Consider the following 288,358-nt stretch of genomic DNA (forward strand, 5'->3'; position numbering starts at 1 on the left):
GTGTTGTCATTGAAGTCTGCAATTGGCTTGTGAGACTAGCTAGAGTGTCTTCATATGTGTCACTCAGCACGGGTCATATGAATATATATATATATATATTTTTTTTACAAACAAAATTCCACTATGACATAGTGGGGTATTATGTGTTGATCAGTGAAACAAAACCGAAATGTAATCGATTTTAAATTCAGGCTGTAACATAACAAAATGTGTAAAAAGTAAAGGGGTGTGAATATTTTCTGAAGGCACCGTACATCAGCCAACATAGTCAAACTGCAGAGGTGCAGATGTGTATTTGATCTGTGCTAGCACCAGCAGCACAAGCCTCCTTCTATGCTTATGTACAAATTATGTGAGTTTGGAAAAGCTGACAGTATGCATCTTAGAAATAGTTTTCACGTACAATCTTTATATGTCTGAATTTAGAATCAAATAGGCTTCCCAAAAATTACATAATCGCTGTGGTGGAATGGTTATTTTGATTGGCGATTTTGTGCATTTATCAAATTCCCATTAGGTAACCTCATTTCAGATGTGTCATGTAAACAAGAGTATTAGGTAAATCGTTCTTCTTGCAAAGCATGAGCAGTGGTGTTGAACTCATTTTGCCCCGGCGGGTCCATTTGGTCTTCAACAAGGTTCATGGGGCCGCACTGAAAATTTGTTATACCTGTATTTCCTAAACTTCAATTTTTTTTTTTTTTTTACTCAAACCACCCGCAGGCCAGATTGGACCATATGTTTGACATGCCAACTATTATATTAATCTGACTATTCACAATTATCATATTGTTCCTATTGGTCAGTCAACCGGATCGGCTCATAACACCAGCCACGTTACACGATAAAGGCTCCAAATGTCTGACACTACCAGAACTTTATCAGAGCCTTTGTCAGAGCATACGACCGCATGTAGTGGTACTTTATCGGCAGTCCTCGACCCTGTCACACTGAATGAACCAAGACATCCGACAATCGTTTCCGACAATGTGGCCATTTTTCCTGAAACTGCAAAATCGTGGTATAAGGTGGCTAAAATCGTACAGTATGTCAAGGCCTTTAGTTGAATAACCAACAGTGTGCTATGTCATCATTCACCCTACTTTGTGGGTTTTCTAGTCCGTTTTGCTCAGAGAGCAGAGCACTGAGTGACACAGAGAGCAGAGCACTAGGTGGGTCATTTTGCACTGAATGACACAGAGAGCAGAGCACTAGGCGGGTCATTTTGCTCTGAGTGACACAGAGAGCAGAGTACTAGGCGGGCCGTTTTGCACTGAGTGACACAGAGAGCAGAGCACTAGGTGGGTCATTTTGCTCTGAGTGACAGAGGGCAGAGAACTAGGCAGGTTCTTTTGCACTGAGTGACACAGAGAGCAGAGCACTAGGCGGGTCATTTTGCTCTGAGTGACACAGAGAGCAGAGTACTAGGCGGGCCGTTTTGCACTGAGTGACACAGAGAGCAGAGCACTAGGTGGGTCATTTTGCTCTGAGTGACAGAGGGCAGAGCACTAGGCAGGTTCTTTTGCACTGAGTGACACAGAGAGCAGAGCACTAGGCGGGTCATTTTGCTCTGAGTGACACAGAGAGCAGAGTACTAGGCGGGCCGTTTTGCACTGAGTGACACAGAGAGCAGAGTACTAGGCGGGTCCTTTTGCACTGAGTGACACAGAGAGCAGAGAACTAGGCGGGTCATTTTGCATTCTGGATCAAAGGTAATCTCAGTAGATAATAAATCAGCCATTACGTTTCCTAGATAGGTAAAGCCCCAGCCTCACCTCTCCCATAGTCCAGAGACCAGGGATGGGCAACTTTGATAGGGGTGGGGGTGTAAAGGGAAATTTTAATTGTATGTGTCCACATAACTGAGTAAGTAAGTGACTAACCTTGTGAAACTGTCCTATTATAATCTCCTGTTCTTGGGAGTATCATCATGTGTTGCAAACCAGCTTGCTCCTGTGCCCTTTTATAGATAAAAGGAGAACTGAGAGTCCCGCCCAAGAAATACAACTCATCATGAGTGGCCGCAGTAGCTTGCAGGTCTGCGTACCCACATCCATACCTACACATGCAGTCAGAGCCAGCCCTAGCCTTTTGGTGGGGCCTTTTGGTGCCCCCCACCCCCACACACACACACATTTTAGCAGCACCATAAGTTTTATAGTTAATTTCCTGCAATTCTACACATTTTGCCATAGGGTGGAGAGAAATATTTGCAGTTTTTAATACGATATCTGAGTGAAGGTGACACATTTATTCCATTACAGACACTTTAATGCATACTTTTAAATTATATTATGTGAGCTAAACATTAAAATATATGAAATATTTATTTTTTATTACTAAAGTTACTGTCCCCACTACAACAACAAAAATAATGCAATACATGTACAGTCGTGGCCAAATGATTTGAGAATGACGCAAATATTAATTTACACAAAGTTTGCTGATTTGGTGTCTTGGCAGCAATATCCTTGACTGCAAAGCTCTTTTTGTGCAAAGCAATGATGACGGCACGTGTTTCCTTGCAGGTAACCATGTTTGACAGAGGAAGAACAATGATTCCAAGCACCACCCTTCTTTTGAAGCTTCCAGTCTGTTATTCAAACTCAATCAGCATGACAGAGTGATCTCCAGCCTTGTCCTCGTCAACACTCACACCTGTGTTAACGAGGGAATCACTGACATGATGTCAGCTGGTCCTTTTGTGGCAGGGCTGAAATGCAGTGGAAATGTTTTTGGGGGATTCAGTTCATTTGCATGGCAAGGAGGGACTTTGCAATTATTTGCAATTCATCTGATCACTCTTCATAACATTCTGGAGTATATGCAAATTGCCATCATATAAACTGAGGCAGTAGAGTTTGTGTAAATTAATATTTGTGTCATTCTCAAAACTTTTGGCCACGACTGTAATTTAAGCCTTGAAATATTTGATTGAAATACTGTAGAATTCTATTCATTCCTTTGGAGGTCTGCTGTGTGCCAATATGGCCGACCGGTGGCTTCAAAGCCTTTCATTGGCCAAAACATAGCATCAGCAATCCAGGCTTTATATACAACATTGGTCTAGACAGACAGACAGACTCAGAGATGAACCTAATGCTGAGAACCACAGTGATTTTCTCAGTGATGGGAACCAGATTCCCCTCGTGGGACTTATGGAGATCCACAGACGGTAAGAGAAACCTATTTTTTTTAAAGAGCACCAAGAGCATGATTTGATTTGACTTACTTTATTATTATAGTGTCTTGCATGTTTAGGATGCGCATGCTCACTGTGCATGGGAGAAAACTATTTGACAAAGGAGAAACTCCAGCATGAATACTTTGCACATCATTAATTATTAACTATTACTAGTTATAAACAGAGAAGGCCCTAGATAATGTCTCTGGATTCAACATATAAATCAACTTGATCATTGTTTTTTCCTTGTAAATTCAGTATGTTAACTATGTTTTTTGACAGTCACCCAGAGGCACAGAGTTAAACTGTGTGAAGGATACAATAGATATGGGATACAGACACTGATGAGGCTTTGATGTATTTCAACGAGCACAAAGTAGGTCAAGCCATGAGAGAAATTTGCAGATGGAACCATCAAAAGAGAAGACATGTTTGTCTATGTAAAGGTGACGTTCTTTTAACGCTTGTTGATTTAAACACTTCAATGTCACTTAAAATGTTCTATCGCAGAACAATAGTATACTTTAAGGATCAGTTTCCCTGGCACAGATACCTAGTCCTTGACTAAGAATTAGAAGCATGTTCAATGGCGATTCATAATTGAAAGTCCTTTTTAGTCCAGGAACAAGCGTAATCTTTGTCCGGTAAACTTGTCCTAAATGTATTTCAAATATATCAGATGATATTCCTTTGTATTTGTTTGTATTTTGGGGACCTTTCTATTGGTTCCATTGCAGCAGGTAAGCTCAATCAAGCACAGCTAAAGTATTTGAAATATTTAAAAATAGTATTTGAACCTAGGTCTGGTTGGTCATATTGAACTACTACCTACAGTGCATTCGGAAAGTTCTCAGACCCCTTCCCCTTTTTCCACATTGTGTTACGTTACAGCCTTATTCTAAAATACAATAAAATCCTCATCAATCTACAGACATTACCTCATAACAACAAAGTGAAAACAGGTTTTTAGAAATTGAAAAACTGAAATACCTTATTTACAAAACTATTCAGACCCTTTGCTATGAGACTCGAAATTGAGTTTCCATTGATCATCCTTGAGATGTTTCTACAACTTCTACATTCAACTGATTTGAAATTATTTGGAAAGGCACACACCTGTCTATATAAGGTCCCACAGTTGACAGTGCATGTCAGAGCAAAAACCAAGCTGAGGTCGAAGGAATTGTCCGTAGAGCTCAGAGACAGGATTGTGTCGAGGCACAGATCTGCGGATTTTTGCAGCATTGACGGTCCCCAAGAACACAGTGCCCGCCATCCTTCTTAAATGGAAGAAGTTTGGAACCACCACGACTCTTATTAGAGCTGGCCGTCATGCCAAACTGTGTCATGTCTAGAGGAATCCTGGCACCATCTCTACGGTGAAGCATGATGGTGGCAACGTCATGTTGTTGAGATGTTTTGCAGCGGCAGGAACTGCGAGACTAGTCAAGATCTAGGGAAAGATGAACGGCGCAAAATAAAGTGAAATCCTTGATGAAAACTGGGGCAAAGGATCACCTTCCAACAGGACCACAACCCTAAGCACACAGCCAAGACAACCCAGGAGTGGCTTCGGAACAAGACTCTGAATGTCCTTGAGTGGCCCAGCCAAAGCCCGTACTTGACCCTGTTCTAACATCTCTGGAGAGACCTGAAAATAGCCGTGCAGCGATGCTCCCCATCCAACCTGACAGAGCTTGAGAGGATCTGCAGAGAAGAATGTGAGAAACTCCCTAAATACAGGTGTGCAAAGCTTGTAGCATCATACCCAAACCTCGAGGCTGAATACCTATGCAAATGTAATATTTCATAATTTTTTTAAATATACATTTGCTAACATTTCTAAAAACCTGTTTTTGCTTTGTCATTATGGGTTATTGGGTGTAGATTGATGAGGGAAAACAGTAGGTGTGTTGTTGTTTTTTCCCACAGGTGGAGTGACCATCCTGAATACCCATTTCACAATGAATATTTAGCCTGCCAATAGAATTCCATGTATTCCTTTACCCCTATTATATTTTTCATATGATTTTGTATTTATTACATTTATTTGGCAGGGACAATGTACAACAAAACATACATTTCAGGGTCTGGGAAGTGATGCGTTGCACCAGATTTAGATGACAGCCAAGTTATATCTGCTGTCCCTGAACACTAAACATGTTTCATTGTTTTTGTGTAACCATACTTTAGTAGTCTATATTTCTTTGAGTTAAAGTGGCAATCTGTGCAAAAATAATTTATTATTTTTTATATATTTAAAAAAAACATTTGTTATTTACATATATTTTCTTATTTTTGTTCAAATTTCTATTTAATATTATCTATAATTGAAATTAGATTCTGATTCCATCTCTTTAGTTTGTGTTGGAAAGGGAAAACTTAACCATAGAAATAAGAATGAACGCTATCATAATGGGTGGACTGGCGGACATTGCGAGTGTACCCATAGGAGCAAAGCAGGAAGTAAAAGCAGGAATTAAAAGCAGGAAGTAAAAGCAGGAAGTAAAAGCAGGAAGTAAAAGCAGGAAGTAAAAGTAGGAAGTAAAAGTAGGCAGAGTACCCATCAATCTGTGCTGTGATTTGTTGAAACAACTCAAATAACATTGCAAAAAAATATATTCCATTGCATAAGCCACATCAGTTGGCATCATTTGAATGAACATTCTACATTACCATGGAAATTATGCATAACAATACTAGAAAGCCATTGTGAGTGTACCCATGAGTTTACCAGTCAAATTGCCAGGGTTAGAGGTTCCAAGCCTGTTTTATTCATTCTTATTTCTATGGGTTAACTCTGAATAGAAAAAAAAGATCCAATCAGGATTTGTCTTTGGTGGTCTATGGGGGAAAAATCTAGCTAGCTAAGTCAGTAATTGGCTAGGCCCTCATAATTTAGACAGAAGGCATCTGACATTCAACTGTATTAGTGCAGAATTTTGGAGTGACAGGGAAATCAACCAATCACATTTTGACTTGGGGTGATGTGTGAGACTGTTTTTAGAATATTTTTGCAGCTCTCTTGCTGTTAGCTATCTCTTTGAAGAAAATATTTGTGAAACATTGTTGCATTTAAACTTTAGATCACCAGTTCCTTTGTGTGCTGAAAGTGATAAAATATGTTTGCAATTGGAAGTAATAGTTGAAAGGACAGCGACTGTAATTGGCATATTGTTAAAAGCAACCCATTCATAAGCCAGTTGGCGCAAATCATTACAAAAACACAACCATTAAGCATTTCCAATTGGAATTAAGGTAGCAGGTTAGGAGACAGTTGGGAAAAGGGTTATGGTTAACGACAATGCTCTCCTAACCTGCTACAAAATTCACTTTGTATCGAAGTGGCATGAAAAGAGGGTGTCCCAGTTGTTTAGGCGGTTATTGTTGCTTGTTGCATTATTCCGTGACTGGTACGCGAGTGACAGACAGCCCGATGACTGCCTCAGGCATTCATTCTTATTTCTATGGGCGTTTGCCTAAGGCCTGTTTTGATTCATTCATGATGTCGTGAAAAAGCATTGCTACTTCTGCATTAGTGCTAGATATTATTTTGTGCGCATTAAGTGATGATGCTTCTGTTATTTTTCTTGATTTTAGATTTTGAAGTTTGACATTTTGTAAGATTTTTTCATCATCATGGATGGTCAGTTCTTGCAAATACATAGCACTGCATATGAATTTGAGAGGGGTTACATTTCTCTGGCCCCTTCCCTCAGCTGTTTACCAAAAACAGTGGAGGGGTGTCTGCTTTGTTATTGTCTGAACTGCATATATGGGCTTTAATACAGTCATTATGACAGTAACAAAAGGCCACCAGGGGGCTCTATTTGACAATGAATGAAAACCTATGACAAGAAATGCTGATTATCCCATCACTGTACTTTGCCACGAAAAACTGTGCCTTAGTTGTATTTAACACATTTAGCAAATAATTACAATAATCAGAGACTGCAGAAGTATCTCCAGTTTTAGTTATAATACTAGTCTTAGGTATAACACTAGTCTTAGGTATAACACTAGTCTTAGGTATAACACTAGTCTTAGTTATAATACTAGTCTTAGGTATAACACTAGTCTTAGGTATAACACTAGTCTTAGGTATAACACTAGTCTTAGGTATAACACTAGTCTTAGTTATAATACTAGTCTTCGGTATAACACTAGTCTTAGGTATAACACTAGTCTTAGGTATAACACTAGTCTTAGGTATAACACTAGTCTTAGGTATAACACTAGTCTTAGTTATACTACTAGTCTTAGGTATAACACTAGTCTTAGGTATAACACTAGTCTTAGGTATAACACTAGTCTTAGGTATAACACTAGTCTTAGTTATAATACTAGTCTTAGGTATAACACTAGTCTTAGGTATAACACTAGTCTTAGGTATAACACTAGTCTTAGGTATAACACTAGTCTTAGGTATAACACTAGTCTTAGTTATAATACTAGTCTTAGGTATAACACTAGTCTTAGGTATAACACTAGTCTTAGGTATAACACTAGTCTTAGGTATAACACTAGTCTTAGTTATAATACTAGTCTTAGGTATAACACTAGTCTTAGGTTTAACACTAGTCTTAGGTATAACACTAGTCTTAGGTATAACACTAGTCTTAGGTATAACACTAGTCTTAGGTATAACACTAGTCTTAGGTATAATACTAGTCTTAGGTATAACACTAGTCTTAGTTATAATTACTAGTCTTAGTTATAATACTAGTCTTAGGTATAATACTAGTCTTAGTTATAACACTAGTCTTAGTTATAACACTAGTCTTAGGTATAAAACTAGTCTTAGTTATAATACTAGTCTTAGTTATAACACTAGTCTTAGTTATAATTACTAGTCTTAGTTATAACACTAGTCTTAGGTATAACACTAGTCTTAGGTATAACACTAGTCTTAGGTATAACACTAGTCTTAGGTATAACACTAGTCTTAGGTATAACACTAGTCTTAGGCGGCAGGGTAGCCTAGTGGTTAAGAGCGTTGGACTAGTAACCGGAAGGTTGCAAGTTCAAACCCCCGAGCTGACAAGGTACAAATCTGTCGTTCTGCCCCTGAACAGGCAGTTAACCCACTGTTCCTCGGCCGTCATTGAAAATAAGAATTTGTTCTTAACTGACTTGCCTAGTAAAATACAGGTAAAAAAAAAATGTATTTTATTTTTTATAATACTAGTCTTAGGTATAACACTAGTCTTAGGTATAATACTAGTCTTAGTTATAACACTAGTCTTAGGTATAACACTAGTTTTAGGTATAACACTAGTCTTAGGTATAATACTAGTCTTAGTTATAATACTAGTCTTAGGTATAACACTAGTCTTAGGTATAACACTAGTCTTAGGTATAACACTAGTCTTAGGTATAACACTAGTCTTAGTTATAATACTAGTCTTCGGTATAACACTAGTCTTAGGTATAACACTAGTCTTAGGTATAACACTAGTCTTAGGTATAACACTAGTCTTAGTTATACTACTAGTCTTAGGTATAACACTAGTCTTAGGTATAACACTAGTCTTAGGTATAACACTAGTCTTAGTTATAATACTAGTCTTAGGTATAACACTAGTCTTAGGTATAACACTAGTCTTAGGTATAATACTAGTCTTAGGTATAACACTAGTCTTAGTTATAATTACTAGTCTTAGGTATAACACTAGTCTTAGGTATAACACTAGTCTTAGTTATAATACTAGTCTTAGGTATAACACTAGTCTTAGTTATAATTACTAGTCTTAGGTATAACACTAGTCTTAGGTATAACACTAGTCTTAGGTATAACACTAGTCTTAGTTATAATTACTAGTCTTAGGTATAACACTAGTCTTAGTTATAACACTAGTCTTAGGTATAACACTAGTCTTAGTTATAATTACTAGTCTTAGTTATAACACTAGTCTTAGGTATAACACTAGTCTTAGGTATAACACTAGTCTTAGGTATAACACTAGTCTTAGGCGGCAGGGTAGCCTAGTGGTTAAGAGCGTTGGACTAGTAACCGGAAGGTTGCAAGTTCAAACCCCCGAGCTGACAAGGTACAAATCTGTCATTCTGCCCCTGAACAGGCAGTTAACCCACTGTTCCTCGGCCGTCATTGAAAATAAGAATTTGTTCTTAACTGACTTGCCTAGTAAAATACAGGTAAAAAAAAAATGTATTTTATTTTTTATAATACTAGTCTTAGGTATAACACTAGTCTTAGGTATAATACTAGTCTTAGTTATAACACTAGTCTTAGGTATAACACTAGTTTTAGGTATAACACTAGTCTTAGGTATAATACTAGTCTTAGGTATAACACTAGTCTTAGGTATAACACTAGTCTTAGTTATAATACTAGTCTTAGTTATAATACTAGTCTTAGTTATAATACTAGTCTTAGGTATAACACTAGTCTTAGTTATAACACTAGTCTTAGTTATAACACTAGACTTAGTTATAATACTAGTCTTAGTTATAATTACTAGTCTTAGGTATAATACTAGTCTTAGGTATAATACTAGTCTTAGTTATAATTACTAGTCTTAGGTATAATACTAGTCTTAGGTATAATACTAGTCTTAGTTATAATACTAGTCTTAGGTATAACACTAGTCTTAGTTATAACACTAGTCTTAGGTATAATACTAGTCTTAGTTATAATACTAGTCTTAGGTATAACACTAGTCTTAGTTATAACACTAGTCTTAGGTATAATACTAGTCTTAGTTATAATACTAGTCTTAGTTATAATACTAGTCTTAGGTATAATACTAGTCTTAGTTATAACACTAGTCTTAGTTATAACACTAGTCTTAGGTATAAAACTAGTCTTAGTTATAATACTAGTCTTAGTTATAACACTAGTCTTAGGTATAATACTAGTCTTAGTTATAATACTAGTCTTAGTTATAATACTAGTCTTAGTTATAATACTAGTCTTAGGTATACTACTAGTCTTAGGTATAATATTAGTCTTAGTTATAATACTAGTCTTAGGTATAATACTAGTCTTAGGTATAACACTAGTCTTAGTTATAACACTAGTCTTAGGTATAATACTAGTCTTAGTTATAATACTAGTCTTAGGTATAATACTAGTCTTAGTTATAATACTAGTCTTAGTTATAATACTAGTCTTAGTTATAACACTATTCTTAAGTATAACACTAGTCTCATAACATTGTTATTCGGCCACATCGCAGCCCCAACCAATAAATGCACTTCAAGTTGACTTCTGAGTGAGAACTCTGGTGTAGTGTACAGATTCATGCAATTCTGTAAGAAGATGGGAGTGTATCAGCACGACCGGTTTAGTGTGAGAGAGTCGATTGTAAGCATAACATAACCTGACATAGATAGGTATGAATCTTATCTTCCACTTAAATCGTATTTCACTTAATCATTCACTGACGTCAATGGGAGTACAAATTCAGTTGACAATCTGGTTCGCCAAAGATCATAGGTGTTGAACTGTCCCTCAAAACAGTTTTGGAATCTTTACCCCATCCTGCCTTATCATGTTGGGTAAGTCAATGCAGGTGTTACGTCAATGCAAACATTTGACAGTCTCTGTACCTTAAATGCCCCTATATGACGTTGGTTGTTTGTTTTTCAAATTGACTCAGTTGATGCTGATGCTGAGCAGTGTCATGCTATCTGGATGTTTGTAACTGTTTGTTCTATTACACTACCGTTCAACAGTTTGGTGTCACTTAGAAATGTCCTTGTTTTTGAAAGAAAAGCACATTCTTTGTCCATTAAAAAAATATTGAATTGATCAGAAATTTTGTTTGCATTGTTAATGTTCGAAATGACTATTGTAGCTGGAAACGGCAGATTTTTAATGGAATATGTACATAGGCGTACAGAGGCCCATTATCAGCAACTATGTTCCAATGGCACGTTGTGTTAGCTAATCCAAGTTTATAATTTTATAAGGCTAATTGATCATTAGAAAACCATTTTGCGATTATGTTAGCACAGCTGAAAACTGTTGTTCTGATTAAAAAAGCAATAAAGATGGCCTTTAGACTAGTTGAGTATCTGGAACAACAGCATTGTGGGTTCGATTACATGCTCAAAATGGCCTGAAACGAAAAACTTTCATTCCGAAACTTGTCAGTCTATTCTTGTTGTGAGAAATGAAGGCTATTTCATGCGAGAAATTGCTAAGAAACTGAAGATCTCGTACAACTCTGTGTACTACTCCCTTCACAGAACAGCGCAAACTGGCTCTAACCAGAATAGAAAGAGGAGTGGGAGGCCCCAGTGTACAACTGAACAAGAGGACAAGTACATTAGAGTGTCTAGTTTGAGAAACAGATGACTCACAAGTCCTCAACTGGCAGCTTCATTAAATAGTACCTGCAAAACACCAGTCTCAACGTCAACAGTGAAGAGGTGACTCCGGGATGCTCTCCTTCTAGGCAGAGTTCATCTGTCCAGTGTCTGTGCTCTTTTACCCATCTTTATTTTTTATTTTCACTGGCCACTCTGAGATATAGCTTTTTCTTTGCAACTCTGCCTAGAAGGCCAGCATCCTGGCGTCGCCTCTTCACTGTTGACGTTGAGACTGGTGTTTTGCGGGTACTATTTCATGAACCTGCCAGTTGAGGACTTGAGAGGCATCTGTTACTCAAACTGGACACTCTAATGTACTTGTTCTCTTGCTCAGTTGTGCACCGGGGCCTCCCACTCCTATTCTGGTTAGAGCCAGTTTGCGTTGTACGAGATCCTCAGTTTCTTGGCAATTTCTCGCATGGAATAACATTAATTTCTCAGAACAAGAATAGACTGACGAGTTTCAGAAGAAAGGACTTTTGCTCACACAAATGCTGTTGCTCCAAATACTCAACTGGTCTAAAGAAGGCCAGTTTTATTGTTTCTTTAATCAGCACAACAGTTTTCAGCTGTGCTAACATAATTGCAAAAGGGTTTTCTAATGATCAATTAGCCTTTTAAAATGATAAACTTGGATTAGCTAACACAACGTGCCATTGGAACACAGGAGTGATGGTTGCTGATATTGGGCCTCTGTGTGCCTATGTACGCACATATTCCATTAAAAATCTGCTGTTTTTTAATGTTATTTTAATGGATAAAATTTTTGCTTTTCTTTCCTAAACAAGGACATTTCTAAGTGACTCCAAACTTTTGAACAGCAGTGTATGTCTGTATTGATAGTTCTTCTGTTATGTCTATTGTTATGATCGTCTGTTATGTCTGTTGTTATAATAGTCTGTTATGTCTATTGTTATGATAGTCTGTTATGTCTGTTGTTATGATAGTCTGTTATGTATATTGTTATAATAGTCTGTTATGTCTGTTGTTATGATAGTCTGTTATGTCTGTTGTTATAATAGTCTGTTATGTCTATTGTTATGATCGTCTGTTATGTCTGTTGTTATAATAGTCTGTTATGTCTATTGTTATGATAGTCTGCTATGTCTATTGTTATAATAGTCTGTTATGTCTATTGTTATAATAGTCTGTTATGTCTATTGTTATGATCGTCTGTTATGTCTGTTGTTATAATAGTCTGTTATGTCTGTTGTTATAATAGTCTGTTATGTCTATTGTTATGATCGTCTGTTATGTCTGTTGTTATAATAGTCTGTTATGTCTATTGTTATAATAGTCTGTTATGTCTATTGTTATAATAGTCTGTTATGTCTGTTGTTATAATAGTCTGTTATGTCTATTGTTATGATAGTCTGTTATGTCTATTGTTATAATAGTCTGTTATGTATATTGTTATGATAGTCTGCAATGTCTATTGTCATAATAGTCTGTTATGTCTATTGTTATAATAGTCTGTTATGTCTGTTGTTATAATAGTCTGTTATGTCTATTGTTATAATAGTCTGTTATGTCTATTGTTATAATAGTCTGTTATGTCTGTTGTTATGATAGTCTGTTATGTATATTGTTATAATAGTCTGTTATGTCTATTGTTATAATAGTATGTTATGTCTATTGTTATGATCGTCTGTTATGTCTGTTGTTATAATAGTCTGTTATGTCTATTGTTATAATAGTCTGTTATGTCTGTTGTTATAATAGTCTGTTATGTCTATTGTTATGATAGTCTGTTATGTCTGTTGTTATAATAGTCTGTTATGTCTGTTGTTATAATAGTCTGTTATATCTATTGTTATGATCGTCTGTTATGTCTGTTGTTATGATAGTCTGTTATGTCTGTTGTTATGATAGTCTGTTATGTCTGTTGTTATGATAGTCTGTTATGTCTGTTGTTATGATAGTCTGTTATGTCTGTTGTTATGATAGTCTGTTATGTCTATTGTTATAATAGTCTGTTATGTATATTGTCATAATAGTCTGTTATGTCTGTTGTTATAATAGTCTGTTATGTCTGTTGTTATGATAGTCTGTTATGTATATTGTTATAATAGTCTGTTATGTCTGTTGTTATAATAGTCTGTTATGTCTGTTGTTATAATAGTCTGTTATGTCTATTGTTATAATAGTCTGTTATGTCTGTTGTTATGATAGTCTGTTATGTCTGTTGTTATGATAGTCTGTTATGTCTGTTGTTATGATAGTCTGTTATGTCTGTTGTTATAATAGTCTGTTATATCTGTTGTTATGATCGTCTGTTATGTCTGTTGTTATGATCGTCTGTTATGTCTGTTGTTATGATAGTCTGTTATGTCTGTTGTTATGATAGTCTGTTATGTCTATTGTTATAATAGTCTGTTATGTCTATTGTTATGATCGTCTGTTATATCTATTGTTATGATCGTCTGTTATGTCTGTTGTTATAATAGTCTGTTATGTCTATTGTTATAATAGTCTGTTATGTCTGTTGTTATAATAGTCTGTTATGTCTATTGTTATGATAGTCTGTTATGTCTGTTGTTATAATAGTCTGTTATGTCTGTTGTTATAATAGTCTGTTATATCTATTGTTATGATCGTCTGTTATGTCTGTTGTTATGATAGTCTGTTATGTCTGTTGTTATGATAGTCTGTTATGTCTGTTGTTATGATAGTCTGTTATGTCTGTTGTTATGATAGTCTGTTATGTCTGTTGTTATGATAGTCTGTTATGTCTATTGTTATAATAGTCTGTTATGTATATTGTCATAATAGTCTGTTATGTCTGTTGTTATAATAGTCTGTTATGTCTGTTGTTATGATAGTCTGTTATGTATATTGTTATAATAGTCTGTTATGTCTGTTGTTATAATAGTCTGTTATGTCTGTTGTTATAATAGTCTGTTATGTCTATTGTTATAATAGTCTGTTATGTCTGTTGTTATGATAGTCTGTTATGTCTGTTGTTATGATAGTCTGTTATGTCTGTTGTTATGATAGTCTGTTATGTCTGTTGTTATAATAGTCTGTTATATCTATTGTTATGATCGTCTGTTATGTCTGTTGTTATGATCGTCTGTTATGTCTGTTGTTATGATAGTCTGTTATGTCTATTGTTATAATAGTCTGTTATGTCTATTGTTATAATAGTCTGTTATGTCTATTGTTATGATCGTCTGTTATATCTATTGTTATGATCGTCTGTTATATCTGTTGTTATGATAGTCTGTTATGTCTGTTGTTATAATAGTCTGTTATGTCTGTTGTTATGATAGTCTGTTATGTCTGTTGTTATAATAGTCTGTTATGTCTGTTGTTATGATAGTCTGTTATGTATATTGTTATAATAGTCTGTTATGTCTGTTGTTATAATAGTCTGTTATGTCTGTTGTTATAATAGTCTGTTATGTCTGTTGTTATAATAGTCTGTTATATCTGTTGTTATAATAGTCTGTTATGTCTATTGTTATGATAGTCTGTTATGTCTGTTGTTATAATAGTCTGTTATGTCTGTTGTTATAATAGTCTGTTATGTCTGTTGTTATAATAGTCTGTTATGTCTGTTGTTATAATAGTCTGTTATGTCTGTTGTTATAATAGTCTGTTATGTCTGTTGTTATAATAGTCTGTTATATCTGTTGTTATAATAGTCTGTTATGTCTGTTGTTATAATAGTCTGTTATGTCTGTTGTTATAATAGTCTGTTATGTCTGTTGTTATAATAGTCTGTTATGTCTGTTGTTATAATAGTCTGTTATGTCTATTGTTATAATAGTCTGTTATGTCTGTTGTTATGATAGTCTGTTATGTCTGTTGTTATGATAGTCTGTTATGTCTGTTGTTATGATAGTCTGTTATATCTTTTGTTATAATAGTCTGTTATGTCTGTTGTTATAATAGTCTGTTATGTCTGTTGTTATAATAGTCTGTTATGTCTATTGTTATAATAGTCTGTTATGTCTGTTGTTATGATAGTCTGTTATGTCTGTTGTTATAATAGTCTGTTATATCTATTGTTATGATCGTCTGTTATGTCTGTTGTTATGATCGTCTGTTATGTCTGTTGTTATGATAGTCTGTTATGTCTATTGTTATAATAGTCTGTTATGTCTATTGTTATAATAGTCTGTTATGTCTATTGTTATGATCGTCTGTTATATCTATTGTTATGATCGTCTGTTATATCTGTTGTTATGATAGTCTGTTATGTCTGTTGTTATAATAGTCTGTTATGTCTGTTGTTATGATAGTCTGTTATGTCTGTTGTTATAATAGTCTGTTATGTCTGTTGTTATGATAGTCTGTTATGTATATTGTTATAATAGTCTGTTATGTCTGTTGTTATAATAGTCTGTTATGTCTGTTGTTATAATAGTCTGTTATGTCTGTTGTTATAATAGTCTGTTATATCTGTTGTTATAATAGTCTGTTATGTCTATTGTTATGATAGTCTGTTATGTCTGTTGTTATAATAGTCTGTTATGTCTGTTGTTATAATAGTCTGTTATGTCTGTTGTTATAATAGTCTGTTATGTCTGTTGTTATAATAGTCTGTTATGTCTGTTGTTATAATAGTCTGTTATGTCTGTTGTTATAATAGTCTGTTATATCTGTTGTTATAATAGTCTGTTATGTCTGTTGTTATAATAGTCTGTTATGTCTGTTGTTATAATAGTCTGTTATGTCTGTTGTTATAATAGTCTGTTATGTCTGTTGTTATAATAGTCTGTTATGTCTGTTGTTATAATAGTCTGTTATATCTGTTGTTATAATAGTCTGTTATGTCTGTTGTTATGATAGTCTGTTATGTCTGTTGTTATGATAGTCTGTTATGTCTGTTGTTATGATAGTCTGTTATGTCTGTTGTTATGATAGTCTGTTAAGTCTGATATTTGTTGTAGGTGAGATGAGGTGAATGTCAGGTCTTTCTCACTTGATTGGTCAAAGGGATTTTGGCCGGATTCAATCAAATCTACCATAGCAATGTTTACGCAGTGTCTTTGTGTACAAAACAGCTGCCACCCACACCACGCACACTTTATTCTAAACACTGGAAGCACCTGTGAGAGGAATACTGCCTTGCCTCGCAAGCCGCCTGATCCCCCGAGCTTATACAACCCAAAACCACTTGGTTTCACAACAGAAAAATCTATGTTTAATGACCATAACCACTCGTCTGAGTGCTGGTCTGCTTCTGCTCTCTTGCCAACTTCTTATGGAATTGTCATGCTAAACATGTAACAATGAGTGACAAGGAGTTGGCAAGAAAGCAGAAAGAGACTGGCACTCAGGGCAGGCTACATAACCACTAGCTTAACCGTTACCAATCAATGTGTAACTGACACTCTGACTGAGCTATAGATCCCTCAAACTCAACTCTTGACCTCAAAGCCAGTTCCTCTGCATTCTTTCATTGTTCCCTTCTAATTAGGGACTGATTTAGACTGGGTGCAATTAACTATCACGTAGAACAGAGAACCAGCAGGCTGCAGACCTTGCCGGGCAGGGTTTCCCAAACTAGAGATGTGGGGTCGCCTGGTTTGAAAATGGGGTTGCGAGAGAAAATGTGCGCTTCGTTCATAGAACTGGGGTTAGATCAGTAACCTCCGGTAGCCGCTAGACATGGTTGTTATAAACAGAGTGCAGTTTCTGTTTTCTTCCTTCAAATGTGGATCTTTTCAATGGTTAAAGCTAAAAAATATTATGACCCCATCACTGAAAGATAAGACTCTCAGGAACACGTGTATATGTACTCTTTCCCTCTACTATGCCAACAAACCGTTGGAACCTATTGGGCAAGACCAGGCTCTAAATCAGACTGGGGGAAAGATTATCAAAGAATCACTATATATGGATAATCATGACCTCTTGGTGCAACAAACTAGTTAAATTAAGATAAAGCAGGGCTCTATGGGAATCTTTCTGAGCAAACCTTCCAACTGTGTCTCACAGTCAGACTACAGATCAGGCCTAAACTGCCTTCCTTCACGACAGGAGACCTGGAGCCGCATGCTTAAACCTCCTAATGAACAGCATGGTTGTTATGAACAGGACAGGCTGATTGTAACAAGGAAAGACAGGGCAGCGTCTTCAGCCTGGCGGACAGACACAGAGTCCCAAATAGCACCCTATTCCCTATATAGTGCCAAATAGCACCCTATTCCCTAGTACCAAATAGCACCCTATTCTCTATGTAGTGCACTACTTTTGACCGGAGCCCTGTGGGCCCTTGTCAAAAGTAGTGCACTGCATAGGGAATACGGTGTAATTTTGAGACTCCGATCAGCGACCTGTGGCAGTACAGTGAAGAACAGCAGGAAACTAACTAAAATGGGGGAGGATGAAGGGAAATACAATTCATTGTTGTTGGACCGTTTTTTACTCTTTATGTTGTTTTAGACCGGTGGAAATCATCAGGTCTTTGGCCATTTTTCAAAGAATGGAATGTGTGGGCAATTAATGAAGCTTTCCTCGTAAACAGGACTGAACTATGATGACCTGAAGCAGTTGTTTTTGCTTTGATTTTGCAAATCTAGGCCTGACACTGTCTTGACTCCCTTTATCATGTGTAAGTTGACCTTCAAAACATATCATACAACCTGATCATGTGCACTTGAGGAAGTGGATGGATTATGTTGATATCATGGTCATTCTATATTTGATAGATCTGGGCATACCTATGGTTTGAAGGCGGGGAAGCGTAGGACATGAAACCACCTTGTCCAACCGACAATATTCTCAATTGTACCTGTAGATGTATCCTGTTTAGATTATTAGGTCCTTGTATAGGGAGTCATGGTGACACAGCATACAGTTTAATGATAAGAGGAACGATCCAATGTCAAGCTACTACAAGGAGCATGCTTTAGGATAACTCTGCCAAAGGTTACAATTACTGATGAAACGTCATCCCATCCGTTTGGCAGAAAAATGTGGTGTTTGTGTAACACAATTTCATTGACAACAGTATTGGTTATGTTAGTTAAAGGTCAATGCTGTCTTCTGTAAAGCTCTATAGGGCTCTCTACTGGTAATTATCTTCCCTGAGGATCTGTTGCAAATCATATACAATGCACAGGACCTCTATGCCTACAGTATGAACTAGATGCAGTTTGGTGGTGGAAGGGTTGAGCTACCCCCCCCCCCATACAATGTAAGGCACTGGGAGTAATCGTTAGCATAATTAAAGATGTAGATTATAAATGTAGTCAAATCTACTATGCAGATAGGTCATTTGTTGATTTCACATGGGGTTAATTCCTGGAAAGCTAGATAGTTATCTGGCAAAGCCAAGCTGTATCTCTAATTTACGGTCGCTCCAAGACCCTGAATACAAGTACAACTAAGTCAAACAACTGCAGGTTGAGGGAAAGCAAACTTCTGTCCTTGACTAGAATACTAATGCAATTTGAAAAAGAAAATGGAGGGAGGGAGAAACAAAATGCCCTCACCCCAAAAGAACCTGCAAGGCAGAAAATGCCAGAACACGTCAACCCCAGAAAAGGCCTCTGGATTGTTAAGGTCCACAACCTTCAAACAAATGCCCTGAACTGGGCCACTCTAGCCCCATGTGGTGGGAAAATGTTGTGAATGGGGTGCTGGGCCTGTGAGGAAGGGATCCGGTCTATTTTCCGGGGGATGAATCGGGGATGTGTTTGGGAGCAGGGGCTTCACTAAGCAGGAGTGATGTTTTAATTACAATCAGTCAGTGCAGACAGCTTAGAAATCTCACTTGACTGGAGGAATATATGATGGGGTTGGATGGGGCTCTTTGGGGTGCGACGGTGTATGTGTGCGTGTGTGTGCCTGTATGCATGCCTGTGTGTGTCAGTCTGTAATGTATTTAGGGAGATCTATAAGGCTGAACACAATATTGAACCCAGTCCCACCTCCCCCTCCCACTATAGACCGAGAGAGAGACCCTGGGAGAATGTGTGTTTCCAAGGTTATGCAATCGACCCACCACACAGAGAAGGCACAGACCTCTAGTGTGCTGCATTGAGTGTGTGTGTGTGTGTGTGTGTGTGTGTGTGTGTGGGGTGGAAGAGGGGGGGATGTGTGTGGGGGTTTCTGAATGGAACTAGAGGAAGGGGGCTAGAAGAGGGTGCAGAGAAAAGTTGACGAGAAGCTCATTGAAGGCTGAACTAAAGTTCGGAGTTACAGAGATCCCCGCCCCTCCATGCACATTATATAGTGCAACCTGGACACCAACAGGCCAATAACTGGCTAACCATTCAAACCATAAGGCTGTCTTTACATCACTATGAAAGGTGAGTACGCACTGGGTGAAAAAAATATGCTTACTTTTCCATGCATCTGTACTGGTGAAATCATCATACACAATTACAGTGGCATATTGCCTGCTTCATTTTAGGTTGGCATGAGTTTGCACTCTTCTAAAAATAACTTTTTGTTGAATGGTTAAGTTTGATGAATATTCAGTGAGTATTGTTGAATCCTAGATGTTGGCTCTGCGCCATGCTTGGTTTGTCTTTATGAAGATATCCCATCTGGCCTGATGATGCTTCCTTATTGAGACATTTGGGGACCCATTATTTGGCACTTTTTTGATTGCGTAATAATGAAAACTGTCACTGAAGTTAGGAATAGTCTAGATGTTGATCTATTGAGAGGAGCGAATGTCCATGGATCTTATCCAGTCTTTATGACATGCAAGTCATGGATATACTTTAAGAAGGGAAGGTTGACAAGTCGTCTGTTGTTGACAACCTTTGGTGATGAGGTCCATAATCACTCTGTTGACAGGTTGCTTAACAAACGTGTGCAGATTCAGTTGGATCCATACAAATGCATTGAACATCTAAACCAATTGAAATGCAATGTGTTACTGTATCATTAGAAACAATACCAACTGCCCTGGTTAACCTTAGCTAATGAATAACATAAGAATCATGCATGACTTGCCTTGCCCTTTTGTCTTTAGAGTTAAATGTATAGTGGGTTGGGTTATGTTCCATTTGTTTATGCACCCTACATAAGGAGCTGTTATGTCACCCTACATAAGGAGCTGTTATGTCACCCTACATAAGGATCTGTTATGATACCCTCTATAAGGAGCTGTTATGTTACCCTACATAAGGAGCTGTTATGTCACCCTACATAAGGAGATGTTATGTCACCCTACATAAGGAGCTGTTATGTTACCCTACATAAGGAGCTGTTATGTCACCCTACATAAGGAGATGTTATGTCACCCTACATAAGGATCTGTTATGATACCCTCTATAAGGAGCTGTTATGTCACCGTACATAAGGAGCTGCTATAGCACCCTACATAAGGAGCTGTTATGTTACCCTTTATACACCCTTTATATAGTATGACACTAGCTTTTAGATGATTTGTTATGGATCCATGCCATGCTTGTGTAGGCGTTTGTGCTTAATAAAACATGTATAAGTTATAGTTAGTTTGAAGTGGGACCATCCCCTCAACTCCATTATGCAATTACAAAATAATTACTAAACTACTGTAGTATGTAAGTCCATGTTAATGCAATATTGTTGCTAGAGTTACTCAATCAATTCTAAACATGAATACAGTGAGATCATCCATATGTATTGTGTTACCATGATAGATGCAGCCAGAGCCACAGGAGAAGTCATCCCTACTTTCTGTTGGCTATACTTAGCTGATGCAGGTGTCTGGATAATGGGACCGGTCTAAAATATTATTGTTTTTTCTGTCAGACGGACAAAGTGAGGGGCATACAAATAGATTGAGTACAGTAATAGTTTTTAATATACATTTCTGGTTCTTAAAACATTCAGCTTTTTTTTGTTTTGTTAAACTTGGCCCTACAGTAGCAACCCAGCAGATCTGATCCTGTGGTGGAAATCAATGTCATTGTTTACATTTTCACTGGGGGTTTTCACTCAGTTGTGTCCTTAACTCAACCAGGACCTTGTGCCTTGTACATTCTGACCACAATCAGTATGATGGTTTTCACCCAGATCCAAGTGTTGACTTGACTTATCTCAGACAAACAAAGAGACTCAGATATTGGAGAATTTAAACATGTACGTACAGTATCACACTCAGTCTTAACGTAAACATCATTTCAGACAGAATAATTTGTGTGGAATAATTTGATCAGAGATGTTAATTTATCTAACATTTTTATAATTTCGTAACGTGTCTGGTAATGGGTTGCATAATTCAAATCCAATACACCTGTCAGGCAATCTGAAAGTGCTTCATTCTTCTAGTATGTTGGAATATGTCAGGTAACTGTGATCATGCTTTGCATTTTCCATTTTTCCATTTTGCATTAACCTGATGTTTGGAGACCTTAAGGTCTGTCATCTGTCAGCGTGTCTAGAACTGATTGACCACTTAAATCTTTTGTCTTTCCCATTCACCCTCTGAATGGTCCACATACACAATTCATGTCTCAATATTCTCAAGGCTTAAAAATCCTTCTTTAACCTGTCTCCTCCCCTTCATCTACACTGATTGTTCCCAATGTGTTGTACACACAGTGTTTTTAATGCAGTCATAGCATTGCCTCTGTGCATCTTCATTAAGAGATGTCCTAACATAATAATACTCAGTCAATCAGTTCTAGACACGCTGACAGATGACAGACTGTAAGGTCACCAAACATCAGGTTAATGCATACGTTAACTGTCAACGTCAGTACAGTGGAAAATGCAAAGCATGATCACAGTTACCTGACATATTCCAACATACTAGAAGAATGAAGCACTTTCAGATTGCTGAACGGGGTATGATTGTAGGTGCAAGGCGGACAGGTTTGAGTGTGCCAAGAACTGCAAAGCTGTTGGGTTTTTCACGCTCGACAGTTTCCCTTGTGTGTCAAGAATGGTCCACTACCCAAAGAACATCCAACTAACTTGATACAATTGTGGGAAGCATTGGAGTCAACATGGGCCAGCATCCTTGTGGAACGCTTTCGACACCTTGTGGAATTCATGCCCTGATTAATTGAGGGCAAAAGAGGGTGTAATTCAATATTAGGAATGTGTTCCTAATGTTTTGTACACCCAATGTATATCAGTTGGTGGTTCAAACCACCTAAAACCAATTTAGGGTTAAATGATGTTAATATGAGCTAGAGCAGGATCTCACCACTGGTGGGTGTGATGACATGCTGTAACATCCTCAGACAAGTTTATGAACATCTAGTTCCAAACTTCAAATACTTTTCTGTTTTGTGTGTCAACGGAGCGTATCGTACGAAGCTTTGTGGCATACCTATGCCCCCTAGGCAAAAACTGTGATGAAAATAGGTTTGTTATAAATAATCGTGATTCAGGTTGGAACTTGCAGTCTAAATCCTCTGACTATCTTTGTATGATGCCAATAATCATAATCACTTATATTCACAACAGCCATGATTATTTCACAATGTCATGAAGCAAATCTTATGGAGAACATTTCCCAAGATGGCAGCGTAGGTGAAAAAGATCTGAGGGCCACCATCAATCCACACCTGCAGTAGGAACAGCACGTGATTAAACAGACATGAACACACACGCATTCAAACCCACACATAGATTCTCACATAGGAACACAAACATATACGTGCACAGTCAAATAATAACCCCTGGGTTTTCTGGGACTATCCGTACATTTTTAAAACATGAAAATTCTGCCGTCTGGTTTGCTTAATATAAGGAATTTGAAAGTATTTATACTTTTACTTTTGATGCTTAAGTATACTTTATCAATTACATTTACTTTTGACACTGAAATTGGTTTAAAACCAAATACTTTGAAACTTTTGCTCAAGTAGTATTTTACTGGGGGCCATTCACTTTTACTTGAATCATTTTCTATTAAGGTATCTTTACTTTTACTCAAGTATGACAACTGGGTACTTTTTCCACCACTGGTAGTCAGAAATAGTGATATCCACTATTCAGACAGAAAGAGTGATATCCAGTAGTCAGACAGAAAGAGTGATATCCATTAGGCTGACAGAAAGAGTGATATCCATTAGGCTGACAGAAAGAGTGCTACCCAGAAGGCTGCCAGTAAGACTGATATCCAGTCGGCTGACAGAAAGAGTGCTACCCAGAAGGCTGCCAGTAAGACTGATATCCAGTCGGCTGACAGAAAGAGTGCTACCCAGAAGGCTGCCAGTAAGAGTGATATCCAGTCGGCTGACAGAAAGAGTGCTACCCAGAAGGCTGCCAGTAAGAGTGATATCCAGTCGGCTGACAGAAAGAGTGCTACCCAGAAGGCTGCCAGTAAGAGTGATATCCAGTCGGCTGACAGAAAGAGTGATATCCAGTAGGCTGACAGAAAGAGTGATATCCATTAGGCTGACAGAAAGAGTGATATCTAGTAGTTAGACAGAAAGAGTAGAAAGAGTGCTACCCAGAAGGCTGCCAGTAAGAGTGATATCCATTAGGCTGACAGAAAGAGTGATATCCAGTAGGCTGACAGAAAGAGTGATATCCATTAGGCTGACAGAAAGAGTGATATCTAGTAGTTAGACAGAAAGAGTAGAAAGAGTGCTACCCAGAAGGCTGCCAGTAAGAGTGATATCCAGTCGGCTGACAGAAAGAGTGATATCCAGTAGGCTGACAGAAAGAGTGATATCCATTAGGCTGACAGAAAGAGTGATATCTAGTAGTTAGACAGAAAGAGTAGAAAGAGTGCTACCCAGAAGGCTGCCAGTAAGAGTGATATCCAGTAGGCTGACAGAAAGAGTGCTACCCAGAAGGCTGACAGAAAGAGTGATATCCAGTAGGCTGACAGAAAGAGTGATATCCAGTAGGCTGACAGAAAGAGTGATACCCATTAGGCTGACAGAAAGAGTGGTATCCAGTATGCTGACAGAAAGAGTGATATCCAGTAGGCTGACAGAAAGAGTGATATCCAGTAGGTTGACAGAGAAAGTGATACCCAGCAGGCTGACAGAAAGAGTGGTATCCAGTATGCTGACAGAAAGAGTGATATCCAGTAGGCTGACAGAGTGATATCCAGTAGGCTGACAGAAAGAGTGATATCCAGTAGGCTGACATAGAGAGTGATATCCAGTAGGCTGACAGAGTGATATCCAGTAGGCTGACAGAAAGAGTGATATCCAGTAGGCTGACAGAAAGAGTGATACCCAGTATCAAATCAAATCATGTCAGATGTCAGAAGGTGAATTCACCAATTTGTAAGTCGCTCTGGATAAGAGCGTCTGCTAAATGACTTAAATGTAAATGTAAATCAAATTTTATTTGTCACATACACATGGTTAGCAGATGTTAATGCGAGTGTAGCGAAATGCTTGTGCTTCTAGTTCCGACAATGCAGTAATAACCAACAAGTAATCTAACTAACAATTCCTAAACTACTGTCTTACACAGTGTAAGGGGATAAAGAATATGTACATAAGGATATATGAATGAGTGATGGTACAGAGCAGCATAGGCAAGATACAGTAGATGGTATCGAGTACAGTATATACATGTGAGATGAGTATGTAAACAAAGTGGCATAGTTAAAGTGGCTAGTGATACATGTATTACATAAGGATGCAGTCGATGATATAGAGTACAGTATATACGTATGCATATGAGATGAATAATGTAGGGTAAGTAACATTATATAAGGTAGCATTGTTTAAAGTGGCTAGTGATATATTTACATCATTTCCCATCAATTCCCATTATTAAAGTGGCTGGAGTTGAGTCAGTGTCAGTGTGTTGGCAGCAGCCACTCAATGTTAGTGGTGGCTGTTTAACAGTCTGATGGCCTTGAGATAGAAGCTGTTTTTCAGTCTCTTGGTCCCAGCTTTGATGCACCTGTACTGACCTCGCCTTCTGGATGATAGCGGGGTGAACAGGCAGTGGCTCAGGTGGTTGATGTCCTTGATGATCTTTATGGTTTTCCTGTAACGTCAGGTGGTGTAGGTGTCCTGGAGGGCAGGTAGCTTGCCCCCGGTGATGCGTTGTGCAGACCTCACTACCCTCTGGAGAGCCTTACGGTTGAGGGCGGAGCAGTTGCCGTACCAGGCGGTGATACAGCCCGCCAGGATGCTCTCGATTGTGCATCTGTAGAAGTTTGTGAGTGCTTTTGGTGACAAGCCGAATTTCTTCAGCCTCCTGAGGTTGAAGAGGCGCTGCTGCGCCTTCTTCACGATGCTGTCTGTGTGAGTGGACCAATTCAGTTTGTCTGTGATGTGTATGCCGAGGAACTTAAAACTTGCTACTCTCTCCTCTACTGTTCCATCGATGTTGATAGGGGGGTGTTCCCTCTGCTGTTTCCTGAAGTCCACAATCATCTCCTTAGTTTTGTTGACGTTGAGTGTGAGGTTATTTTCCTGACACCACACTCCGAGGGCCCTCACCTCCTCCCTGTAGGCCGTCTCGTCGTTGTTGGTAATCAAGCCTACCACTGTTGTGTCGTCCGCAGACTTGATGATTGACTTGGAGGCGTGCGTGGCAACGCAGTCGTGGGTGAACAGGGAGTACAGGAGAGGGCTCAGAACGCACCCTTGTGGGGCCCCAGTGTTGAGGATCAGCGGGGAGGAGATGTTGTTACCTACCCTCACCACCTGGGGGCGGCCCGTCAGGAAGTCCAGTACCCAGTTGCACAGGGCGGGGTCGAGACCCAGGGTCTCGAGCTTGATGACGAGCTTGGAGGGTACTATGGTGTTGAATGCCGAGCTGTAGTCGATGAACAGCATTCTCACATAGGTATTCCTCTTGTCCAGATGGGCTAGGGCAGTGTGCAGTGTGGTTGAGATTGCATCGTCTGTGGACCTATTTGAGCGGTAAGCAAATTGGAGTGGGTCTAGGGTGTCAGGTAGGGTGGAGGTGATATGGTCCTTGACTAGTCTCTCAAAGCACTTCATGATGACGGAAGTGAGTGCTACGGGGCAGTAGTTGTTTAGCTCAGTTACCTTAGCTTTCTTGGGAACAGGAACAATGGTGGCCCTCTTGAAGCATGTGGGAACAGCAGACTGGTATAGGGATTGATTGAATATGTCCGTAAACACACCAGCCAGCTGGTCTGCGCATGCTCTGAGGGCGCGGCTGGGGATGCCGTCTGGGCCTGCAGCCTTGCGAGGGTTAGCACGTTTAAATGTTTTACTCACCTCGGCTGCAGTGAAGGAGAGACCGCATTTTTCCGTTGCAGGCAGTGGCAGTGGCACTGTATTGTCCTCAAAGCGGGCAAAAAAGTTATTTAGTCTGCCTGGGAGCAAGACATCCTGGTCCGTGACTGGGCTGGATTTCTTCCTGTAGTCCGTGATTGACTGTAGACCCTGCCACATGCCTCTTGTGTCTGAGCCGTTGAATTGGGATTCTACTTTGTCTCTGTACTGACGCTTAGCTTGTTTGATAGCCTTACGGAGGGAATAGCTGCATTGTTTGTATTCAGTCATGTTACCAGACACCTTGCCCTGATTGAAAGCAGTGGTTCGCGCTTTCAGTTTCACGCGAATGCTGCCATCAATCCAAGGTTTCTGGTTAGGGAATGTTTTAATCGTTGCTATGGGAACGACATCTTCAACGCACGTTCTAATGAACTCGCACACCGAATCAGCGTATTCGTCAATGTTGTTATTTGACGCAATACGAAACATGTCCCAGTCCACGTGATGGAAGCAGTCTTGGAGTGTGGAGTCAGCTTGGTCGGACCAGCGTTGGACAGACCTCAGCGTGGGAGCTTCTTTTTTAGCTTTTGTCTGTAGGCAGGTATCAGCAAAATGGAGTCGTGGTCAGCTTTTCCGAAAGGGGGGCGGGGCAGGGCCTTATATGCGTCGCGGAAGTTAGAGTAACAGTGATCCAAGGTTTTTCCGCCCCTGGTTGCGCAATCGATATGCTGATAAAATTTAGGGAGTCTTGTTTTCAGATTAGCCTTGTTAAAATCCCCAACAACAATGAGTGCAGCCTCCGGATAAATGGTTTCCAGTTTGCAAAGAGTTAAATAAAGTTCGTTCAGAGCCATCGATGTGTCTGCTTGGGGGGGGATATATACGGCTGTGATTATAATCGAAGAGAATTCTCTTGGTAGATAATGCGGTCTACATTTGATTGTGAGGAATTCTAAATCAGGTGAACAGAAGGATTTGAGTTCCTGTATGTTTCTTTCATCGCACCATGCCTCGTTAGTCATAAGGCATACATCCCCACCCCTCTTCTTACCAGAAAGGTGTTTGTTTCTGTCGGCGCGATGCGTGGAGAAACCCGTTGGCTGCACCGCTTCGGATAGCGTCTCTCCAGTGAGCCATGTTTCCGTGAAGCACAGAACGTTACAGTCTCTGATGTCCCTCTGGAATGCTACCCTTGCTCGGATTTCATCAACCTTGTTGTCAAGAGACTGGACATTGGCAAGAAGAATGCTAGGAAGTGGGGCACGATGTGCCCGTCTCCGTAGTCTGACCAGAAGACCGCCACGTTTCCCTCTTTTTCGGAGTCGTTTTTTTGGGTCGCTGCATGCGATCCATTCTGTTGTCCTGTTTGTAAGGCAGAACACCTGATCCGCATCGCGAAAAACATATTCTTGGTCGTACTGATGGTGAGTTGACGCTGATCTTATATACAGTAGGCTGACAGAAAGAGTGGTATCCAGTATGCTGACAGAAAGAGTGATATCCAGTAGGCTGACAGAAAGAGTGATATCCAGTAGGCTGACAGAGTGATATCCAGTAGGTTGACAGAGAAAGTGATATCCAGTAGGTTGGCAGAGAGAGTGATACCCAGTAGGCTGACAGAAAGGTGATATCCAGTAGGCTCACAGAACAAGTGATATCCAGTAGGCTGACAGAGAGAGTGATATCCAGAAGGCTGACAGAAAGAGTGATATCCAGTAGGCTGACAGAGAGAGTGATACCCAGTAGGCTGACAGAAAGAGTGATATCCAGTAGGCTGACAGAAAGAGTGATATCCAGTAGGCTGACAGAAAGAGTGATATCCAGTAGTCAGACAGAAAGAGTGATATCCAGGAGGCTGACATAGAGAGTGAAATCCAGTAGGCTGACAGAAAGAGTGATATCCAGTAGGCTGACAGAGAGAGTGATACCCAGTAGGCTGACAGAAAGAGTGATATCCAGTAGTCTGACAGAAAGAGTGATATCCAGTAGAATGACAGAAAGAGTGATATCCAGTAGGCTTACAGAAAGAGTGATATCCAGTGGGCTGACAGAGAGAGTGATATCCAGAAGGCTGACAGAAAGAGTGATACCCAGTAGGCTGACAGAAAGAGTGATATCCAGTAGTCTGACAGAAAGAGTGATATCCAGTAGAATGACAGAAAGAGTGATATCCAGTAGGCTTACAGAAAGAGTGATATCCAGTGGGCTGACAGAGAGATTGATATCCAGAAGGCTGACAGAAAGAGTGATATCCAGTAGTCAGACAGAAAGAGTGATATCCATTAGGCTGACAGAAAGAGTGATATCTAGCAGTTAGACAGAAAGAGTTCTACCCAGAAGGCTGCCAGTAAGAGTGATATCCAGTAGGCTGACTGAAAGAGTGATATCCAGTAGTCAGACAGAAAGAGTGATATCCATTAGGCTGACAGAAAGAGTGATATCTAGCAGTTAGACAGAAAGAGTAGAAAGAGTTCTACCCAGAAGGCTGCCAGTAAGAGTGATATCCAGTAGGCTGACTGAAAGAGTGATATCCAGTAGAATGACAGAGAGAGTGATATACAGTAGAATGACAGAGAGAGTGAAATCCAGTAGGCTGACAGAGAGAGTGATATCCAGTAGGCTGACAGAAAATGTGATATCCAGTATGCTGACAGAGAGAGTGATATACAGTAGGCTGACAGAAAGTGTGATATCCAGTAGGCTGACAGAAAGAGTGATATCCAGTAGGCTGACAGAAAGAGTGATATCCAGTAGGCTGACAGAGAAAGTGATATCCAGTAGGCTGACAGAAAGTGTGATATCCAGTAGGCTGACAGAAAGAGTTAATTCCAGTAGGCTGAAAGAGAGAGTGATATCCAGTAGGCTGACAGAGAGAGTGATATCCAGTAGGCTGACAGGAAGCGTGATATCCAGTAGGCTGACAGAGAGAGTGATATCCAGTAGGCTACCCACTGTAGTCAGTCAGTGAATCTGTTGAAGTGCAATCTTTTATGAGAGAGGTGAATGCTGGCCCAGTGGCTTGGCTTGAGACTTTATGAGAGAGGTGAATGCTGGCCCAGTGGCTTGGCTTGAGACTTTATGAGAGAGGTGAATGCTGGCCCAGTGGCTTTGCGTGAGGCTTTATGAGAGAGGGGAATGCTTGGCTTGAGGCTTGGCATGCTCAGTTCTCCTCAGTCTTGGCCTTCATTTCAGACAGCCCCCTAGCTTCTGTATAAACACCTATCTGCAAAGCAGCTGTCCTGTTACTAGAAATTAGGCAAATATTTATTCTCACCTAGTAAAAAAAAAAATTGGGGCCTGTGCCCCTGGACTGGAGTCTGGAGAGGTCTCAGTGTGAAGGAATTTGGCTTGTGGGTCACGCTGCTCCCGTGGCCCATACTGAGCCTGTGAAAAACCAAGGTAAAGTGTGATCAGGCTCCCTGGCAGCCTGGAGATCTCCTCTCTATGCCATCCCAGCAGCACAAAGAAGCCCCTTGCCAATAAGAGGCTCCAGTCCTTTATGATGCCAAGCCTTCTTTCCCACCAAATACCTTCTGAAAACAAGGGGCTCTATTTTTACCGCTGGCCACAATTTGGCCCAGGCTCAGAAGATGTTGGCTCATCTCTCCCCTCCATCCCATCCACCCGGCCCTGCTCTGCCAGTGATAGGCTGAGCTAAGAGCACATTCCCAAAGCTTATGGCACAGCGGAGTTGCCATCTCTCCTATTGTTGCAGACATAAATTCAACTCTCTCTGCCGAGAAAACAGCCATCTTATTAGACCCAGGAGAGCCAGGTCAGAATGGCCCTGGTGTTTTGGGTTAAGGGGGGGAGGACTCTTGGAACAGTCCTCTCCCGCAGGCCGAACATTAATTTGTTTTGTTTGATCTGTGACGGGAGGGGCTACTGGACTAACCAAGTTGAGAGAGGGAGACAGGGGGGTCAGAGAGAGATAGAGTGAGGGAGAGAGAGAGAGAGAGCGAGAGGGAAGAAGAGAGAAAGGGAGAGAGGGAGTGAAAGAGAAAGAAACAGAGAGGGAGGGGAGGGTGATGAGAGGCCTTGTTAATGAGATATGACAGCAGTGAGCACGGTCAGTGAGCTGTCTGTTTCCTCTTTCAGCATCGCTGGACCTAAACACCGTCCGGCCATGAGTTGTGAAGCTCAAAGAAGCCGTCACGTAAGACCCAATTTTCAGTGACTGGACCCATTCTAGACAGGGAGGGACAGAGTGTACAAAACATTAAGAACACCTTCCTAATATTGAGTTGCACAAGGATGCTGGCCATGTTGACTCCAATGCTTCCCACAGTTGTGTCAAGTTGGCTACATGTTCTTTGGATGTTGGACCATTCTTGATACACACAGGAAACTGTTGAGTGTGAAAAACCCGACAGCGTTGCAGTTCTTGACACACTCAAACCATTGCACCTTGCACCTACTTCCATATCCCGTTCATACACTTACATCTTTTGTCTTGCCCATTAACCCTCTGAATGGCACACATACACAATCCATGTCTCAATATTCTGTCTCAAGGCTTAAAAATTCTTCTTTAACCTGTTTCCTCCCCTTCATCTACACTGATTGAAGTGGATTTAACAAGTGACATCAATAAGGGATCATAGCTTTCACCTGGATTCACCTGGTCAGTCTGTCATGGAAAGAGCAGGTGTTATTAATGTTTTGTCAATGTTTGACTCTTTCTTGCTTGCGGTAAATTGTGTGTGAGAACTACAGAATGTCTTGAAATTCTTCCTTCTCTCACACCTCTTGCTGCTTGACCTTTGTTCCAAACACTCAAAGGGGATGTATGCACAACTGAAGGGCCCCTATAACCCCCATGTCCCTGAGGCTTGCACTCCTCCCATTGTTCATTTCCAGGAGATAGTCCCTAGGGAGACTTAAGGACTGTAAAGCTGTGTTTGCTTTAAGATGAGCCAGTTGATCTGGGAGTGGTGTGATAAAGGTATACAGATACTACAGGAGAAACCCCTTCCCTGCTCAATACCAATACACAGTAAATACAAGACTGTAGGCTGTGGGGTTAGCCTATATAATTATGTAAGGTAGTGTTACTCTCCCTCCTAGTGTCTCATCTCTCCTCCACTCACTCTAATGTGTTGCTTCTTCAGGCGACATGGAGAGCCTGCCCAAGATGGACCCCTCCAACGACCACAGTCGGCCCCTGGACATTGTGCCACAGAGCGATGAGAAGATGAAGGAGAGGGGTCAGTGGGGAAACAAGGTGGAGTTTGTCCTGTCTGTCGCCGGGGAGATCATAGGACTGGGAAATGTGTGGCGCTTCCCTTACCTGTGCTACAAGAACGGAGGCGGTAGGTGTTAACCTTTTACTGCATTGGGCTAAATCTAGGTCACTCAGAGTGTTTCTTGGTCGTCTTAAACACATATATTTTGAAACAAAAGTATACACCTCACACACATGGTTATGGGCTAAAAGAAAAGAAGACACATGTACCATGTCAGATATAGAGTTGAAATGTATTCGATGTTGAGTTTGCATCCCAATATTACACTTTATATACATCACTGAAGACTGAAATATAACAAAACCGTTTCACATAGTAAGACCAGATTTTTGGCCTTTTTTTTAATGTATATATTTTTTAATAATGTAATTATGAAAAATATTAATATCATTCCACCCATGAGGCCACTAGGTCATTTGAGTGCAGGGAAGGGATACCATCACAGTGCTCAATGACAACATGTCACATCCTTTTGTTCATATCGGTTCATAATTGTCCTTCAGTACTATTGATCAGAACAGCTGTGACTGATGTCATATCCATATCATTAAAGAAATGTCAGAGTACCTACTATATTACCTTTAACTGACCCAAAGCCTGTTGTTATGAACTTAAATTACACTAGAGCCTTTGAGTACATTGTGTTTTAATGCTAGAAACAGTTATGAAGGGCTTCTGTGCCGCCTGCTAAGCCCAGACACATAAAACATATCAATCATGCAGTACAACAGTAGCAAACAACACACTCCTGTTTGGAATGGATTGTATCCCACAATATTATGGAGGTACCAATTAAAACCAGCTTTTCAGAATGACAGGGCTGATGTCTTTTAAAGGTCGTTCTGGGTTTCTTAAACTTCATTGTTTTTATATCTGTAGAACTTTAGGGTGAAGATAATGTATCATTTTATCAGAAAACAATAATTGATGTATTATGTCTAACCCCCATTTCTCATATCTTGGTAAAATGTTATCGTAATAGCATTGTAACAGCAAGCTCGACATTGTCCAAATGATTTACATTATTATACAAATGACAGTAATTTGATCAACATTGTCAAATCATTTGGAAAATAAATAAACTTAATACAAACAGTTCACAAAGTTACTCCTCATTCTTCTGGAGAATGTTCTCCAAATGGGGGTCTTCCTTTCACCATTAATTGTAATGGAAGTTGTGCTGCAAGATCTGTGGATATCCTATCTGGCAAAGGAAACGTGGGATGCGGACTTTAAAACTGGCCAAATTAAGGCACAGCATTTTAGAGTACCTTTGGGACATCCAACCTTGAAATGTTGCCTCAAAAAGCATCATCCTTGTTGATTGCATATGTCATCTGACCTCATATCAAAATGGTGTTCTAGTGCTCGAGTCGACACCTTGATAACTTCTCTCCTCTCCCCTTCTCCTCCCAACAGGTGCCTTCTTCATCCCCTACCTGATCTTCCTCTTCACGTGTGGGATCCCAGTATTCTTCCTGGAGACAGCTCTAGGACAGTACACCAGCGAGGGAGGTGTCACCTGTTGGAGGAAGATCACTCCACTGTTTGAAGGTGATCCTCCAATAATGTCTACGGTCTATGAAGCAATGCCTTTCTTCACGGATTTGATCATTTGGATGTTCCTGTGAAACTGCTGGCTTTTTGGTTAAATTACAGTTACAAAACATTTTGTCAGAACTATATTTTTTTTACTGCACTGCATTTGAATGTGTTTCAAGGACAGGATTAAAGGGAAAAATCCGCTCAAAAACGATCACGTTGCTTCTTGAAAGGGCAAAAAATTTTGGGACTATATCAAATCAAATCAAATTTTATTTGTCACATACACATGGTTAGCAGATGTTAATGCAAGTGTAGCGAAATGCTTGTGCTTCTAGTTCCAACAATGCAGTAATAACCAACAAGTAATCTAACTAACAATTCCTAAACTACTGTCTTATACACAGTGTAAGGGGATAAAGAATATGTACATAAGGATATATGAATGAGTGATGGTACAGAGCAGCATAGGCAAGATACAGTAGATGGTATCGAGTACAGTATATACATGTGAGATGAGTATGTAAACAAAGTGGCATAGTTAAAGTGGCTAGTGATACATGTATTACATAAGGATGCAGTCGATGATATAGAGTACAGTATATACGTATGCATATGAGATGAATAATGTAGGGTAAGTAACATTATATAAGGTAGCATTGTTTAAAGTGGCTAGTGATATATTTACATCATTTCCCATCAATTCCCATTATTAAAGTGGCTGGAGTTGAGTCAGTGTCAGTGTGTTGGCAGCAGCCACTCAATGTTAGTGGTGGCTGTTTAACAGTCTGATGGCCTTGAGATAGAAGCTGTTTTTCAGTCTCTCGGTCCCAGCTTTGATGCACCTGTACTGACCTCGCCTTCTGGATGATAGCGGGGTGAACAGGCAGTGGCTCAGGTGGTTGATGTCCTTGATGATCTTTATGGCTTTCCTGTAACGTCAGGTGGTGTAGGTGTCCTGGAGGGCAGGTAGCTTGCCCCCGGTGATGCGTTGTGCAGACCTCACTACCCTCTGGAGAGCCTTATGGTTGAGGGCGGAGCAGTTGCCGTACCAGGCGGTGATACAGCCCGCCAGGATGCTCTCAATTGTGCATCTGTAGAAGTTTGTGAGTGCTTTTGGTGACAAGCCGAATTTCTTCAGCCTCCTGAGGTTGAAGAGGCGCTGCTGTGCCTTCTTCACGATGCTGTCTGTGTGAGTCGTGGGTGAACATGGAGTACAGGAGAGGGCTCAGAACGCACCCTTGTGGGGCCCCAGTGTTGAGGATCAGCGGGGAGGAGATGTTGTTACCTACCCTCACCACCTGGGGGCGGCCCGTCAGGAAGTCCAGTACCCAGTTGCACAGGGCGGGGTCGAGACCCAGGGTCTCGAGCTTGATGACGAGCTTGGAGGGTACTATGGTGTTGAATGCCGAGCTGTAGTCGATGAACAGCATTCTCACATAGGCATTCCTCTTGTCCAGATGGGTTAGGGCAGTGTGCAGTGTGGTTGAGATTGCATCGTCTGTGGACCTATTTGATCGGTAAGCAAATTGGAGTGGGTCTAGGGTGTCAGGTAGGGTGGAGGTGATATGGTCCTTGACTAGTCTCTCAAAGCACTTCATGATGACGGAAGTGAGTGCTACGGGGCGGTAGTTGTTTAGCTCAGTTACCTTAGCTTTCTTGGGAACAGGAACAATGGTGGCCCTCTTGAAGCATGTGGGAACAGCAGACTGGTATAGGGATTGATTGAATATGTCCGTAAACACACCAGCCAGCTGGTCTGCGCATGCTCTGAGGGCGCGGCTGGGGATGCCGTCTGGGCCTGCAGCCTTGCGAGGGTTAACACGTTTAAATGTTTTACTCACCTCGGCTGCAGTGAAGGAAAGACCGCATTTTTCCGTTGCAGGCAGTGTCAGTGGCACTGTATTGTCCTCAAAGCGGGCAAAAAAGTTATTTAGTCTGCCTGGGAGCAAGACATCCTGGTCCGTGACTGGGCTGGATTTCTTCCTGTAGTCCGTGATTGACTGTAGACCCTGCCACATGCCTCTTGTGTCTGAGCCGTTGAATTGGGATTCTACTTTGTCTCTGTACTGACGCTTAGCTTGTTTGATAGCCTTACGGAGGGAATAGCTGCATTGTTTGTATTCAGTCATGTTACCAGACACCTTGCCCTGATTGAAAGCAGTGGTTCGCGCTTTCAGTTTCACGTGAATGCTGCCATCAATCCAAGGTTTCTGGTTAGGGAATATTTTAATCGTTGCTATGGGAATGACATCTTCAACGCACGTTCTAATGAACTCGCACACCGAATCAGCGTATTCGTCAATGTTGTTATTTGACGCAATACGAAACATGTCCCAGTCCACGTGATGGAAGCAGTCTTGGAGTGTGGAGTCAGCTTGGTCGGACCAGCGTTGGACAGACCTCAGCGTGGGAGCTTCTTTTTTTAGCTTTTGTCTGTAGGCAGGTATCAGCAAAATGGAGTCGTGGTCAGCTTTTCCGAAAGGGGGGCGGGGCAGGGCCTTATATGCGTCGCGGAAGTTAGAGTAACAGTGATCCAAGGTTTTCCGCCCCTGGTTGCGCAATCGATATGCTGATAAAATTTAGGGAGTCTTGTTTTCAGATTAGCCTTGTTAAAATCCCCAACAACAATGAGTGCAGCCTCCGGATAAATGGTTTCCAGTTTGCAAAGAGTTAAATAAAGTTCGTTCAGAGCCATCGATGTGTCTGCTTGGAGGGGGGGGGATATATACGGCTGTGATTATAATCGAAGAGAATTCTCTTGGTAGATAATGCGGTCTACATTTGATTGTGAGGAATTCTAAATCAGGTGAACAGAAGGATTTGAGTTCCTGTATGTTTCTTTCATCGCACCATGCCTCGTTAGTCACAAGGCATACACCCCCACCCCTCTTCTTACCAGAAAGGTGTTTGTTTCTGTCGGCGCCATGCGTGGAGAAACCCGTTGGCTGCACCGCTTCGGATAGCGTCTCTCCAGTGAGCCATGTTTCCGTGAAGCACAGAACGTTACAGTCTCTGATGTCCCTCTGGAATGCTACCCTTGCTCGGATTTCATCAACCTTGTTGTCAAGAGACTGGACATTGGCAAGAAGAATGCTAGGAAGTGGGGCACGATGTGCCCGTCTCCGTAGTCTGACCAGAAGACCTCCACGTTTCCCTCTTTTTTGGAGTTGTTTTTTTGGGTCGCTGCATGCGATCCATTCCTTGTCCTGTTTGTAAGGCAGAACACAGGATCCTTGTCGCGAAAAACATATTCTTAGTCGTACTGATGGTGAGTTGACGCTGATCTTATATACAGTAGTTCTTCTCGGCTGTATGTAATGAAACCTAAGATGACCTGGGGTACTAATGTAAGAAATAACACGTAAAAAAAAGAAAAATGCATAGTTTCCTAGGAACGCGAAGCGAGGCGGCCATCTCTGTCGGCGTAAAAAGGAGGACTAATTATAAAAAAATACCAAAATATAATTTTTTTGTGGATTTTACCTCTATCTACAGCCATGTCTACTATTTGTCTGCATAACGGAATTGAATAAGACATTTTGAGAACGTTTTGCTTAGTGCGTGTGTGTTTGTGCATGCTTGTCTGCCAGTATGTAGTAGGAGGGGGTTGATGTAATGGTTGGCATGCCTGACACTGGCACACTTCCAATGCTTTCATCATTCAATTGGCCACTAATAAGGACTATATAACTGTAGACATTCACACAGGAGCCAGAGAGGCTACCGGATGGGAAATGGTGGAGTCGGCAAATGTGAATGAAGACATGGTTTTCATGCGTGTTGTTGTATTCAACATTGAAAGGCATTGTCATAGCCAACCACAATGCTCCACTTGTCCTTGGTCCCCGCTGCAGGAGTGGGCTATGCCACACAAGTCATCGTGGCTCTGTTGAACTTCTATTACATCATCGTCCTGGCCTGGGCCATCTTCTACCTGTCCTACTCCTTCACCTGGGACCTGCCCTGGGCCTCATGCAACAACACATGGAACACAGGTCAGAGATCCACCCTAGGCTCAGTGGACGTTTTCCTCATTCAATCTTGTCAAAGCTCTTCCTCAAGGGCAGAAGGAATATGATTGGTTGGAGGAAATGGCTCCATGGAAATGTTGCTGGTTCAAATGTTACCCAACCCCTAACCCTAACCAATTGAGATTACTTTAACTGAACCAATCGTATTTATTGCCTAAACATTCACATTGTTTCTGCCCTCGAGACACGATCGAATGGGGAAAACTCCAGTATGCCACTAAATACAGAGAGAGGTTGAGCAGAAACATACAGGACTACACTCAATTATTAATCAAATGTATTTATAAAAACCTTTTTACATCAGCAGTTGGTGGTGTCCTGTGTAAGTCTTACCTAACGTTAGAATATGGTTGGGTTCCCAAGAGAAACCATATAGCTGGTGTCCTCACTGAGCTTGTGCAAACTTGTTGTGTATTTCTGTTCTCAAGATTCTTGCATGGAGTTCCAGAGGAGGAATGACTCGTTCAATCAGCCACGTCTGAACGCCACGTCTCCTGTCATTGAGTTCTGGGAGTAAGTACTAAGAGTCTATTGTTTCTCCATCTCCTTAAGGAGCCTGGGTGGCCTACTGTTTATTCCTCAGCCAACTGGCCGTTGTCTTGCCAACTGGTGTTGCACTGCTGAATACAAAAACACGATGGCTTGAAGATAGTCTTCTTTATGGGTGATTTTAAGGGCTGTGGTGTCCTTACAGATACCTCCATAATGTACATGTTTGCTCTGTAATTTCAGAGCTTACTAATCATGTTTGGTTATCTGTAAATAGCAATCACACATGTATGCACTTATAGTTATCTCACGTTATCTGTTCCCTTGTGTGTTTGGGATCTTGTAGGCGGAGGGTTCTGCGTATCTCCTCTGGCATAGACAATATAGGATCTCTCAACTGGGACCTGGTTCTGTGTCTGGCCATAGCCTGGATACTGGTTTACTTCTGTATCTGGAAGGGAGTCAAGTCCACTGGCAAGGTACTCTACATTCTGTCTCTGTGAGCCTCCCTAATACAGTTCCTGACCAGGACGAACCTCTGAGCCCTATCCTGATTGATTGAGTGATTTTATTTGGCAGTTTAAGAAATACAATGATTTATTTCTATCGTGGTCCCTTAAAGTGCATGGTGCAATAAATTATATAGAAACAGACATGAAAATGGTTCTACCGTTCAGTCATCAGAAAGCTTTTGACATACGTTTAAAAATAGGTTTTGGTCGGTATAGCTTTAAGTTGTTGTGGTAGTTTATTCCACTTAACAGCACCGGTATATAGAAAGGTACCGGAAAGGCTCTTACATTTGAAAAAGTCAATACCATAGTCTCTGGCAATGAATAGGACCAAGAGTTGCTCCTGGTCTGATCACTTGTTCAGGACATATTCTAAGTATTTATACACATTTCTCAACGTTGCTTAACACCTTTGGACAGCCAAGTACTCTAGGTATGTGGTCCTGTTGAAGTCTGGCAGATAACATGATACAGTAGCTGAGATGACTACACTCTTAGAAAAAAGGGTTCCAAAATAGGTATTTGGCTGTCCCCATAGGAGAACCCTTTTTGGTTCCAGGTACAGTGCCTTGCAAAAGTATTCGGCCCCCTTGAACTTTGCGACCTTTTGCCACATTTCAGGCTTCAAACATAAAGATATAAAACTGTATTTTTTTGTGAAGAATCAACAACAAGTGGGACACAATCATGAAGTGGAACGACATTTGTTGGATATTTCAAACTTTTTTAACAAATCAAAAACTGAAAAATTGGGCGTGCAAAATTATTCGGCCCCTTTACTTTCAGTGCAGCAAACTCTCTCCAGAAGTTCAGTGAGGATCTCTGAATGATCCAATGTTGACCTAAATGACTACTGATGATAAATACAATCCACCTGTGTGTAATCAAGTCTCCGTATAAATGCACCTGCACTGTGATAGTCTCAGAGGTCCGTTAAAAGTGCAGAGAGCATCATGAAGAACAAGGAACACACCAGGCAGGTCCGAGATACTGTTGTGAAGAAGTTTAAAGCCGGATTTGGATACAAAAGATTTCCCAAGCTTTAAACATCCCAAGGAGCACTGTGCAAGCGATAATATTGAAATGGAAGGAGTATCAGACCACTGCAAATCTACCAAGACCTGGCCGTCCCTCTAAACTTTCAGCTCATACAAGGAGAAGACTGATCAGAGATGCAGCCAAGAGGCCCATGATCACTCTGGATGAACTGCAGAGATCTACAGCTGAGGTGGGAGACTCTGTCCATAGGACAACAATCAGTCGTATATTGCACAAATCTGGCCTTTATGGAAGAGTGGCAAGAAGAACGCCATTTCTTAAAGATATCCATAAAAAGTGTTGTTTAAAGTTTGCCACAAGCCACCTGGGAGACACACCAAACATGTGGAAGAAGGTGCTCTGGTCAGATGAAACCAAAATTGAACTTTTTGGCAACAATGCAAAATGTTATGTTTGCCGTAAAAGCAACACAGCTCATCATCCTGACCACACCATCCCCACTGTAAAACATGGTGGTGGCAGCATCATGGTTTGGGCCTGCTTTTCTTCAGCAGGGACAGGGAAGATGGTTAAAATTAATGGGAAGATGCATAGAGCCAAATACAGGACCATTCTGGAAGAAAACCTGATGGAGTCTGCAAAAGACCTGAGACTGGGACGGAGATTTGTCTTCCAACAAGACAATGATCCAAAACATAAAGCAAAATCTACAATGGAATGGTTCAAAAATAAACATATCCAGGTGTTAGAATGGCCAAGTCAAAGTCCAGACCTGAATCCAATCGAGAATCTGTGGAAAGAACTGAAAACTGCTGTTCACAAATGCTCTCCATCCAAACTCACTGAGCTCGAGCTGTTTTGCAAGGAGGAATGGGAAAAAATTTCAGCCTCTCGATGTGCAAAACTGATAGAGACATACCCCAAGCGACTTATAGCTGTAATTGCAGCAAAAGGTGGCTCTACAAAGTATTAACTTAAGAGGGCTGAATAATTTTGCACGCCCAATTTTTCAGTTTTTGATTTGTTAAAAAAGTTTGAAATATCCAATAAATGTCGTTCCACTTCATGATTGTGTCCCACTTATTGTTGATTCTTCACAAAAAAATACAGTTTTATATCTTTATGTCTGAAGCCTGAAATGTGGCAAAAGGTCGCAAAGTTCAAGGGGGCCGAATACTTTCGCAAGGCACTGTAGAACCCTTTCTACAGAGGGTTCTCCCTGGAACCAAAAAGGGTTCTCCCTATGTTAACAGCAGAAAAACCCTTTTACGTTCTAGATAGCTCTTCTATTTTTTAGAGTGTGTGGTAGAGACCATTCAATGACTTTTTTGCTTCTTATTATGAATAGACACCTGCTTAACCCACTGTGTTGTACATTGCTATCTGTGATTCTTGGTGCTGTACTGTTTTGCACTGTGCATACCGTAGCCGTGTGTATGTCCAGTACAACCCTAACCCTGTTCCCTCAGGTGGTGTATTTTACAGCTACCTTCCCCTACATCATGCTGTGTATCCTGCTCATCAGAGGGGTCACCCTACCGGGAGCCTTCATAGGAATCCAATTCTACCTCTACCCAGACCTGAGCCGCCTGTCCGACCCACAGGTACGCACACACAAACACACACGCACACATCCCGACCATCACATCTGTGGGAAGTGGAAAAGCCCCACAGTGTGTGTGGACAGTGGTTGACACGATGACCCTTTAGACTGACTGACCCAGCACTCCTCTGACCTCTGCCTGTCAGAAATAGAACACCTCACAGTCACACCTCTTGTGTATTCCCCAAGGTTACTATAGTTACTGTAGAACTGTGTTCCAGTACATATAACTTGGACGATAAATGATTCACTTCGTTAGTTGAGCGAGTAATACTAATATGAAAGTGATTATTATACTTTGATTAGGAGGAGTGGTGCTTTGGGAGTGATGTAGGATTGTCCTCCAACCCCTTGGGAGCTAGCGCAATATCACCAAGAATGTTATAGTGCTGGATCATTAACAAATAAAACCTTGTCTGGTAAAGAGAGCAGAACATGACATGGGAAAAACCAGGAGGATGTTGTCTTTCAAACTAATGCCGTGCCAGAGAATGACCGAATCTGTAAAGTTGCCAGTCCCTAGAATTATTTGACGAGTGAGAGGATCTGGAGAGAAGAATACAGGTGTGCCAAGCTTGTAGTGTCATACCCAAGGAGAATTGAGGCCATAATCGATACCAAAGGTGCTTCAACAAAGTACTGAGTAAAGAGTCTGAATACTTAAAAATAAATAAATAGGCAAACATTCTAAAAACCTGTTTTTGCCTTGTCATTATGGGGTATTGTGTGTACAATGATGAGGGGGGAAAACGATTTCATCCATTTTAGAATAAGGCTGTAACATAACAAAATGTGAAAAAAGTCAAGGGGTCTGAATACTTTACAAATGCACTGTATACACTACCGGTCAAATGTTTTAGAACACCTACTCATTCAAGGGTTTCTTTATTTTTGCTATTTTCTATATTGTTGAATAATAGTGAAGACATCAAAACTATGAAATAACACATATGGAATGATGTAGTAACCTATCAAGGCACAAGCCGAGAACCAGCTGCAAACACAGGAGGCAGATGGTTGGAGTCTTACACGGAACCCAAACCGGCTGCGCGCGTGGGCCATCGTGCATAAACTTATTTTGCCCCCGCACACCAAACGCGATCACGACATGCAGATCACGACACGCCAAGAGTGTGAAAAGCTGTCATCAAGGCAAAGGGTGGCTATTTGAAGAATCTCAAATATTAAATATATTTTGATTTGTTTAACACTTTTTTTGGTTTCTACATGATTCCATGAGTTATTTCATAGTTTTGATTTCTTCACTATTACTCTGCAATGTAAAATATTAAAATATTTAAAAAATGAAAATATCAAAACAAACTCTGAACCAATTACATTAATTTGGGGACAGGTTGAAAAGCATTAAACATGTATGGCAATTTAGCTAGTTAGCTTGCACTTAATAGCTTTCGTTAATTTGTCCTATTTAGCTAGCTTGCAGTTGCTAGCCTGGGATATAAATATTGAGTTTATAAATGGTCCTGGGATATAAACATTGAGTTGTTATTTTACCTGAAATGCACAAGGACCTCTACTCCGACAATTCATCCACACATAAAACGGCCAACCGAATGTCCAGAAACTGGCAAGGGTCAAAACCGGGAAGACTATCAAAAAGAGAATAGCAAAAGGAGAACAGGAAAAACACACTTGTTGACTTGACTAACATATAAGACGAACTGGCACAGAGAGAAATGGATAAATACAATGGGGGAAATAAGCAACACCTGGAGGGGGTGGAGACAATCACAGGAACAGGTGAAACAGATCAGGGCGTGACAGTAACCGAAAAAGAGTTAAACAAATCAAAATATATTTTATATTTGAGATTCTTCAAATAGCCACCCTTTGCCTTGATGACAGCTTTGAACACTCTTGGCATTCTCTCAACCAGGAATGCATTTCAATTAACGTGTGTGCCTTGTTAAAAATGAATTTGTGGAATTGATTTCCTTCTTAATGTGTTTGAACCTATCAGTTGTGTTGTGACAAGGAAGATACAGAAGATAGCCCTATTTGGTAAAAGACCAAGTCCATATTATGGCAAGAACAGCTCAAATAAGCAAAGAGAAACGACAGTCCATCACTACTTTAAGACATGGTCAGGAATATTTCAAGAACTTTGTAAGTTTCTTCAAGTGCAGTTGCAAAAACCATCAAGTGCTATGATGAAACTGGCTCTCATGAGGACTGCCATGGGAATCGAAGACCCAGAGTTACCTCTGCTGCAGAAGATAAGTTCATTCGAGTTACCAGCCTCAAAAATTGCAGCCCAAATAAATGCTTCAGAGTTCAACAGACACATCTCAACATCAACTGTTCAGATAAGACTGTGTGAATCAGGCCTTCATGGTTGAATTGCTGCAAAGAAACCACTACTAAAGGACACCAATAAGAAGAAGAGACTTGCTTGGGAAATGTGTCCTTTGGTGTGGAGTACAAACTGGAGATGTTTAGTTCCCACCGCCGTGTCTTTCTGAGACAAGGTGTGGAAGAGCGGATGATAACTGCATGTGTATTTCCAACCGTAAAGCATGGAGAAGATGGTATGGTGTGGGGGTGCTTTGCTGGTGACACTGTGTGATTTATTTAGAAATTAATGCACACTTAACCAGCATGGCTACCATAGCATTCTGCAGCGATACTCCATCCCATCTGGTTTGGGCTTAGTGGAACTATCATCTGTTTTTCAACAGGACGATGACCCAACACAACTCCAGGCTGTGTAAGGGCTATTTTACCAAGAATGAGAGTGATGGAGTGCTGCATCAGATGACCTGGCCTCCACAACCCCCCGACCTCAACCAAATTGAGATGGTTTGGGATGAGTCGGACCGCAGAGTGAAGAAAAAGTAGCCAACAAGTGCTCAGTATATGTGGGAATTCCGTCAAGACTGTTGGAAAAGCATTCCAGGTGAAACTGGTTGAGAGAATGCCAAGAGTATGCAAAGCTGTCATCAAGGCAAAGGGTGGCTATTTGAAGAAACTCATATAAAATCTATTTTGATTTGTTTAACACTTTTTTGGTTACTACATGATTCCATATGTGTTATTTCATAGTTTTGATGTCTTCACTATTACTCTGCAATGTAGAAAATAGTACAAATATACAAAAACTCTTGAATGAATAGGTGTTCTAAAACCTTTTACCGGTAGTACAGGTATATGTGTCTTTCAAATCTTTGAATGTTCTCAAACCATTACTGTCCATGATATTGGCAAGTTACGGATTCCAAATTTGGACCATTGTGGGGATGCAGAAGGCTGCCTTCCAGATTGCAAGGCATTATTGGGAAATATTGGCTAATGGGCATGCCAAGTTACATTGTTTAAACATTTTGCACCAAATATAAATTGTGTGAGCAATAACAGGACCAAAGCGTAGTTTACATTGTTTAATGGATACAGTCGTTCCTCAATTAAAAGTTTGAACCACCAGTGGGCATCTTTGAGCACATCTACTCCATTTATTAATCAGGGCATTAGAAGCCGAGTAAAGAACACCATGCCATGCAATTGTGAATACACTTCATGATTAAAATATTTCATTATAGGCCCATTGGAATAAAAAAAAACAAAGAAGATCAAGCAAACCAAGTCCCAATTTGTGCAGAATAGTGTATGAAATATTTGGATAGTTAGGATCGGACCCTTTTTATACATTTTTTCCTAAAATAACATACCCAAATCTAAATGCCTGTAGCTCAGGACCTGAAACAAGGATATGCATATTCTTGATACCATTTGAAAGGAAACACTAAGAAGTTTTTGGAAATGTGAAATTAATATAGAATAATATAAACACATTAGATATGGTAAAAGATAATACAAAGAAAAAACATTTAGTTTCCTATTTTCTATTTTATTTTACATCATCTTTGAAATGCAAGAGAAAGGCCTATTTAGATTTTGGCCACTAGACGGCAGCAATGTATGTGCAAAGTTTTAGACTGATACAATTAACCATTGCATTACTGTTCAAAATATTGTATCAAGTCTGCCCAAATGTGCCTAATTGGTTAATTGATACATTTTCAAGTACATAACTGTGCACTCTCCTCAAACAGTAGCATGGTATTTTTTCACTGTAATAGCTACTGTAAATTGAACAGCGCAATTTAAGCTTTCTGACCATGTAAGACATGTCTATGTCCTGGGAAATGTTCTTGTTGCTTACAACATCATGCTAATCACATTAGCTCAACCATTCTGCGCAGGACACCGCTCCCTAAGGCCGACATTTGTTTCTTTTCAGTTAAATCTGGTTGTTTCAATTCAAATGTAACTAGTTACATTCTCCATTCTCTTTTTTATATTATATCCTGGCGATTATTTTTGTTGTAGCCCGTTCTCCAGTTCACAGTGCTGTATGGGTTGTGACTGACAGCTGTTATAAACTTCAGCACATTGGCACAACAAGAAGATGCCCCCACCTCTTCCGCTAATTGGGGTACTTTTGCACATTTGTTGTTGTGAGTGAGGGAAATGCTGTATATCGAGATGTCACCAAATGCTTCTTTCTATTGTTGTTATCTATTCGGTAACATTCCATAATCATTCATTCAGAAGGTGCGCTCACTTATGTCCTCACTCAGATGACTGACCGGCAACATCTATCCGTAGCCTAAACTGAATTTTCACACCTAGCCAAGCTATTAGACGATCCTTTTGTAAGTTATTGGAGGTGTGAATGTTTCTGTCCAAGAGTCTCTCTTCTGTCCAAGAGCCTCTCTTCTCTCGCACTATAGAGTCCTGCATGGGCCAAAACAAAATCCCGGAGTTGAAAGAGAACTTGGGTATTGACGCAATTGCACTTGATGTGGCCCGACGATGTTCCCGAAACAGGATACTTGTGCCTTACAGCCCATTATATATACAAAGAGTGTTGTCTCGTGGAGTGGTGCTATTCAGCACAGAGTGGGACAGTTCCCAATTCAAAACCGCAGACAACAGAAGGCCAGCCGTTCTGAAAGAATAGCCATCCGCAGGCCATGGGCCATCCGCAGGCCATGGGCCATCCGCAGGCCATGGGCCATCCGCAGGCCATAGGCCTAAACTGGTGCGGCTGGTAGAAGTTTCAGTAGGCTTATACTCAATATGTAGGATTTTTGCAGCCTATATTCGATTCCAGGAATTGTTTTTTAAGTTACAATTAAATTACGGTGTTATCTAAACTATATTGAATGTAATATATTGTTTTGTTATGTCGGCTATAGGCTTTTTGTAGGTTAAGGCTCTTTCATAGTCATTTGAGTTGTCAATATGCCACATTGCATTGTGAAAATAAAAATAAATCATTCTTAATTCATGGCATGATTTCTTTTATCCAAATGTTGAATACAGTGCAGAAAAATTCAGTCATCCAGGAAATAGGAATAATAGTCTACTGTCTGTCTAAAAACAATTAATTATTTTGTTGGGTAATGGATCATCTCAGGGAATTCATAAGAAGCGTCTTCTCTGTTCAACATAATTATTCATTCAGAATGTTAAACCCATAGGCCCGCAGTAAATTAAATTAGATTACCAGGTTCATTTTTCATTCGATTTTACTACCTACAGTATATTCAGAAGAGAGGGGGTAGCCTATTATAGCCTTTAAATGCTTGTCATTGTTGAGGAAATACGAGTGCTGTAGACTAATATGTGTGTTGGAAAAATGACAAGCTTGCATCTGATTATTCATTTTGAATAGGATTTATTTGATTTCATTCGTTTACCTTCTTTATTGTAACCACGTCACAAGTAATTGAACACACACACACTCACTCACTCACAAACAACATGAGCAGATTAACTTGGTAAACAATGTGCTTTGTTAAAGACTAAAGAAAGAATGTGTCTGTAGTTATTTATTTTGAACCAAAGCCATGAATGAGTGAGGGCTCTATTAATTTTTGTATTTTTTATTTAAAAATAGCGCCGGAAGAAATGGCAGCAGTTTTACGGGCGCCCAACCAATTGTGTTATTATGTGTTTTTTTTCGCGTATTTGTAATTTATTTTGTACGTATTTTACGGCAGAAAAGAGCTTCTGGATATCAGGACAGCGATCACTCACCTCGGATTAGACAACGATTTTTTTCAACAACAAGCAAGACTCACATGATATTCTCCAAACACCTGGCAGGGCCGAAATCCCGTTTATTCGCAAGAGGAAGCGACGCAGTTACAGAGGACGAAGAGCCAACTGCCTTGTCAGGACCCGCAGAAGGCGAGTAGGAAAGTTGCAGTTACCGTCAATATTACTCGCCAACGTGCAATCATTGGGAAAAAAATAGACGAGGTGCAATCACGAATATCCTACCAATGGGACATCAAAACTGTAATGTCCTATGTTTCATGGAATCGTGGCTGAATGACGACATGGATATTCAGCTAGCGGGATATACTCTGCACCGGCAGGATAGAACAGCACACACCGTTAAAACGAGGGGGGGCGGAGAGAGTTCTTAGCTATACTTTTCGTGGCTATTTACCACCACAAACAGATGCTGGCACGAAGACCACACAATTTTATTTGTCACATGCGCCTAATACAACAGGTGTAGAATTTACAGTGAAATGCTTACTTACAGGCCCTTAACCAACAAAGCTTTAAGACGTTTTAAGAAAAATAAGTGTTTTAAGTAAAATATAGATAAGTAAAAAATAGAAAATAAAAGTAACAAATAAGTTAACAGCAGGAGTAAAATGGCAATAGTGAGGCTATATACAGGGGGTACCGGTACAGAGTCAATGTGCGGGGGCACTGGGTAGTTCAGGTAATTGAGGTAAAATGTACATGTAAGTAGAGTTAAAGTGACTATGCATAGATAATAAATAGAGAATAGTAGCAGCATACAAGAAGGATCTGGGGAGCCCTTTGATTAGCTGTTCAGGAGTCCTATGGCGTGGGGTGTTTAAAGCTGTTAGGAAGCCTTTTGGACCTAAACTTGGCACTCCAGTACCGCTTGCCGTGCGGTAGCAGAGAGATCCGTCTTTGACTAGGGTGTCTGGGCCTTCCCCTGACACCACCTGGTAAAGAGATCCAGGATGGCAGGAAGCTTGGCCCCAGTGATGTACTGGGCCGTACGCTCTACCCTCTGTAGTGCCTTGCGGTCGGAGGCCAAGCAGTTGCAATACCAGGCAGCTAATCTGAAAACAAGGCTCCCTAAACCTTATCAGCATATCGAATGTGCGACCCGGAATGGCAGCATTCTGGATCATTGCTACTCTATTCCCTCCGCAAGGCAATCAAACAAGCTAAGCATCAGTATAGAGACAAAGTAGAGTCGCAATTCTACGGCTTAGAGACGAGACATATGTGGCAGGGTCTACATCACGGATTACGTATTACAGAAAGAAAATCATCCCCGTCGCGGACACCGATGTCTTGTTCCCAGACAAACCAAACAACTTCTTTGCTCGCTTTGAGGACAATACAGTGCCACTGACATGGCCCGCTACCAAAACCTGCGGGCTCTCCTTCACCGCAGCCAATGTGAGTAAAACATTTAATCTGTTAACCCTCGCAAGGCTGCCGGCCCAGACGGCATCTCTAGCCGCGTCCTCAGAGCATGCGCAGACCAGCTGGCTGGTGTGTTTACGGATATATTCAATCAATCCCTAGCTTGGTCTGCTGTTCCCACATGCTTCAAGAGGGCCACCATTGTTCCTGTTCCCAAGAAAGCTAAGGTAACTGAGCTAAATGACTATCGCCCCGTAGCACTCACTTCCATCATCATGAAGTGCTTTGAGAGACTAGTCAAGGATCATATCACCACCACCCTACCTGACACCCTAGACCCTCTCCAATCTGCTTACTGCCCCAATAGGTCCACAGACGACGCAATCGTTATCACACTGTACACTGCCTTCACCCATCTGGACAAGAGGAATACCTATGTGAGAATGCTGTTCATCGACTACAGTTCAGCATTTAACACCATAATACCCTCCAAACTCTTCATCAAGCTCGAGACCCTGGGTCTCAACCCCGCCCTGTGCAACTGTGTCCTGGACTTTCTGATGGGCCACCCCAGGTGGTGAGGGTAGGTAACAACATCTCCACCCCACTGATCCTCAACACTGGGGCCCCACAAGGGTGCGTTCTGAGCCCTCTCCTGTACTCCCTGTTCACCCACGACTGCGTGGCCACGCACGCCTCCAACTCAATCATCAAGTTTGCAGACGACACTACAGTGGTAGGCTTGATTACCAACAACAACGAGATGGCCTACAGGGAGGAGGTGAGGGCCCTCGGAGTGTGGTGTCAGGAAAATAACCTCACACTCAACGTCACCAAAACAAAGGAGATGATCGTGGACTTCAGGAAAGAGCAGAGGGAGCACCCCCCCTATCCACATCGATGGGACAGTAGTGGAGAGAGTAGAAAGTTTTAAGTTATTTGGCTTACACATCACGGACAAACTGAAATGGTCCACCCACACAGACAGCATGGTGAAGAAGGCACAACAGCGTCTCTTCAACCTCAGGAGGCTGAAGAAATTTGTCTTATCACCAAAAACACTCACAAACTTTTACAGATGCACAATCAAGAGCATCCTGTCTGGTTGTATCACCGCCTGGTACAGCAACTGCTCCGCCCATAACCGTAAGGCTCTCCAGAGGGCAGTGAGGTCTGCACAACACATCACCGGGGGCAAATTACCTGCCCTCCAGGACACCTACACCACCTGATGTCACAGGAAGGCCAAAAAGATCATCAAGGACAACAACCACCCGAGCCACTGCCTGTTCACCCCGCTATCATCCAGAAGGCGAGGTCAGTACAGGTGCATAAAAGCAGGGACCGAGAGACTGAAAAACAGCTTCTATCACAAGGCCATCAGACTGTTAAACAGCCATCACTAACATTGAGTGGCTGCTGCCAACATACTGAGTCAAATCTCTAGCCACTTTAATAATTGAAAATTGGATGTAATAAATGTATTACTAGTCACTTTAAACAATGCCACTTTATATAGTGTGTACATAACCTACATTACTCATCTCATATGTATATACTGTACTCTATACCATCTACTGCATCTTGCCTATGCCCCATGGCCTTCGCTCATCCATATATTTACATGTACATATTCTTATTCATTCCTTTACACTTGTGTGTATAAGGTAGTTGTTGTGAAATTGTTAGATTACTTGTTAGATATTACTGCGTGGTCGAAACTCGAAGCACAAGCAGAACATCTGCTAACCATGTGTATGTGACAAATAAAATTTGGTTTGATTTGATGCACCCCTTCAGGTGTTGACCTTACCGTGAAATGCTTACCTACAAGCCCTTAACCACCAATGCAGTTTAAGAAAATATTTACAAAATAAAGTAAAAAATAATAATACATGTTTTTTGTCCTGCATTTGGAGTTCTTAAAATTAATTGAATGACATATACATTATATTGGAAAAGTAATGCATCTTTTCGAGTAGGCTATGTTTGCTTGGCTTCGGTGTGTGGCTGAGTGGAGACTCAGAACAGAAACAAATTAAATTGTGTAGTGTGCCACACCCTTCATTGGTGTGTGTGAACCCCCACCCACCCACACACCCAACTGCTTGTGCCTGTGTGTCTACAGGGAGCATTGGTTGTGTAGTGTCACACCCTCCATTGGTATGTGTGACCCCACCCCAATAATTGCTTGTGCCTGTGTGTCTACAGAGAACATTGGCTAAAGCCTATAGGTCTAAAAGTATATCCACAGTTGGGACATGTATACTTTTTAAAATTATTTGAGATGGAATTCACATTCAGCCAAGAGCCAATACATTTTATTTCTCTGTCCCCTCACTGCATTAAGAAGACATTGTCTGCTTCATATAAGGCTTTAGTTTAGGAAGGTCAAAAAAATATGATACTAAGAAAATGTATGGCAAAAGAACAGAACAGCATGTTTTGAGTTTTTATTTATCTGTGCTTAGTAGCCGAGGCTATATGTCTGCGCCATCAATGCGTTCATTTAGCGGACATCACTTGCGTATATTCAGTCAACACACATACAGTTGAAGTCGGAAGTTTACATACACTTTGGTTGGAGTCATTAAAACTTGTTTTTCAACCACTCCACGAATTTCTTGTTAACAAACAACAGTTTTGGCAAGTCGGTTAGGACATCTACCTTGTGCATTACACAATTAATTTAGCCAACAATTGTTAACATACAGATATTTCATTTATAACTCACTGTATCACAATTCCAGTGGGTCAGAAATTTACATACACTAAGTTGACTGTGCCTTTAAACAGCTTGGAAAATTCCAGAAAATGATGTCATGGCTTTAGAAGCTTCTGACAGGCTAATTGACATAATTTGAGTCAATTGGAGGTGTACCTGTGGATGTATTTCAAGGCCTACCTTCAATCTCACTGCCTCTTTGCTTGACATCATGGGAAAATCAAAAGAAATAAGCCAAGACCTCAGACAAAAATGGTAGACCTCCACAAGTCTGGATCATCCTTGGGAGCAATTTTTAAACGCTTGAAGGTACCATGTTCATCTGTAAAAATAATAGCACGCAAGTATAAACACCATGGGACCACACAGCCATCATACCGCTCAGGTACTTTGGTGCGAAAAGTTTAAATCAATCCCAGAACAACAGCAAAGGACCTTGTGAAGATGCTGGAGGAAACAGGTACAAAAGTATCTATATCCACAGTAAAATTAGTCCTATATCGACATAACCTGAAATGCCGCTCAGCAAGGAAGAAGCCACTGCTCCAAAACCACCATAAGAAAGCCAGACTAGGGTTTGCAGCTGCACATGGGGACAAAGATCGTATTGTAGAACTGTTTGGCCATAATGATCATCATTTTGTTTGGAGGAAAAAGGGGGAGGCTTGCAACTGAAGAACACCATCCCAACCGTGAAGCACAGGGGTGGCAGCATCATGTTGTGGGGATGCTGTGCTGCAGGAGGGACTGGTGCACTTCACAAAATAGATGGCATCATGATGCAGGAAAATTATGTGGATATATTGAAGCAACATCTCAAGTCATCAGTCAGGAAGTTAAAACTTGGTCGCAAATGGGTCTTCCAAATGGACAATGACCCCAAGCATACTACCAAAGTTGTGGCAAAATGGCTTAAGGACAACAAAGTTAAGGTATTAGAGTGGCCATCACAAAGCCCTGACCTCAGTCCTATAGAAAATTTGTGTGCAGAACTGAAAAAGCGTGTGTGAGCAAGGAAGCCTACAAACCATTGAGTACATTGCTAGATAAATTAAGTTATTGTTGGTGTATAATGAGTTGAGGTGATCTGTAGAATTGAGAGATATTGTTGTAATTTATTTGATTTTTGAATAGCCTGGGCCAGGGCCTCCAGGAACTTGTAAAATTTGCAGATGTGAGATGGGGTCACCGAGCCTGCTACTTGTACTTATTCCGAACGGAACTGAGCAGGTATTGCCTCAGTGTTGAGGATCAGCAGGGTGGAGATGTTGTTGCCTACCCTCACCACCTGGGGGCGGCCCGTGAGGAAGTCCAGGACCCAGTTGTATAGGGCGAGATCGAGACCCAGGGTCTCGAGCTTGATGACGAGTTTGGAGGGTACTATGGTGTTAAATGCTGAGCTGTAGTCGATGAACAGCATTCTCACATAGGTATTCCTCTTGTCCAGATGGATTAGGGCAGTGTGCAGTGTGATTGCGATTGCATTGTCTGTGGACCTATTGGGGCAGTAAGCAAATTGGAGTGGGTCTAGGTTGTCAGGTAGGGTGGAGGTGATATGGTCCTTGACTAGTCTCTCAAAGCACTTCATGATGACGGAAGTGAGTGCTAGTCATTTAGCTCAGTTACCTTAGCTTTCTTGGGAACAGCCCTCTTGAAGCATGTGGGGACATCAGACTGGGATAAGGATTGATTGAACATGTCCGTAAACACACCAGCCAGATGGTCTGCGCATGCTCTGAGGACGCGGCTGGGGATGCCGCCTGGGCCTGGAGCCTTGTGAGGGTTGACACGTTTAAATGTTTTGCTCACGTCGGCTGCAGTGAAGGAAAGCCCGCAGGTTTTGATAGTGGGCTGTGTCAATGGTACTGTATTGTCCTCAAAGCGAGCAAATAAGTTGTTTAGTCTGTCTGGGGGCAAGACATCCTGGTCCGCGATGGGGCTGGTTTTCCTTTTGTAGTCCGTGATTGACTGTAGACCCTGGTCATGTTTCTGGTCACCTTGCACTGATTAAAAGCAGTGGTTCACGCTTTCAGTTTTGCGCAAACGCTGCCATCAATCCACGGTTTCTGGTTTGGGAATGTTTTAATAGACGCTGTGGGGACGACATTACCGATGCACTTGCTAATAAACTCGCTCACCGACTCAGCGTATTCATCAATGTTGTTGTTTGCCGCAATGCGGAACATATCCCAGTCCGCGTGATCGAATCAATCTTGAAGAGTTGAATCTGATTGGTTGGGCCAGCATTGAACAGACCTGAGCGCAATCATCTTGGTAGCTCAACCATCTTCATGAGGTAGTCACCTGGAATGCATTTCATTTAACAGGAGTGCCTTGTTAAAAGTTAATTTGTAGAATTTCTTTCCTTCTTAATGCATTTGAGCGAATAAGTTGTGTTGTGACAAGGTATGGATGGTATACAGAAGATGGCCCTATTTGGTAAAAGACCAAGTTCATATTATGGTAAGAACAGCTCAAATAAGCAAAGAGAAATGACAGTCCATCATTACTTTAAGACATGAAGGTCAGTCAATGCGGAACATTTCAAGAACTTTGAAAGTTTCTTCAAGTGTAGTTGCAAAAACCATCAAAAACCTCTCTTGAGGCCCGCCACAGGAAAGGAAGACCCAGAGTTACCTCTGGTGCAGACGATAAGATTATTAGACCAACCAGACTCAGAAATTGCAGCCCTAATAAATTTAATCACAGAGTTCAAGTAACAGACACATCTCAACATCAACTGTTCAGAGGAGACGGTGTGAATCATGCATTCATGGTGGAATTGCTGCAAAGAAACCACTACTAAAGGAAACCAATAAGAAGAGACTTGCTTGGGCCAAAAAACAGGAGCAATGGACATGAGACTGGTGGAAATCTGTCCTTTGGTCTGATGAGTCCAAATTTAAGATTATTGGTTCCAACCGTCGTGTCTTTGTGAGACGCAGAGTAGATGAACGGATGATCTCCGCATGTGTGGTTCCCACCGTGAATTATGGAGGAGGAGGTGTGGTGGTGACATTATCTGTGATTTATTTAGAATTCAAAGCAAACTTAACCAGCATGGCTACCACAGCATTCTGCAGCGATACTCCATCCCATCTGGTTTGCACTTAGTGTGACTATAATTTGTTTTTCAACAGGACAATGACCCAACGCACATCCAGGCTGTGTAAGGGCTGTTTGACCTAGAAGGAGAATGATGGAGTGCTGTATCAGATGACCTGGCCTCCACAATCACCCGACCTCATCCCAATTGAGATGGTTAGGGATGAGTTGGACTGCAGAGTGAAGGAAAAGCAGCCAACAAGTGTTCAGCATATGTTGGAACTCCTTCAAGACCTTTGGAAAGGCATTCCAGGTGAAGCTGGTTGAGAGAACCTGAAGAGTGTGCAAAGCTGTCATCAAGGCAAAGGGTGGCTACTTTGAAGAATCTCAAATATGAAATATATTTTGATTTGTTAAACACTTTTTTGGTTATTACAGGATTACATATGATTTGTTATTTAATAGTTTTGATGTCTTCACTATTATTCTACAATGGTAGAAAATTGTAAAAATAAGAAAAACCCTTGAATGAGTTGGTGTGTCTAAACTTTTGACTGGTGCTGTAAGTATTCGGACGCTTTACGCAGTACTTTGTTGAAGCACCTTAGGCAGCGATTACAGCCTCGAGTCGTCTTGGTTATGACACTACAAGCTTGGCACACCTGTATTTGGCGGGTTTCTCCCATTCTTCTCTGCAGAGCCTCTCAAGCTCTATCAGGTTTGAATGGGAGCGTTGCTGCTCAGCTATTTTCAGGTCTTTCCAGTGATGTTAGACCTGGTTCAAGTCCGGGCTCTGGCTGGCCCACTTAAGGACATTCAGAGACTTGTCCCGAAGCCACTCCTACATAGAAACATCTCGAGAATGATCAATGGAAACAGGATGCACTTGAGCTCAAGTTCGACTCTCATGGCAAAGGGTCTGCATACTTATTTAAATGAGGTATTTTTGTTTTGGATTTTTAATACATTTGCAAAAACATTTTTTTTCGCTTTGTCATTATGGGGTATTGTGTGCAGATTGATGATGATTTTTAAAATATTTTTAATATATTTTAGAATACAGCTGTTATGTAACAAAATGCGGAACAAGTCAAGGGTTCTGAATATTTTCCGAAGGCACTGTGTAGTATTTTCATCATATTAATTAGTCCCTTTGAATGTTTTGGTACACCCACTGGAGAGCTCTTCTTTGTCTACACCCATTCAGCATCGTTCACACCCTCTTAAGCTATATCCCCGCCTGTCAACTCAGAGCGCTGTCAGATTGTCTGTTCATAAATTGAGAGTGTTTCACTCTTGGAGCGTTCAGAGCGCACACTGAATGCCCTGGCCAGGGAGTAGGGTTGTTCCGAGCGTTATGTCCTAACAACAGCAGTCAAGCATCCAAGCTAACTGGTTAACGTTAGCTAGCTTGTTAGCTACTTCCAGACACAAATGAGAGAACAGCTCACTCTGACCATTTTACTCACCCTAGCAGAGCTGGTTAGGCTGTTTTTATCTTATCCAGAGTGTTGGTGCCTGTAACTGTGCTGCTGGCAACAATTTAATTATGCTTTTTTGTCGCCTTTTACTGACACCAGCCATATTCAATGGGTGTTGAGTGTTCATAAATTAATGAGTTATTCTGCACTCTGGCACACTCATACCAGAGTGCTCTGAAATCGGAGTAGATAGCCAGAGCGAATTTAACAGCTACGTCTATCAACAGTTGTTGCATTGACATCATGAACATCCTTTTGAAATGGTTCCTTGCATAGTGGAGTCTTCTGTTAAAACATGTAGCTAGCTGGCTAAACAATAAACCATAACCCCAACTCACGACATTATTACCCTGCATGAATCTGCAGGTAGCTAACCAACCAGGTTCAATGTCAGCTAACTAACATTAAGCTATAACTAGCAATACAAATGGCTCTGAGATACGAATAATATTACTACACAGAGAATACAAGTAACGTTAGCCAGCGAGCCAGCTAGCCAACATTAGCTAGCTAGCTAACAGTACACTTGAAATGAAAACAACTTTCTGACAAAATTAGAAACATGTAATATCTGAAAATATAGCTATCTTAACTATATACATGGTTGGACGCTTCTCCCTTGGTTTAAATATGTAATCTGGAGACAGGTGTTTTTAGCTATCACACTCTAATTCCACTGATTTCAAAACTCGATCTCTCGGTAAGTCCAGCCCACTCATTATCTCAGCCAATCAAGGCTAGTGGGAAGGTTTTCTGTGGCTAAATGAACTAGGCACCTAATTTAACAATTTTATTCGTATTTACAGATGACATACAAGTTTTGTTATTAAGGCACATGAAGGTTCAAATGTTCAAGAAGGCATTTCTGCCAAAAAATGCATTTTGATTTTAAAAGAAAGTTTACCTTCAAATGAATCTCCTGTGAAGTAGTAACACGCGACATACGCCAAGTTTCCTGAAACGAGTCACATTTGAAATTGATTTCAAGAATCAAATCAAAGTATATTTTGTGTGACATGCACCGAATACAACAGGTCTCGACTCGAATGCAGTTTTAAGAAAAATAAGTGTTAAGAAAGCATTTACTAAAATAAACTGAACTAAGAAATAAAACAAAGAAAAAAGAGAAAGAAAAAATTAGAAAAATAAATGATTAAAGAGCAACAATAAAATAACAACAAATTAACACTACATACTGTCCCAACCAGGTAATTTGCCTGCTCATGTTATCCAATGCCCTCATGAGTTCATGGAGACAGGTATGGGCTCCCAGGAAGCCGGCTTCCACAGTTGAGAGAAGAGGAGTTCTTATTTCTTTTAAAAAAGGACTCGATCTGGCTTGGTGTGGATTTACAATCAGAAGTGTACAATTCTTTATAGAAACTGAAGAATCTTTGGTTGATTCATTTGGGTTCTGATAGTAATTCACCTGATTCAGATTCAATAGCTTGTTAGCCAGTAGATGACTGGGTCAATTACCATGGAAGTAATGGTTGAGTCTAACTCGATGGATTGCAAATGATGTTCTCTGTCTTATCAATAGATTTAGTTCTGTCTTGACTTTCAAGTGAGGAGTCACTACATGATCTCAAAAAAGTGTTTGTTGAGAACGTTCTAACGTTGTTAACAACTTTTCCTATTCTGATATCTTCTTTAATTGTGATTTGTTCAGCCCAGATGCAAATGCAGTTGCTTTGTTTTTAATAAAACCTTTAATGGCGTGCAATAAAATCTGAGGATCGTCGACTGAATTTTTGTTAATCATTATGAATTCATTCAATTCCGTTTCAAATTCTTCACAGAAAATATGATTTTGTAGTAAGTGACATTAAAGCACCATCTTGTGGCTCTTTTAGGATATTCTGATATATGTATCTGGCCGTAATAAGCATGATAATCAGACAGGCTCATATGATGAATTTCCATTTTCTTGATTAAATTAAATAGAGGAGTAGATAAGAGTACGAAATCGATTCTGGAGAATGTTTTGTGCCAGTTTGAATAGAAAGTGTACTCTTTTGCTCTAGGGCTATGAGCTCACCAAGCATCAATGAGGTTGTAATCAGAGAGTACATGTTGGAGAACCTTGGTTTCCTGTAGATTGTAGTTGGTCTTATTAGATTTGTCCCGCATGTCCAGAATGGCATTCATGTCTGTTCCAATAACCAGCTGGATTTCAGTTAATTCCAACAACATGCTGTTCAGAGAATCATACAACTTAGGATCATATGAATTTGGAGCATACACATTAATAAAGGTCATTTTCTTTCCATTATGGATACATTTAAAACCTCTTAGGGATCCCTTACGGCTAGAATCCCGTTACTGGGATTGATTTGACAACATCCGGTAAATTGCAAAACACTAGAGTCCACCTGAGTGACACTTTGAAAGAATATGAATACTTTTTCATTTTTCAAAAAACAAAACATCGAACAATTTCGAAAGACTGTTGACATCTAATGGAAGCCATAGGAACTGCAATATGGGTCCTAATAATGAGGCTTTCCCATAGAAAAGCATTGGAAAATCCAATGACCTCAACAACAACAAAAAATTCCTGGATGGATTGTCCTCTGGGTTTCGCCTGCCAAATCTGTTCTGTTATACTCACAGACATTATTTTAACAGTTTTAAAAACGTTAGTGTGTTTTCTATCCAATACTACCATGCATATGCATATCCTAGCTTCTGGGCCTGAGTAACAGGAAGTTTACTTTGGGCACCTCAGTCATCCAAACATGCCTTTACCAAGGACTGTCACACCATGACCATAGTTTGCTTTGTATGTTTCTATGTTTTGGTTGGTCAGGGTGTGAGCTGAGTGGGCATTCTATGTTACATGTCTAGTTTGTCTAGTTCTATGTTTGGCCTGACATGGTTCTCAATCAGAGGCAGGTGTTAGTCATTGTCTCTGATTGTGAACCATATTGAGGTAGCCTGTTTGGTGTTGGGTTTTGTGGGTGGTTGTTCCTGTTCCTGTCTTGTGTTAGTTTGCACCAGTTTAGGCTGTTTCGGTTTTCACGTTACGTTTATTGTTATTGTATTGATTCGTGTTTCCTTTGTTTCATTAAACATGAATCTCAATAGCCACGCCGCATTTTGGTCCGACTCTCCTTCGCATAAAGAAAACCGTTACAAGGACTGTGATTTTGAGTTTCTTATGTATCATTATAATTACACCCGTAGTTTTGTTTGGGGCTGATGAAAAAGCAGCTAGTTTGCAGAAATGGTTTTCTATTCCATGTGCGTCATTTTGTGTGTTTCTTGGAGCTATTCTATATGGTTTCTTGCTAGAATAGTATGACAGCTGGGACGTTTGACAGGAATATTTAGGCCTTTCAAATTTCACGAGAGAATAGTTAGTGTTGCCATTGTTTTTCTAAAATGTAATTGTTATCTTTAGTGTTGATAAGCCCATGGACGTAAAATAAAAAGCAGGACCCATAGGGAAATCTCCCCACCCAGAAGACGCTCTCTATAAACCATTCCCCTTCCCCCTACTCCCTAGCCTCCAGCCCTCCCTCCCCAGTTCCCCTCGCCCTGCACTATAATTACATGGTTGTAGTATAACAGCTAGTGGCAGCCTTACATATGAAATTCCTTAAGCAGCATATTTTTGGTATTAAGGTATACATAAAAATAATAATAATTAAACAAAATAAGTAACCAATTCAGACCTTTTACAATTAAGTTAGCAGACTTGAAGAGTAAGGGTGGGTAATGAAGAAAAAAATATGAAAATTATAACAAGAAGAAACTATGTGAGATATGCAATTCTAATGCCTAAACAGTCAAAAATAGGATAGCTGTAGGATCCATATGTTGTCCATTGTTCATTAATTTGCATGGTGTCATCACTGTGTAAATGTCCTGGACCATAGGCAATATAATGACAACAAGTTCAATGCTCAGCAATAATAGTATTATTGTTCCTTATACCCAAACATGAGAGGTCTCCTCATCATTGTCTTATGCTGAGGGCAGCATACAATTGTAACCATAGGTTAGGCAGCATGATTGTGCATGGATAGCATACCAGAGTAAAGAGCCAGTCATGGGGTTCCATCTGTTGGCTTGTCCCCTTGTGTGTTGGGTTTGATGTGCTTCTCCAAGAAGTCTTGAGCTTCCTTGGCAGTGGAAAACGTGTTGCTTGGTGGATGAAGCCGCATCTCAGGTTTAGCTGGCGTAGCTGGGATCTCACCTCGTTGTAGGTCTTCTGCTGTTTTAGCAGTTCAGCACTCAGGTCTGGGTAGATGCTGATCTTCTTCCTTCAATAAGTCAGATGCCCGGATTCCGCTGCAAGACGAACAATTCGCTGCTTGACTTCAAAGCTGTGGATCCAACAATCATACAACGTGGAGTTGACCCGTGCAATGTGCAATGTTAATCAGCAGCATGGGATCCAGCAGCTCCTGTCCGAACAGTTCATAGAAAATATTAATCATAAAGGAAGTTGGGTTGCCTGCTTCCATGCTAGTTTCAAGTCCTGTGATTTTCAAATGATTATGTTTCTCTTTTAGGATTTTGATTTTCCCTTTTAACTTACTGTTTCCAGGTCATGGATAAAGATGGTGCCGAAGAACACGGCTGATGTTTTACAGATTTTTTTTCTTGTTTTTTTCTTATTTTGTAACTTATTGTGTACACAATGTTGTTGCTACCGTATCTTATGACCGAAAATAACTTCTAGACTTCAGAAAAGCGATTACTCACCGCGGACTGGAAGAAACTTTTTCCTTTAACAAGTCTGACTAGAAGGATATCCTGCTTTCACTGGAACAGGCCTAGATCCACGCATTTTTCGTGAAGAAAAGACGCCGGAAAAGGAGACGCAGATCGGGGATCTCCTGAATGTGCAATCGTTAGAAAATAAAATTGATGACCTACTATTACGATTATCCTACCAACAGGACATTAAAAACTGTAACATCTTATGTTTGGCCGAGACGTGGCTGAACGAAGAAATGGACAATATAGAGCTGGCGGGATTTTCCATTCACCAGCAGAACAGAGACGCTACCTCTGGTAAGACGAGGGGTGGGGTTGTGTGTCTTTTTGTCAATAACAGCTGGTGCACGATGTCTAATAGAGGTATTGCTCACCTGAGGTAGCGTGCCTTATGATAAACTGTCGACCACACTATCTACCAAGAGAGTTCTCATCTGTATTATTCGTAGCCGTCTGTTTACCACCACAGAATGAAGCTGGCCCTAAGACCGCTCTCAACCAACTCTATAAGGCCATAAGCAAAGAAGAAAATGCTCACCCAGAAGCGGCGCTCCTAGTGTCCGGGGACTTTAATGCAGGCAAACTTAAATCAGTTTTACCACATTTTTACCAGCATGTCACATGTGCAACCAGGGGGAAAACAATCCTAGACCACCTTTACTCCACACACAGAGATAAATACAAAGCTCTCCCCGCTCTCCATTTGGCAAATCTGACAACAATTCTATCCTCCTGATTCCTGCCAAAAACTAAAGCAGGAAGTACCAGTGTCTCGCTCAATATGTAAGTGGTAAGATGGCGCGGATGCTAAACTAAAGCACTGTTTTGCTGGCACAGACTGGAATATGTTCCGGGATTCATCCAATGGCATTGAGAAATACATCACCTCAGTCATCGGCTTCATCAATAAGTGCATCGATGACGTCGTCCCCACAGTGACTGTACGTAGGTACATACTCCAACCAGAAGCCATGGATTACAGGCAACATCCCTATCGAGCTAAAGGCTAGAGTTGTCGCTTTCAAGGAGCGGGAGACTAATCCGGACGCTTATAAGAAATCCCACTATGCCCTCAGACAAACCATAAAACAAGCAAAGCGTCAATGAAGGATTACGATTGAATCCCACTACACCGGCTCTGATGCTCGTCGGATGTGGCAGGGCTTGAAACTATTACGGACTACAAAGGGAAACCTAGACGCGAACTGCCCAATGACGCAAGCCTACCAGACAAGCTAAATGCCTTTTATGCTCGTTTCGAGGCAAGCAACACTGAATTATGCATGAGAGCACCGATGTAGCCGATGTAAACAAAACCTTTAAACAGGTCAACATTCACAAAGCTGCTGTGCCAGACGGATTATCAGGACATGTATTCAAAGCATGCGCGGACCAACTATCAAGTCTCTTCACTGACATTTTCAACCTCTCCCTGACCGAGTCTGTAATACCTACATGTTTCAAGCAGACCACCATAGTCCCTGTGCCCAAGGAAGCGAAGGTAACCTGTCTAAATGATTAGCAACCCGTGGCACTCACGTCAGTGGCCATGAAGTGCTTTGAAAGGCTGGTCATGGCTCACAGCTTCCTCCCGGACACCCTAGATCCACTCCAATTCGCATACCGCCCCCAACAGATCCACAGATGATGCAATCTCAATCGCACTCCACACCGCCCTTTCTCACCTGGACAAAAGGAACACCTATGTGAGAATTCTGTTCATCAACTACAGATCAGCATTAAACACCATCGTGCCCATGAAGCTCATCACTAAGCTAAGGACTCTGGGACTAAAGACCTCCCTCTGCAACCGGATTCTGGACTTCCGGACTGGCCGCCCCCAGGTAGTAAGAGTAGGCAACAACACGTCTGCCCTGCTGATCCTTAACACTGGGGCCCCTCAGGGGTGTGTACTTAATCTCCGCCTGTATTGCCTGTTCACCCATGACTGTGTGGCCAAACATGACTCCAACACCATCACTAAGTTTGCTGACAACAGTGGTAGGCCTGATCACCGACAAAGATGAGACGACCTATAGGGAGGAGGTCAGAGAACTGGCAGTGTGGTGCCAGAACAACATCGTCTCTCTAAATGTGTGCAAGACAAAGGAGCTGATTGTGGACTACAGGAAAAGGCGTGCCGAACAGGCCCCCATTAACATCGACGGGGCTGTAGTGGAGCGGGTCGAGAGTTTGAAGTTCCTTGGTGTCCACATCACCAACAAACTATCATGGTCCAAACCTATCAAGACAGTCGTGAAGAGAGCACAACAAAACATTTTCCTCCTCAGGAGACTGAAAAGAATTGGCATGGCCCCCAGATCTTCAAAAGGTTCTACAGCTGGACCATCGAGAGCATCCTGACCGGTTGCATCACCACCTGGTATGGCAACAGCTAGGCATCTGACCATAAGGTACTACAGAGGGTAGTACAAATGGCTCAGTACATCACTGGGGCCAAGCTTCCTGCCATCCAGGACCTATATAATAGGTGGTGTCAGAGGAAGGCCCACAAAATTGTCAGACTCCAGTCACTGGAGTTATAGACTGTTTTCTCTGCTACCGCACGGCAAGCAGTACCAGAGTGCAAAGTCTAGGACCAAAAGGCTCCTCAACAGCTTTTACCCCCAAGCCATTAGACTGCTGAACAATTCATAAAAATCACCACTGGACAATTTACATCCCCCCCTTGTACACTGCTGCTACTTGCTGTTTGTTTGTTACCTATGCATTGTCACTTCGCCCACACCTACATGAACAGATTACCTAAACTAGCCTGTACCCCTGCACACTGACTCGGTACCATTGCCCCCTGTATATAGCCTTGTTATTGTTATTCTTATTGTGTTACTTTTTATTATTACTTTCTATTTTTGTCTACTTGGTAAATATTTTCCTCTTCTTGAACTGCACTGTTGGTTAACCTGTCTAGGACTGGAGAACCCCGTTCCGCTAGCAGAACCCCTCGCCAACAGCCAATGAAATTGCAGGGGGGTGCCAAATACAAATCAACAGAAATCTCATAAATCAAATTCCTCAAACATACAAGTATTAGGCACCATTTTAAAGATAGAATTCTCGTTAATCCAGCCATAGTGTCTAATTTCAAAAATGCTTTACAGCAAAAGCTCCACAAACGATTATGTTAGGTCACCACCAACTCGCAGAAAAACCCAGCCATTTTTCCAGCCAAAGAGAGGAGTCACAAAAAGCACAAATAGAGATAAAATTAATCACTAACCTTTGATGATCTTCATCAGATGACACTCATAGGACTTCATGTTACACAATACATGTATGTTTTGTTCGGTAAAGTTCATATTTATATCCAAAAATCTTATTTTCCATTGGCGTGTTGTGTTCAGTAGTTCCAAAACATGCAGTGATATTGCAGAGAGCCACATGAATTCACAGAAATATTCATTATAAATGTTGATGAAAATTCAAGTGTTATGCATGGGACTTTAGATACACTTCTCCTTAATGCAACCGCTGTGTCAGATTTTTAAAAAAACTGTACGGAAAAAGCATAATCTGAGAACGGTGCTCAGAGCCCAAACCAAGCGAAATAAATATCTGCCATGTTGCGCAGTCAACATTAGTCATAAATAGCATTAGAAATATTCACTTACCTTTGATGATCTTCATCAGAATGCACTCCCAGGAGTCGCTGTTCCACAATAAATGCTTGTTTTGTTCGATAATGTCCATAATTTATGTCCATTTATGTCCAAATAGCTTCTTTTGTTAGGGCGGTTTGGTAAACAAATCCAAAAGCGCGTTCAGATCCAGTCGGACGAAAAGTTCAAAAAGTTATATTACAGGTCGAAGAAACTTGTCAAACTAAGTATAGGGTCAATCTTTAGGATGTTTTTATCATAAAGGTTCAATAATGTTCCAACCGGAGAATTCCATTGTCTGTAGAAAAGCAATGGAACGAGAGATACCTCTCATTTGAAAATGCGCGTGACTGAGAACGAGGCTGCTGGCAGACCCCTTCGTCAAACAGCTCCCATCCGGCCCCCCTTCACATGAGAAGCCTGAAACAACGTTCTAACGACGGTTGACATCTAGTGGAAGCCTTCGGAAGTGCAACATAACCCATATCCCACTGTGAATTCGATAGTGGCTAAGTTCAAAAACTACAAACCTCAGATTTTCCAGTTCCTGTTTGGATTTTTTTCTCAGGTTTTTGCCTGCTTATGAGTTCCGTTCTACTCACAGACATTATTTAAACAGTTTTAGAAACTTTAGAGTGTTTTCTCTCCAAAGCTGTCAATTATATGCATATTCCAGCATCTTTTCCTGACAAAATATCCCATTTAAAACGGGAACGTTTTTTTTCCAAAAATGAAAATACTGCCCCCTAACACCAAGAGGATTTAAAGACCTAGTAATATTTTACATCAATAGCAGTCAATATATAATTGTCACCTTATTTCAGTCTCATCTGAAAGTTGTAAACTTTTGGTTATCTTCACGAACCCTGGCTAACAAGTTGAATCAGCAATACAAAATTGGATTTCATTATTTATTTACTAAATGCCTAACTAATCACACAGAATTACATATGCACAGAATGAATCATACCTTGATTACAAATTATATCATGAAGGAAAACGTCCCTAGCGGAGGGAACAGATATGACAGCTGGTTACACATAGAAAAGGGGCTGGGTTTGAGTGAAAGAGAGGGAAGACTGAGGAACAAAGGGAGAAGCGATGTCTCTATCGTAAATACAGTATCTTATGCATTCTAAATTACCGCCCATTTGGAAAAGGAAAATGCAATAAATATTTACTCTGAGCTGCGCTTCGGTAGGTTGGTGGTAGATGGAAGGCCGTGTTGCCCAACCGAGTCCTTTGAAGAATGTCTCTGGTGGTCAATTAAATACATTGTAGTAACGTCGTTGTGTGGTAGACGGGATACTCTGTCTGTCCTTTCCTAGCCCACGTTTGCAGCTGCGGTTGCTAACTCAACGGCTAGGAGGTATCACGTCTGTAGTGAATAAGAGTTCAAAGTTCATACCATTCGCAACCAAAACTTAGTTCAGTAGTTGACATGTTAGTCCTTTTAACGTACTGACCATCGTCCTCACATCCTCGGAACAGGAGGTTACATTTTTGTCAAGGCTTTATATAGTGGAGGGAGAAGGGTGTGTTTCATAACCCATGTCTCTTCACAGGGGCGGGCCACTGATTTGAGCAGAGCCCTAACCTTATGAAAACCCAAATCTCTCATTTGGAAGCTAAAATTACATTTAATCTCTTCACCAATAATTGAACAACAATTCCATGTGAATCCGATAACTACAATCTGCAGACTTTCCGCTGTAGAGTTTGTCATCCTATCATTGATGAGAATGTCTCAGATGACAATCGAACTGACATCATATTCATTAAGTACTATACTACCTCAGCTTAAACATCAGCACAACAGGTAACTTCCACAAAGCTGTGAACGATCTGAGAGACTAGACAAGAAGGGCCTTCTATGCCATCAAAATAAACATAAAATTTGACATTCCAATTAAGATCTGTCTAAAAATACTTGAAGCAGTTATAGATCTATTGCCCTTTATGGACAGTGAGGTCTGGGGTCCACTCACAAAGCAAGAATTCTGTATGCAAAAATGTCCTATGTGTACAATGTAAAAAAAAACAAATAATGCATGCAGAGCAGAATTAGGACGATACCCGCTAATGATCAAAATCCAGAAAAGACAACCACTTAAAAGGAAGTAATTCCCCAAACTTCCATAACAAAGCCATCACCTACAGAGTGATGAGCCTAGAGAAAAGGTTCCTAAGAAAGCTGGTCCTGGGGCTATGTTAGGAGAGGAGAGGAGAGGAGAGGAGAGGAGAGGAGAGGAGAGGAGAGGAGAGGAGAGGAGAGGAGAGGAGAGGAGAGGAGAGGAGAGGAGAGGAGAGAGAGAGAGAGAGAGAGAGAGAGAGAGAGAGAGAGAGAGAGTATGTATTAGAGTACACCAGAAAACAAAATGAGCGCCCTCTTCAATCCACTGACAAGCTACTCCAAGAAGCCTGTACCATGAGAACATCTGCCTTAGTGGCTATGGCCCATAGGCCCTGGTCAAAAGTAGTACACTACATAGGCAATAGGGTGCAACCAGAAGTCTTCCTGGCTGCCAGGCAGCCAACTGAAACGTGCCCCCATTGCTTCAGCACCACTTTGCCGAATGGAACAAAGAGCACCCTCATTTAAATTGGAACTGTGTTGTGCTGGTCGTTCAGAGTCTGTGATGGAAAATTACCACACTTGGCGTTGAGGAGCCATTGAGATGGAGAACCAGCGTGCCAGTGACATTGTCAGGGTGGAGAGGGTGGGCTTAGGACTGAAAAGGGTGTATGGGGTCTATAGACAGAGATTACTAGGGGTTGTATGGTGGGTGGTGATGACATAATAAGTGACGAGAAATGGGGTGACCGTGTTTACCACAGAGTGAGGAGCATGTAGGTAATTATTTGGTCATAAAATATCTCACCAGTATGGGTTTATAGCTGTTTTTCTATAATGTGTTTCATAGAAGTACATGTATCAGCCAGGAACAATGCCATGGTTTCTCCCAGCAAATGAAAAGGTTGGTTGGTTTGGTTTCTTCCTGTTCTTTCTAGGTATGGATGGATGCAGGGACTCAGATCTTCTTCTCGTATGCCATCTGTCTGGGGTGTCTGACTGCCCTGGGGAGCTACAACAAGTACAACAACAACTGCTACAGGTCAGGGCTTACCTCAGAACACACACGTACACCTCTACCTCCCAGTCTACTCTGCTCTACTGTACTCTGCTCTACTTTACTGTACTCTGCTCTACTCTTCTGCACTGTGCTATACTGTACTGTGCTCTGCTCTACTTTACTGTACTCTGCTCTACTCTTCTGTACTGTGCTATACTGTACTGTACTCTGCTCTACTTTACTGTACTCTGCTCTACTCTTCTGTACTGTGCTATACTGTACTCTGCTCTACTCTACTGTATTCTACACCCCACCTCCTACCTCACCTAATTAGATAAGACTGAGATTATTGAAACAATAAGCAGAAGTGTCTCTGATAAACAGAGAAGTGATATGTTCTGTTTTATACCCTAATGACCTAACCGTCAGTTCTGTATTACACCCTAATGACCTAACCGTCAGTTCTGTTTTACACCCTAATGACCTAACCGTCAGTTCTGTTTTACACCCTAATGACCTAACCGTCAGTTCTGTATTACACCCTAATGACCTAACCGTCAGTTCTGTTTTATACCCTATAATGACCTAACCGTCAGTTCTGTATTACACCCTAATGACCTAACCGTCAGTTCTGTTTTATACCCTATAATGACCTAACCGTCAGTTCTGTTTTACACCCTAATGACCTAACCGTCAGTTCTGTTTTACACCCTAATGACCTAACCGTCAGTTCTGTATTACACCCTAATGACCTAACAGTCAGTTCTGTTTTATACCCTATAATGACCTAACCGTCAGTTCTGTTTTACACCCTAATGACCTAACCGTCAGTTCTGTTTTACACCCTAGTGACCTAACCGTCAGTTCTGTATTACACCCTAATGACCTAACCGTCAGTTCTGTTTTATACCCTATAATGACCTAACCGTCAGTTCTGTATTACACCCTAATGACCTAACCGTCAGTTCTGTTTTATACCCTATAATGACCTAACCGTCAGTTCTGTATTACACCCTAATGACCTAACCGTCAGTTCTGTTTTATACCCTATAATGACCTAACCGTCAGTTCTGTTTTACACCCTAATGACCTAACCGTCAGTTCTGTATTACACCCTAATGACCTAACCGTCAGTTCTGTTTTATACCCTATAATGACCTAACCGTCAGTTCTGTATTACACCCTAATGACCTAACCGTCAGTTCTGTATTACACCCTAATGACCTAACCGTCAGTTCTGTTTTATACCCTAATGACCTAACCGTCAGTTCTGTATTACACCCTAATGACCTAACCGTCAGTTCTGTTTTATACCCTATAATGACCTAACCGTCAGTTCTGTATTACACCCTAATGACCTAACCGTCAGTTCTGTTTTATACCCTATAATGACCTAACCGTCAGTTCTGTTTTACACCCTAATGACCTAACCGTCAGTTCTGTTTTATACCCTATAATGACCTAACCGTCAGTTCTGTTTTACACCCTAATGACCTAACCGTCAGTTCTGTTTTACACCCTAATGACCTAACCGTCAGTTCTGTTTTACACCCTAATGACCTAACCGCCAGTTCTGTTTTATACCCTATAATGACCTAACCATCAGTTCTGTATATTTATCTCCATTCTGACAGTATCTGATTCTACTTTGAAGCTGTAAAGTTTTAGTGATTCTGCTTTGAAGTTTTCAAGGGGTTAGTGTGTGGTACAGTATCTGTTGTCATGGTCTACGTCTTCCTGACGACTGCCTCTCTGGGTTTACAGAGATTGCTTGTCGTTATGCTTCCTGAACAGTGGGACCAGTTTCGTGGCTGGCTTTGCCATCTTCTCCATCCTGGGCTTCATGTCTTATGAGCAAAATGTGCCCATCTCAGAGGTGGCAGAATCAGGTTAGTAGTCCTTGTAAAAGAGCGTTACACACAAACCATTCTAGACAGTCAATTTCTACATCATCGTTGGGAAAGAATGTATGGTTTTCCACAATTGAAAAAAGTGTACGTGCTTGTGCTGTCAGATGGAATCATCTGTTGAATTTCAACAATACAACTGAGTATGTCAAAGTAGAATTGCTACCCCAAGTAAGCGGCTATTGACTGTAAATTCCTAAAACTGTTCAAAAGAAAAACCCTTTACTGTGCTATATTGGTGCTTAATGGTGTTTAGGAGAAAAACCCTTTACTGTGCTATATTGGTGCTTAATGGTGTTTAAGAGAAAAACCCTTTACTGTGCTGCATTGGTGCTTAATGGTGCATATTGGTGCTTAATGGTGCTTAATGGTGTGAAATGGTGCTTAAAATGGTGCTTAATGGTGAGTAATGCTGCGTAATGGTGTTTAATGGTGCTTAATGGTGTTTAATGGTGCTTAATGGTGTTTAATGGTGCTTAATGGTGAGTAATGCTGCGTAATGGTGCTTAATGGTGTTTAATGGTGCTTAATGGTGTGAAATGGTGCTTAAAATGGTGCTTAATGGTGAGTAATGCTGCGTAATGGTGCTTAATGGTGTTTAATGGTGCTTAATGGTGTTTAATGGTGCATATTGGTGCTTAATGGTGCTTAATGGTGTGAAATGGTGCTTAAAATGGTGCTTAATGGTGAGTAATGCTGTGTAATGGTGCTTAATGGTGTTTAATGGTGCTTAAAACCTCTTCAGGATTGGACCTTTTTTTTTAACACAATAGATCTGGTAAAAGATAATACAAAGAAAAAAACAACCGTTCTTTTGTATTTTTTTATACCATCATCTTTGAAATGCAATCGAAAGGCCATCATGGATTTTTCCAGCCCAGCTGCAATTTAGATTTTGGCAACTAGATGGCAGCAGTGTATGTGCAACGTTTTAGAGTGATCAAATGAACCGTTGCATTTCTGTTGAAAATGTTGTATCAAGACTAACCAAATGTGCCTAATGTTCAAAACTGTGCACTCTCCTCAAACAATAGCATGGTATTCCTTCACTGTAATAGCTACTGTAAATTCGACAGTGCAGTTAGATTAACAAGAATTTAAGCTTTCTGTCAATATCAGATATGTCTATGTCCTGGGAGATTTTCTTGTTACTTACAACCTCATGCTAATCGCATTAGCCTACGTTAGCTCAACATCCCACAACCCTGGTGCCTAATTTTATTTTACTAGGCAAGTCAGATAAGAACAAATTATTATTTTCAACAGCAGCCTAGGAACAGTGGGTTAACTGCCTTGTTCAGGGGCAGAACAACAGATCTTTACCTTGTCAGCTCGGGGATTCGATCTTGCAACCTTCCGGTTGCTAGTCCAACACTCTAACCACTACGCTACCTGCCTCCCCTCTCTTGTTCTCTCTGTAATGGTGTGTAATGGTGCTTAGTGGTGAGTAATGGTGCTTAATGGTACTTAATGGTGTGTAATGGTGCTTAATGGTGAGTAATGGTGCCTAATGGTCCTTAAGATGGCGGCGCAGAGTAGGGCGCACGTCTAGCCAGTTCCTGCTCGCCTTGAACTTGATGATTAGACATGTTAATATTTAGAAGTCAACTTTCAAGGTTCAGAGATTACCTAATAGTTTAGAATACAGTCGGGTAGAGGTTGTTGTTGCAATATGGATCCAAAGTCCTGCTCGTGGAAAGACAAGTCTGTAATGACCTGTTAGGACTCCTCTATGACCTGTTATAACCCTCTGTGCCCCAGGTCCTGGTCTAGCCTTCATAGCGTACCCCCGTGCTGTGTCTATGATGCCCTTCTCTCCTCTCTGGGCCTGTTTCTTCTTCATCATGATCGTCTTTCTGGGGCTGGACAGCCAGGTGAGACTAGAACAGCTCTGTCTCCTCTCTGTCTGTCTCTCTGTCTGTCTCGCTCTCTCTCTCGTGCTCTGTCTGTCTGTCTTTCTCCTCTCTCACTGCCTGCCTGCCTGCCTGCCTGCCTGCCTGCCTGCCTGCCTGCCTGTCTGTCTGTCTGTCTGTCTGTCTGTCTGTCTGTCTGACTGACTCACTCACTCACTCACTCACTCACTCACTCACTCACTCACTCACTCACTCACTCACTCACTCACTCACTCACTCACTCACTCATCCCCTCTGTTCTCTCCCCTCCTGCAGTTTGTGTGTGTGGAGAGTCTGGTGACGGCCATGGTGGATATGTACCCTAAAACGTTCCGTCGTAAGAACCGCAGAGAGCTCTTCATTCTGGCGGTTGCCATCTTCTCCTTCCTCATGGGTCTCATCATGCTGACCGAGGTATGCCACTGTCCACAGCGCCCCCTAGCACCCCTATTGGTCAAGGGTAGCTGATAAAATGGCTGATCCTGGCTCTGACCCCAACTCTCCGCTCTGACCCCAATTACCTATGATCATGTCATAACTGCACAGTGGCAGGAACTTTCACCTGTCTTCATAAGCAAAAATGAAATCCCAAAGGCTTTCATTAAGGGCTTTGAGTGTCTGGTCACATGTATTGAAAGTTACTACACTTACTAAAAAAAGAGCCATTCGACCATAAGATACTGACATCAGGAATACAATTAGCTCCTTTTGGGGAACATTCAGTCTGTGTATGAAGTTTCGCCTCTCTAATGTATGCTCTATAACGTATATTGTTACATACATCGTAGACCATATACGGAGGCTAAACTTCATAATCAGAATGAATGTTCCCCAGAAAGAGCTTTATGTTTTCTTGCATCTGCATGTTGCTCTATGTGTGGCCTTGATAAAACAGAGAGAGAGAGAGTCCCTAGCTGCACTGCCGTAATGTAACACGTGTTTCTCTCCAGGGAGGCATGTACGTCTTCCAACTCTTTGACTACTATGCTGCCAGTGGGATGTGCCTGCTCTTTGTGGCTGTCTTTGAGACAGTTTGCATTGCTTGGATTTATGGTGAGTGTTTAGCCAAGTTACGTGGGTATGTGTTGAGTGGGGCATTAGCATGCCAAATGGGGTATTTTAATTGACAACATAAGCACTGTTCGTCCATCCTCTGGGCTCCAGCAGTAGTCTTCTCTCCGTAGAAGTGAAAGGGCATCTGGGAGTGGAACAACTAACTGTTCATCCATCCTCTGGGCTCCAGCAGTAGTCTTCTCTTCATTGAAGTGAAAGGGCATCTGGGAGTGGAACAACTAACTGTTCATCCATCCTCTGGGCTCCAGCAGTAGTCTTCTCTCCGTAGAAGTGAAAGGACATTTGGGAGTGGAACAACTAACTGAATGTGATATTATTGGACCATTTTGAACACTTTTTTGATGATAATTAGTACTATTTTGAGCAACCAGTTAGATGCCTTACACATTCCCACAGTGCTCATTTGTATCTGTCCCTTGCCTCACTGTTCATGTAGGTGCTGACCGTTTCTATGACAACATTGAGGACATGATTGGCTACCGCCCTGGGCCTATTATCAAATACTGCTGGATGTTCTTCACTCCTGCTACCTGCTTAGTGAGTCTTTTAGTTTTGAACTAAAACCCTGTTCTGTCTTTTGACTGAGGATTGACCTCTGGTGGTTACTATTGAAAAAGCATCTACCATTGCACAGCAGGGCTCATCAAATTTACTAAGGTTTTTTAGAAAGTGGTAAGATCTCAAATGAAAGCAAGTCACTATTGTTTAAATAAATGTAAAAAAACATTGAATAAACCTAGGACGTAGCATACAGTGACTGTCAAGAAGACAGAGCTGATGGACTATTTACCTCCGCAGGGTACTTTTGCCTTCTCCCTGATCAAGTACACCCCTCTGAAGTACAACAATGAGTATGTGTACCCCTGGTGGGGCTATGGCCTGGGCTGGCTCCTGGCCCTGTCCTCCATGCTCTGTGTCCCCCTCTGGGTGGTCATCAAAATGTGTTCTGTGGAAGGTACCCTGAAGGAGGTAAGTCCCACACACCACCCACTGTTTTCACTCCTTACCCCCACCAACTTTTTTCTCTGTTTGCTATTGTCAATTTTTTGGGCTTAAGCTACTGTAACTTAGAAATATATACAAACAAATACAACAAACCAATCTTGTCTTGTCTATTTCCTCTGTTGTTCTGTAGCGCTTTATAATCCTGACCACACCGTCCACTGACTTACCCAAAACCAAGAAGGAACAAGAGAAGCTGCTGGCCATCTTTGCTGCTGATGGGGACAGCCTCCGTCAGAGACACCCTCCCACTAAGGAAGGCTACTTCCCCGTCAACGAGAAGGAGTCAAACTGCTAGAGCTGGGAACGTGTACCCAGGCCTTGTGAGGTCCCATGTCCCTCCCCTCGACATGGCATCTGCCTTGGGCCCGTCCCAAACCTCTTCTCAACGATACCTCATAACTGCACAACTGGGGCTAAATGAGCACAGATGCAGAGAAACTGGTGCTGCTGTGCCCTGGCTCTTTCTCTCCTACATGGTCTCTCAGAGACAATATAGACTACTGTTTCAGGTGCTGTTGTTAAATCGTGTATGTACTGATGTTCACACACTCAATGCTACTGGCTCTTCCATCTACACTTCCATCCATGGGACAGTTGCTCGCCACTTCTGCCTCACACTGTTGCCTGAACAACCAGGAACTCTAGCTGGGTTGTGCTGATTTAGTTCGCCATTGACGAAGTGTAGCAGACATTGAAATGGTGTGATTCAGTGTTTTGTTATATGTCCATTGTGGTTGAGACTTGAGAATGTTTGTCTGATGATCACATCTGCTTTATAAGGATGTGTTTTTTGTTTTCCTTTTTTCCATGGACATCTCTGATGTTCAGCTCGGCACATGTTGTACGAATACTACTTCAAGTTGTTTTTCAGTTAGTTCTAGCTTCTGGCGGAATGAAATGTTTCCTTCCAAGCACAGTCGTAGAGTTTCAGTTGAATACAGTCCAGTTACATTGTGATGTTTATTTCAGGACTTAGTTGAAAGGACTGCCTCATACAGCACATCATAACAATGCTTTACAACATAATCCCTCTGTCTGTCCTCCCTCTACCACGTTCTCATGTCGGGTTGCTCCTGATTTCTATTCAGCTGTGAGAGACACTGTGATGAGGTATTATTTTAGTGCATTATGTTGAACCTGCTACAGTCATATCAGTTGATATAGTAAATACATCAATCTAATCCATATGTTAGTTAATTTACCCCGGGATGCTAAACCTTCGCTGACAACATTTTTTAAACGACAAATAAAGGAAAAAATAAAGGAATGCGATAACCGCATGCCAACTAAAAACACCATGTCATTGTGGTTACAATAAGCAATGCAGAGTTGAACAAGAATTCAATGTATGCTTTTTTTTGCCTCCGAATACTATGATTTTAGATTAATATATTGGCAAGTGCCAATATGTTACACACAACCTATACAGTTTCATTTCCAGATTTATGTCAGAAGAATTGCATCAAAAATACATCTGAAGCCCAAGTGTCTGTCTCTATTATAGTAACCTAACATAGCAGGAGTAAAATAAACCTGTAGAAAACAGACTGAATAGGCTTTGCTAGCCTAAGGTTGTTATTTGAGGTTAGGATTAAGTCAGACATGCTGTAAATGTATTGCTTTGATTCAAAAGCTTACTTGGACATATAATCATTGCGTATTAGCGTTTTAATCATACCCACTGGGCACAGACGTCAGTTCAACGTCTAGTTTTGATTTACATTTTGTTGAGTTGTCAACTAACGTGAATTCAACATGAAATCAACAACAATTTTCAACATGTCAATAGATTTAGGTTCAAAGTTGGGTGACAAAAAGACAAAATGCCCCTACGTTGATAATTTTTTGCAAATCCAATAAATTCTCCTCATTGATTTAACATCACATACATTTTGGGGGTTGAAATGATGTGGAAACAACGTTGATTCAACTATTTGTTTTGCCCAGTGGGTAGTCCTATGTTAGGTTTTTTAAGTACTTTGAATTGTAAAACCAGGATATTTGCATTGCTCTCATCCTTGGCTTGATTTTTAAAAAACTGTATACAATCGTATATATATATATATATATATATATATTTCTAAACTGTATACCAAGTCCAAAATGTGATAAAGCACATGACAAACATAGTTTAAAAACTAGTGAAAGTATGGATTGTGTTAAATATATTTTTGTTGTACAGAATTTTGGCATTTGAAATCATTGTACAGTACACTACAGTATACCATCATAGCGAGCAGCTTAGAGGTGAGAAGCTGGAGAGAAAGAGTTTTCCGGTAATACTGAACTTCATACCTTTCACCTTGGAAATATGAAATGTCTTGGAAAGTCTGTTATTTGCTTATATTGTGGCCTATTCATTAATTAATTATATCATCATCTACTTTGCCATATCATACAATAACAACTTTGAAAAGTATAAGCTCTTACACTTCCAGTATGTGTTCGTCAGTATTGCCAATGACATGTCCAGTGAAGTGCAAAGCTGAATACCGTTCACATGTATCATTACAACTGACATTGTAAAATAAAAACATTTATATTAAAAGTTTAAAAACATTATGTGTCATACTTTCATTCTTTTCCACCAAGATTTTTGAAGACTGTTCCACGAGAGAGAGAGAGAGAGAGAGAGACTGTATGTATCCTGATGGCCAGCAGATGGAAGCAGAGTATTATCATCAAAGACATTTCAAGCCATGTGTGTGCTGTAGGCCTTTAATTTTTCCTCTAAAGAAATCTTAAAACATGTTTACTATTGAGCACTGCCAAAATAAAGGAAACACCAACATAAAGTGTCTTAATGGGGCGTTGGGCCACCACGAACTGCCAGAACAACTTCAATGTGCCTTGGCATAGATTCTACAAGCTCTATTGGAGGGATGCGACATCATTCTTCCATGAGAAATTCTCCATAATTTGGTGTTTGGTTGATGATTGTCAAAGCACTGTCTCAGGTGCAGCTCCAGAATCTCCTATAACTGTTCAATGGGGTTGAGATCTGGTGACAGAGAGAGAGAGATAGAGAGAGATAAAGCCCTTACATTGAATTGAGAGAGAGACCAACACCCTTTCAACCCTATGCTCCTTTGAGACCCCTCTTTCAACATCACTGAGTTCTCTTCTTCTAACCATGGTACCCACAATAATGAGCAACTGGGCATTTTTATACATGACACTAAGCAAATCAAATCAAATCCAATTTTATTTGTCACATACACATGGTTAGCAGATGTTAATGCGAGTGTAGTGAAATGCTTGTGCTTCTAGTTCCGACCATGCAGTAATATCTAACAAGTAATATAACCTAGCAATTTCACAACAACTACCTTATACACACAAGTGTAAAGGAATGAATAAGAATATGAACATAAAAATATTTGAATGAGCGATGGCCGAACAGCATTGGCAAAAAATGCAGTAGATGGTATACAGTATATACATATGAGATGAGTAATGTAGGTTATGTAAACATTATATAAAGTGGCATTGTTTGAATGGCTAGTGATACATTTGATGCACCTGTACTGACCTCGCCTTCTGGATGATAGCAGGGTGAACAGGCAGTATCATCCAGAAGGCTAGGTCAGTTTGTTGTCCTTGATGATAGTTTTGGCCTTCCTGTGACATCGGGTGGTGTAGGTGTCCTGGAGGGCAGGTAATTTGCCCCTGGTGATGCGTTGTGCAGACCTCACTACTCTCTGGAGAGCCTTACGGTTGTGGGCAGAGCAGTTGCCGTACCAGGTGGTGATACAACACAACAGGATGCTCTTGATTGTGCATCTGTAAAAGTTTGTGAGTGTTTATGGTGACAAGCCAAATTTATTCAGCCTCCTAAGGTTGAAGAGGCGCTGCTGTGCCTTCTTCACCACGCTGTCTGTGTGGGTGGACCATTTCAGTTTGTCTGTGATGAGTACGCCGAGGAACTTAAAACTCTCCATCTTCTCCACTACTGTCCCGTCGATATGGATACTCCTGCTCCTTCTGCTGTTTCCCGAAGTCCACGATCATCTCCTTTGTTTTGTTGACATTGAGTGTGAGGTTATTTTCCTGACACCACACTCCGAGGGCCCTCACTTCCTCCCTGTAGACCGTCTCATCGTTGTTGATAATCAAGCCTACCACTCTAGTGTTGTCTGCAAACTTGATAATTGAGTTGGAGATGTGCATGGCCACGCAGTCATGGGTGAACAGGGAGTACAGGAGGGGGCTGAGAACGCACCCATGTGGGGCCCCAGTGTTGAGGATTAGCGGGGTGGAGATGTTGTTACCTACCCTCACCACGAGGTGCGGTCCGTCAGGAAGTCCAGTACCCAGTTGCACAGGGCGGTGTCGAGACCCAGGGTCTCGAGCTTATTGACGAGTTTGGAAGGACTATGTTGTTAAATGCTGAGCTGTAATCGATGAACAGCATTCTTACATAGGTTTTCCTCTTGTCCAGATGGGTGAAGGCAGTGTGCAGTGTGATGGCAGGATGTGATGTTAATTATGTAATTAACTCAGGAACCACACCTGTGTGGAAGCACCTGCTTTCAATCTACTTTGTATCTTTCATTGATCCCTCATTTATTTTGGCAGTTACCTGTACATTGCCTTACAAAATACTACATTAATTTGTTTGTATTACTCCACTAGAGGACGCTGGAATTATTCTGCTGGAATCCGGTCATGTTTTCCTTAGTGCAAGTGACGTGTCAATGGGATGGTCTCAAAAGTGATCCTCACGTCCTCGCTACTCCTCTGCTACTCGAAAACCATTTGATGAGAAAGCCAGAGGTCCCGCCCCTCTGACCTTATTCTCCAATGGGTTTTGAGAAGTGGAAGATGAGCGAGGAGAGAGGCGCAAGGAGAATACAATTGAGATTTTCCCAATGTCTACCAAAGCATTGTGGGATTGAAACGGTGCTTGCAATGGTGACTGCTGGAGCCGTAAGAACTACGGGTGAAACTGAGACATATTAACCATATAAATGTCACTAGAATTGTGCTAGTGATGATAATCTATGACACCTCCGTCTAGACGTTTTTGTTGTGGACAAGTTTATGCCCGTGTCATCCCTTCCATTCTGTATGGGCAAAGTAGAAAACTGGAATATTGACTTGTGTCAGTGGACGCTTGCTGAGGTCCATACCGTTTTTCGTTTTCAAAGGGACTGAATAAGTAGGCCGGGAACCAGTATCTTACGATTGCATTCATTATTATTTCAAGATTTGATATTTGGGTCGAATACATAATCCAAAATGTCGACTAGTAGCCCCGAAGCGGTGAAGAAATTACTCGAGAACATGCAGACGGATCTGCGGTCCCTGTCAATGGAATGCAAGAAGAAATTCCCCCCAGTCAAAGAGGTAGTTATGGCTGTCTGACGTTATAGCTAGCAATTCCTCTCTTGCTTTCGCTCAGTTTCACTCTACTGTATGTTATGTGATGTTTTGCCACCTCACCACTGATTATACATTTCAATGCAACTGCTGATGTTGTGATGCGAGCGCTCGCGACAATAATCACGAAGTCTATATTGATCCTTGTAACGTTTCAATCTGACGTCACTTAATTGAACTAGACATTTAAAACAGGTTGGGTTAGGTAAGGGTTATTGTTAAGGTTTACCATCAGAAATAATAGGGTGATACCCAGTTGTGAAGGCTGCATGGATGCTAGCCAGCAGATCCGTCCCACTTGCTTACATCTGCACTAGGGTCAGACAGCATTCCTGTGTATATGAAGACATCCACCGAGCTGGCACAAGCTATGGCTTGGAAAATGTACCTCAATCCAGGGATGGGAAATGCGTTGTACTCCGAATCGTCCCATTATTCCAACTGTTACATCAAGAAGATTAAAAGACTACTAGTTTTCTGGAAAACTGGCTTTTTCATCCTCATACTAGGTAACAGCAGCTATTTTGGAATGGCAGTGTCAGCCAATCAGCTTCTTTGTTGTTCAACCATACATGCATTCCATAACAGCTGCTGTTCCTACTGCTAGCTAGCATGAGGATGAAAACGGCAGTTTACTTCAACTAGCACTTGTTCAATCTTCTTGGTTTAACACTTCATTTGGGATAATGGACAAATTTGAGTACAACGCATTTCTCATCCCTGGATTGAGGTACGTTTTCTGAGCTATATCTCACACCGGCTTCGCAGTGTCTACATTTTTTATTTTATTTTTTTTATTTTTATTTTACCTTTATTTAACCAGGTAGGCTAGTTGAGAACAAGTTCTCATTTGCAACTGCGACCTGGCCAAGATAAAGCATAGCAGTGTGAACAGACAACACAGAGTTACACATGGAGTAAACAATTAACAAGTCAATAACACAGTAGAAAAAAAAGGAGTCTATATACATTGTGTGCAAAAGGCATGAGGAGGTATGCGAATAATTACAGTTTTGCAGATTAACACTGGAGTGATAAATGATCAGATGGTCATGTACAGGTAGAGATACTGGTGTGCAAAAGAGCAGAAAAGTAAATAACTAAAAACAGTATGGGGATGAGGTAGGTGAAAATGGGTAGGCTATTTACCAATAGACTATGTACAGCTGCAGCGATCGGTTAGCTGCTCAGATAGCACATGTTTGAAGTTGGTGAGGGAGATAAAAGTCTCCAACTTCAGGGATTTTTGCAATTCGTTCCAGTCACAGGCAGCAGAGTACTGGAACGAAAGGCGGCCAAATGAGGTGTTGGCTTTAGGGATGATCAGTGAGATACACCTGCTGGAGCGCGTGCTACGGATGGGTGTTGCCATCGTGACCAGTGAATTGAGATAAGGCGGAGCTTTACCTAGCATGTACACAGGAATGCTGTAAGACCCTAGTGCAGCTGTAAGCAAGCGGGTTGGCTACATGGATTGGATGCCAAAGATTTTTATAACTAAGCCAAAGATTTTGGGATGCTTTTCCAAGGTCTAGGTGTAAACAGTAGCCAGTTGTCAAATACTCACTTTACATGATGGGACGTCCATTGTTTTGTGTGCATGTCAGAATCAGCTTTTTCACAATTTTGAGCTTCAATTATTTTCAAAATGAAGATGGTTAGTGTTGCCACTGCATTGGTCAGAAATGCTACATCCCAAGTGTTGTGATTAATGGCAGAATGTTTATTTTCCGGGTTAATCTGCTGACAATTTGTGAACTCTGTGCGGTTCACTTAATTTTTCGTGCAGTGTGAACATCCAAAGGAACTCAGACCCCTCAAAGGAGCCCCCGAAGCTAACCGAACTGAGATCATCTCAAGAGGGGGTCTAAGTTCGGTTTGCATGTCTTGAGTTGAGTTGAATTGCCTGGTCTGGTTCACTTTTTTTTTAGGGGAATGTGAACACAAAGTTCCCCAGGTTGGCGTATCATTATTCCCACACCACACACTAGACTACTGCAACACAATTGCCCCTGCCATAACTTAGCACATTGGTGCCATGAAAGAGAGATGTTGATGTCCACGTTCGTGGATATAAAAAATATATATATACATACACACACACACAAAAGTATGTCGACAAAAGTATGTTGACACCCTTCAAATTAGTGGATTCGGCTGTTTCAGCCACACCCGTTGCTGACAGATGTATAAAATTGAGCACACAGCCATTCATTCTCCATAGACAAACATTGGCAGTAGAATTGCCTCACTGAAGAGATCAGTGACTTTCAATGTCGCACCCTCATAGGATGCCACCTTTCCAACAAGTCAGTTCGTCTAATTTCTGCCCTGCTAGAGCTACCATGGTCAACTGTAAGTACTGTTATTGTGAAGTGGAAACATCTAGGAGCAACCACAGCTCAGCCACGAAGTGGTAGGCCACACAACCTCACAGAACTTGACCGCAGAGTGCTGTGGCGCGTAAAAATTGTCCGTCCTGGGTTGCAACACTCACTGCCAAGTTCCAAACTGCCTCTGGTTTCAATGGCTGAGCATCGACACACAAGCCTAAGAACACCATGCACAATGCCAAGAGTCGGCTGGAGTTGTGTAAACCGCCATTGGACTCTGGAGCAGTGGAAACGCGTTCTCTGGAGTGCGGAATCATGCTTCACCATCTGGCAGTCCGACTGACAAATCTGGGTTTGGAGGATGCCAGGAGAACATTACCTGCCTGACTGCATTGTGCTAACTGTAAAGTTTGGTGGAGGAGGAATAATGGTCTGAGGCTGTTTTTCATGGTTCCAATGAAGGGAAATCTTAACGCTGCAGCATACAGTGACATTCTAGACAATTCTGTGCTTCCAACTTTGTGGCAACAGTTAGGGAAAGGCCCTTTCCTCTTTCAGCATGACACTGCCCCTGTGCACAAAGCGAGGTCCATACAGAAATGTTTTTTTTTTTGTGATCAGTGTGGAAGAACTTGACTGGCCTGCACAGGGCCCTGACCTCAACCCCACTGAACACATTTGGGATGAATTGGAACGCCGACTGCGAGCCAGGCCTAATCGGCCAACATCAATGCCCGATCTCACTAATGCTCGTGGCTGAATGGAAGCAAGTCCCCGCAGCATTGTTCCAACATATAGTGGAACACCCAGAAGTGGAGGAGCAAAGGGGGAACCAACTCCATATTAATGTCCATGATTTTTGAATGGGATGTTCGACGAGCATACCTTTTGTAGTATGTGCTTTTAGCCTACTGACACAATGTTCAGATTATTTGTTTGCAATATGTGATCTTTAAGCTAAGAGAGGTTCATAAGCTGTTTATCGTTTGTGGGGTTTGAATAGTGTGAGGACACACCATATGTGGTTGGAATTGCAACTAAGGGTACAAAATCAATGCTAGTTCTTAGGCAGTAGCTTACATTGGGTGTACAATTTTCAGTTACAGCATTATTTAATCTGCAGTATCCCTCTGCTATTTATTTTGTTAATATTATCTTCTGATTATAATTATTAGGTCATATTTGAACTACATGCAATGTATTAGCTTCCAAAATGTGAGTAGGTATATTTAGCCGTACGATCAAATGTCTTGCCCTGCACTTTGTAAAAACCAAGAGTATTTGAGGTAATGTGGGAAAAATATCCTAGTTCCTTTTTCTAAAGAGCAATGTGAATGCAAAGAGGACTCGGACCAGAGAATAGGTGAAATGAACTGGCAAATGAGTTGAGTCCTTATTCAAAAGTAAGGTTAGTGTGAATATAAAAATAACTGGGTTCACTTTAAAAAGGACCGAGATTGGTTCTTTTAAGAGGACTATATGTGAAAACAACTATGATGCCTGGTCTAAATATTTTCCATATGGGATGAAAGATTTGCCTTTCAAACTGAGAATACTGCTATCTAGCATTCCTCTCTGTACTAGCTAGAGATAAGCTGCTCCAATTTCCAGATCTCACAAACTGTCCAAGGTTAAGCTGATGCAGTTTTTCAGTAGAAATTGGAATTATGCTCTTTTTTTTTATTGCATCTAGCTTACATGCTGAGTACTGACTGTCTCCATTTTACCACAGGTGCTTGGACTACACCTTGTATTCATTGCATCAATTGGCTTAGAATGAGAACAATACTGCGGAGGAGGTTATGTTCGTGCTTTGTGTTTTACAGTACAAATTCCTGAAGCATTGCTACAAGCATTTACCTAGTCCTCTGGTAAGCCAAATGTAGACACTTGTTTACACAATGTCACTTTGCCTAAACACACCAGACCTGTTTTGTTACTTACCTATTTGCTTGATTATATGTGACTCGTTTCAGGAAACTAGGTGTATGTCGCCCTTCTATCTCACAGGAGAGCCATTTGTGTGTAATGTTTTTTTTATTTTTATCAAAATGCGTTTTTTGGCAGAAATGCCTTCTGGAACATGTGGACTTTCATGTGCCTTAACAACAAACATGTATGCCATCTGTAAATACAAATAAAATTGGTAAATTTACAAGCCTAGTTGGTTTAGCCATGGAAAAAGTCAGCAACTTTCCCACTAGCAATGATTGGCTGAAATAATGAGTGGGCTGGACATACTGAGAGATGAGTTCGGATTGGTCTTCCATGTAGCACGCTTCCGTCTATAACATGAGCTCGTCAGTCTGTGTAGGTAATCCTTTCTAACGCAGATTTTTTGAAAGATATCACATAGTAGATCGGCATAAGTGTTCATATCCACTTTCTGGAAGACCGGACTTTGAAATCAGTGGAATTAGAGTATGACAGCTAAGGCGTTTGATTGCAAATATACAGATGGAGTAGAAAAGAGAACACACAGAAAGCTGTTGTAATCCGGAGACAGGTGTTTTTACATCTTCAAAATAAGAGCTACCATGGCATCTATGACAGAGAGGGAGTAGCGTGCGTCCATCCATTTATATGGGTAAGATAGTCTAGCTAGCTACATTTTCACAAAAACAAGAAAAGCATTCAAATAAAATCATTTACCTTTGAAGAACTTCAGATGTTTTCAATGAGGAGACTCTGTTAGATAGCAAATATTCAGTTTTTCCAAAAAGATTATTTGTGTAGGAGAAATCGCTCCGTTTTGTTCATCACGTTTGGCTACGAAAAAAACCTGTATCCAGGAGTGTAATTATAGCCTCAAGCTCATTAGCATAACGCAATGTTAACTATTGATGAAAATCGCAAATGAAATGAAATAAATATATGAGCTCTCAAGCTTAGCCTTTTGTTAACAACACTGTCATCTCAGATTTTCAAAATATGCTTTTGAACCATAGCTAAACAAGCATTTGTGTAAGAGTATTGATAGCTAGCATAGCATTAAGCCTAGCATTCAGCAGGCAACATTTTCACAAAAACAAGAAAAGCATTCAAATAAAATAATTTACCTTTGAAGAACTTCAGATGTTTTCAATGAGGAGACTCTCAGTTAGATAGCAAATGTTCAGTTTTTCCCAAAAAATGATTTGTGTAGGACAAATCGCTCCGTTTTGTTCATCACGTTTGGATAAGAAAAAAAACAGAAAATTCAGTCATTACAACGTGAACTTTTTTCCAAATTAACTCCATAATATCGACAGAAACATGGCAAACGTTGTTTAGAATCAATCCTCAAGGTGTTTTTCACATATCTATCGATGACAAATCATTCGCGGCAGTTGCCTTTCTCCTCTGAAGAAAATGGAAACGCGCATGCAGCTGGAGATTACGCAATAATTTCGATGGAGGACACCAGGCGGACACCTGGTAAAAGTAGTCTCTTATGGTCAATCTTCCAATGCTATGCCTACAAATACGTCACAATGCTGCAGACACCTTGGGGAAACGACAGAAAGTGCAGGCTCATTCCTGGCGCATTCACAGCCATATAAGGAGACATTGGAACATAGCGCATTCAAAATCTGGGCCATTTCCTGTATGAAATTTCATCTTGGTTTCGCCTGTAGCATTAGTTCTGGGCACTCACAGATAATATCTTTGCAGTTTTGGAAACATCAGTGTTTTCTTTCCAAAGCTGTCAATTACATGCATAGTCGAGCATCTTTTCGTGACAAAATATCTTGTTTAAAACGGGAACGTTTTTCATCCAAAAATGAAATACTGCCCCCGGAGTTTTAAGAGGTTAACCTCTTGAAACTCTGGGGGCGCTATTTCATTTTTGGATGAAAAACTGTTGTTAAAGTAGGCTAGTCTAGCAGGGGTGTTTTTGTATACTTATTGTTTCTTTCCTTGGGTCCAGCTCAGCCCCTTTTCCTGCTCCCCCCATTACCGTGTGTTTATAAATAAACCTGGAGTTTGACGGTAGATTTCTGTTGTCGTGGTTATTTCGATTTACACTTTTACTTTGTCACAATAATAATTTGCATGAGTTATGTTACAGGTCTCATTACCATCCCCCCTAGACTGTCGGGCCAAAAGGGATTCGTAACAAGACTACATTTTCCAGGTGTCCGCCCGGTGTCCTCCGTCGAAATTGGTGCGTCTTTTTCAGCTGCTGGTATTTTTCCATGCGATTCTGAGGGGAAAGCAGGCTTCCACGAACTGCATATCAATGAAGAGATATGTGAAAAAACACCTTGAGGATTGATTCTAAACAACGTTTGCCATGTTTCGGTCGATATTATGGAGTTAATTCGGAAAAAGTTTGACGTTTTGGTGACTGAATTTTCGGTTCGTTTCGGTAGCCAAATGTGATGTACAAAACGGAGCGATTTCTCCTACACAAAGATTCTTTCCTTTCAGGAAAAACTGAACATTTGCTATGTAACTGAGAGTCTCCTCATTGAAAACATCCGAAGCTCTTCAAAGGTAAATTATTTTATTTATTTGGTTATCTGGTTTTTGTGAAAATGTTGCGTGCTAAATGCTACTCAAAATGCTAAGCTAGCTTAGCATACTCTTACACAAATTAGTGATTTGCTATGGTTCAAAAGCATATTTTGAAAATCTGAGATGACAGTGTTGTTAAGAAAAGGCTAAGCTTGAGAGCAGGCGCATTATTTTAATTTTATTTGCGATTTTCAGAAATCGTTAACGTTGCATTATGCTAATGAGCCTGAGGCTTTATTCACGATCCCGGATCCGGGATGGGGAGTATCAAGAGGTTAAGGATTCACATGTGAGGCCATGTACTAAACAATCAAAGATTTCAAGACTAAAAGCTGGTTATACTATGGGTGTGTTTGGAATTGTAATCTGGAGCACCAGAGTGTGCTCTGGGCATTTGTAAACTAAGAGCATTGTCAGATTGTCCATTCGTAAATTCAGAGTGTTCAGAGCGCACACTGGAGGCCGAGGAGTAGGGTTAATCAGAGCGTTCTGACCTAACAACAAGCACCTAAGCTAACTGGCTAACGTTGGCTTGCTACTTCCAGAGACAAATGAGAGAACAGCTCACTGACCATTTTACTCGCCCTAGCAGAGCTGGTTAGTTTAGACATGTAGCTAGTTAGCAAAAGAATAAACCATAATCCCAACTGATAACATTACTACCCTGCATGAATCTGCAGGTAATCAACCAACCAGGTTCAATGTTAGCTAGCCTACAAATGGCTCTAGATACAAATAATATTACTACACAGATAATACATGTAACGTAGCTAGCAAGCCAGCCAGATAATGTTAGCTAGCTAGCTAACAGTACATTAAAGAGATGGGTGGGGCTAAAGCTTAAGAGGGTGTGAATGATGCTGAATGGGTGTAGACAAAAGAGCTCTCCAGTAAGTGTACCAATTATACAACTTGATTGGAGTCCACTTGTGGTAAATCCAATTTATTGGACATGATTTGGAAAGACACAACTCGCTATATAAGGTCCCACAGTTAACAGTGCATGCCAGAGCAAAAACCAAGCCATGAGGTTGAAGGAATTGTCCGTAGAGCTCCAAGACAGGACTGAGCAATCAGGGGAGAAGGGCCTTGCTCAGGGAGGTGACCAAGAACCCAATGTTCATTCTGACAGACCTCAAAAGGTCCTCTGTGGAGATGGGAGAAACTCTCAGAAGGACAACCATTTCTGCAGCACTCCATCGATCAGGCCTTTATGGTAGAGTGGCCTGACCAAGCCATTCCTCAGTAAAAGGCACATGGCAGCCCACTTGGAGTTTGCCAAAAGGCACTTAAAGGACTCTGACCATGAGAAACAAGATTCACTGGTCTGATAAAACCAAGATGGCCTGAATGCCAAGTGTCTTGTCTGGCGTTTACCTTGCACCATCCCTACGGCGACGCATGTGGGTGGCAGTATCATGCTGTGGGGATGTTTTTCTGCAGCAGGGACTGGGAGACTAGTCGGGAGCAAGGGAAAGATGAACGGAGCAAAGTACAGAGATCCTTGATGAAAACCTGCTCTAGAGCGCTCAGACTCTGACTGGGGTGAAGGTTCACCTTCCAACAGGACAACGACCCTAACCACACAGCCAAGACAATGCAGGAGTGGCTTTAGGACAAGTCTCAATGTCCTTGAGTGGCCCAGCCAGAGCCTGGACTTGAACCCGATCAAACATCTCTGAGAGACCTGAAAAAAGCTGTGCAGCAACGCTCCCCAGCCAACCTGACAGAGCTTTAGAGGATCCGCACAGAAGAATGGGAGAAACTCCCCAAATACAGGTGTGACAAGCTTGTAGCGTCATACCCAAGAAGACTCGAGGCTGTAATCGCTGCCAAAGGTGCTTCAACAAAGTACTGAGTAAAGGGTCTGAACACTTATGTAAATGGAATATTTGTTTTTAAATTGTAATACGTTTGAAAACATTTCTAAAAACCTGTTTTTGCTTGGTCATTATGGTGTATTGTTTGTCGATTTGATGAGGGGGAAAAACTATTTCATCCAATGTAGAATAAGGCTGTAACTTAACAAAATGTTATGTCAAGGGGTGTGAATACTTTCCAAATGCACTGTATGTTTTAGTGCAATGCAAAAAATGCCTGTATCGCAAGAATCAAGTATATATCTATATATATATTTTTTTAATGAGTAGGTCTTTTTGGTCTCGTCTCCTTTGCTCCTGTTGTGCTGTGTGCACTCTGCACCTTCCTACCCCCCCTCCCCAACACCAGGGCTGTAACGTAACAAAATGTGGAAAAAGTCAAGGTCTGAATACTTTCCGAATGCACTGTACATTCAAGTTAATCAAATTAATTTGATTTATTGCCCAGCCATAGATGCAGGGTGGTATACTGCAGTAGGCCTAGCTGTCAGAGAAATTATGCTGTCTCAGTCCATCTCCACATTTGAGATGACTGCTCCTTTATGCTGAGCCTGTGCCCTTTCGGCTTCCAGTCCAGAGTCAGCAGGCAGTCAGGTATAACTCTGGCTGGCTTTGTTTGTTTCTCCTCAGATATAGTCACACAGAAAGACTCAGCACTGCTCTGGGGACGATACCTCTACAGCAGGGATGGGCAACTGCCGCAGCCTTTTGTAGACCGCGGACCAATTTAAAAACCTTTAATAAAAAAATGTAAGATTGGGGTGGGGCTCAGTGGGGGTCGCAACATACTGTTGAGAGTTAGAATACACAAGCTGCAATTTTGAAATTTGGTTGTGCATCAGCAGTCACTCAATTAGCCAATGTCAGCAACAAATATTATAAGTTCGTCTAGCCCAGCTATCTAAGCATGGTCGAATTACTGACCGAAGTGGGGCCCATTGATCATCAGTTATCACATTAAAAACGGCAAACATTTTCCTCCACCCTATGGCAAAATATGTAGAATTTAAGGCAGGGCAATATGACATCTATCATATCACAAAGAAATCTTATTACGTGCCTGTTTAAGATTTCTCTGTTTTTCGTACGATGTACCCAATGACTAATGAAAACTTGCTATGTCCTCATTGTGATTTTACAGACGTGTTTTATACGTCTTATTTTATACACTTTTGTAATACTTATGAAATGCATATTGATATATTTGGTAGCACTTATTTGTTTCCCCTTTGCCTTCAACCCCATTCGATGTGTGGAACGGATGTGGGAGGGGCTAGGTCTACATAAGGGTGCAAATGTAAAAAAATTCACAAAAACTCTGACGAAGGCCGCGAGGCCGATACGTAAGCTTATTAAATATCAGTGATACTATCAGGAGCATCTTCATCTAAGTCACAACAATAGACAAACACAGTCTGCTTAAGCTAATAACACACAAATTATTGTATTTTTCTTGTCTATATTGAATACATACTTTTTTACAACCAACACCAAATTATCTGAACCCCTAGGCTAATGACTTCTCCAAAAGATAATTGGAGTCAGGAGTCAGCTAACCTGGAGTCCAATCAATGAGATGAGATTGGAGATGTTGGTTAGAGCTGCCTTGCCCTATAAAAAAAAAAAAACGTTCAAAATTTGAGTTTGCTATTCACACGAAGCATTGCCTGATGTGAACCATGCCTCGAACAAAAGAGATATCATAAGACCTAAGATTAAGAATTGTTGACTTGCATAAAGCTGGAAAGGGTTACAAAAGTATCTCTAAAAGCCTTTATGTTCATCAGTCCACAGTAAGACAAATTGTCTATAAATTGAGAAAGTTCAGCACTGTTACTACTCTCCCTAGGAGTGGCTGTCCTGCAAAGATGACTGCAAAAGCACAACACAGAATGCTCAATGAGGTTTAGAAGAATCCTCGAGGGTCAGCTAAAAACAGAAATCTCTGGAATATGCTAACATCTCTGATGACGAGTCTACAATACGTAAAACGCTAAATGAGAATGGTGTTCATGGGAGGACACCACGGAAGAAGCCACTGCTGTCCAAAAAAAACCATTGCTGAATGTCTGAAGTTTACAAAAGTGCACCTGGATTTTCCACAGTGCTACTGGCAAAATATTCTGTGGACAGATGAAACTACAGTTGAGTTGTTTGGAAGGAACACACAATCCTATGTGAGGGGAAAAAAAGGCGCAGCACAACAAATCAAAACCTCATCCCAACTGTAAAGTATGGTGGAGGGAGCATCATGGTTTGGGGCTGCCTCAGGGCCTGGACAGCTTGCTATCTTCGACGTAAAAATGAATTCACAAGTTGATCAAGACATTTTGCAGAAGCATGTTAGGCTATCTGTCCGCCAATTGAATCTCAACAGAATTTGGGTGATGCAACATGACAACGACCCAAAACACAGAAGTAAATCAACAACAGAATGTCTTCAACAGAAGAAAATACGCCTTCTGGAGTGGCCCAGTCAGAGTCCTGCCATCAACCTGATTTGAGATGCTGTGGCTTGAGCTCGAGAGCAGTTCACACCAGACATCCCAAGAATATTGCTGAACTGAAACCGTTTTGTAAAGAATAATGGTCCAAAATTCCTCCTGACCGTTGTGCAGGTCTGATCCGTAACTACAGAAAACATTTGGTTGAGGTTATTGCTGCCAAAGGAGGGTCAACCAGTTATTAAATCCAAGGGTTCACATACTTTTTCCACCCTACGCTGTGATTGTTTACACGGTGTGTTCAATAAAGACATAAAAACATATAATTGTTTGTGTGTTTAGTTTAAGCAGACTGTTTGTCTATTGTTGTGACCTAGATGAAGGTCAGATCAAATTGTATGACCAATTTATGCTAAAATGTTTTGCTCTCAAGGTGTGGTGGGGGGATGCAGGTATGCAGACCCACGAGCCACTGAGGCACCTCGCTTGACTTTTTTTTTTCTTCTTCTTGTGGCCCCCGTAGAATCTGGCTACACTACGCCTGTCCTTTGCTGGGCTTTCTAAGTAGTCTCTTTTACATCTTGATCAACATATCTGAATTATCTGAGAATGTCAGTTAAATGAGAATGTCAGTTGTGCCCTTGAGTCTTTTTAAAAATCTTTTCACTCAGATAGCCAGGTACGAGAGACCTCCTTGACCAGTCTTGCACACCCCTCTCCCATTCATTTACTTATTTTACTGCAGTGCAGCTCTTTTCTCTCAGGTTTGTCTGGGTTAAGAAGGGCTGAGAAGAATCCTGTAGATTTTTCTACATCACAGCTTCACACTCTAGACCTTTCCTTCTATTGAGTGACAGCCAGCTAAATCAGTGGGAGCTTCTCTGTTGTGCTATGATTACAGGTCTCTCTGTTGAGGAGTTACAGTGCTGTATTTGTCGACTGTCTGAAACGTGGCTCCTCCTTCATACCCCGTCTGTATGGCTGACTTTGCCACACAGGTGTCATACAGTCTGAAGAAATAACAAGCTGAAAAGCAGAAACTTAAGTAGAACTGACAGAAGGTGAGACTAAGGTTTGGATTAATTGAATAAGCCCCTTCAATGTAGGCTATGCAGCAGCAGAATCAATGCGAAAATCTGCAGTGTGAGTTGCTTTCTCGACATCTTCTGAGACAGCCTATAAGCAGCTGAGCAAATGATGCTGGGCTTTAGGAGAAGTAGTGAGTTTGCATTCAGGCTGGTGCCCAACTTCATGAATAATTCTCCCCTAGTATAAAACATATAGTGAAGTTAGGCCTATGAGTGTGACCTGGTCCTTCCACTATTTGTCTTCATGCTGCTGTAGTGTGGATGAACCTTCGCATTCAGTGGCTTCATATGCCCTCCACAGTGCGGTTCGCAGAAATAGTTCTAAACTGCCAGCTTGTAATTTTGACTGAAGCTTCTCAGTTCTATTGTAAAGGGGAAGAAAGTCATGCAGTGTCAGGCCTTTTTGGGCTCAGTTAGCATTTTACTGGATAAGAGTGTGGGTGGGGAGGGTGGACTTGGTACAGAAAGACTACTGACTGAGCTAGCATGAATAGACTGGAGTAGTTTCATACAGTGGCTGGTCTGTCTGATGACCTAAATGACTCATAGCAGATCCATTCTACTCTCATCACAGACAAGAAGAACGAGGAAATGAAGCCAGTTATTTCAAATGTGAAAGTGTGAGGATGCACAAGCATCCAATAAGCATCAATAGGCTAAATGTTGCCCTCTCCTATTGGTAAATCCTCCATTGACCATTTCAAGGGGACAGTGTTTCAGTGGTTTTCCATGTGCATGGCATCAGGTCGAAACACTCAGCCTTGACAGTGCAGTGTTATCCATGTTCAGGTTGGAAAGAACAGAAGGACACGTGGTTTCACTCTAGGTTGAACGTAGGAAATCCCAGCAATCTGCTTCTGATTCAAGGCTCTCGGACATGCTTTGTCTTATGTGACCAATTGATGCCAGTTATTGTGTTTGTAGGAAGTGGAGTGCAATGATCTTGTTGGCATTCCTTTACTTAAAGTTTCTGTAGGCAGGTCAGCATTTACCTGGATTCTAAAATCCACTTGATTCTATAGCAATATGAACTAAATAATTGTATTTAATAACAAGGCAAGTTCAGTATTGCCGTCATGATCATCAGCAGAATTAGTCTTATCCTTGTTGATAGTATTATCCATAAAGCCCAGGCTATATCTTCAACATTGTAATTAATCTGTTTCCTTAAAGACCATGGACAATCCCTTATGGTGTCATCTTTAATCATCATCACCACTATCACCTTCCTTCCGTTATAGGCTCCCATTCACATTGCATACTGGGTCCATTCACTGTGGCTCCTCTGAGCCCTGCTAGTGCTAGGCCCACCTAACCACAATGGCTGCTGTATAAGGAGGTTTGGAGAAGGACCTTTTTAAGGCTATTTATAACACATTTAGTGCAGCGTTGCCTTTTGCGCAACAGCACTGTGGCGAAATTCATTTGGAATGAATGTCAGTTGTGTGCCACAATCGTATACAGTCAAACAAGGAACATCAAGGGTGCTAGAATGGAATATATAGGTCTAGTAGTAGCCTTGTATATGTTCAGTTCTAGAGAGTGTGCTTATGGTCAACCTGTTATGTGTGACCCGAACCCAAGTGCCGAGAAACACTACCCTCATTAGCCAAGGGGTGATTTCCATGGTAAGAGTCATGCTGAGACTCAGTTTTGTCACTTTAAAATGTATGTCAAACAAAAACCAATGATTGCAAAGTTAAGCAATCCATACAACTCTATGCACAAGGACTACGTTTTTAACAGTTTACTTGAACAGTGCAGATGCAACATTTTGTTACAGAATGACAGTTTGTGCTGTCATTCTGTTACCAAACTTTGCATCCACGCTGTTCTAAATGTGTTTTTGTAACATTTTCTGTGGAAATTGTTAAAAGTAGTCCTTGTGCAGAGTTGTATGATTTGTTTGTGCTAGAGATGTTCTCAACAACAACAAAAATGTAAGTCACCCTGCCTGCCTCCCATTTTGAATAAGAGCAACATCCAAAAATAAAGAAGGACCAAGGCACTCATCATATAATTAAAATGCCTTTATTTGTATGGCATGTTCAATGGAAACAAATATGAATAACTGTGTTTTGGCTGCATGACCTTTGTCAGGGAATACATGAGCCAAAGTCAATTAGTTATCTTCACTGTTCTTCGTAGCTTCTAGGGCTATATTGATATCTTCGTCTCTACACCAGCAGGATCGGAATGATAATTAGAACAAGTTCTGTGTGATTTTTAATGCCCTGTTATCCGCCTCCCTCCACACTGAGGACAAAGGAGAGGAAGGAGACTTGCATTTCTCTAGATTATCTTTAAGTCGCTGTGTGGGGTTACGATAGGGCCTGTAGTTCTACACAGTTTGGCCCAGTCCACACTCTGCAGTATTAAGGCCCTGTTGCCGGGTAACCAAGAGGTTCAAGAGGTCGCATACTGTCCAATTGACTCCCACCTCTGTGCAGCCTTGTGGCAGGTCAAATTAAATATGAAGTAATATGACTGTATACCAGGTCAAACACAGCAGCATAGCACAGCAGGTCTGGCTAGAACAACAATAACAGGAAGTGTTTCTCACCCAGGCTGTCTTCCTACGTGATTTTACATCATACGAAGAGGGTTTGACTGGTGGTTGTTATTCATATCAAATGAATTACCTGCTGGAGTGTTGCACACTGTTCTTAAGCTAGACCCTTTGTGGTCAGATTAACTGAAAAAGACCCTGCTAAATTATGTGTGTTTCAGTTCTAGAACAGGTTGTCTTCTGCTCACACCAATCCAATATTTCTTCACTTTAGCTTGGAACAAGAATTGTGGGACAGGAATTGCCAGGAAACAATTTGACACTGAAAGTATGTTTATGTAAGCTATAGGGAACGAAGTGGAGGGTGCTCAACCAACTGGAGTCGAGGTACAACTCAAAAAGGTTCATCATTGAAAAGACGTGACGCTCGCTCACCATTTTAAATATTCATTGTTTTATTCAAGCAAGGTTAAAAGTTGTTCTGATAAAGGCCATTGAGGGCTGAAATGTAAATCTTTTAACCTTGCTTAAATGAACGAGCGTCGCACCTTCTCTATGTAGGTTATAGGCCCAGTCTCTATCACAGTGCACAGTCAGAGCTGCAGCTGCTGTAGAGCGGTAGAGACCTCTGTAGACTGCTGAAAGCACAGCATGATCTCACTGTCAGGCAACAGGGCTCCACACAAGAGAAATCACTATGGCTCCCAGTGTCTCCTCTCCGGTAACTCAAGGTTAACTGATTAGTGTGTCTGGCCATGAGGATCATTAATAAGGACTAGGAGACGGCTACCTCAATTATAACAGTGCATATAGAGGAGGTAACGTATCGTCAGCTGTCTTATCATAAGGAATGTATAGGTACAGTAAATGTAAACTTAATGTGTCTCTGTTCTGTGCTTTTCTAGGCTGCTGAGTCTGGGATAGTCAAGATCAAGACCATCGCCGCGAGGAATTCAGACATCTTGGCAAGTGAGTGATTGAGGGAGGGGACACTCCTGTGCCTTGTGTGTGTTTGTGAGCGATGTTTTGGCTGAGCCTATATCCAATCACATACAGAACAGTGATTATACCTCATTAAAACAAGCAACGGAAAGGAGGAGGCATTCTAACAGAGTAGTCCTATTGTAGATGTTTGTTTTAGAACAGCCGTCTGTGTTAACTGCATGCCCATGTATTGTCTCCTCCTTAGCTCTGAAGGAGAACAGCTCGGAGGTAGTACAGCCGTTCCTGATGGGCTGTGGCACCAAGGAGCCCAAGATCACCCAGCTGTGTCTGGCTGCTATCCAGAGACTCATGTCCCACGAGGTGGTTTCTGAGGTGAGGAACACAGGACCACTAACAAAAGACTGATATGCTTTCATTCTAAGGAAATTGGTCTGGATGTAAAGGCATACATTTGAAGTCAGGGCAGGGGGAGAACGTTATGATGATCCTGTCTGGGCTTCTACTACTTTACATTCAGTAGTGCCAGTATCTCTCACTGAGAGAGTATCTCTCACTTTAGGCCTCACATTGCAGTGCAAAGCCTCATCTCTGTAAAACTGCTTGCTACACCTCTATATGGAGCCCAGGCTATTGTGACTGGCCCTTGAACCACTACATCTCAACATGGAGCCCAGGCTATTGTGACTGGCCCTTTAACCGCTACACCTCAACATGGAGCCCAGGCTATTGTGACTGGCCCTTTAACCACTACAACTCAACATGGAACCCAGGCTATTGTGACTGGCCCTTTAACCGCTACACCTCAACATGGAACCCAGGCTATTGTGACTGGCCCTTTAACCGCTACATCTGAACATGGATCCCAGGCTATTGTGACTGGCCCTTTAACCGCTACACCTCAACATGGAGCCCAGGCTATTGTGACTGGCCCTTTAACCGCTACACCTCAACATGGAGCCCAGGCTATTGTGACTGGCCCTTTAACCGCTACACCTCAACATGGAGCCCAGGCTATTGTGACTGGCCTTTTAACCGCTACATCTCAACATGTAGCCCAGGCTATTGTGACTGGCCCTTTAACCGCTACATCTCAACATGGAGCCCAGGCTATTGTGACTGGCCCTTTAACCGCTACATCTCAACATGGAGCCCAGGCTATTGTGACTGGCCCTTTAACCGCTACATCTCAACATGGAGCCCAGGCTATTGTGACTGGCCCTTTAACCGCTACACCTCAACATGGAGCCCAGGCTATTGTGACTGGCCCTTTAACCGCTACACCTCAACATGGAGCCCAGGCTATTGTGACTGGCCCTTTAACCTCTACATCTCAACATGGAACCCAGGCTATTCTGACTGGCCTTCCCTGACCATGGCTTGATCTGCCTGGTGTTAGCAGGGACACCTTGACTGATCACTGACCACCTAGCCAGCCACTCCTACTGTGTGAATAAGAACACCCTGGCTAATTCACTCCCTGTCTGACTGAATGTGTACACCCTGCCTTCCTGATTGGCTGACTGACTGTACAGCCTGACTGGCTGGCTGGTTGTGTTTACATGATATCAGCAGACTCCCTGCTTGTAGCCTTTCAACGGAGGCTTTCTGCCACGCTCCAGCGCCTCCCCGCCTACCACACAATTCAATGACGTCGAGCCTTGTTTTCACTGTTCTGGAGGCGGTAATAGCTTTCCTTATATTTCTCATGCAACAAATACGTACAGTACTTACCGAATGATAACAGCCAAATAACAATGTGCCCACAATGTACCAATCCTCTGGTTGTGATTCAATGTGGAGTAGTACTGAAGTCAGGACTTTCATTCCATAATAGCAGTTTGACGTGTAACAGTCGCATTTCCCTTCACTCAGTCATTTTCTGCATTTTCTTGGGGATTAATGATTAACCAGTGGAAGCATTGTAAAAAAGTTTCATCCACTGTTCTGAACTAATATTTAGTTAGAGGTGGATATCTAGCTGCACAACATTTTTAACAAACCGATCTCATGGAACTATATTTAACTACTGTACATTTTTGTTATACTCCTTCAAATACTTGTATTAATTAAAACACAGAAATGGATAATCACCCTACAGTTTTCTTAATCTGAGCCGAAAGGTCGTTTTTTTGCATTATGGCAAGCCTAAATAAGGTCAGTAGTAAAAGTATGCTTAACAAGTCACATAATATTGGGGCGGCAGGGTAGCCTAGTGGTTAGAGCGTTGGGCTAGTAACCGGAAGTTCAAATCCCCGAGCTGACAAGGTACAAATCTGTCGTTCTGCCCCTGAACAGGCAGTTAACCCACTGTTCCCAGGCCGTCATTGAAAATAAGAATTTGTTCTTAACTGACTTGACCAGTTAAATAAAGGTAAAATAAAAAATAAGTTGCCTGTACTCACTCAGTGTGCGATAATAGTGTATAACATGATTTTGGGAATGACTCATCTCTAACCCACATACAATTACCTGTAAGGTCCCTCAGTTGAGCAGTGCATTTCAAACACAAAGACCAGGATTGTTTTTCAATTCCTCACGAAGAAGGTCATCTATTGGTAGATGTGTAAAATTTAATTAAAAAAATAGAGCAGACTGAATATCCCTTTGAGCATGGTTAAGTTATTTACACTTTGAATGGTGTATCAATACACCCAGTCTCTACAAAGATACAGGCGTCCTTCCTAACTCAGTTGCTGGAGAGGAAGGAAACCTGTTCAGGGATTTCACCATGAGGCTAATGATGACTTTAAAGCAGTTAGAGTTTAATGGCTGTGATAGGAGAACTGAGGATGGATCAACAACATTGTAGTTACTCCACAATACCAACCTTATTGACAGAGTGAAAAGAAGGAATCCTGTACATAATACAAATATTCCAAAACATGCATCCTGTTTGCAATAAGCTACTTAACCTGTTGCGTCGCGCAATCCCGGATCCGGGATTCTATTTATAGCCTCAAGCTCATTAGCATAACGCAACGTTAACTATTCATGAAAATTGCAAATGAAATGAAATAAATATATTTGCTATCAAGCTTAGACTTTTGTTAACAACACTGTCATCTCAGATTTTCAAAATATGCTTTTGAACCATAGCTATTCACTAATTTGTGTAAGAGTATGCTAAGCTAGCTTAGCATTTTGAGTAGCATTTAGCACGCAACATTTTCACAAAAACCAGATAACCAAATAAATAAAATCATTTACCTTTGAAGAGCTTCGGATGTTTTCAATGAGGAGACTCTCAGTTACATAGCAAATGTTCAGTTTTTCCTGAAAGAATCTTTGTGTAGGAGAAATCGCTCCGTTTTGCACATCACATTTGGCTACCGAAACGAACCGAAAATTCAGTCACCAACAACGTCAAACTTTTTCCGAATGAACTCCATAATATCTACCGAAACATGGCAAACGTTGTTTGGAATCAATCCTCAAGGTGTTTTTTCACATATCTCTTCATTGATATATCGTTCGTGGAAGCCTGCTTTCTTCTCTGAATTCCATGGAAAAATACTTGCAGCTGAGGTTTGCACACCAATTTCGGCGCAGGACACCGGGCGGACACCTGGTAAATGTGGTCTCTTATGGTCAATCTTCCAATGATATGCCTACAAATACGTCACAATGCTGCAGACACCTTGGGGAAACGACAGAAAAGGCAGGCTCATTCATCTCGCATTCACAGCCATATAAGGAGACAATGGAAAACGGAGCCTCAAAAATCCTGCTGATTTCCTGGATGCCGTTTCATCTTGGTTTTGCCTGTAGCTCACGTTCTAGGGCACGCACAGAGAATATCTTTGCAGTTCTGGAAACCTCAGAGTGTTTTCTTTCCAAAGCTATCAATTATATGCATAGTCGAGCATCTTTTTGTGACAAAATATTGCGCTTAAAACGGGCACGTCTTTTTATCCAAAAATGATATAGCGCCCCTAGAGTTTCAAGAGGTTAAGTAAAACTGCTCAAATTTGGCAAAGAAATTTACTTTGCCCCAAACATGATGCTTTGTATTCAAGACAAACACAACTCATCACTGAGTACCACTCTTCATATTTTCAAGCATGGGGGTGGCTGCGTCATGTTATGGGTATGCTTGTCATCGGCAAAGAAGTGGATGCAAAGAAGTGGAATTAAACTAAGCACAGCCAAAATCCTAGAGGAAATCCAGGTTGTCTGCTTTCCAACACTGGGAGACAAATTCACCTTTCAGCAGGACCGTGTCCTAAAACACAAGACCAAATATACACTGGAATTGCTTATTAAAATGACATTGGTATTGTGTGGAGATGGGTGAAGTAAAACCTATATATTTTAAGATAACAGCTGTAACAAAACATTTATTTAGATTTTTTTAACCTTTATTTAACTAGGCAAGTCTGTTTAGAACAAATTCTTATTTACAATGACGGCCTAGGAACAGTGGGTTAACTGCCTTGTTCAGGGGCAGAACGACAGATTTTTGTCAGCTCAGGGATTGTATCTCGCTCGGTTACTGGCCCAACACTCTCACCACTAGGCTACCTGCCGCCCCAACAAAATGTGCAGTAAGTCCAGGGGTATGAACACTTTCTGGTGGCACTGTAGCTTCAATCTCTAACATTACTACAGTAAAGAGCAATGGCAATGGTATCTTTTTTTTTATGAACAGCAAGACATGCTTTCATAATTGTACCTAACATTTGCAGTAAATGCTTAGCTTTTTTTGTTTGTAAATTACCTTTATGACAAAATACGCATAGGCCTAATCATTTCTCAACATTAACTAACATATTCCTCTTAACTGTACATTTTTTTTAGCATGAAGTTGTAAGAAATGATATTTGCTTCCGTCCTAGTATTTTTGTCAGCCATCTTCCCTGAAGCAACTTTCTAGCCTTGTGGGTCGCAGAGCTTCATGGGAGTTTTGAGTAAGTTAGCAACTCAATTCACTTCATTTGGTGTTTAGAGGGCTGAATAGAGGGCTGAAAAGGCACTATGCCTCGCTCAAGGTTGTATTGGGATGCACATTCCTCAATAGTTAACACAGCCACCAGTCTAACCAATAAATTGTGCCTATTTCTACAATTTATCTTAAAATCAGATTTTAAACCAAACCTTAACCCTTGCCACACTGCTAACCTTATGTCTAACCTTAACCTTAAATGAAGACCATTTTTATGATCTAGCCAAATTTGGACTTTGTGGCTGTGTATCTAAGAAATTGGACACCACTCCGACTTGATGCGATTCGTGGGATCGTTCTTAACGAAGGGGGAGGGTTAAGGGGGTGGTGTTGGTATTAAGCCAATGTCACTGGAGTGCCACAGTGGCTGGGTTTGGCTGAAAGAATGCCAATGTGACTCCTTGACCCTGATGTGGTGGTGTTGGCTGGTCCGGTCGGCTGCTGCCGTGTGTCTATCTGTGTGTACATGTCTGTGTCTATGACCTCTAGAGCTCCTCTCACTTCCTCTGTTCTGTCACATTCCAGTACGTTGTGACTGTCGCTGCCTCCTGGGTGTACAAGTAGGCTACATGTCTAACCATGTGTTGTGTGTGTTCATCAGGCTGCAGCAGGGAACATCATTAACATGCTGTGGCAGTTGATGGAGAACGGGCTGGAGGAACTGAAGCTGCTGCAGACTGTGTTAGTGCTGCTCACCACCAACACAGTGGTACATGACCAAGTCCTGTCCAAGGTACCGTACTCTCAGCACCGACATTGCAGACACTTTTTTAGATATTCAAGGTACAGTCAGATAGTACATGCTGTGTCCCAAACACGTCTCATATTGCCTAGGGAGTTGGTTTCCACGTACATGTTAATCCAGATGTGTGCCTTAGTAAATCTGACTACGTTCCAATGTTCATACTAGCATACCACTTAGAATGTATTCCCCAGTACTTGGCTTGATTCTTGGTGTGAGGCGATGTTAGGCTGGCTATTGTAACAGAGCCTGTGTCTCCTCGCCGCCTCCCTTCCAGGCTATCGTGCTGTGTTTCCGCCTGCACTTCACCAAGGACAACATCACCAACAACACAGCGGCTGCCACCGTCAGACAAGTCGTCACCGTGGTATTTGAGAGGATGGTCGCGGAGGACGAGCGCTTCAAAGGTCTGAGCAGAGTGCTCATGGGAAATGGAGTTCCCGGACTCTACTGTTTTCTTTTTGCCATTGATTCAGAGTTGAGTCATTGTTAGATCCACAAAGGGAAGTGCGCAAGTATACACTTTGGATGAGGTGGAGGTTGCAGCCACAGAACTTTACATCAGTATTCTAGCATCCCACTTCCTCTCTCCAACCCTCCTCTTTTCCTCTAACTTTGACCATGCCACAGAGGAAGGGAAGGGAATTTGTTTCTCCTTAGATTGCCTAAAGCTGCTTATCCCATGACTTCAGTGAATATAACATGACTTGTTGAGGTTTTGGTTTGGCCCCTTTAGTTTTCACACTGCTGTCTTTCCACTCTATGTCTTAGTTTAGTATAACTGGGATTGGAAATCACAATTTAATTGCGTGACTTTTCCCTCCTGAGGTAGGTTTTGGACCGGTCTTTTCTGAGAGTGTTTGTTTGTGTCATTGTTTGATGAGAGATTAATCCCTCCAGGCTTGTAGCCACAGCTGTTTCTAAAGTTTTCTCTCCCTCTCCTCCCTCCCTCCCTCTCTCCTCTCCTCCAGACATCGTGGACCAGCCTCTTCCAGTCCAGGGTAACACTAACCGGAGATCTGTTAGCACCCTGAGGCCCAGTGCTAAAGACGCCTACATGCTGTTCCAGGTACGTCCACCAGGTGGAGACAGTCCTCCATACCTCTCACTGTACCCAACATTCACCCTCTCTCCCATCAGAAGCGGAGGTGTAGCTAGGGTAGAGTAAAAGTGGTATGGGAGGGCAAGGGAGGGAACGAGGACCAGGGCAAGGGGGGGGACAAGGTGAGGGAAGGGGGGTAACGGGGGTAGGGAGGGAAGGGGTAGGGGGGAACGAGGGAAGGGGTTGGGCTAGAGGTGGAAGGGGTGAGGGTAGGGGAAGAGGGAAACGAGGATAGGGAAGGGGAAGGGCGGGAGCAAGAGGAAGGGGGGAACAGAGGGAACGGCGAGAACGAGGGGGGAGGGAAGGGGTGAGGGAATGAGGGTTGGGGAAGGGAGGGAATGAGGGTTGGGGAAGGGAGGGAATGAGGGGAGGGGAAGGGGGGAACGAGGAGAAGGGGGAGGGAGGGGGAGGGGAGGGGAAGCGAGGGGTAGAAAAGGGTAAGGTAGGGAACAATTTTGTGGAATGAAACAGCCATGCTGTCATAAGATATGTGCAGACCATACTTCCAGACTGTATCACAGAGGCAATGCCAGTAGATGTCTCCAGGTGTCCTATGTCTACATCCCCATTTCCGTGTGTGTCCCTCCAGGACCTATGTCAGCTAGTAAATGCTGATGCCCCCTACTGGCTGGTAGGGATGACAGAGATGACACGGACGTTTGGTCTGGAGCTCCTGGAGTCGGTCCTCAATGACTTCCCTAGGGTCTTCCTGCAGGTGAATACACAGTACAGTATTATACTTTACAATGCAATACAACTTAATACAATATGATGCAGTAAAGTATGGTATAATGCAATACAACACAATCAAGTATCATCTGCATTGAAATAGAATACAATACAACATCTCATCTCACTGTAGGTGTCTTGTATTTGGACTGTGATCCCCAACTCTGTGGGGGATTGCCCTCTAACCTCTGACCCCTATGTAGCACCAGGAGTTCAGCTTCCTGCTGAAGGAGCGTGTGTGTCCGCTGGTCATCAAACTGTTCTCCCCCAACATCAAGTTCCGTCAAGGCAACAGCAGCGCCGCCTCCCCAGCCCCTGCAGAAAAACCCTACTTCCCCATCTGCATGAGGCTGCTCAGAGTGGTATCTGTGCTCATCAAACACTTCTACAGCCTACTGGTGAGTCTCTGTGGTTATCAAACACTTCTACAGCCTACTGGTGAGTCTCTGTGGTTATCAAACACTTCTACAGCCTACTGGTGAGTCTCTGTGGTTATCAAACACTTGTACAGCCTACTGGTGAGTCTCTGTGGTTATCAAACACCTGTACAGCCTACTGGTGAGTCTCTGTGGTTATCAAACACTTCTACAGCCTACTGGTGAGTCTCTGTGGTTATCAAACACTTGTACTGCCTACTGGTGAGTCTCTGTGCTCATCAAACACTTCTACAGCCTACTGGTGAGTCTCTGTGGTTATCAAACACTTCTACAGCCTACTGGTGAGTCTCTGTGGTTATCAAACACTTCTACAGCCTACTGGTGAGTCTCTGTGGTTATCAAACACTTGTACAGCCTACTGGTGAGTCTCTGTGGTTATCAAACACTTGTACAGCCTACTGGTGAGAGTCAGTTACAGCGATCTACTACCAAGTACTGTGTTCTCTGTACGTACATCATCAAACACAACTACAGTCTTGTGGTGAGCGCCAAAGCAGGAACTATAGTTAGGGTCAAGTCCATTTGAAATTAGGAAGTAAGTTGAAAATTGGAATTTCCTCAAATCCTGTTGTCTTATTGTAGAGCCAGAAATGTGTGGATAGTTAGCTTGGGGAGCTGAGGTGTGTGTTTGTCTGTGTTGCTGTAGGTGACAGAGTGTGAGATCTTCCTGTCTCTGCTGGTGAAGTTCTTGGATGGAGAGAAGCCTCAGTGGCTTAGAGCTGTGGCCGTGGAGTCAGTCCACAGGCTGTGTGTACAGCCACACCTGCTACGGTGAGTAGGAAGAGTGCATACACTGACTTTACCCTACACACACACCTTCATCACTAAACTTACCACATAACTTCAACATATCGCCGTTGATAATGGCTGACCCTGGCCATGACCCCCACTCTCCAAGGGTGTCTCAGGGGGAGTTGGGATTTACAGAAAAACATTTCCAGTTCACACATGCATATAATACATGCTTGTGCATGTGTGTAAAAGGAGAAATATAATCACCCACTAAATAATCATAATAATTATTAGATTCTATGTTCTACACAACCTCCCATCCACTTTCCTAAGTCCCTTCATCTCACCCTCTCCTCTCCCCCTGTTCACCCAGGTCTTTCTGCTTATCCTATGACATGAAGCAGCACTCCACCAAGGTGTTCAGGGACATCGTCAATGCTCTGGGCTCCTTCATCCAGTCCCTCTTTATTGTCCTCAACACAGGAAATCCTGCTGCTACCAACACTTCTACCGGTCAGTAGTGTTGACCTTTCGTGTTATAGCTTTTGACATATAATGTAATGGGAACTTATGGTGAGGTAAAGGAAGGAGTCTAGGATAGGAGTGGTCAACTCAGGAGGGTGCAGGAGAGTGTGGTCTGCAGGGTGCAGGCTTTTGTTCCAACCCAACACTAACAGCCCATTCTTTTTTCCTCCTCTCTCTCCCTATCTCTGTGTCTCCCTAATCTCTCTGTCCCCCTTCCTAGGTGGGTCAGGGGCCCAGGGGGCTGCCCAGGGGGCTGCCCAGGGGGGTCCAGGCGCAGGAGGTCAGGGTGGGAGTCTAACCACACAGGCTGCCTTTGAGTACCGCGGTACCTGGATCCCCCTCATGACCGTCAGTGTTCAGGGCAGCGCCAAGGCTACCTAGTCAGTAGTAATATACACACACACATACACTAGATATCTAGCTATTGCTATCTAGATATAAATTAATAATCCAATTATTACACACAGTAACCATGTTTCCATCCACAGTTTTTATGCAAGTAAAGTCCATATAAAAGAAAAACAAGACAGTTGTGATGGAAAAAGGAAGTTTCGCTACAATTTCATAAATGCCAACAGATCATTTATTCGTTCGACATGGTGGGATCTTATTTGTGTCAGTAAAATTAATTTATTGTGAAAGGTTGATGGAAACAATTATTGACATAATAACCATCATATCAAAGTAAACTTGGAGTCACGCAATGAAATTGTGTGTGGTCTTCCCACTCCAACCAGACTACGCCTCAGGAAACCATACATTTTATTAGGCTACAGATTACATAAGTTATGATGAACTTCACAGGGTGGTGAAAGTGCACGGTGATGGGCTTGATGCTCTTTTCCAATAAATATCAAGGGTCCTATTCTTGTGATATGATGATCAATTGCTTGACTGCCGTTCGACAGATATTCTTGTTCCATAATAATGTAATGTAAACGAACCTAGCTGCACTGTATCTGAACCTAGCTGCACTGTATCTGAGCCTAGCTGCACTGTATCTGAACCTAGCTGCACTGTATCTGCACGTTGTTGGCTAGAGAGCATGTGCCAAGACCAGAGTGGGCACATTCGCTATTTTTAACTATCGTATAGCTGAAAATGCGAGGGAGGGAGTAGCATCTGTTGGCTGTATTTATGAAGAGATTAAACAATGCTGCTGTTTTTATGATATAGACGCTGGTTTGTTGATGCAGGAGAAAGAGTTGTTAGAGTTGTCAGTCAACATCTACCTCAACATTGTGTTTCTGTAATGGACAAATGGTCAGGGACAGCTGATCATGCAGGTGTTTAATACAGGAACAAATATTCAGGGACAGCTGATCCTGCAGGTGTTTAATACAGGAACAAATGGTCAGGGACAGCTGATCCTGCAGGTGTTTAATACAGGAACAAATGGTCAGGGACAGCTGATCCTGCAGGTGTTTAATACAGGAACAAATGGTCAGGGACAGCTGATCATGCAGGTGTTTAATACAGGAACAAATGGTCAGGGACAGCTGATCCTGCAGGTGTTTAATACAGGAACAAATGGTCAGGGACAGCTGATCCTGCAGGTGTTTAATACAGGAACAAATGGTCAGGGACAGCTGATCCTGCAGGTGTTTAATACAGGAACAAATGGTCAGGGACAGCTGATCTTGCAGGTGTTTAATACAGGAACAAATGGTCAGGGACAGCTGATCATGCAGGTGTTTAATACAGGAACAAATGGTCAGGGACAGCTGATCCTGCAGATGTTTAATACAGGAACAAATGGTCAGGGACAGCTGATCATGCAGGTGTTTAATACAGGAACAAATGGTCAGGGACAGCTGATCATGCAGGTGTTTAATACAGGAACAAATGGTCAGGGACAGCTGATCCTGCAGGTGTTTAATACAGGAACAAATGGTCAGGGACAGCTGATCCTGCAGGTGTTTAATACAGGAACAAATGGTCAGGGACAGCTGATCCTGCAGGTGTTTAATACAGGAACAAATGGTCAGGGACAGCTGATCCTGCAGGTGTTTAATACAGGAACAAATGGTCAGGGACAGCTGATCCTGCAGGTGTTTAATACAGGAACAAATGGTCAGGGACAGCTGATCCTGCAGGTGTTTAATACAGGAACAAATGGTCAGGGACAGCTGATCCTGCAGGTGTTTAATACAGGAACAAATGGTCAGGGACAGCTGATCCTGCAGGTGTTTAATACAGGAACAAATGGTCAGGGACAGCTGATTCTGCAGGTGTTTAATACAGGAACAAATGGTCAGGGACAGCTGATCCTGCAGGTGTTTAATATAAGCAGCAGTCCAGTTAAAAATAGTTTGTTAGTAGGAGCTGAACAAGAGTGATTTTGCACGCAGCTCCTTTTGATGTAATATACGAACATTCATGCGCCTCAGCAGGGTAGAGAAGTGGTTCTCAGCAACTGCACACACACTGATTCACATCATGACTTTCTTCCTCCGCCAGTCTGGAGATGTTGGACAAGGTGGAGCCCCCGTCTATCCCAGAGGGTTATGCTATGTCTGTGGCCTTCAGCGCCCTGCTTGACCTGGTCCGAGGCATCACTTCCATGATAGAGAGAGCGTTGGCCAAGGAGGAGGAGGAGGCGGCTGTACGCAGGGAGGCCAACCCAGACCAGAACACCCAGCTTGAGCCTGGTGAATAGAGGGGAGGGGGATGAGGGTCAGGGGTTAGGACCGGGGGGCTTCTCTGGGCCTACAGAAAGTGCTGAATCTTAGCTTGACATTCTGTAGGTGTGCAAATCTTGAACTTTGAAGCACTTTTCTGACCTCTAGTGGCCAATCCAGTACCTACACTTCCTGAGGGAGTTTATCAATGTAGGCTTACCACGGTGATGCACTCTGTTGTCATCCCTATGCAAAAGCTTATGTAGCATTTTTAAATATAGATATCTGTACAAATGTATATTGCTTTTCCACTCTGTTGCTAACTAGTGTTTCTCTGTCAGGGGCCCATCTGGTATGGGAGGAGATGGTCAGTGCATGTTGGTGTGGTCTACTGGCTGCGCTCTCTCTCCTGCTGGACGCCAGGTAAACAACCCTTCTTATAGATCACCTCAAAGTAAATGTATTTTGTATCCCCTCAAATGTATTTTGTATCCCCTCAAATGTATTTTGTATCCCCTCAAATGTATTTAGTATCCCCTCAAAATAAAGGTATTTAGTATCCCCTCAAATGTATTTAGTATCCCCTCAAATGTATTTAGTATCCCCTCAAATGTATTTTGTATCCCCTCAAATGTATTTAGTATCCCCTCAAAATAAAGGTATTTAGTATCCCCTCAAATGTATTTAGTATCCCCTCAAATGTATTTAGTATCCTCTCAAATGTATTTAGTATCCCCTCAAAATAAAGGTATTTAGTATCCCCTCAAAATAAAGGTATTTAGTATCCCCTCAAAATAAAGGTATTTAGTATCCCCTCAAAATAAAGGTATTTAGTATCCCCTCAAAATAAATGTATTTAGTATCCCCTCAAATGTATTTAGTATCCCCTCAAATGTATTTAGTATCCCCTCAAAATAAATGTATTTAGTATCCCCTCAAATGTATTTAGTATCCCCTCAAATGTATTTTGTATCCCCTCAAAATAAAGGTATTTAGTATCCCCTCAAATGTATTTAGTATCCCCTCAAAATAAAGGTATTTAGTATCCTCTCAAATGTATTTAGTATCCCCTCAAAGTAACTTGATAGTTAGACAGGGGAAACTCAAGGTCAGTGTTAAGTTCAGGAGCAACAAAAGTAGTTGAAACTACTGCGCCCAGCAACTAATGTCCCTAGACCATAAGTTGCTGTGTAAGGGGTCTGCAGATGAAACGGTTTTATGATCGTTGTTTTAACGTGGCAGAAAGTGAAGACGTTGTGGCAGTTAGGTTTGTTCCAAACCCATAACCCCCTCTGTCTGGTCCCCCTCCAGTACAGATGAGACTGCGACAGAGAGCATCCTGAAGGCAGAGCTGACCGTGGCGGCGCTGTGTGGTCGCCTGGGCCTCGTGACGCCCCGCGACGCCTTCATCACAGCCATCTGCAAGGCCTCGCTGCCCCCACACTACGCCCTGACTGTCCTCAGCAGTAATACAGCCAACCTTAACAAGGGTCAGTCGTGGATGCTAAACCGACACTGCAAAAAAACATTTTTACTAAACATTTGGGAAGGTAAAACTTTTTCAGTGTAAACTTAAACCACTAAAACAAGATATCAAGTATAAAGAAAATATAATGGTGCTATATACTTTTAAATAAGATCATCTGTGAGAACTAATAATCACCAACATGAAAACTAGACAGTCAGGGAGAATCTAAAATTCCAAAAATGTAATGACATGGGACCCCCAATGATTTTGTTGTTATGTTTAAGCCCGATAGCATAAGAACAAGGCCTAAGCCATGGCCAAATGTGCAGAAGTTAAGGGAATTGGCTTTACAACTGAAAATATTCTCTCCGCTCTGTGGCAAAATGTGTAGAAGTGCGAGAAATTAGCTTTAAAACAGCAACATTTTGTCTCTGCAGCTAAGAAGACAGCCTCTAAAACCGCGCCATTGGCCAAGGCCACTACCACGCACCCTCCAAAAATGTATAGGGGAAACACTGGCGCGTGTACGTCAGTACCCTGCGTGTGTGGGGGTGGTGGGTGCATGCATGTGTGAGCGCGTATGTTTGTTTGCGTTCATAGCAGTCTTCCTTCATGGCTTTGCTGCATCAGCTCTGTGGTAATTATACATACGTGCCTCTGGGGAACTTGACAAGCCGGTGGTAGTTAGTTGTTTATTTGTACACTTAATGCGTTTTTCACCCCAAGTCTCTCTGTATACGTTTGTGAGAGTGTGAAGCTCTAGAGCCCTGGCTGTGTGTGATCTCCATACTAACCACTGTGATGCCCCACTTATATGTCATTAATCCTGGCTGTGCCTCAACTGTTTTCTTGTTCCCTCTAATTAGTAACACAAAGATTAATGTGTCGGGGAGGTCACAGTCTCACACACACACGCTATTTGCATATTTTCTGTGATAGATCGAGCATGCAGAATGGCTTCAGCAGGATCGATGTTTGCTAGGGAGTTAATAAATCAAGTCTCTGTAGCATGTAGCTGGCTTGTCACAGTCACTCAGTGAAGTATATACATGGAAATGACTGGCTTGTGTGTTGTTATCAGGGGTGTTTGCCTGTCTGTGAGATACATCATGAAGAAGAGAAAATAACAAAGTCATCGTGGACCAAGGAGTCTACATCTATTTTTGGACCTACAAAAGATTTGGTCCTTGTGATCATTACTTTTGTTGTGGACTCAAATAAAATGTGTTTTCTCCTGTCCTCCTCAGCCTACTCCATCCAGGGCCAGAGTGTTCAGATCATCAGTTCCTCCAGTGAGTCTCATCAGCAGGTGGTGGCTGTGGGACAGCCTCTCTCTGTACAGCCCCAAGGCACTGTAGTGGTAAGATTACCTCTACTCAACATTACTACAACACCACATCTAAAGGCCACTGTGGTGGTAAGATTACCTCTACTCAACATTACTACAATACCACATCTAAAGGCCACTGTAGTGGTCAGATTACCTCTACTCAACATTACTACAATACCACATCTAAAGGCCACTGTGGTGGTAAGATTACCTCTACTCAACATTACTACAACACCACATCTAAAGGCCACTGTAGTGGTAAGATTACCTCTACTCAACATTACTACCACATCTAAAGGCCACTGTAGTGGTAAGATTACCTCTACTCAACATTACTACAATACCACATCTAAAGGCCACTGTAGTGGTAAGATTACCTCTACTCAACATTACAACACCACATCTAAAGGCCACTGTAGTGGTAAGATTACCTCTACTCAACATTACTACAACACCACATCTAAAGGCCACTGTAGTGGTAAGATTACCTCTACTCAACATTACAACACCACAACTAAAGGCCACTGTGGTGGTAAAATTACCTCTACTCAACATTACTACAACACCACATCTAAAGGCCACTGTAGTGGTAAGATTACCTCTACTCAACATTACTACAACACCACATCTAAAGGCCACTGTGGTGGTCAGATTACCTCTACTCAACATTACTACAATACCACATCTAAAGGCCACTGTGGTGGTAAGATTACCTCTACTCAACATTACTACAATACCACATCTAAAGGCCACTGTGGTGGTAAGATTACCTCTACTCAACATTACTACAACACCACATCTAAAGGCCACTGTGGTGGTAAGATTACCTCTACTCAACATTACTACCACATCTAAAGGCCACTGTAGTGGTAAGATTACCTCTACTCAACATTACTACAACACCACATCTAAAGGCCACTGTGGTGGTCAGATTACCTCTACTCAACATTACTACAATACCACATCTAAAGGCCACTGTGGTGGTAAGATTACCTCTACTCAACATTACTACAACACCACATCTAAAGGCCACTGTGGTGGTAAGATTACCTCTACTCAACATTACTACCACATCTAAAGGCCACTGTAGTGGTAAGATTACCTCTACTCAACATTACTACCACATCTAAAGGCCACTGTGGTGGTAAGATTACCTCTACTCAACATTACTACAATACCACATCTAAAGGCCACTGTAGTGGTAAGATTACCTCTACTCAACATTACTACCACATCTAAAGGCCACTGTGGTGGTAAGATTACCTCTACTCAACATTACTACAATACCACATCTAAAGGCCACTGTAGTGGTAAGATTACCTCTACTCAACATTACTACAATACCACATCTAAAGGCCACTGTAGTGGTAAGATTACCTCTATTCAACATTACTACCACATCTAAAGGCCACTGTGGTGGTCAGATTACCTCTACTCAACATTACTACAACACCACATCTAAAGGCCACTGTGGTGGTCAGATTACCTCTACTCAACATTACTACAACACCACATCTAAAGGCCACTGTGGTGGTCAGATTACCTCTACTCAACATTACTACAATACCACATCTAAAGGCCACTGTGGTGGTAAGATTACCTCTACTCAACATTACTACAATACCACATCTAAAGGCCACTGTGGTGGTAAGATTACCTCTACTCAACATTACTACAATACCACATCTAAAGGCCACTGTGGTGGTAAGATTACCTCTACTCAACATTACTACAACACCACATCTAAACGCCACTGTAGTGGTAAGATTACCTCTACTCAACATTACTACCACATCTAAAGGCCACTGTGGTGGTAAGATTACCTCTACTCAACATTACTACAATACCACATCTAAAGGCCACTGTAGTGGTAAGATTACCTCTACTCAACATTACTACCACATCTAAAGGCCACTGTGGTGGTAAGATTACCTCTACTCAACATTACTACAATACCACATCTAAAGGCCACTGTAGTGGTAAGATTACCTCTACTCAACATTACTACAATACCACATCTAAAGGCCACTGTAGTGGTAAGATTACCTCTACTCAACATTACTACCACATCTAAAGGCCACTGTGGTGGTCAGATTACCTCTACTCAACATTACTACAACACCACATCTAAAGGCCACTGTGGTGGTAAGATACTTTTGTGTATTTAGTGTTTGTGGACACACCTTCAAATTAGCGGATTCGGCTATTTCAGCCACTCACGTCGCTGACAGGTGTATCAAATTGAGCACACAGTCATGCAATCTCCATAGACAAACATTGGCAGTAGAATGGCATTACTGAAGAGCTCAGTGACTTTCAACGTGGCACCGTCATAGGATGCCATCTTTCCAACAAGTCAGTTCATCAAATTTCTGCCCTGCTAGAGCTGCCCCGGTCAACTGTAAGTACTGTTATTGTGAAGTGGAAACGTCTAGGAGCAACAACGGCTCAGCCGCAAAGTGGTAGGCCACACAAGCTCACAGAACGGGACCGCCGAGTGCTGAAGTGCGTGAAAATCGTCTGTCTCTGGAAGCAATGGCCGGGACCCGATCTGTTTGCCGGGAACTTCATGAAATGCGTTTCCATGGCCGAATAGCCTCACATAAGGCTAAGATCACCATGCACAATGCCAAGCGTCAGCTGGAGTGGTGTAAAGCTTGCTGCCATTGGACTCTGGAGCAGTGGAAACGCGTTCTCTGGAGTGATGAATCATGCTTCACCATCTGGCAGTCTGATAGATGAATCTGGGTTTGGAGGATGCCAGGAGAACGCTACATGCCCCAATGCATAGTGCCATCTGTAAAGTTTGGTGGAGGAGGATTAATGGTCTGGGGCTGTTTATCATGGTTCGGACTAGGCCTTAGTTCAAGTGAAGGGAAATCTAAACGTTACAGCATACAATGACATTCTAGACGATTCTGTGCTTCCAACTTTTTGGGGCCCTTTCCTGTTTTAGCATGACAATGTCCCCATGCATAAAGCGAGGTCTGTACAGAAATGGTTTGTTGATCGGTGTGGAAGAACTTGACTGGCCTGTACAGAGCCCTGACCTCAACCCTATTGAACACCTTTGGAATAAATTGGAACGCTGACTGCGAGCCAGGCCTAAACTCCGAACATCAGTGCCCGACCTCATTAATGCTCTTGTGGCTGAATGGAAGCAAGTCCCTGCTGCAATGCTCCAACATCTATTGGATAGCCTTCCCAGAAGTGGAGGCTGTTATAGCAGCAAAGGAGGGACCAACTCTATTTTAAGAACCACAATTTTGGACTGAGATGTTCGATAAGCAGGTGTCCAAATACCTTTTGTCATGTAGGGTGCCTCTACACAACTTTTACTACAACACCACAACTAGAGGGCACCGTATGAGCAAATGTTAGATGTTCACACATACAAACAGTAGTGTTGCATAACTCCATCTCTCCATCTATCAGCTAACAGCTAAGAATATCCAGTGTATGCGGACCTTGTTGAACCTGGCCCACTGCCATGGGGTGGTGCTGGGAACCTCCTGGCAGCTGGTGCTGGCCACGCTGCAGGTACACTTCCACCATACTGTATCCACCATACACCAGAGGAGGCTGGTGGGCGGAGCTGTAGGAGGACGGGCTCATTGTAATGGCTAGAATGGAATAAATGGAACAGTCAAACTTGGTTTCCCTGTTTGATGTGTTTGATACTGTTCCATTTATTCAATTCCAGCCATTACAATGAGCCTGTCCTCATCCTATTGCTCCTCCCACCAGCCTCCTCTGCCACACACACACACTGGTACAGTTTTACACCGTATTATAACCAAGCTGGGATTTTTTTGTTCTGTTCTGATTTATATAGTGGAAGTAGTCTGAGTGAATCACTCTGACTTTTCTCACCACCCACTCCACTCTTCCTGTTCTGTCTATCTCCCACCTTCCCTCTCCTCTCCCAGCACCTGGTGTGGATCCTAGGTCTGAAGCCTGGGGTTGGAGGTGCTCTGAAGCCTGGTCGTGCAGTAGAGGGGCCCAGCACGGTAATACAAGACCACAAATCCATCGCCCTGCCTTACAGTCACACTATAATTAGTGAAATTCTCTTCATCAATTAGCAACAGCCTCCGTAGGGTTTCATTGGCTATTCAGCCTTCAAATCTAGATACCACACTAAGGTACGTAACTCTGCTGGATCCTAACAGACAAACCTGACTCCTCTGATGTCTGTTGGTTACAGGTGCTGACCACGGCTGTGATGACGGACCTGCCTGTCATCTCCAACATCCTGTCTAGGCTCTTTGAGAGCTCCCAGTACTTAGACGACGTGTCACTGCATCACCTGATCAACGCACTGTGCTCCCTCTCTCTGGAGGCTGTGGAGATGGCCTATGGAACTAACAAGGTAACTACTATACGTGCATGTAGCCAGAGCAACAACGTATGACATCCCCATCTTCTGTATGTGCCGCCTTGTGTTACTAAATGTGTAATGCTTATATCCACCGAACCAGTCACTCATATGTTCTGTTCTCGTCCTGTATCCAGGAGCCGTCTCTGTTTGCTGTTGCCAAGCTGCTGGAGACCGGCCTGGTCAACATGGACCGTATAGAGATCCTGTGGAGGCCCCTCACTGGACATCTACTGGAGGTACATCTTCCATTCACTATTATAGACCACCTGTAGACCTTTATATACCATCATAATGGAAGAGGTGGGGAGTGAAGTCCAGGGTTCAAATAATATTTTTGTATCATTTCAAATCTGTACTTGATTGAGCTTGCTTGCTTTAAATGGACCAGAAGAATAATCCCAATACTTGGAACTACCCATCTCCCATTCCAGGCAGGCTCAAGCTAACTTTGAAAGTATTTGAAATATTTCAAATAGTATTTGAACCCAGGTCAATTGAAGTGGTATTTTGGGAAAACTTCAATAGATACTTCTTGAGCCCTTTCATTTCATGGTAATGGTAGTAACTCCCCCGTTTCTAATTCCTTGAGTGGCATCTGTCCTCTGTGTAGTAAAAGTAATACACCTGGTGTGTGTGTGTGTGTGTGTGTGTGTGTGTGTGTGTGTGTGTGTGTGTGTGTGTGTGTGTGTGGTCTGTCTGAAACGAACCGTTCTCTTTTCTCTATCTCCCTCTCTTTTGCAACCCATGTCTGTTTTGCAGAAGGTAAGCTCGGAAACTTCTCCTCCCAATCATTTGCTTTCGCTCTCATTCCCTGTGCCTCTGCCTGGTAATCAATGTGTTGGAGCTGAGAGTATGCAATGTGCAGCTTGCAACACATTTATGTTTGCTTCGCTGTTATGTTTGATCTAAATTTCCTGGCTTGAGTTGCATTTTTGGAACGTAGTTTTTGTTTGTATGCGTACTATACAGCAGTTGTCACCAACCTTCTCTGAGGACAGATCACAGACCGAGATCTATTGCTTCCATTATACTTCCCTTTTTCACACTTTTTTTCAAACGTAATCCTATCCAACATTAACCAATTGGAAACAGTTCTGTAGCAATGAGGTTTGTGCAGTAGGCTATAAGCCCAGTACATTATCACTGCATATTGGCTACGCTTGAATTGTCCTGCCATTGTTGTTCTTCTCAGACTATTTAGAAATTATATTTAAAAATTGTAGGTATATGATCACACTGGAATAGTTCATTTGTTGTATTTCTTGAGGCACAGCTGAGTGAGCATAACAATTAGCTTTTTATTTAATTTTTTGAACTGGACTGATGACCTGCTTCTGATGGTCAGTCTGAGGTGAGGGAGGGAGCAGCTGTGAGGCTGCCTGTCACCTGACTCACCATCTTCCAGCTGATGGCATCACTGCATGAATATTCCTCGATATTAAAAAAGACACAAACCGCAAATAATAGCAATAAAAGTTTATCGAAACATGCATTTTATGGCCTATAAAAGTGTTGAACAAAGTGTTGACAGGGCTGAATAACAACGTAAACAGGAACTTACTCATAAAACAGCTCTTTGCTGTATTCATTCAGTCTCTCTCGTCATGGTTTTGAAATCTCACATTGTCAACTTTGCTGTGTGTTGCAGTCTATGGCTCCAGGAAACTGTGCAGACACAGTGATCTGAGTGATCTGATTGGCCAGCAGTAGGCCTATAGGTGCACTAGATTTGCTCTCTGGGCCTGTTGGGTAGACAGTTTTACCTTCAGGCTCGTGAAATCGTTCAAAATGGGAACACGTTGCCTTCCCCAGGACACTAGGGCTACTGAATCAAGTGCACCTACCGTCAACAGCGCGAAACAATAAATAATAGGAACTCAAGGCTTTATCATTGGGTTTTGTACAGAAATGTTTGGTGATTGATTAGGAATGCCTTGGAGATGGACCGGTTGGTGACCACTGCTATACAGACATCTGAATATACACATCAGCTGTAATGATATGCCAGCCTTTCTAGACAAGTCACATACTTGTTTCATGTTGGGAAATGTGTAGATAACAGACACTTGTGGGGTGTAAAGGATGGTGCTGATATGGCGTCTTAATCACTGTTGGTGTAGCTGTCCAGGGGAATAGTGTAATATGCAACTCGTTGAAAGCCAGCTGATCTCGCCACAGCGTTCATGATTATCTGTCTGTCAAAAGGAAGGACATTATTTAATTCATCACAGGCATAGTGTTTTAACCACCGGGTGGACATACTGTTTGAACAGCCCTGACCCAGATCCCTTTCGCTCTCTCTCTACCCCCCCTTCCTCTTTCTCCCTCTCCATGCTCGTGTACCGTGTGATCTCCCTCTCCATGCTCGTGTACCGTGTGATCTCCCTCTCCATGCTCGTGTACCGTGTGATCTCCCTCTCCATGCTCGTGTACCGTGTGATCTCCCTCTCCATGCTCGTGTACCGTGTGATCTCCCTCTCCATGCTCGTGTACCGTGTGATCTCCCTCTCCATGCTCGTGTACCGTGTGATCTCCCTCTCCATGCTCGTGTACCGTGTGATCTCCCTCTCCATGCTCGTGTACCGTGTGATCTCCCTCTCCATGCTCGTGTACCGTGTGATCTCACCCTCCATGCTCGTGTGATCTCACCCTCCATGCTCGTGTACCGTGTGATCTCCCTCTCCATGCTCGTGTACCGTGTGATCTCACCCTCCATGCTCGTGTGATCTCACCCTCTATGCTCGTGTGATCTCACCCTCCATGCTCGTGTGATGTCCCTCTCTGTGTGATGTCCCTCTCTGTGTGATGTCTGATCTCCCTCTCCGTGCTCGTGTACTGTGTGATCTCCCTCTCCATGCTCGTGTGTGTGTGTGTGTGTGCCTACCCTCTGCTCCCTGCTGCAGGTCTGCCAGCACCCCAATGCCAGAATGAGAGAGTGGGGGGCTGAGGCTGTGACCTCCCTAATCAAAGCTGGCCTGGCCTACAAACACAACCCCCCTCTGGCACAGAACCAGGTACTATTACTACCCCATCTCTCTCATCTTCACCCAGTAACCCAAACACAGGGGATGCTGGAACATTTTCTGTCTAGAAGTTGGAAGACTGTTACAATGCAATGGAAGGTGATAAGATGACTAGCTATTAGTCCACTTCACCATGCCAACCCACCCACATATAGTTGGCATGTTTAGATCTTAAGGACACTCCCTGCCCTCTTTCTTCCTCTCTGTCCCCATCTCGCTCTCTCACGCTCTGTCAATTCCATTTTAATTTATTGGCATGGGAAACATGTTTACATTGCCAACGCAAGTGAAATGGATAATAAACAGGTGTGAAATAAACAGTAAACATTAGAGTTTCAAAGGAACGTTTAAATAAACGTAAATATGGATTGTATTTACAATGGTGTTTGTTCTTCACTGGTTGCCCTCTGTCCCTCCGTCAGAGGCTGCAGCTCCTGTTGTTGAACCCGCTGAAGGAGCTGTCCAACGTGCTCCATGCAGACATCCGTCAGAAGCAGCTGGAGAGCGTGCTGCAGATCCTCCAGAGCCAAGGGGACAGTCTGGGGCCCGGCTGGCCCTTAGTGCTGGGCGTAATAGGGGCCATCCGCAACGACCAGGGGTGAGAGAGTGAGGGAGGGATGAAAGTATAGATGGGAAGAGGGATAACGTTGAAGCGGTGCAGAGATGATGTGCTTCTTTACTATTTTAGTAGTGTTTTGTACGTCTTCAAACAGCTGAAAATAAGAATTTGTGTTCTTAGGAAGATATTTCAGTGGTTTAGATGGTACAATGATTCTCTGCACTATGCATTGCTTGTTTTGTCACATAAAATAAAATGAGGCAAACTATTTAATTTATTTTAGCAGCCAGGAAATGGCAGAGTGATTTCTGCGTAGTGCACCTTTAATTGATCTCGCCTGCTGTATTTCCTCCTGTACCCCAGAGAGTCATTGATCCGAACAGCCTTCCAGTGCCTGCAGTTGGTGGTGACTGACTTCCTCCCCACCATGCCTTGCGCGTGCCTCCAGATCGTAGTGGACGTAGCTGGCAGCTTCGGCCTCCAGAACCAGGAGCTCAACATCAGCCTCACCTCCATAGGACTCCTGGTGAGACTGAACACACAATGACTAACACTAACCCTAACTCAACATCAGCCTCACCTCCATAGGACTCCTGGTGAGACTGAACACACAATGACTAACACTAACCCTAACTCAACATCAGCCTCACCTCCATAGGACTCCTGGTGAGACTGAACACACAATGACTAACACTAACCCTAACTCAACATCAGCCTCACCTCCATAGGACTCCTGGTGAGACTGAACACACAATGACTAACACTAACCCTAACTCAACATCAGCCTCACCTCCATAGGACTCCTGGTGAGACTGAACACACAATGACTAACACTAACCCTAACTCAACATCAGCCTCACCTCCATAGGACTCCTGGTGAGACTGAACACACAATGACTAACACTAACCCTAACTCAACATCAGCCTCACCTCCATAGGATTCCTGGTACGACCGCAGTATGTGGCATATATTGTTTTATATCCTATATAGTATTGAGTTTGTTGATACTGTTATAATTGCTGTTGCGTTCCCCCAAGGTATTACTTTTCTAGTATTTCAACAATGATTTTTGAAAGTGACTGTCTGCTAGTGATTTCAGTCAACCTCTCTCCCTCCCCCTGTTTTCCCCACAGTGGAACATCTCCGACTACTTCTTCCAGAGGGGCGAGGCCATCACCCAGGAACTAGAGAGGGAGGAGGCCGCGCTGCAGAAGCAGGCTCAGGAAAAGGGTGAGCCCTTGAACAGGCCCTTCCACCCGGCCCCTCCCTTCGACTGCCTGTGGCTGTGTCTGTACGCCAAGCTGGGCCAGCTGTGTGTGGACCCCCGGCCCGCCGTCAGGAAGAGCGCCGGTCAGACCATGTTCTCCACCATCGCTGCCCACGGCACCCTGCTGCAGCAGCCCACCTGGCACATCGTGGTCTGGAAGGTACCGTCTAGTCACTAACAGTAATCACATGAATGATGCATGGCTGTAGACTCATACTGGAAGCTATTCAATCGTTCAGTCACTGGCCGTCGTCTATCAAAGAAACATGCGGTCAAATAGGATTGTACGTTTGGGATCTGTCCATTTGAACCTGATCATACGTTATTAAGTCCTGCTGCTAATACTTGAAACCACCCAGTATGATTTTAACAACCTTATTGGTCATCTGCCCTCTGGCGGTCCATAAAACCAGGTTCTGTTCCACCTGCTGGACTGTGTGAGGAAGTCTTCCTCTACGGCCGATAAGGAAAAGATTGAGTCAGGGGGCGGGAACATCCTCATCCACCACTCACGGGACACAGCTGAGAAACAGTGGGCGGAGACCTGGGTGCTGACGCTGGCAGGGGTGGCTCGTATCTTCAACACCAGGAGATACCTGCTGCAGCAGCTAGGTGTGTGTGTCCCTGTCTGTGTGTGGTCATGTGTTTTTATTTCAAGCTTTTTTCATTCATCTCTTATGTCTATACTCAATGACAGGAGGAGGAAGATTAGTGATTTATGGACAGTGCTCCTCCTCCTCATTGCCCTGTCCCCACGCATATGCAAAATACTAATTTAATGAATAGGCCCCAATATTTTCCTCTTCTTACCTGGTTCTGTGTTCACTCCACAGGTGACTACTTCAAGGCGTGGGAGGTTCTGTTGGACCACATCCAGTCTGCTGCCCTCAGTAAGAACAGTGAGGTCTCCCTGGCCGCGCTCAAGTCCTTCCAGGAGATCCTCCAGATCGCCACACCCATCAAGGACTCCGCCATGCCCACCGACGCTCTGGCTGCCATGGGTGTTCCCCCCGTCCTCATCGACCCCCTCAGCTCCCCGGGCCCCGGCAGACCCCTGCTGCGCTCCGACTCCATGCTGGAGAGGCTGACGAGCTACAACGGCGCCGAACTCCAGGCCCCTCCCCCGGGGGAGGAATCGGCACTGGAGGATGCGGCGCTGTGGTGGTCGGCGTGGAATACCTGGTACCGGACGGGCACAGACAGCACGAGGCCCCCTAGTGGCGGGACGGGGACAGACAGACCCTCCTTCATCCCCAGCCAGCCCTTCCTGACAGCGTTAGTCCAGATCTTCCCTGCCCTCTACCAGCACATAAAGACTGGCTTCAGCATGGAGGACCTGAGGAAACTGGGGGTGATCCTCCACGGGGCCGTGTCCATACCCATCAGCAGTGACGCCTCGCCCTTCATCCTGCCCTCTTACACCGAGGCTGTCCTCACCAGCCTGCAGGAGGCCGTGCTCACCGCGCTCGATGTGCTGCAGAAGGTGGGTGGGCCGCAGCACAAACATTGTAACATTTTTAAAGCCAATCCACCCACATACACACACACACACTTAAATGCTCTCAAAGTTCCCTTTTTATTAGATGGACACGGTTGCTATTCCTTTGTTGTCCTCTGTTATGGAAACTAGCACATTGATTTAAAGGGTCATTGTTCCTTTTCTCCTGACCTACTAATGGACAGTATATGACTGTGTAGCATAACCTTGTTTAGCCTGATGGTAGTTAGTGAGGTTCCCTGGTTCTAGTGAAGTCAGTAGTGAGTGAGGTTCCCTGGTTCTAGTGAGGTCAGTAAGTGAGGTAGATCCCTGGTTCTAGTGAGGTCAGTAGTGAGTGAGGTTCCCTGGTTCTAGTGAGGTCAGTCGTGAGTGAGGTTACTGTCTCTCTGTCTGCAGGCCATCTGTGTGGGCCCAGAGAACCTGCAGGTCATGTACCCAGCCATCTTTGAACAGCTGCTCCTCTTCGTCGAGTTCTCCTGCAAACCCCCCCAGTACGGCAAGATGGAAACCAAACATGTGGCCAACGCTAAATACAACCAGGTAAAGAATCACAATCTCTCTCTCTCTGCCGTTGTCTTTCTGACGCTTTGTGTGCAAGTCTGTCTCTCTCTCCTCGATACCTCAGATATTTTCCATTGATATGGAATGTTGAAACATTTTCTATCCCAGTCATCCGTTTCTTTCCAGGCTTTCTGAAAATGGTCGTCTCGTGACATTAATTAAGCCCTCCCCTTTCCTTTGTCTGGTCCTCATTTGCTCTGCCCCCATTGATCTAATCAAAAGACACACAGCTAGGTCTTTTAAACCGCATCAGCAGCCATAAACTATCTCTCTTCTTTCTCTCTCTCATTCCCACCAGTTCCTCAGGCTGGCAGCACTCTAGCCCCTCAGGCTGGCAGCACTCTAGCCCCTCAGGCTGGCAGCACTCTAGCCCCTCAGGCTGGCAGCACTCTAGCCCCTCAGGCTGGCAGCACTCTAGCCCCTCAGGCTGGCAGCACTCTAGCCCCTCAGGCTGGCAGCACGCTAGCCCCCCAGGCTGGCAGCACTCTAGCCCCTCAGGCTGGCAGCACTCTAGCCCCTCAGGCTGGCAGCACGCTAGCCCCCCAGGCTGGCAGCACGCTAGCCCCCAGGCTGGCAGCACGCTAGCCCCCCAGGCTGGCAGCACGCTAGCCCCCCAGGCTGGCAGCACGCTAGCCCCCCAGGCTGGCAGCACGCTAGCCCCCAGGCTGGCAGCACGCTAGCCCCCAGGCTGGCAGCACGCTGGCCCCTCAGGCTGGCAGCACGCTAGCCCCCAGGCTGGCAGCACGCTAGCCCCTCAGGCTGGCAGCACGCTAGCCCCTCAGGCTGGCAGCACGCTAGCCCCTCAGGCTGGCAGCACGCTAGTCCCTCAGGCTGGCAGCACGCTAGTCCCTCAGGCTGGCAGCACGCTAGCCCCTCAGGCTGGCAGCACGCTAGCCCCTCAGGCTGGCAGCACGCTAGCCCCAGGTGACCTTTTTCCGGCTTTCGGCAGGTATCAGACCAAGTTCATAATTCTTCCCTTTTGAAGGACAAGTGAGATTCACTTAACTCGTACAACCCTTTTTCTTTAAGTAGGCTATTGGATGATACCTGCTTTGTTCACACTGAGTTTGTAACACAAGGGAATCTTTAAAACAAAGCTAGGATCTCATCTCAGTGTTATCCTCACTTGTTTGTATTCTCCCACTTACATAAAAAAAGCCTGTCGAACAGTTTGGTCTTTGATGAAATCATCTGGTGTAGCAGCTGCTGATGCAGTATGTTGTATTGATGAGTGCTTTTGATTTCATGGTGGTGGCTGAATCAGCTATGCTAATTAATGCTATCGCTCCTCTCACCAGTAAAAGCTCCAAGTCTGTCAGTCATTCATACTGTCAGTCAGTTTTGTTGTTCAATCAAACCGTTAAGAAACATGATTGCCACTTTCAGTCAATTGGTCAGTGGCAACAAGTTGGTATAATAACACCAGGCACCAGCAAACAAGTTAACTCCAACCTTCTTCTCGTTGTTCTGTTTTTGTCGTACTATCCATCTACTCACTGGGTCAACCTTTAGATCCAGCTGTTTACACCGGTGAGTTCCACCTCCCCCTTCAGCCTCCTTTAGTACTGTACTCAGCTGTGTTACTGTTCAATGGTCCCATCACTACTACAGTAGATGAGGCATTTCACCCACCGCATGCATGGTAAGACGTTGTCTACATCATCTCCCTCCATGTTACCTACCTACCCCTATCTGTTCTGTCCGTCACTAACCAGTCCCTCCAGGATTTCGCTTGGATTTTTTGTGAAATTTGCAGGCCCAAATTCTTGATTTTGCTGCTGCAATTCTGACATTTTGCATGGCGATATGCAATGATGTTTTTGTCCGATTCGTCACAACAATTCTGTCAAAGAGTTTGTTGACATGTGAGTTGATTGAACCATATTATGCGGTAAATGACAGGTGAGTTGTTGACATTGCGAGCCCTCTTTGTGTTCTGTGGTCATGGATCAGTTCTATGTGATAATTCTGCAATGGTTTGACTGTTTTATGCGGAAATAGTGCGACGATTGGTCAAATCTTCAAGGCCTCGAATAATATGCTGGGAATTGTTGATTTTGCTAAAAGAAAATGATCACGGAATCCTGAAGAGGCTGACTAACCAGTGGATTTTCCGCTCTCTCTGAATCTACTACCTACCTGTCAAGTCCCATCCTCCTATCACTTATCTTACTGACTGTTTGTGCCGTGTTGTCCATATTTGCACATGTACAGTAGTTCTACTACAAGTTATATGGTTCTTTGCTCCTCTTAGTCTTTGAATGGAGGGATGTTTTCAGCTTTAGTTAACTCTCTCTCTGTCTGTGTGTGTGTGTGTGTGTGTGTGTGTGTAGGCAGAATGGGTTGCCTTAAACTACGTGCCCTTTGCTGAGAGGTCCCTGGAGGTGGTGGTGGACCTCTACCACAAAACAGCCTGTCACAAAGCTGTCATCAACGAGAAAGTCCTACAGAACATCATCAAGGTGCTGTCTCCAACATCACCAAGACATGTTATTTTGTTTATACGTGTTCATGTAAAAGGAGTTGCTTGGAAGCTTGAACTTCTAGTGCTGGTTCTGGTTGTGAAACTACTACTCCCTAATTTAAAGATTCTAAAAAATCTTTCATATCTCCCATTAGTCTATCATACTCCAGTGACTAGTGTTTCTGTCATAAACAAGCTGCTCTTTGTCGTGGGAAACAACATCTCTTTACAAAGCTGTCAGGTGTTCCTCTATTGTTTCCTGTGGGACAATGACATACCAAGTTGTTTCCCAACAAGCCCTGGTCTGGTGTGTGTGGGACAATCTGACTCCCATTATCTTCTGAAAGCAACTCCCAGAACTACTACTCTGCTACGACCTCATTAGAGTTATTCTATGGATGGGTTCAAACCAACCCTCCTCTCCCTCTCCTGAGAACGGAGGTCATAGCCATAAAATCCTAACCTTTGGGAGGCCAGCTGTGTATGGAATGAGGGAGCCGTTTCTGTTGCGTTGCTTATTCTTTCCCTGGTTTTGAGACTAAAATGCATAGACATCGATGGCTCAAGACCATCATTGTTTAGATGTGTCTGTGATTGATGTTATACCTGCAGGTCTCTGCGTCATTAGTGAGTCACACACACAAGACCATCAGGAATAGTTTGTTTTCCCTCCTGCGCTAGCAGATCGAGCACTAGGCAAGTCCATACGTTGTGTTTCCAACGCCACTTCCCCTCTCGTTACAGAGAATATGCTACACGTTATCTCAATCGCACTACATCTAAATATTAACCTTTGTGATCTTAATTTCCCCGTTACCCTCTCTCCTTTCCCCCATAGATCCTGAGGAAATATCCTGGAAGTCGAGCCTAGGTGTTAGCTAATCCACTAGCAGACCTGTCAACCAGGCTGGTCCATACATTGAAGACTCCCATTCTGTTCCAACCCTACTATTTCTCTCCTTCCTCCACAGACCCTGCGGATGCCCCTGGGCCTAAAGTATGGGTGTCCGTCAGAGAGCACATGGAAGCTAGCTGTGTCATCCCTGCTCAAGGTGCTGTCCACCGGGCTGCCCGTGGCCCGTCAGCATGCCTCCTCTCGAAAGTTTGACACTATGTGGCCAGAGCTGGCCAATGCCTTCAAAGACTTCCTTTTCACCAAAAGGTAGGTACACCCTTTCTCAAACAGTTCATAAAAAATATGTGGAGCGATTTCTACATATTGCACCTTAAAATGTAATTTATTTTATTTTATTTTTTTGCCGCGCCTGAATGTTCCTCAGATTCTGGGAAACAGGCGTTGATTCAGTATTGACAATGGATGGAGGACTGGGTCTTGATTAGCCATAAAGCTGAAGCTCATTAATTGCGTTTCTGTTTTACAGCACACCTCCAGACAATGTGTCCATCCAGGAGTTCCAGAAGAATGAATCCATTGACGTTGAGGTAAAAACCTGACCGACTGACCACATTTAAACCAATCTTTGAATTGTATTACTGCCTTCATACCTTCCAGTCTCTGAGGTCTGTGTGTGTCCTCTCTCTGAAGGTGGTGCAGTTGATCAGCACAGAGATCTTGCCGTTTGCCATCTTCATCCCCAAAGACTTTGTTGGCCAGATTATGGCCATGCTTAATAAAGGATCCATTCACTCACAGTCCTCCTCATTCACAGGTAAGGACAGAACACCAACTCTTATTCCAGTCCCTTTTGCTTTTCCCCTAACGATATGTTAACATTGTCCAACAGAAGTGTATGGACTCAATGTATAATTTCAACACTTTGGATTTTCCTTTTATTAATGAATCTATAGTTTACAATTTTCGTTAAGGGCTTGTAAGTCAGCATTTCACGGTAAGGTCTACACCTGTTGTATTTGGAGCATGTGACAAATAAAATTTGATTTGATCAAAAACACAGAAAAAACTATTTTCTAGCATCACCTCTGAAACTAAATGTTTTGTACGTTTCTCATTCTAGTTATTTAGTAGATGCTCTTATATCACAGTGACTTACAACAAGGGCATTCAAATAGGTATGACAACCACATATCACAATCTTTGCAAATACAACCATATTTCCCTCCACAGAGGCAGAGGTAGACGTGCGGATGCGGGAGGAGTTCTCCAAAGTGTGTTTTGAGACGCTGCTCCAGTTCTCTTTCAGTAACAAGGTGTCCACGCCCCAGGAAGGCTACATCTCCCGCATGGCCCTCTCCGTGCTCCTCAAGAGGTCCCAAGACGTGTTGAGGCGCTACGTGGACGATGAGAGGCTGAGTGGACGCTGCCCACTGCCCAGGTGAGTCCACTTACATCACTAAAATGATTTCTAGAACAGGGATGGTGAGACCACGACCCCTGTAGTAGACGCACCAAAACGCAGCATATTTGGTGCTTTTATGCACCTTTTTACACAATTTGCATTCAACTTTAACAAGAGTGCTTACACTGGTAAGTACTTCAGCTGAGAACTGGCATCAGTTTCTCCATCCATATTCCTCTAGTCTCATCATTTTTCTTCCCCCTAGTCTCTCTCGTCCTTTCTCTTTCCCCCTTTCTCTTTCGTTCTCTTGGTATTCATACAGTGCCTTCGGAAAGTATTCAGACCCCTTGACTTTTTCCACATTTTGTTAGGTTACAGCCTCATTCTAAAATGGATTAAATATTTTTTCCTCGTCAAAGCAAAAACGTTTTTTTTTTTAAATGTTTGCTAATTTATTAAATAAGCATTTAAAAAAAAAAAAAAAAAACATTTACATAAGTATTCCAACCCTTTATTTAGTATTTTGTTGAAGCACCTTTGGCAGCAATTGTAGCCTCGGGTCTTCTTGGGTATGATGCTACAAGCTTGGCACACCTGTATTTGGGGATTTTCTCCCATTCTTCTCTGCAGATTATCTCAAGCTCTGTCAGGTTGGATGGGGAGAGTTGCTGCACAGCTATTTTCAGGTCTCTCCAGAGATGTTCGATTGGGTTCAAGTCCGGCCTCTTGCCGGGATCACGCAAGGACATTCAGAGACTTGTCCCAAAGCCACTCCTGCATTGTCTTGGCTGTGTGCTTAGTGTCGTTGTCCTATTGGAAGGTGAACTTTTACCCCAGTCTGAGGTCCTGAGCGCTATGGAGCAGGTTTATATCAATGATCTCTCTGTACTTTGCTCTGTTGATCTTTGCCTCGATCCTGACTAGTCTTTCAGTCCCTGCTGCTGAAAAACATTCCCACAGCATGATGCTGCCACCACCATGCTTCACTGTAGGGATGATGCTAGGTTCTCTCTAGACATGATGCTTGGAATTCAGGCCAAAGAGTTTAATCTTGGTTTTCTCAGATCATGTAATCTTGTTTCTCATGGTTTGAGAGTCTTTAGGTACCTTTTGGCAATCTCCAAGCGGGCTGTCATGTGCCTTTTATTGAGAGATAAAAGAGATGGTTGTCCTTCTGGAAGGTTCTCCCATCTCCACAGAGGAACTCTAGATCTCTGTCAGTGACCATCGGGTTCTTGGTCACTTCACTGACCGAGGTACATGGTATTTCTTTTTTTGTTTTTAATACATTTGCAAAGATTTGACATGAGGTATTGTGGAGTTAAAACATTTTTTTTACATGTTTTATCCATTTTAGAATAAGGTTGTAACTTAACAAAATGTGGAAAACATCAAGGGCTCTGAATACATTCCAAAGGCACTGTATGGGGTAGGTGTACTGTCATCCGAGAATGTGTTCTGTGTTTGTTTACCATGGTGGCATAGTGTAACAGTCTTTTCACTGTCTTCCATAGTGGACAGAGGATGAAGCTTGATTGCCAACTTCTCAGGTTAACAGCATAATTACATTTGCATCCTTCAGATACACACCTTTTTTCAAACTGCTTCTGTTCCTTTTCTATGTGTTTTTTTTTTCTCTCTATTACCTGAGAGTATTCCACACGGACTGATACAAATTATATACAGTGAGTATACAAAACATTAGGAATACCTGCTCTTTCCATGACACAGACTGACCAGGTGAATCCAGGTGAAAGCTATGATCCTTTATTGATGTCAATCCACTTCAGTCAGTGTAATTGAAGGGGAGGATACAGGTTACATTTGTAATACTTGAGACATGGATTGTGTATGTGTGCCATTCAGAGGGTGAATGGGCAAGACAAAATATTTACAGTGGGGCAAAAAAGTATTTAGTCAGCCACCAATTGTGCAAGTTCTCCCACTTAAAAAGATGAGAGGCCTGTAATTTTCATCATAGGTACACTTCAACTATGACAGACAAAATGAGGGAAAAAAATCCAGAAAATCACATTGTAGGATTTTTAATGAATTTATTTGCAAATTATGGTGGAAAATAAGTATTTGGTCAATAACAAAAGTTTATCTCAATACTTTGTTATATAGCCTTGGCAATGACAGAGGTCAAATGTTTTCTGTAAGTCTTCACAAGGTTTTCACACACTGTTGCTGGTATTTTGGCCCATTCCTCCATACAGATATCCTCTAGAGCAGTGATGTTTTGGGGCTGTTGCTGGGCAACACGGACTTTCAACTTCCTCCAAAGATTTTCTATGGGGTTGAGATCTGGAGACTGGCTGGGCCACTCCAGGACCTTGAAATGCTTCTTATGAAGCCACTTGTTCGTTGCCCGGGCGGTGTGTTTGGGATCATTGTCATGCTGAAAGACCACGTTTCATCTTCAATGCCCTTGCTGATGGAAGGAGGTTTTCACTCAAAATCTCACGATACATGGCCCCATTTATTCTTTCCTTTACACGGAACAGTCGTCCTGGTCCCTTTGCAGAAAAACAGCCCCAAAGCATGATGTTTCCACCCCCATGCTTCACAGTAGGTATGGTGTTCTTTGGATGCAACTCAGCATTCTTTGTCCTCCAAACACGACGAGTTGAGTTTTTACCAAAAAGTTATATTTTGGTTTCATCTGACCATATGACATTCTCCCAATCTTATTCTGGATCATCCAAATGCTCTCTAGCAAATTTCAGACGGGCCTGGACATGTACTGGCTTAAGCAGGGGGACACGTCTGGCACTGCAGGATTTGAGTCCCTGGCGGCGTAGTGTGTTACTGATGGTAGGCTTTGTTACTTTGGTCCCAGCTCTCTGCAGGTCATTCACTAGGTCCCCCAGTGTGGTTCTGGATTTTTGCTCACCGTTCTTGTGATCATTTTGACCCCACGGGGTGAGATAGCGTGGAGACCCAGATCGAGGGAGATTATCAGTGGTCTTGTATGTCTTCCATTTCCTAATAATTGCTCCCACAGTTGATTTCTTCAAACCAAGCTGCTTACCTATTGCAGATTCAGTCTTCCCTGTCTGTCATAGTTGAAGTGTACCTATGATGAAAATTACAGGCCTCTCATCTTTTTAAGTGGGAGAACTTGCACAATTGGTGGCTGACTAAATACTTTTTTGCCCCACTGTAAGTGTCTTTGAAGGGTATATGGTAGTAGGTGCCAGGCGCATCGGTTTGTGTCAAGAACTGCAACACTGCCTGGTTTTCCGCACTCAACAGTTTCCTGTGTGTATCAAGAATGGTCCACCACCCTAAGGACATCCAGCCAACTTGACACAAGTGTGGGAAGCGTTGGAGTCAACATGGGCCAGCATCCCTGTGGAATGCTTTTGACACCTTGTAGAGTCCATTCCCCGATGAATTGAGGCTGTTCAGAGGGCAAAGGTGGGGGGGTATAACTCAATATTAGGAAGGTATTCGGTATACTCAGTGTATATATTCATGCCTCCAGCTGCAAAAAGGGGTTTTCATTAAAAAAAAATGTTTTACCTATGATTTGAATGTTGGTACTCATTGTATGTCCCCTTGTGTGCTTCTTTTTTTATACACTACTTGAATATGTAAGTATAATTATTCCATTCCTTTTATTTTATTTTTAGGCAACAAGTGACGGAAATCATCTTTGTCTTAAAAGCTATCAGCACTTTGATGGACTCACTTAAAAAGACCCAGCCAGAAAACGGTGAGTAGAAATCAACTACTTAGGAAACACACTGACACTTTCTTTACTATATCGAGCTCCGTTTCCATCCAATAGGCGACAGATTTTCATGCAAATATTCCAAAATCTGCATAAAAACATATGCGCATTTTCCCCCAACTTGTTCAAATCAAATGTTATTTGTCACATGCTTCGTAAACAACAGGTGTAGACTAACAGTGACATGCTTACTTACGGTGGGCCCTTCCCAACAATGCAGGGAGAAAGATAATATGGAAATAGAAAAATAAAACACAATAATAAATCCACAATGATGAACTATAAATTGGCTACCAGTACCAAGTCGATGTACAATGTGACTGAAGTAGATATGCACATATCTAGGAATAAAGTGACTAGGCAACATGAAAGATAACTAACAGTAGTAGCAGCGTATGTGATGAGTCAAAAAAAGTTAGTGAAAAAATGGTAACTATTAGGTTAACTATTTCACTAAATACTACTTTTTGAGGATCTGAGGGCCAGATAGTTTGTCTCCTGGGGGTAAAGAGGTGTTATCGTGCCCTCTTTACAATTGTGTGGGTGGGTATAGACAATGCTAGATCCTTAAGCCTCCAATAGCTTCCAACACTACTCAACAAACTGGATGCAAAGTCTATCACAGTGCCATCCGTTTTGTCACCGAATCCCCATGCACTACCCACCATTGCGACCTGTACGCTCTCGTTGGTTGGCCCTCGCTTCATACTCATCGCCAAACCCACTGGCTACAGGTTATCTACAAGTCTCTGCTAGGTAAAGCCCCGCCTTATCTCAGCTCACTGGTCACCATAGCAGCACCCACTCGTAGCACACGCTCCAGCAGGTATATCTCACTGGTCACCCCCAAAGCCAATTCCTCCTTTGGTCGTCTTTCCTTCCAGTTCTCCGCTGCCAATGACTGGAACGAACTGCAAAAATCTCTGAAGCTGGAGACTCATATCTCCCTCACTAGCTTTAAGCACCAGCTGTGAGAGCAGCTCACAGATCACTGCACCTGTACATAGATGGGCTATCTATCTACCTACCTCATCCCCATACTGTATTTATTTATTTATCTTGCTCCTTTGCACCCCAGTATCTCTACTTGCACATTCATCTTCTGCACATCCTACCATTCCAGTGTTTAATTTGCTATATTGTAATTACTTTGCCACCATGGCCTATTTATTGCCTTAACTCCCTTATCTTACCTCATTTGCACTCACTGTATATAGACTTTGCTTTCTTTGTTCTACTGTATTATTGACTGTATGTTTTTGTTTATTCCATGTGTAACTCTGTGTTGTATTGTGTCGAATTGCTATGCTTTATCTTGGCCAGGTCGCAGTTGCAAATGAGAACTTGTTCTCAACTAGCCTACCTGGTTAAATGAAGGTGAAAGAATAAGCCGTCAGCATGCTTCAGTTCGGCTGGCTCCTAGCTAAACTTGGCTAACCGAACCGAATGAGTGTGTTTGCATGCTTCCTGAAAAGACCTTCGGTTGGAAAACAAGACAAAAGCGCCAATAGTGCTGTTTGTCTATTTTGAGACCCCATAGTCAGAATTAATCTAAGATAGCTCAAGAAATCTGTCATTACAACTACCTATATAAGATGTTTGGTGCAGTATTTTTCAATTAAAACATTTGCATGAAAATGAGTCGTCTCTCTTTGAATGACATCAAAGACTGATCAACAGTATGGATTCTTCACTAATCATCGACGATGGGGCGTAGACTTCGGCTTCGAACTCCGGCTTGTTTCCAGAAAAAATGTGTCCTCGAACAGCAGAAAAACCCCTCACCGAAGTGCAAAACGAACTAAAAATGTCGTCATTTTATACAGTGCATTTGGAAAGAAATCAGACCCCTTCCCTATTTCCACATTTTGTTACGTTACAGCCTTATTCTAAAATTGATTAAATACATGTTTTTCCTCATCAATCAACACACAATACCCCATAATGACAAAGCGGAACATTTTTGCAAAGGTATAAATAAAGTAAATATATCTTTACATAAATATTAAGACCCTTTGCTATGAGACTCGGAAATTTTGCTCAGGTGCATTCTGTTTCCATTGATCATCCTTGAGATATTTCTACAACTTGATTGGAGTCCACCTGTGGTAAATTCAATTGATTGGACATGATTTGGAAAGGCACACACCAGTCTTTATAAGCTCCCACAGTTGACAGTGCATGTCAGGGCAAAAACCAAGCCATGAGGTCAAAGGAATTGTCCGTAGAGCTCCCAGACAGGATTGTGTCAAGACACAGATCTGGGGAAGGATACCAAGACATGTCTGCAGCTTTGAAGGTCCCCAAGAACACAGTGGCCTCCATCATTCTTAAATCGGAGAAGTTTGGAACCACCAAGACACTTCCTAGAGCTGGCAGCCTGGCCAAATTGAGCAATCGGGGGGGATAAGGGAGGTGACCAAGACCCCAATGGTTACTCTGACAGAGCTCTAGAGTTCCTCTGTGGAGATGGGAGAACCTTCCAGAAAGACAACCATCTCTGCAGCACCACCAAAAAGGCACTCTTCAGTAAAAGGCACATGACAGCCCACTTGGAGTTTGCCAAAGGGCACGTAAAGGACTCTCAAACCATGAGAAACAAGATTCTCTGGTCTGATGAAACCAAGATTGAACTCTTTGGCCTGAATGCCAAGCTTCACATCTGGAGGAAACCTGGCACCATCCCTATGGTGAAGCATGGTGGTGGCAGCATCATGCTGTGGGAATGTTTTTCAGCAGCAGGGACTGGGAGATTAGTCAAGATCGAGGGAAAGATGAACGGAGCAAAGTACAGAGAGATCCTTGATGAAAACCTGCTCCAGAGAGCTCAGGACCTCCGACTGGGGCCAAGGTTCACCTTCCAATAGGACAATGACCCTAAGCACACAGCCAAGACGATGCAGGAGTGGCTTCGGGATGTCCTTGAGTGGCCCAGCCAGAGCCCGGACTTGAACCAGATCCGAGAGACCTGAAATAGCTGTGCAGCTGTAAGGATGTAACGTATCAAAATATTGAAAAAGTGAAGGAGTCTGAATACTTTCTGAATGCACTGTATGCATAAACTCTACCGAACTGTTTTTGCTGGGAAGTATGCGGACACCTTTAGTGATTTGTACACCGAGAGAGAAACTTTAAGCTATTGGCCCGTTCCACGACAGCCCGTCGATGTGAATGGGTGCGTGCTCAGCCCTCCGTTTCCCATAGCCCGCGATCAGATCCTTTTTCTTGTTGAGGGAGAGGTTGTTGTCCTGACCTCCTTCCTCCCTGTAGGCTGTCTCATCGTTGCCAGTGATCAGGCCTAACATTGTTGTGTCGTCAGCAACTTAATGATTGTGTTGAAATCGTGCACAGCCACACAGACATGAGTGAAAAGGGAGTACAGGCACGCACCCCTGCGGGCCCCCAGTTGCAGTGGGAGGTGGTCAGTCTAGGTTAGTGATGAGCTTGAAGGGCACTATGGTCTTGAAGACTGAGCTGTAGTCAATGAACAGCATTGTCACATAGGTGTTCCTCTTGTCCATTTGGGAGAAAGCAGTGAGGAGTGCAATAGAGATTTGTCATCTGTGGAACTATTGGAGTGGGTCTAGGGTTTCTGGTATGATGGTGTTGATGTGAGCCATAACCAGCCTTTCAAAGCATTTAATGGCTACAGATGTGAGTGCTATGGGGCGGTAGTCATTTAGCCAGGTTTTTGCCGTTCTTGGGCACAGGGACTATGGTGGTCTGATTTGAAACATGTAGGTATTAGACTGGTTCAGAGAGAGGTTGGGAATGTCAGTGAAGAAACATTCCAGCTGGTCAGCGCATGCTCCGAGTACTCATCCTGGTAATCCGGCTGGGTTTCCCTTTGTAATCCTTGATAGTTTGCAAGCCCTACCACATCCGACAAGCGCTGGTGTAGTAGGATTCGATCTTAGCCCTGTGTTGACGCTTTGCCTGTTTGATGGCTCGTCGGAGGACGTAGCAGGATTTCTTATAAGTGTCTGGATTAGTGTCCCGCTCCTTGAAAGTGTCAGCTCTCGCCTGCAGCTCAGTGCAGATGTTACCAAAAATCCATGGCTTCTGGTTGGTATATGTACCTATGGTCACTGTGGGGACGACGTCGTCAATGCACTTATTAATAAATCCGGTGACTGATGTGGTAAACTCCTCATGCCTTCGGATGAATCCCGGAACATATTCCAGTCGTTGCTAGCGAAACAGTACTGTAGTTTAGCATTCGCTTCATCGGACCACATGTTAGCTTTGTATGTGTTTCTGTGTGTGGAGTAAAGGTGTTTTGGAGTAAAAGATGTCACATGTGCCTCTAGTTGCGCAGGTGACAGGCTGGTAGAAATGAGGTAAAATGGATTTCAGTTTCCCTCATTAAAACCCCCGGCCAATAGGAGCGCCGCCTCAGGATCAGCATTTTCTTGTTTGCTTATGGCCCTATACAGCACGTTGACTGCGGTCTTAGTGCCAGTATCAGTTTGTGGTAGTAAATAGACAGCTACAAAAATAGTAAATACACTGCTCAAAAAAATAAAGGGAACACTAAAATAAAACATCCTAAGTCTGAATGAATGAAATATTCTTAGTAAATACTTTTTTCTTTACATAGTTGAATGTGCTGACAACAAAATCACACAAAAGTTATCAATAGAAATCAATTTTATCAACCCATGGAGGTCTGGATTTGGAGTCACACTCAAAATTATATTGGAAAATCACACTACAGGCTGATCCAACTTTGATGTAATGTCCTTAAAACAAGTCAAAATGAGGCTCAGTAGTGTGTGCGACCTCCACATGCCTATATGACCTCCCTACAACGCCTGAGCATGCTCCTAATGAGGTGGCAGATGGTCTCCTGAGGGATCTCCTCCCAGACCTGGACTAAAGCATCCGCCAACTCCTGGACAGTCTGTGGTGCAACGTGGCGTTGGTGGATGGAGCGAGACATGATGTCCCAGATGTGTTCAATTGGATTCAGGTCTGGGGAACGGGCGGGCCAGTCCATAGCATCAATGCCTTCCTCTTGCAGGAACTGCTGACACACTACAGCCACATGAGGTCTAGCATTGTCTTGCATTTGGAGGAACCCAGGGCCAACCGCACCAGCATATGGTCTCACAAGGGGTCTGAGGATCTCATCTCGGTACCTAATGGCAGTCAGGCTACCTCTGGCGAGCACATGGAGGGCTGTGCGGCCCCCCAAAGAAATGCCACCCCACACCATGACTGACCCACCGCCAAACCGGTCATGCTGGAGGATGTTGCAGGCAGCAGAACGTTCTCCATGGCGTTTGAGCAGACACATGCACATTTGTGGCCTGCTGGAGGTCATTTTGCAGGGCTCTGGCAGTGCTCCTCCTGCTCCTACTTGCACAAAGGCGGCGGTAGCGGTCCTGCTGCTGGGTTGTTGCACTCCTATGGCCTCCTCCACGTCTCCTGATGTACTGGCCTGTCTCCTGGTAGCGCCTCCATGCTCTGGACACTATGCTGACAGACACAGCAAACCTTCTTGCCACAGCTCGCATTGATGTGCCATCCTGAAGTAGCTACACTACCTGAGCCACTTGTGTGGGTTGTAGACTCATGCTACCACTAGAGTGAAAGCACCGCCAGCATTCAAAAGTGACCAAAACATCAGCCAGGAAGCATAGGAACTGAGAAGTGGTCTGTGGTCACCACCTGCAGAACCACTCCTTTATTGGGGTGTCTTGCTAATTGCCTATAATTTCCACCTGTTGTCTATTCCATTTGCACAACAGCATGTATTGTCAATCAGTGTTGCTACCTAAGTGGACAGTTTGATTTCACAGAAGTGTGATTGACTTGGAGTTACATTGTGTTGTTTAAGTGTTCCCTTTATTTTTTTGAGCAGTGTAGTATGGTCTACAGTTTAACATGAGTCTGAAGACTTCCTTAATATTAGAGATTGCGCACTAGCTGCTAAGACACCCCTGCCCTTGAGCTTACTCGACGCTGCCGTTCTGTCTTGCTGATGCATATAAAGCCCAGCTAGATGTGGTTGAACAAGAACAATATACAACTCTACAGTTCTTATGTTGCTGATCAAATTCTGTGCATTTAATGCACATAAAAACACTTTTGCGGTTAAATTTCCATGTACCGAATAATAAAGAATACAAGTTAAATGGGTTTCCATCACATTTTCAACTCTACTGATGGTTTTGTAAAAATGAAATTATTATTTAGGGAATGTGCCCACTCTGGTCTTGGCACATGTACACTTGCCAACAGCTGGCAGATACAGTGTGGGTAGGTTTGCCTACATGATGAGATTATTATGGACAAAAGAGGGAGATTATTTTTCAAACAGTAGCCAAGCATCGATCATCATGTCACCAGAATAAGACCCTCAATATTTATTGGAAGGAGCATCAAGCTCATCGTGCACTTTTACCACCCGTTGAAGTTCATCATACCTTATTTAATCTGTAGCCTAATAAATTGCATGCTTTCCTGAGTCGTACTCGGACGACCACACGAGATGTCATTGCGTGACTTCCAAGTTTACTTTCGATGTGATGGTTATTATATAAATATTTGCAGATAAAGATGATTCCACCACCATTTTTTCACATAATTAATTTTACAGACACATAAAGATCCCGCCTTGTCTAGCGTATTTAGTTTTGTCGACATTTGGAAAGTTTGCCTGTCGTGAAATGTTTTATCCGAAATGTACTTTAATCACATAATAAGGTTGGATGGAAACCTGGTTTCAATCATTATTAATTTGTGTCACAGTACAATGGGGAATGTTTGCAAATGCAATTTATATCTGATTTGTGTGTACCCTGTTAGGTCAATTTACAATGTTTGATTTTTGGAATCAGAGGCAAAAGTAAGGCATTCAAAGTGCCCTTGAGGTTGTTTATAACCTCATTTATCCAGACAAAAAGTCATTTATATTTCCCTCTGGCTTTCCATAAAAATAATGATTTATTTAATTGCTTTCTCTCTCATCTGTCTCTGTGGCTCTCTCCTTTTCCCCTCCTCTCCCTTCCTTCTCCCTCTGCGTCTTCTTCCCTTTCCTCTTCTCCTCTGCCATCCTCTCCATTCCACTCCTCCTCTGCCATCCTCTCCATTCCACTCCTCCCGTCTTCTCCTCTGCCCTCCTCTTCTCTCCTTGTCTTCTCTCTCCTCTGCCCTCCTTCCTCTCCTATCCCCACATTGCATCACTTCTGCCTTTCTCTTTCCCCACCGCATTCCATGCCGTGTGTGTGTGTCCTACAGTGGACGGGACCACGTGGGCCCAGGTCATTGCACTGTATCCTACCCTGGTGGAGTGCATCACCTGCTCCTCCTCTGAGGTCAGCTCAGCGCTCAAGGAGGCCATGGGGCCCTTCAAAGACTTTATGCAGCCCCCTGTCTCCAGAGTACAAAACGGAGAGTCCTGACTGTTCCAACCCCTTTTTATAATGAAGGAATTCATAATGAATGTGTCCTCCTGAGACCCAAACACACACTTCTTCACACAAGTGGATGGAAGGATAGACGGACGGACTCTTTTACTTCATATGAGCCCATCTAACAGACAGTAACCAGTGGCAACTGAGCTCCCCCGGCAACTGCTCGGTCCACAACGACAACTCTGACTTGCTACACACGACATCATCAATGTATGCTTCTAATACACGCTGGTTGATACCACCTCTCATTCTGACTGGCTGGACTTGTGTATTAACTGCTACAGTAAAACAATTGCAGTGTTTTCGTTTGTTTTATTTTGATTTCTTGAATAGTCGATGTACAGTGTGTGGTTAGTGTTGATGTAATTAAGAAAAAACTAAAAGTACTGGGGCTATATGGACCTTTAAAAAGATTGAGGGGGGGAAAGATGATTACCTTTTGTGAAGTTTTTAACATCTAGGATTTTATTCCAAATCTTACTGTAACATTCCATGTCATCTTTTAGCTGACCTGAGAAGGGTACCTGTCTGTATAAAATAAATGGGAGAGTTCTACAAACAATTAAATGATTTCTGTTTGTGCCTCAGTGATGTCCTGTCCTTAACCCTGTAATTGACTTGTATGTTGCTCTGTGTCATTTTCTTAAGCATCTGAGATTGTGGCAGAGCTTGCTGACTTGAGTGTAGAAAATACATTTCCCACAATCCTAAACGACTAACCTCCTGAATCATTTTTCGGGAAATGACATATCAGGGGAATTCTGATGAATGAGTGTCATGGCCATAGCATAAGGACTAAGAATACTAGAAGGTCAGGGAGATGGTCATCCATGGTTTGCCAGTGATGTGATAAGATATTGTGTAAAATAATTCATATGAAAAATATATCTGCACAGTATGTTTGTTAGCTAGCGAGTCAGACAGTTTTAGGAATAATTCCATAATTAGAAATATCAACTGCAAATATGCCTACATTTCATTCAAACAATGATGTCAATCTACAGCCATACACTGGCTCAAATCAGTTGTCTAAGCCCTATCACCAAGTTGTAAATGCAACAAGTCCTGATATTGTATCATATAACACTCAACGCTTTCCAAGAAAGACCATAAAATGTTACGTGTTTTGTTTACCATATTTTAGAATCTTTTTACAGAAAATGTGTATACAACCTGTATAAACTGTATTTATAGTTATATGACAATATTTTAGGTTAACAATTCTATTACACATTTTTTTAATATTACTTTTATTTTTCTGCCTAAGTAAATCAGGATTGTGCCTCTACTGCCTTCATTCCAATGAGACTGGTTTGAATTTCTCCCTAACCAATATGGCTGCCATTTTCAGTCCTTTCTGGAACTTTGAGGGTTTTTGACAAATCCCCTCTAGTAATTTAATAGTATAATGCTATGTATAAAACTGCACATTTTCTCTGTTCCCCGAGCCAAAAACAATAAGATATCCCTTCTGGAATGTAGCCATATTATCGTGCAACGCAATAATTATATTTGGTTGCGACCATGTACCTTCTTCACGGTAACAGTCGCGCAAGGCTTGTGAAGTCTTCCATTCTTGCGACAAACTGGATCTTGAGGTTAGGTCATATGAGGGAAACGACCGCAGGTTGTCTGGTGCACAGGGGAAAGGGGAGGAGTAGACTGGGGGAGGTCTTGGGCGGGGTTTCCCCTCATATTTCAACTCTGCCCATGATACGACCGTCTGCTCACTGCTCAGGAGATCAGATGAACATAACCAGCCCCAAGCGCCTGGAACCTTACGTATAAGGTCGGAATTATAGAAGAAAAATGTATTCGTTATAATTGGCAGTTGTGATTTCTGCTATTTCAGTGTGTTTCTATCGGCATTTGACCATGTACTGGCTGAGGTAGTAGTTTGTGCTGTTGGTTGGGTTATGACATTTCCCGCTATGGAGATGACTGCGCAAGCTACTGCCTTGCCAGTGCTGGTATTCGACTTCAAGCCGAGGATTTTCCTGTTTTTTTGCTTTAAAAGGTAAATCTAAATATATGATGTTAATGTTAGAACAGCTACGTTGTTACAATGGAGCTGTGAAAGTAGTCTAGCCGCTGTATTGTTACATTGTTGCAACATTCCTTCCGTTTTGTCTTGGCTATGAAGGTTCCAGAAGTGGCAGCAGTTATGGTTTTTAACTCAAATAAAATGCTATTCAAGGGGGGAAAGCTGCCTGTGTGTAATTTCGAGCATTTCACATTTCATCGATTTTTTTATTTATTTATTTTTATTTGGTTGCATTTTTAAAATGTGATATTATCTAGGCTGCCATGAATGCTTTTCCTGCAAAAATAGACTCATTTTCAATAAAGGTTGATTGTACACCAGGGATAAAAATGTGAAGCAAAGAAGTATTTTTATATATACAGCTATTTGGTTTTACCCTTAGGCAAAGTGCTGCGTCTCTCTTCAATCTGGAAAGCATGTATGATGGGTGATGGATAGTGCTGTTGCTATGAAGAGAGAGCGAGTTGTGACGTGGCTCCTCTACTGCCCACTGGTAAACTGGCCTGCTACAGCCTACAGACAGCCAGTCAGGCTAGGTATATGGCTAACCATGACGTCCTTTGTTGATGTTTAGCATACGTTAAGTCACTGGTGAGTGGTAGCTATACTCCAACACGTGACACCTTATTGTACGTAAACGTCTAAAGGCAGTTGGCCAATTTTAGCCAAGGCACGTTGATAGAAAAATGTGCAGCGTTATATGGTGTTGTTCCTTTGGCACAACTGACTGACCTCGTAGTCTGATGACTCAATTAAATCATCATCAAATGTGCGACAGACAGACACAGTATGTAAACTACTGTACAGAGAACTTACACATGATCCAGCTTGCTAATGCTGCTCAGCACACGGCTTTACCGTGTGTCTCTAAACTGAGCTGTGACTGTCTGGCTGGCTGCAGTTTACTGATATGGGTCATGCATTGTGAGTTACCCTTTTAAACCCTAACTGAGATAGCTAGCTGCCGGCCAACTGTACACAGTATCATCTGCCTGCGTCCCTGAAACTGCAGGAGATCAGAGCTGCCAGTCTCAGCCGAGACCGTGGCTGTGTGAAATGGTACCCTATTCCCTATATAGTGCACTACTTTTGACCAAATCCCAATGAATGGGTCATGGTCAAAAGTAGTGCACCATATAGGGTGCCAGACAGACTGTTTTGCTCTGTGAAGCTGCTGTGCTGACTGAAGATCCTACTACACTTGACCTTCCTACACTGACAAGCTGCAATATTTACCTGGGCAGGTTTATGCAACTTGGGGCAATTTTTTTTCACACCAGCACCTTTTTAGTATTGGGGCTTTGGAAGGGTAGTGTGTGGAGAATACAGTATTCTGCAGGGCCATGACTGGCTGCCTCCCTTTGCCCATTTCTGTCCCTTCATGATCCCAGATGATGTCGTCCCCTTAAGAGGTAACAACAACTATATTGAACACTCATTTACTTGTCTTGACTTAAGTAACCCTTAGTTTCCATCTCTTTTGCGTACACTGGCTGAGCTGGCTGCACCATCCCCATCAGTACTGATATAACATGGAAGAAGTGAGAGCAGACTTTCCCCTTGTCCTGAGTGTCTCACAGATGGTACAGTGAGTGAAGGAGCAGTCAGAAAGAGGCAGTGCGGATAGCTATATGGTAATGTAGGAGTTATGGCTGATAGCCTCTCTAGCTCGGCCTATCCAGACCCAGTCATCCATCTTGTGTGGAGGTTCCCATTTGAGTCGGGCTGCAGATAAATCAGCTTCAGGCCGTTCAGGCCCCCAGGCAGTAAATTAGAGCCACTTCCCGGTGGAACATCAGCCTGCTCCCTCCGATGATTATCGTCACAGCTGCATCCTGGAACGGATCCGGCTGCTGCAGCCTCCACTGCCGCACCTTCCTCTGTCGGACCGGACCATCTGCCTCTGGGTGTGAACTACACACCCCACATGCCTTTACATTGCACAACACTAACACTAGTCAATGGGAAGTAACACCAGTCAACTAAAAATGTTTCCTAAGACATGTCCATATGGACTGTTCCTCTCAAAGCACCAAAATAACAAGGGTTACACATAGACAACAGGAAAAGCCGTGGCGGCAATTCAAGAAATATGTGAAGTCTATCATTTTTTAAACTTTGTTGTAAGCTGTAGTTCCTTTCTGGCCTCGTAGCTGATTCTGCAGGTCGAGGCAGTGGTTTCATGCCTTCACCAGAGTATAGTGCTACATCAACACTGGTACTGTAACTCATGTCATTTGCAGTGCATCATTACCACTTACAAGGGGGATGCTGGTTTTCCCAGCTGCTAATCCCTCCGCTAGGTCGTGAACCTGTAGTGTGTAGCGTTGACTTACAGCACAAACCCAAGTGGACGTAATGATATAGTGCATCTCTCCTGAACAAAAATATAAACGCAAGATGGAACGCATTATCCCATGTTTCGTGAGCTGAAGTAAAAGATCTCAGACATTTTCCATACGCACAAAGAGCTTATTTCACTCAAATGTGCATAATTTGTTAACATCCATGTGAGTGAGCATTTGATCCTTTGTCAAGATAATTTATCCATCTGATAGGTGTGGCATATCAAGAAGCTGATTAAATAGCATGGTCATTACACAAATGCACCTTGTGCTGGGGACAATAAAAGGCCACTCTAAAATATACAGTTTTGTCACACAACACAATTCCAGAGATGTCTCAAGTTTTGAGGGAGCATGCAATTGGCATGCTGACTGCAGGAATGTCCACCAGAGCTGTTGCCAGATAGTTAAGGTTCATTTCGCTACCATAAGCTGCCTTCAACTTCATTTTAGAGAATTTGGCAGTACATCCCACCAGCCTCACAACCGCAGACCACATGTAATCACGCCAGCCCAGGACCTCCACATCCAGCTTCTTCACCTGCAGGATCGTTTGCGGGGGGTTCTGAGGAGTATTTCTGTCTGTAATAAATGCTTTTTGTGGGGAAAAATGTATTCTGATTGGCTGGGTCTGGCTCCCAAGTGGATACGCCTCTGCCCAGTCATGTGAAATCCATAGATTATTAGGGCCTAATGAATTTATTTCAATTGACTGGTTTCCTTATATGAACAGTAATGCAGCAAAATCTTTGAAATTGTTGCATGTTGCATTTTTGTTCAGTATAATAACTCAGTGAAACGATAAGGAACTGTAAACACAGTCTATCTACTCTTACTAAATGATTCTGCTCATAGCTCACAGCTCACATGCCTTACATGTGAAACATTTGGTCCTTTACACCAACTCTGCTCCTATTTCCCTTTAGCTTTCCTCTCAATATCTACCCAGTTTCCCTATACAGTCATTGATCCAGTTATTGGTGGTAAAGGTGCTTACTGTTTGTATCTCTACCTCATCGTATTCACAGTGGCAGGCAGGGATGATGAGTATGGGCCCTTGTCTTGCCCAGTCAGCTAACTACTACCTTGGTTACTTCTGTCCTCTGCTTCGGTGCCATGTGATGACCTTGGAAAAAACAACCCACCCACAGACAGGGCTGACTAACTGTGTCATCGCTGCCTTACAATCTGGACCACACACATACGCGTGGGGAGAGTAGGAGTGGACTGCCAGATCAATGCTGGCCTGACTATGGGAATTGGTGGGAATTTGTGGAGTAAGGGTTGTATGGACCAGATGGCTCTCAGACTCCTGCAGAGGGCCTGGGAGTGTCAGACACAGCACTTTGAGATCCACTACAGATTGCGTGTGTTCGCGTTGGAGCATGTGTGCGTGTATACGTGGGTGGATGGGTGTGTGTTTCTTTTAATCACTGGCCAGATAAGACTTCTGGAACATACAGTTATGCAGTGAGTTAGTTCCACAAGAACAATACTGTTATAGTAATGGTCACTGGTGGTCCATAAACCCTCACTACTCTCCACAACCTCATTCAATATGATTCCACTAATCAAACATGAATTTACTCAGAAACAAGATGGCAGCTAGCAGTGAATTAAGTGTATGCTTTCTCAAAAAATGAATGATGTGTTTGATAATACAATATTTAGAGGGTTAAAGATCCATTATGATAGGCTGCCTCAACATTCCAGAACATTTCCTGGAGTGTTCAGTTCTGAATAAGACTCAAATAATTCTCACACAGACCTCACCAGCCAGGTGGAAAACTTGCAGTTCAGCAAGGCTGACTAATTGGTCTAAAGTCTAAACTATTCCATCTACGAACTTCAGGTGTGGTAAGACTCCTTTCTCTTATTGCCACACTCTCTTCAATCCTGTATTAGGCTGCATTTACACAGAGCCCAATTCAAATATTTTTCCACTCATTAGTCTTGACCAATCACATCAGATCTTTTCACATCAGATATTTTTCAGAGCTAATCTGATTGGTGAAACAAAAACTGAATTGGGCTGCCTGTGTAAGAGTACAACTTGGCTTGTTCTCTGGAATACAAAGCAGAATTTTCTGAATCAGTGGAATCCATCCGAATTGAATATTAAATTCATCTCAAATGCAGTTGGACTCAAGTACATTTCCCATTTATGAATATTGACATATGAGGAACTTTACTTTCAGACAGGGCAAGGACATAATATTATAATCTTTCTCTCTGTGGTGTAGTATGCTCAGACAATACGCTTTATAAAGCTCAAAATGTATGTACACTGAACAAAAATATGAACACAACATATAAAGTGTTGGTTGCATGTTTTATAAACTGAAATAAAAGATCCCATAAATGTGCCAAATGCACAAAAAACATATTTCTCTCAAATGTTGTGCATAAATTAGTTTACATCCCTGTTAGTGAGCATTTATCCTTTACCTAGATAATCCATCCACCTGGCAGGTGTGGCATAAGAAGCTGATTAAACAGCATGATCATCACACAGGTGCACCTTATGGTGGGGACAAAAGGCCACTCTAAAATGTGAGGTTTTTTCACACAACACAATGCCACAGATATATCAAGTGGAGGGAGTGGGCAATTTGCATGCTGACTGAAGGAATGTCTACTAGAGCTGTTGCCAAAGAATTTGTTACTTTCTCTACCATAAGCCGCCACCAATGTAATTTTACAGAATTTGGCAGTATGTCCAACCGGTCTCACAACCACAGACCACGTGCATCGTGTTATGTGGGCGAGCGGTGCCCCATGATGGCTGTGGGATTATGGTATGGGCAGGCATAAGCTATGGACAACGAACACAATTGCATTTTATCAATGGCAATTTGAATGCACTGAGATACTGTGACGAGATCCTGAGGCCCATTGTCATACTATTTATCCGCCGCCATCACCTCCTGTTTCAGCATGATCATGCACGGCCCCATGTCGCAAGGATCTGTAAACAATTCCTGGAAGCTGAAAAAGTCCCAGTTCTTCCATGGCCTGCATACTCACCAGACATATCACCCATTGAGCATGTTTGGGATGTTCTGGATCAACGTCTACGGAAGCGTGTTCCATTTCCAACAATATCCAGCAACTTCGCACAGCCATTTTAGAGGAGTGGAACAACATTCCACGGGCCACAATCAACAGCCTCAACTCTTTGAGAAGGTGTGTCGCACTACATGAGGGACATGGTGGGCACAACAGATACTGACTGGTTTTCTGATCACACCCCTTCATTTTTTACTTTTTAAAGTATCTTCGATCAACAGATATATCTGTATTGCCGGTCATGTGAAATCCATAGATAGGGCAGAATTCATTTATTTCAAATGCCCGATTTCCATATATGAACTGTAACTCAGTAAGTCTTTGAAATTGTTGCATGTTGCGTTTATATTTTTGTTCGGTATAGACATTGACAAAAATATATTACATACAAACCCGAAGGTGTGGACAGTTGCATGGGTATCATTCGATCACCCAGTCTCTCACAAGCCTTCCTTTCTCCCTCGCAGAAGCTTCATCTGCCAGTTGGGGATTTGTTCTAACTGATCGGCCTACCCCTCACCCTATGGGACTCTGACAGGGAGTTGAGTATCATGGCACTGTCACAATGGGTGCACTGAGGGCACAGACACACCAGGGTGCCCCTGCAAAGCTGCTCTAGTTCCCTGGCTGTGTGTGATTGGTGGTGGTGGGGAGGCGGGGGCAGTGCTGTGATGGGTTATTTCTCAATTCATATTCCCCTCGATTCCTCAAATGCATTGTAGAAAAAGGTCTGAGGGAAGGGACCTTGAACCTACTCTTCCAATACAGGTAAGAAAAGGGCAAGAAATCACCATGTGAGGAATAACAGAGACAAATGGAGAGCCCTGGTAACAGAGCATCCAGCCAGTCGACCGCCTCCCTCCCTCCAGATGTCTGCTCCCCCAGGGGCCCAACCTGCCATACAGGGCTCACCAGAGCACTGCTCTACCCAGGAATCAATCACCACCTCTTGTAGCACCTTCCATCTGTCTAAAGCAAAACACTTAGTGCAGTCTGGGGATTGAGAGCTGAACACTAGACAAAGGCTTCCGACATCAGTATGTCTACTGTATCCATCTGATATATAGAACTATCTAAATCTGTTGTGGTAAATACTGTAGACACAATGGTACTTTGTGTTAATGAGTGTACCCTTTGTAAACAGTTCCTTATGAAACATTTACAAGAAAAAAAGGCTTTAGAATCAGCTCATAGTATTTTTAATCCATTTGAAAAGCAATCCTTCAAATTATTTTCTTCTATGCATTTTCCAAAACATTGCAAATGCCTGTTTACTTCATTTCTTTACTTGGGGCTTAAGAACCATGTAGAGCACATACAGTTGTACAAAGGAGAGAATTGTTCTAGAAGTATCCTTTACATTTTATTTACAATTATGTTTACATTCTGCTTCAGGCTCTATTCAATACATACAGTTGAATTCGGAAGTTTCCATACACTTAGGTTTGAGTCATTACAAAACATTTTTCATCCACTCCACAAATTTCTTGTTAACAAACTATAGTTTTTGCAAGTCAGTTAAGACCTTGTGCATGACAAGTAATTTTTCCAACAATTGTTTACACAGATTATTTCACTTAATCACAATTCCAGTGGGTCAGAAGTTTACATACCCTTGGTTGAATGGCTTTAGAAGCTTCTGATAGGCTAATTGACATAATTTGAGTCAATTGGAGGTGTACATGTGGATGTATTTCAAGGCCAACCTTCAAACTCAGTGCCTCTTTGCTTGACATCAGGGGAAAATCAAAAGAAATCAGCCAAGAACTCAGAAAAAAAATTGGAGACCTCCACAAGTCTGGTTCATCCTTGAAAGCAATTTCCAAACGCCTGAAGGTACCACGTTCATCTGTTCAAACAATAGTACGCAAGTATAAACACCATGGGACCACACAGCCCTTATACCACTCAGGAAGGAGACGCGTTCTGTCTCCTAGAGATGACCGTACTTTGTGGCAAAAAGTGCAAATCATTCCCAGAACAACAGCCAAGGACCTTGTGAAGATGCTGGAGGAAACAGGTACAAAAGTATCTATATCCACAGTAAAACGTGTCCTATATCGGCATAACCTGAAAGAACTAAAATAATTTTTACTTGGATTAAATATCAGGAATTGTGAAAAACGGAGTTTAAAATGTATTTGTCTAAGGTGTATGTAAACGTCCGACTTCAACTGTATTGAGTAAGTTTAGCGTTATAGTGTGATTGAAATGTAAAGCCAATGTTCCCACGCTAGCAGAGACTGCATTCACGGTAAACACTGCTTAAATCGGCTCAATTGGAAATTACCTTTACATTTCTATCACACAATCTGAAACGCTTCGGTGATCCAGACTGAAGAGAGCCCTGGGCCTCTTTCTGCAATGTTTTGAGCAGGTCAGTCATAGAGAAATAGATTAGTAAAGTTTGTTATCAGAACAAAAACACTTTGAAACAGCTTTAAAATAAACATGCCAAATACATTAAAAGGAACAGAGACAAATTAACATGGATTAGGCCATGACTAGACTACTTTGATTGGATTAGAAACAGTGCGGTCTTAGTCAGCGACACACACATCAACACCTCCCTAACAACGTTTTTAAACAACTCAAGAGATGAATCAACTTAAAACGACATCTAGCAAGTCCCAAATTCTGACATCATAGTGACTGTGTGAGTGTTTTTAGATCGCCAGTGGCATCAGTAGAGGTCCCACGGCAGTAGGAGAGATGTGTACAATGTCCATTAGCGTAGTTCATGACTGGACATCCAAGAACATTGTCATCATACTGCATTGAATAAAGGAAGTTCACCTGGCATTACATCCTCCATTTTCTAATCCAGAAAATGGAAGAGGTGGAAACATAAGAATACACTGTACATCCTTCATACTGTATCTGAACAGCAATCGATTCAGGTTAATGCCCTAAATGGTTAGTTTGCAGAGTATTGTTCAGCAAAGTGTAAATACCAGACTGCATAATAACAAAAGGATTCAGGATAAAATAAGAATTCCTGTACAGAGCAGAGGAGGCTGGTGGGAGGAGCTGTAGGACAGGCTCATTGTAATGGCTGGAATGGCATTGAATGAACAGCGTCAAACCTGGTTTCCATGTTTGATACCAGTCCATTTATTCCATTCCAGTCTGTACAATGAACCGGTCCTCCTAAAGCTCCTCCCACCAGCCTCCTCTGGTACAGACACATTTTCTGTATAGCATCCGGCATGAGAATTGGTCACACAGCTCCCTGAGTTGTGACACATGTTCAGTAAACTACAAGTAAAGATCACTTAAAAACAACAAAAAACAGAGCCACAGTTTTCATACCAGCATTCAATTTAATCTCATGTGTTTCTCCCAAGCACTTGCTAATCAATGTATCTGCTTAAGGGATGTAATTCCAGCCTTCAAGAACTGAATGTTCATATGAGAGATCCACACTCGTAACTTGAACTTTTGCATAAATCAAGCATTTGCCTCAATAAGATAAAATGACAACCATGTCTCAATTTAGGATTCAGCTGTAAGAACATTCAGTAAACTTGACCCATTTTACATCCTATTCATGTCGCTATACAGAACACTTTTCCTAATATTTTGTTACAGAGCTAAACTAAGCTATATTTGTATGAAAACTAGTGACAATTAATTAAGGAATGGCTGTTTCATATTTGAAAAGTAAACGAGCACGCAAACAGGATGATGCAAACAAGTATTTGACAAATAGGAAAATAAAAGGTTCAACTGGGACAAGGAATTGGATATCTTGTTTAAAACAAAGCAAAAACATGAGGTAGCTGTTTCACAATTATGTATAAAATGTGTTTCTTCACATCCTTTAAGTAAATCCACTTTCAGGGTCATCGCAATGACAAAGAAAAAACAAACCTGTCAAAATTAAGAAAAAATAAACAATGAGAGATTAACATTGTCACTGGCAATAAAACGACCATAAGACTGACTTCATTCACCTTACACTTGGAGAGGAACACCCAAACAATAGTTCTGAAAGCTGAACGCTATAGTTTGTCTGTGGTAGGATTGTACTGTCTAGGTCTGTGACTTATGTACGTAATGGATCATAGGGACAGGATAGGTTTCATAACGTACAGTATATACAGACAGTTCAAAACAGGTTCTTTACACTGTACAGCATGGATATCTAAAATCCATTCATTTCTAAGCATTTTTACTTGTTCATAATCAGTAATATAGTAACAATACCTCATCTAAAAAGGATAAAAAACAATCCCATAAAGCATTGCACTTTGAAAGAGAGAGTCCCTTTGTCTTTCCCCATGCGATATCCATAAGAAAAGTATTGCTTTTGTGAAAGCAATACTCTTCCATTGCATCAGAAAATATTTGGCAATGCAGAAGCCGTAGCCTACTGAAAAACAACAAAGGGTTGGTTATGAATTACTCAAAATACATGGCCCCGGTGGGCCTTTAAATCCAGAATTGTCCCTTGTTCCATTGCAGCGCAGAAACACAAGAAGAAACTGAAGGTACTGTATATTGGAACATCCTGAGATTTTCCTTCCTTTCACAAGAGACAAGAACAATCATGCTACCCTGTACTGTACAGCAACCAGCAGCCATCTTGTTTCCTCAGGAAAACCGTTTGGGATGAAGCACTGTGTGAGCACCAGGGCATTGATTTTAGGACAGAGGGGATAGGATAGATGGTAGAGGGGGGCAGCCTGTCTAGAGTCCCATGGTGGGTGGTGAGCTGGACCTTAGCTAGGTCTGCCGGTTGGGAGAAGCCTACAATTGCACCCTATTCCCTACATAATGCAATACTTGTCATGGCCTTGGCCGAAAGTAGTGCACTATATAGGGTGTCATTTTGGACACAGACCTGTCTAGAGTCCCATGGTGGGTGGTGGTGTGGTGAGCTGGGCTACGGCTAGGTCTGCAGGTTGCCGTACCTCAGAGGGATGATGTAGACAGATATGTCGTCTCCGGAGCCTAGACGTTCGTTGGCTATCCTCCAGCCTCGGTCCTTCAGGACCCCCCGTGCCCTCATCACCAAGTCCTGAGCTGCCATCGTGTACCTGGGTCACAATGGAAGAGACAAAAGACAGTTAGAAGACACTATGGACAATATACTTTGACATAAGGCAGACAGTTAGTTGTAATCATCTACATACAGTGTGTGAACAAAGAGCAAGAGAATGATGACATTATAACCTACACTTTAGAAAGCCTCTATTCTCTATACTCTCCCACCAGTCGTCTGGAGTTTACTTAACCCCAAACTAAGAAAGGGGTAGGACATTTCAGAAATGATTTCAATGTTATCACTGAAATCAACCATCATGCTATGGGATCCTCAAGAAAGGAACCTTTACGTTACTAGTCTCATAAGCTCTTCATCAACTTCAGAAAATACTTTTAAAATGTGTGTAATTACAGCAAGATACTGTAAGAAGCATATCCTCTCCAAATAAGAGCGAGGTGAGTGTGATTTGACCACAGCATCTGTCTGTTAGCAGCTGGGCTACAGTAGTATGAGCGGAACATGGAACGTAGAACATGCCTATACTGGTCGTCAGGGCCACAGTTGGCAAGAAAACCAGTGACTGCCTCGGCAACGTCCTGGTTGGATAGGACGTCCCACAGCCCATCTGTCCCCATCACCAGGACGTCATCCACCCCATGTTCATACTGCGTCAGAGGGTACACTTTGACCTGTGGATGGGGAGAGAGGGGGGTAATAGTAATGCTATTACAGAGAAAATAGAAGATCAGACACATCCGGTCTGCACTTTAGGCCATTAATGGTGATAGAATATTCAGATGTATGCACTACACAATTTGTCACACCGTCTCCTGCCACACATTGTAACACCGTCTCCCTCCACACAATATTCCTTTAAGACCGGTGTTGTCTTAAAGGGATACTTCGGGATTTTGGCAATCAGGCACTTTATCTACTTCCCCAGAGTCAGAAGAACTTGTAGAAAACATTTTTATGTCTCTGTTCCCAGTATGAAGGAAGTTAAAGCTACACACAATACCCCATAATGGCAAAGGAAAAAATGGTATTCATAAATCTTTGCAAATTGAAATAAATAAATAACTGAAATATCATATTTACATAAGTATTCAGACCCTTTACTCAGTACTTTTTTGAAGCACATTTGGCAGCAATTACAGACATGAGTCTTCTTGGGTATGATGCTACAAGTTTGGCACACCTGTATTTGGGGAGTTTTTCCCATTCCTCTCTGCAGATCCTGTCAGGTTGGATGGGGAGCGTCGCTGCACAGCTATTTTCAGGTCTCTCCAGAGATGTTTGATCATGTTCAAGTCCAGGCTCTGGCTGGGCCACACAAGGACATTCAGACTTGTCCTGAAGCCACTCCTGCATTGTCTTGGCTGTGTTCTTAGGGTCGTTGTCCTGTTGGAATGTAAACCTTCGCCCCAGTCTGAGGTCCTGTGTGCTCTGGAGCAGGTTCATCAAGGATCTCTCTGTACTTTGCTTCGTTCATCTTTCCCTCGATCTTGACTAGTCTCCCAGTCTCTGACACTGAAAAACATCCCCACAGCATGATGCTGCCACCACCATGCAGGTTCATCAAGGATCTCTCTGTACTTTGCTTCGTTCATCTTTCCCTCGATCTTGACTAGTCTCCCAGTCTCTGACACTGAAAAACATCCCCACAGCATGATGCTGCCACCACCATGCATCACCGTAGGGATGGTGCCAGTTTTCCTCCAGCCATGACGCTTGGCATTCAGGTGGGCTCCAAGTGGGCTGTCATGTGTCTTTTGCTGAGGAGTGGAGTGTCTTCCATCTGGCCACACTACCATAAAGGCCTGATTGGTGGAGTGCTGCAGAGATGGGAGAACCTTCCAGAAGAACAACCATCTCCACAAAAGGAACTCTGGAGCTCTGTCAGAGTGGCCATCAGGTTCTTGGTCCTCCCTGACCAAGGCCCTTCTTCCCGATTGCTCAGTTTGGCCGGGCGGCCAGCTATAGGAAGAGTTTTGGTGGTTCAAAACTTCTTCCATTTAAGAATGATGGAGGCCACGGTGTTCTTGAGGACCTTCATTGCTGCAGATATTTTATGGTTACTTTCCCTACATTCCACAGTCCTGTCTAGGAGCTCTAGGAGACAATTCCTTTGACCTCATGACTTGGTTTTTGCTCTGACATGCACTGTCAACTGTGGGACCTTATATAGACAGGTGTGGGCCCTACCAAATCATGTCCAATCAATTGAATTTACCACAGGTGTTGTAAAAACATCTCAATAATGATCAATGGAACCAGGATATACTTGATCTCAATTTCTGGTCTCATAGCAACGGGTCTGAATACTTAAGTGAATAAGGTGTGTATGTGTGTAAATGTATAGATCAGCGCTACTCCATCTACTAGCACTGCTACAGCACACGCTCTTCAAGTATCTGGTATAATGAAAAGGCATCCTGCAGTATGTCACAATCAGAGAGCACTAAGTAATGCCCCTGGCTTTGGTCTTTGTACAAAGTGCCATGGTTTTGAAGTATTGTTGTTTCAATGTGCTGGTAGGGGGAGTACTGTTATGGTGATAACCATGGACATGTTGCTATGCTGTTCCTCCATAGGAGGCATATCACGTCACCTCATACAAACTGGCAGTGCTAGTCAGTCACTGAACAAACACTACATGAAGACGGTGTTGTAATAGTGGTTGTGAAAGAATCAGTCGAAAGGCTATAGGCAACAAAATATTGTCTTATCAACCTCTGTCTGACTGGAATAATAACCAGCAATGGGAGACACAATCTTAAGAATCTGTTTCACAATACAGTTCAAGGGAGATTTCGAAATTGAGACATCATACTGTAAAACAGTGATGACTCTCCCACTAACCACATCTTACTTTTGACCCACAACAGGAAGTGATTAACAGGAAGAGCCTTGACCTTGGGTTCACCCAATGGGAAACCGTGGAAACCACTGACCGCTGGATTCCATAGCAATTTTATGACCTCCATCTTATATACATACTGTCTGCACATGTATTTACTGTGACTTTAAAGCAACAGCAAGGGCAGATAGACGGCAAGGAAAAAAGGTTCAAAAGAAGAGATCTTCAAAAAAAAGCTAATCTACTGTCGTAGTTGCATACTGCCTGAACCATGACTGAACTCAGTGGGTGATGAATTAAAGATCAAGAGAGTGTTGAGAGCTTCCTGACTATCAGGAGGCAGGAGGTACGTGTTCAGTGGAGGGTTGGTTGGGAGGTGAGAGCTTCTTTTAAGACTTGATGGGCCCTGGTCAAAAGCGGTGAACTATAAAAAGGGATAGGGTGCTGTTTGGAACACAGGCATGACTTCCTCTCATTGTATCATCATGATCTGAGGTCAATAAGGATTGATGCACTGGAATGTGATTACAGCACCATTAAAAAACCCATCAGGTTATTGATAGACAGGAAATAGAAAATGAGGAGTACAATACTCTACCTCGGGACAGCAGGACAGGAAGGGCTTGATGTAGATGTTGGAGTCATGCACTTTGAGCTCGTGGTCTCCCAGGCCCCTGGTGACCCCGATGGTAGCCAACACACGGGCCTGTGGAGGGATGAGACCATCAAAGAGAGGAACTATAATCACCTCCCTCTGACCCTATGATCCTCATTCCCCAACTCTGTTTTGGCAACAACAATTATTTCAAACCAATGTTTGGAATCATTTGATCCAAGTCTTTTGATGTGTTGACCTCAGGGTCAATTCTACCGTTTTTTCAACTCTGTCAACTCAGCGGGATAAGGAATTGAAATAACAAACATGAATTGAAAAAAATCCTCTTAAAATAATCTACTAAATTGAAATTCTATTTACCCTGGCCCAGATAAATCAATCATACTCCCCTCTGTGAGACTCCTTATTCATCACGGGAGAACTGAAAACTGGACCAATGATGGCCTCATGACGTTAATAATGATGACCTCCAAGGATATGTTCTCTCTGAGAGCAAATCTGATCTTCATAAACACACACAATCCTTAACGATCTCTGACCTCTCTCTTGTCTGAGATGCCAGCACAGTCTACGGTCTCCCTCATTTGTACTCTGTGTGAAATTCCTTTTGATTGCTACTGTCTGCACATATCGCCCCTGTCTCTGAAAAGGGCTATCGGCTCGGAGCTGGGGAGCAGTACTAATTGAATCTATATCAAATAGGAGCCATGTGAGGAGGAGAGAGAGAGAGGAGGGAAGCGGTGAGAGTGAGGAGAGAGGAAGATGAGAAAGAGAATGGGAGACCGAGGGGGGCGAGGAAAGAAAGAGGGTAAGAGTGAAGGTAGAGGAGAGATTGAGGAGGCAGTTGTACAGTCAGTTGGCCTGACCTTGGATCAGTGTGCAGTGCAAATGCCGCAACTAGAGAGCGATGAAAAGAGAGACTAGATAATGATGGAGAGAGACAGGGAGAGAGGGAGTGAGAGAGCTCCTCGGGCAGAAGGAGAAACATCCTGGGATTAATTGCTGAGCGTATGTACGGACCCAACATGCTGTGCCAGGCTTTGAAGTGCTCTGGCGTTCCTCTCCAGCACATCCCCATGCGCTCCCTTCTATCGCCATATCTACCCAGCTCTCCCTCCCTTCTAACGCTCTATCTACCCATCTCTTGCCCTCTCTCCCTACACTCTATTGCCCTATCTACCAATCTCTCTCTCCCCCACTGTAAAGGGGGGACAGGCCTCGGCTGGCACTTGATGTCTTGGGAACAGCCGACTGTGATAGGAGGGTTAGTGTGGTAACAGACTGCACTTGGAGGGATATCTTCTTGGTCCTCAACTAACGACACAGCCCTCTACTGCCTACATGTCAGATGATGGGCATAGTAGCAAGCTGTGATAACCAGACTTTGGCTTGGCATCTCAGGAACCACATTAACAAGATATAGGCTAGCAATCTTATCGTGTGTGCAGTGTGACTGTTATAAAGATGGTCTGTAACGCCACCATAGTGAGCCTTCCTGCAGACTGAAAGTGCTCCTTCCTCCAGTGTGACACTGGGTTGACTAATGGTGCCCTGGTGGAGCTTTGATTACAGCTTAGCAACACAAGGCTGTGGGAGTAACCCTATCAGCAGGCAGGGAGAGAGGCAGGCGGTTGTGCGAGAGCAGTCTTACCTTCTTCCCTTCACCGTAGATTAGGGGAAACTTCAGGTCGTCGTCCTCAATGGTTTTATATGCCCTGCACACCGGAGAGAAGAGACTTTAATGGGTTTTTGTTTTATGGCAGCCAGGCAGGCAGTGGTTCGTACGCAGTGTGCCCGGGAGATACACCACCTCCCTCAGGGCCTGTAGACGAGACAAGCTGAGGAGACAGAGTTAGGAAGAAAAGAGAAACACCCAGACAATACAAAGAGAGAAAACATATCTTCACATTTTTTTTTGCAAAAGTATACCCTTGTGACAAAGTGGGAAATACCAATGAATGTATGAGATGGTGTTCCTGTTTCAGATTGTTTGTGTGTGTGTGTGTAGAGAGGGGTGATTGATTGATCCCCCCCCCCCCGTATAATCCCCCATATTCTCAAAGCAGTGCTTAAACAACCCCCACTCATGCATTTTTCAACAGCATGTGACTGGGAGTCGATGAAGATGCAGTACAAGAGATCAGACTGGAAAATATTACACACGTGCTAAGGAAAGGTCTTACATTTGTATCTGGGCATCTATAGTACATTCAATGTAAAAACGTCTGGCTCCTTAAGAAAGCCAATGTACTAATGCACAGTCTTTTTCAGTGTTAAACGTTTCACCTTACTTTCTAAGCAGCAGTTATGACCACATCGAAAGTAACCACCCCATGGTCACAAATCACACACCATTTATACCGACTGAAAGGATTCTGGATTTTCTATTCTAAATTCACACCTGGTCCTGCATGTGAATGTGATAAACACCAGCTTGGTAATGAAAGCCATCCTACCATATCTTGTCAGATGCATTTCAGCTGTGCTGGTGTAGAGAGAGGAGGGTTAGACAGGACTGGAATGGTTTTTAGATTACTGGTTCCACTTGGAGACCATATGCTTCCACCCTGGGCCAGCAGAACTCACACACTCAGCACTTTCTGCAGCATGCAGAGCTAGATCTGAGGCCATGCTATCCATCCATCTACAGTATTTATCTATTCATCTATCCACAGTATCCATCTATCCACAGTATCCATACATCTGCAGGTATTCCCAAACTGGGGTACGTGTACCCCTTGCTGTCAGAGGTACACCAAATAAAAATGTGATTCACGTTTAAAAAAAAAAAAAAAAAAAATCTTCACATTTTCAAAACAGTTCATTTATATTTTCCAACGGGGCCGGGCCATACATTTGGGTAGCCTCGTTTCACTGCCAAAAATAAAATTAAACCATCTAGAGTTCAGAGAAATAACAACAATGCCAAATACAGGTAACCTAGTCAAATAATTAACATCCAGTCACATTAACCGTTACTCTCTCGCGGGAATTCCACTAACCGTCCGTATGTAACCTACCATAGCAGCTGCTCATGTTGGTATCTGTACTAAATGGCGCAAAAACCATGACAGGGAGACATAGTGGAGTGGTAACTCGCATGCAAGCAGTTGCTCCCGACGCCACTTGGGTCCACTGCAGCATCCACCGAGAGGCTCTTGCTGCCAAGGGAATGCCTGACAGCTTGAAATACGTTTTGGTCACTACAGTGAAAATGGTTAACTTTGTTAAAGCAAGGACCTTGAACTCATGTATTTTCTGCGCTATGCAATGACATGGGCAGCGACCATGTAACGCTTTTACAACATGGTTGTGCTGGTTATCAAGGGGCAAAGTACGGACACGCTTTTTTTAAATTAAGAGACAAAAGTTCTTTACTGACCATAATTTCACTTGTCTGGCCGCTTGCATGATAACGAGTTTCTCACACGACTGGCCTATCTGGGTGATGTTTTTTCTCTGAATGATCTGAATCTAGGATTACAGGGACTCTCCGCAACTATATTCAATATGCGGTACAACATTTAGGCTGTTTAAGTAGTTGGAGCTCTTCTCTGTCTGCATTAACAAGGACAACACACAGGTCTTTCCATCATTGTATGATTTGTTTGCAAATGAACTCAAGCTTACGGACAATGTCAAATGTGATCTAGCGAAGCACCTGAGTGACTTGGATGCTCAATTATGCAGGTATTTCCCTGACACGGATGACACAAACAACTGGATTCAGTATTCCCTTTCATGCCCTGCCTCGGGTCCACTTACTGATATCTGAACAATACAGCCTCATCGAAATTGCAACAAGCGGTTCTGTGAAAATTGAATTTAAATCAGAAGCCACTGCCAGATTTCTGGATTGGGCTGCGCTCAGAGTATCCTGCCTTGGCAAATCGCGCTGTTAAGACTGATGCCCCTTGACACTACGTGTCTATGTGAGAATGGATTCTCGGCCCTCACTAGCATGACAACTAATACAGGCACAGACTGTGTGGAAAATTAGACAGACTCTCTCCAATACAACCCAACATTGCAGAGTTATGTGCATCCTTTCAAGCACACCCTTCTCATTAACCTCTTGAAACTCTAGGGGCGCTATATCATTTTTGGATAAAAAGACGTGCCCGTTTTAAGCGCAATATTTTGTCACAAAAAGATGCTCGACTATGCATATAATTGGTAGCTTTGGAAAGAAAACACTCTGACGTGTCCAGAACTGCAAAGATATTCTCTGTGCGTGCCCTAGAACGTGAGCTACAGGCAAAACCAAGATGAGACGGCATCCAGGAAATGAGCAGGATTTTTGAGGCTCCATTTTCCATTGTCTCCTTATATGGCTGTGAATGCGAGAGGAATGAGTCTGCCCTTTCTGTCGTTTCCCCAAGGTGTCTGCAGCATTGTGACGTATTTGTAGGCATATCATTGGAAGATTGACCATAAGAGACCACATTTACCAGGTGTCCGCCCGGTGTCCTGCGCCGAAATTGGTGCGCAAAACTCAGCTGCAAGTATTTTTCCATGGAATTCAGAGAAGAAAGCAGGCTTCCACGAACGATATACCAATGAAGAGATATGTGGAAAAAACACCTTGAGGATTGATTCCAAACAACGTTTGCCATGTTTCGGTCGATATTATGGAGTTAATTTGGAAAAAGTTTGACGTTGTTGGTGACTGAATTTTCGGTTTGTTTCGGTAGCCAAATGTGATGTACAAAACGGAGCGATTTCTCCTACACAAAGATGCTTTCAGGAAAAACTGAACATTTGCTATATAACTGAGAGTCTCCTCATTGAAAACATCCGAAGCTCTTCAAAGGTAAATGATTTTATTTATTTGGTTATCTGGTTTTTGTGAAAATGTTGCGTGCTAAATGCTACTCAAAATGCTAAGCTAGCTTAGCATACTCTTACACAAATTAGTGAATTGCTATGGTTCAAAAGCATATTTTGAAAATCTGAGATGACAGTGTTGTTAAGAAAAGGCTAAGCTTGAGAGTAGGCGCATTATTTTCATTTTATTTGCGATTTTCAGAAATCGTTAACCTTGCGTTATGCTAATGAGCCTGAGGCTTTATTCACGATCCCGGATCCGGGATGGGGAGTTTCAAGAGTGTGGTGAGTTATTCACAATTTTCGATGAACAAATCAGGTTTAATATGAAAGATGGTTAAATAAAGAATAAAATTATTGAATATTATTATATTATTATTTGTGCCCTGCTCCTGCATGTGAGCTGGGTTGTGACAAAAACTCACATTCTTATGTTTAATAAATGTATTGTATAGTGTGTGTGTGGCAGGCTTACAATGATGGCAAAAAACAACATTTGAGAATGCGCTGACCCTGGTACTAGAGGGGGTACGCAGCTGGAAGTTGAACGTTTGAAGGGGTACGGGACTATAAAACGTTTGGGAACCACTGATCTACAGTATCCATCCATCCACAGTATCCTCCATCCATCCATCCACAGTATCCTCCATCCATCCATCCACAGTATCCTCCATCCATCCATCCACAGTATCCTCCATCCATCCATCCACAGTATCCTCCATCCATCCATCCACAGTATCCTCCATCCATCCATAGTATCCTCCATCCATCCATAGTATCCTCCATCCATCCATAGTATCCATCCATCCATCCACAGTATCCATCCATCCATCCATAGTATCCTCCATCCATCCATCCACAGTATCCATCCATCCATCCATAGTATCCTCCATCCATCCATCCACAGTATCCATCCATCCATCCATAGTATCCTCCATCCACAGTATCCATCCATCCACAGTATCCATCCACAGTATCCTCCATCCATCCACAGTATCCATCCATCCATCCAATCATCCATCCATCCACAGTATCCATCCATCCACATCTACAGTATCCATCTATCTTCAGTATCCATCTAGTGTTATAGAAACGTGTAAGGCTGAGCACAGAAATACTGTCCTTCAATTTAGCACTAATATGATCTATGGTCCTTTCTGAATCATTCTGTGAGGTTCTTTTCATTCCATCATTTCACCTACAAAACATAAAGCTTTATACAGAAAAGCCCCAGCAGCCTTTATGATTTCAAAGGACATCTAGCAGACATCTTCAGACTAGTCCCTATGGGGACTGAGTCAGACTCCCAGTGAAGTTAGTGTTTTACCAGGACGCTCCCAGTCTCAGAGCTCGGTCTCTCTCTGTCTAGCTGGAGATAAAGCATTTGTGACAGCGTGACACACACACATTAATCCCCTTATAATACCTACTCCCACTCATACCTCTGGGACTGTCAGGGACAACACTATGGTCGCTGCAAACAGCACCAGACATTCACAGGCTCATTTTCCTGACGAAGACTCAGCTTGGGGTTGAAACATTGTCCAATGAACCTACCCCTGGGAGCATGTACCAGTGTGTGGATTTCATTGTTCATTAGACCATGGTTTTATACAGTGTGGTGGTCTATTTCAGACAACCACACTCTAGTGTGTGACAGAGGAGAGGGGAGGAGAGGTGGTGGGTGTAGTAACTGCTAGCCTGTATCCTCCACTCTGCTGGTGATGAGAGATGGAGAGATGGGCAGGAGAGCAGTGATCTCATCTCTTACGAGTGGACAGGGCCATTGCTCAGTGTACTGGGGTGATAGAGAGAGACATTAGCGTTACGTGCTCAGTATACAAACCACGACTCAAACACACACAGGCACTCACACACACACACACATCAATAAACTGTGGGGTGACATTGAGGGGCCGTCAGCTGCAGTCAGTCATGTCTGCAGTCAGACAGATTGCGATATTAGAGAGTAAAGGCAAACCTTAAGACAACCGTTTGCCCAAGTTCGATGCAGTGTGCGTTCAGAATTAAAACAGGGCCAAAGTGGACAGGGGTGTGGGCCTACAGTATCTCTCCAAAAATAGACTATTTACATCACACTGCCATCGTAGGCAAGAAAGAGGGGAGTGCATGTGGAGAGGGAGAAGGAAGAGAGAGAAAGACAAAAGAGAGCAGTAAATAAATGTGTGACAATGATGAACGTTCTAGGATTCGCCCCTCTCTCCTCTCCTTTGTCTCAGAGAACAGGAGTCCAGTGAGACAGCTTGAGTCCCTTGATCTCCTGCTCTCTCCCTCCTTGTCTCCCTCCTTGTCTCCCTCCTTGTCTCCCTCCTTGTCTCCCTCCTTGTCTCCCTCCTTGTCTCCCTCCACAGTTGGCTGCCGGGGTGTTTGAACATGTAGAACATGCGTGCTGCTAAACATCCATCAACTGAACACGGCCCTGAAACACCTGCCATCCTTAACAACAACCCCCCCACATCTGCACTATCAACTCACAGCCCAGCTCACTGCCAACTGGGCATAAGAGGGAGGAGTGGTGGAGGGAGTGAGGGAGCACAGACAGACACACACAAAAATGCAGTTCCGTCTTTTTGTCTGTTATGGTACACTAGAGGCCAGTTGTAGTCCTGAGAAGAGACCACTTTTAAAGGAATCTGTTTAAAAATACATCACAGGCATGTCTGAGTCAGCGAGACAGATCCTCAGTTCTGGATTCAATAAGGAGCAGCACGGCTCTACCTCGGCACATCTTTAAAAAAAGCACACAGACAGAACCGCATTGTGAAAAGCTCCAGCACCAATAAACCTCCCCTCAAACACCTCTTGCTCGTTCACTCCTCCCTTCAGTCTGCCTCTGTAGCAAAGATGATGTGGAGCTGTGATGGGCCCTAGTTCTGTCCAGATCACTGATGAGCTGAAATGTCCCCGTCATTCACACAGACAACACAGAATGTCTAGGTCTATCAGAGCATTCCCCGTCATTCACACAGACAACACAGAATGTCTGGGTCTATCAGAGTATTCCCCGTCATTCACACAGACAACACAGAATGTCTGGGTCTATCAGAGCATTCCCCGTCATTCACACAGAATGTCTGGGTCTATCAGAGCATTCCCGTCATTCACACAGAATGTCTGGGTCTATCAGAGCATTCCCCGTCAATCACACAGACAACACAGAATGTCTGGGTCTATCAGAGTATTCCCCGTCATTCACACAGACAACACAGAATGTCTGGGTCTATCAGAGCATTCCCCGTCATTCACACAGAATGTCTGGGTCTATCAGAGCATTCCCCGTCATTCACACAGAATGTCTGGGTCTATCAGAGCATTCCCCGTCAATCACACAGACAACACAGAATGTCTGGGTCTATCAGAGCATTCCCCGTCATTCACACAGACAACACAGAATGTCTGGGTCTATCAGAGCATTCCCCGTCATTCACACAGACAACACAGAATGTCTGGGTCTATCAGAGCATTCCCCGTCATTCACACAGAATGTCTGGGTCTATCAGAGCATTCCCCGTCATTCACACAGACAACACAGAATGTCTGGGTCTATCAGAGCATTCCCCGTCATGCATACAGACAACACAGAATATCTGGGTCTATCAGAGCATTCCCTGTCAATCAGCTTTACTGAGTGCCATGGATGAGAATGAGAGTTTCAGATAGACAAAGTGATTGCGGACAGAGGACATTATTTCAATAGTACTGTGTAGTTGCTTGTGAAATTGCAAACTGTAAAGTTCCAATGACAATTCATGCAAAGATGCCTAATTTGAATGACCTAATGATTATGGATCTCATGACTATGGTAAAATGATGGGGTAGGATGATTTACTAAATGCAGCATCGGTCTAACTTATTCCAATGAGAGGACCAAGGCCCTCATTACTTCAGTTCCAGTAATCAAACAAACCACTGGTGGAAAGAAAGACAGACACAGAGAGACAGTTGGGTAGAGACAGACCAGACAGACAAATAGATACCCACCAGCCAGACATAGTGAAGTCCCGGTAAAGCATCCTCTTCCCCACCTCCTTCCTCTGTACACGTCTCGGGAACTCCAGATGTGTAAACTCGCCTCCTAACAGGTGCGGCTGCATGTAGGCCTTTACAGAGAGAAGAGAGGGAGAGAGAGAGAGAGAGAGAGAGAGAGAGGAGATTGCCTTCTTATCTACTGGGCATTTCAATCACACAGTCTATTAAACCAACCAAGACACCAGGCAGGAGAGTTAAGCCTAGTTACTGTCTGTACAGGGAGTCATATGTTGTGATAACCGACAGATGTGCTTAATAAGAACAGAGCAGACCTGGGTTCAAATACTATTTGAAATCTATCAAATACTTTGATCGTTTTCTCTTCCTGGGATGTTAGATCGCTGGGGTTTGCACTTTTGCAACTAGTCTATTGGTTCCATTGCTCCAGTCAAGCACAGCTAAATTTCACTATGATTCAGGAGGTTGTAGTCGACTTCCTCCACTTACCGGGAACTGTGGGAGCTATTACGCAGACCTGAGCAAAAAATATTCGCATTTTGTTGTTTATTTCCAAATATCAACATTAAAATATTCAAAGTACTCAAAAATGTAGTCGAATATAGAGAATCAACTGAAGGCAATTATATCCCTTGATATTCAAATAAAGGTCTCAGAAAAACAATTAACATTTAAAAGTATCCTGAATACCTCTCAGAAAAACAAATATTATTTGAAGGTATCTGAATATATGCAAGTTATTTGAAATGATGGCTGCTAAATATTTGATGAAGAACAAAAAAACTACAATAGTTGGTTTGGTCTAAAATACTGTATATGATCATTAGTGTCGAGGTCAATAACTGGATCTACACAACAATGACGTGGGACATGGACTTATGTCCCCTTCAGGCATTTAGCTAGATCTAGGAAACCGTTTGTGAGGAGCATTGACTCAAACAATAGAGCAGAACAATTTTGCAGTTTAAAATAATGACAAAAATAATACATTTACATAATGAGTGAGACATAAGGTCTCTTACACTTGACATCAAGTTATTATACATATGTAGTGACTTTGTGGTCATGTGTTGTGATACAGTAGTTGAATTCTTCCTCTTACCAGGAACTGCAGGCGCTGCCTCTCTGACTCTGGTGTGAACTCTGTAGACATGGGGATTACCTCTCCACCTTGGATAATGATCGCTCTGAAGGGCAAAGCAACAACACAACATGTGTTTATTTCTGTTTGTGTGTGTAAATACAGTACAATGGCTCTCCCACACCACATGTCTCTGCAAGAATGACCTTAATACCAGTAGACATCATGTTTTCTCTGTTAGCCAAATTGCAAATCAAAGGCTTTTTAAAATAACCACACATTTGTGAATCATTATATTAATCAAGTGTGCAACACTATGTGCAATGTGGTTTAGATGAGAATCTCCTGTATAGTTTCAATTGGTATCCTTATTTTGTTTGTCTATATACTATTACTGTATGCTAATAGCTGAACTCCAACCTGAAGCCGGAATGTGGCTTTGGCCACACCACATCCAAGGCTAGTGTAAACAGAAAAGTTGAGAGAGATGGATCTCAGACATATTTTACTCATCGAAATCCACCCGTGTGCATGTGTCTCACCTGCTGTCCCCGGCATTTCCAACATAGAGCTTTCCCAATAAAAAGAGTGCACACAGAGCAGTACAGCCTCCTGAGATGTTAAACACAGCCTTGTCTCTCTCAATCTGGGCATCCTGAAAACACAACAAACACATAAGTACACACACAGCAAAAAAGCTTGGTCTCTAAACATGTATTTTCCAATTACAAAGTAGCACGAAAGAAGGACCTGATGTGGATTAAAGTCCTTCCTACAGTAACATACCATATATAACATTTGCATTTATAATGGATCCCGATTAGCTGATGCCAAGGCAGTAGCAACTCTTCCTGGGGTCCAAACACATTAAGGACGACTCACAGTAAGAGCATTATGTCCAGGAGCAAAAAATAATAAATTAAAACCTAAAGATGAGGGGAGGTTTGAGGGAGTACTCGTTATTACGCGGCTTAATTAGGTTGATTCATTTAGCACTAATTAAAAACAGAGAAAATTATTTTAAAAATCCATGATGTTAATTCATTAATAAAGTGAATAATTAATCTGTCACTAAATTCATCAAAAAGCTAACATTAAAAAAATGTAACCAACCAACCTATAGCTCCACCAAAATGATGTACTATTTCACAAGTTAACCCTTTCTATTCTATACAAGTGAGAGAGTTGTGGAGAAGTTAAAATGGTTTGAAGCACAAACCAGAGTATGTAGCCTTGTCCGAGCAAGAACAGCTCATAGGGCAGCAGCCAATCTCATGTTTCTGTAGCGTGAAGCAGCTTGATGTACATTGTACACTCCCCTGGATAGGATGCTCGTCTATCGAAGAGTCAACAATCCTACTGTGACACTGGCTGTATGAATACGGGTCCAGACCAGGAATTGATGAGTGAAAAATGTGTATCCTGGGTTACAGCAATGTCATGAGTCTCTAGAGATATGTTAAGAGTGAAGAAATAATGCACGCTAATACATGTACTCTGTCCCTAGCATGTAGTCCACTGTGGAAAACACACACGGTTACTTTTACAAGACTGTGTGCGTGTGTGGTTTGTGTCAAATAAAATTGTATAGGGCCGAAAACAACAGGTGTAGACTTTACAGTGAAATGCTTACTTACGAACCCATTCCCAACAATGCTGAGTTAAAAAGTAAGACAAATATTTGCTAAATAAAAATGAATACATTTTTTTTTTTTTACTGAGTTACAGTTCATGAGGAAATCAGCCATTTGAAATAAATGAATTAGGCCCTAATCTATGGATTTCACATGACTGGGAATACAGATATGCATCCTTTGGTCACAAATACCGTAAAGTAAATGGGATCACAATGGGCCTCGTCACTACCTTCTGTGCATTCAAATTTCCAATTGATAAAATGCAACTGTGTTCATTGTCTGTAGCTTATGCCTACCCATACCATTGCCCCAGCACCACAGGGCATTATGTTCATAACGTTTACATCAGCAAGCTGCTCGCCCACATGACACCATTAACGTTTCCTCACAACTTGTGACATCTGTGGCATTGTGTTGTGACAAAACTGCACATTTTAGAGTGGCCTTTTGCCCCCAGCACAAGGTGCACCTGTGTAATAAACGTGCTGTTCAGCTTCTTGATATGCCACACCTGTTAAGTGGATGGATTATCTGGGCAAAGGAGAAATGCTCCCTAACAGGTAGGGGTAAAAGTGTCGAGGCAATCAGAATATATAATAAACAGAGTAGCAACAGCATATGTGAAGAATGTGAAAGTGTGTATGTCTGTGTGTGTGTGAGAGTGTGTTTTGTGTGTTGGACTGTCAGTGTAGTATGTATGAGTAGAGTCTAGCGAGTGTGCATAGAGTCAGTGCAAGAGAGTTAGTGCAAAACAATTAAAATAATGAAATAAATAATAAAAACAGGGTCAATGTCAATAGTCCGGGTAGCCATTTGATTAACTAATCAGCAGTTTTATGGCTTGGGGATAGAAGCTGTTCAGGTGCCTTTCGGTCCCAGACTTAACGCTCCGGTACCGCTTGATGGACGGCAGAAGAGAGAACTATGACTATGACTTGGGTGGTTGGAGTCTTTGAAACATTTTTTGCGCCTTCCTCTGACAACACCTGGTATAGAGGTCCTGGATGGCAGGGAATTTGGGACCAGTGATGTACGTCGGATGTGAACAAACGTGTCCTTCACCCAGGGTGAGTTTTGAATCTGTAGCGGTGCATACATATTCATCCTGTCAAACGCCTGTGGCTGCAGGTAGGGAAGCCTTCAATAATAAATATTTTCCTCATAAACAACTAGCTACACCTTTCTTCCCTTATGGCATCTAGTAGGCACAATGAAAAAAAACTATTTCACAATTAAGCATACAAACAGTCAATGCAAGACAAGTTAGGATGAGGGTTTTTGCCCCATTACAGGCATAATTGACTATAGCTTGAGTGGGTTAAATGCATGCATTTCCAGAGCAGCAGAGAGGAGGACTGGGCTTCCCAAAGATCTGATCTTCCCCTGTTATTTCTGTCCTTCTGTAAACAGATTGCTGATAAGGCCGTTGTGAGCCATGTTTCCTTGTCTCTGTGTGTTTATCAGGCTCTGGCAGCCTCCTCCAGACACAGCCCGTTTCCATAGGAATGTGGTGATTCATGTCAGCCTGAGAACTAGACTCCGAGCCGGTGGTTGGTGGTTACCCCAGATAAGAGAGGGGTAAACTAGTCAGACAGTTACTGGCTAATTTGCACCACCACCCCAATAATGATGACAGATTTACATTTATTTGAGAATTAGGTTAATTAAAATAAGAAGCGAGAAGAGATGGGGGAGCAGAGGGACAGAAAAGTGTTGCCTTGTCCCTGTGAAGAGAGAGTGACAGAGAAAGAATGAGAGCGATAGAGAGGGAGAAGAGAGCAGCTTTATCACGTTATGAAATCAAGTATCTGAATGAGCGGAATAGTGTGGAATATCATGGTACGGGTTTAACATCTAAAATTCTCAATAGACTGCTGTTGAATCAAAGCCAAAAATGTGTGTGACATCCACTCACCTGTATCGGCATGACAGTGTACTGTTATTTGATGAAATTCTGGATTTATATATAGATGTTTAATCTTAAATTCTTGTACATCACACTTTCATTATAACACAAACGTTAAGCATAAACACATTCTGAAATGTGTACAGGTGCATGAGGTATGGGGTATTATTATCAGTCTCGATAGATTGGGTTGACAGTGGCAATAGGCTGGGAAAATCACTAACTCTCAATAAATGGCTGCACACTGCCATCTAGTGGTGATGTAAAGGAAACAGCTACCACCGCAGTACCCAGGTTTGTCTGAAGTTATGCATGTTAATGTCAGCAGTTATATGGAACAGGTGAGATCAGAATGCATTTTGGCACTCAGATATCAGCATTTCAGGCTTAGATGTTATCAATTAGCTAAACACCATGAGGTGAACTCTCTCTCAGATGTGTAGATAGGAAACAACACCTGAAGTCAGCAGGGACAAAAGCAAGAATCCTCAATAAAAACGTTAGACAACGAGGCTAAAAATCCACAACCTTCGTGACCCCTCATTGGCCAATCCTGTCATGACCACCCTTTTGATTGGCTCCGTGTGTATGACCACTGGGCTGCTGACTGAGCTGAATTTAAGTCCACAAATCCACTTACAGCCCCACAACCAGATGTTGAGCAGCATAGATATTTTTGGAGGGCCTGCGGGTTGAAGGGAAAAGTCCACCAAATGCGCTACTCTGGATTGACTGGCACCATATGCTGCTGATTTGAAGGGAACAGTCACAGATAATGGATTAAAGCGATGGGGAGATAGAGAGGGGGTAACACGCCTTATCACTGGCAGCCAGCTGTTAAGACACCCACTCGTCTTAATGCTAAGGAGCTGCCGGAAGAACACAGACACAGCTGAAGATGGAGCAAATAAAAATCAAACCTGGAGTTAAGAAACATTGTAAACTGGGTGGTTTGAGCCCTGAATGCTGATTTGCACTGGTATATTAGACCGTATACCACGGGTATGACAAAACATGTATTTTTACTGCTCTAATTACATTGGTAACAAGTTAGAAATAGCAATAAGGCACCTCGGGGGGTTGTGGTACAGTTGAAGTCAGAAGTTTACATTCACTTAGGTTGGAGTCACTAAAACTCGTGTTTCAACCACAACAAATTTCTTGTTGACAAACTATAGTTTTGGCAAGTCGGTTAGGATATCTACTTTGTGCATGACAAGTAATTTTTCCAACAATTGTTTACAGATATATTATTTCACTTATAATTCACAGTACCACAATTACAGTGGGTCAGAAGTTTCCATACACTAAGTTGACTGTGCCTTTGAGTCTATTGGAGGTGTACCTGTGGATGTATTTCAAGGCCTACCTTCAAACACAGTGCCTGTTTGCTTGACATCATGGGAAAATCAAAAGAAATCAGCCAAGACCTCAGAAAGAAAATTGGAGACCTCCACAAGCCTGGTTCATCCTTGGGAGCAATTTCCAAATGCCTGAAGGTACCACGTTTCTCTGTACAAACAATAGTACGCAAGTATAAATACCATGGGACCACACAGCCGTCATACCGGTCAGGAAGGAGACTCATTCTGCCTCCTAGAGATGAACGTACTTTTGGGCGAAAAGTGCAAATCAATCCCAGAACAACAGAAAAGGACCTTGTGAATATGCTGGAGTACAAAAGTATCCATATCCACAGGAAAACGAGTCCTATATGGACATAACCTGAAAGGCCAACCAGCAAGGAAGAACCCACTGCACCAAAACTGCCATAAAAAAGCCAGACTACGGTTTGCAACTGCACATGGGGACAAAGATCGTACTTTTTGGAGAAATGTCCTCTGATGAAAAAAAAAAAATGTTTGGCCATAATGACCATTGTTATGTTTGGAGTAAAAAGGGGGAGGCTTGTAAGTTGAAGAACACCATCCCAACCGTGAAGCACAGGGGTGGCAGCATCATGGTGTTAGGGTGCTGTGCTGCAGGAGGGACTGGTGCACTTCACAAAATAGATGGCATCAAGAGTTAGGAAAATTGTGTGGATATATTGAAACAACATCGCAAGACATCAGTCAGGAAGTTAAAACTTGGTTGCAAATGTGTCTTCCAAATGGACAACGACCCCAAGCATACTTCCAAAGTTGTGGCAAAATGGCTTAAGGACAACAAAGTCAAGGTATTGGAGTGGCCATCAACACAAAGCCCTGGCCTCAATCCTATAGACAATTTGTGGGTAGAACTGAAAAAGTGTGTGTGAACAAGGAGGCCTACAAACCTGACTCAGTTACACCAGCTCTGTCAGGAGGAATGGGCCAAAATTCACCCAAATTATTGTGGGAAGCTTGTGGAAGGCTACCCGAAATGTTTGACCCAAGTTTAAATGTTTTAAGGCAATGCTACAAATACTAATTGAGAAATAAAAGCTGAAATAATTATCTCTATTATTCTGACATTTCACATTCTTAAAATAAAGTGGTGATCCTAACTGACCTAAGACAGTGAATTTTTACTTGGATTAAATGTCAGGAATTGTGAAAAGCTGAGTTTAAATGCATTTGGCTAAGGTGTATGTAAACGTCCAACTTCAACTGTATATAGCCAATATACCACGGCTAAGGGCTGTATCTAGGAACTCTGTGTTGTGTCGTACTTAAGAACAGCCCTAAGGCATGATATATTGGCCATATAAATAATATTTTATTTGTCACATACATGCGTTTTGCAGATATTATTGCGGGTGTAGCGAAATGCTTGTGTTTCTAGCTCTAACAGTGTAGTAATATCTAAGTGATTTCTAACAATTTCACAAATACCTAATACACACATCTAAAGTAAAGGAATGGAATTAAGAACATATAAATATTGGGCGAGCAATGTCAGAGCGGCATAGAATAAGACAGTAGAATAGTATAGTATACAGTATATACATGTGAGATGAGTAATGCAAAATGTGTAAACATCATTAAAGTGACTAGTGTTCTACTATTAAAGTGGCCAGTGATTGGATGTACCACACCCCCTTGTGTGTTATTGCTTAATTAACCTACTTCAGACATATAGGCAGAGTATGTCTGTATGTACATTAACCAGACAGTTATTATTGGAAATAAATAAGGAACAATGCTTACTAGTCCTATTCCCAGTGGGTTGCGATGCTTAAGCCTGATGAATTTACTGTGCTAAATGAGGCCTCACCTCCTGGCTACACTAGTGACCATATCCCCTGTGCATCCCGCAAAGGCGGAGGTGTTGCTAACATTTACGATAGCAAATTTCAATTTACACAAAAACAAATGACATTTTCGTCTTTTGAGCTTCTAGTCATGAAATCTATGCAGCCTACTCAATCACTTTTTATAGCTACTGTTTACAGGCCTCCTGGGCCATATACAGCGTTCCTCATTGAGTTCCCTGAATTCCTATCGGACCTTGTAGTCATAGCAGATAATATTCTAATCTTTGGTGACTTTAATATTCACATGGAAAAGTCCACAGACCCACTCCAAAAGGCTTTCGGAGCCATCATCGACTCAGTGGGTTTTGTCCAACATGTCTCTGGACCCACTCACTGTCACAGTCATACTCTGGACCTAGTTTTGTCCCATGGAATAAATGTTGTGGATCTTAATGTTTTCCTCATAATCCTGGACTATCGGACCACCATTTTATTACGTTTGCAATTGCAACAAATAATCTGCTCAGACCCCAACCAAGGAACATCAAAAGTCGTGCTATAAATTCACAGACCACACAAAGATTACTTGATGTCCTTCCAGATTCCCTATGTCTACCCAAGTACACCAGAGGACAAAAATCAGTTAACCACCTAACTGAGGAACTCAATTTAACCTTGCGCAATACCCTAGATGCAGTTGCACCCCTAAAAACTAAAAACATTTCTCATAAGAAACTAGCTCCCTGGTACACAGAAAATACCCAAGCTCTGAAGCAAGCTTCCAGAACATTGAACGGAAATGGCGCCACACCAAACTGGAAGTCTTCCGACTAGCTTGGAAAGACAGTACCGTGCAGTACCGAAGAGCCCTCACTGCTGCTCGATCATCCTATTTTTCTAACTTAATTGAGGAAAATAAGAAAAATCCGAAATTCTTTTTTGAATCTGTCGCAAAGCTAACTAAAAAGCAGCATTCCCCAAGAGAGGATGACTTTCAATTTAGCAGTGATAAATTCATGAACTTCTTTGAGGAAAAGATTATGATTATTAGAAAGCAAATTACAGACTCCTCTTTAAATCTGCATATTCCTTCAAAGCTCAGTTGTCCTGAGTCTGCACAACTCTGCCAGGACCTAGGATCAAGAGAGACGCTCAAGTGTTTTAGTACTATATCTCTTGACACAATGATGAAAATAATCATGGCCTCTAAACCTTCAAGCTGCATACTGGAACCTATTCCAACTAAACTACTGAAAGAGCTGCTTCCTGTGCTTGGCCCTCCTATGTTGAACATAATAAATGGCTCTCTATCCACCGGATGTGTACCAAATTCACTAAAAGTGGCAGTAATAAAGCCTCTCTTGAAAAAGCCAAACCTTGACCCAGAAAATATAAAAAACTATCGGCCTATATCGAATCTTCCATTTCTCTCAAAAAATTTAGAAAAGGCTGTTGCGCAGCAACTCACTGCCTTCCTGAAGACAAACAATGTATACAAATGCTTCAGTCTGGGTTTAGACCCCATCATAGCACTGAGACTGCACTTGTGAAGGTGGTAAATTACATTTTAATGGCATCGGACTGAGGCTCTGCATCTGTCCTCGTGCTCCTAGACCTTAGTGCTGCTTTTGATACCACCGATCACCACATTCTTTTGGAGAGATTGGAAACCCACATTGGTCTACACGGACAAGTTCTGGCCTGGTTTAGATCTTATCTGTCGGAAAGATTGTTTGTCTCTGTGAATGGTTTGTCCTCTGACAAATCAACTGTAAATTTCAGTGTTCCTCAAAGTCCCGTTTTAGGACCACTATTGTTTTCACTATATATTTTACCTCTTGGGGATGTTATTCGAAAACATAATGTTAACTTTCACTGCTATGCGGATGACACACAGCTGTACATTTCAATGAAACATGGTGAAGCCCCAAAATTGCCCTTGCTAGAAGCATGTGTTTCAGACATAAGGAAGTGGATGGCTGCAAACGTTCTACTTTTAAATTCGGACAAAACAGAGATGCTTGTTCTAGGTCCCAAGAAACAAAGAGATCTTCTGTTGAATCTGACTCTTAATCTTAATGGTTGTACAGTCGTCTCAAATAAAACTGTGAAGGACCTCGGCGTTACTCTGGACCCTGATCTCTCTTTTGAAGAACATATCAAGACCATTTCAAATCTACATCTCCATCTACATAACATTGCAAAAATCAGAAACTTTCTGTCCAAAAATGATGCAGAAAAATTAATCCATGCTTTTGTCACTTCTAGGTTAGACTATTGCAATGCTCTACTTTCCGGCTACCCAGATAAAGCACTAAATAAACTTCAGTTAGTGCTAAATACGGCTGCTAGAATCCTGACTAGAACCAAAAAATTTGATCATATTACTCCAGTGCTAGCCTCCCTACACTGGCTTTCTGTCAAAGCAAGGGCTGATTTCAAGGTAACCTACAAAGCATTACATGGGCTTGCTCCTACCTATCTCTCTGATTTGGTCCTGCCGTACATACCTACACATACGCTACGGTCACAAGACGCAGGCCTCCTAATTGTCCCTAGAATTTCTAAGCAAACAGCTGGAGGCAGGGCTTTCTCCTATAGAGCTCAATTTTTATGGAACGGTCTGCCTACCCATGTCAGAGACGCAAACTCGGTCTCAACCTTTAAGTCTTTACTGAAGACTCATCTCTTCAGTGAGTCATATGATTGAGTGTAGTCTGGCCCAGGAGTGGGAAGGTGAACAGAAAGGCTCTGGAGCAATGAACCGCCCTTGCTGTCTCTGCCTGGCCGGTTCCCCTCTTTCCACTGGGATTCTCTGCCTCTAACCCTATTACAGGGGCTGAGTCACTGGCTTACTGGGGCTCTCTCATGCCGTCCCTGGAAGGGGTGCGTCACCTGAGTGGGTTGATTCACTGATGTGTTCATCCTATCTGGGTTGGCGCCCCCCACCCCCCTTGGGTTGTGCCATGGCGGAGATCTTTGTGGGCTATACTCAGCCTTGTCTCAGGATGGTAAGTTGGTGGTTGAAGATATCCCTCTAGTGGTGTGGAGGCTGTGCTTTGGCAAAGTGGGTGGGGTTATATCCTTCCTGTTTGGTCCTGTCCGGGGGTGTCCTCGGATGGGGCCACAGTGTCTCCTGACCCCTCCTGTCTCAGCCTCCAGTATTTATGCTGCAGTAGTTTATGTGTCGGGGGGCTAGGGTCAGTTTGTGATATCTGGAGTACTTCTCCTGTCCTATTCGGTGTCCTGTGTGAATCTAAGTGTGTGTTCTCTAATTCTCTCCTTCTCTCTTTCTTTCTCTCTCTCGGAGGACCTGAGCCCTAGGACCATGCCCCAGGACTACCTGACATGATGACTCCTTGCTGTCCCCAGTCCACCTGGCCGTGCTGCTGCTCCAGTTTCAACTGTTCTGCCTTATTATTATTGACCATACTGGTCATTTATGAACATTTGAACATTTTGGTCATGTTCTGTTATAATCTCCACCCGGCACAGCCAGAAGAGGACTGGCCACCCCACATAGCCTGGTTCCTCTAGGTTTCTTCCTAGGTTTTGGCCTTTCTAGGGAGTTTTTCCTAGCCACCGTGCTTCTACACCTGCATTGCTTGATGTTTGGGGTTTTAGGCTGGGTTTCTGTACAGCACTTTGAAATATCAGCTGATGTACGAAGGGCTATATAAATAAATTTGATTTGATCTCCGTATGCCAACCGCTTATATAAAATCGGCAGAAAAAAATACTGTAATTGCCGAGAGGCCGCTGATCAAATGTCCACCAATTGAGCAGATAATGAACGGATAATGGATAGTTAAAGTGTGCTGCGATGTCTCTTAAAGTGAATGTGCTGTATTTAATTGATGCTGCGGTGTCCCTTATGCTATAATTAATGTCTAATTAATGCATGGTTAATGTATATAGAGTCCCTTACTCCCAGAATGTCACTCAGCACAATTGAAAATGCGTTCCTTCAGACAGGAGTTCAACAGGCCACAACGTAGTCGATAGAAATAGATGTAGAACAAATATGCCGGTCTCTGACATGTAAAACAAGGAATCACATCCACGGTTTTCATTACACTTCTATCTACAATGTTCGCCTACTGAACATAGCCCTGAACTCACCATCTCTTTAAAGGCGTTCTCAATGGCTCCCATCACCATGCTCTCGTGATGGATCTTCTTCTCCGTGAAGAACCTGGTGGGCGGGGGGTGGCTTGGGGAGCCGGGGGCCCCTGCAGCCCCCCGCAGGGAGGCGGCCCTGGTGATGCCCCGGTGGGTGGTGGGGGTGAGGTGGTAGTTGGTGGGCTCTTCCCCCTGGATGATGGGGGCCAGCTGGGCCGGGTTCCTCAGGACATCCAGGACCTCCTGGAGGTGTTCTATGATGTGGTGCTGGAGCAGCTTAGATGCCACCACCGCTGCCCCTGAGCCCGCGTGGCCGTCAAACAGACCCCAGTAGTGGAAGGTCAGTCCGGGCTCCATGTCCTGGACACACACACACAGTATTTCAGAAAGAAACATATTCCCAAGCACAAACATATACCGTTTTTTTTTTTTTCGGTGGTAGACCTGAAAACTGTAGCACACACATAGGAAGCTTGTGTACATCTCAGAGACTATCAAATATACATATATTCCTGTGTGGTCCGGCATGCACAGACACACACAGGAATTTAAGTAGAACAAAACAAACGCATACAAACCACATGCATACAAACACATCACTAGACTTCATGTACCTAAATCACTTTCATATCCCACTGTTGTTTGCAAGCAGTCTGCAGTGTACAACATGGAACATGCAAAAAACAGTACATCTCTACACTGGTATTATTTCACTGTCTGATGAAGTGATTAAATGGGGCACTTGTGTAGGTGTATATTGGTGTAGGCTTTGAGTGGGCCTGAGTAGGGCGGGCTGAGAGGGACAGGAGGCTAGACATACAGCAGAGGGGGTATATACTACAGCTCTGGAACCAACCCTGGTCATCTACAGGAACACAGCTACTAGTCTGCAGCTCTGTAACCAACCCTGGTCATCTACAGGAACACAGCTACTAGTCTGCAGCTCTGTAACCAACCCTGGTCATCTACAGGAACACATCTACTAGTCTGCAGCTCTGTAACCAACCCTGGTCATCTACAGGAACACAGCTACTAGTCTGCAGCTCTGTAACCAACCCTGGTCATCTACAGGAACACAGCTACTAGTCTGCAGCTCTGTAACCAACCCTGGTACTGGTCATCTACAGGAACGCAGCTACTAGTCTGCAGCTCTGTAACCAACCCTGGTCATCTACAGGAACACATCTACTAGTCTGCAGCTCTGGAACCAACCCTGGTCATCTACAGGAACACATCTACTAGTCTGCAGCTCTGGAACCAACCCTGGTCATCTACAGGAACACAGCTACTAGTCTGCAGCTCTGTAACCAACCCTGGTCATCTACAGGAACACATCTACTAGTCTGCAGCTCTGTAACCAACACTGGTCATCTACAGGAACACAGCTACTAGTCTGCAGCTCTGTAACCAACCCTGGTCATCTACAGGAACACAGCTACTAGTCTACAGCTCTGTAACCAACCCTGGTCATCTACAGGAACACAGCTACTAGTCTGCAGCTCTGTAACCAACCCTGGACATCTACAGGAACACATCTACTAGTCTGCAGCTCTGTAACCAACCCTGGTCATCTACAGGAACACAGCTACTAGTCTGCAGCTCTGTAACCAACCCTGGTCATCTACAGGGACACAGCTACTAGTCTGCAGCTCTGTAACCAACCCTGGTCCTGGTCATCTACAGGAACACAGCTACTAGTCTGCAGCTCTGTAACCAACCCTGGTCATCTACAGGAACACAGCTACTAGTCTGCAGCTCTGTAACCAACCCTGGTCATCTATAGGAACACATCTACTAGTCTGCAGCTCTGTAACCAACCCTGGTCATCTACAGGAACACAGCTACTAGTCTGCAGCTCTGTAACCAACCCTGGTCATCTACAGGAACACAGCTACTAGTCTGCAGCTCTGGAAACAACCCTGGTCATCTACAGGAACACAGCTACTAGTCTGCAGCTCTGGAAACAACCCTGGTCATCTACAGGAACACAGCTACTAGTCTACAGCTCTGGAACCAACCCTGGTCATCTACAGGAACACAGCTACTAGTCTGCAGCTCTGGAACCAACCCTGGTCCTGGTCATCTACAGGAACACAGCTACTAGTCTGCAGCTCTGGAACCAACCCTGGTCCTGGTCATCTACAGGAACACAGCTACTAGTCTGCAGCTCTGGAACCAACCCTGGTCCTGGTCATCTACAGGAACACATCTACTAGTCTGCAGCTCTGGAACCAACCCTGGTCCTGGTCATCTACAGGAACACAGCTACTAGTCTGCAGCTCTGGAACCAACCCTGGTCCTGGTCATCTACAGGAACACAGCTACTAGTCTGCAGCTCTGGAACCAACCCTGTTCCTGGTCATCTACAGGAACACAGCTACTAGTCTGCAGCTCTGTAACCAACCCTGGTCCTGGTCATCTACAGGAACACATCTACTAGTCTGCAGCTCTGTAACCAACCCTGGTCATCTACAGGAACACAGCTACTAGTCTGCAGCTCTGTAACCAACCCTGGTCATCTACAGGAACACAGCTACTAGTCTGCAGCTCTGTAACCAACCCTGGTCATCTACAGGAACACATCTACTAGTCTGCAGCTCTGTAACCAACCCTGGTCCTGGTCATCTACAGGAACACAGCTACTGGTCTGCAGCTCTGGAACCAACCCTGGTCCTGGTCATCTACAGGAACACATCTACTAGTCTGCAGCTCTGGAAACAACCCTGGTCATCTACAGGAACACAGCTACTAGTCTGCAGCTCTGTAACCAACCCTGGTCATCTACAGGAACACATCTACTAGTCTGCAGCTCTGGAAACAACCCTGGTCATCTACAAGAACACAGCTACTAGTCTGCAGCTCTGTAACCAACCCTGGTCCTGGTCATCTACAGGAACACAGCTACTGGTCTGCAGCTCTGGAACCAACCCTGGTCCTGGTCATCTACAGGAACACATCTACTAGTCTGCAGCTCTGGAAACAACCCTGGTCATCTACAGGAACACAGCTACTAGTCTGAAGCTCGGGAAACAACCCTGGTCCTGGTCATCTACAGGAACACAAATACTAGTCTGCAGCTCTGTAACCAACCCTGGTCATCTACAGGAACACATCTACTAGTCTGCAGCTCTGGAACCAACCCTGGTCATCTACAGGAACACAGCTACTAGTCTGCAGCTCTGGAACCAACCCTGGTCCTGGTCATCTACAGGAACACAGCTACTAGTCTGCAGCTCTGGAACCAACCCTGTTCCTGGTCATCTACAGGAACACAGCTACTGGTCTGCAGCTCTGGAACCAACCCTGGTCCTGGTCATCTACAGGAACACAGCTACTGGTCTGCAGCTCTGGAACCAACCCTGGTCCTGGTCATCTACAGGAACACATCTACTAGTCTGCAGCTCTGGAAACAACCCTGGTCATCTACAGGAACACAGCTACTAGTCTGAAGCTCGGGAAACAACCCTGGTCCTGGTCATCTACAGGAACACAAATACTAGTCTGCAGCTCTGTAACCAACCCTGGTCATCTACAGGAACACATCTACTAGTCTGCAGCTCTGTAACCAACCCTGGTCATCTACAGGAACACAGCTACTTGTCTGCAGTCTTTTGTTCCCATCCATCACTTACACTCCCCTTTCAGCTAACCATCATTTTGCAGATTAGTTGACATGGTCAAGTGTGTTAGAGCTGGGCTGGAATATCAGTCTCCACATCCTGTGTGTTAGTGCTGGAATATCACAACCCTGCTCTAGAACCAGGCTTAGCGACCACTGCTGTAGCTGGAAGGCAGTAGACTGTAGCCTCATTTCGCCTTGCTTACCAGGCTTATATGTCAGGCTGGATAAGAGACTATGGATGATGTGAGGCCGGGGAATAGAAGAGTCTACAGGTCCTGATGTGATAGAATGAGGGGGAAGGCCCCAGGGTATTAGGCTACATCTGGAAAGGGGGGGCTACTCACAGTGTTCTCCCTGAGCCCCAGCCCCTCTCCATTGGGCAGAGAGGACCTCCTCCGGGTGGTAGGGGGCCTGTTGGAGGTGGAGTTGCCCCCGGCACTGGGTCTACTCCTCACCACCATCACCTCACAGCATGCCTGGTCTTCGTTCAGATGGCTCTTCCCCGCGTTGATCACCCTGTGGGAGAGTGAGGCCAATGGGAAGCAGACACACATTAATTTCTCTTTTAAAGTAAGGGCAGCAGGTAAATCTGAACTAGTGGATACTTTATGTAAACAAACAACTCATACAATGCAACAATAAATGAGCAAGAATTGGAGGGAGGACGCTGTGCGCAATCTGGAGAGCTGAGCACCTGATTTCTGGAGAGAGACGTGCCATGTCTTCGCCATACACCTCTCTCCTTCTTGCCTCAACATTTTCAATTACACTTCAAGACACATTATCTTCAAAAATCTTTCAGTGGTCACAGTGGTATCAGTGGTCACCAACTAGTCCATCACGGTCGACTGGTCGTTCTCCAAGGCATTCCTAGTCGATCACCAAACATTACTGTAAAATCCCAACAAGAAAGCCTTGCATTCCTATATATTCTTTTTTTTTCTTCATTTCATGTTGTTGGCGGTAGGTGCACTTGATTCAGTAGCCCTAGTGACAGGGAAAGCAACGTGTTCCCATTTTGAATGATTTCATGTGTGAAGGTAAAACTTCACCTACCCAGCAGGCCCAGAGAGCAAATCAAGTGCAACTATAGGCCTACCGCTGGTCAATCAGATAGCTCAGATCACCATGTCTGCACAGTTTCCTCGAGTTTCCCCATGGACTGTAAAAATAAGTTTTGAACGCACAGCAAAGTTGATACTGTGATATTTCAAAACCAATGAATACAGCAAAGAGCTGCTGTTTTTATGAGTAAGTTCATGTGTAAGTTGTCATTCAGCACTGTCAACACTTTGTTCAACACTTAAAAGCCATAAGATGTGCCTTTTCCCTACTACCACTCAAGCCACAACCAGCACTGCAGCTTTAATGAATGAATATAGCAAACTCTTCCGATAAGCCTGCTTTGCTATTATTAACAGCTTGTGTCTTTTAATATCAAAAAATATTTCACTTTCTCTGGTCATAGGATTAGCAAAATGAATTGGTGCATGAGGCAGAAATAATGCAATGCGACTTGAATTTCACCATCAGTAGAGGGAGAGCGGGGGGATGGTGAGTCAGGTGAGAGGCAGCCTCACAGCTGCTCCCTCCCCTCAAACTGACCATCAGATGCAGGTCATCAGTCCAGAAAAAAGTACAATATATATAACATACACACACACAAGAGTTGAAATCGGAAGTTTACATACACTTAGGTTGGAGTGATTAAAACTCGTTTTTCAACCACTCCACAAATTTCTTGTTAACAAACTATAGTTTTGGCAAGTCGGTTAGGACATCTACTTTGTGCATGACAAGTCATTTTTCCAACAATTGTTTACATACAGTGAATTATAAATGAAATAATATGTATCACAATTCCAGTGGGTCAGAAGTTTACATACACTAAGTTGACTGTGCCTTTAAATAGCTTGGAAAATTCCAGAAAATAATGTCATGGCTTTAGAAGCTTCTAATAGGCTAATTGACATAATTTGAGTCAATTGGAGGTGTACATGTGGATGTATTTCAAGAACTACCTTCAAACTCAGTGCCTCTTTGCTTGACATCATGGAAAAATCAAAAGAAATCAGCCAAGACCTCAGAAAGAAAATTGGAGACCTCCACAAGTCTGGTTCATCCTTGGGAGCAATTTCCAAATGCCTGAAGGTACCACATTCATCTGAACAAACAATATCACTCAACACCATGGACCACACAGCCGTCATACCGGTCAGGAAGAAGACAATGTCTGTCTCCTAGAGATGACCGTACTTCGGTGCAAATGTGCAAATCAATCCAAGAACAGCAGCAAAAGACCTTGTGAAGATGCTGGGGGAAAAGGTACAAAAGTATCTATATCCACAGTAAAACAAGTTCTATATCGACATAACATTTACATTTACATTTAAGTCATTTAGCAGACGCTCTTATCCAGAGCGACTTACAAATTGGTGAATTCACCTTCTGACATCCAGTGGAACAGCCACTTTACAATAGTGCATATAAATCATTAAGGGGGAGGGGAGGGGGTGAGAAGGATTACTTATCCTATCCTAGGTATTCCTTGAAGAGGTGGGGTTTCAGGTGTCTCCGGAAGGTGGTGATTGACTCCGCTGTCCTGGCGTCGTGAGGGAGTTTGTTCCACCATTGGGGGGCCAGAGCAGCGAACAGTTTTGACTGGGCTGAGCGGGAACTGTACTTCCTCAGTGGTAGGGAGGCGAGCAGGCCAGAGGTGGATGAACGCAGTGCCCTTGTTTGGGTGTAGGGCCTGATCAGAGCCTGGAGGTACTGCGGTGCCGTTCCCCTCACAGCTCCGTAGGCAAGCACCATGGTCTTGTAGCGGATGCGAGCTTCAACTGGAAGCCAGTGGAGAGAGCGGAGGAGCGGGGTGACGTGAGAGAACTTGGGAAGGTTGAACACCAGACGGGCTGCGGCGTTCTGGATGAGTTGTAGGGGTTTGATGGCACAGGCAGGGAGCCCAGCCAACAGCGAGTTGCAGTAATCCAGACGGGAGATGACAAGTGCCTGGATTACCTGAAAGAACGCTCAGCAATGAAGAAGCCGCTGCTCCAAAACCGCCATAAAAAAGCTAGACTACGGTTTGCAACTGCACATGGGGACAAAGATCGTACTTTTTGGAGAAATGTCCTCTGGTCTGATGAAACAAAAATAGAAATGTTTGGCCATTGTTATGTTTGGAGGGAAAAGGGGGATGCTTGTAAGCCGAAGAACCCTATCCCAACTGTGAAGCACGGGGGTGGCAGCATCATGTTCTGGGGGTGCTTTGCTGCAGGAGGGACTGATGCACTTCACAAAATAGATGGCATAATGAGTCAGGAAAATTATGTGGATATATTTACGCAACATCTCAAGACATCAGGAAGTTCAAGCTTGGTTGTAAATGGGTCTTCCAAATGGACAATGACCCAAAGCATACTTCCAAAGTTGTGGAAAATGACTTGAAAACAACAAAGTCAAGATATTGGAGTGGCCATCACAAAGCCCTGACCTCAATCCCATAGAACATTTGTGGGCAGAACTGAAAAAGTGTGTGCGAGCAAGGAGGCCTACAAACGTGACTCAGTTACACCAGCTCTGTCAAGAGGAATGGGCCAAAATTCACCCAACTTATTGTGGGAAACTGGTGGAAGGCTACCTGAAATGTTTGACCCAAGTTAAACAATTTAAAGCCAATGCTACCAAATACTAATTGAGTGCATGTACACTTCTGACACACTGGGAATATGAAGAAATAAAAGCTCAAATAAATCACTCTACTATTATTCTGACATTTCTTAAAATAAGGTGGTGATCCTAACTGACCTAAGACAGGGAATCTTTACTAGGATTAAATGTTAGGAATTGTGAAAAACTGAATTTAAATGTATTTGGCGATGGTGTATGTAAACTTCCGACCACAACCGCATGTTCACTCAGCTGTGCCTCACAAGTAATACAACAAATGTTCTATACCAGTGTAATCATATACCTAAAATGTTTAAATATATTTTCTAAATGGTCTGAGAAGAACAATGTCTGCAGGACAATTCAAGCGTAGCCAATATGCAGTGAATGTATTGGGCCAATAGCCTACTGCACAAACCTCATTACTACAGAACTGTTTTTAGTTGGTGGATGTTGCACAGGCGTACGTTTAACTATGGCTTCAAAACATCTCCGAAAGTGATCTGAACTCAGAAAAGGTTGGTGACCGCTGTTTAAGGTGCGGTGCTTTTCACTGACAGCCGCAACTCAATCTGCTAGGCCTACTGCCACGCACGCTGCCCAAGTTGCGGGCTTTCCAATGCCTAAGCACTTGTGCTTTGAAATAATCCACAGCTATTTTTTATTTTTACAGAAGCTAATGATCCTCTGTGACTAAGTCATGCTCTCTGGTGAAGTATTTTCAATGGCTTTATTTGGACATGAGTAATTATATCATTTTGGCAAAACATGAATTTACTTTAGGGGAAGCCAGCATCCAAACTTTGCTTTCCAAATCACAAGTGGCTAAAACCAGAGATCTGTAGGGTATGTAATGACAAGACGCTCATGTCTCCACCCTAACAATGGGAGGCATTGTTCTAAAAGCGCGAAGGCAGGCAACAAGCTTAGGTCTGCATAGTATGCCCATAGAAACACATTAGGCTTATTCTGGACAGATTTTGGTGAGAGTGAGCCCTCTTGCTTCGCCTCTTCCTCTCTGCTGAAACTCTTACTGGAGAGAACAGCACAGCGAGCGGATCAGTGCCCCTCTGTCTCAGTATGTGTAGACCATGTATCTGATGCGGTCTGGCCAGAAATAGTATGACATTCCATCCTCTATTTGTCCGGACAGCATCAGATACATGGTCTACACATATCGAGACAGAGGGGGCACTGTTTCGCTTACTCAGCTGCTTTATCTGAGATTGATGTGTCTTTCTGGTGTAGGCATGGATGGGCTTTTCCTTTGGCATAGACTCATCTCAGATTGAGCAAAAAAATATAATACGTTGTTATTAAGATGTCTTCAATAATATTGTGGATAATCATGCTCCGTTCAAAAAATGAAAGGTTGAAAGGTAGATCGAATGCCTGGTACACTCCGGCATTATCAGAAGTCTTTCATAAAAGAGATGATGCTTGGGTCAAGGCCAGGAACACAGGGTTAGGCCCGGACTCGCAAGCTTTTAAGCAACTGAGGAATCATTGTGCAAGACAAATCAGACAGGCTACATCTGATTATTATGTAACCATTCTTTCAGATTTTAATGGGAACCAGGCTATATTCTGGAAAACTGTCAAATCACAAAAAAGGGTTCTACATCCACCTCTTTGGAACAACAAATTAATTCAGACACTGGCCTCATTACAGGAAAAAATACCATCATTGATGCTTTTAAAGAACATTTTATTTCAACAGGCTCTCTTTGAAAGAACTTCTAAGCCAATTCACAATGATATTGGGCTGGAAGCTGATAGGAGAAACCTAGTGAATGAGAAGAGAAATTATAGTCAAACCTTTTCTTTTAGGCTATTTACAGAAAAAAAGTTCTGGACGCTTTGCTACAGCAATAGACAACAAGAAATCCACAGGGGCCGACTAATTGGATCCCAGTCTGCTTAAGCATGCAGCGCCCATCATTATTTGCTTAATAACCCAGATTTTTTATTTAACGTTGTTATCATGAAATATTCCAAAAGTATGGAAATCAGCTCTTCTTGCCACTCCATAAGGACGGGAGAGTACTTATCTTAATAATTAAATCGCTACATTTCAAGGCTTCCTTGTCTTGAATTCTTAGTAAACGCACAACTTTACTATTTTTTAATCTGAGAAATGTATTTTCAATGTAAACCAATCAGGGCATTGCACTATTCAAGCCACCACTTTAGCTGTTAATGATCGTGTCAATGTTTCAGACACTACAATGAAATGTGCTGCTTTGCTTGTGGACCTGTCAAAAGCTTTTAATACTGTTAAAAGGCCTGAGCTTTGACGCCAGTTAATGGTTTCATGATTATCTTCGTGACAGAACTCCGGCTAACGGGATTGATGGGGATCAGAATTTCCCCGACGGCATCCCCAGCCGCATCCTCAGAGCATGTGCAGACCAGCTGGCTGGAGTGTTTACGGACATATTCAATCTCTACCTATCCCAGTCTGCTGTCCCCACATGTTTCAAGGTGTTCACCATTGTTCCTGTACCCAAGAAAGCAAGGTAACTGAACTAAATGACTATTTCCCCGTAGCACTCACTTATGTCATCATGAAGTGCTTTGAGAGACTAGTCATGGATCTTATCACCTCTACCTTTCCTGACACCCAAGACCCACTTCAATTTGCTTACCACCCCAATGGACTATGCAATCGCACTGCACACGGCCCTATCCCATCTGGACAAGAGGAATATCTATGTTAGAAGGCTTTTCATTGACTAGCTCAGCATTCAACACCATAGTACCCTCCAAGCTCATCATTAAGCTTGAGGCCCTGGGTCTGAACCCCATCCTGTGCAACTGGGTCCTGGACTTCCTGACAGGCAGCCCCCAGGTGGTGAAGGTAGGAAACAACACCTCCACTTTGCTGATCCTCAACACTGGGGCCCCACATGGATGCGTGGTTAGCCCCTCCTGTACTCCCTGCCCTCCTGGATACTTACTGTACCCGATGTCACAGGAAGACCAAAAAGATAATCTAGGACTACAACCACCCGAGCCACTGAATGTTCACCCCGCTATCATCCAGAAGCGAGGTCAGTACTGATGCATCAAAGCTGGAACCGAGAGACTGAACAACAGCTTTTATCTCAAGGCCATCAGACTGTTAAATAGCCATCACTAGCACAGAGGCTGCTGCCCCATATACATAGACTTGAAATCGTCGCTGGCCACTTTAATAATGGAACACTAGTAACTTTAATGTTTATATATCATCTCATATGTATATACTGTATTCCATCCTATTCTACTGTATCTTCATCTATGCCGCTCTGACATTGCTAGCACAAATATTGACATTCTTAATTCCATTCCTTTACTTCACATTTATTTGTGTGATTTGTTAGATATCTAAGAAGTAATATTACTGCACCGTTGGAGCTGGAAACGCAAGCATTTCGCTACACCCGCAATAACATCTGCTAAACACGTGGCAAATAAAACTTGATTTGATTGGGAGAAACTCACCAATCAAAGACTCGCTGCTGTAATCACTGCCAAAAGGTGCTTCAACAAAGTACTGAATAAAGGGTCTGAATACTTATGTAAATGTGCTATTTCAGTTTATAAATTAACAAACATTTCTACAAACCTGTTTTTGATTTCTCAATATTGGGTATTGTGTGTAGATTGATGGGGGGTGAAAAACAATTTAATATGTTTTAAGGCTGTAACGTAACAAAGTGTGGAAAAAGGCACTGTTGACTCATTAGATGATTCTCCAATCTAACATGTTCCTGCATATATATACACACACTTAGGCATTTGTATTGATATGGATTTGAAATTGTAAAAACAAATGACTGGTTAAGATTTAAATGTGGCTTTTTCTACATAAATATATTGAGCCCTCTCTAAGCAGTAGTAAACAGATTATTCAATCAACCTTTTTATCTGTTCTTGATTATGGTGAAATTATTTATCAAAGTGCAGCTGCTACTACTTTTAAACCATTGGATGCCATCTACCATAGTGCCTTTGTTACACGTAACAGTTGAGACTCACCACTGCATCCTGTATCAAAATGTTGACTGGACTTTGCTAAAGACCCGCAGATCACCACATTACTCCTTTTCGTTTACAAGGCCCTACTTCCGTCTTAGCTAACTTTGCTGTCGAGTAGATACACCAGAGTTGCCTGACCCGTTCACAGGATTGGTTAACTCGAGGTTCATAGGGTCTCCACTGAGCTAGGTAAAGCTGCTTTAGTTCTAATGCACCGTATTTTTGTAAACAAAATTCAAAGTACATTTCATCTTGATGTTCTGGTACCGTTCAGGCAATTTAAAGCATTAATTGGGGACTTATTTGTGGAGGAATGTAACAGTTTTTCTAGTTGATTTGTGATGGTTTTGTTTGTACATCCCATGACTGTTTTTGTATTGTAATGTGTGCGTGTGTGTGTGTGTGTGTATGTAAACTCAGCAAAAAAAGAAACGTCCCCTTTTCAGGACCCTGTCTTTCAAAGAGCATTCGTTAAAAAAAACAATCACTTCACAGATCTTCATTGTAAAGGGTTTAAACACTGTTTCCCAAGCTTGTTCAATAAACCATAAACAATTAATGACCATGCACCTGTGGAACGGTCATTAAGACACTAACAGCTTACAGATGGTAGACAATTAAGGTCACAGTCATGAAAACTTAGGACACTAAAGAAGCCTCATCTCACAGCAAGAACATCTCACAGCAAGAACTGGCAAATCTGGTGCGGTCCATAAGGAGGAGATGCACTACAGTACTTAATGCAGCTGGTGGCCACACCAGATACTGACTGTTACTTATGATTTTGACCCCCCTCCCCCTTTGTTCAGGGACACATTATTCCATTTTTGTTAGTCACATGTCTGTGGAACTTGTTCAGTTTATGTCTCAGTTGTTGAATCTTGTTATGTTCATACAAATATTTACACATGTTAAGTTTGCTGAAAATAAACGCAGTTGACAGTGAGAGGACGTTTATTTTTTTTGTTGGTGAGTTTATATATATAGTGTATAATGTTATATTATACAGGGCACATTTGAAAAAGAGACCTATGACTCAAAATGTCTTCCCTGTCAAAATAAACATAGATATATTTTTAAGCACACACCCCTGGGGGGCCCATATTAAGAGTCAGCATGGTGGAGGTTTTGTTGACTACCCTCATCACCTGGAGTCTGCACGTCAGGAAGTCCAGGGTCCAGTTGCAGAGGGAGGGGTTTAGTGTACTGTATGGTTGAGGATACTTTTTTAGTTTAAATAGTGTTTCTGATACCAGGCAGATTACACAAAATGACCTCCACCTCAGCAGAGTTTCCCATAGATCAGGGATTCCCAAACTCAGTCATGGGACCTCCCATGGGTGCACATTTTGTTTTTTTGCCCTCGCTCTACACAGCTGATTCAAATAATCAACTCATCATTAAGCTTTGATTATTTGAAAAAGCCAAGTGCTAGGGTCAAAAATCTAAACGTGCACCACTGGGAGGCCCCGGGACCGAGATTGGGAAACCCTGCCACAGATAAAGATACTGTAATGAATGATCCCTAGGTGTTTGAGCCCAGACTGTCTGAGATGGAGCTACAAGGAGGCGGAGCTGCAGAGCTGGACTCCCGACCATCAAGTGTCACACTTTTATCTTGATAGGTATTTGATCTGAGTGGAATGGGCAGCTAGGTCAGGCCTAAGGGATGAACAGCATCTTCTGAGACAGTGATTGTGGTATTCAGTTGGTTACCTCATTCCACTTCCTCCTTATTTGGCCTCACTTACTCGGTCTGACCTTAAATAGACCCGTCATTGTGTACCATTGCCTGGTCCTAATAATAGGGCAGTGGCTGTGTTCCAATATCAACAGTCAATGCGAGCATATCACGTCAAAACAAGCCAATGTATTTGACATTGCTAAGTGTTGTGCTGGTGTGGGTTTGGGAATGTAGCCAGTGATATGCTTGGCTTTGAAGTCAGAATTTGACTGTTACGCAGTAGAATACTGAATAAATTTGCATCAGTGTTGGGAAAGCTACTCAAAATAGTTTACCAAGCTACAGTACCAATACTTCACACTGGAGGAAGTTAAGCTACACTAAAACTACCCTTAAGAAAATATAAATCAAATCGTATGTCACATGCTTCGTAAAACAGCTGTAGACCAACAATGCAGAGAGCAAAAAATATATAAAAAAATAAAGTTTGTTACTTTGAAAAAGTAAAAACTACTTTGTGAAAAATTAGATGTAAATCTGAAATGTCAGACTACAAATTCCAAGAACCAATCACTTTGGGGTCATATATTAATAGGCCAAATTACACCTTCTGTTAAAACAAAAATAAATGTTTCAAGTGAGAATTAGGCAGGTCTGAACCCGAAAAGGAAATGATTGCCTACCCGTATTTTATTTTTGCAGAAGACAGTGTGTAGTTCCAGTAGTTAGCTACACCACTACATTGTAAAAAAAAGCAACTGTAGGTAAATTACTAATTGAACTACATGTAGTTTACTACTCCTCAACACTGATGTGCATGTGAAGGGTGTGATTGTGTAATCAGTCAGTCTAAACAAAGCCAGTGCAGAGAAGAGCAAACCACCAGTCTCCATTGTGAAAATTGCATCTGAGGAGAAGTACAATTCACTTATCACCAGTAATCTTACTTCACAAGCAGACCTTGATCATTCGACAGAATAGACATTTCTTGTGTAATCTAATTCCTCTCTTATACATTCTGATTACATTGTCAGGATCTATTTAAATGACAAAGGCACGACTTGATTGATCATTCGAACCCAAAGTGAGTGATTAGATCACATTTAAGTCACGCTCAAACCATAACATTATATTAGGAGAGGAGAACACTTAAAATGATGACACTGATGCAGTTCCTGTGTATAACAGTCGCCGTAATTGGTGGACAATTGATCTGAAACTGCTCTCGTTTTCTTGTGGACATCTGCCTTGTTATGAGATAGAAACTATGTACAGTAGAAACATTATGCTACTACATCATGTGCTACACCATCCTCTATCTATGTGAGTACAGTGATATGTATGGGTACTCTGAAGTTGACAGACATGCCATTCGACATGCATGTCCGCCGGCCTCCAGTCATCAAAGTAGCAGTGTTCATGCAACATAGAAACACATATTGACTGATGTATTGATCCTTATCCATTCAGTTCATGAGTGCTATGTAAATGCAGGACAGGAAGCAGGGAGAGAGGAAGAGAGAGAGGACTCTGCCCTTCTGAAATGTTAGCGCTAACAAGACCTGACAGCAGACCGGGAGAGAGCGTGCGAAGCGGCCGGGTCAGAGGAGGGATGCTGCTTCAGTTTAGACTGCAATATCCATTATATTCTTTCTCCATCCATCAGTTAAATACAACAGCCTGCATCCAGCTCTTATAACACAGCCGATGACTAGGTTATCACAGTTGGAGGGTGATTCCTTGGCACAGGACACTGTTTATTCTCTCCCTAAGTGGATCAGTAGATATCACATCATCTCAATATGGCCTGGCTTCCGGCTGGGAGGAGATGGGCCAGGTCTCACCACAACAACACGGCCTGCTGGTCAACCAGCTGTTGACAAATCCACTGCAGTGTAGCAGTGCCATGCCTACACGGAGAGCTGGCAGAGGCATGTAGGGCATAGCCTCACATGGACTTGATTGCTTTTATTTGTAGTGGCGTGTAAACTGGTGCTTTGCAGCATGCTGAGTAGGTGCTGAATGACCATGGTTGTCCAAATGGGATCTTCCGCTGTCCCCATAGGATAACCTTTTTTGGTTTCAGGTAGAAAGAACCCGTTTGGGTTTTGTGTAGAACCTTCTGTGGAAAGGGTTCTTCATGGAACCCGAAAGAGTTCTACCTGGAACCAAAAATAGTTATCGAAGGGTTCACCTTCGACCTTAGAGGTCGACCGAATAGGATTTTTCAACGCCGATACCGATTATTGGAGGACCAAAAAGGCCGATACCGATTAATCGGCCGATATTTATTTATTGATTTGTAATAATGACAATTACAACAATTCTGAATGAACACTTATTTTAACTTAATATAATACATCAATAAAATCAATTTAGCCTCAAATAAATAATGACACATGTTCATTTTGGTTTAAATAATGCAAAAATAAAGTGTTGGAGAAGAAAGTGCAATATGTGCCATGTAAGAAAGCTAACGTTTAAGTTCCTTGCTCAGAACATGAAAGCTGGTGGTTCCTTTTAACATGAGTCTTCAATATTCCCAGGTAAGAAGTTTTAGGTTGTAGTTATTATAGGACTATTTCTCTCTATACCATTTGTATTTCATTGACCTTTGTCTATTGGATGTTCTTATAGGCACTTTAGTGGAACAGTATAGCTTCAGTCCCTTTCCTCGCTCCTCCTTGGGCTCAAACCAGGAACACAACGACAACAGCCTCCCTCGAAGCAGCTTTACCCATGCAGAGCAAGAAGAACAACCACTCCAAGTCTCAGAGCGAGTGACGTTTGAAACGCTATTAGCGCGCACCCCGCTAACCATTTCATATCAGTTACACAAGCCTAATCTCGGGAGTCGATAGGCTTGAAGTCATAAACAGTGCAATGCTTGACGCACAACGAAGAGCTGCTGGCAAAACGCAAAAGTGCTGTTTGAATGAATGCTTACGAGCCTGCTGCTGCCTTCCACCGCTCTATCAAATCATAGACTTAATTATAACATAATAAAACACAGAAATACGAGCCTTAGGTCATTAATATGATCGAATCCGGAAACTATCATCTCGAAAACAAGATGTTTATTCTTTCAGTGAAATACAGAACCATTCCGTATGGGGTGGCATCCATTGGTCTAAATAGTCCTGTTACATTGCACAACCTTTAATGTTAAGTCATAATTACGTAAAATTCTGGCAAATTAGGCGGCCCAAACTGTTGCATATACACTAACTGCGTGCAATGAACGCAAGAGAAGTGACACAATTTCACCTGGTTAATATTGCCTGCTAACCTGGATTTCTTTTAGCTAAATATGCAGGTTTAAAAATATATACTTCTGTGTATTGATTTTAAGAAAGGCATTGATGTTCATGGTTAGGTACACATTGGAGCAACGATACGCACCGCATCGATTATATGCAACGCAGGACACGCTAGATAAACTAGTAATATCATGTGTAGTAAACTAGTGATTATGATTGATTGATTGTTTTTTATAAGATAAGTTTAATGCTAGCTAGCAACTTACCTTGGCTTACTGCATTCGCGTAACAGGCAGTCTCCTTGTGAAGTGCAATGAGAGGCAGGTGGTAAGAGCGTTGGACTAGTTAACTGTAAGGTTGCAAGATTGAATCCCCCGAGCTGACACAGTGAAAATATGTCGTTCTGCCCCAGAACGAGGCAGTTAACCCACCGCTCCTAGGCCGTCATTGAAAATAAGAATGTGTTCTTAACTGACTTTCCTGGTTAAATAAAGATTTTAAAAAGGTGTAAAAAAAACATTATAATAATTGACCAAATTGGTGTCCAAAAATACTGATATACCGATTGTTATGAACTTGAAATCTGCCCTAATTACTCGGCCATTCCATTATTCGGTCGACCTCTACTGCTAATCCTTTTTTCATTCTTGTGATTGAAATGTCTCCATACCTAGTGGCTAGTTGAGATGATTGAGAAGATATTGAGATGTGATCTCTAATCCTGAGGGAGTAAACGGGTATCACCCTCAACATTCCACAGTCAAGGGGTGCAGACAGAGGGTTTTGGTGTCATTTAAAACAACACAGATTCATTAAAAACATGTTTGTTCTTTGAAGTTCAAACCATGACGATCTTGAACATCACTCACCACTGCCTTAGGCCTAAATACTGTATATTGTACTCTTTTGCACTGGGCGAAAATGCTATGGTCAGTTTTGTGGATTTGTGCCAGTAGTCATGTCTAGCTTGAGATGAAGAAGCATTTGCACATCTAAATCGGGTTAATCATCGGGACATGGGAGTTGAAGCTGTAACATCCATGCAGAGGAGTGCTCTTTCCTTCACACTGTGTCCTTGTATTACAAATTGCATTTCCTTACCATAGACAGATAATATGTCAGTCTACCAGAGCTGAGAAATTACTAAGAAATGGAAAACTGTGGAGAATAGATGGACAGATTAAGCTTGAGAGAAAATAGTCTAAAATCTAATGACAGACAAGGAACAGACATTAAAAGTGTGGGTATATATATATATATATATATATATATATATATATATATATAGTTGAAGTTAGCATACACTTATGTTGGAGTCATTACAACTCGTTTTTCAACCACTCAACAAATTTCTTGTTAACAAACAATAGTTTTGGCAAGTCGGGTAGGACATCTACTTTGCGCATGACAAGTAATTTTTCCAACAATTGTTTACAGAGAGATTATTTCATTTATAATTCACTGTATCACAATTCCAGTGGGTCAGAGGTTTACATACACTAAGTTGACTGTGCCTAATCAGCTTGGAAAATTCTTCAAAATGATTTCATGGCTTTAGAAGCTTCTGATAGGCTAATTGACATCATTTGAGTCAATTGGAGGTGTACCTGTGGATGTAATTCAAGGCCAAGTCAGAACAGAAGGCGAAATGAAGAGGGGTAAATAGACCAAATTATTAAGGTGAGGCACATGGGCTACTAACATCTTACTACACAACATACACTTAGTATTACGTTCATAGCTACAGTATACATATCTCCCTGGCATATTACACCATTTATGCAGCAGCATACAATACATTTTTGGATCACCTTGTTGTGCTCTGCTCACAGGAAGGTTGCATGGTGGTCATTTGTGGGCAAATTTTGTCGTCAGTCTGGCATTCTCAGGATTTATGGTGCATTCAAAACAACTGGGAACTCGGAAAAATACAAGGTTGAATCATTGATATTCAGGTCGTAGCTAGAGAAAGAGGAACAGATTTACAATTCCGAATTGGATGACCTTTCAAACCGTATTTTCCCTGTCGGAGCTCCTTTATTCCCGATTTCCCAGTTGTCTTGAACTCACTGAAGTCAAGTTTTCGCAGATCCAAGTTAAGTTGTTTTGAGTAAGGCACAAATCATGCTTCATTGACAGCATGGGCAATGTTTATTATTTTAAACTTGGAAAAGAGCCCCTTACTCACAGATTTCAGACCACACAGCCACTCCACTAAATAGCAGGCTAGTGATTACTTTACAATGCTACTTTCCCTGATTCCTTTCAACCCACTCATTGTTGAATTTGAGATTTCCAACTTGTTGTGTGATGTTTACATCCAATGGCTAAGATTGAAAGTAATGATGTTGACATGATCAGTCCAATCAAAGCGACTGTACATGTAACATATATCCCAATGCTCATATCCCAATGCTCCAGGGCAGCGATTGGGGACACTGCCCTGTGTAGGGTGCCGTCTTTCGGATGGGACGTTAAACGGGTGTCCTGACTCTGAGGTCATTAAAGATCCCATGGCACTTATCGTAAGAGTAGGGGTGTTAACCCCAGTGTCCTGGCTAAATTCCCAATCTGACCCTCAAACCATCACGGTCACCTAATAATCCTCAGTTAACAATTGGCTCATTCACCCCCCTCCTCTCCCCTGTAACTATTCCCCAGGTCGTTGCTGCAAATGAGAACGTGTTCTCAGTCAACTTACCTGGTAAAACAATGGATAAAACAACAAAAAACAACAAAAAAAACATGAATTGACAATTTTATCTGTGGCCAATGACTTTTTTTATTGTACCTTTATTTAACTAGGCAAGTCAGTTAAATAACGGGTACTTCTGGACGGGTACTTCTAATGAAAATATGGCAGCACCCAAGAGGCTAGAATTTTCGAGCTCTACCCTTAGACTTGGCAGTAATGTAGTGTCCTAATGGGTGACATAATACTGGGTAGGCAACTAAATTAAGCTGCTGCACGATTTTTGTCTGAATGGATGGTCGGGTCAGAACATAATTATAATAATTTGTACACTACAAATGGACCATAAAAGCCCAAAAATAGATTGTGTGTTTGAAAATAACAATAATTTCAAACATTGATTACATTGCGACACAATCACGTCTCTTGGGAAAAGATTGCCTAATTTAAACAAATGTTTAACTGGATTCCTGGTGATTTGACAATCTTTGATTTAAAAAAAAAACGTAAATCCTAAATAAATAAATATCACTTGCGGGCAAGTTTTGGCACAAGGGCTGCCTGTTACCAACCCATTGCACTAGTGTGGCAGGCTACGCTGACAGACGCAATTATAGCCTATTCCCATGGAACTAACCGGGGCACAATCAAATGAGACTGATGTTTACGCTTCCTCTGGTGCAGGTAGTGCAATGTGCATGCTGTAACCTGCTGCGACTTAATAAAGATGGACGCATACTTACTCTGCATAACCAGTGGCCCACGGCAGCCTCTTCGTCTCTTTCAGAATGAGTATCGGCCGAGCAATATGATCCGCCGAGCACTCGATTTCATCCGGTGACAGTCCCAGAAACTCCGGTCTTGTGTACGGGTATTTCAGCGGTAAATCGGAGCCACCGAGAGGTTCACTGTTCGAACTGCCAGCCATCATACCGCCCATAAAATTGGCCACAGCTGATTTCACCCGGGTGAGCATGTTCTTGCTGCAGCGTGTGTCCAAGCAATGCTAATGCCGGGGTCCCCTCTCTCAGAATATCGCCTTGGCTCGGCGGCGCGTTTTGCGGACCGCAACGGTTCAGGTATGCACCTCTCTCTATCAAATCATTCTGTACCGAATGAACGCGGAAATAAACTCATGGCGTGCACAGTCATGTGACAAACCGTTTGCTTGCTGGATTAGGTCGCGTACCTATCGCGCTATGACGGTGAGCAGCTGTTATTGGCAAAGCGCCAGTAGGTGAAACATGTAGGCTAATTATCCTGGAATGCCGTGGCAGGTAGGCAACAGTAGACTGCTACAACAAGAACCGAAGGCAATGTACAGTGAAAGACACTTCAAACTAAGTGTTTGCTTGCCCTGAAATGCTCCATGCTCAAACCCTCAAAATATAGCGAGTGAAGTCAGCTGACAGATAGCCTATATCCTCTTTGGAATAGCCTACATCCTCTTTGTAGTAGCCTAGTTGGTCTCCTTTTCTGCACGAAAAAGCGTTTTCTGCTCATTCTATTTGAGACTCTCCCACATCACATGCTCTTCTCAGTCATGTCAAAGTTGTCCTTGTCCCATTTCATTTTGTGTAATGGGAATAGAACTTCCAGTAGCCTATGTGTCTTTTAATTAGGCTATTATAGAATAACCAGGTAAATACCAATGTTATAGTAACCATACCTATCGAGTTATGATGTTCTATGATCAATACATTTGTTTTGCTGTGACTAGGTGATGGGAAGATTTGACTATATTAACTCATGTATTATGGTAATATTTTCCAGATCTAGTTTCTCCTTATGGAAGGAGCCTCTCAATGAGAAATAAGGAACTCCTGAGACACTGCAGATGCCAAACTGGCAGCATAGATCGATCTTTAATTCATGGGTTTGTCTTTTAAGAGGTTCATTGACCTAATTACAGACAGCCAATCAGAGAAAATATATCAGACAATCTAGAGGTATATATTTATATGCAGACAGTCAAAATGATGCTGCCTGTGATTATGTTCTATATAAAGCAAGTGTTAGTCCCTATACAGTGCTTTCAGAAAGTATTCATATCCCTTGACTTTTTTCATATATTACTGGCCAACACACAATAACCCATAATGTCAAAGTGGAATTATGTTTAAAAATATATACAAATTAATTAAAAGTTAAATGTCTTCAGTCAAGTATTCAACCCCTTTGATATGACAAGCTTAACACAACAAAATGTAGAATAAATCAAGGGGTATGAATACTTTCTGAGGTACTATATATCCTAGTTTCAAAAGGAAGTCTGGATGATTTCCTTTCGTGCTGCTGCCAGACGCTTTATCAGAAACGTGAAAAATAAATTATTACGGACTTCTGTTGTCTGCAAAATTAGCTCAAATCAATCAGGCTCTTCTTTCCTCTGACAGACAAGTATTGAAATCCAGAATCAACCCAGTCAACTCACTTATATTGCTGGTTGAATTTAAAGGCTAAGCATCTTCAGGATTGTTGTTTTATATAATAAAATAGAGGGGGAAAAGTATATATACCATGTGTGAAAATGAGGTAAGGCAATAAATAGGCCATAGTGGCAAAATAATTACAATTTAGCAATTAAACACTGGAGTGATAGATGTGCAGAAGATGAATGTGCAAGTAGAGAGACACTGCGGTGCAAAGGAGAAGAAAAAAACAGTATGGGGATGAGGTAGTTGGGTGGGCTGTTTACAAATGGGCTATGTACAGGTGCAGTGATCTGTGAGCTGCTCTGACAGCTGGTGCTTAAACTAGTGAGGGAGGTATGAGTCTCCAGCTTCAGTGATTAAAAAAAATATATATACTGTATATTATTTATTTTTTTGCAAAACGTTCCAGTCATTGACAGCAGAGAACTGGAAGGAAAGGCGGCTAAAAGAGGAATTGGCTTTGGGGGTGACCAGTGAAATATACCTGCTGGAGCGCGTGCTACCGGTGGGTGCTGCTATGGTGACCAGTGAGCTGAGATGAGGCGGGGCTTTACCTAGCAAAGACTAAAAGATGACCTGAAGCGACAAATATGAAGCGAGGGCTAGCCAACGAGAGCATATAGGTCACAGTGGTGGGTAGTAGATGGGGCTTTGGTGACAAAAAGGATGGCACTGTGATAGACTGCATCCAAATTGCTGAGTAGAGTGTTGGAGGCTATTTTGTAAATGACATTGCCAAAGTCAAGGATCGGTAGGATAGTCAGTTTTACAAGGGTATGTTTAGCAGCATGAGTGAAGGATGCTTTGTTGCGAAATAGGAAGCTGATTCTAGATTTAATTTTGGATTGGAGACGCTTAATGTGAGTCTGGAAGGAGAGTTTACAGTCTAACCAGACACCTAGGTATTTGTAGATGTCCACATATTCTAAGTCAGAACCGTCCAGAGTAGTGATGCTGGACGGGCGGGTAGGTGCTGGTAGCGATCGGTTCAAGAACATGCATTTAGTTTTACTTGCATTTAAGAGCAGTTGGAGGCAACGGAAGGAGAGTTGTATGTCGTTGAAGCTCGTCTCGAGGTTAGTTAACACAGTGTCCAAAGAAGTGCCAGAAGTATACAGAATGGTGTCGTCTGCGTAGAGGTGGATCAGAGAATCACCAGCAGCAAGAGCAACATTAATGATGTATACAGAGAAAAGAGTCGACCCGAGAATTGAACCCTGTGGCCCCCCATAGAGACTGCCAGAGGTCCGGATAACAGGCCCTCCGATTTGACACACTGAACTCAGTCTGACAAGAAGTTGGTGAACCAGGCAAGGCAGTCATTAGAGAAACCAAGGCTGTTGAGTCTGCTGATAAGAATGTGTTGATTGACAGAGTCGAAAGCCTTGACCAGGTCGATGAATACAGCTGCACAGTATTGTCTCTTATCGATGGAGGTTATGATATCGTTAAGGACTTTGAGCGTGGCTAAGGTGCACCCATGACCAGCTCTGAAACCAGATTGCATAGCGGAGAAGGTATGGTGGGATTGGAAATGGTCGGTGATCTGTTTGTTAACTTGGCTTTCGACGACCTTGGAAAGGCAGGGATAGGTTTGTAGCAGTTTGGGTCTAGAGTGTCTCCCCCTTTGAAGAGGGGGATGACCACGGCAGCTTTCCAATCTTTGGGGATCTCAGATGCTACAAAAGAGAGGTTGAACAGGCTAGTAATGGGTTTTGCAACAATTTTAGCTCATAATGTGTTTTGCCTTCCACCCAGGACAATGGATCGGATCCCAGCCGGCGAACCAAAACAACATTGCGGTAAAAGGGGCAAACGAAGTGGTCTTCTGGTCAGGCTCTGAAAGACGGGCACATCGCGCACCACTCCCTAGCATACTACTTGCCAATGTCCAGCCTCTTTACAACAAGGTTGATGAAATCCGAGCAAAGGTAGCATTCCAGAGAGACATCAGAGACTGTAACGTTCTTTGCTTCATGGAAATATGGCTCACTCGAGAGACGCTATCGGAGTCTGTGCGCAGCCAGCTGGTTTCTTCACCCATCGCGCCGACAGAAACAAGCTTCGTGGTGTGATCATAACAATATACAGGAACTCAAGTCCTTCTGTTCACCTGACTTAGAATTCCTCACAATCAAATGTCGACCGCATTATCAACCAAGAGAATTCTCTTCGATTATAATCACAGCCGTATGCCCCCCCCAAGCAGACACATCGATGGCCCTGAACAAACTTTATTTGACTCTATGTAAACTGGAAACCACATATCCTGAGGCTGCATTCATTGTAGCTGGGGATTTTAACAAGGCTAATCTGAAAACAAGACTCCCTAAATTCTATCAGCACATCGATTGTGCAACCAGGGCTGGTAAAACCCTGGATCATTGTTATTCTAACTTCCGTGAAGCATATAAGGCCCTCCCCGCCCTCCTTTCAGAAAAGCTGACCACGACTCCATTTTGTTGCTTCCAGCCTAGAGACAGAAATTAAAACAAGAAGCTCCCGCGCTCAGGTCTGTTCAACGCTGGTCCGAACAATCTGATTCCACGCTTCAAGACTGCTTCGATCACGTGGATTGGGATATGTTCTGCATTGCGTCCAACAACAACATTGACAAATACGCTGATTTGGTGAGCGAGTTCATTAGAAAGTGCATTGGTGATGCTATACCCATAGCAACGATTAAAACATTCCCAAACCAGAAACCGTGGATTGATGGCAGCATTCGCGCAAAACTGAAAGCGCAAACCACTGCTTTTAACCAGGGCAAGGTGACCGGAAACATGACCAAATACAAACAGTGTAGCTATTCCCTCCGCAAGGCGATCAAACAAGCTAAACGTAAGTATAGAGACAAAGTAGTGTTGCAATTCAATGGCTCAGACACAAGAGGTATGTGGCAGGGTCTACAGTCAATCACGGATTACAAAAGGAAAACCAGCCCTGTCGCGGACCAGGATGTCTTGCTCCCAGACAGACTAAATAAATTCTTTGCTCGCTTTGAGGACAATACAGTGCCACTGACACGGCCCGCTACCAAAACCTGTGGACTCCTTCACTGCAACCGATGTGAGTAAAACATTTAAACGTGTTAACCCTCGCAAGGCTGCAGGCTCAGACGGCATCCCCAGGCCTCAGAGCATGCATAGACCGGCTGGCTGGTATGTTTACGGACATATTCAATCAATCCTTATCCCAGTCTGCTGTTCCCACATGCTTCAAGAGGGCCACCATTGTTCCTGTTCCGTTGTCATGAAGTGCTTTAAGAGACTAGTCAAGGACCATATCACCTCCACCCTCCTTGACACCCTAGACCCACTCCAATTTCCTTACCGCACCAATAGGTCCACAGATGACGCAATCGCAACCACAAGGCACACTGCCCTAACCTATGTGAGAATGCTGTTCATCGACTACAGCTCAGCATTTAACACCATAGTACCCTCCAAACTCGTCATCAAGCTCGAGACCCTGGGTCTCGACCCCACCCTGTGCAACTGGGTACTGGACTTCCTGACGGGCCGCCCCCAGGTGGTGAGGGTAGGTAACAACATCTCCACCCCGCTGATCCTCGACAATGGGGCCCCCGCAAGGGTGCGTTCTGAGCCCTCTCCTGTACTCCCTGTTCACCCACGACTGCGTGGCCATGCACGCCTCCAACACAATCATCACGTTTGCAGACGACACTACAGTGGTAGGCTTGATTACCAACAATGACGAGACGGCCTGCAGGGAGGAGGTGAGGGCCCTCGGAATGTGGTGTCAGGAAAATAACCTCACACTCAATGTCAAGAAAACAAAGGAGATGATTGTGGACTTCAGGAAACAGCAGAGGAAGCACCCCCCTATCCACATCGACGAGACAGTAGTGGAGAGGGTAGTAAGTTTTAAGTTCCTCGGCGTACACATCGCGGACTAACTGAATTGGTCCACTCACAAAGACAGCGTTGTGAAGAAGGCGCAGCAGTGCCTCTTCAACCTCAGGAGGCTGAATAAATTTGGTTTGTCACCAAAAGCACTCACAAACTTCTACAGATGCACAATCGAGAGAGTCCTGTCGGGCTGTATCACCGCCTGGTACGGCAACTGCTCCGCCCACAACCGTAAGATTCTCCAGAGGGTAGTGAGGTCTGCACAATGCATCACCGGCGGCAAACTACCTGCCCTCCAGGACACCTACACCACCCGATGTCACAGGAAGGAAAGAAAGATCATCAAGGACAACAACCACCCGAGCCACTGCCTTTTCACCCCGCTATCATCCAGAGTACGAGGTCAGTACAGGTGCATCAAAGCAGGGACCGAGAGACTAAAAAACAGCTTCTATCTCAAGACCATCAGACTGTTAAACAGCCACCACTAACATCGAGTGGCTGCTGCCAACATACTGACTCAACTCCAGCCACTGTAATAATGGAAATTGATATAAAAAAATGTATCACTAGTCACTTAATATAATGTTTACATACCCTACATTACTCATCTCATATGTATATACTGTACTCTATATCATCGACTGCATCTTGCCATCTTTATGTAATACATGTATCACTAGCCACTTTAAACTTTTATGTTTACATCTCATATGTATATATTGTAATCGATACCATCTACTGCATCTTGCCTATGCCGTTCTGTACCATCACTCATTCATATTTCTTTATGTACATATTCTTTATCCCTTTACCTTGTGTGTATAAGGTTATAGTTGTGGAATTGTTAGGTTAGATTACTCTTTGGTTATTACTGCATTGTCGGAGCTAGAGGCACAAGCATTTCGCTACACTCACATTAACATCTGCTAACAATGTGTATGTGACAAATAAAATTTGATTTGTAATTGTAGAAAGAGAGGGCCCAGATTGTCTAGCCCTGCTGATTTGTAGGGGTCCAGATTTTGCAGCTCTTTCAGAACATCAGCTATCTGGATTTGGGTGAAGGAGAAATGGGGAGGCTTGGGCAAGTTGCCCAACTGCCTGTGTATATTGGTTCCTAACTTCCCTGAGAAGCTGCATATCGTGGGGGCTATTCAATGCTAATGCAGTGCGCCACAGGATGTTTTTGTGCTGGTTAAGGGCAGTCGGGTCTGGAGTGAAGCACGGGCTATATCTGTTCCTGGTCCTACATTTTTTTTAATGGGGCATGCTTATTTAAGATTGTGAGGAAAGCACACGTGAAATGAACGTCAATGTCTGCTGTCTCCCACAGATATGGTATGGAGTTTTGTCTGCAGTCACTAAGAGAACTGGCATTTAGTGGAACTCATGAGAGAAGAATGCCCGAAACAGTCTGTGTGTGATGGAGAGGAGATCTCAATTGCCAATGATAAGTAATAGTGTTTAACATCTGGTGTTTGAGGTTTGTTACAGGAGTTAGATACAGTACAGTAGTAGATTTGCCCGACGAGCATCACCACCCTGGATGGTTCCGACCTTGAATATGTGGACACCTATAAGTACCTAGGTGTCTGGCTAGACTGTAAACTCTCCTTCCAGACTCATATCAAACATCTCCAATCAAAAATCAAATCAAGAGTCGGCTTTCTATTCCGCAGCAAAGCCTCCTTCACTCACGTCATCTACAAAATTGCCTCCAACACTCTACTCAGCAAACTGGGTGCAGTTTATCACAGAGCCATCCGTTTTGTCACTAAAGCACCTTATACCACCCACCACTGCAACTTGTATGCTCTAGTCGGCTGGCCCTCGCTACATATTCGTCGCCAGACCCACTGGCTCCAGGTCATCTACAAGTCCATGCTAGGTAAAGCTCCGCTTTATCTCAGTTCACTGGTCACGATGGCAACACCCATCCGTAGCACGTGCTCCAGCAGGTGTATCTCACTGATCATCCCTAAAGCCAACACCTCATTTGGCCGCCTTTCGTTCCAGTACTCTGCTGCCTGTGACTGGAACGAATTGCAAAAATCCCTGAAGTTGGAGACTTTTATCTCCCTCACCAACTTCAAACATGTGCTATCTGAGCAGCTAACCGATCGCTGCAGCTGTACATAGTCTATTGGTAAATAACCCACCCATTTTCACCTACCTCATCCCCACACTGTTTTTATTTATTTACTTTTCTGCTCTTTTGCACACCAGTATCTCTACCTGTACATGACCATCTAATCATTTATCACTCCAGTGCTAATCTGCAAGGTTGTAATTATTCGCCTACCTCCTCATGCCTTTTGCACACAATGTATATAGACTCGCCTTTTTTGTACTGTGTTATTGACTTGTTAATTGTTTACTCCATGTGTAACTCTGTGTTGTCTGCTCACACTGCTAAGCTTTATCTTGGCCAGCTCGCAGTTGCAAATGAGAACTTGTTCTCAACTAGCCTACCTGGTTAAATAAAGGTGAAATAAAAAATAAATAAAAAAAGATTTGCTCAAGGGGTTTACAGTTGACTTCTTGGCATTATGGGTGCGTGTTATTCCCAAGGGAAAATAATACCTTTGCTACCTTCCTGTTCTACCAACCTGAATGAACATAAGGCTATACCCTAGACGTGTTGGTTTCAAAAATAGTGGCATTTTTAAGTCTTTTTCCATTGTCAGCCAAGAGTGTCTGAAAATGTTCCTACTTTTTGACATTATAGTCATTTAGCAGACACTCTTATCCACACCAGTGAACAGTGACCTGACTGACAAACAGCTGGATGATTGGTCAGGCAGCTTGTGTTGTTGTATTGTGAGTCGTGTCTTGTTGGCTGTGATCCCATCTCCACACTAGAGCTTTATTTATTTATTCTGGTCCAGCAGAAGGAGCTCTGGCTGTGATTTTATCAGCTCATCAATGTTTTTTTCCTTCAATTTGAACGCTTTTAACGGCTTTTCTTGCGTCACAAGAATGTTATTTTTCCATTAATTTAGGGTCAAATCCTTACTTAACCTCTGTGTTAAATTAACATTGGATTGACGTCAATGCCTAATGCACCTGAAAATCTGTTATGTTGAATACTGTATTCACACTACAAAAACATCTCGTCAGATTTGTGATCTCTCTCTTTTTCTCTCTATCCCTCTCCCTCTCTGTGTTTTGTTTTAATTGGAGGTCTGTCTTCAGAGAGGGATCGACCATCTCTGTTTTGTCATGAGTGGATTATGCCTGTGATGAGACAGTGAGGGGATTGAGGGAAGAAGCCACTGGCCTGGCCTGCCCTTGTCATAATGTGTGTGTGTGTGAGAGAGAGACACCAGAAGTCCCCACAAGCATAGTAAACAATCAAAACATTTTCCTTTTGGGGACATTTTGTTTGTCCTCACAAGGTCAATGCTATTAAGGTTAGAATTAGTGTTAGGGTTATAATGAGGGTTAGGGGTTAGGGTTAATGTTAGGTTTTTGGGTTAATGTTAGCGTAAGGGTAAGAGTATGAGTTAGGGTTTAGGGAAAATAGGATGTTGAATGGGACTGAATTTTGTGTCCCCACAAGGTTAGCTGTACAAGAGAGCGTGTGTGTGTGTAAAGAGAGGAGGTGGGGGCACTAGATATCAGCCCACTAGGCCTAAAGATGGGCGGGACACAGATGGATGGACAGACAGACTGTCATCCACTCATTCAAGAGCCTTAACTACACCATCAGATTATCCATGGGATTTTCTGTGTGTGCGTATCATGAGTCATGGTAATGACTCGACAAAGCTCAGAGCTTTGTTCAGCTGATTAGAGGATCTGACCAGCTGTGCATTAAGAAGAGGAGAAGGTGGTAATGGATCAGCATACCAGCATCACATTGAGAAAATGCATCCAGGTTTCCCTCCTCCAGTCCTCCGGTACATCCAACATACACATTTTTATTGTTGCCGTGGACAAAAAAACTGATTGAACAAGGGCTTGATGATTAGTTGACAAGTAGAATCAGGTTTGCTCGTCTGGGGCCACAGCAGAAATATATTCTGTTGGGGGTACCACTGGGCAAGAACTGAATTAACGTTGTTTCCACGTCATTTCAACGCCAAAAAATATAAGTGATGACATTGAATCAATGTGGAAAACTCATTGGATTTGCAAAAAGTCATCAACGTAAGGTCATGTTTTAACCAAAATCACGACATAGTGACATTTTTTGTTATTTTCACGTGGAATTCACAATAGTTGACAACTCAACCAAATGTAAATCAAAACTAGACGTTGAACTGACGTCTGTGCCCAGTGGGTAGACCAATATTCAGTTAGTGGAATCAGGGAATTTGTTGGTAAAACAGCGTGTTAATAATATCAGTGACGGAGACTTCTGTCTTGGATTTAACCTGGAACAGCTCAAATGCACTCTTCCTGACTGTCCCGTGTTGTTCTAACAGCAGTCATAAGAACCTTGCACTCTGGAAAAATCTTACTGCTGCCCGTGTGCCACAACCATGTTACAGTAAAGTAATAGTTAAAGTTAAATAGTAGTATATTCCTTGTATAACCACCAGGTGTCACCAAGCTCATTCAGAATCTTCCAAGGAAATTTGTCTGACATGCTCATCTGGCTTCATTCACACCAGAGATCCCAGTAGTTATCAGCAGTGGATTGAGTAAGTGTGTTGGATTAGATAAAAGCATGGCGGGACTTCACAAACAACCCCTTTGAGACTTGTTGTTGCTTTTTACAGTCCTTGATCTTTTGTCTTAGCTGATAGGGCCCTTGGCTTTTAATAACATGACTGAATGCGTGTCTAGTGTGTTTCTCATCACACCCAACGTGATTCTGTGTGGCTACAGGGACCTGTATTGGAGGCAAGCTGTGAGTGTGTTGATAGAGATTTAGTAGGAGCAAACTGGCATCCGATTCCTTTCCCATCTGCTGAGTTTCAGGGTTAAGCTGTGGATGTTCTAACAGACTCCACAGGGACCCAGTCCTGAGCCATTGTTATTTTTATTACTGTGTGTGCGTGTGGTTATGTGTTTCTCTGTCTGTCTGGAAAACTGGACAGTGGAAAACTCCACTTTTCACTCACTGTTAGAAGTTGCAATATTGTACTAACAGAGGAAATACAAATGAGTATTCAAATAAGAATTCAACAAAAACCTGAATTACTGTGTCTGATCTCATCACTGCCCTGTCACTATGCAGAGGATATCTGGCATCCAAGCCTTGGCTGCAGTCTATGAACATCCACAAGAAGGCAGGCAGTGGATAACTGAGCCTCTGTAGAGGAGCCAGCGCTGAGAGAAGCCTGTGCTGTGCTTACATTTATTAACCTCATATTACATTTTCTCACCTCCACTATGTGTTTCATACTCCTATGCCAGGACATTCACGAAGGCCAACCCCGTAAATATCCATCTTTATCAGTCCTAATTCCTTTTTACAAAGTAGAAAATGTAAATGCAGCACTTCCTGCCACGATGATAACTAATGTACTGTATTTCTCATGGAGGGATGGCACACATTCTGTGTGTAGGTGCAGTGTGTTTCATTGAAGACATTCCCCGATAAACCCATCTTCACACAAACGCCAGGGAATCTTGAAATAACACAGGAGGTTGCTGAGGGAAGGAGTGCTCATAATAATGTCTGGAATGGAGTAAATGGAATGACATCAAACACATGGAAACCAAGTTTTGATACCATTCCATGAATTCTGTTCCAGATATTACTATGAGCAGGTCCTCCACAGTTAAGATGCCACCAGCTGCCTGGGGACAGTACCACAGGAGGTTGGTGGCACCTTAATTGGGGAGGACAGGCTCATAGTAATTACTGGAGCAGAAGCGGTGGAATGGTACCAAATACATCACACACATTGTTTCTATGTGTTTGATGTCGTTGCATTCACTCTGTTCTAGCCATTATTATGTGCCGTCCTCCCCTCAGTAGCCTCCTGTGGACAGTACATATTCTAAGTTAACTAGGCAGGTGAAGGTGCACTGAGTCAGTTACAGTGAGGAGCTCCCTGATGGATTGCATTGGTTCCCATGACAGTCGTGTTGCTTTGAAGAGTCAACCCGTTTCACATTAACTGGGTAGGTAAAGTCTATTTATTGAAGTCCTTACACAGTAGGTGTGAACAGGCCTACTGTAAATCGATATTTTAATGACTTGGGTTTAAGTAATCTCACATAATTACGTTAGATTATTTATGCACGTTCATTTTGATTGTGCCCAGGTATACCTGTGCCTTGTTTATGGCAGAAATGTGAGAACATATTCCTGTCCCTACTGTATAACTGAGTGTAGAACACAATGCCAGGGTAAGCCACTGACTGTAGTGCAGACATGTCTAACACAACCATGTTCCCCAAGAGAATTTGAAGGTTAGATCAATTCCATTAAGCACATCCTAGACTTGCCTCTCTCTGTGGATGGCATTGAGCAGCAGTCAATCTTATATAAGCTTCGTAACAATCAATGTTTCATTTTATTCTCAGATTCTATGATCCTGTAAGGTAAAATGCAGGCATGCTTACAATATGCCACAACAATATGGAAATAGATCATTTATTAATTAATCAATAGTTATGTTCCCACAGGGGTTGTTCTATAGATCATTTGGCCTAATGAAGTACACACTGTACATTTCACCACATATGGGCTTTCAGGTTCTGTTCCAGTGAACTGTTATGACATACGATATCATAAACTATGAGAACTAACTCAGACTAACATCAGAACAACACCTTGTCATTCATTCAGGTCCAATTAATATTAACCGATTATACCATAATGTTATATAAACAACTGGAAGGCTTGTCTTTCTCAGGTTGCGTCCCAAATTGTACTCTATTCCCAATAGAGCCTTGTTAAAGGTAGCACACCCTCAATCTGTTCATTAATCATTAGCGAGGACATGACAATTTGGTTGGGGTTTCCAGGTAACCACAGAGCTGTGGAAGAATAGTTTATGCGTGTTACTCTTGTTCCCTGCATGTTTTACTCTGTTGCTGCTGAATGCATATGAAGATCTTCCACATTGTTGTGTTATTTATCAATGGTGTTGCTTTGAGAGGCTTGAGCTACTGTTTCTGTTTCAAGTCTTTAAGTACTTACTTTGTTTCCAAACTTCTGTTCCCGCCCGGTTAGGCTGGCTGTCTCTGGCTGTGTGGGCTGATGGTGTGCCTGGTAGTTTCCATCTCACTTTCCTGGCTCTGCCTTTGATTAGTGGTTGTGCGCCTGGCCTCTGAGCTCACTGAGAAAGACTATTGTCGGTCAGTCGGGCCGGTCGCGGTGGCATCCACAGACCCTTCACCCTGTGTTTCCAGACACATTAAAGCACCGCTTTTATTAATACACTTCAGATATGACATTTTACTATTCCTGGAATTCTTCTGTGAAATTCACCCACTTGCCATTTAAGGCCCCTGCAAATAAAAGTCAAACCACCACGGACAACGATATGTTTCACCGTCTCCAATTAACTTATGTTCAATTGTATTTCCAGGTGACCCTGTTCTTAAAGGGATAGTTCACCCAAATTACGAAATTACATATTTTGTCAATTGGATCCTGGACTTCCTGATGGGCTGCCCCCTGGTGGTGAGTGTAGACTGTAAACAACAACTACGCCACGCTGACCCTCACCACAGGGCCCCTCAGGGGTGTATGCTTAGTCTCCTCCTGTACAACCTGTACACCTGTTGTATATAGTCAAGTTATCCTTACTCATTGTCTAGTTATTATTACTTTTATTATGTCTTTTACTCTTCTATTATTTCTCCTTTCTTTCTGCATTGTTGGGAAGGGCCCGTAAGTAAGCATTTCACTGTTTAGTCTCCACCTGTTGTTTACAAAGCATGTGACAAATAAAAATGTGCTTTCCTTACCAATCCATGCTTATTTAAAAAAATGTTTTTAGTTGCACTGTTTCAAAATGCTAATGTTTTAGCATTTGTGGCACAAGTCCCAGAACCAATATTAGCATTTTTCGTGCATCATATGCAAAAGTTTCTAAAATGTATGCCTGAAAAAAGCTAAAATCGGTACCATGACTTTTAGGCATTTGTGGTACAAATCCCATTTTAAGTTATGGTACGGATATAATTTTTCACGCATCATGTTCAAATCATCTGTGGCTTTCTTTGAGCTTTCAGATGATTTGGACATGATGTGCAAAAAATGCTAATATCAGTACCAGGACATGGATGGGATTTTTGCCACAAATGCTAAAATGTTACCATTTGGAAACAGTGCCATGTAAACTAAACCAAAATCACAGATTGCTGTCAAACCTTGTCCATAGACTGCTTACAGGCTATGGAAACCTACGTCCTTTTGTAATTTGGGTGAACTATCCCTTTAAGAAACACCGGCATGTTTTGTGGAATCTCTGTATATATATTCTGCTCATCTCTTGTAACATCCACTTCTGTCCCAGGAAACAACAGCCTAGCAGCTGTGTTACTTTGGAAGTTCTATGTGTTCCAAGAGGTCATTCCTACGAAGAATTCTGACCCACAGTTCTAGGAACAGATGACTTATGGGTATAGAGTAAGCTGACTTAAGAGCATGTTGACAGTTTAGATTAGCCATCATAATGAAAATACACTTCAGCCATGCACTGCCCCATATGTGCACTGCAGTTGGTAGTGAGAGAGAATAGCCAACCAGTGGTAAATCAGTACTTCGCTCTGACATTTTTACTGTATTCATTCTTGTGAATTGGCAACATTGTGGGGTATTTAAAATGCTATTGATAAATAGATTACAATGTTATAGTTCACTTGACCTGTGGCGAACAATAGCACAGGAAGGGGAGACTGTTGTTATAGTGTGGAAGCGGACATGTTGCAGGAGAGCTTGGTCTCTGGGAGGTCCTCTTCGTGAAGCTGTGGAGGCATCCCAAATGGCACCCTATTCCGTTTAAATTGCACAACCTTTGTCCAGTAGTGCACTATAGAGTGTAATTTGGGATGCAACCCATGGGTGGGTGAGACACTTCCTTTACAATTGAAGGGCTTGTTAAAAACACACTCCGGTCCTCTTAACTTTACGACCTAACTTCCAGATTGAAGTGTGTCAGAGACTCATCTCTCCTGTTATAGCTCATGTTATCTTGTACAGTATGTCATAAAATGTAACATCGAACTAAGATTTTCACCCCAAAAATAAACTTCATTATTTGTATTGTAAATCTTGAATAAATAGTAAGGTGATCTGCTGTACCCCTGACCATTACGTTAAGAAGAGGGAGAGCGAATTCCTCCTACAGCTTTTCTGAACCTAATGGTCTCATATATATATATATATATATATATATATATATATATATATATATATATATATATATATATATATATACACTGCTCAAAAAATTTAAGGGAACACTAAAATAACACATCCTAGATCTGAATGAATGAAATATTCTTATTAAATACTTTTTTCTTTACATAGTTGAATGTGTTGACAACAAACTCACACAAATTATCAATGGAAATCAAATTTATCAACCCATGGAGGTCTGGATTTGGAGTCACACTCAAAATTAAAGTGGAAAACCACACTACAGGCTGATCCAACTTTGATGTAATGTCCTTAAAACAAGTCCAAATGAGGCTCAGTAGTGAGTGTGTGGCCTCCACGTGCCTGTATGACCTCCCTACAACGCCTGGGAATGCTCCTGATGAGGTGGGGTATGGTCTCCTCAGGGATCTCCTCCCAGACCTGGGCTAAAGCATCCGCCAACTCCTGGACAGTCTGTGGTGCATGGAGCGAGACATGATGTCCCAGATGTGCTCAATTGGATTCAGGTCTGGGGAACGGGCAGCCAGTCCATAGCATCAATGCCTTCCTCTTGCAGGAACTGCTGACACACTCCAGCCACATGAGGTCTAGCATTGTCTTGCATTAGGAGGAACCCAGGGCCAACCACACCAGCATATGGTCTCACAAGGGGTCTGCGGATTTCATCACGGTACCTAATGGCAGTCAGGCTACCTCTGGCGAGCACAGCATGGCCTGTGCGGCCCCCCAAAGAAATGCCACCCCACACCCTGACTCACCCACCGCCAAACCGTTCATGCTGGAGGATGTTACAGGCAGCAGAACGTTCTCCACGGCGTCTCCAGATTGTCACGTCTGTCACGTGCTCAGTGTGAACCTGCTTCATCTGTGAAGAGCACAGGGCGCCAGTGGCGAATTTGCCACTCTTGGTGTTATCTGGCAAATGCCAAAAGTCCTGCACGGTGTTGGGCTGTAAGCACAACCCCCACCTGTGGACATCGGGCCCACATACCACCCTCATGGAGTCTGTTTCTGACCGTTTGAGCAGACACATGCACATTTGTGGCCTGCTGGAGGTCATTTTGCACAGCTCTGGCAGTGCTCCTCCTGCTCCTACTTGCACAAAGGCGGTGGTAGCGGTCCTGCTGCTGGGTTGTTGCCCTCCTACGGCCTCCTCCACGTCTCCTGATGTACTGGCCTGTCTCCTGGTAGCGCCTCCATGCTCTGGACACTACGCTGACAGACACAGCAAACCTTCTTGCCACATCTCGCATTGATGTGCCCTCCTGGATGAGCTGCACTACCTGAGCCACTTGTGTGGGTTGTAGACTCCGTCTCATGCTACCACTAGAGTGAAAGCACCACCAGCATTCAAAAGTGACCAAAACATCAGCCAGGAAGCATAGGAACTGAGAAGTTGTCTGTGGTCCCCACCTGCAGAACCACTCCTTTATTGGGGGTGTCTTGCTAAATGCCTATAATTTCCACCTGTTGTCTATTCCATTTGCACAATAGCATGTGAAATTTATTGTCAATCAGTGTTGCTTCCTAAGTGGACAGTTTGATTTCACAGAAGTTTGATTCACTTGGAGTTACATTGTGTTGTTTAAGTGTTCCCTTTATTTTTTGGAGCAGTGTATATACACACAGTGGCTTGTGAAAGTATTCACCCCCACTTGGCATTTTTCATATTTTGTTGCCCTACAAACTGGAATTAAAATAGATTTTTGGGGGTGTTTGTATCATTTGATCTACACAACATGCCTACCACTTTGAAAATGCAAAAATATTTGAAACAACACAACAGCAAACTTGAGCGTGCATAACTATTCAACCCCCCCCCCCCCCCCTAGGTAATACTTTGTAGAGCCACCTTTTGCAGTAATTACTGCTGCAAGTCTCTTGGGGTATGTCTCAATAAGCTTGGCACATCTAGCCACTGGGATTTATGCCCATTCTTCAAGGCAAAACTGCTCCAGTTCCTTCAAGTTGGATCAGTTCCGCTGGTGTACAGCAATCTTTAAGTCACCCCAGATTCTCAATTGTATTGAGGTCTGGGCTTTGACTAGGCCATTCCAAGGCATTTAAATGTTTCCCGTTAAACCACTCAAGCGTTGCTTTAGCAGGGTCATTGTCCTGCTGGACTGTGAACCTCTGTCCCAGTCTCAAATCTCTTGAAGACAAAACGGTTTCCCCTCAAGAGTTTCCCTGTATTTAGCACCATCCATCATTCCTTCAATTCTGACCAGTTTCCCAGTCTCTGTCGATGAAAAACATCCCCACAGCATGATGCTGCCACCACCATGCTTCACTATGGGGATGATGTTCTCGGAGTGATGAGGTGTTGGGTTTGCACCAGACATATCGTTTTCCTTGATGGTCAAAAAGCTCAATTTCAGTCTCATCTGACCAGAGTGCCTTCTTCCATATGTTTGGGGAGTCTCCCACATGCCTTTTGGCAAACACCAAACGTTGTTGCTTATTTTTTTCTGGACACTCTTCCTTAATAAAGCCCAGCTCTGTGTAGTGTACGGCTTAATGTGTGGCCCTATGGACAGTTACTCCAATCTCCGCTGTGAAGCTTTGCAGCTCCTTCAGTGTTATCTTTGGTCTCTTTGTTGCATCTGATTCATGCCCTCCTTGCCCGGTCTGAGAGTTTTGGTGGGCGGCCCTCTCTTGGCAGGTTTGTTGTGGTGCCATATTCTTTCCATTTTGAAATAATGGATTTATTAGTGCTCCGTGGTATGTTAAAAACCCAACCCTGATCTGTACTTCTCCACAACTTTGTCCCTGACCTGTTTGGAGAGCTCCTTGGTCTTCATAGTGCTGCTTGCTTGGTGGTGCCCCTTGCTTAGCAGTGTTGCAGACTCCGGGGCCTTTTAGAACAGGTGTATATATATACTGAGATCATGTGACAGATCATGTGACATTTATATTGCACACAGGTGGACTTTATTTAACTAATTATGTGAAGGTAATCGGTTGCACCAGATCTTATTTAGGTGCTTCGTAGCTAAGCGGGTGAATACATGTACACACACCAGTTTTCCGTTTTGTATTTCTTCGAGTTTTTTTAAACAAATTATTTTTTATCATATCATTTCACTTCACCAATTTCGACTATTTTGTGTATGTCCATTATATAAAATCAATTTAAATTACAGGTTGTAATTCAACAAAATAGGAAAAACGCCAAGGGGGTGAATACTTTTGCAAGGCACTGTATATACACACACATTTATGTATATACAGTACCAGTCAAAAGTTTGGACAGACCTACTCATTCCAGGCCATCAGACTGTCAAATAGCCATCACTAGCCGGCTACTCAACCCTGCACCTTCGAGGCTGCTGCTCTATATACATAGACATGGAATCACTGGCCACTTTAATAAGGAAACACTAGTCACTTTAATTAATAATGTTTACATACTGCTTTACTCATCTCATATGTTTTTACTGTATTCTATTCTAAAGTATCTTTCTCAATGCCACTCCGACATTGCTCGTTCTAATTTATATATTCTTAATACCATTATTTTGCTTTTAGATTTGTGAATTGTTAGATACTACTGCACTGTTGGAGCTAGGAACACAAGCATTTCGTGACACCCGCAATAACATCTGCTAAATATGTGTATGTGACCAATACAATGTGATTTGATATACAGTACCAGTCAAAGGTTTGGACAAACCTATTGATTCCAGGATTTTTCTTTATTTTTGCTATTTTCTACATTGTAGAATTAATAGTGAAGACATCAAAAATATGAAATAACACATATGGAATCATGTAGTAACCAAAAAAGTGTTAAACAAATCAAAATATATTTGAGATTCTTCAAAGTAGCCACCCTTAGCCTTGATGACAGCTTTGCACACTCTTGCCATTCTCTCAACCAGCTTCATGAGCTGGAGGGAGTCTGGAATGCATTTCAATTAACAAGTATGCCTTGTTAAAAGTGAATTTGTGTAATTTCTTTCCTTCTTAATGCGTTTGAGCCAATCCGTTGTGTTGTGACAAGGTAGGGGTGGTAAACAGAAGATAGCCCTATTTGGTAAAAGACCAACTCCATATTATGGCATGAACAACTCAAATAAACAAAGAGAAACGACAGTCCATCATTTCTTTAAGACATGAAGATCAGTCTATCAGGAAAATGTCAAGAACTTTGAAAGTTTCTTCAAGTGCAGGTGCAAAAACCATCAAGTGCTATGATGAAACTGGCTCTCATGAGGACCATCACCAGAAAGGAAGACCCAGAATTACCTCTACTGCAGAGAATAAGTTCATTAGAGTTAATTGCACCTCAGATTGCAGCCCAAATAAATGCTTCACAGAGTTCAAGTAAGACTGCGTGAATCAGGCCTTTATGGTTGAATTGCTGCAATGAAACCACTACTAAAGGATACCAATAATAATAAGAGACTTGCTTGGGCCAAGAAACTTGAGCAATAGACATTATACGGGTGGAAATCGCTCCTTTTGGTCTGATGAATCCAAATTTGAGATTCATGGTTCCAACCGCCGTGTCTTTGTGAGACGCAGAGTAGGTGAACGGATGATCTCAGCATGTGTGGTTCCCACCGTGAAGCATAGAGGAGGAGGTGTGAGGGTGCTTTGCTGATGACACTATCTGTAATTTATTTAGAATTCAAGGAACACAACCAGCATGGCTACCACAGCATTCTGCAGCGATACGCCATCCCATCTGGTTTGCGTTTAGTGGGCCTATCATTTGTTTTTCAACAGGACAATGACCCAACGCACCTCCAGGCTGTGTAAGGGCTAGTTGACCTAGAAGGAGAATGATGGAGTGCTGCATCAGATGACCTGGCCTCCACAATCACTTGACCTCAACCCAATTGAGATGGTTTCTCGGACAACCCAAAGATTCCTAGATGCCCTTCCAGACTCCCTCCACCTACGCAAAGACGTCAGAGTACAAAAATCGGTTAGCCAGCTAACTGAGGAACTAAATTTAACCTTGCGTAATACCCTAGATGCAGTCGCACCCCTAAAAACAAAAAACATTCGTCATAAGAAACTAGGTCCCTGGTATACAGAAAATACCCGAGCCCTGAAGCAAGCTTCCAGAAAATTGGAACGGATATGCGCCACACCAAACTGTAAGTCTTCCAACGAGCTTGGAAAGACAGTACTGTGCAGTATCAAAGAGCCCTCACTGCTGCTCGATCATCCTAGTTTTCCAACTTAATTGAGGAGAATAAGAACAATCCGAAATGTATTTTTGATACTATCGCAAAGCTAATGAAAAAGCAGCATTCACCAAGAGAGGATGGCTTTCACTTCAGCAGTGATACATTCATGAACTTCTATGACGAAAAGATCATGATTATTAGAAAGCTAGTTATGGACTCCTCTATAAATCTGCGTATTTCTCCAAATCTCAGTTGTCCTGAGTCTGCACAACACTGCCAGGACCTAGGATCAAGAGAGACATTCAAGTTTTTTAATCCTATATCTCTTGACACATTCATGAAAATAGTAATGGCCTCTAAAACTTTCAAGCTGCATACTGGACCCTATTCCAACTAAACTACTGAAAGAGTTGTTTCCTGTGCTTGGCCCTCCTATGTTGAACATAATAAATAGCTCCCTATCCACTGGATGTGTACCAAACTCACTAGAAGTGGCAGTAATAAAGCCTCTCTTGACCTAGTTTTTTATATTTTCTATCGGCCTATATCGAATCTCCCATTCCTCTCAAATTTTAGAAGAAGTTGTTGCACAGCAACTCACTGCCTTCCTGAAAACAAACAATGTATACAAATTGCTTCAGTATGGTTTTAGATCCCATCATAGCACTGAGACTGCACTTTTGAAGGTGGTAAATTACCCTTTTTGATGGCATCAGACCAAGGCTCTGCATCTGTCCTCATGCTCCTAGACCTTAGTGCTGCTTTTGACATCATCGATCACCACATTCTTTGGAATGTGAAATTGGAAACGCAAATTGGTCGACACGGACAAGTTCTAGCCTGGTTTAGATCTTATCTGTCCGAAAGATATCAGTTTGTCTCTGTGGATGGTTTGTCCTCTGACAAATCAACTGTAAGTTTCGGTGTTCCTCAAGGTTGAGTTTTAGGACCACTATTGTTTTGACTATATATTTTACCTTTTGGTGATGTCATTCGGAAACATAATGTTAACTTTCACTGCTATGCGGACGATACACATCTGTACAATTCAATGAAACATGGTGAAGCCCCAAAATTGCCCTCCATGGAAGCCTGTGGTTCAGAGATAAGGAAGTGGATGGCGGCAAATTCTTTACTTTTAAACTCAGACAAATCAGAGATGATAGTTCTAGGTCCCAAGAAACAAAGAGATCTTCTGTTGGATCTGACCATTACTCTTGATGGTTGTACAGTCATCTCAAATAAAACTGTGAAGGACCTTGGCGATACTCTGGACGCTGATCTCTTTTTTGACGAACATATCAAGACTGTTTCAAGGACAGCTTTGCTTCCACCTTCTTAACATTGCAAAAATCAGAAACTGTATGTCAAAAAATGACGCAGAAAAGTTCATCCAGGATTTTGTCACTTCTAGATTAGACGACTGCATTGCTCTACTTTCCGGCTACCCGGATAAATACATTTCAGTTAGTGCTAAACATGGCTGCTAGAATCTTGACGAGAACCCAAAAATGTGATCATATTACTCCAGTGCTAGCCTCTCTACACTGGCTTCCTGTTGAGACTAGGGCTGATTTCAAGGTTTTACTGCTAACCTACAAAGCATTACATGGGCTTGCGCCTACCTAAAACTCAGATTTTGTCACGCCGTACATACCTACACGTACGCTACGGTCACAAGACGCAGACCTCTTTATTTTCCCTAGAATTTCTAAGCAAACAGCTGGAGTCAGGGCTTTCTCAGCTGGAGGGAGACTCGGTCTCAACCTTTAAGTCTTTATTGAAGACTCATCTCTTCAGTAGGTCCTATGATTGAGTGTAGTCTGGTCCAGGGGTGTGAAGGTGAACGGAAACGCACTGGAGCGACGAACCACCCTTGCTGTCTCTGCCTGGCCGCTTCCCCTCTCACCACCTGGATTCTCGGCCTCTAACCCTATTATGGGGGCTGAGTCACTGGCTTACTGGTGCTCTTCCATTCCGTCCCTAGGAGGTGTGCGTCATGTGAGTGGGTTGAGCCACTGATGTGATCTTCCTGTCCAGCTTTGGTGCCCCCCTCGGGTTTGTAAAGGGCTTTATAAATACATTTGATTGATTGCAGTCCAACTCATCCCACACCAGATTGAAGGAAAAGCAGCCAACAAGTGCTCAGCATATGTGGGAACTCCTTCAAGAATGTTGGAAAATCATTCCAGGTGAAGCTGGTTGAGAGAATGCCAAGAGTATGCAAAGCTTTCATCAAGGCAAAGGGTGGCTACTTTGAAGAATCTCAAGTATGAAATCTATTTTGATTTGTTTAACACTTTTTTTTGGTTACTACATGATTCCATATGCATTATTTCATAGTTTTGATGTCTTCAGTACTATTCTTCAGTATTATTATTTCTATTATGTAGAAAACAGTAAAAATAAAGAAAAACCATAGAATGAGTAGGTGTGTCCAAACTTTTGACGTGTGTGTGTGTGTGTGTGTGTGTGTGTGTGTGTGTGTGTGAGAGAGAGAGAGTCTGCATACTCCAATACTGGTGCAATTTCAGAGTATTAATTTTCTAAGCTTTTTGTCTGTGATGACCTTCCTCTGAGCAATAATGGAATGATTAAAATTAATATGCTTCGAAATGCTGTAGAAGTAAAAAGTTATTATATTACTGTGTGTGTGGGGGGGGGGGGGAGATGGACCAGATAGTGTAAGAGAATGGGACATGTTTCCTGCCATTGTAGGATGGAGGTTGTTTACTTCCCTTGGTAATGTAACAGCCAAATTGGCAAGAATCTGCTGTGGAGCTATCACTACATAGAACATGATGATCAAAAGGGCTCTTAATCTGAGGGACCCAAAAACTACCCTATTACAGTTCCAATGCAGATGTTTTCATCCCAATATCAAATCATTTCTGGCTAACAATTAAGTACCTTACTGTGATTGTTTTCAATGAAAATAGTCCAAAAACTCTCTTACCAAAGAGCCATTTCTCAAACAATAACAGGACTGCCTGGGAGTGGTCTGAGTGGGGAAGGGGAAACTGAGAGTTTGCTGGTTTGGAATTCTCATTCCTATTGGTGTATTAACTAATTTATCACATGGTGAATTCACCATGGAAGGCCAAAGCTCCATCCCATCAAAACAGGCAGAAACAGCGCTTACACTAAAAGGGCATCATCATTTCATAGTATTATTATTCCAACCTCATAGAGTGGAAATATAAGTACATAAAACACTGAGGTTTTTAACTGCACTCGGCCTTGAAGCAATCGCTAAAGTCTTAGCGTACTAATTTGAGGATCATATGTTACATCTTATCTAAGATTATGATATCGATAGTTTATTCCCTTCTCACTCTCTTAGCAATTGAAACATGCAGGATGGAATCGAGACAGAAACATGTATATCACACCATCATAGCGAGGTAAGTTTCAGATATGATACTGTATAGTGTATCCCTCTGTCTCCAGGAGAGAACACTGTTTCCAGTGTATCTGTGACCAGCATGTTATCAATCAATCAGAGATCACTCACTGTTTTGCCTTCTTTAGCAACCTACTTTCCCCTCTGCTGGAGGTGTAGATGAATCAAACACCACACAGAGGTACAACAGCCTTTGTTGATGAAGAAATGTACACACTTCACAGCCCGTCAGCTGCATTGATCTTTATTCAAACTTTCTCACAGAGTATTTGTTACGTTCCCCAATTTCTGTGTTGTGGGTTTGTGTATATGTATGTATGTGTGTATGTATGTGTATGTATGTATGTGTGTATGTGTATGTGTATGTGTGTATGTATGTGTGTATGTATGTGTGTGTGTATGTATGTGTGTATGAATGTGTGTATGTATGTGTGTGTGTATGTATGTGTGTATGTATGTGTGTGTGTATGTGTGTGTGTGTGTATGTATGTATGTGTGTATGTATGTGTGTATGTATGTGTGTGTGTATGTATGTGTGTATGTATGTGTGTATGTATGTGTGTGTGTGTATTTCAGGAAATGGCTTTCTGAATTCCCCCAAGCAGCTGATTGGTCAGCCCCATTGCAGATTGGAGCTCTGATCCCGCCCTCTCGTTATGGGATACAGCTGTCGGCAATTACAAACTCCTTCTGAAGCTGGATAAAAGCCAGTGAGTGTTCCTTTGTTAGGAGAGAAAGCGTCTAGGATGTCCTGTGTTGGTTGTTGAGCAGAGGCAGTTTTGTTGGAAGTATTTTGTAGCTGCTACTTCTGAGGTATGTATGTGTGCCAATAGGACTTAGTGTTTGTGATTATTGAAATAGTTAACTTTAAGTTTGTATTATTCTGTTTCATTTGTTCCCAGGGGGGAAGTGGGAGGCACCTTGGGAGTGCATAGGCAAGAGGCGTGCGGGAATACATACACCCGAAGTATGTACTCTGTCTATGCACAGTAGGTAAGACCTGGGCGGACAACCCCCTGTATTTAGGTTAGCGCGCCAGGTGGCGTTAAGTTTAGGTAATGGGTGGGTAGGCAGGCAGGTAGGTAGGAGAGGGGACTCTAACTTTTACTTTTTTTGGTTTGGTTCTGTCCAGCCACTTTTCCCCACATTACCATGTTAAGGAAATAAATTCCCAGTAAATGGTACTATTCTCTGCCTCTTGTCATCCTTGCCTTCGCGTACCTTTTCACTCCACAGGGAGTTGAGTGTAGCAGGGTGTTGCGTTCCCTCCATGAGGTGTGCGTGTAACAGTATTGTATGTAATTATTGTTATAAAAGTGAATATCATTCACACTCACAGAAACTTAATATCAGAGCCAATATGATGATTTCAAAATAATGGTAGTTGATGTACTGAATGAATACTATTTTTCTACTGTACCACTTGGAGTGTGTACAGTACACTTTTCTTTCTCAATACATTACTTTTCAGTCTTCCTTACACTGTATTTCCAAATTCATTGCTACATGTCTACATTCATTGAGTGTCATTCTTTCTCAATTCCTGTGTTTGATTTCTTCAGATAATCCCAACTGACCTGTCAGATGACCTAGAAATTGGATGCTGTATTCCAATATCTGTCAAAGGCCACAGTCCCTGGCTGCTAACTCTCTGCTCTTAAAGTTGACATATTTTGAATGTAACATTTATTGAATAATGTGAGTCAATTAAGAACAAATTCTTATTTACAATAATAGCCTACCAAGAGGCAAAAGGCCTCCTGTGGGGGCTGGGATTAAAAATGTAGAACAAAACACATCACAACAAGAGACTCACCACAGCACTGCATAAAGAGAGACAAAACAACACAGTATGGCAGCAACACAATATGACAGTAGCACAACATGGTATAAACATTGTTAGGCAGAGACACCGCTGTCTGATCGGAAACCTCTGACCACTAGCATGAGATGTTTTGGCATCACTAGCCTTTCAAGGGGTTGGAGACTTTGCCTGTTCATTGGCGTGGCCAATGAGATGCAGAGAGATTGCCAGGTTGGGAATCGGAGACACCTCCATCCTCCACGCTATCCTTCAGGACTCCTTGTCACGAAAACCCTGTGCACTCAGTCTGGTTGGGGGTTGACAACACTATCTCGCTGGCTGGGCCTCAGCTTGTTCTGGCCCATTTCACACTAATATAAGGATGTCCCCTACCCCACCCACGATACCAGGCTATCTGGCTTGGTTGGTCTTGGTATCAGACCTGGGTTCAAGTAGTATTTGACATATTTCAAAGTACTTTATCTGTGCTTGATTGAGCTTATCTGGACCAACAGGACCAATTAAATAGTCTTGAGGTGGAAGGTAGCTCCGTTTTGTAACAACACTGTGTTTATATGAAGAAACCAGACAATATCAATTTAAATTACGCTTTTAAAATCGATAGATCAATATATCACCAAGTAACCAGGAGAGAGTGAGCAGCCAGTTATTCACAACAGTGAACCAATCTGTGAGTGGAGCGACGCTGAGATTCGAGCTCAACACGCCATGGCTTCCCTTAGAGGAAACGACGAAGAACAACTCGTTGATGCAAATGAGAGCAGCAAACAGCTAGAGGATATGCAGGACACATCGTTAAAATGCTCTCAATGTTCACCAAAACAAACTGTTACAGTCTGTTGTTAAGGCTGATTTGCTCGTGGGGAAAGTGGAGTCTATCGGATCAGATATGCATATACAGTGCCGGTACATGGACGAACAAGACAACAAAACTGGCCTTCTGGAAACCTAAGTGCAAACTTTAGAAGATGAACTGGATCAGCTCGAAAACAGATTGATACAAAATAACATGAGAACATTGTCCTTACTGGAGGATGAGGAAAAAGGGGAACTTTCCAGCTATGTGATCAAGCTGATATCGGAGGAGCTTGACGTGGAGGTGTCGCCGGAGGATCTGGAGCGATGCCATCAGATCGCCGTAAAGCAGAAGAATGCCAAATACCCTTGCATGGTAATGTTTTAGCTGTGGAAATATCAGACCAGGGTCAACATTCTGAGGGCACGGGGGAAAGGAGATTAAGATCCAGGACCAGTCCATTCAATTCATCCAGGACCTACTGGTAGACTGAGGAAGAAACGCCTGCAATTAATTCCGATCGGACAGTCACTTGAGGAAAAAGGGATTAAGTCTCATCTCTGATTCCCAGCAGTACTATGGGTATGGAAGGGAACCCAGAGAATGGAGTTCACAAGCACTGACGAAGCCATGAACAGGCTGCAGGAAACCGTTCCAGTTGAAAGAGAGCCCAGTGCCCCCAGGAGTGGCAGAAGCAGAGAACAATTCTAAGCACACTAGGCCACATACAGTGATGCCCAAGACAAGCTTACCGTATATTGATATCATATTTCTTCCCCATCCGCAATACAATTTAGACTTTATTGTCCCCAAGTAACTGTTTTTCTCTAGAAAGTACCATATAATTAGTAGATGCCAATGAGATACATGGACACTGAAAGGACAATACAAAAGAGGATATATAGCATGTAAGTCAATAATTGTTCTCTGTGTGTGTGTGTGTGTGTGTGTGTGTGTGTGTGTGTGTGTGTGTGTGTGTGTGTGTGTGTGTGTGAGTTGGGTGGGAGAAAGGGGAAGGGGTGATGGAGAGGGATGGATTTGGTTTGGAAGAGAGAGAAGGAAGGACTTAATTATACTAAATTGTAATTGTATTTATTTTTTATGTTTTATAAACCCATTGTAAAATGTATAACTGTTCTGGATAGATTAACAAATATATGTACAATGTACAGTACTAGTCAAAAGTTTAGACACACCTTCTCATTCAAGGGTTTTTCTTTATTTTTATTTTTTTACTATTTTCTACATTGTGGGAAAATAGTGAAGACAATCAAACTATGAAATAACACATATGGAATCATGTAACCAAAAAATTGTTAAACAAATCAAAATATATTTTATATTTGAGATTCTTCAAACCAGACACTATTTGCCTTGACAGCTTTGCACACTCTTAGTATTCTCTCAACCAGCTTCACCTGGAAGGCTTTTCCAACAGTCTTGAAGTAGTTCCCACATTAGCTGAGCACTTGTTGTTCCTTCACTCTGCAGTCCAAAATAAATAGTCTCTAGAATGCCAACTCTGCCCACCTGAATCCTATTAGAACCCAGGTGTGGTTGATAATGACCCCTGGCTTGGTCTATCTGGAATGCATTAGGAGGAGGTCATACATGGCCAGTCAGGGCTATGGGAGGGAGAGAGAGATGCTATGCTGCTGCTCACAGAGAATTGATGTCAGAAACCTTGAACAGCACCTCCTCCCAGGCTGAGTGAGGCTCCTGCAGCAGTTACCACATTTCCAAGTGTGCATCTGAAATTGGCATCCTGTTCCCTATATAGGGCACTACTTTTACTTACTTTTGAGCCTTGTAGGCTCTGGTAAAAAAAACAGTGCACTATATAGGGAATGGGGTACCATTTCAGACACAGTGTTCTTCTTACCAGTAGTGGCTGCTTTGCTACTTATTTCAAAAAGAGACAGAGGGATTACAATGTAAAGTTTTTATTTTGTATAGCATATTTTCTTTATATTTTCTGTGATATGTATTTCTTTACAATGTGTGCAAGCAAGGGGAAATAGATATAAAGTCACAACACAGCTTTGCATAAATTATTCATATAGATATCTTCAACATGGGAAAACATGTTCTATACAAATATATACATTGGAAAACCTATACTTTATTTTACCTCAGTATTTTCTTTTGATACACTTTTGTTTGGCACAATGAAATCATTGAAAAAAATAAGCTTGTATTGTCAGTCACATCCTATAGAATACATAGGCATGAATGTATGTACAGCAAAATGTGTAGCCTGGTGATATATATTTTTTTTCATCATGCGTGCTATGTCCAAAACACAGCACATATGATTTCCCCAGGCAGGAAGTCAGGAAGTGTTTATGTGTGAGTTTATTCCCCACATAGCCCTGCTGTAGAATGTGTATTTTTTTTAAATGTTGCTATGCTGTGGAGGCTGTGATAGGAACTGTGACACAGTATATACAGTGCATTTGGAAAGTATTCCGACCCCTTGACTTTTTCCATAATTTGTTACCTTACTGCCTTATTGTAAATTCGATTAAATTGTTTTTTTCCTCTCATCAATCTACACACAATACCCCATAATGACAAAGCAAAAACAGGTTTGTAGAAATTTGTAAATGTATAAAACATTAAAAAAGAAATGTCACATTTAACATAAGTATTCAGACCCTTTACTCAGTACTTTGTTGAAGCACCTCTGGCAGTCATTACAGCCTCAAGTTTTCTTGAGCATGACACCACAAGCTTGGCACACCTGTATTTGTGGAGTTTCTCCCATTTTTCTCTGCAGATCCTCTCAGCTCTGTCAGGTTGGATGGGAAGCATTGCTGCACAGCTATTTTCAAGTATCTCCAGAGATTTGGCTGAGCCACTCAAGGACATTCAGAGACTTGTCTTGAAGCCACTCCTGCGTTGTCTTGGCTATGTGCTTAGGGTCATTGTCCTGTTGGAAGGTGAACCGTCGCCCCAGTCTGAGGTCCTGAGCACTCTGGAGCAGGTTTTCATTAAGGATATCTGTACTTTGCTCCCTTCATCTTTCCCTTGATCCTGACTAGTCTCCCAGTCCCTGCTGCTGAAAAACATCCCCACAACATGATGCTTCCACCACCATGCTTCACCATAGGGATGGTGCCAGGTTTCCTCCAAACAATTCAGGCCAAAGATTTCAATCTTTGTTTCATCAGACCAGAGAATCTTGTTGATTGGTGGAGTGCTTCAGAGATGGTTGTCCTTCTGGAAGGTTCTCCCAACTCCACAGAGGAACTCTGGAGCTCTGTCAGAGTGACCATCTGGTTCTTAGTAACCTCCATGACCAAGGCCCTTCTCCCCCGATTGCTCAGTTTGGCCGCCTGGCCAGCTCTAGAAAGAGTCTTGGTGGTTCCAAACTTATTTAATTTAAGAATGATGGAGGCCACTGTGTTCTTTGGGATCTGTGTCTCGAGATCTATGCCTCAACACAATCCTGTCTCAGAGCTCCATGGACAATTCCTTCTACCTCATGGCTTGGTTTTTGCTCTGACATGTGTTGTAAACTGTGGGACCTTATATAGACAGGTGTGTGCCTTTTCCAAATGATGTCCAATCAATTGAATTATCACAGGTGGACTCCAATCAAGTTGTAGAAACATCTAAAGGATGATCAATGGAAACAGGATGCACCTGAGCTCATTTGAGTCTCATAGCAAAGGAATACTTATGTAAATAAGGTATTTCTGTTTTTTATTCTATATAACTGTTTTTGCTTTCTCATTATGGGGTATTGATGAGGAAAGTATTTTATTTAATCAATTTTGTAACGTAACAAAATGTTACACTCTCTCAGCTGTGGGAGAGAGCAGCAGGCTGAGGGTCCGCCTCTCAACATCCCTCCATTCTCCCTTTCCTTTACTGACACAGAGTTGCTGAAACTTTATTTCTGCCTCATGCACAAATGAATGTTGTTACTCCTATGAACAAAGAAAGGGAACTATTCTTCAATATTAAAAAAGACCCAAGCCACTAATAATAACAACAACGCAAGCCTATCGATACACTTTCCTTCTCATTCATTATTGCTTCAGTGCTTGTTGTAGTGCTGGGTGGAAATAGGAAGAAAGTGCATTTTATGTCTTATAAAACTGTTGAATACAAAGTGTTTACAGTGCTGAGTAAGAACTTAAACATTAACTCAATCATAAAAACAGCAATTCTTTGCTGTATTCGTTGACAGTCTCTCTCTAGTCATGGTTTTAAATGTTTCATAATCTCACAGTATCAATTTTACTGTAGCTATGTTACTGTAGCTACGACACTGCAGACATGATAAACATCCGATTGGCCAGTAGTAGGTTTATATTTGCACTTGATTTGCTCTCTGTGCCCACTGGGAAGGCAGAGTTAGTACCTTCAGACACATGAAATGGTTCAAAATGGCAACAGTTTGCGCAGGGTAGCTGAATCGGGTGCACCTACTGCCAACAGCCCGAAATGGAACTTCTTTGCCAAACATTTCTCTAAAAAACAACAATCGACTAGAATAGCCTTGGAGATCGATCAGTTGATTGTGATTGATCCGTTGGTGACCACTGCTCTAGAAAGTTAGGTTAAGTTCAAACTCGCGCTCCTCTCCGAGGTCTGATATTTCTCCACAGTGTAGAGGGAACATTGCCTGGGGCAGGGGTGCAAATTTCATTGCGGACGGGGAGACGTGTCCCCCCCACACACATTCTGAAATTGCATTTTTGCCCCCCCCCCCCCCCAGTTGTATAATTGGAATGTGATACAAAATGAGGCTCGTGTGCTTTAGGACCATGTGGACGCCTCTAATCAGTCGGGTAGGCTGATTTGAGTGTTTATCCCTCTGGTTTAAATAAACAACATTTAGATAGTTCAGATGATCAGTTTCTTTTCTACTTTACATTTTCAAATTCAGATATGATGTATTTCACCCATTATAAACTCTTAGACTCCAGAGAATCAGGTTTGGAACCTGTTGAAACACTGGCCTGTAGACTATATGGCACATAAAATATAATCTTCAATTTATAACATGTTTTACCAGAGGAAATAGTTTATCACTTTGTGATTTTTGGTTTATCACTCTGACTTCTCAAGACTTCATTCTTGAGATGTTTTTCTGACAGACAATCCAAACAATATATCCCAAAACAACTGTGTAATGCTCATCTATTTTAGGGACACATCAATCTATCAGTGTCAGTATCCCACCCGTTTTAAAGTGGTACCTTGAAAGTCTTAGAATTGTCAAGTCAATAAGAGTCAATCAATAAATAACCACCAGCTTGTGTTTGTGCGTTTAACACGTTGTGTTTGGTCTCTGCTTGACTAGATTGAATGGAGAACTAGGGGGAGTTGTCACTGTCTTTCCAAGTGCCTGAACTGCACGTTGGGCTTCGGTTGGTCATTTTAGTCAATACCGTATTTCTCCGGAGACTGCTGTCCGAGTCCTCTTTCTTGAACTTGTAGCGTAATTTATTACAGCACGGGAAACAGAGAGTAAAGTCGTGCAGAAGATGCCCGCTGAAGATCATGTATATCCACGGGTTACAGCAGCTGTTTAGACTCGCGAGGAGCGCGGACAGTGTGACAGCGGTGTTCTCAGATTCTGGAAGGAAACGGAAAAAAGGAAATTACCAAAGATAACTAATTTGTCCAACAGCTGTGGTATAAATCAACGGTGCCGTGAAGTCACAATCACTAAACACAATCGCTTACATGCTGATCTATATTTAAACACCTGACATCTCCATATAGTGCACGTTATGGTACAGGATTAAAACGACTTTGCCTATGATGTCAGGACACCATACATGTTATGCCTATTTAGCTACATTTCCACTTAAACGATTTTATTATTATTTAAAAGTTACAATTTCGTAACGGAATTGTGGAGTGTGCCTGGTGCTCAAAAAAGGATTATGCACAATTATACCAACACGATCTCACACTCAGTTTGTGCATGTACATATATGTACATATATGTACAACATGTATTTCAGCAGATTTCGAAATTTTTGTGTGGCCTAATTCGTGTGAAAACACACATTTGTTTGCGACTTCATATATAGGAAAATACATTTTCAGGGGGGAAAACATCAGAACAATCTTTTGAAAGTTATTGGAGCAATGCATTTTGTTCAATGGTGTTCTACACTGCATTTTTGTGTCCCACATTTGTTTATTTATATAAAAAATATTTGTAATCAACCAGGTTTTCTTCGAAATACTTATTATAGTATAGTAGATTTATTTTTTATTAATGCCAATGCTGTTTTCTATGCTCGTTTTCGCAACAATAATTTTGGGATACTGGTGCCATGTCAGATTATGTGATGGTTGACAGATTAGAGTAAAAAGCTTTATTTGTCCTACTGTTTTTAGTATTGATGAAGGTATTTGATTGGGTAATGGGGATACATATTCAAGATGGGAAATTAATTCACCAATAAATGTGGGGAAAGAGAAGACCTGGGGGAAAAAAATCTGTTTGTTTTAAATTCCCCTGGTGCAACTGCATGGTATTTGCCACTATAATAAGTCTGGACTATGATCAATTAAAACATATCAATGCAGTTAAACAGGTTCATGTAAAATAATTAATTATGTTGCCTAACACTTATGACACTTCCAAGGGCGTTTCATGATGATTATTACGGTCGTGTCAATCATGTTATATACTTAGGCTATTTTAACAGGGCATATGCCAGCATTATAGGCCTACTGCCTCTGCCCAAAGGAATACTAGGCTTTCATGGCAATGGCCGTTAGAGCTCACTTTGTCACATTTGAGCCCGGTTAGACTCCCTGTTGCAGCTTTCACTTTCTTCCACTGTATTGGTGGAAGTGTTGGGATCATGTCCAGATCATGTCTAGTTAGTGATCTAGTGGTGGGAAGCATTCTGTTTTTCGACATTGTATTGGGTGTAATTACATTGATATATCTAGAGAACAATGGATAAGCAACAATGGGCATGACAGATGGAAGTAGTCACTACAGGTGTGATCAAGCGTTACATTGAAGTTGCCTGAAGCTGAATGGAAAGTGCTATGCCCTGATCGGTTATTCAGGAGAAAATCCTCTGTGACTGTCTATTTTAAATAAGTTTATTTACCAGGGTGGACCCAAAAAACAAACAGATTGTAGGCATATCAGCACCGGCCTGTACCCTACCTGCCCTAAGCTCTCTCCTGGCCCATTACACTAAGTTTGAATTTGTCCTGCAAGGTGACCTAAACTGGGACATGCTTAAACCACCTGACCAAGTCCTAAAGCAATGGGAGCCCCTAAATATTTATCAGATTATTACCAATCCCACAAGGTATGACTCCAAACATCCTCGATGTTATCCTCACAAATAATCCTGATGGGTATCAGTCTGGTGTTTTCTGTAATGACTTTAGTGATCACTGTTTTACAGCCTGTGTTCGTAATGGCTGCTCAGTGAAACTGAGTCATTAGTTTTGACTTGTCATAGATGCTTGCTTAAAAACTTCCTTCATGACCTGGACTCTGTAAATTGGTACAGAATCAGCTTGATTCCTTCTGTCAAAGACACTTGGACCTTCTTTTTTAATATTTTTCAGTGATATTGTTATCAAACATGCCCCCATAAAGAAAACAGGTTCAGCCCCTGGTTCGACCGTGACCTTGCAGAGTTACTCCACCTCAAGAATTACATTTGGCGAAAGGCTCGGCACACCCATACTCAGGCTAACTGGCTCTCATTCAGGCAAATTAGAAGTAAGTGCAATTAGAAGTAAGTTAGTTACTTTAAGGAGCCGTTCTCTCTCTGTAGGTCTAACCCCAAAAAGTTCTGGAAAACGGTTAAAGACCTGGTGAATAAACCCTCCTTTCAGTTGCCCATGTCCCTTAAAGTTGATGATGTGGTTGTTACTGACAAGAAGCAAATGGCTGAGCTCTTTAATCACCACTTATTAAGTCAGGATTCCTATTTAACTCAGCCATGCCCCCTTGCCCATCCAACATTTCCTCATCTCCCACCCCTTCTAATGCGACTAGCCCCCATGCTCCTCCCTCTTTTCCCTCTGCCCGCTACAAAGTTTCTCCCTGCAGGTGGTCACTGAGTCTGAGGTGCTAAAGGAGGTCCTTAAACTTGACCCCAAAAAAAACATCTCAGTCAGATGGTTTAGATCCTTTCTTCTTTTAGGTTTCTGCCCCTATAATTGCCAAACCTATCTCTGACCTTTTTAACCTGTCTCTCCTCTCTGGGGAGGTTCCCATTGCTTGGAAGGCAGCCACAGTTCATCCTTTATTTAAAGGGGGAAATCAAGCTGATCCTAACTGTTATAGGCCTATTTATATTTTGCCTTGTTCATCAAAAGTGTTGGAAAAACTTGTCAATAATCTTGATGTCTATAGTATTCTCTCTGGTTTCCGCTCAGGTTATGGATGTGTCATTAAAGGTCCTCAATGATGTCACCATTGCCCTTGATTTTAAGCAATGTTGTGCTGCTATTTTTATTGACTTCGCCAAAGCTTTTGATACTGTAAACTATTCCATTCTTGTGTGCCGGCTAAGGAGTATTGGTGTATCTGACGAGTCTTTGGCCTGGTTTGCTAACTACGTCTCTCAAAGAGTGCAGTATATAAAGTCAGAACATCTGCTGTCTCAGCCACTGCCTGTCACCCAGGGTGTACCCCAAGGCTTGATCCTAGGCCCCACGCTCTTCTCAATTTACACCAACAACATAGCTCAGGCAGGAGGAAGCTCTCTCATCCATTTATATGCAGATGATACAGTCTTATACTTAACTGGCCACTCCCCAGATTTTGTTTTTAAACACTCTACAACAAAGTTTTCTAAATGTCTAACAAGCTTTCTCTGCCGTTAACCTTGTTCTGGACAGCTCCAAAACAAAAGGTCATGTGGTTTGGTAAGAAGAATGCCCCTCTGCCAACAGGTGTGATTACTACCTCTGAGGGTTTAGAGATTGAGGTAGTCACCTCATACAAGTACTTGGGATTATGGCTAGACGGTACACTGTCCTTCTCTCAGCACATATCAAAGCTGCAGGCTGAAGTTAAATCTAGACGTGGTTTCCTCTATCATAATTGCTCCTCTTTCACCCCAGCTGCCAAACTAACCCTGATTCAGATGACCATCCTACCAATGCTAGATTAAGGAGATATAATTTATAGATCGGCAGGTAAGTGTGCTCTCAATTGGCTAGATGTTCTTTACCATTGGCCATCAGATTTGCCACCAATGCTCCTTATAGGACACATCACTGCACTCTATGCTCTTCCGTAACCTGGCCATCTTTGTATACCAGTCGCAAGACCCACTGGTTGATGCTTATTTATAAAACCCTCTTAGGCCTCACTTCCCTCTATATGAGATATCTACTGCAGCCCTCATCATCCAGATACAACACCTGTTCTGCCAGTCACATTCTGTTAAAGGTCCCCAAAGCACACACATCCCTGGGTCGGTCGTCTTTTCAGTTCGCTGCAGCTAGCGACTGGAAAGAGCTGCAACAAACACTCAAACTGGACAGTTTTATCTCAATCTCTTCATTCAAAGACTCAATCATGGACGCTCTTACTTACAGTTGTGGCTGCTTTGCGTGATGTATTGTTGTCTCTACCTTCTTGCCCTTTGTGCTGTTGTCTGTGCCCAATAATGTTTGTACCCTGTGCTGCTGCCATGTTGTGTTGCTGCCATGTTGTGTTGCTACCATGCTGTGTCATGTGTTGCTACCTTGCTATGTTGTTGTCTTAGGTCTCTCTTCATGTAGTGTTGTGTTGTCTCTCTTGCCGTGATGTGTGTTTTGTCCTATATTTTTATTTAATTTATTTTTATTTTTAATTCCAGACCCTGTACCCGCAAGAGGCCTTTTGCCTTTTTGTAGGCCGTCATTGTAAATAAGAATGTGTTTTTAACTGTCTTGCCTAGTTAAATAAAGGTTAAATAAAAAATATTTTAAAAATGACAAACTAACTGTTTAAAGTGTTATTACAACCATGGTGTTCTTTTGTTACTGAAGCTTATATCTAAAAACCTGACAATGATCCACACCATATGCGTAGACAAATAATGTGTGTTATGCAGCAAAACACAACTAGCCTTTTTTTGGGATGCAAACCAGTAATATGAATCACTGTTGATCTATCCTGATCTAATGAGATGGATGCAGAATTCTCTACGGGCTGGAATCAAAGCCATTCCCAGTCATGAAGAACGAATCTAGGCCTCTCTTGGTTCTAATTGGCGAAGACTGAAGTCAAGTTAGGGGTTATATGTCAGCCTCTCCTATACCACCTTGCCCAACATGTTATGCCCCAGAGGTTGTAAATGAACTATTTTTAAGGTGATTTAACTTGTATCATTATTATAGGTGTGTGAAACCCATAGCTGAATGGCTTCAGACTGAGCATTTCTCACTGGAAATTGCTGCTGACATTGAACATAGCTTAGGGTTTGGGTATTTCATTCGGGTCAGACTCTCTTATACTAATTTTCCTAACATCTTATACTCCATAGGTTGTACATAAACCCTTTTTAAGCTGATATATATTGAATCATTATTATAGAGCTGTGAAACCCATAGCCGAATGGCTTCAGACTGACCATTTCTCACCGTTTATTTACAGATAGCAATTTCCATTTTTTCCCCCATTATTTTACCAGGTAAGTTGACTGAGAACACGTTCTCATTTACAGCAAGGACCTGGGGAATAGTTACAGGGGAGAGGGGGGATTCTTAGGTGATAATTAGGTCATTATTTACAGTAGTGTGTTGATTAATTATTGCTTTCTTAATTGGAAATAAAGAACATGTATGAAAATGTCAAATATACCAACAGCTAAATCAAGCAGATATTTACGATAATTTAACCATGTTAATCATTACTGAAACATGCAAACTATAAACATGTAACCAGTTAAAGATAATGAATACATGACAAGTAGATACAAATATTTTATAAAAAATTATTCATAAAAATTTCAAGAGTTGGCTATAACATGAGTATAAACAAAGTGAGTGTGTATGTAAGTGTTTGTGTGTGTGCATTATGGTGTGTATTATAGTTTCCCATCATACAAATGTATCCCCATTCCCCAATCAAATACCTTCATCTATCCCACAAAAAAAGCATGTTTTTTTTCTCCAATAAAATTGGACATAGCCTTGTTGAAAATGCATTATGAACGAAATTGTGTAATGTACACTAAAAAGTGGAACCCTGTATTAAATGCATTATGAAAAAAATGTAATGTAGACTCCACGAACTCGTAGGCCTACTGTTGTCTACACGAAAAAGAGCGTTTGTGACTACAAGTGCGCCAGTACCCCAAAGTATTAAGCGAAAACAAGCATAGAAAACAGTATTAGCATTCATTTAAAAAACAACGTAATGCTACTAATATATTACAATTATTTTGGTGACAACCTGGTTGATTAAAAATATTGAGTTGTTAAAACATTTGTTTTTATATAAATAGATGTGAGACGCAAAACAAGGCAGTGTAGAACACCGCTGCCCATCATGCATTGCGCTAATAACGTTCAAAAGATTGTTCCGAAGTTTGCCCCCATAAAATGTATTTTCCTATGAATGAAGTCGCAAAACAATATATGTATTTTCACGCGAATTAAGCCACACAAAAACTCACAAAAACGCACGATTACTTTTTGTAAATATTTACAAGAATTGAGAATGATATTTGTTTTTACCATGATACATAGATCCTGGGTTTATTAGCGCGGAAATCGCCTTTGCTGCACGAGCATGCTTTTGCGGCACAGTCGATAGCGCGCCGGACTTATTGCTAGAAGGGTGCGAGTCCTGCTCCCTGCTGTTTCATTACATTGGTGTCAGAAGTGATCGAACCTTGCATCCACGACAGTGCGTGTGCTTGGCCGGTGAGCGTGTTCCTGTAAACCGTAGAGCCGCAAACTAGCGCGAGGACTAGTGCGCTCTTTGAAAGGAGGGAGTTTTGTAACGACCCTGGCGGTAATCGACAGTGCCTCAAGAGCATGCTTATGTGGCACAGTCGATAGCGCGCCGGACCTTGGGCTCGAATGATGAGGGTTCGAGACCTGCTCCTTGTTGTTTCATTACAAAATGGATACATTTATTTCTATTCTGCTTCAACAGTATACATATTACACGTATGTGGATATTCATCACAGTTACTTAGTAAAAACAATATTTCGGGGTGCACAGAATGGATATACATCACCAAACACTTTGCGTAATCCCCTATATAGACTGTGGCTTTAACATTAGTAGAGGGAGATAAACATAATTGAGTGAAGATAGCTCATGTTATTAATTTTATATCAAGGTTCACCTTTTGATTTTGTGTGCGCAATCCTTTGTGTGCGCAATACTTTTCACAATACAGAGAAGCCACTTACCGTCCCATGCGAAATTCTCATCCCACACCGACCACATCTGCACGATGAAAAAAGGTGACCAGCATATTATGTAAGCCAGGACAATCACAAACGTCATTTTGACAGTTCTCAACTTCGCTCTGGATATAGTAGTAACGTTGCTAACAGAGTTAATTCCGATCAGACCGTTTTTAGACGCAACACCCGCGTGTGTGTTTCTGGTTTTATACTTTATGTTCTTCCATATGCTGTGGCAGATGAACCCGTAGCATATCATCAGAATGAACACTGGGATTACGAATATACTGACGGTTATCCAAGTGATGTACGCCTTTACGCCCCACGGTTCTATGAAGTGGCCCCAACAGTCGTAGACAACCGAACCGTTCTTGATCTCACTCAGAGAGAAGATAAAGTACTGCGGCATGCTGAGGACCAGACTACACATCCAGGTGCTGATGATCATAATATAGGATCGCTGGGTGGGCTGCTGAAGGGTCTTCAGAGGGTGGCAGATGGCGATGTAACGGTCTACGGTCATCATCACCATCATGTAGGTGGAGGCGAACATGCCCATCACCTGGAGGTGCTTCACTATCCTGCACAGGACATCTGGCCCGTAGAAGCGAAAGGTGATCTTCCAGCAGAGCTGCGGCAGGACCTGGAAGAAAGCGACCACCAGATCAGCTATGCTGAGGTGCCGGATGAAGAGGTGCATTCTCGACTTCTTTTTCTTAGTGTTGAACATGGCCAACAAGACACTGACGTTCCCAATCACAGCCACCACAAAGGTGATGCTGAGGACCGCTATCTCTATTTTGGCGACCTCTTCGTTTCTTCCAAAAGGATCGCTCCCGTTCGGGAGGACGGTGCCATTGCCAAGGTTCCCCATGATCGGATCATCCGTAGGACTGAAAACCAGAGACTGGTTGACTCCGTTGAAGAGGAGCCCATGGACGGGAGTGTGCATTGCACAAACCCTCTGTGCGCGCTTTGGCCCTAGTTACAGTTCCTGAGGGGCAGAGTTGTGTGAATCTCCGTATGCCAAATATGGAGCTACCTGACTCTAAAGGGAAAGGACTCTTCTTGGTTTCTGAGCTGCTGGGCCTTTTAAACGCGAATCAAATTTCGGCCACCACGCCTTGTGCTGTTGTAGCCATACCCACTTGTGTATCCTATGGCACGCAGCCAGTCATGTTGCGCAAAACTGGACACAACCCCCCCACATCACCAAACCGCCTCTTAACATAATAGTTTGAAGTCCATCTTTGAAAATTTATGTTTTGTGTATGTGTGACAAAACATTAGCGCATTGGAACTGTAATTACACAAACAAATCATGTAAATGCTGTATGGTAAATCAATTCGAAATGTAAAATATTCGGTAATGTAAAAGATTCAGTTGCTAATATACAGTTTAAATTAACATATACGGGAATCCCGTTCCATATAATACGGTGAACAATTGCGGAATGCTTGATGCATTCTATTTAAAATGTAACTAGGCAACTCTTATTTACAACGACGGCCTACCGGGGAACAGTCTTTTTACTTTGTCTGCTCGCGGATTCGATCCAGCAACCTTTCAGCAACCTACCCAACACTCTAACCACGAGGCTACCTGCCGCCCCTTAGACTATTATGAACACCTCTGACAGGAATCAAGTTCCAGATTTGTATTTAGTTTAATTATAATTATTTCTATACAGCTTACACTTTTTCGTTCTGAACTCAACGAATTGAAATGCAGCTCCAACGCAGTTTACACCTCTGACACCGCCAAAACTTCAGCTATGGGTTACACTTGATCTGATTGGATCTAGGCCTAAATAATTGAGATACACAATTTTACCATTTGAATACAGAATGAAATCAAGAAAATCGCCTCAGACAAAATGAAAATAATACCATTATAAACGGTTTATTTTCCATCTAGGCTACTGAGAGGCTGGCTGACAAAGCATATACCAAGTTGTTTATTTTTTTCTAAACCAACCCTTAAAAACAACTATTTACAAAAAAGAACAATATACTGTGTATGCAATAGTATGAATACCCATATGTAGGCCGATTTGGTTAGATGTGGAACATGAGTTAGAAATGGAATATACACTCCAAAAGCCTTTCTCTTGGTGATGTGAACAGATAGACATGAGTTGAAATGGAAGCTGGAATGCTGGCTTTGATGCAGCTTGTGCACAGCTCAGTTCACCTTAGCTGTGGCAGCTTTATAATCAAGACACTGATGAACTGTTTCAACTTTCATGTTAAAATCGGTGCTCTTGAAATGTTGTTATATTGGCTATGTTTACACTTTGATGTAAAAATCGGTGCTCTTGAAATTTGTTGACGTAACCTGTGTACATACTTCTTTAGATTAGTATCTAAATGCATAGTGTGCCAGAGAAATCAACTTCAAAGACCAAATAAGGTTCTCAACTGTACAAAACAAAAGAGAGGCATAATATTTCAGGGTCAGATATTTCATAATAGGTCTGCTCCACAGTGAATGGTGCTGTAAAGTCCACTGCTCCTCTGCTGTATAAAGCTCACTGACAGGGCTTGCCTTTCTGCCACATCACAGACAAGGACAAAACACACCAGTTATCTCACAGTATCAGATATGTGAGAATGAAATGATCAGACAGAAATGACATTTTTCCAAAATACACTGTATATACAAAAGTATGTGAACATCCCTTCAAATTAGTAAATTTGCCTACTTCAGCCACACCCGTTGCTGTCAAGTGTAGAAAATCGAGCACACAGCCATGCAATCTCCACAGACAAACATTGGCAGTAGAATGCCTTAGTGAAGGGTTCAGTGACTTTCAACGTGGCACCGTCATAGGATGCCACCTTTCCAACAAGTCAGTTTGTCAAATTTCTGCCCTACTAGAGCTGCCCCGGTCAACTGTGAGTGCTGTTATTGTAAAGTGGAAACGTTTAGGAGTAACAATGGAGGTTTCCATGGCCGAGCAGCCTCACACAAGCCTAAGATCACCATGCGCAATGCCAAGTGTCAACTGGAGTGGTGTAAAGCTCGCCACCATTGGACTTTGTAGTGTGGAAATGTGTTCTCTGTAGTGAATAATCGTGCTTCACCATCTAGTGGAAAGCCTTCCCAGAAGAGTGGAGGCTGTTATAGCAGCAAAGGGGGGACCAACTCCATATTAATGCCCATGATTTTGGAATGAGATGTTCTAAGAGCAGGTGTCCATGTACATTTGGTCATGTAGTGTATATTCTCCCCTCCCAGTCTGGGTGAAGAGGAAGAAAGAAGGAATAAAAATGTCAGGAAAACGTTTGAGATTAGATTCCTGCCATTCTGCATGCCATGTTCTGCAGATCTCTCCTCCCTGTGATGAAGACATGACGGAGTGTTCATCACACTCTGCAATAATCATCATCAGGGTCCAGCTAAGAGGTCCAGCCCCGAGCCTGCTGAGGAAATACAGGAAGTAGCATTGTCTCTTTCCTTTTTGACACCGCTTGTAAACATTTTATGTACTACTGATGTATTGTTTAACCATGTTTGTCTTCTTTTCCCTTCTCTGTCACTCTCTCATTTCTCTCTCTGCTGCCCCCATTGAACATTCCCATATTCTCACAACAGCGCAATCTTTTGCACTCACTCTACCTCCCTCTGTGCCCCCCCTTCCTCCCTCTCCTGTGGCCTTGTTTGGTCAGGGAGTCTCGTCATTGTGCGGTTAGTTAGAGCTCCTCTTTGTCCAACAATTATAACGACGCCAGTGTGGTTTTGAAGTGACCCCTGAAAACGTTCATCACAATAACTATAGCCCCAGGAAGGCGATTACAAAAACTGCTGTGGTCATTCAACTGTCAAAACCATTTGGTCATGGTGATGATACTAGCCATGTGCCTCTATTGGCATCCTACCACACGACACTGTAGTTTTACCAATGTCTCAGTTGAAAGGACTCTGGCTGTGGTCAGTGATGTAAGCTGATTCTCCAGTTCACACAGGAACCTCGTCTGAATTGCGTCTCAGTTAAATTGGCTTACTGGAATCCTCAAGTGTTCCCACTAATCCTCTGTCATAGTGCACTAATATTCTCATGCATCAGAACCACTGAGAGGACCAGCCCTGATGCCACGGGGTTGCAGACCACAGTCTCATAGACATACAACATCTCTGTACCACAAACTCCCAGTGGGAGTTCCTCTTGTTGTGGTCTCCCTGCTAAAGGGTCTGTGTTGTTTAATGAACTGTCCTCCCAGACCATTCTGGATAACTCTGGTTAGCTGTGTTCTGTTTGCTGCCTGAGGCTTGGCCAGCGGATGGGTTAGTAAGTTAAGCCACTGTCTGCTGTAGCTGTAACCCTCCCCTGCCTGGACAATCCTCCCATACCTGGGCTAACTTCCCCTGTCTGGGCTGCCCTCCCCTGCCCGGCCCTCCCCTGCCTGGGCTAACCTCCCCTGCCTGGGCTGCCCTCCCCTGCCTGGGCTGCCCTCCCCTGCCCGGCCCTCCCCTGCCTGGGCTAACCTCCCCTGCCTGGGCTAACCTCCCCTGCTTTGGCTGCCCTCTCCTGCTTTGGCTGCCCTCTCCTGCCTGGGCTGCCCTCTCCTGCTTGGGCTGCCCTCTCCTGCTTGGGCTGTTTCTGGGGGTTCATAGGGGAGAGGCTGATCTGTTATTATGCCTCGGTCTCTCTGTGTTTGATTAGCAATGGAACCTGTTGTGTCTAGCTGTCTGCTCAACATCCTCCATCCAGACTGTGTGTCCCTCCCTCTCTCATACCGAAGAACAGAGAACCGAGAGAACCGAGAGAATGTGTATTATGTCTACAGCCTGAACGGACATTCTAAATCACCTTAATGACAGCAGGCATCGCTCCTTGGCTTAGAGTTCATTAGGGCTCTGCTTATACTTGCAACGTTGTGGATTCTTTGTCGACCTCCTTTCTTAGCAATCATACCTTGTATGGAATACTCATGTATAATAGAATATTCCTAAAAATGAGTCTATTGTTTTTTGTTCTTTTATTGATGTCACAAATGTAATTAATGCCATAACAGTTTCAAATTGGCTTTGAATGATGAAAAATATAATCCATCTTTTTGCTTTACTAAGAATGGCTAATTTTCTATTTATATGCAGAAAGCGCCAGGAAATACTGGGCAGGATGAAAAGGTTTTTAGTCAATGTCAAAACTCGCCTATTCAAACTTCTCCATTTCAGGATTTCATCAAATAAAGGGTCACACAAGGATCAGTCTCACCATGTCTCGGTTACAAAGTATAACACTCACAAGGCAAACACGTTATTTACAGTAAACAGTCTTCTCTTCAGCTTCAGATGGCCACTTGACCTGTGGATGTAGGTGATTGTACTGGCTCTAACCACTGACCTATATATTATGAACTAAAACTTGTAGTTGTGCAAAAAAGCCTTGGGATTCTGGGATTCCTCTCACTGGTTCATTGTTTAGTTAAAATGAGTTTGTTTCCTCTGGCTTGGAGGCTTGTATCTGTGACGGCCGTGTGTGTACTAAAGGGGTAACCCAAACTTCTACTGAGAGGTAGGATACACAATGGTTTCTCCACAAGGCAACCCCATGGAGTTCAATTAGAATTATATATGACACCCACGCTCTCAGAAATTTGTCAAAACAACAATAACTCAATAAACAAAGTGAAGGAAAAGAGCTGCACCCTGAAAGGCCAGACTGGGCCCCCTACTTCAATCCCTGGAGAAATATACACTGCTCAAAAAAATAAAGGGAACACAAAAATAACACATCCTAGATCTGAATGAATGAAATATTCTCATGAAATACTTTTTTCTTTACATAGTTGAATGTGCTGACAACAAAATCACACAAAAATTATCAATGGAAATCAGATTTATCAACCCATGGAGGTCTGGATTTGGAGTCACACTCAAAATTAAAGTGGAAAACCTCACTACAGGCTGATCCAACACTGATGTAATGTCCTTAAAACAAGTCAAAATGAGGCTCAGTATTGTGTGTGGCCTCCACGTGCCTGTGTGACCTCCCTACAACGCCTGGGCATGCTCCTGATGTGGTGGCGGATGGTCTCCTGAGGGATCTCCTCCCAGACCTGGACTAAGGCATCCGCCAACTCCTGGACAGTCTGTGGTGCAACGTGGCGTTGGTGGATGGAGCTAGACATGATGTCCCAGATGTGCTCAATTGGATTCAGGTCTGGGGAATGGGCGGGCCAGTCCATAGAATCAATGCCTTCCTCTTGCAGGAACTGCTGACACACTCCAGCCACATGAAGTCTAGCATTGTCTTGTATTAGGAGGAACCCAGGGCCACCCGCACCAGCATATGGTCTCACAAGGGGTCTGAGGATCTCATCTCGGTACCTAATGGCAGTCAGGCTACCACTGGCGAGCACATGGGGGGCTGTGTGGCCCCCCAAAGAAATGCCACCCCACACCATGACTGACCCACCACCAAACCCGGTCATGCTGGAGGATGTGGCAGGCAGCAGAAAGTTCTCCACGGCGTCTCCAGACTCTGTCACATCTGTCACATGTGCTCAGTGTGAACCTGCTTTCATCTGTGAAGAGCACAGGGCGCCAGTGGCGAATTTGCCAATCTGTCCTCTGGCAAATGCCAAATGTCCTGCACGGTGTTGGGCTGTAAGCACAACCCCCACCTGTGGACGTCGGGCCCTCATACCACCCTCATGGAGTCTGTTTCTGACCGTTTGAGCAGACACATGCACATTTGTGGCCTGCTGGAGGTCATTTTGCAGGGCTCTGGCAGTGCTCCTCCTGCTCCTCCTTGCACAAAGGCGGAGGTAGCGGTCCTGCTGCTGGGTTGTTGCCCTCCTACGGCCTCCTCCACGTCTCCTGATGTACTGGCCTGTCTCCTGGTAGCGCCTCCATGCTCTGGACACTACGCTGACAGACACAGCAAACCTTCTTACCACAGCTCGCATTGATATTCCATACTGGATGAACTGCACTACCTGAGCCACTTGTGTGGGTTGTAGACTCCTTCTCATGCTACCACTAGAGTGAAAGTACCGCCAGCATTCAAAAGTGACCAAAACATCAGCCAGGAAGCATAGGAACTGAGAAGTGGTCTGTGGTCCCCACCTGCAGAACCACTCCTTTATTGGGGGTGTCTTGCTAAATGCCTATAATTTCCACCTGTTGTCTATTCCATTTGCACAATAGCATGTGAAATTTATTGTCAATCAGTGTTGCTTCCTAAGTGGACAGTTTGATTTCACAGAAGTTTGATTCACTTGGAGTTACATTGTGTTGTTTAAGTGTTCCCTTTATTTTTTGGAGCAGTGTATATCTGTCCATCAAATTAAATTACAATTCTACCTAAAATCAGCAATTATATGTCTACAAGTGAATATTTGTCTTCTACTCAAAGCCTAAATCAAATAGGACATTTCATCTAGGTTTTTATAGATGAAAACAAAGTTCACAGAAGTAGAGTTAGTGGATTGACCGAGCAGAGCTTTTGTTGATGCTGCTAGCTATAAATAATGGGTTCTGTACGTTTTATATACAATACCAGTAAAAGTTTGAACACATCTCCTCATTCAAGGGGTTTTCTTTATTTTTACTATTTTCTACTTTGTAGAAAAATAGTGAAGACATCAAAACTATGAAATAACACATATGGACTCATGTAGTAACTGAAAAAGTGTTAAACAAATCAAAATATATTTATATTTGAGATTATTCAAAGTAGCCACCCTTTGCCTTGTTGACAGCTTTGCACACTCTTGGCATTCTCTCAACCAGCTTCACCTGGAATGCTTTTCCAACAGTCTTGAAGGAGTACCCACATATGCTGAGCACTTGTTAGCTGCTTTGCCTTTACTCTGCAGTCCAACTCATCCCAACCCATCTCAATTGGATTAAGGCCGGGTGATTGTGGAGGCCAGGTCATTTGATGCAGCACTCCATCACTCTCCTTGGTCAAATAGCCCTTACACAGCCTGGAGGTGTGTTGAGTTATTTTCCTGTTGAAAAACAAATGATTGCCCCACTAAGAGCAAACCAGATGGGATGGCGTATCGCTGCAGAATACGGTGGTAGCCATGCTGGTTAACTGTGCCTTGAATTCTAAATAAATCACTGACAGTGTAACCAGCAAAGCACCCCACACCATCACACCTCCAAGGTTCACGGTGGGAACCACACATGGGTCTTCCTTTCCTGTGGTGGTCTTAATGGTAGTCAGTTTCATCATAGCTCTTGATGATTTTTGTGACTACACTTGAAGAAACTTCAAAAGTTCTTGAAATGTTCAGTATTGACTGACCATCATGCATTAAAGTAATGACGGACTGTCGTTTCTCTTTGCTTATTTGAGCTGTTTATGCCATAATATGGACTTGGTCTTTTACCAAATAGGGCTATCATCTGTATATGCTCCCTACCTTGTCACAACACAACTGATTGTCTCAAAAGAAGGAAAGACATTCTACAAAGTAACTTTTAACAAGGCACTCTTGTTAATTGAAATGCATTCCAGGTGACTACCTCATGAAGCTGGTTGAGAGAATGCCAAGAGTGTGCAAAGCTGTCATCAAGGAAAAATATCAGTTGGCTAAGTATAGAGAGAGAGAGATTCAAAAACAGCAGGTCCGGGACAAGGTAGCACGTCCGGGGAACAGGTCATAGCCGCAGTCAGAACAGCTAAAACTGGAGCAGCAGCACAACCAGGTAGACTGGAGACAGCCAGGAGTCATCAGGCCAGATAGTCCTGAGGCATGGTCCTAGGGCTCAGGTCCTCCAGGAGGGGAGGGAGAGAGAGAGAATTAGATGGAGCCTACTTAAATTCACACAGGACACCAGATAAGATAGGGGAATTACACCAGATATAACAGACTGACCCTAGCTCCCCGGCACATAAACTATTGCAGCATATATACTGAAGGCTGAGACAGGGAGGGTCGGGGGACACTCTGGCCCCGTCCGACGATACCCCAGTACAGGGCCAACCAGGCAGTACGTGTTCTATTTTCCACTCCAGGTGTTACAGTTTTCGTGACGTTGTTGTCAGGATTTGGCCAGGGTTGTTCCGGGTTTTGGTCACTAGATGCCCCCATTGTGCTTTTTGACCTTATGTTTTTTCCCTTGTTCCCCATTATTATTTGCACCTGTGCCTCGTTTCCCCTGATTGTATTTAAACCCTTAGTTTCCCTCAGTTCTGTGCTCTGTGTTTGTATGTTAGCACCCAGCCCTAGTGTTCTGTGTATTCTTGTCGATTCCGGTGGATGCTCTTGTGGAATTCTGTTTTTGTTTTTGAGTATCTCTTGAGGCTTTTTTGTGCTATTCCTACCACCTTTTGGATTTGCCATTTTTTGTATTGAAGGACTTCTCCTTTTTACTTTATTAAATACACCGTCTTAAGTACTGCTGTGTCTGCCTCATCTTCTGGGTTCTGCTGACTATTCGTGGCTCAGTTGGTTAAGTGACTGTTTCTCACTCCGGAGACCCAGGTTCGTAACCGGGTCCTGACAGTTGTATTAGTTAATGTGACGACTGTTGCTCATCGAATGATTAAAAGTTTGTAATTGCGTGATTAACTGAATCAAGCAATTATTAACTCATTAACCTTGGGCACCATGGGAAAATAATTTTATTTCCCAAATTAACTCAAAGAATATTAGAACATCGATTTTACAACAGCCGCTAATTAATCAGTTAACTCTACAATCTCATTCTGAACGTCGCATAATCCGTGAATCTGCACGGACCCGGGTCTCACCAATGAGTTCGTACCAGACCAATCTTAGTTGGGTATTTATTTACTAGAAAGCTAAAATGATGATAAAAGATACACAAAAACCCATTCTAGAATATTGATTAGAACTTGGTATAACGGGCCAACACACTATGGTGTGGCGTGTTACCCAAAATGTGGATTTATAAGAGAGAGAAAAAGAGAAAGTACACGAGAAATATACATTTGGGTGAATTTGTCAGCTATGCTTATTCTAACCCAAACCTTGCCCCAAACTGCCGCTCTTATGGGTCAGAATATAATGATGTAATTACGTGGGGAAGGTCTCTGTGGATTCTCCGTGTGGACCGTTCAGGCTGCTCAATGACGCACTTCTCCGGCGCACCTCTCTGTTCGTCCTCACGATGTCAGTGTCCTTTTGGCTTAGGAGTCTGTTCCCTCGCCCTTGTTCTGGAAGGGCTCTTCTGAGGACAGACAGCTCTGTAGCTCAGAGCTCACAGCGTAGGACTGAAACAGTGTAGATACCACAATTCGATGGAAAGTGGAAGCTAGGTGGTTCGACTTCAATTCACCCGCTTAGACACAGCTACTCATCCGTAGCTTGGGTAGAAAAATATTTCTTTGTCTTCAAACTTGTGTTGCGTTTTGAGTTCATTGACTTTTTAGACCTCGGCTGCAGCTTGGGTCACGTAGTCTTATCTGTAAATTCTTTACTCACAGGTTTTATACCCTCGTGTCAGAAATGGGCGTAACTGCCTTTAGGGCAATTCTCTGGGCGTACCAAGTTAATGAGGCAAGGTCTAGATTTTACTCAAATTCAATTTTAGACAACTAACTTCACATTTCATCTTTACCAAAACATTCTCTTTGATTTGGACATTTTCCATACAACGTCGAATGTATACACATAAAACATATACTAGGTAAACTGTTGACGTTACAATGTTTTCATAATAATGTCATCTATTAACCTTTAATAACAAAACAAAAATGACATACATTTTCATATTCCATATATCGTCATGACCACCATTGTGGCTGACGGAAACCATTGTTCCACAGTCCCTTTATTTCATGTTTAATGTTCTGAGGCTGGTTCTCCATAGTAACAGGACAAAAGGAATTTGTCTGTGGCCTAAGATGTACCAGGGGTGTGAGGCGTCATAAAAACCCCACACCTTCAGACCCCTAGATCTCTCCTCCTTGGGGTTGAGAGATAATCTGTAGGGTTGTGGTCTCCTGTAACCTGACCTGATCAGGCCAGTCATGGCACAGTATATGGATGCCTCAGCAAACATTGTATTAGGTTTTAAAACAATGGGAAGATATACCTGCTGCCTGACACGTTACGCAACGTTTAGTGCAATGACATCAGGAAGACTCCAGTATCATGAGAACAGACGCTTTTATCTGAATCAACCGGCTTCTCTGTATGTTTAAGATTTATACAGGCCACAGTGGCCGTCAAAGTATATACACATAACATAACTGAGACATGACAGACCTGGGCTAGACAACACCTGGGTTGGACAACATTTGGGCTAGACAACACCTGGGCTAGACAACACCTGGGCTAGGCTAAACAACACCTGGGCTGGACAACATCTGGGCTGGACAACATCTGGGCTGGACAACACCTAGGCTAGACAACACCTGGGCTAGACAACACCTGGACTAGACAACACCTGAGCTTGGCTAAACAACACCTGGGCTAGGTTAGACAACACCTGGGCTAGGCTAGACAACACCTGGGCTAGACAACACCTGGACTGGACAATGCCTGGGCTAGACAACACCTGGGCTAGACAGCATCTGTGCTAGACAACACCTGGGCTGGACAGCTTTCATTTGCTGGAGACATTTTTTTTTAAGTATACCAACTGTACACTAAGATAAGAGCTCTCCCAGGGTATGTTCTGTTTACATGGGTTGATGAACTTTCTGGGGTTTTGTTGTTGATCTAAATCACTTGTCATTTATCACATCCCCTTTCCTTGTGCTCAGGGGATGCAAGATAAAGTCATATGGAGTCATTTCCACCAGTATTTACCAATAGTTGTGTTAAAGAATAGCTCCTTAATTTTGTTCTACTAAATAATTCACCATAAATAATAAATCATCGATTGTGGTTGTCTAGTTTTAAAGTTAATAATAAGAGAAAGTTCTGAACAAAGTAAACATATTTACACCCTAAAATAATAGCAGCTCTGCCAGGGTATGTTCTGTTTACATGGATTGATGAACTTACTGTGTTTTTATTGCTTATCCTGACCAAAATAGGTCATCTTCTATCTAAATCACTTCTCATATACAACATCTCTTTTCATTGTGCTCCAGGGGATTGAGTCATTTGGAGTAATTTCCACCAGTTCTTACTAGAAGTTGTGTTTAAGAATAGCTCCTTAATTTCGTTCCACTAAATAATTCACTATAAATTATAAATAATTCTGTCCACTTAGTTTTCCATGCAATTTTCAACTTGATTGAGAAAAAATAATAATAAATCAAACCACTGAGCTGTATATGTTATGGAACCTTATGATGGGTGAAACCACTGAACTGTATTCAATATGTTATGGAACCTTATGATGGGTGAAACCACTGAACTGTATTCAATATGTTATGGAAACTTACGATGGGTCAAACAACTGAACTGTATTAAATATGTTATGGGAACCTTATGATGGGTCAAACCACTGAACTGTATTAAATATGTTATGGGAACCTTATGATGGGTCAAACCACTGAACTGTATATGTTATGGAAACTTATGATGGGTCAAACCACTGAACTGTATTCAATATGTTATGGAAACTTATGATGGGTCAAACCACTGAACTGTATTCAATATGTTATGGAAACTTATGATGGGTCAAACCACTGAACTGTATTAAATATGTTATGGAAACTTATGATGGGTCAAACCACTGAACTGTATTCAATATGTTATGGAAACTTATGATGGGTCAAACCACTGAACTGTATTCAATATGTCATGGAAACGTATGATGGGTCAAACCACTGAACTGTATTCAATATGTTATGGAAACTTACGATGTGTCAAACCATTGATTATGCCACGGTAGATGTGGACATGTAGTTATTCATATCCGTTTTTTGTAACAGACAAATAACAAAACACAGGAGAATATACTGCTTTGAAACATCTCTCTGTGCCATAACTAAGATTGGTCACAAAAATAGCTTGTCAAAGAAATGGCCCATACATTTAAATTAGAGGTAGACATTTTGGAGGCCATCACCATGGGTGACCACCACTGTCTGTTAGATCTTCAAACCAGTGCGGCATAACCAATCAGAGCTGCAGTAGGCCTTTATGCAAATTAACCATTGCCATATATGGATCTGTGACATTTACTTTGAACTGGACTGTGCTTACAGCATGAGCGGTCGTGAGTAGATGCACTTGTATTTAGATCAAAGTGAGAGCTGCATGTAGTCACGCGTACAAATTTTGTTCATATCCTTTGCTAGTTAGTGAGTTATTAGCCAAGTTATAGATCATTTGTAGTTAGCAATAGGGGAGTGATTGCTTCCTACAAGAGCACAGAATGTGTACATTTCTAGATATTTGAAAAGCAAGTCAGGTAAAGAGCTTTTTTTGTTGTAAAGGGTCAGTGTTGTATTTTAAGACAGGCTTGAATAAGCTGTCATGACGTGGACCTCTTTGGATATAACAAGCACCAGTATAGAGAGAGGGTTCACAGTAGAACAAAGGAACTTCTTCTACCTCACAGAACTTGAGAACGGAACAATATCCATGTTTTGGAGAATGTGTAAACGGTTGGTGGAGAATCCAGCTACGACCGGTCCATTTTGTCTAATGTTTGTGACTTCATGAGAGACAATACAGCCACATAACTCTGTTTATACAAGAGTCTCCGTTATGAGATTTGCATCTAATTATTGTATAAAATGAATGAATAAAGATGAAACTATTTGTGAAATTATGTATTGTGATTTTAAACTTTAATGAAAGAGAATCCAATTCCCTTTAAAATGTAACTAAGTCATTGGCCCGCCCCATGAACACAGACATTGATCTGGCATCATGAAACAGCCCTTTTCTGCTGTTCCGAACATAAACCCCACTTGGAGAAGCCCACTTCAGACCAAGCATACCTCGATTACCGAGAGGGCTAAGGTTTGATTAGAGACAATGCATTCCTCGGTTGTTGAATTCCTAACCAAACCACATGGAGCATTGGCTACACTGGTGGAAATGGTTAAACTCTGAGACTATCGATACCAACAGAATAAGAGCAAATCTTCGATACTAATTACTAGTCTGCAGCTAGAATTTATGTCAACTGAATGTGAAGACCGACAACCGCCGAAACATCTATACTATAAGAACATTTCTGAATGAGACTCTGAAGTATCCATTCTAACAATTAAATACTTCATGGGAGAGAGAGAGACTTTGAACTTTCCAACAGAAAGACAGACGATTCCAACAGAGATCCCGACGACACACTGAGCGTAAATATATATATTGATTGCAATTATTCCCGAATGAGTGAGCATTCATGTGCAAAGGATTAGCATTTCAATTATAATAATTATCAACTGTGTCGTGACTAGTCTTTCCCGGGCTTCTCAGTCCACACCCACTTCCCTTGACCAACCAAGCCGTCATATTGGTTTAGCCCACTAGGGAACATTCCCTATTATTTACTTGTAACCATCTACTCTTTGTTTGTTTGTGCATTTCTGTGATTATTTTGTTAATTAGTAAATAAATTATTAAGACAATTGATGTATGGATGATTTATAGTAAAGACTGGGTTCGTGCAGATAACCAAGGATTTACGACATTCGGAATGAGACTAACGTGAGGTAAAGAATGATTCATTAATTAGAAGACTAATTGATCAGATATTAAAATATCTGAAAAGTTATATTAGGAAAATTATAACTTTGTAATCTGAAGATTTTCCTTGGTGCCCCGACTTCCTAGTTAATTACATTTACATGATTAGTTTAATCACGTAATAATAATTACAGAGAAGTGATTTGATAAAATAAGTCTTCACTTTAATGATGCAAAAGACATGACAAAGCTAAGTAGCCAATAGGCAGAGAGTAGCATAATTTGTCTGATTTTCTGTAATAATGGTATGGGCATAATAATGCATTTGATTTTGTAAAGTGGTTTCTTGCATCAAACAACACAACATTTTCAGTCACGTCCTTGTCTGAAGTTGCACAGAATTTCACAAAGTGCAAGTTTGCACACAGCAGACCTGAAATTTGCTCAGTTGTGAAAAAAACGAGGGAACATTGGTTGTGACCATGTGATAACGTGTTATAACGCTGGCTGTCAAGTGAAGTGTTACAGCTAAATCTTTGAAGGCTCTGTACAGTGTGCTCCAAAAATGATTGAAGTGATTTCCTTGGTAAAATAAGTTGAAGTCTGAGCTGCTGTTGCTTGGAGCTATGATCAGAGTTACTCAACCAACTAACTGTTTGCTCTTTGAAATGTTACTAAATTGAGAAATAGCTGTTCACTGAACAAAGCACAATTTCCATCATCCTTCTAGGATGATAATCTAATCCTGAAGAGGGATAAAAATGTACGTAATTCGCTTCAAGGGAAATGATCTTATTCCAGAGTTACCGTTTGGGTATAAACAGTTTATTGATTGTGTAATAGGATGTTGGTTGTCCAGCGTTCACATATAGAGCTTACTGTTGTAATCACTACAATACACATTTAACTGATATATGTTACCATCAGTGGTCACAGATAATGAGACAAGTTACATCTAAGACAAACCGTAAAAGCCCACTACACCGACATCACGAGCCAGTTATTTGAATGAAGATTGATTGCTGAATGGAAAGTCTTCTTTTGGCAAGTCTGTGTGAATGTGTCAAGTGAACTGGATTGTTTATCACTCATGGGAATGTATGGGCCATCAACACATCGGATCATTTATCAGGAGAATACAGAGTACTAGTTTAATGTCCTCATTGGTCAACCCCCCACTCTGACCCCATACCCTTCTCCTCTCCATGGGGACAGGAAAGGGACGGCCAGCCCTCTGATCCCACTGTCATCTTGGACCGGAACTCCTCTGCTCCAATGCTAAACACTCCAGTACACCATGTCTGTTTACGTCCTTATCGCACAGCCCCAGGATACAGATGCATACACATTATGCAGGAACAACTGCTGATGTAAACACATTACACACGTCCACAACAGATGCATCTGGCCAGACATGCACACACACATGCACGCACACACACATCTGGCCAAGTTGGCTTGAGCCACCACTGACAGATTGGGTTGAAGGGTTCCTCACTCTGCAGTAGCTCTGAAGTGGAGCTTGACTAACAGGTTGTATCCCTGCGACCAGCCAGCTAACCAACCCAGAGAAATAGATCTGTGTGTTATTGGTTTCTCATTGGATCTATAAGTTATGCTTCCCCCCCCCCTCCCCCCACACTGATGTCCCGTCAAACCCACATGTGGCTATGTACATAAAAAACACATTATATTAACAGGGCTTCTCTAACAGGGCTTCTCTAACATTCTCTAACAGGGCTATGTGACCTCGCAGGGGACTGCTGCACTGTTTTTCTCATGTTGCGACCAATCCGATAGATAGTTGGAGAGATCACAATGCCTCGCTGAGAGGTGGAGAGGAAACCAAACTATAAGCATCTGTGGTTGGGGAGCATGTAAGCGACAACAGTAACAAGGGCCCTCCCTTCAGGCAATTAACATGCTCTCTCACTGATCCTTTACACTGACCTCTCTCACAGCAGTTGAATGTTTTTATCCCAGGGGGTCTAATATTGTTGCCTTGTGCACTACTTTTGTAATAAAAACATCAAAAATATATACTGTACCAGTCAAAAGTTTGGACACACCTACTCATTCACATATGCATATTATTGGTACCATTTCAAAGGAAACACTTTGAAAGGAATGTGGTAGAATATAACACAATAGATCTGGTAAAAGAAATACAAAGAAATACAAAGAAAAAAACAACCGTTCTTTTGTATTTTTGGACAGTGCAGTTAGATTAACAAGAATTTAATTAAGCTTTCTGCCAATATCAGATATGTCTATGTCCTGGGAAATGTCGCAAGGCTGCAGGCCCAGACGGCATCCCCAGCCGCGCCCTCAGAGCATGCGCAGACCAGCTGGCTGGTGTGTTTATGGACATATTCAATCAATCCCTATTCCAGTCTGCTGTTCCCACATGCTTCAAAAGGGCCACCATTATTCCTGTTCCCACGAAAGGTAAGGTAACTGAGCTAAACGACTACCGCCCCATAGCACTCACTTCTGTCATCATGAAGTGCTTTGAGAGACTAGTCAAGGACCATATCACCTCCACCCTACCTGACACCCTAGACCCACTCCAATTTGCTTACCGCCCAAATAGATCCACAGACGATGCAATCTCAACCACACTGCACAGTGCCCTAACCCATCTGGACAAGAGGAATACCTATGTGAGAATGCTGTTCATCGACTACAGCTCGGCATTTAACACCATAGTACCCTCCAAGCTCGTCATCAAGCTCGAGACCCTGGGTCTCGACCCCGCCCTGTGCAACTGGGTACTGGACTTCCTGACGGGCCGCCCCCAGGTGGTGAGGGTAGGCAACAACATCTCCACCCCGCTGATCCTCAACACTGGGGCCCCACAAGGGTGCGTTCTGAGCCCTCTCCTGTACTCCCTGTTCACCCACGACTGCGTGGCCACGCACGCCTCCAACTCAATCATCAAGTTTGCGGACGACACTACAGTGGTAGGTTTGATTACCAACAACGACGAGACGGCCTACAGGGAGGAGGTGAGGGTCCTCGGAGTGTGGTGTCAGGAAAATAACCTCACACTCAACCTCAACAAAACTAAGGAGATGATTGTGGACTTCAGGAAACAGCAGAGGGAACACCCCCCTATCCACATCGATGGAACAGTAGTGGAGAGGGTAGCAGGAGGCTGAAGAAATTTGGCTTGTCACCAAAAGCACTCACAAACTTCTACAGATGCACAATCGATGTGATACATGTATCACTAGCCACTTTAACTATGCTACTTTGTTTACATCCTCATCTCATATGTATATACTGTACTCGATATCATCTTCTTGCCTATGCTGCTCTGTACCATCACTCATTCATATATCTTTATGTACATATTCTTTATCCCCCTACACTTGTGTGTATAAGACAGTAGTTTTGGAATTGTTAGTTTACTTGGATTACTTGTTGGCTATTACTGCATTGTCGGAACTAGAAGCACAAGCATTTCGCTACACTCGCATTAACATCTGCTAACCATGTGTATGTGACAAATAAAATTTGATTTGATTTGATTTAAAAAGTATTCCTCATTAAGCTGGTTGAGAGAATGCCAAGAGTGTGCAAAGCTGTCATCAAGGCAAAGGGTGGCTACTTTGAAAAATCTAAAATATGAAATATATTTTGATTTGTTTTAGACTTATGGTTACTACATGATTCCATGTGTCTTATTTCATAGTTTTGATGTCTTCACTATTACTCTGCAATGTAGAAAATAGTACAAATAAAGAAAAACCATAGAGTGAGTAGGTGTGTCCAAACCTTTGACATTGTTAATGTTGTAAATGACTATTGTAGCTTTTTTAATGGAATATTTTTTTATCCGTTATTTTACCAGGTAAGTTCACGTTCTCATTTACAGCAACGACCTGGAGAATAGTTACAGGGGAGAGGAGGGGGATGAATGAGCCAATTGTAAACTGGGGATTATTAGGTGACCATGATGGTTTGAGGGCCAGATTGGGAATTTAGCCAGGACACCAGGGTTAACACCCCTACTCTTATGATAAGTGCCATGGGATCTTTAATGACCTAAGAGAGTCAGGACACCCATTCAAGACCGTTGGAAAAGTATTCCTCATGAAGACCAAGTCCTGTCCCATCCAAAAGATATTACCCTACACAGGGCAGTGTCCCCAATCACTGATATTTTTTAGACCAGAAGAAAGAGTGCTTCCTACTGGCCCTCCAACACCACTTCCAACAGCATCTGGTCTCCCATCCAGGGACTGACCAGAACCAACCCTGCTTAGCTTCAGAAGCAAGCCAGTGTAACAGTATAACTTTAAACAGTCCCCTCGCCCATACCCGGGCGCGAACCAGGGACCCTCTGCACACATCAACAACAGTCACCCTCGAAGCATTGTTACCCATCGCTCCACAAAAGCTGCGGCCCTTGCAGAGCAAGGGGAACTACTACTTCAAGGTCTCAGAGCAAGTGACGTCACCGATTGAAACGCTATTTAGCGCACACCGCTAACTAAGCTAGCCGTTTCACATCCGTTACACTAGCAGTGGTATGCAGGGTGGTATGCTGCTGACCTATTTACATAGGCATACAGAGACCCATTACCAGCAACCATCACTCCTGTGTTCCAATGGCACGTTGTGTTAGCTAATCCAAGTTTATAATTTTTAAAGGCTGATTGATCATTAGAAAATCCTTTTTCAATTATGTTAGCACAGCCAAAAACAGTTGTGATGATTTTTGAAGCAATACAACTGGCCTTCCTTAGAGTATCTGGAGCATCAGCATTTGTGGGTTCATTTACAGGCTTAAAATGACCAGAAATAAAGCACTTTCTTCTGAAACCAGTCAGTCTATTCTTGTTCTGAGAAATGAAGGCTATTCCATGCGAGACATTTCCAAGAAACTGATGATCTCGTACAGAGCTGTGTACTACTCCCTTCACAGAACAGCGCAAACTGGCTCTAACCAGAAATGAAAAAGGAGTGGGAGGCCCCGGTGGACAACTGAGCATGAGGACAAGTATATTAGAGTGTCTAGTTTGAGAAACAGACGCCTCACAAGTCCTCAACTGGCAGCTTCATTAAATAGTACCCGCAAAACACCCGTCTCAATGTCAACAGTGAAGAGGCAACTCCGGGAAACTGGCCTTCTAGGCAGAGTTGCTAAGAAAAAGCCATATCTCAGACAGGCCATTAAAAAGAAAAGATTAAGATGAGCAAAGAACACAGACACTGGACAGAGGAAGATTAGAAAAAAAGATTATGGACAGACAAATCTAAGTTAAAGGTGTTTGAATCACAAGGAAGAACATTCGTGAGATGCAGAAAAAATGAAAAGATCTGAAGGAGTGCTTGACGCCACCTGTCAAGCATAGTGGAGGCAATGTGATGGTCTGGGTGTGCTTTGGTGGTGGTAAAGTGGGAGCTTTGTACAGGGTAAAAGGGATCTTGAAGAAGGAAGACTATAACTCCATTTTGCAACGCCATGCCATACCCTGTGGACGGTGCTTAATTGGAGCCAATATCCTCCTAAAACAGGACAATGACCCAAAGCACAGCTCCAAACTATGCAAGAACTATTTAGGGAAGAAGCAGTCCGCTGGTATTCTGTCTCTAATGAAGTGGCCAGCACAGTCACCGGATCACAACTCTGTTTAGCTGTTGTGGGAGCAGCTTGACCGTATGGTACTGAAGATTACCTCAACAAATTGACTACGAGAATGCCAAAGGTCTGCAAGGCTGTAATTGCTGCAGATGGAGGATTCTATGACGAAAGCAAAGTTTGAAGGACACAATTATTATTTCAATAAAAAAATCATTATACTATATTTCCTATTAATTTTGCAACTCATTTCATGTATGTTTACATGGAAAACAAGGACATTTCTAAGTGACCCCAAACTTTTGAACAGTAGTATATACAGTGCCTTGCGAAAGTATTCGGCCCCCTTGAACTTTGCGACCTTTTGCCACATTTCAGGCTTCAAACATAAAGATATAAAACTGTATTTTTTTGTGAAGAATCAACAATAAGTGGGACACAATCATGAAGTGGAACGACATTTATTGGATATTTCAAACTTTTTTAACAAATCAAAAACTGAAAAATTGGGCGTGCAAAATTATTCAGCCCCCTTAAGTTAATACTTTGTAGCGCCACCTTTTGCTGCGATTACAGCTGTAAGTCGCTTGGGGTATATCTCTATCAGTTTTGCACATCGAGAGGCTGAATTTTTTTCCCATTTCTCCTTGCAAAACAGCTCGAGCTCAGTGAGGTTGGATGGAGAGCATTTGTGAACAGCAGTTTTCAGTTCTTTCCACAGATTCTCGATTGGATTCAGGTCTGGACTTTGACTTGGCCATTCTAACACCTGGATATGTTTATTTTTGAACCATTCCATTGTAGATTTTGCTTTATGTTTTGGATCATTGTCTTGTTGGAAGACAAATCTCCGTCCCAGTCTCAGGTCTTTTGCAGACTCCATCAGGGTTTCTTCCAGAATGGTCCTGTATTTGGCTCCATCCATCTTCCCATTAATTTTAACCATCTTCCCTGTCCCTGCTGAAGAAAAGCAGGCCCAAACCATGATGCTGCCACCACCATGTTTGACAGTGGGGATGGTGTGGTCAGGATGATGAGCTGTGTTGCTTTTACGGCAAACATAACATTTTGCATTGTTGCCAAAAAGTTCAATTTTGGTTTCATCTGACCAGAGCACCTTCTTCCACATGTTTGGTGTGTCTCCCAGGTGGCTTGTGGCAAACTTTAAACGACACTTTTTATGGATATCTTTAAGAAATGGCGTTCTTCTTGCCACTCTTCCATAAAGGCCAGATTTGTGCAATATACGACTGATTGTTGTCCTATGGACAGAGTCTCCCACCTCAGCTGTAGATCTCTGCAGTTCATCCAGAGTGATCATGGGCCTCTTGGCTGCATCTCTGATCAGTCTTCTCCTTGTATGAGCTGAAAGTTTAGAGGGACGGCCAGGTCTTGGTAGATTTGCAGTGGTCTGATACTCCTTCCATTTCAATATTATCGCTTGCACAGTGCTCCTTGGGATGTTTAAAGCTTGGGAAATCTTTTTGTATCCAAATCCGGCTTTAAACTTCTTCACAACAGTATCTCGGACCTGCCTGGTGTGTTCCTTGTTCTTCATGATGCTCTCTGCACTTTTAACGGACCTCTGAGACTATCACAGTGCAGGTGCATTTATACGGAGACTTGATTACACACAGGTGGATTGTATCATCATTAGTCATTTAGGTCAACATTGGATCATTCAGAGATCCTCACTGAACTTCTGGAGAGAGTTTGCTGCACTGAAAGTAAAGGGGCTGAATAATTTTGCACGCCCAATTTTTCAGTTTTTGATTTGTTAAAAAAGTTTGAAATATCCAATAAATGTCGTTCCACTTCATGATTGTGTCCCACTTGTTGTTAATTCTTCACAAAAAAATACAGTTTTATATCTTTATGTTTGAAGCCTGAAATGTGGCAAAAGGTCGCAAAGTTCAAGGGGGGCGAATACTTTTGCAAGGCACTGTATATCTTATTTTTTATTATGATTTTTCAGAGGTGCTATAGCACCCCTACTTCCCCATGGGGCTCTGGTAAGGTAGTGCACTACATAGGGAATATGGGGCTTTTTAGGGAGAAAACAATGGCATGAAGTCACAACTAGGTAGCACATGGGGCCCGGCCAGCAGAGCCTCCTGAGCTGTGCCAACAACACAGGGACCAGGGACTGGGGACCGCAGAGAGGGACGGGGGGCATCTGTTAGTCATGCCTCCTCGGCCGTCCCTCTCCCCTGGCTTTGTTATGCATTCAGCGCCGTGGAGTTGGAGGGCGCGAGGCTGTCTGCTTATAAGGATTGAAGTTTAATGAGAGGGTTTAGGGACGACCACCTCTGCCAGGGTAAACCTTCCTCAGGGATGGTGTGGTGATGTATAGTGTTGGTGTAACCTCAGATGGCTGTAGCCAAACAGAGCTCAAGAGTTAGAGCTCAGGGTAAAGAGTTAGTTATGACTGCGGTATCTCACCATCAGTTGTACACAACCAGACACACGCACACTCAGAGGCAAAAAACACACATACACACAAACACATGCACACAAACACACACATGGATGCACGCGTGCACACAAACACACAAGTGATGTACTGGATGGTCTTTGTCAATAGGCTTAAAATATCAAGTTCAGTTAAATCCCCAAAGTTATCCTCTGAGTGATTGTCTCTCTATATGTGCTGTATAAAGTTAATTGTAGTCATTGATTAATCTGACATAGTCTGCATAGAACACAGTGTATTTGCAAGGATGTTTAGGTAACAGAAACCAACTCCCCACGTCTCCCATCCTTGTCTCAGTTGGACATGGCAAGCTGCATCTCTCCAGCATGCCACCTTACCACAACATTTTATTATTTAACCAGGCAAGTCTGTTAAGAACAAAGTATTTTTACAATGAGAGCCTAGGAACAGTGGGTTAATTGCCATGTTCACAGGTAGAACAACAAATGTTTACCTTGTCAACTCTGGGATTTAATCTAGCAACCTTTCGGTCACTGGCCCAACGCTCTAACCCCTAAGTTACCTGCCACCCATGTCCTTACATGTTGTTATGGTGACAGCTTCCAGACCTAAACATTGCAGCAGTGAGCCAAGAGTGCCAGATACTAATATACTTTAAGGTCTGGACCAGAGTGTTCTGTTCTATCAGATCAACTTACCTTAACTTACCCCATAAGTTGTGTCAAGAGACCACTTATTCTGCACCAGCTATGTTATAAAAACTGTCATGTTTACGTGAATTCTGATTATTTCCAGCGACGCACAACATCCTGAAATATATGTAGATATCTTTGTGAGAAAGTAAACTATATTTCTCTCAATGGAGTGATGCTGAATGTAGAAAACATGGCTCAACTTACCCCACTGTCCCCTATGCTATACTCTGGTCTGAAGGGGTTCTATGGGAGCCTGGCACTTCTCCATAAATCATTTATATTCATTACAGGGATGTACTTGATCTGGCTGTCAGGATAGAGAACACATGCATTTGAGCTCTCTGGGTTTAAGCACATTTGTGTTGATGTGAAGTCAAGATTGTACGCTTTCCTGTGAATGAGCATTCCTGGTTTGGTGCGTTGTACTGTAGGTCCACCAGAAAGGCCAGACAAGTTCATTGGTTTGAAACTTAATGTTGACCATTCAAACTGTTTCACTGAAAACACTCAGTTCCATCATTGTCTTGTTTCTATTTTCTTTGCTATTTTCCCGTCTGTAAAGAACATTGTAAAAATATATATATATTTAACTATTTATTCAGGGGTGCCCAATTGAGACCAGGTTATCATTCTCAATGGTGGCTTGAGAACAAACAATTCACAAATCAACATGACAAAAAGAAGAAAATGCAAGATACACTCCATTTCAACAACACAAATAAATTAATACAATCAATCAAAACACTCACCCTGTTGGCACCAGGGTTTCAAGATGTAATGAGGATTGTAAATTATTCCAAACACGGGGGGCATTAAAACTAAAGGCTGCTTGCTTTGGTTACCAGAGCTGGGGGAAAATTACAGATATCCCCCCACAATCGCATTGTGTATGAGCCACTATTATGCATCAGAAAGTGATGCCTTTGATGGATATATGGTGGTATTGTCATTAAAGATGGAGGTCACACTTTATTTGTATAGTCCGGATTTTTTGATCTGTAGATGCTCTACAGATGGTCATACTATCAATAAACTATCTGTTGATAAGCAACTGCTGGCTAAGGTTACGGTTAGGTTTAGAATACGCATAAGGGATATGTTAAGGGTTAAGATGAGGGTTAAGGTAAGGGTTAGTGCTAGTGTTAAGGTTAGTAGATAGTTAGTTCAAATGTTCCTGATAGTCTGCAGAGCAGTGGTCACAAACCTTTTCTGAGTCAACATCACTTTCTGATTCCAAATGCAAGCTGCTTAGATTTTTTTTAAATGATGGCTTAAAAACATAAGCCTTTGCAAAATTAACCAATTAAAAACAGTTCTGTAGCAATGAGTTTTTGCAGTAGGCTATAAGCCCAATACATTATCACTGCATATTGGCAACTGTATGCTTGAATTGCCCTGCCGATGTTGTTCTTCTCAGACCATTTAGAAATGATATAAAATGGTATTTGATCACACTGGTAATACATATTTTGTTGTATTACTTTTGAGGCACAGCAGAGTGAACATAATAATTTGCCTTTATTTTGTATTTTCTTACTGACCCGATTGCCTGCATTTGATGGTCAGTCTGAGGGAGGGAGGGAGCCCTCACTATCCCTCTGCTCTCACGCCACTGAGAAGTTCAGCTGATGGTGAAACTCAAGTCGCACTGCATTATTTCTGCCTCATGCACCAATTAATGTAGTTATTCCTATGACCAGAGAAAGTAAAATATTCCTCGATATTACGAAAGACACAAGCCGCTAATAATAACGTAACACTTTGATATACTCATTCATTGCAGCAGGAGTACACTTATTTTATGGCTTATAAAAGTGTTGACAGTGCTCCAAATTAAACATGAACTTAATCATAAAAACAGCAGCTCTTTGTTGTATTAGTTGTCTCTCTCTAGTCATCGTTTTAATGTTTTGAATTCTCACAGTATCAACTTTGCTGTGTGTGTGAAGTTTCTTTTTAACAGTCTATTGCTCGAGGAAATGGTGCTGACACGGTGGTCTCAGCTATTTGATTGGCCAGCGGTAGCTGAATAAAATGCGCCTATCGTCATCCGCACGAAACAAATAAAAAATAGGAACGCAAGGCTTTATCGTTTTTTTTGTGTGTGATTGAATGGCTTGGAGATCGAACAGCCAATCGTGATGACCGGTTTGTGACCACTGCTGGAGAGCATCTCCAAAAAGGTTTACCAAGATAGAGCCAATTATACTGAACAAAAATATAAACGCAACATGTAACATTTCAGATTTCATTGAGTTACAGTTCATAATAGTAAATCAGTCAATTGAAATAAATAAATTAGGCCATGATCTATGGATTTCACGACTGGGAATACAGATATGCATCTGTTGGTCACAGATATGTAAAACAAAAAGTATGGGCGAGGATCAGAAAACCTTTCAGTATGTGGTTTGACCACCATTTGCCTCATGCAGCGTGACACATGTTCTTCACATAGAGGTGATCAAGCTGTTGATTGTGGCCTGTGGAATGTTGTCCCACTCCTCTTCAATGGCTGTGCGAAGTTGCTGGATATTGTCGGGAACTTCTTTAATCGGCACAACAGTTTTCAGCTGTGCTAACATAATTGCAAAAGGTTTTTTTAATGATAAATTAGCCTTATAAAATGATAAACTTGGATTAGCTAACACGTGCCACTGGAACACAGGAGGATGTTTGCTGATGACGGGCCTCTGTGTGTCTATGTAGATATTCCATTAAAAATCAGCCGTCTCCAGCTACAATAGTCATTTACAACATTAACATTGTCTACACTGATCAATTGTATGTTATTTTAATGGACAAAAAATGTGTTTTTCTTTCAAAGACAAAGACATTTCTAAGTGACCCCAAACTTTTGAATAGTAGTGTATTTATTTATTTTAAGACATAAATTGATGCCATAAGTCACCTGTCAAAATCACCTGTCAGTGATTTTAGTGGTCAGAATAATGATGATTTAAATGATTTCACTGTGAAGATCTGTCTACACTTGTAAGATATCCAGATACAATGTGTTTCTGACTACCTCCGGAGGTGCAGGAATATCTGATCACAATCAAATCACAATGCGTCTTTTAATCGCCTACACCTGTCTAAAGATTTGGGCACAATTAGAATGTGGACAAGATCAGGACAAAGGACACATGTTTACCAGCTATAAACAGGGCTGGGGTCAACAGTGAGACAGTGAAGGATCAAGGGACACCAGGGCTGAGGATGAGACTTCTAAGGAAGTTTGCACAGAAATATCCCCTTCCTTGAACTGTCCCTGATTGCACTCACTCTGACCCTAAAAATGGATGGACAGATATACTATCAATACCTATAGAGCTAATGCTGCATAGTGCACCATAGGAGAATGTCTGGTGAGCGCAACATAGTTAGTCTACCAAATAGAAGACCAGCTGACTGAGAGATGTTGAAAGTGAAATGGAAGATCAATACAGGTCCTGGGAGTTGTGAAAACAAGCTGTTGTTCATCTTTATTCAGCCTGAGGGTGAAAACATGATACGAGGATGTGGTCTCTCTCTAACAGCCACATGATCCATCACAAACATGATTTGTTGTTATGTACCCTAGCCAGTCTGAAGATGATCAAGCCATAAAATGAAATAGAACAATAATGGTATAATGACAATAATGATTGATTTAATGATTTAATAATGAAATGTATCTCTGTGAGTCAAACTAGAGGTAGACTCTCTAATAGACTCCTGAGAGCAAATGGAAAAGTTTAGATAGTTCAGTTCAGAATTTACATAGCAATAGAACTCTGAGAATTTGCCATTATGACACATCCATGACCCATAGCAAAAATATTTGATATATATCCTCTCTGAGGGGAGTCTGATTTGTTTGCTACCTATAGTCAATCCCTGATATATCGACTGTTTTATCCCCATGGCGAATTAAGTGTATGTTAAGGCACCCAGCTTACATCTGACCTGTCTGGTATGTAGTCGATGATGTCACGTTCTTTCCCTGATGGCAAACAGAGCAGTACTGTAGAGCTATCTCATAGCTCACTGTCTCTCTGACTAGAAATGTGGGTCTGCATCCCAAATGGCACCTTATTCCCTATTATAGTGCACTACATTTAATCAGGGTCCATAGGGATCTAGTCAAAAGTAATGCACTATTTAAGAATAGGGTGCCATTTGGGAAGCACATTGTCTCTCTGACAAGAATGAATGGAACTTGATTTATGGCTAACTGCAATCAGCAAATCTGGCTTGATGAACATCTCTGACTGTGTCGTAATTTACTTCTCTGAAAGCACTGGGAATGCCAAGCAGCCTTACTTGATGTCTTCACAGGTGCCAAACCAAATGCTGGGGGAGTTAAACACAAATGCCTTTCGACCTGTTAAAAGTTTTCCATTGGCAGCATGTTGGGCGGATTCTGATAAACCACACATATGGTTATTCATCTTTGAGTGAAATGTCAATAATAGTTTATGTCTCAGAGTAACCCAAAGTTATTTTTTCGACTTCTATTAGCATCGACTTTATATATTCCTCTGAGATTAATGTTCTAAATGGTTTTCATGTTTAAAGGTTTATTAGAGAAGACTTGTAAGGACTATGTTAAATATTTTCTAAGAAAGCATGCTTGAGGCAATGGAACTTTCTCAACGCTCTCCCCCACATGTCTGAACTGAAGTGCCAAAGGACGTGTCAGAAGAGGCATAACTTCAACACATTGCAATGGATTTTCTCTCAGCTCTTAAATCCCAACTCGATCCAACTGGGGTTTTAGGATGAATCCATGGCGAGGAAAGCTGTTACTTCCAACATTGGTAGCAGCTCAGTCGCAGGTGTATCATGAAATAGTGTACTTTTTTATTTATTCGATTTTTAAAATATATTTTTTATTAACAACAATTTTACAATACAACAATAACAATCAGCGATTTTACGGGCTCCTGACCAATTCTTCTCTTTTGTGTGTTTTTTTGTGCCGATCTTAGCTTTTTTTGTATATAATGTTTCCACCATCATTTCCTATGACTGGAAAGAGCTTCTAAACATCAGAACAGCTGTCACACCCTGGCCTTAGTATTCTGTGTTTTCATTATTATTTTGGTTAGGCCAGGGTGTGACATGGGGATTTATGTGGTTTGTTTTGTCTGGGGTTGTTTGTAGTGATAGGATTGTGGTTAGAGTAGTACTCTAGGTAAGTCTATGGTTGCCTCGAGTGGTTCTCAATCAGAGGCAGGTGTTTATCGTTGTCTCTGATTGGGAACCATATTTAAGCAGCCATATTCTTTAGGTTTCTTGTGGGTGATTGTTCCTGTCTTTGTTGCACCAGATAGGACTGTTTCGGTTTTTTCACGTTTCTTGTTTTGTAGATTGTTGTATTTTCATCTTTATTGTTGTATTTTCATCTTTATTAAAGATGTACAAAACTAACCACGCTGCATTTTGGTCCGCCTCTCTCTAACATTTTGGTCCGCCTCGATCACTAACACCGATTTGGATTAATATTTCTACTTCAACGAGTAGAAGGCGCAGGACAAGCCCTCACCCCGGACCAATTCCTAATCGCGAGACACGAAAAGGAAAAAGGCAGCATAATAGAGGCCGACGTGTGGGCCGAAAGTATGTCGGCAAGTACATAAACGGCCTCTGTTCTATTGGCGAAAGTACAATCACCGGAGAACAAACTAGATTTTTTTTAAATTGAATTGAATTAATAAAAAATTCAAACTTTTATTTAACTAGGCAAGTCAGAGCAAATTCTTATTTACAATGACAGACAATTGTGCACCACCCTATATCACTCCCAATCACAGCCAGATGTGATACAGCCTGGATTTGAACCAGGGACTATAGTGGTGCCTCTTGCATGGAGATGTAGGGCTTTAGACTGCTACACCACTCAGGAGCCCGAAATTGATTAGCTCCATTCGAGACTATCCCATCAACGGGACCTGAAGAACTGAAATATCCGATGTTATATCGAGTCGTGGCTGAACAAGGACATGGATAATATACATCTAGCTGGTTTTTCTATACATAGACAGGACAGAATGGGTAAGCTCAAGGGAGGAGGTGTGTGTCTCTTTGTTAACAACCGCCAGTGCTCGATCTCTAATATTAAGGAAGTCTCCGTCACAACTTCTGCCGAAGTCGTTGCCTCTCCTTGTTCGGGCGATGCTCGGCGTTCGACGTCACCGGTCTTCTAGCCATCATTGATCCATTTTTCATTTTCCATTGGTTTTGTCTTGTCTTCCCACACACCTGTTTTCAATCCCATTCATTACTTGTTGTGTATTTAACCCTCTGTTTCCCCTCATGTCTTTGTCAGAGATTGTTTTATTGTCAGTGTAGTTTTATATTGTATAGGTGTGCGACGGGTCCTCGTACCCATGTTTGTTTCTGTATGTACATTTTAGTGTTATGGAGCATGTTACGTGGACTTTATTAAAAGACTCCATTTTACACTCCGTTTGACTCTCCTGCGCCTGACTTCCCTGCCACCTATACACATATGCCTGACAGAATCTCTGACCATAAATATGAAGTCAGCAGGAGAGGACACTATGCTCCTGGAGCAGGAGGAACGCGTTCGGGAACAAGAGGAGGAGATTGATTGTATACGCTCCGTCATGGTTCGCATTGTCCAGAATATGGATCGCTGGGAACGACAGGGAGTTTCTCCAGCACCACCACCACCACAACCGGAATCTCCCTTGAACTTTTTTCCTCTCCGGAACCGAAGATCCATTTATCCCTACCCACGGGATACAACAGAGATACTGCCGGCTGCCAGGGTTTCCTCCTTAAACTGAACTTGTATCTAGCCATGGCCTCCCCAGTACCATCTGACCGTGAGAAGAGTTACGCCCTCGTCTCATGCCTCACCGGGAAAGCCCTGGAATGGGCCAGCGCTGTGTGTAGAAGGGAGGATGCAGCGTTGGACCATTTTGAGGAGTTCACCCACCAATTCCGGATAGTATTCGATCATCCACCTGAAGGCAAAGCAGCGGGTGAGCTCCTCTATCATCTGAGGCAGGAGACGAGGAGTGCACAGGAGTTTGCTTTGGAGTTTAGGACCTTGGCTGCCGACAGGGCCCTGATCGACCATTACCGTTGTAGTCTACGCGAGGACGTCCGTCGGGAGCTGGCCTGTAGAGACACCACCCTCACCTTCGACCAGCTGGTGGATCATCAAGCTGGACAACATGCTGGCTACTCGTGGACGTCTAGATCGGGGTCTGGTTGTTCCATCCTCCAGCACCCTCTCTCCCGAACCTATGGAATTGGTAGGGATGGTGCACAGGGAGACCGGATGGGGTTCCCGCTGGAGCACCATTCATGGTCGCAGAGGGCACACTGCTGGTCGGTGCCGGGTTGGTTCCTCTGGGAATAGAGAAGACAGGCAGGGCATTCTGGCATCACCCCAGGTGAGGAGGCACCATTCTCATCCAGAGCTCTCTGTTGCACTAATGTTTGTCTCGGTCTCTTTTCCTGATTTTTTTCCCCCCTGCATTCCCAGTATAAGGCGCTAGTAGATTCAGGTGCGGCTGGGAATTTCATTAAAAGTTTAGCTCATAGTTTAGGAATCCCTATTGTTCCTGTGGATATGCCTTTCCCTATTCATGACTTGGATAGTCAACCATTAGGGTCAGGGTTTATCAGGGAGGTAACCACACCTTTGTGTATGATAACGCAGGAGGGTCACAAGGAGAAGATTAGTCTTTTCCTTATTGATTCTCCTGCATATTCTGTGGTGCTAGGCCTACCCTGGTTAGCTTGCCATAACCCCACTGTTTCTTGGCCACAGAGGGCTCTCATGAGGGTGGTCGCGAGAATGCTCAGGTAGGTGTTTAGGGGTTTCCGTTGGTGCTACTACGGTGGAAAGTCCAGACCAGGTCTCCACCGTGTGCATTCCCCCGAATATGCCGATTTGGCTCTCGCCTTCTGTAAAAAGAAGGCGACTCAATTACCATTGTGCGATATATCTCCTGGTAGACGCTGCATATCCCAAGAGTCACGTGTATCCCCTGTCGCAAGCGGAGACGGAGGCTATGGAGACATATCTCTGAATCCCTGCATCAGGGGTTCATTCAGCCATCCATTTCACCCGTCTCTTCGAGTTTCTTTTTTGTGAAAAAAAAGGATGGCGGTTTACGCCCGTGCATTGATTATCGAGGTCTAAATAAAATTACAGTGAAATATAGTTACCCGCTACCTCTGATCAATACGGTTATTGAGTTAATGCACGGGCCACGTTTTTTCACAAAATTGTACGCATCCTGAGATCCAATCTGGTGCGTATTCGGAAGGGTGATGAGTGGAAGACTGCATTTAGCACCACCTCAGGTCATTATGAGTAACTTGTCATGCCATATGGGTTGATGAATGCTCCATCAGTTTTCCAATCATTTGTAGATGAGATCTTCAGGGACCTGCACGGGCAGGGTGTAGTGGTGTATATCGATGATATTCTGATATACTCTGCTACACATGCCGAGCATATGTCCCTGGTGCGCAGGGTGCTTGGTCGCCTGTTGGAGCATGATCTATATGTCAAGGCTGAGAAATGCTTGTTCTTCCAACAATCCATCTCCTTCCTAGGGCATCGGATTTCCACTTCAGGAGTGGAGATGGAGAGCGACCGCATTACAGCCGTGCGTAATTGGCCGACTCCAACCACGGTAAAGGAGTTGCAGCGTTTTTTGGGGTTTACCAATTACTACCGGAGGTTTATCCGGGGTTTTGGTCAGGTGGCTGCTCCCATTACCTCACTGCTAAAGGGGGGCCCGGTGCGCTTGCAGTGGTTGGCTGAGGCGAACAGGGCTTTTGAGCACCTGAAGACTCTGTTTACCTCGGTGCCTGTGCTGGCTCATCCGGATCCCTCTTTGCCATTCATAGTGGAGATGGACACATCCGAAGCTGGGATAGGAGCAGTGTTCTCTCAGCGTTCGGGTACGCCACTGAAGCTTCGCCCCTGTGCTTTCTTTTCGAAGAAGCTCAGCACGGCGGAGCGAAACTATGATGTGGGGAACCGAGAGCTGTTAGCTGTCGTAGAAGGTGTGGAGGCATTGGCTTGAGGGGGCTAAACACCCTTTTCTCATCTGGACTGACCACCGCAATCTGGAGTACATCCGGCAGGCGAAGAGATTGAATCCTCGCCAGGAAAGGTGGGCCATGTTTTCACTCGTTTTGTGTTTACTCTTTATTACAGACCAGGCTCCCAGAACGTTAAGGCAGACGCATTGTCTCGGCTGTATGACACAGAGGAGCGATCCATGGATCCCACTCCCAGCTTCGTTTCTGGTGGCGCCTGTAGTGTGGGAGCTGGACGCGGACATTGAGTGGGCGTCACGTGCAGAGCCCTCTCCCCCTGAGTGTCCAGCTGGTCGTCTGTACGTTCCGTCTGCTGTCCGCGACCGATTGATCTATTGGGCTCACACGTCACCCTCCTCTGGTCATCCTGGGATAGGTCGGACGATGCGCTGTCTTGAAGGGAGGTACTGGTGGCCCACTTTAGCTAAGGACGTGAGGATTTATGTTTCTTCCTGCTCGGTGTGCGCCCAGTGCAAGGCTCCTAGACACCTGCCCAGAGGTAAGCTACAACCTCTACCCGTTCCTCAACGGCCGTGGTCGCACCTGTCGGTGGATTTTTTTGACTGATCTTCCACCTTCACCGGGTTACACCACGATCCTGGTCGTTGTGGATCGGGTTTCAAAGTCCTGTCGTCTCCTCCCTTTGCCCGGTCTCCCTACGGCCTTACAAACTGCAGAGGCCCTGTTTACACACGTTTTCCGGCACTATGGGGTGCCTGAGGAAATAGTGTCTGATCGGGGTCCCCAGTTCACATCAAGGGTCTGGAAGGCGTTCATGGAGCGTCTGGGGATCTCGGTTAATCTTACCTCAGGTTTTCACCCCGAGAGTAATGGGCAGATAGAGAGAGTTAACCAGGATGTGGGTAGGTTTCTGCGGTCTTATTGCCAGGATCGGCCGGGGGAGTGGGCGAAGTTCGTGCCCTGGGCAGAGATGGCTCAGAACTCTCTACGTCACTCCTCCACTAACCTTACTCCTTTTCAATGTGTATTAGGGTATCAGCCGGCATCAGAGCCAGACCGAGGCCCCTGCGGTGGACAATTGGTTTCGGCACACTGAGGAAACCTGGGAGGCAGCCTATGTCCACCTTCAGCGTGCCATAAGGCGCCAGACAATTGGCGCAGACTGTCGCCGCAGTGGGGCCCCAGTGTTCGCACCAGGGGACAGGGTCTGGCTCTCGACCGGAAACCTGCCCCTCCGCCTGCTCTGCCGGAAGCTGGGTCCGCGGTTTATGGGGCCATTTAAAGTCCTGAGGAGAGTGAACGAGGTATGTTATAGGTTACAACTGCCCACTAATTTCCGTATTAACCCCTAGTTCCATGTGTCTCTCCTCAGGCCGGTGGTGGCTGGCCCGCTCCAGGAGGCTGAAGTGCGTGACGTTCCTCCGCCTCCTCTAGACATCGAGGGGGTTCCGGCGTACTCTGTTCGATCCATTTTGGATTCGAGGCGTCGTGCGAGGGGCCTTCAGTACCTCGTGGACTGGGAGGGTTACGGACCGGAGGAGAGATGCTGGGTTCCGGTGGAGGACGTGTTAGATCCTACCATGTTATCAGAATTCCACCATCTCCATCCGGATCGCCCTGCACCTCGGCCCCCGGGTCGTCCCCGAGGCCGTTGTCGACGCGCAGCTGGAGCCGCGCGTCGGGGGGGGGTACTGTCACGAAGTCGTTGCCTCTCCTTGTTCGGGCGGTGCTCGGCGTTCGACGTCACCGGTCTTCTAGCCATCATTGATCCATTTTTCATTTTCCATTGGTTTTGTCTTGTCTTCCCACACACCTGTTTTCAATCCCATTCATTACCTGTTGTGTATTTAACCCTCTGTTTCCCATCATGTCTTTGTCAGAGATTGTTTTATTTTCAGTGTAGTTTTATATTGTATAGGTGCGCGACGGGTCCTCGTACCCATGTTTGTTTATGTATGTACATTTTAGTGTTATGGAGCATGTTACATGGACTTTATTAAAAGACACTCCGTTTGACTCTCCTGCGCCTGACTTCCCTGCCACCTATACACATATGCCTGACAGTCTCAAAGTTCTGCTCGCAAGAGTTAGAATACTTCATGATAAGCTGTAGACCAGGGGTACACAAATACTATTTGAGAATTATGCTATGAATTTGCATAACGTAAAATATGTTACGAAATTGCAAAACGTATGATATGTTATGAATTCTAGCTAGGCTGCTAACTTTAGCTAGGCCAGGGGTTATGGTTAAGGTTAGGGCTAAGTTTAGGAGTTAGGTTTAAGGGTTAAGGTTAGGGGAACGGTTAGCTAAAAAGGTTGTCTTAAGTGAACATACCAAAATTGAGCGTTCCGGATTTACGTTTACTTATGTGATGTCTAGTCTGAGTCCAGGCTGCGTGGAAGTATACCTTATCTTCTTTGAAGAGCTAGTGAAATGATTTTGTCTGAAATCTCTGCAGCATACTTAGGCAGGATAGCTATTTAATAGGATGACTAAAGACAATACAGTATGGGGAGCAGATAATGTTAGATGGTCTGGCTGGCTGACTGCTACTGCCTGAGCAGAAATTAGATGATTACAATAAGGAGTTAAAAATAATCATGTCATCAGTTTAAAACTAATTTATATACACAACTGAAATATTTTATGATTTCATAGTAATTTCCTATTTTCCTATTGATTTCTACTCAATGTGGACCTGACAATTGCATATTTTTAATGTTTTGGCAATTGAATGTTCACTATTTTCGCTTTGAAATTTCCCATCCCGGATCCGGGATTGTGACTAAAGCCTCAGGCTCATTAGCATAACGCAACGTTAACGATTTCTGAAAATCGCAAATAAAATGAAAATAATGCGCCTACTCTCAAGCTTAGCCTTTTCTTAACAACACTGTCATCTCAGATTTTCAAAATATGCTTTTGAACCATAGCAATTCACTAATTTGTGTAAGAGTATGCTAAGCTAGCTTAGCATTTTGAGTAGCATTTAGCGCGCAACATTTTCACAAAAACCAGATAACCAAATAAATAAAATAAATAAAATCATTTACCTTTGAAGAGCTTCGGATGTTTTCAATGAGGAGACTCTCAGTTACATAGCAAATGTGCAGTTTTTCCTGAAAGCGTCTTTGTGTAGGAGAAATCGCTCCGTTTTGTACATCACATTTGGCTACCGAAACGAACCGAAAATTCAGTCACCTACAACTTCAAACTTTTTCCGAATTAACTCCATAATATCGACCGAAACATGGCAAACGTTGTTTGGAATCAATCCTCAAGGTGTTTTTTCACATATCTCTTCATTGATTTATTGATATATCGATATATCTTTCGTGGAAGCCTGCTTTGTTCTCTGAATTCCATGGAAAAATACTTGCAGCTGACTTTTGCGCACCAATTTCGGCGCAGGACACCGGACGGACACCGGGCGGACACCTGGTAAATGTGGTCTCTTATGGTCAATCTTCCAATGATATGCCTATAAATACGTCACAATGCTGCAGACACCTTGGGGAAACGACAGAAAGGGCAGACTCACTCCTCTCGCATTCACAGCCATATAAGGAGACAATGGAAAACGGAGCCTCAAAAATCCTGCTCATTTCCTGGATGCCGTCTCATCTTGGTTTTGCCTGTAGCTCACGTTCTAGGGCACGCACAGAGAATATATTTGCAGTTCTGGACACGTCAGAGTGTTTTCTTTCCAAAGCTACCAATTATATGCATAGTCGAGCATCTTTTTGTGACAAAATATTGCGCTTAAAACGGGCAGGTCTTTTTATCCAAAAATGATATAGCGCCCCCAGAGTTTCAACAGGTTAATGGCAAGGTATGAAGAATTAGCTGCTGGCAAACACCTGTCTTACTGATGCAATGTTTACTAACCTGTCTCTGGCAGTTATCTCTTTTTATCAAACATGAAAATAAATATCTGTGGGAGAGCTGACAGCTGCTGAAACATCAGGTGGAGAGTGGGGCAGAGCGGGCCAAGAGTGGGGCAGAGTCCCACCTGTTTTGAGCCCCACCTGTTAAGCAAATAAAATGTATAATGGTTTTTGCGACTGCACCTGAAGAAACTTTCAAAGTTCATGACATTTTCCAGATTGACAGACCTTCATGTCTTAAAGTAATGATGGACTGTCATTTCTCTTTGACTATTTGAGCTGTTCTTGCCATAATATGGACGTGGTCTTTTACCAAATAGGGCTATCTTCTGTATACAACCCCTACCTTGTCACAACACAACTGACTGGCTCAAACGCATTAAGGAAATACATTCCACAAATTAACTGTTAACAAGGCACACCTGTTAATTGAAATGCATTCCAGGTGACTACCTCATGAAGCTGGTTGAGAGAATGCCAAGAGTGTGCAAAGCTGTCATCGAGGCAAAGAGTGGCTACTTTGAAGAATCTAAAATATATTTTGATTTGTTTAAAGCTTTTTTGGTTACTACATGATTCCATATGTGTTATTTCATAGTTTTGATGTCTTCACTATTATTCTACAATGAGTAGCTGTGTACAAACTTTTTGGGCGTATTAGTTTGCAAATGTAAAAAATCAATAAAAAAATAATTGAGCTAATAAAGCCGCATACAAACTTGTTCTATTTTTTGCTTTCTTGAGTAAGGCAGTTCCCAAATGCAGGTGTTTCAGCCGAGCTCAGTGCTTTCTGTGGTGGTGGGGCAGCCAATGGAAAATATGGAGCGTAGGGGTTGGTAATGTTCTTTAGTTGCGCCGTGATTGGCTCAGTGTTCTGTCACTCATGGGGACACTACGTCACCACAAAATCTAAGGGTAGAACTCGAAAATTCAAGTCCCTTGGGTGCTGCCATAGAGTACATTAGAAGTACCCATCCAAGAAGGCTCAATGTCACTGGCAACAGATAAAATGACATCAAATCACGTTATATCTACAGTATTTTTGATTGGACTGGTCAACATCATACTTTCAAAATCTTAGCAAGCAGTCATCATCATGAATAAAGTTGACAATCTACTGGCAATCATTTTCAATCCTTGTCATATGAAGAGAAATAATGAGGAGAAATTATAGATAAAAGTATCGGTGCTCATCGGCCATTGGACATAAACATTACACAACAAGTTGGAAATCGCAAATTCAACAATGAGGGGTTTGGAATGAATCAGTGGCTAACGGCAAACATTGCAAAGCAATCACTAGCCTGCTATTCAGTGGAGTGGGTGTGCGGTCCCACGCTTAAAAGGATAAACATTCAACATTGGCCATGCTGTCAATCCAGCATGACTTCTGCCGCTCTCAAAACAATTGTAAACTCGGAACTGGGAAATCTGACTTAAGTGAGTTGAAGACAACTGGGAACTCATAAACCATATTTGTTAAAGCAAGTCAGCCATATCAGCTAGGTTTTTTTAAAGGAATTAAATTAGGCTAAATGAACTGATTTGCTGCAAGACAAGGCTCTGCTGATAGCAAGGTGTTGGGACTGCTGCTGGGACAGCTTTATGTAGGCCCTAACAGTTTATGGGCATGGTTTGTCACCGTTATAGTGCAATTAATGTATTGTTTAGTGTTGAGTCATGTAGTGGCTTTGCTGGCATGCATCAAAAAATGTTTTGGGGGAGTTTAGCTCACCAAGATTTACATGCTTAATTAAATCGCCACTGGATACTAAGGCCAGGATTCAATCCAATTGTGCATCGTTGACAATGGACCATTAAAAGGCGATGTTCCAGCATTTGAGGATCTGATCGCATTCACAGTGAACGCTGCATACGTCAGTTTAGTCTGAAATGACCTACAACACAGATTGAATCCCAACCTTACACAATCTTGACACCTTAGCGCTGTTTATAACTGCTGTTAACATGGGTCCTTCGCCCTGATCTTGTCCTGATCTTGACTTGAACTTGTCTGTTTACACTTATAATATCTAATCACAATCAGATCACAATGCGTCTATTAATCGTCTACACTTGTCTAGAAATGTGGGCACAATCAGAATGTGTTCAGGATAATGACTGCATGTTAGAACCAGGTATAATCAGGGCTCTTGGCCAATCTGGGGGAGATTTTATTGCAAACCCTGAAAGCATGATCTATTTCTCACCCATTTTTCATACAGTTCATATTTATTGCAATATAACAGCAGATTTAAATTGTCTGATACCTTTGACCAAGTGTATATTATCGCAGCAGATTATTTCTACTTTACAGTAACCTTGCAGTAGATTTATCCCATTTAATATTTTCTCACCTCACGGCCATATAGGTAGATAGACAGAAATCGATTAGTCTAGTGAAAAGGACCAGGTGTCTAATATCCTGGTGTTTATACAGAACATTTCACAATCCTTGAGGGGCCAGTCCTTCCATTATTATGTTCCCTTCATATTATTATTACCTGAGAGAGAGAGAGCGGACGAGAGAGCAAGAGAAAGAGAGCGGGCGAGAGAGAGTGAGAGAGAGAAAGAGAGCGAGAGAGTGGGCAAGAGAGAAACATAGAGAGAATTATGACTCTGGCACCCCAGTGATCCGTGTAAACTGAACAATAACTCAAATCAGACATAAATTCTATGTGACTACCAGAAACAGTTTTACGGTCTAGAATTTAAATGTCTACTAAATTAGCCAGGTAGTGGATACCTGTGTAGAATAGAATGACATTGATTATTTTCTCACATGGTTGTCTGTCTGGTCTGACATGTCTGTCAGTATAAACTTAAAGGCTTCTATTCATCCGTCTCAGCTGTGATCTGGCCCGTGTTCAAGATGCTGAGAGACATAAAGCAGTGAAGTGAATCCAGATGTGTTCCTGGTGGTTGTGTCATCGACACAGTCGGACTGGTGGACCGGTGGAGGACTGATGTGACAAGTAATATGGCCTCCGTCTGTCCTGTATTGTGAGGTGAACCTCCAGGCCCAGGCTGCCTTCCATTGTGAGGTGAACCTCCAGGCCCAGGCTGCCTTCCATTGTGAGGTGAACCTCCAGGCCCAGGCTGCCTTCCATTGTGAGGTGAACCTCCAGGCCCAGGCTGCCTTCCATTGTGAGGTGAACCTCCAGGCCCAGGCTGCCTTCCATTGTGAGGTGAACCTCCAGGCCCAGGCTGCCTTCCATTGTGAGGTGAACCTCCAGGCCCAGGCTGCCTTCCATTGTGAGGTGAACCTCCAGGCCCAGGCTGCCTTCCATTGTGAGGTGAACCTCCAGGCCCAGGCTGCCTTCCATTGTGAGGTGAACCTCCAGGCCCAGGCTGCCTTCCATTGTGAGGTGAACCTCCAGGCCCAGGCTGCCTTCCATTGTGAGGTGAACCTCCAGGTCCAGGCTGCCTTCCATTGTGAGGTGAACCTCCAGGCCCAGGCTGCCTTCCATTGTGAGGTGAACCTCCAGGCCCAGGCTGCCTTCCATTGTGAGCAGCCAAGTTTCTGCCATCAATAACTTCACACCTAGGCCCTTCAGAGTGCTCAACATGTGTTAAGTACTCGTGAATTTGGAGACATTTAACAATTTGCCCGCATAGAACAAGAGCTGTCAATAAAAATAATTGCAGCACAGCGTGTTGATTTTATGAAAGATGATGTACAGTGACTTCAGAAAGTATTCATACCCCTTGACTTATTCCACATTTAGTTGTGTTACAGTCTGAATTCAAAATTATTTTCCTCATCCATCTACAAACAGTACCCCGTAATGACAAAGTGAAAACATGTTTTAAGGTATTGCCATAGATCTTCATGTAGATTTAAGTCCAAACTGTAACTCGGCCACTCAGGAACATTCACTGTCTTCCTGGTATGCAACTCCAGTGTAGATTTGGCCCTTGTGTTTTAGGTTATTGTCCTGGTGAAAGGTGAATTCATCTCCCAGTGTCTGGTGGAAAGCAGACTGAACCAGGTTTTCCTCTAGGATTTTGCCCATGCTTAGCTCTATTACGTTTCTTTTTATCCTGAAAAACTCCCCAGTCCTTAATGATTACAAGTACACCCATAACATGATACAGCCACCTCTATGCTTGAAAATATGAAGAGTGCTACTCAGTACTGTGTTTTCCACAAATATAACGCTTGGTATTCAGGACAAAAAGTTTATTCCTTTGCCACATTTCTTGCCTATTGCTTAAGTGCCTTGTTGCAAACAGTTGCATCCTGTTTTGGAAGTTTCCTTCTTTTCACTCTGTCAATTAGGTTAGTATTGTGGAGTAACTGCAATGTTGTTTACATTTACATTTACATTTAAGTCATTTAGCAGACGCTCTTATCCAGAGCGACTTGTTGATCCATCATCAGTTTTCTCCTATCACAGCCATTCAACTCTGTAATTGTTTTAAAGTCATCCTTGCCTTCATTTCTGGCAAATTAGTTAGAAAGGAGGCCTGTATCTTTTTAGTGACTGGGTGTATTGATATTTAATCCAAAGTGTAATTAATAATTTCACCATACTCAAAGGGATATTCAATATCTACTTTTTTTTCTTTTTTTTACCCATATACCAATAGGTGCCCTTCTTTGCGAGGCATTGGAAACCCTCCCTGGTCTTTGTGGTTGAATCTGTGCTTGAAGGTCACTGCTCAACTGAGGGACCTTACAGATAATTGGATGTTTGGGGTAGAGAGACGAGGTAGTCATTCAAAAATCATCTTAAACACTATTATTGCACACAGAGTCCAAGCAACTTATTATGTGACTTGTTAAGCAAATGTGTACTCCTGAACTTATTCAGGCTAGCCATAACAAAGGGGTGCAATACTTATTGATTCAAGACAGTTCAGCTTTTAATTTTTTATTAATTTGTAAACATAAAAAAAAAACATAATTCCACTTTGACATTATGGATTATTGTGTGTAGGTCAGTGACAAAACATCTCAATATAATACATTTTCATTCAGGCTGTAACACAACAAAATGTGGAAAAAGTCCAAGTGTGTGAATACTATCTGAAGGCACTGTACAGTATATTACTAATTTTGGATGCTAATGCATAAATAACAAGCAGTCCCCGTAGATTTTGGAAGTGTTTTGGAAATACTGGGAAAACTGTGGGATTTGCTGTTGGTGAGCAGATAGGGCCTGATTGCGATCCGAGTTAACCCTTGTGTTGTTTAACAGTAGAAAAAACCCTCTAAATGTTACTTTTTCAACTTGAAATGTAATGACTTTTCCTAGTGTGACCCCAACATTAGAAAAAGTGAAACATTGCCTTTATTCATATTTACATGAAAGCTGTACACCACCAGGGTACAAAGATTGTCTTAGGGTTATTTTTGACCTGGCAGTTATAAAATAGTTTACACACCACAAAAGACACACACACACACACACACACACACACACACACACACACACACACACACACACACACACACACACACACACACACACACACACACACACACACACACACACACACACACACACACACACACACACACACACAATGAGAAATTTAGATTATGTGAGCTACTGATTGAACTCAACCAGCAGCTCCTGAAGAGGAAGATCACCATGGTTGGCACAGTTAGAAAGAACAAGCCTGAGCTCCCCCTGCACTCCTCGCAACAAGGGGGAGAGAGGCCTTCTCATCAAAGTTTGCCTTCACCCCCACCACCACTCTAGTTTCTTACCTCCCAAAGAGGAACAATAATGTGGTCCTCCTGAGCACACTGCACAAAATGGCTGAAATCAGTGATCGTGAGGACAGAATGCCAGCTTTCATCCTGGACTACAACCACAACAAAGGAGGCGTAGACAACCTGGACAAGGTGATTGGAACTTACAGCTGCAGGAGGATGACTGCCCGCTGGCCCCTGGTCATCTTCCATAACATCATTGACGTGTCCTCATACAATGCCTTCGTGATATGGAACAAGATCAACCCTACCTGGATGCCTGATAAGCGGAACAAGAGAAGGGTGTTCCTAGAGCAGCTGGGAAAGGCCCTTGTAACCCCACACATTCAAAGAAGGGACCGCCTCCCCTGCACAGCAGCCTCTGCAGCACTTGTGAAAGCTGTTCAGGGGGCTGAATCTTGTCCTGATCCACCTGAGGCTGCATCTGGGGCAGGCAAGAGAAAGAGATGCCAATTATGCCTCCCAAAGAAGGACTATAAAACAAATACTATGTGCTGCACATGTGAGAAATACATCTGCAAAGTCCATGCACACACACTTGCATACTGTCCTACATGTGCTAATTAGAGTTGATTGATTTATGTTCTTCACGTTTTTTGTTTTGTATCTATTATCTTATTTTATTATTATTTATTGTTGTTGTTTATAACCCTTCTGGGTGGGGGAAATGGTACCTTTAGCAATAATAATAATCAACCTCTATTTTAGTAAAGAAAACAATTATGACAGGTGTGTTGTAATAAAAACATGTGGTGTCCACTGATTAAATGCAGTCTTTCTGCATTGTGAAGAGGGGAAACCCAGATATTCACAAAGTTTGTGATGAATGACAGGTTGTTTCTTCATGTAAAATAGATTTGGGGTTTCATATTCAATTAAGCTGCTTCATTTTAGGGGTTTAGTGAAGGCGGGTCATTTTTGACCCTTAAGGACAAGGGGAGTACATAGAATACTAAGACTCCTTACTTTTCCTTACTTTTCTCTCTAGCATATTCTGACCTTGAATTTAAGCATGAGAATAGCATGATGTTCACCTGCTATTCATTTTAGGTGGAGATTGAATAAATTAAGGTGTGGCGGAGACATGTCTATAGATACTCCGTATTCTGACCTTGATTTAATTCCCTAATAATTCCACCACCTTTAAGCAGGAGGAAACCGTGAATAAGGTCTAGTAGCCCATAATCGTCTAAGCCCTGTCTAAGCCAGGGGAGGGGAGGTTCTACTAAGCTATATGGAATTGTTTAAGGTCATACCAAGGATTATTTAGCTTTTTCATTTTGAATTTATTAAGAACCCTTGAATGATAAAAAAATAATAATAATATTTGATTAAACATTTTATTTGGCCATACTGATATTAGCCCACACAAACACATTGAATAACACATTCACGATATGAAACAACAAATAATCCCCAAAGAATAATCTGGTCAATTTTTTTGTCCTATATCTTAGAGATATGTATTTAGCCCCTTATTTTTGGCAGTAAACACATTCCTTATATACTTCCATTCATTTTTTCAACTGGTACCGGGGGACCATCAGATGATTCTTGTGAGGCCTGTGTTCGTTCTAGAGCAAAACATTATTAGTGTGTAGACCAAACAGTTGGCAGATCGGCTGTACCAACTTCAGACATGTCCCAAGACACTTGTGGGGGTCATAGAGAAAAAACGAGAACACCATGAGAGTCTCATATTTCCATAATAGTTTGTATGCCAAACCGTTCGGACGCTACAGACCATTTAAAAATAAGTAATATCTCTAGCTTAAACTGATTGATTTTGATGGGGACTTTATTATGCTCATTAGATTTCCGCGCGGACATAGACCTTAGGGTTCCAAGTGGAAAAAGCATCTAAATTCTACATTCACCATGCAACATGTAATGTACAACTTGATAAGAGATTTTGATAAGAGCTCGGTAAATGAGTAATCCGTTTGGATAAGGGAATTGTAAACATAAATTACACTTGTTTTAGATAATCGCTGGAGACAAATGTACAACCAGTCATTTGGCAGCAAACTGAAACTTATCAACATATTTCCCACTGTAAAGTTTATGAAATGCTGTGCCATTATGCAGAATTTATTGTAATTGCCTTTTAATTGTAATTGCCTTTTAACATGCAGCACTCTCGAATGTCTTAATTATATAGGTTACCTCAACATTCTCTGATTCGTATTAATACCATGTTAAATATTAGCCACTGTCTGTATAGAACGTCAGTAGGCCTAAAAAACAACATATATTCAACTGCCAATTTACTGTTAGAAAGGGGGATACCTAGTCAGTTGAACAACTGAATGCCTTCAACTGAAACGTGTCTTCCGCATTTAACCCATCCCTTCTGAATCGGAGGTGCAGGGGTCTACCATAATCCACATCCACGTCCTCGGCGTCCGGGGAACAGTGGGTTAACTGCCTTGTTCAGGGGCAGAACTACACATTTTTACCTGGTCAGCTCAGGGATTTGATCCAGCAACTTTTCGGTTACTGGGCCAATGGTCTAACCACTAGGCTACCTTCAGTTTGTATAGCCTACATTATCATTCCATTCAAATACATTGTTTCATTTACCTTCATTTGTTTCCTTTGTAAATGCCGCCAGGGACATATGGTTGTTGCTGAGGATCATTAGTAACAGTTGATAATATTTAAAAAAGACATGTAGGCTAATTCAATCGTTTTGGAGTGGAGCACAGACAATGTCTTAACAGTTTGAACCATGCATGGCACAATACTTGGCTGTGTCATCACACAGTTCCATGGTTAGTGCAGGCAATAGACGAGCTTACTATTTTACACTGTTCTCCCTATTATAATTCTATGTACACTAATCTTCCAACATTAACATGGATTGAAGAACTGAATGTGGACATTTTCAGAATGAATCAAACCACTGTTTTCTTTCTTTCGTGCGTTGAGGCTCTCCATACCTGTTTTTTATGATTCACAAATACTTTCCTAAACCTACAAGATCAGAGTATTTTTTTCATCTACCAATTGGTGCTGAAACTGAGACATATATTCTCACTTACATTATTTTACATTTAGATTGTGTGTATTGTTGTGAATTCTTAGACACTACTGCACTGTTGGAGCTAGGAACACAAGCATTTTGCTACACCCGCAATATGCTAAATAAGTGTATGATTCGAGTCTGTTGACAAATTTTCAATCTAAATGGTACACCACCATGGCCCTGAACAAACTTTATTTGACTCTATGTAAACTGGAAACCACATATCCTGAGGCTGCATTCATTGTAGCTGGGGATTTTAACAAGGCTAATCTGAAAACAAGACTCCCTAAATTCTATCAGCATATCGATTGCGCAACCAGGGCTGGTAAACCCTGGATGATTGTTATTCTATCTTCCGCGACGCATATAAGTTCCTGTTGTTCCTGTTCCCAAGAAAGCTAAGGTAACGGAGCTAAACGGCTAAAGGACTTCCGTCATCATGAAGTGCTTTGAGAGACTAGTCAAGGACCATATCACCTCCACCCTACCTGACACCCTAGACCGACTCCAATTTGCTTACCACCCCAATAGGTCCACAGACGACGCAATCACAACCACACTGCCCTAACCCATCTGAACAAGAGGAATACCTATGTGAGAATGCTGTTCATCGACTACAGCTCAGCATTAAACACCATAGTACCCTCCAAACTCGTCATCAAGCTTGAGACCATGGGTCTCGACCCCGCCCTGTGCAACTGGATACTGGACTTCCTGACGGGCCGCCCCCAGGTGGTGAGGGTAGGTAACAAATCAAATCAAATTTTATTTGTCACATACACATGGTTAGCAGATGTTAATGCGAGTGTAGTGAAATGCTTGTGCTTCTAGTTCCGACAATGCAGTAATAACCAACGAGTAATCTAGCTAACAATTCCAAAACTACTACCTTATATACACAAGTGTAAAGGGATAAAGAATATGTACATAAAGATACATGAATGAGTGATGGTACAGAGCGGCATAGGCAAGATGCAGTAGATGGTATCGAGTACAGTATATACATATGAGACGAGTATGTAAACAAAGTGGCATAGTTTAAAGTGGATAGTGATACATGTATTACATAAAGATGCAGTAGATAATATAGTGCATTACATTTACATTTACATTTAAGTCATTTGGCAGACGCTCTTATCCAGAGCGACTTACAAATTGGTGAATTCACCTTATGACATCCAGTGGAACAGCCACTTTACAATAGTGCATCTAAATCATTTAAGGGGGGGGAGAAGGATTACTTTATCCTATCCTAGGTATTCCTTAAAGAGGTGGGGTTTCAGGTGTCTCCGGAAGGTGGTGGTTGACTCCGCTGTCCTGGCGTTGTGAGGGAGTTTGTTCCACCATTGGGGGGCCAGAGCAGCGAAGAGTTTTGACTGGGCTGAGCGGGAACTGTACTTCCTCAGTGGTAGGGAGGCGAGCAGGCCAGAGGTGGATGAACGCAGTGCCCTTGTTTGGGTGTAGGGCCTGATCAGAGCCTGGAGGTACTGCGGTGCCGTTCCCCTCACAGCTCCGTAGGCAAGCACCATGGTCTTGTAGCGGATGCGAGCTTCAACTGGAAGCCAGTGGAGAGAGCGGAGGAGCGGGGTGACGTGAGAGAACTTGGGAAGGTTGAACACCAGACGGGCTGCGGCGTTCTGGATGAGTTGTAGGGGTTTAATGGCACAGGCAGTGAGCCCAGCCAACAGCGAGTTGCAGTAATCCAGACGGGAGATGACAAGTGCCTGGATTAGGACCTGCGCCGCTTCCTGTGTGAGGCAGGGTCGTACTCTGCGGATGTTGTAGAGCATGAACCTACAGGAACGGGCCACCGCCTTGATGTTAGTTGATAACGACAGGGTGTTGTCCAGGATCACGCCAAGGTTCTTAGCGCTCTGGGAGGAGGACACAATGGAGTTGTCAACCGTGATGGCGAGATCATGGAACGGGCAGTCCTTCCCCGGGAGGAAGAGCAGCTCCGTCTTGCCGAGGTTCAGCTTGAGGTGGTGATCCGTCATCCACACTGATATGTCTGCCAGACATGCAGAGATGCGATTCGCCACCTGGTCATCAGAAGGGGGAAAGGAGAAGATTAATTGTGTGTCGTCTGCATAGCAATGATAGGAGAGACCATGTGAGGTTATGACAGAGCCAAGTGACTTGGTGTATAGCGAGAATAGGAGAGGGCCTAGAACAGAGCCCTGGGGGACACCAGTGGTGAGAGCGCGTGGCGAGGAGACAGATTCTCGCCACGCCACCTGGTAGGAGCGACCTGTCAGGTAGGACGCAATCCAAGCGTGGGCCGCGCCGGAGATGCCCAACTCGGAGAGGGTGGAGAGGAGGATCTGATGGTTCACAGTATCGAAGGCAGCCGATAGGTCTAGAAGGATGAGAGCAGAGGAGAGAGAGTTAGCTTTAGCAGTGCGGAGCGCCTCCGTGATACAGAGAAGAGCAGTCTCAGTTGAATGACTAGTCTTGAAACCTGACTGATTTGGATCAAGAAGGTCATTCTGAGAGAGATAGCGGGAGAGCTGGCCAAGGACGGCACGTTCAAGAGTTTTGGAGAGAAAAGAAAGAAGGGATACTGGTCTGTAGTTGTTGACATCGGAGGGATCGAGTGTAGGTTTTTTCAGAAGGGGTGCAACTCTCGCTCTCTTGAAGACGGAAGGGACGTAGCCAGCGGTCAGGGATGAGTTGATGAGCGAGGTGAGGTAAGGGAGAAGGTCTCCGGAAATGGTCTGGAGAAGAGAGGAGGGGATAGGGTCAAGCGGGCAGGTTGTTGGGCGGCCGGCCGTCACAAGAAGCGAGATTTCATCTGGAGAGAGAGGGGAGAAAGAGGTCAGAGCACAGGGTAGGGCAGTGTGAGCAGAACCAGCGGTGTCGTTTGACTTAGCAAACGAGGATCGGATGTCGTCGACCTTCTTTTCAAAATGGTTGACGAAGTCATCTGCAGAGAGGGAGGAGGGGGGGAGGGGGAGGAGGATTCAGGAGGGAGGAGAAGGTGGCAAAGAGCTTCCTAGGGTTAGAGGCAGATGCTTGGAATTTAGAGTGGTAGAAAGTGGCTTTAGCAGCAGAGACAGAGGAGGACAATGTAGAGAGGAGGGAGTGAAAGGATGCCAGGTCCGCAGGGAGGCGAGTTTTCCTCCATTTCCGCTCGGCTGCCCGGAGCCCTGTTCTGTGAGCTCGCAATGAGTCGTCGAGCCACGGAGCGGGAGGGGAGGACCGAGCCGGCCTGGAGGATAGGGGACATAGAGAGTCAAAGGATGCAGAAAGGGAAGAGAGGAGGGTTGAGGAGGCAGAATCAGGAGATAGGTTGGAGAAGGTTTGAGCAGAGGGAAGAGATGATAGGATGGAAGAGGAGAGAGAGTAGCGGGGGAGAGAGAGCGAAGGTTGGGACGGCGCGATACCATCCGAGTAGGGGCAGTGTGGGAAGTGTTGGATGAGAGCGAGAGGGAAAAGGATACAAGGTAGTGGTCGGAGACTTGGAGGGGAGTTGCAATGAGGTTAGTGGAAGAACAGCATCTAGTAAAGATGAGGTCGAGCGTATTGCCTGCCTTGTGAGTAGGGGGGAAGGTGAGAGGGTGAGGTCAAAAGAGGAGAGGAGTGGAAAGAAGGAGGCAGAGAGGAATGAGTCAAAGGTAGACGTGGGGAGGTTAAAGTCGCCCAGGACTGTGAGAGGTGAGCCGTCCTCAGGAAAGGAGCTTATCAAGGCATCAAGCTCATTGATGAACTCTCCGAGGGAACCTGGAGGGCGATAAATGATAAGGATGTTAAGCTTGAAAGGGCTGGTAACTGTGACAGCATGGAATTCAAAGGAGGCGATAGACAGATGGGTAAGGGGAGAAAGAGAGAATGACCACTTGGGAGAGATGAGGATCCCGGTGCCACCACCCCGCTGACCAGAAGCTCTCGGGGTGTGCGAGAACACGTGGGCGGACGAAGAGAGAGCAGTAGGAGTAGCAGTGTTATCTGTGGTGATCCATGTTTCCGTCAGTGCCAAGAAGTCGAGGGACTGGAGGGAGGCATAGGCTGAGATGAACTCTGCCTTGTTGGCCGCAGATCGGCAGTTCCAGAGGCTACCGGAGACCTGGAACTCCACGTGGGTCGTGCGCGCTGGGACCACCAGATTAGGGTGGCCGCGGCCACGCGGTGTGGAGCGTTTGTATGGTCTGTGCAGAGAGGAGAGAACAGGGATAGATAGACACATAGTTGACAGGCTACAGAAGAGGCTACGCTAATGCAAAGGAGATTGGAATGACAAGTGGACTACACGTCTCGAATGTTCAGAAAGTTAAGCTTACGTAGCAAGAATCTTATTGACTAAAATGATTGAAATGATACAGTACTGCTGGAGTAGGCTAGCTGGTAGTGGCTGCATTGTTGACTTTGTAGGCTAGCTGGCAGTGGCTGCGTTGTTGACACTACACTAATCAAGTCGTTCCGTCGAGTGTAATAGTTTCTACAGTGCTGCTATTCGGGGGCTAGCTGGCTAGCTAGCAGTGTTGATTACGTTACGTTACGTTAAAAGAACGACAATAGCTGGCTAGCTAACCTAGAAAATTGCTCTAGACTACACAATTGTCTTAGATACAAAGACGGCTATGTAGCTCGCTAGCTACGATCAAACAAATCAAACCGTTGTACTGTAATGAAGTGAAATGAAAATGTGATACTACCTGTGGAGCGAAGCTGAATGTTGACCGGGTTGTTGAAGTTCTATTCGGTAGACGTTGGCTAGCTGTTGGCTAGCTAGCTAGCAGTATCTCCTACGTTAAGGACGACAAATAGCTGGCTAGCTAACCTCGGTAAATTAAGATAATCACTCTAAGTCTACACACTCTAAACTACACAATTATCTTGGATACGAAGACAGCAAAGACAACTATGTAGCTAGCTAACACTACACTAATCGAGTCGTTCAGTTGAGTGAATAGTTTCTACAGTGCTGGTATTCGTTAGCTAGCTGCTGGGCAGATAGCAGTGTAGACTACGTTAGGACGACGAAATACGATAATTACATATATACGTATACATATGAGATAAATAATGTAGGGTATGTAAACATTATATTAAGTAGCATTGTTTAAAGTGGCTAGTGATATATTTTACTTCAATTCCCATCAATTCCCATTATTAAAGTGGCTGGAGTTGAGTCTGTGTGTTGGCTGCAGCCACTCAATGTTAGTGGTGGCTGTTTAACCGTCTGATGGCCTTGAGATAGAAGCTGATTTTCAGTCTCTCGGTCCCAGCTTTGATGCACCTGTACTGACCTCGCCTTCTGGATGATAGCGGGGTGAACAGGCAGTGGCTCGGGTGGTTGTTGTCCTTGATGATATTTATGGCCTTCCTGTGACATCGGGTGGTGTAGGTGTTCTGGAGGGCAGGTAGTTTTCCCCCGGTGATGCGTTGTGCAGACCTCACTACCCTCTGGAGAGCCTTACGGTTGTGGGCGGAGCAGTTGCAGTACCAGGCGGTGATACAGCCTGACAGGATGCTCTCGATTGTGCATCTGTAGAAGTTTGTGAGTGCTTTTGGTGACAAGCCAAATTTCTTCAGCCTCCTGCTACCCTCTCCACTACTGTTCCATCGATGTGGATAGGGGGGTGTTCCCTCTGCTGTTTCCTGAAGTCCACAATCATCTCCTTAGTTTTGTTGAGGTTGAGTGTGAGGTTATTTTCCTGACACCACACTCCGAGGACCCTCACCTCCTCCCTGTAGGCCGTCTCGTCGTTGTTGGTAATCAAACCTACCACTGTAGTGTCGTCCGCAAACTTGATGATTGAGTTGGAGGCGTGCGTGGCCACGCAGTCGTGGGTGAACAGGGAGTACAAGAGACGGCTCAGAACGCACCCTTGTGGGGCCCCAGTGTTGAGGATCAGCGGGGTGGACATGTTGTTACCTACCCTCACCACCTGGGGGCGGCCCGTCAGGAAGTAGCCAGTACCCAGTTGCACAGGACGGGGTCGAGACCCGGGGTCTCGAGCTTGATGACGAGTTTGGAGGGTACTATGGTGTTAAATGCTGAGCAGTAGACGATGAACAGCATTCTCACATTGGTATTCCTCTTGTCCAGATGGGTTAGGGCAGTGTGCAGTGTGGTTGAGATTGTGGACCTATTTGGGCGGTAAGCAAATTGGAGTGGGTCTAGGGTGTCAGCTAGGGTGGAGGTGATATGGTCCTTGACTAGTCTCTCAAAGCACTTCATGATGACGGAAGTGAGTGCTACGGGGCGGTAGTCGTTTAGCTCAGTTACCTTAGCTTTCTTGGGAACAGGAACAATGGTGGCCCTCTTGAAGCATGTGGGAACAGCAGACTGGGATAGGGATCGATTGAATATGTCCGTAAACACACTAGCCAGCTGGTCTGCGCATGCTCTGAAGACGCGGCTGGGGATGACGTCTGGGCCTGCAGCCTTGCGAGGGTTAACACGTTTAAATGTTTTACTTACCTCGGCTGCAGTGAAGGAGAGTCTGCATGTTTTGGTTGCGGGCCGTGTCAGTGGCACTGTATTGTCCTCAAAGCGGCCAAAAAAGTTACTTAGTCTGCCAGGGAGCAAGGCATCCTGGTCTGTAACTGGGCTGGTTTTCTTTTTGTAATCCGTGATTGACTGTAGACCCTGCCACATACCTCTTGTGTCTGAGCCGTTGAATTGCGATTCTACTTTGTCTCTATACTGACGCTTAGCTTGTTTGATTGCCTTGCGGAGGGAATAGCTACACTGTTTGTATTCGGTCATGTTTCCGGTCACCTTGCCCTGATTAAAAGCAGTGGTTTGCGCTTTCAGTTTCACGCAAATGCTGCCATCAATCCACGGTTTCTGGTTTGGGAATGTTTTAATCGTTGTTATGGGAACGACATCTTCAACGCACGTTCTAATGAACTCGCTCACCGAATCAGCGTATTCATCAATGTCTTTGTCTGACGCAATACGAAACATATCCCAGTCCACGTGATGGAAGCAGTCTTGGAGCGTGGAATCAGATTGGTCGGACCAGCGTTGAACAGACCTCAGTGTGGGAGCTTCTTGTTTTAGCTTCTGTCGGTAGGCAGGAGCAACAAAATGGAGTCGTGGTCAGCTTTTCCGAAAGGAGGGCGGGGCAGGGCCTTATATGCATCGCGGAAGTTAGAATAGCAATGATCCAAGGTTTTACCAGCCCTGGTTGCGCAATCGATATGCTGATACAATTTAGGGAGTCTTGTTTTCAGATTAGCCTTTTTAAAATCCCCAGCTACAATGAATGCAGCCTCAGGATATATGGATTCCAGTTTGCAAAGAGTCAAATAAAGTTTGTTCAGAGCCATCGATGTGTCTGCTTGGGGGGGAATATACGGCTGTGATTATAATCGAAGAGAATTCACTTGGTAGATAATGCGGTCGACATTTGATTGTGAGGAATTCTAAATCAGGTGAACAGAAGGACTTGAGTTCCTGTATGTTGTTGTGACCACACCACGTCTCGTTAACCATAAAGCATACGCCCCCGCCCCTCTTCTTACCAGAAAGATGTTTGTTTCTGTCGGCGCGATGCGTGGAGAAACCAGCTGGCTGCACCGACTCCGATAGCGTCTCTCGAGTGAGCCATGTTTCCGTAAAGCAAAGAACGTTACAGTCTCTGATGTCCCTCTGGAATGCTACCCTTGCTCGGATTTCATCAACCTTGTTGTCAAGAGACATGACATTGGCGAGTAGTATGCTAGGGAGTGGCGCGCGATGTGCCCGTCTCCGGATCCTGATCAGAAGACTGCCTCGTTTGCCTCTTTTACCGCGTCGTTGTTTTGGGTCGCAGGCTGGGATCCATTCCGTTGTCCTGGGTGGAAGGCAGAACACAGGATCCGCTCCGGGAAAGTCATATTCTTGGTCGTACTGATGGTGAGTTGACGCTGCTCTTATATTCAATAGTTCTTCTCGACTGTATGTAATGAAACCTATGATGACCTGGGTTACCAATGTAAGAAATAACACGTAAAAAAACAAAAAACTGCATAGTTTCCGAGGAACGCGAAGCGAGGCGGCCATCTCTGTCGGCGCCGGAAGTAAACATCTCCACCCTGCTGATCATCAACACTAGGGCCCCACAAGGGTGCGTTCTGAGCCCTCTCCTGTACACCCTGTTCACCCACGACTGCGTGGCCATGCACGCCTCCAACTCAATCATCAAGTTTGCGGACGACACTACAGTGGTAGGCTTGATTACCAACAACGACGAGACGTCCTACAGGGAGGAGGTGAGGTCCCTTGGAGTGTGGTGTCAGGGAAATAACCTCACACTCAACGTCAACAAAACACTGGAGATGATTCTGGACTTCAGGAAACAGCAGAGGGAACACCCCCCTATCCACTTTGACGGGACAATAGTGGAGAGAGTAGTAAGTTAAGTTCCTCTGCGTACACATCACAGACAAACTGAATTGGTCCACCCACACAGACAGCGTTATGAAGAAGGCGCAGTAGCGCCTTCGGTTTGTCACCAAAAGCACTCACAAACTTCTACAGATGCACAATCTAGAGCATCCTGTCGGGCTGTATCACCGCATGGTACGGCAACTGCTCCGCCCACAACCGTAAGGCTCTCCAGAGGGTAGTGAGGTCTGCACAACGCATCACCGGGGGCAAACTACCTGCCCTCCAGGACACCTACACCACCCAATGTCACAGGAAGGCCATAAATATCATCAAGGACATCAACCATCCGAGCCACTGCCTGTTCACCCCGCTATCATCCAGAAGGTGAGGTCAGTACAGGTGCATCAAAGCAGGGACCGAGAGACTGAAAAACAGCTTCTATTGCAAGGCCATCAGAATGTTAAACAGCCACCACTAACATTGAGTGGCTGCTGCCAACATACTGACTCAACTCCAGCCAATGTAATAATGGAAATTGATGTAAAAATGTATCACTAGCCACTTTAAACAATGCCACTTAATATGTTTACATACCCTACATTACTCATCTCATATGTATATACTGTAATCGATACCATCTACTGCGCATCTTGCCTCTGCCATTCTGTACCATCACTCATTCATATATCTTTATGTACATATTCTTTATCCCTTTACACTTGTGTGTATAAGGTAGTAGTTGTGGAATTGTTTTTAGATTACTCGTTGGTTATTACTGCATTGTCGGAACTAGAAGCACAAGCATTTCGCTACACTTGCATTAACATCTGCTAACCATGTGTGTGTGACAAATACAATTGGATTTGATATTTAAAGGGATGGCTTAAGATAAATGGACTGAAAGGCTTAAGAAATGCGTAGTTTCCTAAATTGGAATTGGGCCCATGTTGAATAGGTCATAGAGCCAAATAGACACTAATAATGTATCAACATTAGTAGTTAAGGACTTACCTTAAAACAAAAGTTCCATTCTCAACCCAAACTATAGTGGACCTGATGGAGTGAGTAAGTGAGAGAGAGAGGGTGAGTGAGAGAGAGGGGGTGAGTGACAGAGAGAGAGCGAGAGAGATAGTTGAGAGGATTGAGTAGGAAGTGACACTTGAGTACTGGTGAGGTGACCATTAGTGCAGTAATATGGACGCCTTGGACAAACCACAAAAACTTGCAAGGAGAACCAAACGTTCATTAACACCATTTCGTGCTTGTTGATCCTGAGACATAGGGCTCTATAAAAACCGATAGCCAGGTTTCCTGGATCAAGTCAAAACAACATTCTTTCCGTGCAGTAAGAAAGCTTGACCTGACATACAATTGTTTATTTTTGTTTCGATACTGTAAATAGTGATAGTTGCATATATCAATCTAACCACATTCCTGCAGCACAAAAGTCATACTTTTTATTTATTATTTTACTTCTACCGGGTTGGGTTGAATGGGGGTCTAACAGAATTTAACAGTCCGATGGCCTGGAGATAGAAGCTGTTTTGAAGTCCACGATCAACTCCTTAGTTTTGTTGATGTTGGGTGAGAGGTTATTTTACTTTTACACTCCCAGGGCCCCCACTTCCTCCCTGTAGGCCAGCCCTGGGCAACTCCAGTCTTCGGAGGCCTGATTGGTGTCACACTTTTGCCCCAGCCCCAGCTAACACACCTGACTCCAATAATCAACTAATCATGATCTTCAGTTAAAAGTCTAATTAGTTTAAATCAGGTGTGTTTGCTAGAGATAAGGAAAAAGTGTGACATCAATCAGGTCCCTGAGGACTGGAATTGCACAGGCCTGCTGTAGGCTATCTTGTTGTTGGTAATCAGGCCTACTAATGTTGTGTTGTCTGCAAAAATGGTGATTGAGTTGGAGGAGTGCGAGGCCACGCGGTCATGGGTGGAAAGGAAGCACAGGAGGGGGCTGAGCATGCATCTTTGTGGGGCCCTAGTGTTGAGTATCAGCGAAGTGGAGGTGTTTTTTCCTACCTTCACCACCTGGGGGGCAGCCGTTGAAGTCCAGGACCCAGTTGCACAGGGCGGTGTTCAGATCCAGGGCCTCAAGCTTAATGATGAGCTTGGAGGGTACTATGGTGTTGAATGCTGAGCTATAGTCAATGAATTTGCACCAATAAATGGGGCCATTGGTCTAAACAATAGTGGAAAGGTTTGAGTGTTTCTCATCATCTACTATACAGAGAATTTTGGCTCTGAGTATAGCTACAGTATAACCTAAAGTCACCTCAACTGCAACAGAGCTGTGAGGTGGGTTTAAGGACACACTTGCTCCACTCTGAGGAACAATGCAACTTTGAGACTATGGCCAATACAAATATATTGTTTTATTATGGTAAGTTATTCATTTTAGATCATTGCAGGATACTACTGTTGTTTTTTCACAATAAGTGGTAGTGACAGGGAAACATGATTAGGTTACTGTTAGCAGAAAGCAAAGCCCCGCTCTGCGGTTCACCACGTCATTTAAACATTTTGAATGCCAATTGAACAAAAACTCTGTAAAGTATAAAAATATGATTTAAAAAAAAAACAAGCTTCCATTCTCATAGGTATCAACAGAGAGAAGATCAGTGCTGAAATGAAGCTCCACATTATATTCCAGTGGGAAGGCATTCTGTATTCTTCTGTTTTGTTGCTAAACAACCAAACCGTCTACTTGCCAAGGAACAGAGCGGGTCACAATAAAAGAAAAAGCTAACCCAACTTTCCACAAGCACTCAATGTTGCTTTCTGAAGACTATGTAAATGCATTTCCAGTATCACTATTACTACGGAGGAAGGGGCTTTCTTGTGTCTCTACCTCAGTTAACCTGACCTGGCAGGATAAGGGTCTGTCCATGTGTTTTTCCTCCATCTTCAATTGCAACACTCAAAACACATTGTAGGTTGCGTACACTCTAAAGCAGCAATGTTTTCCTGATTAAGCTTCTTTTAGGTGATACTGGGGGATCCCTGTTGTCATGTGTTGCTGCCTTGCTATGTTGTTGTCTTAAGTCACTCTTTATGTAGTGATGTCTCTCTTGTCATGATGTGCATTGTGTACTGTATTTATATGTTGTTTATTTTACATTTTTAATCCCAGCCCCCGTCCCCGCAGGAGGTCTTTTGCCTTTTGGTAGGCCGTCATTGTAAATAAGAACATGTTCTTCAAATAAATCAAATCTAGACGGAGCACAAACAAACTGCTATTTCAAACAGCCACCTGATGCCTGATAATGATTACTGGGTAGTTTGTGTGGTTGTAAAACGCACCATGGGGGAAACTGTCTGGTCAACATGCTGGTTCTGATTACAAGCCTTGTTCTCACACACAGATAGAGCTGCATTTTAGCCTCCTGAAAAAATTGCCCTATTGATTGGTGTCAAAAAATAAATACATATATTTCAGTCTCTTTTCTCTGTTGTCTAGTTTGATAAACATAACTGTCAAACTAGACAAAAATATATTGAAAAAGAGCTGCTGCGCTCCTCCTGCATGCATGAGCTAGACTACCTACCGGCGCCAAGCGGTGAGTTTGAAATGAATATGGCAGGTTATATTGGAATTCCTAGCATGTTTCTTCTAATGGTCAGGGGCAGGGATGGGGCAAATGCAGTTTTAGTGTTTGTCAGTAGCAAAACAAATTAAAATCAAGTAAAGACTAGTTACGTTGTTTCAACAGCATAGCCTAGCTAACTAGCTGCTAATGGGCATTTAACTAACTTCCTTTCAGCTGTGGTTTTAGCTTGCTTAGCCTTCTTAGCCTAGGCTAAGGACTTAGGATCTTCATTTGACCACTCTTTTGTTGCAGCAGGAAATGCAAACTTGTAGTGTATTTGAGTTTTGAAAAGGCTTCTAGATTTTGCCATTTCCACTTGAAACATCATACTTGATTTGCTCAAACTAAAAATGTATCAACCCCTACAAAAATGTCCATTGTAATCCACATAATAATTCACATTTCTGTTGCTGCAGGATTATTTTCCTGCTGAAGCAAACTGGCTGAAATTCATATCCTCCATCTGCATTTGCATACAAGAAAAAGACAAAATAATGTGATGTGAGAATTAAAAGACATGCAGGAGAGGTAAAAATACTCCTAAGGGGCTCGTAAGTAGTGAGTACTGTGTATACTACTGTTTATTCAGCCTACGCTATTTGAGGTGCGAAAATTATTCTCTAATGATGTTTTGTTGGCTGAAGTTATTCCGCACCGCAAAAATATACAGTTGAAATCGGAAGTTCACATAAACTAGTTTTAATGACTCCAACCTAAGTGTTTCAACCACTCCACAAATGTCTTGTTAATAAACTATAGTTTTGGCAAGTCTGTTAGGACATCTACAAGTAATTTTTCCAACAATTGTTTACACACAGATTAT

The 288,358-nt window shown here is 42.7% G+C and overlaps 4 protein-coding genes across 5 annotated transcripts; 2 read left to right on the plus strand and 2 right to left on the minus strand.

Moving 5' to 3' along the window:
- Positions 1 to 3,095: 3,095 nt before the first annotated feature.
- LOC135556569 (sodium- and chloride-dependent GABA transporter 2-like) lies at positions 3,096 to 75,588 on the plus strand. Of its 2 annotated transcripts, none has more exons than XM_064989874.1 (15): positions 3,096 to 3,175; positions 31,710 to 31,910; positions 33,264 to 33,398; positions 37,244 to 37,384; positions 37,849 to 37,933; positions 38,256 to 38,388; positions 40,890 to 41,024; positions 67,090 to 67,193; positions 68,916 to 69,040; positions 70,820 to 70,932; positions 71,227 to 71,364; positions 71,901 to 72,003; positions 72,461 to 72,561; positions 72,823 to 72,993; positions 73,160 to 75,588. In XM_064989874.1, the coding sequence occupies exons 1-15, from the start codon at positions 3,100 to 3,102 to the stop codon at positions 73,322 to 73,324; spliced, it is 1,926 nt and encodes a 641-aa protein (XP_064845946.1). In that variant the 5' UTR covers positions 3,096 to 3,099; the 3' UTR covers positions 73,325 to 75,588. The 2 variants fall into 2 exon arrangements, with proteins under 2 accessions (XP_064845946.1, XP_064845947.1); XM_064989875.1 differs by lacking the exon at positions 3,096 to 3,175 and adding an exon at positions 19,637 to 19,788.
- Positions 75,589 to 77,926: 2,338 nt separating this feature from the next.
- LOC135556570 (protein MON2 homolog) lies at positions 77,927 to 136,497 on the plus strand. Its single transcript, XM_064989876.1, has 35 exons — positions 77,927 to 78,378; positions 94,071 to 94,134; positions 94,355 to 94,482; positions 99,654 to 99,785; positions 100,072 to 100,201; positions 100,766 to 100,863; positions 101,486 to 101,611; positions 101,829 to 102,023; positions 102,709 to 102,833; positions 103,168 to 103,307; positions 103,540 to 103,699; positions 105,780 to 105,970; positions 106,282 to 106,363; positions 107,252 to 107,430; positions 108,656 to 108,768; positions 112,174 to 112,278; positions 112,668 to 112,748; positions 112,946 to 113,110; positions 113,254 to 113,355; positions 113,879 to 113,881; positions 116,023 to 116,133; positions 116,565 to 116,740; positions 117,065 to 117,227; positions 117,836 to 118,129; positions 118,383 to 118,581; positions 118,803 to 119,452; positions 119,864 to 120,007; positions 121,541 to 121,558; positions 122,362 to 122,490; positions 123,464 to 123,654; positions 123,875 to 123,935; positions 124,039 to 124,162; positions 124,579 to 124,786; positions 128,389 to 128,471; positions 135,735 to 136,497. The coding sequence occupies exons 1-35, from the start codon at positions 78,271 to 78,273 to the stop codon at positions 135,896 to 135,898; spliced, it is 5,142 nt and encodes a 1,713-aa protein (XP_064845948.1). The 5' UTR covers positions 77,927 to 78,270; the 3' UTR covers positions 135,899 to 136,497.
- An 8,065-nt stretch (positions 136,498 to 144,562) lies between these two features.
- LOC135556571 (protein phosphatase 1H-like) lies at positions 144,563 to 192,671 on the minus strand. The gene is made up of 10 exons (XM_064989877.1): positions 192,284 to 192,671; positions 176,557 to 176,728; positions 172,591 to 172,950; positions 162,293 to 162,405; positions 161,772 to 161,856; positions 160,664 to 160,782; positions 153,486 to 153,549; positions 151,817 to 151,924; positions 148,896 to 149,047; positions 144,563 to 148,410 (listed from the first exon to the last, which is right to left on the minus strand). Exons 1-10 carry the CDS (start codon positions 192,514 to 192,516, stop codon positions 148,263 to 148,265), a joined length of 1,554 nt encoding a protein of 517 aa, XP_064845949.1. The 5' UTR covers positions 192,517 to 192,671; the 3' UTR covers positions 144,563 to 148,262.
- Positions 192,672 to 223,053: 30,382 nt separating this feature from the next.
- Positions 223,054 to 231,730, minus strand: LOC135556572 (arg8-vasotocin receptor-like). Its single transcript, XM_064989878.1, has 2 exons — positions 230,686 to 231,730; positions 223,054 to 223,903 (listed from the first exon to the last, which is right to left on the minus strand). The coding sequence occupies exons 1-2, from the start codon at positions 231,632 to 231,634 to the stop codon at positions 223,641 to 223,643; spliced, it is 1,212 nt and encodes a 403-aa protein (XP_064845950.1). The 5' UTR covers positions 231,635 to 231,730; the 3' UTR covers positions 223,054 to 223,640.
- Between the last annotated feature and the right edge of the window lie 56,628 nt (positions 231,731 to 288,358).

The sequence above is a fragment of the Oncorhynchus masou genome, chromosome 15 (genome assembly GCF_036934945.1).
Source record: "Oncorhynchus masou masou isolate Uvic2021 chromosome 15, UVic_Omas_1.1, whole genome shotgun sequence".
Classification (NCBI taxonomy): domain Eukaryota; kingdom Metazoa; phylum Chordata; class Actinopteri; order Salmoniformes; family Salmonidae; genus Oncorhynchus; species Oncorhynchus masou.

Coding starts and splice junctions, on each gene's coding strand:
- LOC135556569 (XM_064989874.1), top strand. CDS start 3,100: ATGCTGAGAACCACAGTGATTTTCTCAGTGATGGGAACCAGATTCCCC. Junction 41,025..67,089: donor GCCGCCTGTCCGACCCACAG/GTACGCACACAC, acceptor TGTTCTTTCTAG/GTATGGATGGATGCAGGGAC. Junction 69,041..70,819: donor CTCAGAGGTGGCAGAATCAG/GTTAGTAGTCCT, acceptor TCTGTGCCCCAG/GTCCTGGTCTAGCCTTCATA.
- LOC135556571 (XM_064989877.1), bottom strand. CDS start 192,516: ATGCTCACCCGGGTGAAATCAGCTGTGGCCAATTTTATGGGCGGTATG. Junction 176,729..192,283: donor TGGGCCACTGGTTATGCAGA/GTAAGTATGCGT, acceptor ACTCTCCCACAG/GGTGATCAACGCGGGGAAGA. Junction 161,857..162,292: donor GGAAATGCCGGGGACAGCAG/GTGAGACACATG, acceptor TTTGCCCTTCAG/AGCGATCATTATCCAAGGTG.
- LOC135556572 (XM_064989878.1), bottom strand. CDS start 231,634: ATGCACACTCCCGTCCATGGGCTCCTCTTCAACGGAGTCAACCAGTCT. Junction 223,904..230,685: donor TGAGAATTTCGCATGGGACG/GTAAGTGGCTTC, acceptor GTTTCCTTCCAG/AATCTGAGAACACCGCTGTC.
- LOC135556570 (XM_064989876.1), top strand. CDS start 78,271: ATGTCGACTAGTAGCCCCGAAGCGGTGAAGAAATTACTCGAGAACATG. Junction 94,135..94,354: donor GAATTCAGACATCTTGGCAA/GTGAGTGATTGA, acceptor TCTCCTCCTTAG/CTCTGAAGGAGAACAGCTCG. Junction 118,582..118,802: donor ATACCTGCTGCAGCAGCTAG/GTGTGTGTGTCC, acceptor TTCACTCCACAG/GTGACTACTTCAAGGCGTGG.